At 44.1% G+C, this 250,389-nt stretch overlaps 4 protein-coding genes, 2 long non-coding RNA genes and 2 pseudogenes across 8 annotated transcripts; 6 read left to right on the forward strand and 2 right to left on the reverse strand.

Moving 5' to 3' along the window:
• Positions 1-9,664: 9,664 nt before the first annotated feature.
• On the forward strand, positions 9,665-21,519 carry LOC147000999 (uncharacterized). Its single transcript, XM_085830844.1, is given in 7 exon segments — positions 9,665-9,850; positions 11,048-11,091; positions 11,150-11,157; positions 11,644-11,704; positions 19,833-20,166; positions 20,240-21,125; positions 21,128-21,519. Coding segments are annotated over 7 exon segments (1,911 nt in total).
• Positions 21,520-77,568: 56,049 nt separating this feature from the next.
• Positions 77,569-82,670, forward strand: LOC147001000 (uncharacterized). Its single transcript, XM_085830753.1, is given in 6 exon segments — positions 77,569-77,768; positions 78,998-79,049; positions 79,561-79,621; positions 79,849-82,406; positions 82,409-82,503; positions 82,505-82,670. Coding segments are annotated over 6 exon segments (3,015 nt in total). The 5' UTR covers positions 77,569-77,582; the 3' UTR covers positions 82,568-82,670.
• A 485-nt stretch (positions 82,671-83,155) lies between these two features.
• On the reverse strand, positions 83,156-107,027 carry LOC147001001 (uncharacterized). Its single transcript, XR_015045334.1, has 3 exons — positions 106,683-107,027; positions 106,439-106,600; positions 83,156-83,338 (listed from the first exon to the last, which is right to left on the reverse strand). It is a non-coding gene; the product is annotated as an uncharacterized LOC147001001 (long non-coding RNA).
• A 6,387-nt stretch (positions 107,028-113,414) lies between these two features.
• LOC147001002 (uncharacterized) lies at positions 113,415-233,923 on the reverse strand. 3 transcript variants are annotated; one of them, XR_015045336.1, is made up of 7 exons: positions 233,832-233,923; positions 232,828-232,918; positions 219,070-219,118; positions 217,717-217,872; positions 208,982-209,198; positions 208,347-208,422; positions 113,415-113,474 (listed from the first exon to the last, which is right to left on the reverse strand). It is a non-coding gene; the product is annotated as an uncharacterized LOC147001002 (long non-coding RNA). The 3 variants fall into 3 exon arrangements; XR_015045337.1 differs by lacking the exon at positions 113,415-113,474 and adding an exon at positions 207,281-207,641 and having other exon boundaries at positions 209,087-209,198; XR_015045335.1 differs by lacking the exon at positions 113,415-113,474 and adding an exon at positions 207,281-207,641.
• Positions 125,775-145,827, forward strand: LOC147001003 (uncharacterized). The gene is given in 12 exon segments (XM_085831324.1): positions 125,775-125,960; positions 127,180-127,223; positions 127,282-127,289; positions 133,940-134,000; positions 134,229-134,563; positions 134,744-135,833; positions 135,933-136,243; positions 136,789-136,934; positions 141,965-142,015; positions 142,771-142,830; positions 143,232-143,429; positions 145,723-145,827. Coding segments are annotated over 12 exon segments (2,595 nt in total).
• Positions 159,903-162,824, forward strand: LOC110288750 (uncharacterized; annotated as a pseudogene).
• On the forward strand, positions 191,142-201,190 carry LOC147001004 (uncharacterized; annotated as a pseudogene).
• A 3,890-nt stretch (positions 233,924-237,813) lies between the features above and the next one.
• Positions 237,814-243,520, forward strand: LOC110307672 (spermatogenesis-associated protein 31E1-like). Its single transcript, XM_085830754.1, has 4 exons — positions 237,814-238,012; positions 239,236-239,287; positions 239,993-240,053; positions 240,282-243,520. Exons 1-4 carry the CDS (start codon positions 237,827-237,829, stop codon positions 243,385-243,387), a joined length of 3,405 nt encoding a protein of 1,134 aa, XP_085686880.1. The 5' UTR covers positions 237,814-237,826; the 3' UTR covers positions 243,388-243,520.
• The last annotated feature ends 6,869 nt before the right edge of the window (positions 243,521-250,389 follow it).

Genomic DNA, 250,389 nt, shown 5'->3' on the forward strand with positions numbered 1-250,389 from the left:
ATAACTTTCTGCATGATACTTAGGTCTGGACAAAGAGTGGAGTTAATTTGTATACATTATCAAAAGCAGCAGGAGCTGTCACTTTATCCCCAGGATTTTCTGATAACTGCTTATATGTCTGGGGTCACACATGAAGTCCAACTCTTCTTTCAATAGGTGTAGCCCTCAATTTTAGAAACCCAGCAAGATGCATATATAGAATTCCTTCCCAGGCAAAGTAGAGACTATGGAATCTAAGGAAAGGCTCTCTAACAGGCCTGGTTCTTAGCTTGGTGCTCTGAGTATGGGAACCCCAGACCATCACAGTCTCAGAGTGACTTCTGTCAGAGCAGAGATTATGCCTCTAATGTATCTTGTGTTGGAAAGAGGTGAATTACTAGGAGTCCTGTGTTTTCCTGTCTTTCCCTTTAATTGAGGGTTGGGTGGAGTATGGTCTCTTTGTGACTGTGCAGGAACCTGAGTTAGACCAGGAGAGATGGAGCTGGAAGCAGACCTACCTGGATGTTGCTGTATACCAGAGTATTGCAACATGTAAGAGCAGAGCCTCCTGCTGCCATGGTAAGCAGAACTCTGGTGCCCCTGGGATTGTCAGCTCTAGATGATGGTTTGGAATCCACAGCCACATTAATGCACCATGAACTCAGGAGTGAGATGAATCTCCTACAGGAGACTTGAAATTTAAGAGACCTGGGGTGAATCCTGTTCTGGATTTGGTTATTTTTGATAAATCTGGCAAAGTTAGGAAGACCAGGTTCTTGACCAGGACTGGTCTTTGGGCTCCTGGCCAATCTAGAACAGAGAGCTGGAGTTCCCCTAGAGCTATGATAAATTTCAGGTCCAAAGGACAAACAGGACTCCCTGAGGATAAGTGTGACCAGAGGCAAAGTGCTCCCTTCATGAGTACACTTCAAGTCTCTTCTTCATATTTTACTTCATGAAGACAGATATCTACATCATTGACAATGAACTCACAGAGGCCATATCTTTGTTCATAAGACCATAAGTGTATTCACAAAAGAGGTGGGTCAGGAAAATGATAGTAAATGTCTAGGTGTGATAATCCTGGGTGTGCTCTACTTCCTGGCTCCACAGGAACTCTGATAAATTCGGGAAGTCCATGAAGAGGGAGGGATGACAACATTGCCCACTGACATCTTCTCCCCATGAATGTATGCTCTTCCTGTTCTCATTGGCAGACCTTGGACCCTCTGAGACTGGAGAGCAAACTCTCTCCTTAGGCAGTCCTAGGCTCAGTTCACAGTGGAGGAGGATCCAGCAGGGACAACTGTGAAACCCAGGACAGCACAGCTTACACGTGGTCTCCACTGCAGCCCATGAGGGTTTGGTTTAGAGTAGGGCTCCATGCAGCCCAGGAGGACACAGCGTACAGCATGCATCCACTGCAGTGCAGAAGAGCATGGGTTACAGCCTGTGTCCAATGCAGCCTCCAAGCTGGACTTCCCACCCTTCTGCTCATGAAGATGAATAACAGGAAGGTTGAGACCTCTTTTTCTCCCAGGAAATGTAAGGAAATATTGGGCTTGCAGGGAACTGAAGATGTAGCCTTGATACCTCCTAGCAGCTGAGAATAATCAGCATTTGGATAAGTGCATAGCCTGCTGCAACAGCTGTTTGTGCCATCACATCCCCCAGAATAGCTAAGACCTCTCTGTAGGCTCCCCTCCCTGCCATGCTCGCGAGGAAAGTACCAACCACTTGTTGTCAAAGACTCCCTGTTCTTTGTTAGATACTAGTCAACAACGTAGTACACGTATGCTTTTTCCCAAGTCACATGTATGATAGAATGATTCAGCCAGGGCAGCTCTCACTCCCAAACTCCCCTTTCACTATGTCTGGTCTCTCTGCATATTAGGGGAGAGGAGAGGCTAGCTTCAATCCTCCATCCCTAGTGAAAAGAAAGATATGTAATAATTAAATGGACCTTCATGAAAGCTGACTCCTTAAACTGATCTCACATATCCAGAAAGCCTGATATTTGGGGATTACAGAAGAAATGTAACTGACCCTATCAAAGGCAACTGGGAGTTGCAAAAAGAGACAACAGACCCAATCTGTATAGAACAGCTTATTTAGGGAAAACAGCTAACTACCCCATCCTGCCCCTCCTAAACCCCTTTCCCACTTCTAGATCATTAGCAGCAAAACTGCTGTTTGCCTGCACACTAAATAATCTGACCCTGATATGCCCTGGCCAACTGTAGCTGTGTACACTGTATTATACATTCATGCCCCATAACATGCTATAAATCAGGCCCTGTTACACACATCACTAGGGGCAGCCAGCAGCCTAGTGATTCACCAAACTCAGACAGACACCTCCATGTCAGTGCCACATACCCACTTTTAGATTGCAGGCCTCCAAGGCACAGGCTCTTCCAGTGTAATGAAACAGTATCCCTGGGAGGGCATCTTGGAAAGCCTGTTACACAGCAGCACACGTGGCATTTACTGTGGATGAACAGGAATCATAGCAGGGCCAGCTGGGCACCCCTGCAATCCACAAAGGAGCTGGCTATTGAGTACTGTTACATAGCTCTCCAGCACGTAAACTTCTAGGTACCATGCCCTTTGTCCTCCCCATTCTGCATGCACTGCTAGGCAGATAACAGGTCTTGTTACATAACCTCCCTTCCTTTGATGACACCCCACAGGCACTGTTATGTATCAGGCCCGTGGCAATCCAACCCCCAGACTATACTCACTGTTATTTCCTGAACAACTTCACAGAACTATTGCAGGAATGTCTTGACCCACCAGCTCCTGAATAATAACATGATGACTTACCTTTATTTATTGTCCCTAAGGCCTTACCTTGCTACCCCACAACAAGTTTGTATAACTTCATTAACCCCTTTATTATAATTCACATTTGCCACGTGTCCCATAACCTCATACTCAGTACATCTGATTTCCTGTATGTCTGGCTGCTGAATCTCTCCCATCTCTCAATTTTTCCCACAGTTCTTCCCTTGGAACAGAAGACCCATCTTCCATATTCTGTACAGATATAGGCCTGTGGGTCTTTCTTAAAGATAATCAGAGATCCCTTAGAAGGTGAGGAAGGACAGAGATAACATACCACAGTGCACAAAAATGCTACCCCATTTCAGACCTGGTTCGGTGTCAGACTTCATCACTGCCAACACCCCTGATAAAAAACATCCCCAGCCCGACACTCCCTCCATACTGTCCAGCATCATGGGTCTCAGTGTAAGGTTGGGCTGCACAAACTTCTGGAGCCATACATACACAACTAAGTTCCAGGCCTCACTGACCTTCCCCCTTTCTTAAACCACAAATACTGTGTTTGTTGATAGCCCTTCACCATTGTCATCTAAACTACAGTGGTGTAGGTGATGCCCTCCTGTTAAAATTTATACACATCAGGCTTTGCAGGACTACACCCACAGGCTGACATTTCATATACAATGCTAGATATCAGAGTCTTCTAGATACACGTTCACATCTTCTGCCTCCCTACAAAGACCACTAGGCTGGACACACAAGGGACACTGCCACATACACACATCTAGGTGTCAGGGCATGTAGTCTTCCTATTCCACAATACTGTTAGAAGCAGACCTTGCAAGATATTCCCCTGTGCTTATGCCAATGCCACAGGTGTTTGGCAGGCCTCACTGTGCACCCCTTCCCTGGAGGTTGCATACTCAAATATACTTCTTGGTACCAGGTCCTGTTGCATGTTTATCCCTAACCAACATTCCCTCTTAGGTATGAGCCTCTGCTAGTAGTCCTCCAACAAATCCCAGGTACACATTAGGTAGCAGACCAGTAGGGCATGTGTGCATGCATGCACACACAGACACACACACTCCACAAAGACTGCTAGGAATCAGGTCCTCCTGGACACCTTTTCCTGATCTCGGCCCACCACATACACACTGTTATGCACTGAGCTCTGCTGCACAAATTTTGTCCATCCTCCATACTTTGTGACCTTGATTTACTGGATACTTCCCCATACACTGTGCTAAGAATAAGGTCCTCTTGAACATGGTCCCTGCAACACTGACACCAAAAATATTTATTCAGTAGACCATGCTAGCTGGACTCAGCACAGTTGCTTTCCATTTTAAAATTACAGGTGTCAGTCCTCCTGGACAAATCCCTCAAGTGACAACTAACATACAATGCTAGCTATCACACCCTACTGGATACCCTTCAATTCCCACAGCCATCCAAATTTACAGCCCTAAGTCTCAGCCTTCTTCACCCCTATTGCCACCTCATATATACTAACTGCCACCAGGTAATAAAATATATACCTTCTCAGTGCCTCATGGTTCCTTCTCCAAAATAAACCATATAAACTCTCACAAAACTAGCCTCAAGAGATACAAAAAGATTGAAATAATCCAATGCATCCTATCAGATCACCTCAGTCTAGGTCTAGGCTTCATTAACAATAAAATCACAGAAAACCCACATAGCAATGGAAAGTGAACAACTCTCTGCTCAATGATAACTTGGTAGGGAAGAAATAAAGAAAGAAATGAAAGACTTCCTAGAGTACAATGAAAATGATGAGACAGTAAGTCAAAAGCAGGTAAACTCTCTAATCAGTCCCATATCCCCTAAAGAAAGAGAACAAGTCATTAAAAACCTCCAACTGACAACTTGTCCAAGGACACCATGCCCACTAAAGCTATCAGTTCAGCCTACATGCCTCCTGAGCAGTCAAATGCTCCAGCACCATGAGGAGCCACAGAATGAAGATGAGGCAACTAATGTGGGAGGAAATCAAGGAACCCCTGTCAGATTCCTCCCATCCGTGAAACTGACCCCACTTCAGGGACATTTCTCAGCAAACAGTTATCATGATTGCAAGACCAGGCCTCAGCTCTCTCAGCCTGCCTAGCCCTCTGTGTGAAACTACAAAAGCTACATGTCAAACCAGATGATGGAGTCTGGGTGCAGTGAGATGCAATAGTTAAACATAAAATACAACATGCCTACGATAAGAGCCTAGGTGTTAGGGACAAAGACGTGCCTTGCACTTTAAGCACCATGCCTGGTATGAGGCTGAAACCCAGGAACCCTGCACTGGGGACAGAGAAGGTGTTCTATGTGAACACTGCCATGTGTCATTCCCCCGCTTGATTCAAAGACTGAAAGGAAGCTGTAATCAAACATCACACCACTTCCTGTGAAATGCAGGAGGAGACCATATCTGGAGAACTTAGAGGCAAAGATCTCACCCTCCCTGTGTTTCCAGCCTCAAACCTTCCCCAGAGTGTGCATTTCTCCTTAAATATCTGGACAGGACATTGAGACAAAAAGTAAGCAGAGACACAGTGCAGCTAACAGAAGTTATGAACCAACAGAAAACCTTCATTCTCATTGAAACTGCACAACTCTCTACTTCAAGATAACTTGGTCAGGGAAGAAATAAAATAAAAAATACTTTCAAGGATGTACTGAAAAAGAATGCAGAACATAGCCTGACTTATGGGACACAATGAAAACAATGCTAGGAGGGAAACAAATTCAGAGCATTGATTTCATTTATAAAAAATTAGAGAGCTCCTACACTAACTACTTAACTAACAGCACACCTGAAGGCTCTAGAACAAAAGGAAGCAAACCAACACACAAGGGCAGTAAGCAGTAGAAATAATCAAACTTATGGCTGAAATCAACCAATTAGAAACAAAGAGAATGAGACAAAGAATCAAGAAAACCAAGAGCTGGTTCTTTGAGAAAATCAACAAATAGATAAACCCTTAACAAAATAAACTAAATGGCATGGAGATGGTACCCAAATTAACAACTCGGAAATTTAAAGGGGGACATAAAAACAGAAACTTAGGAAAGGAAAAACAGGCTGAGAAAGAAATTAGGAAAACAACACCATTCACAGTAGTCACAAATAATATAAAATACCTTGGTGTGGCTCTAACTAAACAAGTGAAAGACCTGTATAATAAGAACTTCAAGTCTATGAAGAAAGAATTTATAAAACAACTCAGAAGATGGAGAGATCTCCCATGCTAGAGGATTGGCAGGATTAATATAGTAAAAATGGCTATCTTGCCGAAAGAACCTAGAGATTCAATGCAATCTCCATCAAAATTCCAACTTAATTCTTCATCAATTAAAAAAAAGAGCAATTTCCAAATACATTTGGAATAACACAAACCCCAGGAGCGCAAAAATTATTCTCAACAATAAAAGAACTTCTGATGGAATCAGCATCCCTGACCTCAAGCTGTACTACAGAGAAATTGTGATTTAAAAAAATGCATGGTATTGGTACAGTGACAGGCAGGTAGATAAATGGAATAGAATTGCAGACATAGAAATGAAAATAGACCTATGGTCTGTTGATCTTTGACAAAGGAGCTAAAACCATCCATTTGGGGGAAAAATAGCAGTTTCAACAAATGGTGCTGGCTCAACTAGCAATTAGCATGTAGATGAATGAGAAATGATTCTTATCTCCTTTTACAAAATTCAAGTCTAAGTGGATTAAGAACCTCCACATAAAACCAGAGACACTGAAACTTATAGAGGAGAGAGTGGGCAAGAGACTCAAGCACATGGGCACAAGTGAAAAACTCCTGAACAGAACACCAATGGCTCGTGCTGAAGATCAAGAATTGACAAATGGGACCTCATAAAATTGCAAGCTTCTGTAAGGCAAAGGACACTGTCAAAAAGACAAAAAGGCAACAAACAGATTGAGAAAAGATCTTTACCAATCCTACATCCAATACAGGGATAATATCCAATATATACTGAGAACTCAAGAAGTTAGACTCCAGGGAAACAAATATCCCTATTAAAAGAGGTGTACAGAGCTAAACAAAGAATTCTCACCTGAGGAATACCGAATGGCTGAGAAGCACCTGAAAAGATGTTCAAAACCTTAATCATCAGGGAAATGCAAATCAAAACAACCCTGAGATTCCAGCTCACACCAGTCAGAATGGCTAAGAACAAAAATTCAGGCGACAGCAGATGCTGGCGAGGATGTTGAGAAAGAGCTACACTCCTCCATTGTTGGTGGGATTGCAAGCTTGTACAACCACTCTGGAAATCAGTCTGGTGGTTCCTCAGAAAAGTGGACATAGTACTACTGGAGGATTCCGCAATACCTCTCCTGGGCATATATCCAGAAAATGTCCCAACCGGTAAGAAGGACACATGCTCCACTATGTTCTAGCAGCCTTATTTATAATAGCCAGAAGCTGGAAAGAAACCAGATGCCCCTCAACAGAGGAATGGATACAGAAAATGTGGTACATTTACACAGTGGAGTACTACTCAGCTATTAAAAAGAATAAATTTATGAAATTCCTAGGCAAATGGATGGACCTAGAGGGCATAATCCTGAGTGAGGTAACCCAATCACAAAGGAACTCACACAATATGTACTCACTGATAAGTGGATATTAGCCCAGAAACTGAGGATACCCAAGAATTAAGATACAATTTGCTAAACGCATGAAACTCAAGAAGAACGAACACCAAAGTGTGGACACTTAGCCCCTTCTTAGAAATGGGAACAAAACACCCATGGAAGGAGTTACAGAGACAAAATTTGGAGCTGTGACAAAAGGATGGACCATCTAGTGATTGCCATATCCAGGGATCCATCCCATAATCAGCTTCCAAATGCTGACACCAATGCATACACTAGCAAGATTTTGCTGAAAGGACCCAGATATAGATCTCTCTTGTGAGACTATGCAGGGGCCTAGCAAACACAGAAGTGGATGCTCACAGTCAACTATTGGATGGATCACAGGGCCCCCAATGGAGGAGCTAGAGAAAGTACCCAAGGAGCTAAAGGGAACTGCAACCCTAAAGGTGGAACAACATTATGAACTAACCAGTACCCCGGAGCTCTTGTCTCTAGCTGCATATGTATCAAAAGATGGCCTAGTCAGCCATCACTGGAAAGAGAGGACCATTGGACTTGCAAACTTTATATGCCCCAGTACAGGGGAACTCCAGGGCCAAAAAGGGGGAGTGGGTGGGTAAGGGAGTGGGGGGTGGGTACGGGGGATTTTTGGGATAGCATTGGAAATGTAAACGAGGAAAATACCTAATAAAAATTAAAAAAATAAAACTATTATATGCTCAGGTGTACCATTTCTGAACATGGACACAAAGGATGCAGTCTACATCCTGCCAAGGGGATACCGGCACATCCATGGTGATTGTGGCACTACTCCCAATGGCAAGACAATTAGGTATTTTTAAATACCTAAATAAATTCTTTTAGAGTTTGCTTTTTAAAAAACTGAACATTTAAAGAAAAGAATCAAAACACTACAAATCCTTCCAATTATCACTCAAGGTAGAGTTCATAATTTGCCACATCATTCTTATACTTTTGGTTGTGAGCATAGCCTTTAATGGCTGAGCCATCTCTCCAGCCCAGCCACATGCATCATTATGGCTAAGAACTGAATTTAATTTTCCTAACCATTATATATCTGAAGACAATAAAATATATTGATTTAGCCTATACGGAATGATGACACAAAGCTAAGTAAAGAGGAGGCAAAAGGAAGTTATGTGTCTGTCTTGAGACAAGCTGTGATCACATAACAGACAGATGTGGGTCTACAGACAGAAGGCAACCAGAGAGAACAATCCCGAAGAAAGAACTCAAGGTCCACAGAGAAGCCCACTGTGTCAATAACTAAGAACCTGATGGACAAAAGCAGAAACCTTCCAGGGGGAAAGGTAAAGTGTAAACTTCTTGTTTCTTTGGAGACTCGGGTTATACTTATGCTTTGATGGGGCAGACAGATCAAAGAATGCTTGGCTGAAGCAGACACTAGTGAAAGGATGTTTGCTATAGCAAACATGAGAAAGGACGCATGATGTTTAGAAGGGACATTAATATCACCACTCAGACATTGGTAGCTCCAGCTTTGCTTCACCCAGCACTGCCTTGCTCGAATTTGCTGGAAGCAAGCATGTATTGGTTCACATTATATTGCATTGCTGAGCTTTGTCTGGGGAGCCTTCTTAGAGAGAAACTCACCAAAGAACTTCTTCTGGGCACTGCTAGTGACAATTATTGCTGCTAATTTGGACTCAGGTTCCATCTGCGATCCATAGAGATTATTCTGCATTCAACTGCCTCTGTTGATTCATGGTTGGGGTCTGCCCAGTGGACTGTTCTACAGGAGCTGATTGCTGTATGGTGTTTGCTAGAGGACTGGACTGAGAACAACAAACACAGGAATTGCATAAAAGAACTATCTCTAAGCACGTATGCTCTCACCATAACCTAATAGCCTTTCTTTTCTACTACCTCTGGTGGGTTATTGGCTACAGGGAGGCTAAAGCCATATTAAAGAAGGTTGCACAAAACATATGCTGACACAGAGAAAAACTGGGACTCAGAAAGAAGGAACAACACATAGATAGAGATCTATTTTTGTCTGATTTAGCATCAGGACTTGGAAGGGGTGAGAAGGGAAAGGAGGCAAGAGGGGCTCCAGGGCTGGAGGCTGGGGAGGGGCTGTGGTACCCTCTTTTCTGCCAGGAGACCTTCGTGATGAGGAGGCCACACCTGTGTGATGTGGACTGAGATTTCCTGACACATATCAACCTGCACCCTATGACTCAGTAGCCTGAGAGCTGCTCTGCTGTTCAGAAGATGGAGAATTTTCTCCCAATCATGAATAGCGTTAGTGACTCATGGATGAGCCCCAGTTTTATGGACATAGCAATGGACATGGGCATTGCCTTTGTGTGTGGAGTGGGGCTCTTTTTCCTACTTATCCCATTCCTGAACGAGTACCCAGTGTCTCCACCATCTGGGAGCAAAAGGGACATCCCCAAGGTGAGGAGAACCTTGGTTAATACAGAGAGGAGCAGCATTCTGTTCTTCATGATTGTTATTTTTGTTTGTTTTTGTTATTTTTTTTAACACAAATATAAGAATATGGGTTTTTTTAAATGTCAGGTGTGGGAAATGGGGCAGTTTCATATTGTCAACAGCATCTGACTATGATTTGTCTCATATACAAACAGGGGTGTGATTTTAACAGAGGCAGATAATTTCCATGTTTTTGCGACATTTGGAATACTGAGGAATTTTTAGAAGATATATAAGTGCTAGGCCCTTGAAAGGCCTTGTGTGTTATCCATTGTTGTTTTCTACTGAGTGCTGGTGTTTGGGCTTTGGTAAGTTGTGGTGTGCACAGAAGAAAGAAGAAGAAGATATCCTGGATATCCTGAGAGTAAATTTCAAATATTCCCCAAGGAACTAAACTTCCCTAGTCAGCAGAAAATAGTCTAACAGTAATGTCTACCCCTTTCCCTCTATCCATTTTTCCCCCTATCAAGTGTTAGGGGATAGAATGGGTGGAAGAAAAGGGTGAAGAAAGATAAAAGGGAGATGAACCTACAAAGTAGCTAAATTCTAGCTACAGACAAGAGAGGGGAATACTCCAGAGACTGAAGGAGCAATCATGTAGTGTAAGATGAGAGTGTCACTGAGTTGTCTTCCTGAATTTCTCAGGTCAACTGTACAGGGTGGCAGAGAGGTAAGGACGACCGAGTCTCCATGAAGACACTGCATTACTGAATTGGTGAGAGAACAGGACAACCTATAGGAATGTTCATTTACCCTTTTCTCAGGTGCTTGCTTTTGTGTATGCAAAGCCGATGTGAAGCAGGTGATGAGAGCAAGGGCCTCAGACAAGGGCTTCAGTCTCCTCTGCTCTGAGGAAGCAGATATCACCTGACAGCCCAGAGTCAGCTACAGAGCTCAGCCTTGGGTAGGATCATGTCTGAGGAACATTGGCTGAGGACATCCCTGGTAACTGTGGCATAGACAATGCCTACTTCTATTTTCACAATGAGGCTAAAAAGAAGGTGTTTATGTACTGTATGATTGAGTCAAGGATGGATGAGAGACAGATCTCCCAGGGAAATAGAGACTTCATGACATCCATGGGCACAGAGAGAAGGCAGCTTGTCTACCAGAGAGAGGAAGAAGGGATTCTGGCTCATTTGTGTTGTTTCTAATTGGCAGGATGTGCAGAGGGGGCAGAGCAACACCAAGAGAAAACTGCTGCTGTAAAAGGTAGGCTTCTACTTTCCTGTAGAGAGGAATTCCAGCCAGCCTGCCCTTCAGTGAAGAGGGTCATGATGAGAGCCATGCTCCCTGAGGACATCAGATACACGAAGGAAGACAGGGATGCTGGGAAGAAAATCAGCATCTAGGAATCGTCAGTTTGTGTGATTAAAAGAAGCTGTTGTTGGCTGGGCTGGGAGCTACACAAGGGAGTGTGATTCAAGGCACTGGAGTGGTGTATGTGTCTGTATGTGAGATTCCCAGGTCCTTCTGAAAGCAGATAGCTTCAATTCTCCCAGCTGGGGTTTCTTTGAGATAACTGATCCTGTGGACTTTGCACTCTTGTAAGGGGGATGACTGGAGTGGGTGGAGGGAGGTGCAAGGAAAGTGTAAATGAAAAGTTGAAGCCCTCCATTCCCCTTACAAACATTCAGTGTTCTGTTGTTGCACTATGGTGGTTGAGCATTAGAGTCCTAGCATGGGTAGTCCTAAGAGAGAAGCCTCACTCTTGTTGGTTCTCCTTCCTCTTGGTCATCCTATTTAATTGTCTCCAGGCTGTAGAGATGGAGGAAAAAATGTGGAAGAGACCAAGACTCCATCACAACCTACGGAAATGTAAGAAGGCTTTGTCTTATGGAATTTTCATACCAGAATGTGAGCTGAGGGTCTTGGCATCTCCCTTTTGAATTTGCTATGGAGGGTGGGATTTGAAGATATCACCTTAGAAGGAGATTCCTCCCTGATCTGGGAAAGCTGAGCCACAAGTGGACAGCACAGGGTGTAAACTGAGGTGGAAAGGGAGGGAGGAGGGTTTGGTAAAAGGGAAAACAGAAGTTCAGAAGGGAGGACACTGGTGAAGAGCTGTGGTGTAGCAGGTTAGTTCCATGCTAACTCCTGTCTATGTCAAAGTCTCTAATAGAGTCCTTTCCACGTATCTTTTGTAGTGGGTGAAGAACATGCCCAGTTCTATGGTTCTTGAATGATGGGCCTGTTTTAGATCTGGTGTGCACTGAGAGCCACAGGAAAGGTCAAGGCTAGAACTGCAGTAGTGTGCCTCCCTCCACACCATTAGACACCAGCAGGGCACACCACCCCACGACCCATGCCCCCATCCCATAACTCATCCAGCTGCTGGGCCTGAGCTATCACTTCCTGCCTCCTTCAGCTTCACTGTGGTCCCAGTATTATATGTTGGAGCCAGAAAAATATAGTTCACTATTTTCCCACCCCTAGATCCTGAGCACCCGTGGGACTGGGCACCCACAAAGCCCCTGTCAGTTACCTCAGGAAACAGAGATGAGGGCCTCACAAGCTTCAGATATTCACCAGCTTGGTCCCTGCAGACTTAGCAATCTTCTCACTGACCAGCATGGGAGAGAAATACAGAAATCATGTAAGTCCAAACAGGGGAGGGGGTGAGAAGGAAAAATATAGAAAAAGGGATGGGGAGTAAGAAGGGCGACAGGGAAGAGATAATGGAGAGGAAGGATAGAGAATGGGGTTTGGGGATTGTGGGGAGAAGGAAAATCTGTCCTGAGGAAATTCTAGATACTGAGGTGAGGGAGAGGAATGGATGCATTGGGTGGTAGAGAGGCATTGGATAAGCAGGATCAAGTCCCCTGAAGAGTGGAGTTGGAGGGGCAGGGCATGGGCAGCCATGAGGAGTGCTTGGGATAAAGCTGCACAAATGGGAGGTAGCTTTGAAAGCTGCTCCTGGCGTGGGTAGGAGAGGTGTGGGCAGAGAGAAGAAGGCAAGTCCCAGCTCAGGAGGAGACCATCCCTGCTTCTGTCTGGCCTAGCCTTGGGCAGCTCTGCTCTATGTTTTCTTTGTCTTCTTAGCTTCCTCGGTCCAGGCTCTGGTGCCCGGTGGTATTGCCATCTCCTCCCCTGACATGTTTCCAAGAGGTCTGATTTTTACTACCAACCCAATGGATTGATTGGATCACTGAGATGGCGCTGTTCCATTTTGGAAAGATAAGTTGGCCCTGTCAAGCCTTGGACACAGAAGCCCTCACAAACCCAGTAGTCATTTTTCTACTTTGTGCCCAATGCCACCTTTGGGAGCAGACCCACAAGGAAATGGATTGTCACAGGACTAGAACTCTCACCCAGTGGAGCTGTGTCAAGCCATGCTGAGTAAGGTGCCTGCTGTATCGACTGGGCACCCTCAGGTAGGCAGAGTGGCTCCTTGAGTTGGCAGGACAGCACTGGTGGTAAATGGAGTCCTACCCTACTGGACTCTTATTGCTGAAGATGTCACTGAATCCACTAAGTACCAGCCAGCAGTAGAAGATGAGGTTCCTGAAGCCTGGTTTTGACTTAATGCTGACCTAAACCTAAAGAAGGGCAACAGAGGCAGCAGAGGCCAGCCTCCCACAACCCCCAGGGGACAGTGTAATGATCTGACTTGCTGATAAGTTAAGGATGATTGAGTGACTGGGATCTATCGAGCTTGGTAGCAGGTCCACACACTGACACTCTGTCCCTAGACTATTGTGGAGGACCAGGCAATGTTAAAATGAATGGCTGTATGCTCGTCCATCAGTATGGAATGGAAGCCATGCTCTCGTGGGTCAGCCACTAACTGCATTGCATCATGCTGTAAAGCCACATTGTCAGGCCTGTCTCATGGAGGAAATAGAGGTAGAAACTCTGAGCAGCAAGTTCAAGGGACCAGAGTGGGTTTGACTAAGCGGGTGACTGCAGAGGCAGGCCTGTGGCCCTGTTCACTTTAATGAAGCCAAGGCATGAGGAGAGAAAAGAGGGTGGCTATTGCCCTGCATGGAGCAGGCCAGATGGACACGAGCTTAAGCATAGGATGGTGGTCTTTGGTGGAGGGTTTTAGGCTCTGGCATGCACAGAGATGTTTTCAGTGGCCTTGTATGACAACTATGTCTGCACACCTGGAAGACTGGGATAGTGGCTTTGAACTCCTACCTGAGAGGAGAGAGGAAAACAACAGGCTCAAACCCCAGCACACTCTCTTATGGCTTATCCACATGTTCCTTACCCTGACAGTGGGAATGGAGACTGTCATTGAGCTCCTACATATTAGGCTTTCTCCATATATCCTCATGGAACCCACAGATGTCTACCTCAGTTGGGAACATGCTCTGGAACATCTAAGGGGTAGGGGATGAATAGTTAGCTTCTGGAAGAAGGACAGGCTTTCCAAGATGGCACCCCATGGAGCCTATGAGTCAGGCCTTTTGGCCCTTGCTGTGATTCTCTGTGTGGCCTCTGACTAGGTTTTGGTGTTCAGAATTCAGCTCCAGAGATCCCCACAGTCCAACACCTTTTGTCATCAGTTCTGTTGGCTCAGTTGGTCCATGTGATGTATGAAAGAGCTCATTTTCCCTCGTCCCAAATGGACATATGCAAGTAAATTGAAGGATGGTTCGTAGAGTGCCCAGGTCTACCTGGCAAGTTGGTGGGAGCTGTTTCTTACCATTTGTTCTCAGAGCCTGGTGTCTAGGACAGCAACAGAGCTAGCCAGGCAATATTAATCACTTCAAATAATGACCCCCTGAGAAGCCCCTGCTGATAATGCCCAGATGTCACAAAGGATTGAGACAGACAGGTTTTATGCCTGCCTCTATTTAGTCCCTGGAAACCAGCTAAAATGAACTTGTCCTCTGCAGAGAAAGATGACCTTAGTAAGTCCTGGGTAATACTAAACATTGTGTCCATTCAACCACTCCTTAAAGTGTTTTTTCCCTTCCTACAATTCACATCTCCAACCTGTTGGCCTATTATCTGAAACTAGAAATACAATGTAGCCAAGATGTGGCAAGAAGAAAAATTGAATACAAAAGAATATGAAAGGCCTCACCCCCACCCCCTGCTAGCCTTCACACCTGGTCTCTTTTATCTGGCCAGGTGCTGCAGGGATAAGGGGCGTGGCCCCAGAAGCTCCCTTTGCCCATCAGGACCTGTTCTTTCCAAGCAAGAAACACTGACTAATGTCAAGGAGTGATGCCTTGCCCAACGTCACAGCCCTGCTGAAAAGTGGAGGTGCACACTGGTCACAGACCTGCTGAAAAGTGGCAGTGCACACTGCTTTCTATGGAGGGCTCCATGCTTGTAGAGGACAGAGGGGTCCAGGTGCTACTAAGTGTCCTCTTTCTCTTTACATTGTTGCAGGACACTGCTCTTGTTTGTTCTGTCTGGAAAGCTCCAAGATTCCTCCTGGCCCCTGGATGTTTGGGAAAGGAAAAGTCACATCAATAGAAATCCTATGCTGTGGCTCTGGTTTCCTTCAAAATGAGGCTTACAGTGTATCTGCCTATATAAATCTTTCACCCACTGGCCAAGGGTGAAAGGCCACTTGCCTTAGAATAAAGAGATTCAAGTGAAGATATGAAGTGTCCAGGTCTTCTTTGGGTCTCCTCCAGTCATTTTTTGAGGTATGGTGTCCCCTCTCTCTGCTCACAGTAAGTGACACTTGTTCTCATAGTCACCCATCCTCCAGCATCCAATATCCTCCTGAGGAATGGTGACAGGCTGGGCTGTACAGCATGCCAATCTTTCTAGAGACTTTCTACAATGCAAACATAGGTACCAATTTGTTCAGCAGACCTACACAGATAGGTATGTGTCAGGCAAAGCATGAGGTCCTACACATACTATAGTGGCAAAGATGATGTTCTGTCTATGGGCTGAAGTCTAGTGGGTGGGAGCCCAGAAAGTGAGGTTACTGCAGGATGACAGAGCTCACATGTGCTGAGCATGCATGGAACCCTGGTCAGTCTCTAGAGCCTATGAACACATATGTGCACACATGCATGCATGTACATGCACACACAAGGAGAGACAAGGAAGCATGTGTGGGAAAAGTCTGAGTTTGAAGGTAAGAGCAAGGGAGACCATTTGGAGAAGGGAGCTGCTTCAGAGTCTGGAGGAGTTCCTGGATGACATGGCATGTCACCTTAGTCTGGAACAGGGTTGGTCCCAGCATAGAAAACAAAGAGCCAACTGTGGGGTCTATGCTCATGTGTCATAGTGTTCTCAGATGCAAGAAAGTTCAAGGAATGCAGAGAAAGAAATCCTCAGCTCAGAATCCCCATACCCCCGACACACAAAGTCCTCTGTGACCTGTGCAGGGGCCTGTGCTGGGGCAGGAATGAGGAGCTGCACTCTCAGGAGGTGAGAGCCTGAGAAAGAGGGGCTGGGAATAGCCAGAGGGATGCATTGTCACCTTTTTCTTTTGTGTGTGCTGGTGATGACATGCAAATCCTTGTTACTCTGCCTCTGAAGTACACACACACACACACACACACACAAACACACACACAGCTAAATCTGAGGTTTGTCTAAAGACGAACTGCCCAAGCTGATCTTGAGCTCCTGGGCTCAGAAATCCACCTGCTTTTTCCTCCTGACTAGTAGGGCCCTCAGGTACATGCCACACTTCAGGAGCCCAGGGGGAAGACCTGACTTGAACCACTGGGGATGGTCTTTGTGCTTGGGCCTTTAGGGAAGGGGATGGGGCCTGTTCAATGGGACCTGTCTGAGCACCCAAGGCTGTGTATTTGTGCCAGGGTGGGGTCACATGTTTAGGAGGTGTTGGGGGCAAGGTTTTTTTGCCAGGGCCAGGGCCAGGGCCCACACAAATGTAGACATGCCTGGGGCTGGGTGGCACAATCAACTGAAGCCTCAAAACTAAAGAATTGAGAAAATCTGCCTCTTGAGCCCTGTACAAGTATCAGTTCAAAATAGACAGAAGACCTGAATTGAAACCCTGAATGCTGAAGCTGTTGGAGGGGGAAGAAGGAAGACACTGCATACACAGGCAAAGGCAGAACTGACTGGAGCACCTAACAGCACAGGAGACGGCCCCATGTGCTGGAAAATGAGATGAAACAAAATTAAAATGCTTCTGCACAAAACAAGATGCTATCATTAGGGGGATCAGACCTCCTAGAGCCTGGGATAAGCTCTTCACTGTGGGGTATTAACATCTAGATGTACAAAGAGCTGCAGATATTCAACTCTAAGGACAAGTGGTCAATAAATGGACTAATGAACTGAACAGTGTTCAAAAGGAAACACGGCACAGCCATGTCCACTGGGAATGGTGGGGGGTCGTGGAGCAAGCATAACTGCTTGGCAAGGTTCAAGGCTGAGCCACAGGCTGTGGCTGCTGTCATTCTGTCTGTCACTTTGGGGTTTGGTCGTTGTGTGCTGCATTCCTGGGGGCTTTCTGCATGTCCTTTCGTGAGAAAATTATGCATGAATAGTTTTAGGAAAATCCTAAAGTAAACTTTATCTGGCCATGACTTTAGAAGTCTTCCTTATGCCCTGGAGCTTGTTAAGCACAGATAAATAAGCACATACCTAGATAGGCCATTACTCCAGGAATCTTCTTAGACTTCTACCCCTGAGCTAACACAAACCGTATAAATGGAGGAGTGTAAACAGAGACAATTGACAAACTCTGAATGGCCAGGAGAATAGGTTACAGAGTCAAGGCCTCCCTTTACAATAGCTTACACTGTTATAAAAATGTATTTTATGGATAAGGGTTCATATAGGGTAGACCTCTGGAGGAATAGAATTCAGTAAAATAGACTGACTAAATTAGATTTTCCTACTTCATAGCTTAGACGATGAAAAATATAATAAAAGGAGTTAGGTTTCTGTATTCGTATTCATAAAAAAGCCTGGTTCAGATATTTTCAGTTTTTCTGGAATGCTTTCGATTGCAAACACTTCCAGCCCCAAAGCAGGCTGTCATATAATAATACAACATGTTTGCTTTGGAGGAGGCGTTCTTTAGATTCTCTAAATTGGAGTTACAGGGCTGATAATAATACAATCTGTTCTGTTTGTATTTTCTAATTGTAACTGAACCCGTAATCCTGGACATGTAATGAAAAGTCAGACACACTGTGGTGTGACCTGAGCCCTCCTGACAAGTCACATGCTGTACTCCACGGTGTAGCACCTTTGTGTTAGTGTTCTGACAGCTGCGTGGGAATTCAGAAGATGGAGAATTTTCTTGCTCTAATAAATAGCATTAGAGATTCAGGGATGATCCCCAGCTCTGTGTTCATAGCAATGGACATGGCCACTGCCTTTATGTGTGCAGCTGGGCTCTTTTTCCTACTACTCCCCTTCCTGAAGAACTGCTCAGTGTCACCACTACCTGGGAGTGAAAGTCACATCCCAAAAGTGAGGAAAGCATTAGTTCACACTCACTGGAGCAGCAACTGTGCTGTTCTTCACTGCTGCTCTCATATTTCCTGGTCAGGTAGTCAGACAGGTAAGGGGAACTCACCAGAAACAGCAGCACCTCAGTCTGCAGGGGCTGGCAGGCAGGGCAGAGGCTGAGGTGTCTGCCTGACACTCTCAGAGCACTGTACAGGGTGACAGAGAGGCCACTAAGGAGGACTGAGGCTCCATGGACAGACTGCATTTCTGAGTTGCTGGGGACAAAGGAAAAGCTCAAAGGAGATCATCTGTCCTCTGCTGAGGCGCTTGATTTATCTGCTGAGCTGACAACAAGCAGGTGAGGAGACCAAGGGCCTCAGATCAGGGCTTGAGTCTCCTCGGCTCTTAGGGAGCAGGTATCACCTGACAGCCCCAAGGCAGCTACAGGGGCTCAGCCTTGGATAGGATCCTGTCTGAGGAACACTGACTGAGGACATCCCTGGTATGTGTAGCATATATAGCCCCTTTTGCAACTTTTCCAAAAAGGCAATAAGGAAGTGAGTACAGTGTGAATGAGGCAAGAGTGGCTGAGAGAGAGAGAGCTCACTGGGAAACGCAGATTTCATGTATTCAAAACCAAAGAGAGCAGGCAGCTTGTATACCAGACAGAGGAAGAACAGACCCTAGTTCATTTCTGTGGTTTCTAAATGGCAGGATGTGAGGAGGGGGCAGAACAAGACCAGGAAGAAAACTGCTACTGGAAAAGGAAGGCTTCTGCTTTCTGTGGAGAGATATCCCATCTGGCCTGCCCTTTAGTGACCAGATTCATGATGAGAGAGCCATGTGTCCAAGGACGTGATATGCAGGAAGTAAAGGGACTTCTGGGAAGGAAAGTAGAATCAGGGAACACCCAAGTTTTGTGACAGAAAGAAGCTGTGGTTGGGCTAGGATGGGAGCTACACATGTGAGTGTTGTTCAAGGCACTGGACTGATGCTGTGCCTCTGTATAGGGAACTCCATGGTCCACCTTACAGCAGGTAGCTTCAATACTCCCTTCTGTATTTCTCTTTCAGATAACTGATCCTGGGGGCATTATATGTTTTAAGTGGAATTACACAGTTTGAGGGAGGAGCAAGAAAGTGTAGTGGAGAGATGAGATCCCTCCATTCCCCTTCCTCACATTCAGTGTTCCTTGCACTATGATAGTTGAGCATTAGAGTCCTTGTAGAGGTGATCATAAGAGAGATGCCTCACTCCTCAGTGTTCTCGTTCCTTGTCCTGTTCTTACTTAACTATCTCCAGGTTGTAGAGATGGAGGAAAAAATGTGGAAGAGACCAAGAATCAATCACAACCTATGAGAATGTAAGAAATCTTTTTCTCATGGGAATTTTCAAGCCAGATTGTGAGCTCAGGGTCTGGAGATGCTATGCAGGGTGGGATGGGAAGACAGCCCTGTGGGATGTGAGAATAAGGAACATGTGATACAGAGGCAATGAGTCACTGTATGGCTATAGGTGCCATATTTACACAGACTGATGGCTCTCTTGATCCTCTGCTTCGGGCTGATGTTTTGCCTGCTGTCTTTTGCAGTTCCACTAAGCAACTGCTCCAGGACTCCCCACGACAACCCATGTGGGACCCTCTTCACAAAATGGATCACCTTCCTCTCTTTCAGCAGTTGTCTTACCTCAAGGTCTTGGAGCATCTTATATGGAAGGAGTTTAGTCACATATTCTGGGGCATTTCCTATCTGTTCTCTGAGTCAGTTCTGGCTACTGCCCATATCCTCAGAAGCTCTACCTTGTCAGAACGGAGGTTCTGTGATACCTGTGGCCCTGCCCAAGCTCTAGCCCAGGCTCAAGGACAACCACAGCTTTCCCAGGACCTGCCATTGCCTCTGAAACTTGTGACACCAACTTGGAAGGTGTGGCATGGTTCCAAGAAATGGAAATGGTCCCAAGCTCTACATCAAACCAAATGCCCCCTTTTTTTTCCAGAGAAGGACCTGTAGAATGGCATGTCCTACCACTGAGAGAGGGACACAGACACCACTAACAACTGAACACCAGTCCTTGCCACATGGACTATACTGGAAAAACACCAAAGTTTCTGATATCCAAAAACATCAAGAAGCTATTTGTAAGCCCACTCAGAACTTGTCCAAGGGCACCCAGCCCACTACAGGTATCAGGTCAGCATCCATTCTTCCTGAGAATTGTCAGATCATCCGTAACAATGAGGAGCCACAGAATGAAGACAAGGCACCTAATATGGGAGAACCACAAAGAACTCCTGTCACACTCCACCCCTCCAGGAAACTGACCCAGTTTCAGGAACATTTCCCAGCAAACAGTGATCATTATTGTAAAAGCAGGTCTCAACTCTCCCAGCCTGCCCAGCCCTCCATCCTCAACTCCAAACCCTACAAATGTAGCAAAATGATGGAGTCTGTTCCCTTGGGGGTACCCATAAAGAAGGACATAGCAACCTGTGATATACATAACACCATCAAGAAGGGTATTGGTCTAGGAGTCAAAGATGTGCCTTGCACTTCAAGTAACAGCCCTGGGAAGGGGCTAAAATCCAGGAACCCTGCACTGAGGACAGACACTCTGTCCTACATGAACCCTTAGGAGCAACATTCCTTGCTTGACTCAAATACTGAAAGGAAGCTGGAATCAAAGAGCACAAAGCTCCCAGAGAAACACAGAAGGAGACCACATCAGGAGAACCTTGAGGCAAGGGATCTGACCCCACCTGGGGTTCCAGCCTCAAAAGTTCCCCAGGTTGGGTTTGCCTCCTCACCCATCTGTCGTTCCAAGGCTGAATACTATGCCAAGGCTGCCATGGTCCTGGAAAATTTACATCACCAGGATCCAGGAGGGACAGGGTGGAAAGTATTTCAAATGACAGGCTTGAAAGTGCTGAGTTTACATTCTCACCTGCAGAAGTTCAGGGTACCCACAGAACACCTCCACCTGCTGCCAGCCATGGGCCCTCAAAAGCACAACCAGATCCATTGCAGGGATACCTGAGTATTCAGCAACCTGCTTTTTGCTTCCAGGCAAACCCCCCACAGAGTAGAACTATCCAATGCACGGAAAAAGGCAAGCTGCAACCAAATACCAGCCCCAAAATGCCCATGCTTACACCATGGAAGAGGTTTACACATGTGGACTCAGGACAACCCTGCAGGTGGGTGATAGTGATTGACCCTGTAGAAAGTATCCCACCTTCTACAGTCAAACAAAGCAATATAGTGGAGGAAAAAGAATAGCTGCCCCCTACATTGAGAGTGAGTCTGAGATCCATTGACATTCACAATGACCAAGCCATCATTATGGATCCCAGGAACTTTGGATCTTTAGAGGCCAACAAAAAACCAGGCCATCTCCAAACACCTACTGTTGCGGCCTGCCCGCAGTCCACAACACGAACGGTTCAACTGAGAATGGCAGTTCAGGCTGAAAAGAGAGGAATCTAGACGGGGCGGAAGAAAGAATGGAGCTAAGACAAATCCTGATCAAAGCTCAATTTTACTAATTCCAGACACTCAGTTATAAAGGAAGGGGGAGGGAACCCAATATCCCGCCAAGTAACTCAGGGTCCAGTAGCAGGACGAACACGTGTGTGCCTCCAGGCAGCAAAGGCAGGTTCCAGCAGTAGGTAGGCGTGGCAGGACGAATGAGCACGTAGCTCCACCTTTGAGCAAGCAGGTTCCAGGCTGGGGGAAGGGAGGCCACATTTCCTCCCATTAGATAACAAAACAAAAATAAAAAAGGGGGTGGCCTGAGGCAGAAAAATTATCTATGTTCAATAGTTCTGCCTGAGTTTTTTAGGGCTAAAGAAAAAACCTGTTTCCGTGGGATTCCCTAACTTTTCTAATGGTAAACTGTATCTGGCTAAGACTGTCTTTAAAGCACTGAAGGAATAGCAGCACTGGGCTGTAGGCTCTGACTTTATAATGCTAATTAGTGCTGAATAGGTAGCTACCTGTTTGCATTTTAAGTAGGGCGTTGGAACCCTGGCTGAGTTTAACTAAACAATTTTAGAATAACACTGAGCTGATAATTATCCACAATTTTGGGTGAAAGGCAGGGGAACAGGGAGAAGGGGGTAAGACTGGCTGGCTCCTAGTACAAGGCCAGTTGGCTTTTTTTATTTTTTGGGTGGGAGGCAGTGAAGGGCTTGCCCTTACGACAGCAAGGTCTCCAACCTCTCTCCCCCCTATTAATTATAATGTGGCCTCCCTTCCCCCAGCCTGGAACCTGCCTGCTCAAGGGTGGAGCTACCGGCTCATTCGTCCTGCCACGCCCACTGCTGGAACCTGCCTTTGCTGCCTGGAGGCACACACGTGTTCATCCTGCTACTGGACCCTGGGTTACTTGGCGGGAAGTTGGGTTCCCTCCCCCTTCCTTTATAACTGAGTGTCTGGAATTAATAAAATTGAGCTTTGATCAGAATCTTGTCTTGGCTCCATTCTTTCTTCCGCCCTGTCTAGATTCCTCTCTTTTCAGAGAACTGCCATTCTCAGTTGAACCGTTCGTGTTGTGGACTGCGGGCAGGCCGCAACAGTTGGCGCCAGAACTGGGACCTGAAGAATGGCAGAGGGATGCTAAGAGAAACGACTGCTGTGTGGAGCTCCACAAGAAAAGAAAGGATCTTCGTATCAGAGGAGCATCGGAGCAACGGACAGGTACACATGCTAGCGCTAGCCTAAAAAATTTCAGTTTTGTAAAGTGTTGCTGAGGATGCGGTAGGATACGAATCAAGTTTGAATCAGTGCTGACCCAACACTGTTTCTGCTTGGGGTCAGCAGTTCGTTAATCGGAACTAGATACGGAGACAGGCGGTGTGCCGCAGCTTTTTAGAAAGCTGCTTAGGTGGAAGAAGGAAGGGTTCAAAGTCATGGATCAGGCGGTTGTTTTTAGTTTTCAGGAGTTGCTTAAGGAAAAAGGAGTAAGGCTTGAAGTACAATTAGTAAGAAATTTTTTAGATAAGATAGATAGCTGTTGTCCATGGTTCAAAGAAGAAGAAACGATAGATTGCGGAACCTGGGAGAAAGTTGGTGAGGCCCTGAATATCGCTCAGACAGATAATTTTACCCTAGGTCTCTGGGCGCTTGTAAATGATGCTATAAAAGATGCAACTTTTCCAGGGCTAAATCGCCCTCAGGCGGAACTTGTGGTATTTCAGGAGGAGTGCCTATCAGAGAAGGCCTCCTCAGAAAAAGATCTTCTTAACTCAAAAATTGATAAATGTGGAAACTCTGATGATGGACTGAATTTTAACAAAAATCACTCAGATAGAGGAATTGCCCATTACCTTAATGAGAATTGGTCCTCTTGCGAATCTCCCGCTTCACCTATAGTCACCACTTCGGGAGGTGCTACGCATAGGGACACACGGCTAAGCGAGTTAGAGTTTGAGATTAAGCTTCAGAGGCTGACTAATGAGCTTCGGGAACTAAAACAGATCTCAGAAGCGGAGAAGAGTAACTCTTCTGTAGTTCACCAGGTGCCGCTAGAAAGAGTTGTGAGTCAGGCTCATGGGAAAGGACAGAATTCGTCTAATACGCTGGCCTTTCCTGTGGTCGAGGTAGTTGATCAGCAAGATGCTAGGACCAGACATTACCAGACCTTGGATTTCAAGTTGTTAAAAGAGTTGAAGGCAGCTGTTGTGCAATATGGTCCTTCAGCCCCATTCACTCAAGCATTACTGGACACAGTTGCGGAGTCAAACTTAACCCCCTCAGATTGGAAGACTCTGTCCAAGGCTACCCTGTCAGGAGGAGATTTTTTGCTTTGGGATTCTAAATGGCGAGACGCCAGTAAGAAAACTGCTGCTTCTAATGCTCAGGCTGGTAACCCAGACTGGGATAGCAACATGCTTTTAGGAGAGGGTCCATATGAGGGACAGACAAATCAGATTGATTTTCCCGTTGCAGTGTACGCGCAAGTTGCGACAGCCGCACGCCGTGCTTGGGGAAGGTTGCCAGTTAAAGGAGATACTAGTGGAAGTTTAGCTAGCATTCGGCAGGGTTCTGATGAACCATATCAGGACTTTGTGGACAGGCTGTTGATTTCCGCTAGTAGAATCCTTGGAAGTCCAGACACAGGTAGTCCCTTTGTTATGCAGCTGGCTTATGAGAATGCTAACGCAACTTGCCGAGCTGCAATTCAACCGCATAAGGGACAGACAGATTTGGCGGGATATGTCCGTCTTTGCACAGACATCGGGCCTTCCTGCGAGTTCTCGCAGGGAACCCACGCGCAAGTAATGTTCTCGAGGAAACGAGGAAATAATGCATGCTTTAATTGTGGAAGTTTGGATCATTTTAGAAGTAATTGTCCTAAGAACAAGGGCGCCAAGGGTAGACAAACAGGCCGTACCCCAGGAATATGTCCCCAGTGTGGGAAGGGCCGCCACTGGGCAAAAGATTGTAAGCATAAACCAAGGGTTTTGAGCCGCCCGGTGCCGAGAAACGAGGAAAGGGGTCAGCCCCAGGCCCCGAGTTACTCAAAGAGGACAGCTTATAGGGCCATAAATCTGCTGCCCAGCCAACAAGATCAGTTCTTGAGCTTGTCAGGTCAAACCCAGGAAATGCAAGACTGGACCTCTGTTCCACTGTCCACGCAGTATTAACCCCAGAAATGGGAGTCCAAACTCTGCCTACCGGAGTCTTCAGACCACTGCCCACAGAAACCTGTGGCTTTCTCTTGGGACGAAGCAGTTCTATTGTAGAAGGCCTGCAGATTTTTCCAGGTGTTATAAATAATGATTATGAGGGAGAACTTAAAATCATAGCCGCTTGCCCTTGTGGTGTTATAACTATACCTGCTAATCAAAAAATTGCTCAACTTACTTTGATCCCTTTACGCCAGTCACTGTATAGATTCTTTGAAAGTGAGGAAGGACAAAATAATTTTGACTCCTCGGGCGTAAATTGGGTGAAATCTATCACAAATCAGAGACCTAACCTTAAATTGACTCTTGATGGAAAAGGCTTTGAAGGATTAATAGATACCGGGGCCGACGTAACAATTATAAGAGGGCAGGACTGGCCCTCAAACTGGCCCTTGACTGCTTCCTTGACTCACCTTCAAGGAATTGGGTACGCCAGTAACCCAAAACGTAGTTCCAAATTGCTAACCTGGAGAGATGAGGAAGGGAAATCAGGAAAGATTCAGCCGTATGTTATGTCAAATTTGCCTGTGACCCTGTGGGGAAGAGATCTGTTGTCACAGATGGGTGTTATTCTGTGCAGTTCTAAGGAGATGGTGACTGAGCAGACATTCAGGCAGGGACTCCTGCCTGGTCGTGAACTAGTAAAAAAAGGACAGGGAATTAAGACCTTTGAGGATCTTAAACCCCACTCTAACATGAGAGGTTTAAAGTATTTTCAATAGCGACCACTATCTTGCCTGCATCCCATGCGGAAAAAATTCAATGGCGTAATGATATTCCGGTGTGGGTAGATCAGTGGTCTTTACCTAAAGAGAAAATAGAGGCCGCTTCTTTGCTAGTGCAGGAGCAGTTAGAAGCAGGACATTTGGTGGAGTCTCACTCTCCCTGGAATACACCCATTTTCATTATCAGGAAGAAATCTGGAAAATGGAGACTGTTACAAGATTTAAGAAAAGTTAATGAGACCATGGTACTTATTGGAACCTTACAACCGGGGCTCCCCTCCCCAGTGGCCATTCCTAAGGGATATTATAAGATTGTTATAGATTTGAAAGATTGTTTCTTTACCATCCCTTTGCATCCAAAGGATTGTGAGAGATTTGCTTTTTAGTGTTCCTTCTGTAAATTTCAAGGAACCCATGAAAAGATATCAATGGACAGTCCTCCCGCAGGGGATGGCTAATAGTCCCACATTATGTCAAAGGTTTGTGGCGAAAGCAATTCAGCCTGTTAGACAACAATGGCCAAATATTTACATCGTTCATTTCACAGATGATGTCTTGATGGCGGGAAAGGACCCCCAAGAATTGCTTTTTTGTTATAAAGGTTTACAAAAAGCCCTAGCTGATAAGGGATTGCAAATTGCTTCTAAAAAGGTACAAACTCAGGATCCTTATAATTATTTGGGTTTTAGACTCACTGATCAAGCTGTTTTTCCCCAAAAGATCGTTATTCGTAGAGATAACTTAAAGACCTTAAATGGTTTTCAAAAATTGTTAGGTGATATTAACTGGCTTCGCCCCTATTTAAAGCTTACTACAGGGGAGTTAAAACCTTTATTTGATATTCTTAAAGGGAGTTCTGATCCCACTTCCCCTAGATCCCTAACCTCAGAAGGATTGCTGGCCTTACAACTAGTGGAAAAGTCTATTGAAGAGCAATTCGTTACCTATATAGATTACTCCCGCTGCACCTGTTAATTTTTAATACGACTCATGTGCCTACGGGACTGCTATGGCAAAAATTTCCTATAATGTGGATACATTCAAGGATTTCTCCCAAACGTAATATCTTGCCATATCACGAAGCAGTGGCTCAGATGATTATCACTGGAAGAAGGCAGGCATTGACTTATTTCGGAAAAGAGCCAGATATCATTGTTCAGCCTTACAGCGTAAGTCAAGACACTTGGCTGAAACAGCATAGTACAGATTGGTTGCTTGCACAAATAGGGTTTAGTGGAATTATAGACAACCACTACCCTCAAGATAGGTTAATAAAATTTTTAAATGTACATGATATGATATTTCCTAAGATGACTTCTTTACAGCCTTTAAATAATGCTCTATTGATTTTTACTGATGGCTCCTCTAAAGGGCGAGCTGGATATCTTATTAATGATCAATAGGTTATCGTAGAGACTCCTGGTCTCTCGGCTCAGCTAGCCGAATTAACAGCAGTGCTAAAGGTCTTTCAGTCTGTACATGAGGCTTTTAATATTTTTACTGACAGTTTATATGTTGCTCAATCAGTACCCTTATTAGAAACCTGTGGCACGTTTAACTTCAATACGCCATCAGGATCCTTATTTTCAGAATTGCAAAACATCATTCTTGCCCGGAAAAATCCGTTTTATATTGGCCACATACGGTCTCACTCTGGTCTTCCTGGGCCTCTGGCCGAGGGTAATGATCGCATTGACAGGGCTCTAATAGGAGAAGCTTTAGTTTCAAATCCTGTTGCTCTGGCCCAACGTGATCATGAAAGGTTTCACCTCTCTAGCCACACCCTAAGGCTCCGCCATAAGATCACTAAGGAGCAAGCAAGAATGATTGTAAAACAATGTCCTAAATGTATTACATTATCTCCAGTGCCACATCTAGGAGTCAATCCTAGAGGCCTTATGCCTAATCATATTTGGCAAATGGATATAACCCATTATGCAGAATTTGAAAAACTAAAATATATACATGTTTGCATTGATACCTGTTCAGGATTTCTCTTTGCTTCCCTGCATACAGGGGAGGCTTCAAAAAACGTAATTGATCTTGCCTACAAGCCTTTAATACCATGGGGTTGCCTAAGCTCATTAAGACAGATAACGGGCCATCTTATTCTAGTAAAAACTTTATTACATTCTGTAAAGAATTCGGTATCAAACATAAAACTGGAATTCCTTACAACCCCATGGGACAAGGAATAGTTGAACGTGCTCATAGCACCTTAAAGAATTGGCTTTTTAAAACAAAAGAGGGGCATCTATATCCCCCAAGGTCACCAAAGGCTCATCTTGCCTTTACCTTATTTGTCCTAAACTTTTTGCAAACTGACATTAAAGGTCAGTCTGCAGCGGAATGCCACTGGCACCCAGTTACTTCTAATTCTTATGCATTGGTAAAATGGAAGGACGCCCTGACTAATAAATGGAAGGGTCCAGATCCAGTTCTAATCTGGGGAAGAGGCTCGGTTTGTGTTTTTTCACGAGATAAAGATGAAGCACGGTGGCTACCAGAGAGATTAATTCGTCAGGTAAACACAGATTCTGTCTCTTCTCATAAGTATCATTCTAAAGACTAAAATTCCTCTTGTGCTGGGAGTGGAAGCTCTCAGAAAAACTGTTTTCCTCTGAGCCAATTCCCCTACAAGAGGCAGGAGATTAACTTTAGTTTTACAATTTGCATCTAAATAAAGTACCTTGACTTCTCCGAACAGAAAATTTACATTGCTACACTCTCATTGTTTAGAATTCTTCCTTTTCTCAAGCAGGTCAATCTACATTCTCCGGTTCTCCGCCCCTACGAGCAAACAGGTGGTGCTGCTAATCTCCCTTCCAAGGACATCCCAGCATGTGGCTTTTCAGTCTAAGATAAGATCTAGATTTACCAGGAGAGCTAGGGAAGTAGAAATTTCATATATATTCACAAAGATTAGTTCTTATTTTGATAGAGATGGGCTCAGTCCCTTAGCTGGCCTCTGGCTTTTCACCCTTGCTGTTACTGCAAGGTGTCCTTAGTTCCTCAGGCTACTGGGAATAACAGGAAAAAAGAGGAAAGACTTTCAGCTCCTATTTTAACCAAAATTAATGGTGTTAATACTGACATAATTCTTATCTTGGCCTTGCTAAATCTGAGGTTGACAAGTCTCACATAGAGACCGCGCAATAACTCAGAATTGCGATACTGATTCATAATCATATGAATACAGTATGGGTACCGCTTGGCGCAGGAGATTACTGCGGAGGGAAGGTCCAGTTTGACCGTTTCTGAGTTCCCTGTGCAACACACCTGATTTGAAAGAGGTTGGTATCTGACTCCAGCTAAATACCAAAAATACTTAAGGCTCTGCCTCTCCTCCCCAAAAGATACCAAGAGCCACAGATGTGAGTTGTTACAATGCTCACGGGAGGAGTCAGGTCAATGTCCACCCAAGTCAAGGTTAAAGGCCCACTCATCTATGGATGAAAAGAATCATTTGATCACCTCTGTTAAGCATTGCCTATTTAAACTTAATTAATAGGGGGGAAAGAGGTTGGAGACCTTGCTGTCGTAAGGGCAAGCCCTTCACTGCCTCCCACCCAAAAAAATAAAAAAGCCAACTGGCCTTGTACTAGGAGCCAGCCAGTCTTACCCCCTTCTCCCTGTTCCCCTGCCTGTCACCCAAAATTGCGGAGGATTATAAGCTCAGTGTTATTCTAATCGTTTAGTTAAACTCAGCCAGGGTTCCAACGCCCTACTTAAAATGCAAACAGGTAGCTACCTATTCAGCACTAATTAGCATTATAAAGTCAGAGCCTACAGCCCAGTGCTGCTATTCCTTCAGTGCTTTAAAGACAGTCTTAGCCAGATACAGTTTGCCATTGGAAAAGTTAGGGAATCCCACGGAAACAGGTTTTTTCTTTAGCCCTAAAAAAAACTCAGGCAGAACTATTGAACATAGATAATTTTTCTGCCTCAGGCCACCCCCTTTTTTATTTTTGTTTTGTTATCTAATGGGGGGAAATGTGGCCTCCCTTCCCCCAGCCTGGAACCTGCCTGCTCAAGGGTGGAGCTACCGGCTCATTCGTCCTGCCACGCCCACTGCTGGAACCTGCCTTTGCTGCCTGGAGGCACACACGTGTTCGTCCTGCTACTGGACCCTGGGTTACTTGGCGGGAAGTTGGGTTCCCTCCCCCTTCCTTTATAACTGAGTGTCTGGAATTAATAAAATTGAGCTTTGATAACAATCTTGTCTTGGCTCCATTGTTTCTTCCGCCCCGTCTAGATTCCTCTCTTTTCAGAGAACTGCCATTTTCAGTTGAACCGTTCGTGTTGTGGACTGCGGGCAGGCCGCAACAACCTACCACACAGCACTCACAGGACTCAGGTCTAAAACCGCAAGTATTCAGTAAGGTTGACTTGATATCAAAGGAGCAGCCAGAAGCCTGGCTTGTGAAACATTATCTAGATGGACCCAGTACAGTACATCCTGCCAAGGTCAGTTTGCTTTCACAGCACTCACGGACCAGCTTGCAAAATACATGCCAAAACACCCAAGCTTTGCAGGGCTTGTGTGATGTCCTCATGAAGACACATGAAAGGTGGAAACTAAAGAGATCAGTGTACTGAAGGATAAAATCAAACTGTTGGATCCCAAGTGGTTTTATCACCATGAAGAGAGGCAGAGTATTGTAAGATCTACAGGCATATGTCAGGAGGAAAGACTTAGGGGCGTGAGGCCTTCCATCCCAAGCTCCACCCAGCTCAATGATACAACCTGGATACCAGGAAAAGGAGAAGTTACTTCTAAATGCTCCTGGAAGAACATCAGAAGTAATCCATTACAATATGAAAACTTGAGCAGATAATACACCAGGTTGGGGGATTCTTTACAGAATGATCACCCGCCAGCATCTACTGTCCAAACACAGGAGGTTGTAACAAGATACAAGGTCATCTATAATATGGTAGGTGAAATGCAATCCCTCGTGAGTGTTCTTGTCCAGATTCTGGAAAACAATGAAAGGTACCAACCAAAGGTAAATATGTGTACAGTGGAATCACTGACATCCCAGATAGGTGGCTCATCCTATCCTTCTGAGGGTCTGTATGACATAGATCATAGCAGAGTACCAGGCAGAAAGAGCTGTGGCCATGCTGCAATCCCTGAGATGCATAACTGTCCCTTCACATACAGAGGGATTGAAGAAAAACTGCAGTCAGGGATTGAAGACCTGAGAGCCTATGATCAACATCAGAACCAAGTAAAGAGGGAGATGGGCTTTCACCAGTTCCACATGCCCAAGGAGTTTGACTTTCCATTGAGGTACAGCAGAATTGGAGACAGACACGGGCCTGCCTTAGTTTGTCACTGGCACCTTAGGAAGAAGGGTAGATGGTAAATCTCCTGGAAAGACATTCTATTGACACCCAATCTGATAAAGTTTACTTCCCTTCTTCTGGAGTCCAGTTTTCTTAACTATCCCATTCTCTGTCAGTACCTGAGGCATAGGAATTTAAATATTTTTAAATATTTTTCTGTCATTGTAGATGTGACTAGTTTTCTTACAGAATTCTTTTATATATTACATTCTGTGGTTCTCCATTCTCCTGGAGGCTGCTGCCACATAAATGGACAGAGTCAAAGAACAGGATGGCCCTGGGTACATGACAGACTTTCAGGATTAGCTTCACAGAGGCAGCTAACTTGATTTGGTGTAAATCCAGGACCAAATAATCTTTGGAAAGAGGCTAGCGATTTCCTAGATGGGTAAGTATTATTGACTAGGGCTGGTACCTAAGAAGGTCTCCTTTGCAAGTAGAGGAATTCCAGGATTTTATGAACAGGTTCTTATTGGAGAAAAGAAGCTGAAGCTGTAACCTCACCAAGGCTATGTGACAGTTCCTAAGTAGAGGATATATGGGTCAGGCTCCCCAGATGAGGGAGAGAAGAAGCCCAGCTAAGAAAAGGGAGTCTTAAATCCTGCACTGAGCTCAAGAAAGCTGTCTGGACATTGAGAACCTCAGTGGCACTGCTTAACAACTTTCTTAAAGTCGATTCATTTGTCTACTTAGCTGCTTGCTTGTTGAGATTCATTTCAATCATCATTGGTCCATTCCACACTCAAGGGGGAGATAATGAAAGGGTGTGGCAATGTGTAGTAGGAACCCTAACTCCTCTTTAGAGTTCAGTGGTGAAACACACACTTTGAACTTTCTCTACAACTTTTAGAGCTCGATACATACCTCAGGTGTTGAGTGTTTTGCCTGTCATGCTAAAAACTCTGTGTTTGGGATCCAGAACTGAAAAAACAAAGCAAAACTGTTTCTGTGTCTAGGAAGCAATAACTTACACTGAAAACATGATGACTTCTCTCAAAATGAGAATATGATTACAGCAATAGGATTACTTTTCTCAAAGAGGAAGTTAAGGTCAATGCTACATTTGATCGTCTACCAACAGTGCTAAACTTACAGAAACAGTTTTCAGACAGATGATATTTAAACCTAAATACTAAACAACACCGAAGCATGCACTGTAATGTCCTTGACACACATGACTTGACTCACTGCCAGCATGTTTAATTTTGCTTGAGTCAGTCACTCAGTGATTAGAGTTGTATGCTCACAAATGCCAAGTGCCACTCCAGAATACTTTTTTGCTCCATGGTATTTAAAGAATTTATGACGGAAAGATGAAACCGTCCATCTAAAAGTGAAAGTTCTTTTTAAAAAAATTATGGCACCCGGCAGTGGTGGCACAAGCCTGTAATCCCAGCACTTGGGAGGCAGAGGCAGAGTCAGGCAGGACTCCACAGAGAAACCCTGCCTCCAAAAACCAAAAAAAAAAAAAGTTAGATATGATGGTTTGTATTTTCTTGAGCCAGGGAGTGGCACCATTTGGTGGTTTGGCTTTGTTGGATTAGGTGTGTCACTGTGGGTGTGGGCATAAGATCCTCACCCTAGATGCCTGGAAGTCAGTCTTCCACTTGGAGCCTTTGATGAAGATGTAGAACTCTCAGCTCTGCCTGTGCCATGCCCGCCTAGATGCTGCATGCTCCCACCTTGATGATAATGGATTGAACCTCTGAACCTGTAAGCCAACCCCCAATTATATGTTGTTTCTTATAAGACTTGCCTTGGTCATGGTGTCTGTTCACAGCAGTAAAACCCTAACTAAGACAGTGGACATTCCTGGTAGAATATATGTATATTTCTTCTCTCATTGAGTTTGAAAATAATAGTAAAAATTGGCACCACATCTTTTAACTAGTCACCACCAAAGATCACAGCAGCACTCACTTCATGTGGAAAGCCTTTGTGTGGGCAGAGACCTGGATGTGCTGGTGAGTTAAGGCACCCACCACTGCTTTCACCTCTGCTGTTTGCATTGCGGTATCCCTGAGGCAGTGACACTCATCCCTGTTCAGCCCTAATGTAGTTTCTCGCTGGCTCTGCTCCATGGTAACCTTTACTGCTAAGCCTTGAGCTTCCTTTCCATCACTGAGCAGATGGCAGATGTGTAACACAAACCTGGGGAAGTCAGACAACTCAAAGACCTACAAAAGATCGATGGCAATAATTCTGAGCCTGGGGCTACTTAACATAAAATAGCTAGATGGCCACAGCAGAGAGGAACAAACAAAATTATTGTCAAAATATAACACACAGTAGGTAAATAACGCCCATAACATCAGGCCCTGGATCATGGGGGACGCTGTGTAGAGGAATACAGAGATGCCGGGATTCTAATTGTTGACTTGGAGACATGGATAAGTCTATTAAGATCAAAACTAAGTGTTTGATTCCAGGAATATTAGAGATTATTTTAAACATTACTGTAGGCAAAGAATACACACTATAACCCCCCCCCCGCTACAGGATACTGATAAAAATTACACAGGCTGCAAGTCATTTATTCATGTATCCCCAGTGAGCCTCACCCCTAGAAGCACCTCTACCCCCTGGGTGGTGACCCCCATCACTCACTAATATGTTCTGATATGGAAAGGTAAAATTCACCAGTGAAAACAAAGTAACAGTGATGACTTATGAAAGTCCAGGATATACTTCTCAGACAGAAATCCTCCCAGACACACTCAAGAGGAAAACAAAAGCTAGATTCCAAAAATAACCATGCTTAGGACACAAGAACAGTGGCAACACAATTAAAATTTATGGAAAATCTGAAATACAGCCAGTGAACAAGAATAGCCTTGAACATAAATGCTAGGTGACATAGCATACTAAAACATGGGAAGCCTACTATCTGGGACCTGAGGCGTTCTGTATATTACAGAAATGCTCTGCTCACCAATCAGCTCTGGCAGTGGATAATCTGGGTGCAACTTGGACAGGGTCAGTCTTTGGGGAAACTGCCAGAGCTCCCTGGTCTGCATAAGGGACAGTCATGTTGGGAGGTTCAATGCTTGGCCAGTCCAACTGGCCAAGTTGGGTACCAACTTTACTACCTCATGGTTATACAGCAGATGAGTGTCTTGCCTCATAGTGTTCCCAGGAATATAAGCATGTTCTGGGAAACGAGTGCCCTGGTCATTGATAACCTGGTTAGGTAGCTGTGCATCACATGAATTCCTCACAGCCTTAGAAGGTAGACATTGAGAACCTCCCTCACTAAGGAAAGCTTGCTGCAGCCAGTGACTGTGCCTACTCAGCTTACAGTTGCTTCACAAAGGAGAATGTCTAACAGTCCCATACTCATGTACTGCTGCTCATGTAGGTCACATGATAGGGCAAGAGGTAGGAATATACCTGTCACTGGGTTGTGACCACCACAGAGTCATGGTATTTTAAGGACAATCCTACCCAGTTGTTTCTGCTTTACCCCATTTTAGCACTTTCAAAAGAACTTTCTACATATCGACAGCACCATGTCTGCTGCCTGGGCCAGGGCTACCTACCCCCTCCTGTGCATCAGTAAAGCCATCTCCAACGTTCAAGCAGGTGATGTAGTTATGAATCAACACACTAGCTAGGATCAGTGAGATGAGCACAAAAATTGCCAGTGTGGTTACTCAGATAGACTATCTATCCGTAATTAGAGAACAGGATTCTCTTCTACACATGTACGCCTGAGTACTTTGCCCAGTAAAACCATCCAACAACCACGTTTTAGAGATACAGGAAGTCATATAGTCAAAATCCACCCTTGCATTGCCAATTTCCTGTGTCAGGCCTGCTTGATTGACAGGCAGACTGTAATGCAGGAGTGTACAAGACACTTGGGTTGTTTGCTAGAGTCTTCTGTTTGTCAAATATGTCAGGTATGTGCTGCCTTCCTTCAAGCCTCTGAGGTCACAGATGCTGGGTAGCCATCAGAGATGGTAAGGCATTTTCATAGATTAAATGAGCCCAACAGCAGCCACAAGAGGGTCAATAAGCTGCTGATGAGGCCTTGGTGTTGTGAATCCACATGTCACTAATACAGAGCAAAGTCTGCTCTCTCAGCCTCAGGCTGAGTGGCCCATCTAACAGGACTCTATGGAGGACATTTAGTGACACAGGCAGGCATAGGCAATGCTCCACCTATCACAGGCTCTGCACACTGCCAGACCCTGTTCTCCATGAGTGAGTGAGCCTTAGCGCCACCTACTGGGACAGTGGAGACCATGCTAAACTTTAGAATAGATGAAGCTTCACTATTACCTAGAAAAAGGAAAATTCTGAGAAATATTCAGGGTAATCGGGGGAAAACAAGGTTCTTCTTCCCTTCTACTGACATTTTCACTTTCAAAATCAGGGGACAGTTGAGAAATTTTCAGAAAACAGAGCGTCAGTCCTGGGAACTGGAAATAGGGACAAGGAAGGGTGTGGGCCCAAGTGGTCTACACAAATCTTCAGAATGTGTGGTGAAGCAGAGGCACCTAGCTGAAACTGGAACTCTCTGGACAAGGAGTGAGTTTCTGAAACTTGTAGAACTATTTATCCACGTAACAAAGAAGCAAAAGGAAAAGAAAGACACATAGATCATCCTGGCAACATAGGAAGTTGAACTGCCCAGGAATAATGGGAGCAAGAAGCTCCCTCAGGGACAAGGGAGGGAATGGAACCCTGATCCTTAAAATATGAAGAAAAATGTACTATGAAAGTTAGGCTCTGCCCTTCCTCTACAAAGGTGACTTTGCTGGCCCGGTTCCTCAGTAAGGAAAGCTTTGTGTTTGAGGATGTGAGTTGCAGAACTGTGACAGGGAAACAATCAAAACTGTGGATACATTGTAGGCTCTAAACGTAAAATGAAGCTATCCACATAAAATGCTCATAGAGGGGAGCATATGGGGAGTAGAACTGTGCTATCCAGATTTGGAGGATTATCTCTGGGCCCATCTGTGGACAAACTGTTTCACTTCCCATAGACATAGTCTTCTTTGAAAGGATTCCTTCTTTCTCACTCATACAGTAGCTTTGAAAACCACAGAATTTGGTAAAAGAAGCATTGTATAAATGATAGGGCCCAATGAAACTTTCCTTGCATCCACTGTCACTAGCCTGAGTCCAGGAACACTGGTGTTGGGGTTTCGCTTTCCTGGGCTCCCCTTGTCAGTCACTGGGCCCATCCTCTGTCTAATCTCTAAGTCTAGCCTGTAGAGATAGCTGGTAGTAGAACAGACTCAGAACCTACAAGGAACTTGCCACACCTCTGCATAATGCTTACCAGTATCTCCAAAGTGACCCCGAGGCCTGGGCCTTACCTTGTAGGAAATGTCATAGCAGGGTTCAAGCATCAATGGTGCATGAAATAGGAAGGATATCTGAGGTCAGGGCAGTTGTGGGCCCATGGACAATAGGGGCTGACCCTACTCTGCCTACCAGGCCTCTTGACCTCATCCAACCCGGGCTGCAGACTGTACCTCCATGCCTCCTGTAGCAACCACAAGAGTTCTTATCTGAACCACGATGAGTTCACTCTTCCCTCTTCTGCAGCATAAAATGGAACAGTGACTCCCCAGTTCTCAGCAGTCATCTCCCCCAAGAGCTTGGAGGGTAAGTTGGAGCAGAGATGCAGCAGGTACTGCTATGGCATGTGCTCCCTGCTCAGTGAGTCTCTGCTGGCTCCTGCCTGGTTGTAGGAAGCCGTTGCAGTGTGGCAGTTACAGAGTGGCAGTTGCTGAGTGGCAGTTGGCTACTGCTGGCCCCCCCACATACATAGGCAGTAAAGGTTCTTTTGCCAAGATGAGGTTTTGAGAATTAACCAAATTTAACCAATCAGATGAGAGACAAGTTAACCAATCAGATGAGAGACAAGTTAACCAATCAGATGAGAGAATGCCTCTCCTAGGCCTATATAAGCAGCACCAGTTCTAGGCTTGGGGTCACTTCGCCTCTCCAATCAACCTCTCCCAATAAACGTGTGCGGAAGTATCCTGTTGCAGCTTTGTTCTTCCTGGCCAGTCAGGCCGCGAACAACCTGGTCTCTGGAAACTCTTCCTCTGCCCACCCTAAGCTGCTTCATTCCACAATCTCTCATTCTTTCCCACCTTGACATCAGGCTCTGTGACCTCAATTCTGCTCCCAGGCCTAGTGCTACCTCACAATGAGACCTAGCCGCAACTTAGGACCTGTGGCTAAGGTAAAGACCCAGGCCAAATTCCTATATACTCAGCAAAAACCAGATCCTTCTAAATCTTTGACTAGACTGTAAGAACGGACTTCTATCTCTGCAGAAGTGCCAATTAAATGAACTGTCCTTCCTGGAGTGACTGAAATGAGCAAAGGTAAAATTTCTCCTTCAGGAGTATCAAGGCATAATTAGTAGCCCACTCTCAAGTTTTCCCTGGGCAACCAGGCCACCCAGACCTCCATGTCAATCTCTTTCATTCATGTAGACTGCATCATCACCAGTGAAGGAACAACACAGCCAGGAGCAGACACCAGACATGAACAGCACCAAGGCTCCCACTTCTCATGGGGCAAGTCTGATGTGGGAAGGGTAAATTCTCAAGGACATGTCAATGCCAGGGACACAAAAGTTCAAAGTTGCTTGTGAAGGCAGAAAGGCTGTGTAGATGATGGGGTCCTTTAGCTCTGAAAGACCCTCTAAGATGGGCCAAGAGGTGAAACTAAAAGATGGAAGGAAGAGACTAGAGGAAAATGGGTGGAAGAGAAGAGCTACCTGAAATTGAAGCATCTCCCACACACTGAGGCCTGGCAAGTGCCACACCAGAAATCCCTTTTCTAGTGACTCAAGCAAGAAACATTTCTAGAACAACTTGCAAGTCAATCATGGCAGGAAATCAGAGCAAAACATACAGGATGATCTCTGTATGTGCTGATCATGGTCTGCTGTCGACCATGATTGCCCAAAGCCCAGCTTCCTCAGCCCATAAAGCCAGCATCCTAGAAGGGTTGAACATCCCATGAGAATGCCCACCCCAGGAGCCTAACTTCCTTTACCTGAGGTCTCACCTATGTCAGAAAGTAAGACACCTGACATCTTGTGATGTTCAGGTGGGGCCCAACCTGCAGGTTCTGGAGCCAGGGGATGCCATGCTGAGGGACACTCCAGCTTCATCCCTTCCCAGGGCTGCTTTCCAACTTCTACCATCTGTGTCTTTTGCTAATGTTCCCATGCTCCTGGAAAAACTTCATCAAAATGTTCGAGTCAGCTGCCATGTTACAGAATCCTCTCTCTTCCTGGTTATCTGCAGGGCTTCAGGGGCCTCAAAGCAGGACCCTATCTGCTTCTGCTTGGGCCATACAACTGCACAGAGGCACTGCCCGCCTTGTGGGGACCATGCTTGCTCTCTTCTGGTTAGAACCTGCCAGAGCAAGGCTATCCTGGGAGCCCAGAGACTCAGCATGTAGTCAAGCCCAATCCTTGCATAGATGACGGGTGACACACATCAGGTGGGTGGGTGGAAGGCCTCAGAAGACACTGAAGACGTGACACTATCATAAAGACTGAAATAGGATTCCAGTCATCAATGATGAAACCACCATGACTGTGGAGTCACTGGAAATACAGCAGTGATATCACTGCTGAGTGCTATTTGAGCCTCCCTGGCAGCCTGGTGTCACTGCCTGAATTATCAATGAATCTGGCCAAGTCAGGCTTGAGTCCTATAAAAACCTTTCCTCTACTCTAGAATGCAGGCATGTGGGCCTGAAAGCACAATAGTGAGAGGTATACACTTAACAAAACAGTCACCAGAATGGTCCCCTGGTGCTCCGCCGACTCACTGTGCCACACTCCCCACCTCAGCAAGCCTGCTCTCTCTCTCTCTCTCTCTCTCTCTCTCTCTCTCTCTCTCTCTCTCTCTCTCTCTCTCTTTCTCTCTCAGCATTTTCTAGAGCATCTAAAAGCAACATGGAGACATTGGCGACTCTGCTCTCTGAATGAGCTTGAGGTACAGCAAAGAGCAGAAGGAACATGTTGCCAAAGAGAAGGTTTCAGAAGGAGTCCCAGCAGGATACTTCTACAACCAGGAGAGAGGTGGCCACAGATGGCCCAGAGCAGAACAGCAAGGAAAAGGCTTGCAGGGATGAGGGTCACCCAAGCTGGTGAGATGAGCCCATGCTCAGCTCAGGAATCTAGGGGGCACTGTTGGGAGCACGTCCTCCCTCTGCCCATCAGAGAAGTGACAGTCTCGCCCAGAAAGGCATTTTAAGGGGAGGATTGGAAATGTTCTGAAGTATGTGAATAACATTGTCTAGGAAATGGAATACTTTTAGGTTAGTGTTATGTCCCTGCAGCTACTGTGCAGAGCTGGATCTAAGTCCAAAGGAATCTCTTCCTATACATGGGACAGTAGGATGCTCATGACATCATTAGAGACAGCCTAGTGCAAAAGATAGCCTCAGACACAAAGAGGCCCATCATAATGAAGATGCCATGCTGAGGAATGCCCAGCCCTCTGAGGGCAGCTACTCCTATCAACAGTGGGGGTCGCTATGACCTAGAACAAAGCAGAGTGATGAGAGACATAAGCCATGGCCATCAATCATATCAGCCCCAGAGGCCACAGACATCCAGTGAAAAACATGGTGATCACAAACAGGGACAGCAATCAGACCTTGCTTCCCAGAAAGTCTGTGTCCAGGAGACTCTTCCCACATAGTCCACAGGAGACCGGATTCTGGGTCACCTTTCCCATGTCCCTCAGGCATCAATCAGTAAGGTGGCACATCAGATCAACACAATGCTTCTCATGCATGTTAACAGAAGAAATATTTTTCAATAAAAATATGTCCCACAAAGGAAAGCTTTACTTCTTATGTGAGCATACCCTCTGTGTACTAATGGCTGCTTCTTCTCAGGGCAGGGACTGCTTCCTGGTTTTGTTTCTCTCTCAGTGTAGTGACTTCTCTGTACACTGAGCTGGGAACAAGGCTGGGTAAGCATTTGGTCATCTTTGAAGAAGCTTCTAGAAGGAAAGGGCACACAGCGAAGTGACAATAACACTGACACTCACACTCACCCATATTCCCTAGCTGTACTGTGAGACTCTCCATCCCAGTACCAGAGAAAAAGACTTCACATATGAGGAGAAACACCATCCCTCCAGGGACCCCACCTCAGGGACTTGCTCAGCTTGACCCTCTGGCTAGTTTCTACATTTGTGCAGGTGTAGGTATAGGTACTCAGAGGCATAAGAAGGCCCAGCATCTCACACATCACAAGGAGTGCTCAGGAATGCTCGGGCTGTGCTAGTTTCCTGTGCCGTAGGCTTCATGGAGAGAAATGAAATCCCCAGGAAAGAAGCCAGTCCTCCATGATGAAGCCTGTGGGACCCGAGCCTGCCACCCCCTCAGCTTTCCTGGGTGACAAAGTAGTGTTGTCCTCCTCAGTTGTGGTTAGAATAAAAATGGCTCCCAAAGGCCCATAGGGAGAGGAGGGATGTCCTTGTTGGAGTAGGTGTGGCCTTGGTAGAGGAAATGTGTCACTGTGGAGGTGGGCTTTGATGTCTCATAGGCTCAAGCTAGGCCTAGTGACTCAGTCTTCCTTCCTGCTGCCTGCAGACCCAGATGTAGAATTCTCAGGTACCATTCTAGCACCATTTCTGCCTGAATTCTGCTATGCTTCTTGTCAGGATAATGGACTAAACCTCTCAACTGTAAGCTGGCTCCAATTAAATGTTTTCTTTTATAAGCTTTGCCATGATGTCACTAACTAAAACAGTAGTCATTGTTTGCCCCCTCCTCCCAAGACCCCTTGGAGATGCCACACGGAACCTGTATCCCTGCAATGTGTGGTGACTACGAATGGCATTTGAAAGATGTGTCACTCTGACCAGGGCTCTCCTGCTTTCCATCTTCAAGCCTATGTGTGCAGTCGTGGTGTCCATGGGCAAGAAGCCTCTGTCCTCACAGGACATAGCACTAACTCTAGTGATGGGACTGTTGGCTGTAAGAATCCTCTCTCTAACACCATCCCAGTGACCCTTGCTCTTGGCCTAAACCACAAGCCTGGAGAAACCTCAGGTCCATCACAGACTTCTGAAAGCAAGCAGAGCCTTCAATCAGGAAATAATATTTCTGAAGAGCCTTTTTAAGTCCAGAAAGCATGAATTGCTGATTGATGGGAAAGCCAGACATAAGAATTCTGTACCAGTGACCTTTATACATACACAAAGCACTAACACTACACTCAGGGCAGAGGAGTGTACCTAATGTTATCAAGAGCATGACCTGGGATCATACAGTAAGTCCTTTCAGGCTTCCAGCACTTGCTGTCCCATGAGACCAGCGGGAGTCCAGGCTACCCTAGAGGCCTGGCTCACACAAAGGAAGGGGCTTGTTCAAAGTGCAGGAATTACCTGGGCACTGAGCAGGCCTGGAAGTGTCCTGGCTAGGCAGCACTCAGCTCCAGGCAAGCTTCAAGTCCCAGGGTCCATCCACTTGGGCATAAAGATGCATCAAAACAGAGGAGCAGCCTGTTTTGTTGCACTAAAGCCTTCCAGAGATTCCCACTATGAGAACACAGGTCACCTTTCCCCTAATTTAGGTGCAAATGGGTGCATATCTGTCTGTCTGATTACATGTGCGTCACACACCTGCAACTCCTGTGGAGGCTTCTGATATGAAATCCTGCTTCATTTCCTGTGTTGGTGTAGTATCTTCTTCCTCCAGACAGGTCCCTGGGATGAAGAGGAAGAGAAGTTGGAGGCCTGCACCTTTTCTGTAGCCCACAGGGGCAGTATAGGGCCTGAGTTCCCAGGGGCTCCTCCCTCTTCCCCTCCCACTTCCAAACATTCCTCCAGCACTCCCCTAGAAATTGCCTCCCCTTTCTGGTCTCCACAGCCCTGCTCTAAGACTTCCTTGTCTCCTCCCAAGCCAGACTCTGCAGGACTCTCAGGCTAGGCTCTCAGGTTGGCAAAGTAATCTCGCAGATTAGTGGCCCCGGATGCTATGGTCAATATTGCCAGGCATGTCAGCTCCCCCAGTCAAGTCACAGCACCCACAGCACCTCTGAATTCCCCCCCCCCCCAAATCCATGGGGGACACAGGTTCTCTGCTGGTTCCTGGGTAGGGATCCTTACAGGAAAGCTTCCACCCCATACATTAACAAGGTCCAGATCTGTTCTACTCCTGCATCACTGCACACCCTGCAGTTAAACAAATGAAGAGCAGCAAATCTTTCAGATACATCCTGATTGGCTGCAGGCATCAAGTGCAGCAGGCACCATGTGGACTCAGGAAATCACCCCCTGTGTATGACAATGGAAGGCTCTGGAGAAAGGGTCACACATTCAGATGCCAAACAAACTACAGTGGAGGTGAAAGAAGAGCCACCTCCTGCATGGAGAGTAAGTCTGGGATCCGGTGAGAGTCACAAGTGCCAGGACATCAATATCAGTCTCAGGGTCTTTGGGTATTTAGGGGCCAACAGATTCCCAGCCTATCTACAAATACCTACCTCTCAACACTCGCAGAAATGTGTGGTGAGGGAGAATTCTGGGAAAAGGAGTAGGAAGTGAAAGAATATGAATAAAATATTGTATGAAAATCTTACCAATAAAACAAAACAAAAAATGCTTTGGAAAGTAAAAATAGATGTGCTATTACACCCGGTCAAATAACATTAACTTAAGAGTTCTCTCTGATATATAGAAAAACAACTGACTGCTGCATATTGAACAGCTAACCAGCTACTTTGCTCACTTCTCAGAGCTTTCCTCTCTGCAATTTTCCTATAAGATCTGCTATTGGGATGGACATGTGCTATCCCTGTTCCAGCCCACTTCACACTGAAACTCCATTTCCTGGAGTGATATGGGCTTTGGGACGTAACTGGGTCATAAGCATTGCAGTGAAACCCTTGTACATAGAGAAGAACCTCTATGCACTCTGTCATCTATGTGTAGTATATATTTGTGAGATATGTGTATTTGTGTGTATGTGTGTTGTGTGTGGAGTGTGTGTGTGTGTGGTGTGTGTGTAAACCTTTCCTTTATTTCCCTCTAAGAGATTGGTGTACAAATACAAGAGGTGAATGTGCAAACCAGGAAGGAAGTCCTTACTGCCACCCATTCATGTTGTAGGCAACTCCTCCCTAGTTGCACATGGCCTTGCAAGGGTCTGAAGTGTATATCCCAGGGAAGACTAGGGCAGGGGACCTCCAACTTACATAGATGTATATAGAAGAAATCAAACTACTGGGTACTACCTTTTCTGGTGCAGCACTGCAGGGAGAAACACCCAAACCTCTGTCGGTAACCACCACCCTAAGCTTTTTAAGTGAACCCTATACACTCATTGGTTCCCAGAGTAGATCCTGTCTGCCTGTGTCACTGGGAGCTGAGGAAGAAGGATAGATATTTAGTCTCCCCAGGGGAAGAAATGCTATTGACACTTAAACTGGTAAACTTTTACTTCTTTTAATATTTCAGGGCAGGAGGTGTCCAGCAGGACCTTACTCTACCATGATATGTGGGTCATTACAGGAGGAGGAATGTCCAGCAGGACAGGATACCTATCTCTGTATCTCAGGTGACACTGACATCAGGGGGTTGTCTAGCAGGTTCTGCTACCAGGCATTGTACATGCCACAGAAGAAGAGATGCTGTCAAGGCAGGATTGATATCTAGAAATCTATTGAGTGTCCTGCATGTCTTAAGCTAGCAAATTGTCTTAAGCTAGGGTGTTAACAGGGAGGGAGGTGCATGCTCAATACATACATAAGTCTCTGGGTTATTAGGCCCTGTTGCATACCACGTGCAACTCCACCTGCCAACAGAGAGCTATGATTAGTTTCAGCTGGCAAGTTCTTCCCTGCCACACAAAATATGCTGGTAATCTGTCCTCACCATACCACACTCTCCCACCACAGAACTTGAACTTCTCTCTGCAGGACACTTAATAGCCAGGCCAAATTCACACAATGTGATGTTGCTGTGTGCAATGCTGTTCTCATTGGTTAGTGAACAGAACACATCATCGGTGCGAGGAAGTGCTATGACTGTTCCACCTGTACACAGCCTATTTCTCAGTGTGGTTCAGCAGATCTCCCTCGGCAGCCTGTTCCAGCACCATAAAGATATGGTTTTTGGTTTTGATTATGTGGAACAGCTTCATTATATTTGGAAGTCTATCTCGGTCAGGTTCACGCAGTCATTTTTCTTATCCCTTTCCTGTCTTCTGAAAGTGGCCTACACCTCCTTGTTGAGATGGTACAACTCAGGAAAGTAGCCTTCGTCAAGGGTCATGAAGATAAGATGATCTGAAAGGGGCACACTTTTGGAGGACCTGGTCTACATGTTAGCTTCATTGTGGCCTGCTCTGTATATTTGCCTGAATGTTGCTTGACAATTTCCATCCTAACACCAGCTGACAAAACACTGAGATGAAAACCATGATATTTCACACAAGAGAAACAGGTCACGAAACAGGATTTACTGCTCTCATTTCACACATGGAAAAGTGAGAGGGAGTTGAGATGGTTCCATGGTGTACTTCAGGGTCATAGAAAAATAACATAAAAAAAAAAACAAAAACAAAAACAAAAACACTACTACAACAACAACAACAACAACAACAAAAACCCTAAAGCAGTAGCAGAACCTAACCAAACAGACCATAATGAACAATGAAAAAAATGTATTGTCCTTGGAAAATCAGGTGAAACTGAGGAGGAATTACCACAACTAAACAAATGAGAAGATATAGAATAAAACTATAGATACAGAAATACTGTAGCAGATACAATAAGGCTCTAAGAACCATTATAAGAGATCTCAGAATCTGTAGAATAGATATAGAAAACCTATGCTACAATCCATTATGAATGAGGGAGAAATGGGTAAATTTCCAATTACATATAAAATGCCTGAATAGATCAGTAAAAGGCAATGAAGAAATATTAATAAACAAATACAAATCAACAAAGTGCTCAAGACCACAAATATTCTTGAATGAAAACTCCCAGGTGTTTAAAGAACACCAAAGTTCCTAAAATAATTCCATAAAATGGAAGGGAAGGGACACTTCCCAATGTGTCTTAGAAAGCCAATGTTACCCTGTAACCAAAATCAGATAAAGTGAAAATAGGTGGTGGACCTTCAATGGATAGAGTTGGTTACCACCAGACCTGATGACCCAAGTTTAATTTCTCAAGCCCAAATAGTGGATTTAGAGATCTGTCTCACAATTTGTCCTCTGATTTTCACATGTGTGCAGACACACATATGCAATTAAATCTACATTAACCAGATATTATGTCAAAATTTCCATGTAAAATGTGAAAACCTAACAAGATGGCTTGATACTTCACGATAGTTAACACACATTTAAAATATCAGATTCATGATCAAGATCACTTCCTTCATGAATATGGAATGAGTCTTAAATACACAGATCTTTAAATTAATATCATGTGAAGTATAAACAATACAAAAAAGTGTGTAGCCTTAAGAGTGACATTTTGTCCTTTTCCATCATGATTAAAAAATAAAAGGAGAGGCTTTCTTAACTGTTGGTATTTGGGAATGAATAACAATTAGAATTTAAAGCCCCTTCTAACACGGCATTTTACAATATTAATTGCTCACTTACTGACATGTTCTCATTTGAAAAATGGTCGACATGTTTCATTCATTCCTTTTATTGGTTTGATATCGCATTAGCCATGGCTGTTAACTCTGGTCTATTAAAGGGAATAAGCAAGGAAAAAAAAAAAAAGAATGACATTTGGTCCTTTTCCAGAAAGTAGGTGGAAGTAGGGATAATGCTCCATGTGATAAGCCAAGTCCCTAAAGACAAATGTGCTGTGTTTTCTCTCCTATGCAGAATGTGCACGTTTGGCAGAGCCTGGAAATAAGAGGTCATGAAAGAGGGGAGAGTTCTGCTTCTCTAGGGTGTTCTCATAGGGCATGTGCTGGCCTGGGGTCTGGGTGTCTCAATCACTACACACTGTCCAGGAGTGCTGCACAGGGTCCTGGGAGGTTCAGAATCCAGACTCTTGCAGCCCCAAGGCGTCCATTAGACAGACAGTGGGGAGAGAGGCTCAGTGCCTAGGACCCAACCAAAGTGATTCAGACAAGATGAGAAGGCATGGTGAGGGACCCACCTCACTAGCAAGCCTGTTGTGGATGCTTATCTTTTATCCTCTCAGTGGTAGCTCCTTTCAGCCCACCTCTTTGGGAGGTTGTTCCATCACCGTATGGGTTCATAGAACATAAAGGACAGTGTCACAAGAACCTCACGGCAAAAAAGTCTGTTCCTCCATTGAAAACAACCCTAGAGCCCCTTCCCCCCAGCCCCCCGCCAAAAACGGACAGAAATCAAAAAAATGAACAGAACAAAGCTCTCCAGAAAGTCTCACGACCAGGGTAATTGAAAATGTCAGACACACTGTCCCCTGAGATAGTGCTGTGAAGGACCTAAAGTGTTACACACACACACACACACACACACACACGGACAAGCACATACACCCCCCCCCCACACACACACACTGCCTAATTCAAGATCCCAAGATTCTATGGCACTTCTCAGTCAGGAGCAATAAACATTTTGTTCCTATTGTGGGATGCATTTGGAACTCCCTTCAGGCTGGCATAACTTTCTGTCTGACCCTCAGGCCTGCATACACTGTAGAGTTAATGTGTATGAACTAAACAGTTCAGCAAGACCTGTCACTATGTCCTCAGGTGTTTCTTATACCTACATATAAACATGGGATCACACAAGGTAATCAAAGACTGTTTTCAAAAGACTTGCCCTGGGTTTTAGGTATACAGAAAGATACTTACATAACATGCCCACCCAGGCATCTCTTTGTCTGTGGACTCTGAGGAAAGAGTCTCTAACAGGCCTGACTCATAGCCTGGGACTCTGAGTGTGAGATCTCCAGACCATCACAGTGTCAGCCTGCCTTCTTTCATAGCAGAGAATAGGTGTCAAATGTGTCTATGTTGAGAAGTGGGATTACAAGGAGACCTGGTTCTTCCTCTACTACTCCTTAATTAATTGTTGAGAGAAATATGAATTCTTTGCTTGTATGTAAAACCCTGGGATTCATCAGGAGACATGAACCTGGAAGCAATAGCACCTGGATGCTGTTGTATAGTAGTATTTTGCAACATGTAAGAGCAGAGCCTCCTGGTCCCTTGGCAAGCAAATCTCTGGCACACCTGGCATCACCAACTCAGAAGACTGGATTGGAATCCACAGCCACACTTTCAGATGAGGAAGTCAGGAAGGAGATGAGTCTGCTACAGGAGGCTAGATACAGACCTGGAATTTAAGAGACCCTGGGTGAGTGCTTCCCCTTCCCTGAACCTGGTTGCTTTTGAAAAATATGGCAGAGGAAGGAAGAGCAGCCTCTTCCAGAGCATTGATGCTCATGCCAAGCACAGGAGAGTGAGACCCTGCCAACCCAGGGCTGAGAGCTGCGGTTTACACAGAGATATGCCAGCTTTCAGGTCCAGAAGACATGAGATAAGGGTGACCAGAGGCATGGTGATCCCGACACTAGTACACTTCAAGCATGGCTGACAGCCTGGCTCCACTGCAGCCTCCCAGCTGGACTTCCCAGGCCTCTGCTCATGAAGATGAGGGACAGCCAAGTGAAGACCTGTCCTCTTCCCATGCCAGTTACAATAAACTCGGGCTTGCAGGGAATAGGAATAGTGTTTGACACCAACTTGGAGACAGGAATAATCAGCATTTGGATGATTGCATAGCCTGCTGCAACAGCTGTTTATGCCACCACATCTAGCAGAGCAGCTGACAGCAGGGTGTAGTGGCTGTCCTTCATACTTCCCATATAAACAACCTCTCTGCAAGCTCCTCTCCCTGAATGCACCCAAGGACAGCACCCACCACTTATCAAAGAGCCTCCTGGTCTTTTTAGTTACTAGTCAGCAAACAAGTCACAGGAATGCTGTTTCCCAAATCCCATCTATGGCAGATGCTCCAGCCAGGCCAGCTCTCACCTCCCAACCTCCTTGTTCCTGACTCATAGAATGTGAGAATAAAGCAGAGGTTGACTTCATACCACTCTCCTGAGAGAAAAAAGAAGGTATATAATTCTTTTTTGTTGTTTTGTTTTTCAAGGCAGGGTTTCTCTGTATAGCCCTGGCTGTCCTGGAACTCACTCTGTAGACCAGGCTGGCCTTAAATTCAGAAATCTGCCTTCCTCTGCCTCCCAAGTGCTGGGATTAAAAGCCTGGGCCACACTTCCTGGCAAGGTAGATGATTCTTAAAAGAATCTCCACGAAAGCAGGTTCCATAAACTGAGCTCACATGTCCAGGAAGCCAGCTGTTTAAGGATTGCAAGGGAAATGCAGCTCACCCCACCACTGAAAACTGGTGTTTGCAAAAATGCACAACACAGCTCACACTTTCAAAAACATTATCTAGAGAAAATTGCTAACTACCCCATACTGCCCCTACAAAACCCCTTTCCCAATTAATGAACATTAGCTGCAAAACTCCTGCTTTGTATTCAGGCTAAATCATCTCAGTCTTATATGCCCTGACATCTTGTAGCAGCATATACTATCCTAAGAATCCACACGCCCCACCCACAGAATTTATTAGAAATCAGGACCTATTACACACACCACTGGGGGCAGCCAGCAGCCAGGTGTTTCATCAGACTCTCATGGACACCTCCATATCAGTACCACATACTGACATGCCTCCATGGCACAGACACAGACTCTTACAGTGTAGTAAAACAGTGCCAGGCTGATGGCATCCAGGAGGGCCTGTTACATAGCAGTAAATGATTGATGTGCTGCATTGAGTATGAAACATATCAGGTTCAGCTTGTCCCTCCTGCAATCCAAAAAATAAAGCTGGATATAGAGTATTGTTACACACCTCACACCTCACATAAGCATCTAGCTATCAGACCCTCTGGTCTTCTACACATTCGGCAGATGCGTGGCAAGCCACCCCCAAGCCTGTACTCACTGATAATCCCTGAATTTCTTCGCATAACTATCACTGGACTCTCAAACCTCTAGGTAATGAATAATGACACAGAAACTTATATTTGTTTATTGTAGCTTGGGGCTTAGCTTGCTACCCTACAACAAGCATGTATAACTTCATTAACCCATTTATTCTAATTCACATTTCTCACATGTCTCATAACCTCATGTTCAGTACATCTGACTTCCTGCATTTCTGGCTGGAAAATCCCTCCCACCTCAGATTTCTTCCCACAGTTCCACTCTCATGCCATAAGTTTCACCTTCTGTATTCTGCTCAGATATAGGCTTGCAGCTCTTTATTAAAGCCAGAGAATGCCTTAGGCTAGTAAGGAGGACAGAGATAACCTACACTCAGTGCACAGAAATGCTACTCCAGTAAAGACCCAGCAGGGTGTCAGTCCCTCTAGCAGACCCCATCACCACCACAACCCCTGCTGGAAATCATCCCCTGCCTGACACTCCTTCCATGCTGTCCATCACCACAGTGTCTAAGTGTAAGAATGGGTTGCACAATACTCTAGAGCCGTACATACACAACTATGTGCTAGGCTCCAGTGATCTATGCCCTCTAACAAACCAAACATATGGTCATTGGTGTTAGATCCTCACCATTGCCACACAAACTACACTGGCCTCCCATGTACTACTGCTGGCCTGCCATGTACTGCCCTCCAACCAAAATTTTGAGAAATCAGGCTTTGTTGGACAACACTTCCAGGCTGTCATTTCGAATGCAATGCTGGATATTAGAGCCTTCTACACAAATGTTCTTCTTGCACCCCACCTAGATCACTAAGCTTCATGCCCAACTGAACAATGGGGGTTATGGCCACATATACACATCTAGGTATCAGGCCATGCAGTACTCTTACCCACAAACACTGTTAGAAGCAGACTTCGTAATATATGCACCTCTGTTGAAGCCAAAGCAACATGTGTTTGGCTGGCCTTGCTGGGCTCACTATCCCTAGACTCTGCAAATTCAAACATACCTCTTGGTATCAGGTCCTCACCCTCCTTCAACCCAAACCAACATTTAGTCTTATGTGTTTTCCCATGATGGTAGTCCTCTGCCTTGTTTCAGGTACGCATTAGGTTACATGACAACAGTACACACACACACACACACACACAAAACGACTGCTAGGAATCAGGTCCTCCTGGATACTTCCCCTGTCTCTGCCACCACATACACATTGTTATGCACTGAGCTCTCTTGGACAACCTTCATCAACCCTCCATACAATGTTACCTTGCCCTATTGGACACTACCCAGCATCCTGTGATAGGAGCAAGGTTTTCTTGAACATGGTCCTTATAACACTGACAGCAAAATATTTATTTTAAAGCCATACTAACTAGACTTAGCACTTCTGCCATCCTTTCTAAACTTACAGGTGTCAGGCCTCCTAGAGAACTCTGTCAACTGACAACCTACATCCGATTCAAGGTATCAAGCCCTACTGGACACCCTTCTACCACAAGTGCCATCCTACTATATAACCCTACATCTCAGCTGCCACTCACTGCCACCATGGATATACTAACAGGTGTCAGACCGTGCCTGGCACAGCCTCAGACCCTGACTGGATACCAGCATAGCTTCACCCTCTATAAACTTGTAGGTATCAAAGATCCTTGTCAAACATTCATCCAACATTTCGTTATTTACGTAAAAATGAATCAGAGTATGCATCTCACTTGTGTGAAGATGGTTTTCATCTTTAACAAATAGTAAAGCAATATGCACACAATACTGTTTTCAAACAAATGAAGGATTATTTGAAGTAAATATTTAATGGACACATCAGTATTACAAATAGAGACACAGTTTAGTTCCTGTGAAAATGTTCTCAATTGAAACTTTGGTCATGAATGGACCCTTGGTCTTTACCACAAAGACAGACAGCCTCCTGCTCTGTGGGTCACAGAGAAACTCTGGTAATCTCATGATGGCCTGGGTGACCCTAACCACTAAAAGATCATTGGCACTGAGTTCCCAGGGTTCCCAAGGTCAGAATATGTGACTAGGTAAATGTGTCAGTAAGACACACACAGCCCTGAGCTCACCCATACTCAAGTTATAAGATATCCTGGTAGACCACCATCTCTCGTACACTGTCATATATCAAGATTTGTTAGATACCCACCCTTCTAACATCAAATCCCCAAATAATATTCGTCAGAATGGCTAAGATAAAAAATTCAGGTGACAGCAGATGCTGGTGAGGATGTGGAGAAAGAGGAACACTCCTCCGTTGTTGGTGGGATTGCACGCTTGTGCAACCAGTCTGGAAATCAGTCTGGCGGTTCCTCAGAAAATTGGACATAGTACTACTGGAGGATCCTGCAACACTCCTCCTGGGCATATATCCAGAAGATGTTCCAAGTGGTAAGAAGGACACATGCTCCACTATGTACATAGCAGCCTTATTTATAATAGCCAGAAGCTGGAAAGAACCCAGATGGCCCTCAACAGAAAAATGGATACAGAAAATGTGGTACATTTACACAATGAAGTACTACTCAGCTATTAAAAACAATGAATTTATAAAATTCCTAGGCAAATGGATGAACCTGGAGGGCATCATCCTGAGTGAGGTAACCCAATCACAAAAGAACTCTCATGATATGTACTCACTGATAAGTGGATATTAGTCCAGAATCTTAGAATACCCAAGATTCAAGACAACAATTTGCAAAACACATGAAACTCAAGAAGAACAAAGACCAAAGTCTGGACACTTTGCCCCTTCTTTGAATTGGGAACAAAACACCCATGGAAGGCGTTACAGAGACAAAGTTTGGAGCTGAGACAAAAGCCTGGACCATCTAGAGACTGCCATACCTGGGGATCCATCCCATAATCAGCCTCCAAACGCTGACACCATTACATACACCAGCAAGATTTTGCTGAAAGGACCTTGAAGTAGCTGTCTCTTGTGAGGCGATGCCAGTGCCTGGCAAACACAGAAGTGAATGCTCACAGTCAGCTATTGGATGGAACACAGGGCCCCCAATGGAGGAGCTAGAGGAAGTACTCAAGGAGCTAAAGGGGTCTGCAACTCTATAGGTGGAACAACAATATGAACTAACCAGTACCCCCAGAGCTCGGGTCTCTAGCTGCATATGTAGCAGAAAATGGCCTAGTCGGCCATCATAGGGAAGCGAGGCCCCTTGGTCTTGCCAACTTTATATGCCCAAGTACAGGGGAACGCCAGGGACAAGAAGTGGGAGTCGGTCGGTTATGGAGTGGGGGTGGGTATGGAGGACTTTTGGGATAGCATTTGAAATGTAAATGAAGAAAATACCTAATAAAAATATAAAATAAATTCCACTCAATATCCTATCATACACTGTACATAACAGTAAGCAAGATTTCTAAAATGTAATTATATTGTTAGGTTCTGACAGCTCTCCTAATAATTAACATTTATTATAGATCACTTCTCATTCTGCCCAATACCTTTTCTCTTCTTGGATTATTCATGATTAGGTTGTAAAGCATCCAACTTAGAAGCTCATCATTCTTACAAACCTCCTTTCTATGGCAGTTCCAGGACTCAGTGTCTGGACTCTTTGTCAATCTAAACTCTAGATTTCTACTTAAAATGAGAGAATATCTGTCTGTACTATGAACTGGTTTTTAAAAAATTAATAGAAAAAATAAAATGAAAATAAAAAAAAAAACCCTTTCCCAACAATAAAATTTCACATGGCTACTCCTGTGTCAGCAGAGGTGGATTTTGGTATATGGTAAAGAAAGCCTTAATTAGAAAGAATTAAAATAGTTCAAAATTATGCATTGAAGATTAATAAAATTCAGGGGATAGATCTTAAATAATAATTGACCATATAGGGCTGGAGCGTTAGCTCAGCGGTTAAGAGCACTGACCTTTAAAGATTACTTAACCTGCTCTTGGAAATATGCCACTAGCCTTGGTTGATTGCCCCCACTGAATACATCCTTTTAGAATTGTTATAGTTTGATGATTAAAATTAATAATGATGTTACTTGTTCTGTTTGTGATTATTTCACTGGATACAGTTTCTAAGAGATATTTTTGTACAATAATATTCGAAATGATTTTTTTTTTTTTTTTTTTTTTTTTTTAGTATTTGTGATTGTTTCACTGGATACAGTTTCTAAGAGATGTAATGTATGGTTTTTAATATATAAAATTCCCTGCTAAAGAGCTGCAAAGTATGCTCAGATTCAAACTGCCTCTGTGTTTGTTTCTGTTTGTCACCACCTAATCCTTACCCACGTGGCCTTGAGAATCCACATCCCAGGGACCCCCATACACAGCTGGGGTGGTCCATGGCAGTATGCACTCACTGATAAGTGCATATTACCCCAGAATTCAGAATACCCAAGATACAATCCACAGATCACATGAAGCTCAAGAACAAGGAAGACCAAAGTGTGGATACTTCAATCCTTCTTAGAAGGGGATCAAAATACCAGTGGGAGGAGATACTGAGACAAAGCATAGAACTGAAACTGAAGGAAAGGCCATCCAGAGACTGTCCCACTGGGGATCCATCCCATATACAGTCACCAAACCCAGACACTATTGTGGATTCCAACGAGTGCTTGGTGACAGGACCCTGATATAGCTGTCTCCTGAGAGGTTCTGCCAGTCGCTGACAAAGAAGTGAATGCTCACAGCCATCCATTAGACAGAGCACAGGTTCCCCAGTGGAGGAGCTAGAGAAAGGACCAAAAGAGCTTAAGGGGTTTGCATCCCCATAGGAGAAACAACAATATGAACCAACCAGTATGCCCAGAACTCCCAGGGACTAAACAACCAACAAAAGGGTACCCATGGCTCCAGCTATATATGTAGTAGAGGATTGCCTTGTGGGACATCAATGAGAGGAGAGGCCCTTGATCCTGTGACAGCTTGATGCCCAAGTGTACAGGAATGCCAGGACAGACAAGGAGGAATGGGTGGGTTAGTGAGCTGGAGGGGGCGGGGAAGTTAGAATAGAGAGGTTTTCGGAGGGGAAATGAGGAAAGGGGATGAAATTTGAAATGTAAATAAAGAAAATATCTAATAAAAAATTAAAAAACAAAACAAAACAAGTGGACCTAGCAGAATGAACTCACACCTCTCCTGTCACTCTACCCTTATCCTGGGCCTCCCTCAGAGTGGGCACATGAAAGACAGAGGTGTCCTTCTCTGGAAAGCACATTTTACCATGAATTAAGTCTGTTATATAATGTCATATATATTGTTGGGCCCCATTTTGGCCCTGGTTTGGGCCTTCACTTCAGCAGTGTAGATGGCTCATCACAGAGAATGGAGCCTTGGGGCAGGTAGATGTGCTCAACCATTGGACATGAGGTCCTCACAGGGTTCAGGGCCAAGCTGATATCCCTGCCAGGGATGCTTATAGTGATAATTCTCAACCTGAGGGTCATAACCACTTTGGAGGTTGTAGATCAGATATCCTGCATATCAGATATTTACATGATGTTTAATAACAGTATAATATTTACAGGTTGGAGGTAGCAATGAAGTAATTTCATGAAGTGTCACCACATCATGAGGAACTGTATCAAAATCTTGCAGAGTCAGGAAATTTGGAAACCACTGGCTTATAGGAAGGAGATGAGGCCAGAAGGCCAAAAGGGCAAGCAACTATGTAATGCTGTAGTGTTTTGATCAGTGACTGCTGCTTACACTGAGTGAATTGTACATAGATTCCCAACACTACTTGAACATGAAGTCTATAAGAAACCGCTTCAAACTTCAAATGGGTCTATGTGTGCCCTGTGCCTAGGGGCTGACAACAGTCTCAGTGTCCATTGTGGTATTCTTAGCCATGGTCAGTGGTATTCTTAGCCACCCTGCAAGGAAGGCACCTTGTGAAATCTGCTAAAAGGTAATGTCTTCTCTTTTGTCTGTCATTTATGTTTTTAGGGTATGTGCTCCATGAACATAAATTGAATATGCCCAGGAGTGGGGTGCATGCTTAGGAGTTTAGTGAACTCCTATACTGAGCATGCTAAGGGCACTAGTGTCTTCCTGCAGGGAGCATGTGCAGGGATAGACCCACACTTCTACCCATATGCACAGGCTCATGGAGTGAAGTGCCCATGCTTAATATGCTGGAGCAGGATGTGGCTTCCCAAATAGGATGCCAATGCTCTCCCTCCTCATCCCCTTCAGGTAATAAACCTTCCTCCTCTCTTTTGTCTCATCTCTGCTTAGTTTCTCTTTCACTCACTGCCAGGAGGACCCTTGGTGTTTGTCTTGCATTTAGACAATCAGTTTAGCCCACAGAGCAGGCATCTGCCATGCTGCTCTCTACCTTTCTTCTGCATCAGTGACATGACCTGCTGGGCCTACACAGTTGTGCCTACTTCAGGACAGTGAAAGCCCTTTAGGGATAGAGAGTTGGTGGTGGACTTACTCCTCATATGCACACTAGCAGTGTCCGGGGTAGGGAACGGGAATATGGATGGTCCTTCCTCAAGTTGTCCCATCCAGGGGACAGGTGCCAAGGTACATTCATCTCTCAAGGCTCAGCTGAAATACTTTCGCATCCTGTTCAGGAATGACATGACTGTTCAGCCTAATAATTGTGCAATGGAGGACCAGCCTGGTAAACCTGCCAACACACACACATACACACACACAAACAAACACAAACGCTGCTAGCTATGATACAATGCTGCTGCTGCCCCCCTATCCTGCTAGGAATGGAACTATGAAAGAAGGAGGGAAAGCTTCTCAGAAGATGCATAACGACTCCGGAAACACAACAGTAAAGTAGCAGAGGGTGGAAGTGTGCATCGAGATGCCCAGTATGCTCTGAGAGCTGGCAGAGGATGTGAGTTAGCTACAGGGATCAAGGGAATCCAATAGGCTCTGATATACTAGTGAACATGGGACAAGCTGGGCATCTGGGCAAAGGCTGGATACCTAGGAGTTCCTATTGGAAAACAGCAGGGCAGTGTCCACCATGGCTTGACAATGTGCAATGTGTGCAGATGGAAATGACTGGGAAAAGGGGAGCACGCCTCCCTAGGTCCTGTGCCTCCACACTTTGTGTAATGGGTATGTCCAGTAGGACCTGACACTTATACAGCACAGTGGTGGCAGAAGGAGGGGCTCCTGATTCTTCAGAGTGCCTTGAGTTTGGTAGTTGAATTCCTAACAAGACCAAATCTTAGCAGTGAACACAGGAGTTTAGGAACAGGAGGGTCTGATTCCTAGCAATGTATGTGAGGTAGGGTGGTCTCACAGGGTATAAGACTTAGTATTGTATGTGGGGTGAGGGACAGTGGATTTAGCAGCATAGACTGAAACATAGCAGCATCTTTATAAGTGATAGGGACAGTGAGGAAATGTGTCCAGCAGGGTCAAATAAAAAACCCAATACCCAATAGTGCGGCGAGGGTTCCAGCAGCATCTGTTTTATGACAGTATATATAGGGCTCTAAATGAAGGCCAGAAGCCCCTGCAATGATTAGTTTATGTGGGGTAGGGCCCATTAGGTCCTGAGTTATGGAAGGTTGTATGCACCCAGGAATATGTAGCTGGCGTTGATAGCTTCCAGTGTATATGGTGTATCTGTTAGGGAGGTGTCAGCAAGGCCTGCTACCTATAAGTTTATAATATTTATAATATCCACTCTCCCATACTGCAGCCCCAAATACAATGATAATTTTCAGGCAGGGTTGGACACACTCATCTAGAACCCATGTAATGTTTAAGGTGTCAGGACTCAAAGGACAACACACCAGTGTGGCTACACCACTTACTATACCAGATGACAGATGCTACTGGACCACACCAACTCCCTGCTGCTATCTGAAAAACACAAGCAAGCTATCAGGCCCTACAGCTTGTCCCCTGCTGAAGCCCCACATATAGTGCCATATTGAGAGCCTTCTGGACACTCTCCACCATCCACATGACACACACTGAGGTTTGAAGCCCTCTAGGAATTCCCCTCCACTATCAGGGACAACTGCTAGGCCCTAGGTCCTGCTGCACTCGCCTTTCCCCTTTCCCACAGCCCTAAATACACTGCTTTTATCACTCCATGCTGGGTGCTCACACTCACAGTGCTATTTACAGGCAAGGATGTCCATTCAGGCAAGGATGGACACCCAAAGCCAACTTCCCACATAGCATTCAGGTGTCTAGGCCTACCTAAATACCTCTTCCCTGAGGATACCACTCCACACACAGAGATAGCTATATGACTTTACTAGAACTTCCATTGACACTACCACACAGCTTGGCCTAGGGGACAGTGTGCTGGCATTGTACACACACCGACTCTTGAGGACATGTCCATCAAGACTGATGTCCTAAGTTTATCCAGCAGGGCCTATGACATAGTAGATTATAGTCTGTGACAGGAGTACAGGAGTCTCCATCAAGGCCTGATAACTAATGTTGTAGGTGCTGACTGGGGCTGATGTCTAAGAGGGTCCTGACACCGAGACAGACATGTGAGCTTCATTAATGTGAGGCTGTCAAGCAGGGCCCAGGACATAGCAGTGAGTTGATGGTACAGTGGCAGGGAGTATCCATCAAGGCCTGATGACTATCAGTCAATATAAGGTTTTGTCAGGCATCAGGACCGGATACACAGAACTAATGTGCTGCATATGTTGGTGACCTGTTCAGCATGGTTCAATACCCAGCAGTCAGTGTGGTGTATGGTGGGAAGTAGTGCATGGCCCAATACTTAGGAATGTATTCAAGGCACTGGGGATGTTGTACAATAATTCCTGTGCCCTACAAGTACAAGTGCTATTTAACAGTGTATTACACCTGGGGTATATGCCAGGATGGGAGGTGTCCTGCAAGATGTGAATCTAGCAGGATATGTTGGTTAATGGCAGGGGGTGGAATGACAAGCAAGTCCTGATACCTGTCCCTGTATATCTGGTGGCAGTGTGGTTAGGGGAACTCCTAACAGGTTCTGGCACCTGGCATTGTATATGAGACAGCAAAACAGCTGCTGTCTAGCCAGGACTGATGTCCAAAAATCTATATGTTAATTGTCCTTCAGGTACGTGAAGTAACAATGTATATAGGGTGTTAATGTAAGGCTGTAGGCGTTCAAGTCCTGTTGCTCACCCCATCCCACACTACCTGACAAAACAGTGCTATGATCAGATCCAATAGAGAGTCCCTCTCTGCCACACAAAATATGTTGGGAATCTGGTGTCACCACACCACACACTATACCACTACCACCCTTGAACTATTGCCCAGAAGGACCTTTGATGGCCAGGCAAATACATACAATTTCATGTCCCTGTGTGAAGGTGTTCTCATGGCATAGTGAAATGAACACATTACCTGCGTGTGGATGTGCTAAGCCTGTTCCTCCTGAAAACTGTCAACCTTCTGTGGCTCAAAACATCTCCCTCTGCTGTACATTCTATCACCATAAAGATGCGTTTTCTGATGTGGAGCAGCTTCATGATGTTTGGATGGTCCAGAAGCTTAATTTGTCAATTTCAGTCTTGTTGTCTGTGTCATTTTTCTCACCCCTTTCAGAAGATCCTGACATCAGACCACACCTCTTTGAGGAGGTGGCAGAGCCATGTAAAGCTGCCTTTACTGAGGATCCTGAGGTGACCCAACAGTGTCACACTATCAGTGGGCCTGACCTCCAGGTCCACATGCCTCACTGCCTGCTCTCTTCACTTCCCTGCAAACTGCTTGACAATTTCCACCTAATATCAGCTGTCAAACAATGAGATGAAGACCATGGTATTACAAACAAGACAAGCATGTTTGGAAGAAGCCTTACTGTTCTAAATAACCACATAGGAAAATAAGAGATAGGTAAGATGGCCCCATAGTGCACTTCTGGGTCATAGAAAACTAACAACACAACACTGGAAGTTACTGGGACCAGCAGGATCTAGGCACCCAGGAACTCCAGTGCCTTTTGGTCTGCATCCCTGTCCTGAGCAGACCTTGAGGATAAACTCCACAGTCAGTCCCACAACACCCAGAGGAAGCTCCACTCCAAGGCTCTCTAACAACCCCAGGATTGCAGGTTTGCAGAATCACAGGATAGCAGGATTGCACGTTCGCAGAATCACAGGCTAGCAGGATCCCAGAGGCAGCTTGATTCTCAGAAGCTCTGACACACCCAGGTCTCACAATCACAGGATCCCAAAATCACAGGATTTCACAATCACAGGATTCCAGAGAGAGCAGAACTCTGAGTAGTTCTGACAACCAGGATCACAGGAAGGACAGGCTCCAGTCAGACATAGCCAGGGTAGATAGCAATACAGATAACAGGATGGTGGGAGTCAATCATAAGAATATAAGCAACAGAAACCAAGGTTTCTTGGTAGCATCAGAACCCAATTCTCCCTACAGAGCAAGTCCTGGATACATCATCACATCAGAAAAGCAAGATTTGAAACTAAAATCACTTTTCATGACAATGATAGAAAACTTTAAAAAGGACATAAATAACTCCCTTGAAGTATAGCAGAACACAGGTAAACAGCTAAAAACCCATAAAGATGAAACACAAAAATCCCTTAAAGTACAGGAAAACACAATCAAACAGGTGAAGGAAATTAACAAAACCATGCAAGATCTAAAAATGGAAATAGAAACAATAAAGAAATCACAAAGGGTGACAAGCCTGGGGGTTAGAAAACCTAGGAGAGATATCAGGAGTCATAGATGCAAGCATCACCAGCAGAATACAAGAAGAGAGAATCTCACATGCAGAGGATACCATAGAAAACATTGACACAACAGTCAAAGAAAATGCAAAATTCAGAAAGATCCTAACCCAAAACATCCAGGAAATCCAGGACACAATAAGAAGACCAAACCTCAGGATACTAGGTATAGAACAGAGCGAAGATTCCCAACTTAAAGGGCCAGTAAATATCTTCAACAAAATTCTAGAAAAAAACTTCCCTAACCTAAAGAAAGAGATGCCCATGGACATAGAAGAAGCCTACAGAACTAGAAATAGACTGGGGCAGGAAAGGAATTTCTCCTGTCACCTAATAATCAAAACACCAAATGCACTAAACAAAGAAAGAATGTTAAAAGCAATAAGGGAAAAAGGTCAAGTAAAATAGAAAGGTAGACCTATCAGAATTATACCAGACTTCTCACCAGAGACTATGAAAGCTAGAGGATCCTGGGCAGATGTCATACAGACAAAATAAAAAAAAAAATCTCAAATTCTAGCCCAGGCTACTACATCCAGCAAAACTGTCAATTATCATAGCTGGAGAAAACAAGATGTTCCATGATAAAACCAAATTTTACACAATATCTTTCCCTAAATACGGCCTTACAAAGGATAACAGATGGAAAACACCAACACAAGGAGGGAAACTACACCCTAGAAAAAAGCAAGAAAGCAATCTTTCAACAAACTTAAAAGAAGATAGCCACAGAACCATAATTCGACCTCTAAATACAAAAATAACAAGAAGTGACAATCAAGTTTCCTTAATGTCTCTTAACACCAATGGACTCAATTCCCCAATAAAAAGACATAGGATAACAGACTGGATATGTAAACAGAACTCAGCATTTTCCTGCACACAGGAAATCCATCTCAGTGACAGAGATAGACAAGACCTCAGAGTAAAATGTTGGAAAACAATTTTACAAGCAAATGGTTCCAAGAAACAAGCTGGAGTAGCCATTCTAATATCAAATAAAATCAACTTTCAACCAAAAGTTATCAAAAAAGATAAGGAAGAGCACTTCATACTGGTCAAAGGAAAAATCTACCAAGATGAACTCTCAATTCTTAACATCTATGCTCCAAATGCAAGGCCACTCACATTCATAAAAGAAACTTTACTAAAGCTTAAAACACACATTGTACCCCTTACAGTAATAGTGGGAGACTTTAACACTCAACTCTCAGCAATGGACAAATCATGGAAACAAACTAAACAGAAACACAGTGAAGCTAACAAGTTATGAACCAAATGGATCTAACAGATATTTATAGACCATTTCATCCTAAAGCAAAAGAATATACTTTCTTCTTAGGCCACATGGCACCTTCTCCTAAATTGACCATATAATCAATCACAAAACAGACCTCAATATATACAAGAAGATTGAAATAATCCCATGCAAGCTATCAGATCACCACACTAAGGCTGGTCTTAAATACCAACAAAAACAATGGAAAACACACATACACATGGAAACTGAACAACACTCAACTCAATGACAACATGGTCAAGGAAGAAATAAAGAAAAAATTAAAATCTTTTTAGAATGCAGAGAAAATGAAGACACATCATACCCAAACTTATGGGACACAATGAAAGCTTTGCTAAGAGGAAAACTCAAAGCTCTGAGTGCCTCATAAAAGAAACTGGAGAGAGCTCACACTAGCAGCTTGACAGCACACCAGAAAGCTCTAGAACAAACAGAAGCAAATACACCCAAGAGGAGTAGATGGCAGAAAATAGTCAAACTCAGGGCTGAAATCAACCAAAAAGAAACAAAGAGAACTGTACAAGAATCAACAAAACCAGGAGCTAGTTCTTTGAAAAAATCAACAACATAGATAAACTCTTAGTCAGACTAACCAGAGGGCACAGAGACAGAATCCAAATTAATAAAATCAGAAATGAAAAGAGAGACATAATGAAATATATCTTAAAATCATTATTCTATTTGTGGAATATTAACAGTTGGAAATATTAAAATCATGTTTTACAAACATCATGGAATTATTATTGAGAATATTTGATCACTGTGCTTGAAATTAGCATTTTCTTAATGTTTAACTTCAAAGAGTTTTTTCCATTTTAAAAATTTTAGACAATATTTACTGATGAAATAATTTCTCTCCCAGAAACACTGATAATCTTTTTTAAGCAAACTTATAGTTAGACCCTATACACAGGCTTATAGTGTGTTTTCAATGGGATCTGATGCCCTCTTCTGGTGTGTCTGAGGACAGCAACAGTGTACTCACCACAAAAAAATGTATAGATCTGAAAAAGAAAAAAAAAAAAAAACAACTATTAGAACATATCTAAAAATCTTTGAAACAGATATAGGAAACCTATACTGCAATCAATTTTGAAACAGGAAGAAATGGACAAATTTCAAAATACATATAAAATGCTTGAATAGATCAATAACAAGCAATGAAATTAAAATATTAACTGGAAAAAAATGAACAGTAGCCCAAGGCTTGACATATTTGTAAATTAATTCTACCAGACTTTCAAAGAACAATAATGTTCCTAAGATAATTCCATGAAATAAAAGGGAAGGGACACTTTCCACTGTGTTCCAGAGAGCCAACGTTACCCTGTAACCAAACCCAGACAAACAGAAAGCTCACTGCTTCCATGCATAGAGCTGCTTATGACCAGACCAGATGATCCAAGTTTTGTTTCTGGAGCCCACATGGTGGAATGAGAGAACTGGCCTCAAAATTTGTCCTCTGTCCTTCCCATGTGTGCAGACACACACACACAATTAAAACCAGAGTAAACCAAACACTATTACCTATATTTTCATGTAAAAGATGTGACAAACCTTAACGAGAGCCTGTGATACTTCACGATAAACAACACATTTATAAACTCATGTTCATGAACATCAGTTCAATATCGAGTATAAGGTGAGTCTGAAATACACAAATCCATAAATAAAATCATGTGAAGAGTGTACGAGATGAAAAAGGACCTAGCCTTAAGAATAAAAAGTGTCAGCCTAGCATGGTGGCATATGTCTTCTATCTGATTGCACCTGGGAGGCAGGGGCAGGCATATTTCTGAGTTTGAGGTCAGCCTACAGAGTGAGTTCCAGGACAACCAGGACTACACAGAGTAAACCCTCTCTCGAAAACGAACAAACAAACAAAAACAAAGAATGAAAAGTGTCGTTTACAGAAAATAGGTGGAACTAAGGATAATGCTTCATGTGACAAGCCAAGTCTCTAAAGACAACTGTGCTTGTTCTCATTTTTATGCATAATGTGCTCGTGTTGGAGGATCCTGGACATAAAAGGGGGACATGAATGAGGACAAGGCTCTGCTTCCCTGTGATGGTCCACAGGGCTTGTGCTAGGCAGGATCCTGCTTTGTCTCAGCCACCACAAACTCTCCAGGGAGTGCTGCACAGAGTCCTGGGAGGTTCAGAATCTATATATTCTGCAGTCCCAAGTCCTCCAATAGCCAGGCAGTGCGAAGGAAGGGTCAGTGCCTACAACACAACCAAACTGGTTCTGACAAGGTGAGAAGGCGGGTTAGGGAGTCACATCATCAGCAAGACTAGGAAAACTAGGCTGTACCTGGGTGCTGGGGGAGTAGACAGGAGCAGCTCTCCTGAAATCATGCCTGAGCACACTGACTCTGCCTCTGTATCCCCGGAGTGAAAACTTAACCTCAGTTAGAACAGGTCAGTTACCAACTGTCTCAACAACCACACACCAACTGTAACTCCTGGTCAAGACCTAATTGGTCACATGTCCAGAACTTGGCCAATCAGACTGGCTAGCGAACCAGGACTCTCCTGATTGGTCATACTGAGGTCATGTGACTCTGGTATGCACATGAGAAGGTAAATGTCCCTACCACAAGCAGACAGTCTTATTAGAGCAGGGTTAAGGAGAGAGGCTTTGCATGCTCTGTGCTTCCTTTCCAGGACTGTGACTGCTAGGGTGCACCTCCCCATCCCATTGCCTCTGTCCACAGGAGAGCTCACTCACTATTGCACTTCCTTTCTCAGGTCCCGAAATACAGACCTATTTCTGAAGAGCAGATTTTCAGTTTGCTCTCAGCTGTGGGTCATCTCTGAGTACAAAAGCCTTCAGTTATGTATTCAGTCAGTGATCCTTCACCTTTCACTAGGGATCACCTACTGGGTCCAGAAGACAACAAGACTCTAGGAATTCCTGTCTTCAAAAAACTCATGGTATAAAGGAAATAGTGTGACACATGTAAACAGTGTCTATGTCTACAGTGTGTACTGTGCTTTGCCTCAGAGAGGGGGCTCTTAATGCCTGCCATGCCATGTGTGCTAATACCATTAACAAGTGAACTCCAAAGATTTATCATAAAATAGTCATGGCTTGTCATACTTGGTTTTGCTCTCAAAGTGTCTCAAAATTAAATGTTATTTTCCACTGCCTTTTCTGATCATTCATTGCACTGCTTTAGTGATGGATAATTTTAATCCAGAGATTTTCACATGATAATGTTGCCTTGATTGAAGGCTCTGCCCACACTTTGAAAGACCCTTTCCCAGAAATATAACTCTTAAAGCAGTCTTGTTGTTCTGTGATGCCTGACTCCATTATCTGTTATGTAATTTATTCATGCTCCACATGTCAATCGAGACTCAGCAGAAAGACAATCTCTCACCCTCGGAAGGCCTGAACCCAGGAATGAAGCTGCTGTTGTTGATTGCAGAGAATACTGGCAAAGTATTGGTGGAGAGTTATTCATGGCCCAGTACTTAGGGATGTATTTGACACAGTGCACAAGTTGTAAAGCAAGGCCTGTCAACTAGCAATGCAAGTGCTATCTATCAGTGTACTACACCTGGTGGTTTATGTAACTCCTCAGTTTTTCCAGGAGCTCGAACAAGGCAGTGAAGAGGTTGCAACCCATCGAGATCTGCGAAGTTCTTTAGGGTACACACTTCAGCTTCAACGTGGACCAGCCATCCTTACCAAGGTGATGCCAAAATATGGCAATGCCACACACAGGATGACCTCAGGAGAATGTTTGCACTTAAACTCATCCAGAAGAAAGTTACACTTGGAGTTAGAGTAAACCTTAGGCTGAGCAGTCAGTGCAGACTTTCCTTTCTCCAACCCCTTGGTAGGTGGGAAGTTAGCCATTATTCCTCTTTCCACTCACTCTGAGGATTCTGATTATTATCTTTTCTACCTTACTCTTTCCATGGGGTATCCATTGTAGATTGGCTCCCTACAAGCTCCCTACCATCAAACTGCAGATTCATCTCAAGACATCCCTGAAATGAAATTGTTTAATACATATGAGGAAACATCATTTGGCACTGTACAGAAGGCCTGGAGAAAAGAAGGGCCCTGACCTGTCATGGAGTGCCACAGGCTGGCTCAGTCGGCTCCTCAGCCCCTCTGGAGAAATCCGGTTGCTTGTACTCCGGTTTTGAAGGAGTTGGTGAGTGACAAACAGACACGAACACCAGAGAGTGTTGGAACTGAACGTAATTTTTCAAAGTGAGCATCAGAATTATATTACAGAAGAAAACAAGGAAGTTAGGTGATACATTGAGGTCATCTGATGCATAATGATTCTTTACACAAAACAGAGTAATGCATACATAAAGACTGGCAGGAACCAGGCCGTGGTTACGATTGAGATAAAAAGTGGCCCTATCTAAAGTAAATTATTCTAGGAGCCTGGTGAGGATTTCATAACCTAGTCACAATTCTAGTCTATTGTATAACCCACCAACAGGGGGCTTCTGCTCTTGCTAAACTTTTCATGAATAATGCAATACTCTAGTTCCTCCTTAAACCACAACCCCCTACTTCCTAGACCTGTAAATTCCTGCATGTGAGAGTGACTCCCCTGTTATTCTAAGTTTACTTTGTAGAACTTGCCCTGAGATTTCTACTCTTACCCAGTAAACTGCAATGCCTGATTTGTTTCACTATCTCTTTCAACACTGAAGGCATTTTGTCTAAATAAGTCAAATCATTCCTTGGGGGCACCTATAATAAAACAATACTGAAAGAAAGCACTCTAACCCTACCATCGACTATCGCCAGGACATATCTGGACCACATCCCTGTTATGGAATGACTAAGACTCTCCATGAGACCAGTTTCTGTGAAACTTTATATCTCAGGACTAAGGTCAAGCTTTTGGACTTGTCATGCACACTCTACTGGAGTGGGTGTGGCAATGGAGCCAGACCAGGATTCAGAGAATCATGATGCCAACCAGTGTTACTTGCCTGTGCACCTGGAAAGTCCTCAACTGATCTGTGTGACCAGCTGCCCCAGGAATCCCCTCAACACCTCTCCTGCGACTTGAGTGAACTGTATGTCATTCATGATGCTCAAGGTTTGGGCAACCAGGTGCTCCCTGGAGAAATGATATCACAGAAATAATCATTTCTGATAGGTTTGCCTCAAACATACCCTACTCTTTCACCAGTATCCCTAAAGTTTTTCTTGAATTTGCTTTCAATTTTTTTATCCTGTTTTGCCTTAGTTGCATTCTTCTTGTGTCACCAGGTCTAAATCTCACTGCCATCTTTGGCTAGTGTCACTCTAACTGTTCGAGCCCCTTCATGCACAGAAGGATGTAGTACAATCTCAAAAACGGAGAAGAAAAATAAGAAAAAGGAGTATGAAGAAAAGGATAATGAGAAGGAGATGAAGAACAGGAAGAAGAACAAAATCACACTTGAAGGGACAAAGCTGTCCAGAAATCATTATCACCAGGGTCACTGCACACACACACACACACACACACACACACACACACACACACACACACCATACATTTTAGGATCCCAAGATGCAATGAGAGTAACTAGGGAGGAGCAATATACATTTCATTCCTGTTCTTGGATGGAACTGGAGCACCCTTCAGGCTGGCATAACTTTCTGCATGATACTTAGGTCTGGACAAAGAGTGGAGTTAATGTGTATACACTATCAAAAGCAGCAGGAGCTGTCACTTTGTGTCCAGGATTAGCTGATAACTGCTTATATGCCTGGGGTCACACATGAAGTCCAACTCTGCTTTCAATAGGTGTACCCCTCAATTTTAGAAACCCAGGAAGACGCATATATAGAATTCCTTCCCAGGCAAATTGGAGACTATGGATTCTAAGGAAAGGCTCTCTAACAGACCTGGTTCTTAGCCTGGTGCTCTGAGTATGGGAACCCCAGACCATCACAGTCTCGGAGTGACTTCTGTCAGAGCAGAGATTATGCCTCCAATGTGTCTTGTTTTGGAAAGAGGGGAAATACTAGGAGACCTGTGTCTTCCTGTCTTTCCCTTTAATTGAGAGTTGGGTGGAGTATGATCTCTTTGTGACTGTGCAGGAACCTGAGTTAGACCAGAAGAGATGGTCTAAAGATGGTCTAGAGATGCTGGAAGCAGACCTACCTGGATGTTGCTGCATACCAGAGTATTGCAACATGTAAGAGCAGAGGCTCCTGCTGCCATGGTAAGCAGAAATCTGGTGCCCCTGGGATTGGCAGCACTAGATGCTGGTTTGGAATCCACAGCCACATTAATGCACCATGAAGTCAGGAATGAGATGAATCTCCTACAGGAGACTTGAAATTTAAGAGACCTGGGGTGAGTCCTTTTCCGGATTTGGTTACTTTTGATAAATGTGGCAAAGTTAGGAAGACCAGGTTCTTGACCAGGACTGGTCTTTGGGCTCCTGGACAATCCAGAACAGAGAGCTAGAGTTCCCCCAGAGCTATGATAAATTTCAGGTCCAAAGGACAAACAGGACTCCCTGAGGATAAGTATGACCAGAGGCAAAGTGCTCCCTTCATGAGTATACTTCAAGTCTCTTCTTCATATTTCACTTCATGAAGACAGATATCTACATCATTGACAATGAACTCACAGAGGCCATACCTTTGTTCATAAGAGCACAAGTGTATTTACAAAAGAGGTTGGTCAGGAAAATGTTACTAAATTTCTAGGTGTGATAATCCAGGGTGTGCTCTACTTCCTGGCTCCAGAGGAACTCTGATAAATTCGGGAAGTCCATGAATAGGGAGGGATGACAACATTGCCCACTGACATCTTCTCCCCATGAATGTATGCTCTTCCTGTTCTCATTGGCAGACCTTGGTCCCTCTGAGACTGGAGAGCAAACTCTCTCCTTAGGCTGTCCTAAGTGGAGGCTGTCACAGTGGAGGAGGATCCAGCAGGGACACCTGTGAAACCCAGGACAGCATGGCTTACTCGTGGTCTCCACTGCAGCCCAGGAGGACACAGCTTACAGTAAGCATCAACTGCAGTGCAGAAGAGCATGGCTTAAAGCCTGGGTTCACTGCAGCCTCCCAGCTGGACTTCCCCCACTTCAGTTCATGAAGATGAGTAACAGGAAGGTTGAGACCTCTCCTTCTCCCAGGACACGTAAGGAAATATTGGACTTGCAGGGAACTGAAGATGTAACCTTGACACCACCTAGGAGATGAGAATAATCAGCATTTGGATAAGTGCATAGCCTGCTGTAACAGCGGTTTGTGCCATCACATCCCCCAGAATAGCTAAGAGCAGGGTCTAGTAGATGCCCTTCATGCATCCCAACGAGAAAACTTCTCTGCAGGCTCCCCTCCCAGCCATGCTCCTGAGGAAAGTACCCACCACTTGTCAAAGACTCCCTGTTCTTTGTTAAATACTAGTCAACAACCTAGTACAAGTATGCTTTTTCCCAAGTCACGTGTATGATAGAATGATTCAGCCAGGGCAGCTCTCACTCCCAAACTCCCCTTTCACTATGTCTGGTCTCTCTGCATATTAGGGGAGAGGAGAGGCTAGCTTCATTCCTCCCTCCCTAGTGAAAAGAAAGATATGTAATTCTTAAATGAACCTTCATGAAAGCTGACTCCCTAAACTGATCTCACATGTCCAGGAAACATGATATTTGGGGATTACAGAAGAAATGCAACTGGCCCTATCCCAGACAACTGGTTGTTATAAAAAGAGACAACAGACCCAATCTGTATAGAACAGCTTATTTAGGGAAAACAGCTAACTACCCCATCCTGCCCCTCCTAAACCCCTTTTGCACTTCTAGATCATTAGCGGCAAAACTGCTGTTTGCCTGCACACTAAATAATCTGACCCTGATATGCCCTGGCCAACTGTAGCTGTGTACACTGTATTATACATTCATGCCCCATAACATGCTATAAATCAGGCCCTGTTATACACTTCACTAGGGGCAGCCAGCAGCCTAGTGATTCTACAAACTCTGACAGACACCTCCATGTCAGCACCACACACCCACTTTTAGATTGCAAGCCTCCAAGGCACAGACCTTCAAGTGTAATGAAACAGTATCCCTGGGAGGGCATCCTGGAAAGCCTGTTCCACAGCAGCACATGTGGCATTTACTGTGGATGAACAGGAATCATAGCAGGGCCAGCTGGGCACCCCTGCAATCCACAAAGGAACTGGCTATTGAGTACTGTTACACAGCTCTCCAGCACATAAACTTCTAGGTACCATGCCCTCTGCCCTCCCCATTCTGCAGGCACTGCTAGACAGATACGGGCCTTGTTAAATAACCTCCCCCACCCCTTTGATGACACTCCACAGACACTGTTATATATCAGGCCTGTGGCAACCCAACCCCAGACTATACTCACTGTTGTTTCCTTAACAACTTCACAGAACTATGGCAGGAATGTCTTGACCCACCAGCTCCTGAAAAATAACATGATGACTTACCTTTATTTATTGTCCCTAAGGCCTTAGCTTGCTGCCCCACAACAAGCATGTATAACTTCATTAACCACTTTGTTCTAATTCACATTTGCCATGTGTCCCATAACCTCATACTCAGTACATCTGATTTCCTGCATGTCTGGGTGGTGAATCTCTCCACCTCTCAATGCTTCCCACAGTTCATCTCTTGGAACAGAAGACCCATCTTCCATATTCTGTACAGATATAGGCCTGTGGGTCTTTCTTAAAGCTAATCAGAGATACCTTAACAGGTGAGGAAAGACAGAGATAACCTACCACAGTGCACAAAAATGCTACCCCATTACAGACCTAGTTGGGTGTCAGATTTCATCACCACCAACACCCCTGTTAAAAAACACCCCCAGCCCAACACTCCCTCCATACTTTCCAGCACCATGGGGTCTCAATGTAAGGTTGGGCTGCACAAACTTCTGGAGCCATACATTCACAACTAATTGCCAGGCCTCACTGACCTATCCCCTTTTCTTAAACCACACATGCTGTGTTTGCTGATACTCTTTCACCATTGTCATCTAAACTACAGTGGTGTATGTGATGCCCTCCTGTTAAAATTTATACATATCAGGCTTTACAGGACTACACCCCCAGGCTGAAATTTCACATACAATGCTAGATATCAGAGTCTTCTAGACACACGTTCACCACTTCTGCCACCCCACAAAGACCACTAGGCATCATGACCTGCTGGACACACAAGGGACACTGCCACATACACACAGTGTCAGGGCATGTAGTCTTCCTACTCCACAATACTGTTAGAAGCAGACCTTGCAAGATATTACCCTGTGCTTATGCCAATGCCACAGTTGTTTGGCAGGACTTGCTGGGCACCCATTCCCTGGAGGTTGCATATTCAAATATACTTCTTGGTATCAGGTCCTGTTGCATATTTATCCCTAACCAACATTCTCTCTTAGGTATCAGCCTCTGCTAGTACTCCTCAAAAAAAAAAAAATCCCAGGTACACATTAGATATCAGGCCAGCAGGACATGTGTGCATGCATGCACAGACAGACACCCACACTCCACAAAGACTGCTACGAATCAGGTCCTCCTGGACACCTCTCCCTGATCTCTGCCACCACATACACACTCTTATGCACTGGGCTCTGCTGCATAACTTTTGTCTACCCTCCATACTTTGTGAGCTTGATTTATGGGATACTACCCCACACTCTGTGCTAGGAATAGGTCGTCCTCTTGAACATGGTCCCTACAACCCTGACACCACAAATATTTATTCTTTAGGCCATGCTAGCTGGACTCAGCACAGTTGCTCTCCATTTTAAACTTACAGGTGTCAGTCGTCCTGGACTATTCCCTCAAGTGACAACCCACATACAATGCTAGCTATCACGCCCTACTGGATACCCTTCAACTCCCACTGCAATCCAAATTTACAGTCCTAAGTCTCAGTCCTCTTCACCCCTATTGCCACCTCATATATACTAACTGCTACCAGGCAACAAAAAATATACCTTCTTCTCAGTGCCTCATGGTACCTTCTCCAAAATTGACCATATAAACTCTCACAAGACAAGCCTCAAGAGATACAAGAAGATTGAAATCATCCAATGCATCCTATGAGATCACCACAGGGTAAGGCTAGACTTCATTAACAATAAAAACACAGAAAACCCACATACCAATGGAAAGTGAACAACTCTCTACTCAATGACAACTTGGTAGGGAAGAAATAAAAAATGAAATGAAAGACTTCCTTGAATTCAATGAAAATGATGATGACACAGAAAATAAAAAGAAGGAAAACCACCTAAACATTCCCATAGATAGATAGCCCCTACAGAAACAGAAAAAGTCACTAAAAACCTCCCAACCAAAAAAAAAAAAAAAAAAAATCCCAGATGGTTTCAGCAGAGAATTTTATTGGACCTTACAAGAAGAGCTAAATACAAACACTCCTCCAAGCCTTCCGTAAAATAGAAACAGAAGGAACACTACACTACTTATTTTATTCTATGAAGCCACAATTACTCTGATACCCAAACTACACAAAGATCCCACAAAGAATGAGAACGGGTTTGCTTATGAATATTGATGCAAAAATACTCAAAAAATTCTGTAACACAGAATCCAAAAACACATCAAAGCCATCATTCACCACAAACAAACAGGCTTCATTCTAGAGATGCAAGGTTGGTTCAATATACAAAAATCCATTAATATAATACATTATATAAATAAATTCAAAGAAAAAAGAATCACAGAACATATCATTAAATGCAGAAAAAGCATTTGACAAAATACAATACCTCTTCATGTTAAAAGTACTAGAAAGATCAGGAGTTCATGGTCCAAACCCAAATATAATAAAAGCAATATACAGCAAACCAGCAGACAATATCAAATTAAATGGAGAAATACTTGAAGAAATCACACTAAAATCAGTAAGGAGACATGGCTGACCACTCTCCTTGTAAGTCAAGGTATCTTTACCTGCAGATGATAAGATAGAATACATAAGGAACCCAAAAAATTCTACCAAAGAACTTCTACAGCTCATAAATATCTTCATTCAGCACAATGGCTACATATAAAATTAACTTGAATCAGTAACTTGCATGTTTACCAATGATAAAAGAACTGAGAAAGAAATTAGGGAAACAACATACTTTATAATAGTCAGAAATACTATAAAATATCTTGGAGCAACTATAATCAAACAGGTGAAGGATCTATATGACAGGAACTTCAAGTCTCTAAAAAAGAAATCGAAGAAAAACCAGGAAATGGATTGATATTCCATGCTCATGGATTGGTAAGATTAACAGTCAAAATGGTCATTCTACCAAAAGCAATCTACAGACTCAATGCAATAGCCACCAATATTCCAACACAATTCTTCACAGACATGGAAAGAGCAATTCTCAATTTCATATGGAAATACAAAAAAAAAAAGGATAACTTAAACAATTCTTAACAATAAAAGAACCTTTAGGGGAATCACCATCCCTATCCTCAAGCTATACCACAGAGCAATAGTGAGAATAACAGCATTATATTGGTACAGAGACAGGCCGGTGGATCCATGTAATAGAATTGAAGACACAGAAATAAATTCATATACTTATAGATACTTGATGTTTGACAAAGAAGATAAAAATATACAATGGGAAAAAAAGCATCTTCAGTAAATGGTGCTGGTTTAAGTGGCAGTTGTTACGCAGAAAAAATTATGACAGATCCATATTTGTCATCTTGCAAAAAGCTCAAATCCAACTGGATCAAGGACCTCAACAAAAAAACAAGATACACTGAATCTAATAGAAGAGAAAGTGGAAAAGAGCCCTGGACTCATTGGCATGGAGCAACATTTCCTAAACACAACTCTGACTCTAAGGTCAAGAATTGATAAACTGGACCTCAAGAAACTTAAAAGCTTATGTAAGGCAAAGGACATAGCCAATAAGACAAATTTACAGCTTGCAGATTGGAAAAAAAAATCTTCACTAACCCCAAATCTGATAGAGGGCTAATATCTAAAATATATAAAGAACGCGAGAAGCTAACCTCTAAAAACCCAAACAACACAATCAAGAAATGGGGTATGGAGCTAATCAGAATTTACAACAGAGGAACCTGGAATAGCCAAGAAGCACGTAAAGAAATGGTCAACATCCTTAGTCATCAGGGAAATGCAAATCAAAATGATCCTGAGATTCTGCCTTACACCAATCAGATGGCTAAGATCATAAACTCGGGTGACAGCACGTGTTGGGGAGAATGTGGAGCAAGTGAAACTCTCCTCCATTTCTGTTGGCATTGCAAACTGGTGGACCACTCTGAAAATCAATCTGGATGTTGCTCAGAGAATTGGAAATAGATCTTCCTGAAGACCCAGCTATACCTCACTTGGGAATATACCTAAAGATTCCCCATCATGCCACAGGGACACCTGTTCCACTATGTTCATAGCAGCCTTGTATGTGATATTCAGAACCTGGAAACAACCCAAATGTCCCACAATCAAAAATACATACAGAAAATATGGTTGATTTACACAATAGACTATTATTCAACTATTAAGAATGAGGATATATCATGAGTTTTGCATGCAAATGGATGGAACTAGAAACTGTCATCCTCAATAAAGTAACTCAGACCCAAAAGGGTATATACTCACTAAGAAGTGGATATTATCCATAAAAGCAAATAATAGATAAGTTACAATCCACAGAACTCAATAAGGTTAACAATCAGAAGATGCATCCACCCAGTTTGGACGGGAGTGGAAAGCAATCTCTGTTGTGGGGGGCAGAGAGAGAGAGGGAATTGTGTAGGAGAGGAGACAGGGAAGAGAAAATGGAAACATGATCATAATTGAGGTGGGTGTCAGGAAACAGTAGTGAAGCCTAGAGGGCCAGCAGAAAGAATGGAAACAGGCAAATTCAGGAGATAGGGGGTGAGAGAACCCTCCAGAATGTACCAGAGACCTGAAGGTGAAAGATACCCAGGACATAGATGGAGGGACCTTAGATGAAATTCTTAACAGTGGGGAGAGGGAACTTGTAGAGTCCACCTCCAGTAGAATGACAGGGAATCAAGTGGAGGAATGGGGTTGCCATCCCACAGTCAAGTACTCTGTCTCAGAATTCTCTCTGTATAAAAGAAATGGAGGATCAAAAATGGAGAACAGACTGAGGGAAAAGAGGTCCAGTGACAAGCCCAAATTGTTATCCAACTGGAAGGGACACTCCAAAGCCTGACAATACTACTGATGTTATGGTGTGCTTACACACAGAAGCCAGCATGGCTGCCCTCTGAGAGGCCCAACAAGCCATTCAAAAAGTCAGATGCAGTTACAGTGAACCAAAGGACAGAAGCTGGGGTCCCTGTGGTTGAATTAGGGAATAGCAGGAAGAAGCTGAGGAAGAGGTTGACCCCATAGGAAGACTAGCAGTCTCAAACAAACTGGGCCCCCAAGATCTCTCAGACAACGAGCCACAAATTAGGCAGCATACACTAACTGATATGAGCTTCCCAACACATATACAGCAGAGGACTGCCTGGTCTGGCCTCAGTGAAGAAGATGTATCTAACCCTGAGACACTTGAGTCCCTATGGAGTGGGGTGGGCTGGGATGTTGCAATATCTTCATGGAGATGTGGAAGGAGGAATGGGGTGAGGAACTGTCAGAGGGCAGACTGAGAAGGGGATAACAACTGGATTGTAAAATGATTAAGTACTAATACTAATACTTATAATAAATACTTACAATAAATAAAAAAAAGACACCATTACATTTGCAGGCAAATAGATGAAACTAGAAAATATCAACCTGAGTGATGTAACATAGATTCAGAAAGGCATGCATAGTAAGTAGTCAATCACAAGTGGACATTAATTACAAAATATAAAATTCCTCAATTAACAGTCAGAGAGACACTACAGAACATGGAGGGCCCAAGAGAGGATGATTGAATCACATTCACAAGAAGTAATACAATAGACATCAGAGGTAGATGGAAGGAAACAACAGGGTGGGAGAGGGGTTGGAGGAGTAGCAGATGCAACTAGATGCAGACACACATAGCCCAACATTGGGCAGGGATTGGGGAGTATTGTGAAAGAGTTGGGGTAAGGATTGAGGGAACAATAAGGGTCAAGGACACTACCAGATGACCTAGTTGACATAGTCAACTAACTGGGGCACATGGGGGCTCACAGAGACTGTATCACCACCAAAGAGCTTGCAGAGTTTGGAAATTGGCCCCTTACACATTTGTAGCAGGTGTGCAGGTTAGAGTTCATGCAGGTCCCTGAAAATTTGAGCAGGAGTTGTCTCTTTTGGATTCCCTTCCCTCAGCTGCACTGCCTAGGTAAGCTTCAGTGGCACAGGATGCACTGCTTCCAGTTGATTGTTAAGGCTGGTTGGTACCCGGGGGGGGGGGGTGTCTGCCCTCTCTGATGAGAAGGAAAGGGAGTAATGGGCAGAGCAATCTGTGAGGGTGGGACTGGAAGAAGGGATTACATTCAGGATGTAAAGTGAGTAAAAATTTAATGGAATAAAGGAACTCAAATAGCACAGAAAAGAGCCTAAAAATTGAAAATGGAGTAACATGAAATTAAAAGGTCTTGTACAGAAAAAGAAGCTGGCATCTCAGGCATAGATGGTCAGAGATCATCCCACCAATGAAATTCTGTGTGTGGCCTGAACATTTAGAATCTACAAACAATGGTGTTTACTAAATATCAAAATTAAACCAATCAATAAAGGACTAAAGAATAGTTTTTAAAAGGTAATACACAGGGGATGATAATTACTCTACCAATACTTCAACATTCTCAGCTTTTCAGGTTAATTAAGTTTCAGAATATATAAAGATATAAGAAATTAGATAGCAACAGACAAAATAACCCAATTATATAATAAGGTACAGAGCATAATGGAAAATTCTCAACAGAGAATACTTCAATATTTTTTGCCTTCAGGTAGTTAAGATTATGGCAACACTGAGATACCATTTTATTTAATGACAACGCCTAAGATTAAAAAAAAAAAGGAGAAATTTTAGCAACGATGAGGGAAGGGACATGTCAGAAGCTGCAATTGGGTGTGTAAACTAGAACAGCCATGGTGGATATTGGTACAGAGTTTCCTGAAAATAGAACTACCATAGGCTCTGGTGTAATATTTCTGAGCATGGACTCAAAGGATGCAGTCTACATCCTTCCAAGGACATCCATGCACATCCATGGTGATTGTGGTCCTACTCCCAATGGCAAGACAATTAGGCATTGTAAAAATACCTAAATAAATTCTATTAGAGTTTGCTAATTTGAAAATTTGAATATTAAAGGAAAGTATCCAAACACTACTAAGCATTCAAACTATCATAGGCAGTTTGGTTCTTAATTAGCCACATGCATTCTTATGGTTAGGAAATGAATTTCATTTTCATAAAATTCTGTACCCGAAGACAAAAAGGTACATTAGCTTTGATTATATTAAATAGTAACAAATCTAAATAAATAAGTGACAGAAGAAAGTTTTGTGTCTGACTTGAGAAAATCTGTGATCACAGAATGAACAGAAAGGGTTCTGCAGACAGAAGACAGTGTGACAGTGACAATATCAAAGAAACAACTCAAGTTCCACAGAGAAGCTCACTTTGTCAAAAACTAAGAACCTGATCTACTCATATAGGTATCTTCTAGGAGGCAAACATACAATGTACCTTTCTGGTTGACACCTGAAATACACCTGAAAGAATGTTTGGCTGAAGCAGACACAGGTGAAAGAATGTTTCTTATAGGAAACATATGAAATGACAAATAATGTTTAGATGGAACAATAATATGATCCCACAGACAGTGGGAACTTGAGGTTTGGTTTGCCTCGCTCCATTTTGCTACTCATTGCAAGTGTAAAGCTTGTATTGGTTCACATTACAATTGCTGAGCTTCACCCATGGAGTCCTCTTATAGAGAAACTCACCAAAGAACTTCTAGTGAGATTCCTGAGGATTTTGCTGCTTCCTTGAACTCAGACCTCATTGGCAGTCTCACAGATTCGTCTACATTCAACTGCCCTCGCTGACTCTTGTGTGGTGTCTGCCCAGTGGTCTGGTCTGCAGGAACTGATTCCTGTTTGGTGTTTTCTAGGGAACTGGACTGAGACCAACAAAGTTTGTAATTGCGCGGTAGAACGATTTCTATACAGGTCTGCTTCCCCCATATCCTAACAACCTTTCTTTCCCACTTCATCTGGTGGCTTGTGGGCTTGAGGGAATTTAACCCTTGTTAAAGTAGGCTGAACAAAACAAATGCCTACCCAGAGGAGCACTGCTGTTCAGGGATAAGGAACAATACATGGCCAGATGTCTATTTATGCCTGACTCAGTGGCAGGACTTGGAAAAAAGGAAGTAGGAAAAGGACACAGGAGGTGACCTTGTCCTGGAGGCTGGTGAGGGGCTGTGGCAGCCTCTCTACTGCCAGCAGCCCTTTGTGATGAAGAGGCCATACCTGTGTGATGTGCCCTGAGCCCTCCTGACACATCTCACACTGCACTCAAGGACTCAGTAGCCTGAGAGCTGCATTGCGATTCAGAAGATGGAGAATTTTCTCTCTCTGATGAATAGCATTATTGATTCATGGATGAGCCCCAGCTCCATGGACATAGCAATGGACATGACCATTGGCTTTATGTGTGGAGTTGGGCTCTTTTTCCTACTTATTCCCTTCCTGAAGGAGTACCCAGTGTCACCAGCATCTAAGAATGAATGGGCCAAACCACAGGTGAGGAGAGCCTTGGTTTACACACAATGGGGCAGCAGTCTGTTGTTCATGGCTGTTGCTTTCACATTTTCTAGGAACACTGGTTTAGTGACAATTTTGGTATGTTTTTTAAAAAGTAACATAAGAATATAATCTTTTGTTTTAGTCTCAGATATGAGATATGTGGCTGCCTCAAAATGTTCACAGCAGCTGAGTATGAATTGCCTCATGTTCAAGACAGGGAATGATTTTGCTAGCAGTTGATAGTTTGTTCTGGTAACTTTGGGAATTCTGGGGATATTTCAGAGAATACATAAATGCTAGTTCCCTCGAAGACATGGTGGGTTGTCCTTTGATGTTGGTTTTTATCGCTTGCTTGTGTTTGAGCTTTGATCAGTAGTTATGTGCATTGAAGACAGAGGAAAATGAAATGAGATATATTGAGAGTGAAGATGAAATATTCCCAAGGCACTCAACGCCCCCAATCAGCAGGAAGTACACTAATACTAACGACTCTCCATTTCCCCTGTGTGCCTTTCTCCCCACTCCTAACAACTGTTAGGGGACAGAATGGGTGGAAGAAAAGGGTGGAGAAGGTTTTAAGAAAGACGAACATACAAAGTAGCTTATGTCTACTACAGACAGTAAGTGCTAATCTCTAGAAAGAGTCTGAAGGGTTTGACAGGCAGGACAGAGGGGAGAGTGGTCCTGAGGTGTCTGCATGAAGCTCACAGACCATCAGTCCATGGTGGCAGAGAGGCCAGTAAGGATCAGTGAGGCTCCATGGACATACATTTCTGAGTTGGTGGCGACACAGGAGAAGCTCAGAGGAGATCATCTGTCCTCTGTTCAGGCGCTTGTTTATGTCTGGGCTGAGCTGATATGAAAAAGGTGATGAGAACATGAGCCTCAGATAAGGGCTTGAGCCTCCTCTGCTCTGAGGAAGCAGGTATCACCTGACAGCTCAGAGGCAGCTGCAGAGCTCAGCCTTGGGTAGGATCCCATCTGAGAAGCACAGACTGAGGCATCTGTGGTAACTGTGGCATAGACAGTGCCTTCTCCTGTTTCTCCTAACAAGGTGACAAGGGAAATGTGTTTATACACAATATGAGTGAGTAGAGGATGGATGAGAGAACACTTTTTAGAAAATGTAGATTTCATGTATTTGAGGACCAAAGAGACCAGGATGCTTGTCTACCAGAGAAAGGAAGAAAGGTCTCCAGCTCATTTGTGTTGTTTCTAACTGGCAGGATGTGAAGAGGTGGCAGAGGAAGACCAGGAAGAAAACTGCTACTGGAAAAGGTAGGCTTCTGCTTTCCTGTGGAGAGAAAATCCCTCTAGCCTAGCCTTTAGTGAAGAGGACATGGTATATAAGAAAGAAGATGGGGCGTGTGGAAATGAAATTAGAATTATGGCATCCCCAGGTAATGGGATGGAAAGGAGCTGTGGTTGGCCTGGGATGGGTGCTACACCTGGGAGTGTTGTTCAAGGCACTGGAGTGATGCTGTGACCCTAGATGGGGGCGTGGGCACCCAGGTTCACCTGACAGCAGGTAGCTTCAGTCTCTCAAGTGCATTTCTCTTTCAGATCCTGCGACATTACCATGTTGTATTTGGTATTATAAAGGTTGAGGTAGGGGAAAGAAAAGCGTACATGGAGAGATGAGGCCCGTCCATTCCCCTTGCTCACGTTCAGTGCTCCGTCCTTGCACTAGGTGCTTGAGCATTAGAGTCCTAGGACAGGGAGTCAAAAGTGGATGCCTCACTCCTGTGTGTTCTCATTCCTCATCCTGATCCTACTTAACTACCTCCAGGTTGTACAGATGCAGGAAAAAATGCAGAAGGGACCGACACACCAGCACAACCTATGGAAATGTAAGAAATCTTTGTCTAATCGAATTTTCATACCAGGATGTGGGCTCAGGGTCTGTGCATCTTCATTCTGGATATGCTATGCAGGGTGGGATTCAAAGTAATCTTAGTTGGATGTGAGGCTAAGGGGCATAGGATATGTAGGCGATGGAGGTGCCATATTTACACAGTTGGATGGGCCTCTTGATCCTCTGATTGGGGCTGATGCTTTTGCCTCCTGTCTTTTGCAGCCCCAACAAGCAACGTTACAACAATCTTAGTCGATTTTTCTGGGGTACATTCTCTATTAACTCTGAAATAGTTGTGGCTACTGCCCATGAGCTCAGAAGCCCTTCCTTGGGAAGACGTGACTCTGTGAGGTTTACTGATGACAGTAACCCTGAGGAAGCTCCATCCCAGGCTAAAGGATTTCCACAGCATTCCCAGTATCAGCCATTACCTCACCACCTTGTGACACCAAACTTGGTAGATGAGAAACCAATCCAAGAAAACAAAATCCTCACAAGATCTACCCCAAAACAAACACCTCCTTGTTTCAAAAGCAGGGCCTATGTGGTGCCATATCCCACCACTGAGAGAAGGATACAGGCATCCCTACCAGCTGGAAGCCTGCCTGGGAAACATGGACCATATTCAAAAGAAACCAAAGGTTATGATGAGCAAAAACAACAAAAAACTATTAGCAAGCCCACTGTCAACTTTCCCAGGGGCACCCTGCTTTCTAAAGCTATCAGGCCAGCCACCATCCATCCTGAGCATAGCCGGAGGCTCCAGCTCCATAAAGAGCCAGAGAATAATGAAAAGACAACTAGAGTCAGAGAACAACAAGGAACCCCATTCAGATTCCTCCCCTACAGGAAACCGACCCAGGTACAGGAACATTTCCCAGCAAAAAATGTTGATTATTGTAAGAACAGGTCTCAACTCTCCCAGCCTGCCCAGCCCTCCATCCTCAATTCCAAACCCTACAAATGTAATAAATGGAAGGGGTCTGTGCCTACAGGGGTGCCCTTAAAGAAGGACATAGCAAAGTCTGATATGCATAACACCATCAAGAAGGACCTTGGTATTGGGGCACAAAAGGTACCTGGCACTGCAAGCAGCAGCCCTGGGAAGGAGGTAAGACCCATCAAACCTGTACTGAGGACAGAGAAGGTATCCTCCATGAAACCTGCTGAGCACTATTCCCTGCCTGAGTCAAAGACAGCATCAAATTTCACAGAGCTTCCAGTGAAACACAGGAGACCATATCTGCAGATCCTTGAGGCAAGGGATTTGAAAACACCTGGAGTTCCAGCCTCAAACCTCCCCCAGGTTGTGTATCCCTCCTCACCCATCAGCAATTCCAAGGCTGCCAGGGTCTTGGAAAATTTGCATCACCAGGATCCAGGAGGGACAAGAATGCAAAGTGCCTCAGCTTCAAGGCTAGAGAGAGGTGAATTTATACACTCACTTCCAGAGGCTCAGGAGACCCACAGAGCCCCTCCACCTGCTGCCAGCCATGGGGCCACAAAGTCTCATCTAGATCCATTGCCAAGACACCTATGTGTTCAGAGACCTGCTTGCTACTTCCAGGCAGCAAATCCCCAAGAGATCAGGACTCTCTGGGGCACTGGAAAAGGCAGTCTGAAGCCAAGTAGCAATCCCAAAATGTCCAAGCATGCACCACAGAAGACCTTTCAGGAGGTGGAATCAAGACATCGCCCCTGGTGTATGACAATGGAAGGCCCTGGAGAAAGGGTTCGAACTTCAGCAGCCAAACAAACTACAGTGGAGGTGAAAGATGAGCCACCTCGTGCATGGAGAGTGAGTTTGGGATCCAGTGAGAGTCACAATGGCAAGGACATCAATATCAGACCCAGAGACTTTGGGTCTTTAGGGGCCAACAGACTCCCAGCCCATCTAAAAATACCTACCTCACAACACTCGCAGGACTCAAGTCCAAATATTTTCAGTACAAATCAGCAGCCAAGAGCCTGGCCTGTGAGTCACCATCCAGTTGGCCCCAGTAGAGCCCACCCTGCTGATATCAACTTGCCTTCAACAGACTCTCTGCCCAGCTTCCAGAATACAGGCTTCATGAGGAGACACCAGAGGGGTGATATTCAAGAGAACAGGGTCCTAGCTGATAAGATCAAACTTTGGGATCATGATGGGGTTCATCCCCATGTAGAGAGCCAGAGTATAAAATCTAGGGCCATTCGCCTGGCAGAAAGGCTTGAAGAAGTAAGGCCTTCGATCCTGAGCTCAATAAAGTTCAAGGATACATCCAAGTCTAGGATAGCAGAAAAAAGAGAGGCTACTTCTAAAAGCTATTGGAAGAACACCTTATTTAATGATTTACCAGAAAGAAACCTCAGCAAAAAAGACAGTGGTCAAGGGGATTCTTTAAGGATTGATCACCCCACACCAGCTGCTGAGCAGACAAAAGGATTAACAATTAAAATGGTCATCCACAGGATGATATCTGCACTGAAATCCCTTGTGGATGTTCTGTTCCAGATCTTGGAGGACACTGAAGGGGACCCATCAGAGGTACAAGGGTGTGAAGTGGAATCACTGACACCCCAGCTGACATCCCACTCTTCTGAGAGTCTGTATGACACAAACTATAGCAGACTGGCAAGCAGGAGGAGCTGTGGCCATTCCAGCCCTGAGATGCATAACTATTCTTTCACATATAGAGGAATGGGAGACAAACTGAAGTCAGGGCTTAAAGCCCAAAGAGACTGTGACCCATATATGAACCAAGAGAAGAGAGGGATGTGCTTTGACCAGCTCCACATGCCCAAGGGAAAGAATTTCCATTTGAGTACAGGAGAATTGGAGCCAAACAGGAGCCAGGTCTTGCTGCCCAGCAAGCCTCTGACTCCAGGTATACCTTACCAGAATAGGTTAAGGAGCAGGTGGCTCAGGCCATCCATGCCTTCCCACACCAGGATCTTCTAGAAGATGTCCCATCTTGCCAGCCATTGTCCTGGTAATAAACTTGGTTTTCTCCCTACAAGGAAACTCTTTCTTTCTGGAGCTCTTCCTTGCCTGCTCATGGCTCCTTCCTGGGCAGGAGCTGCTTCTTTCTTCCTGCTATTGTCATTTAGCACTATAGTTTTTGTCCTACAGTGATCGAGCAGAGGAAGGTCAGCATTGCGTCAGCCTCCATGCACTTTAGATAGAGACACAGTAGGTGGGAAGGCACAGTCACTTACAGGCATCATCCTCATACTGTCCCATCACTGTGCAGTTAGTATTAATCTTTCTGTCATAACAGAGGCTACATGTTTTCCTGGATGACCCAACTGTCTGAGATATCCACCCAGGTCTGTGGCCCAATGTTTTCTCTTTGCTGTCCCACCTTGATATATTTGTCACTGTACAGAATGATGTGCAGAGACAACAATCACAAAGTTTAATCCCCAGTTCCAAGATAGGAGAATATCTATCTGCATGAGTAGGACAGGAACAGAGAATACCTATCCCAGGAGACCCTACTCAACTTGAAGCAACCTGAGCCCTTATCAACACTTACCTAAGCCTGGGTGATAGGGCAGTGACTGTCCATAGTCTGCCTTCCTCTCTGATGAGAGCAGGGTCCAGAGTAGATCCCCATAGTCTGCCTTTCTCTCTGACAAGAGCAGGATCCAGAGTAGATCCTGCAGTGTTTGACCATGGGTGGTTACTGAGGGCCATGTCACACAGGCCTGCCCAGTAACACAGCAAAGCCTGCAGAGAAACCAGAGACATCCCATTGAGTCCACTCAGTGTCCTCCCTGAAGACCTGGATCCATCCTGCCCAGGACATCGCCTTGCTGATATGAGGACACGCAGCTCACATGATGCTGTACCAGTGCCACTCTGGTGTAGACAATGTCTCACAGCTTGTAGATTGTTTCCTGGAAGGTTTCTATGCAGGTAAATTAGAAATCTACATTCCTACCTTACAATCCTTCAAGCTCTGAGGAGACCAAAGGCACTGTCTGCATCCATTGTTTATCAAACTTTAACCATGCCTCTTTTCTCCCATATATTTTTTCTTTTTCTTTAATATATTTTATTACGTATTTTCCTCAATACAATGCTATCCCAAAAGTCCCCCATACCCTCCCCCCTCTCCCCCATTTCCCCACCCACCATTCCCATTTTTTTTTTTTTTTTGGCCCTGGCGTTCCCCTGTACTGGGGCATATAAAGTTTGTGTGTCCAATGGGCCTCTCTTTCCAGTGATGGCCGACTAGGCCATCTTTTGATACATGTGCAGCTAGAGTCAAGAGCTCCGGGGTACTGGTTGTTCATAATATTGTACCACTTATAGGGTTGCAGGTCCCTTTAGCACCTTGGGTACTTTCTCCAGCTCCTCCATTGGGAGCCCTGTGATCCATCCAATAGCTGACTGTGAGCATCCACTTCTGTGTTTGCTAGGCCCCGGCATAGTCTCACAAGAGACAGCTATATCAGGGTCCTTTCAGCAAAATCTTGCTAGTGTATGCAATGGTGTCAGCGTTTGGAAGCTCATTATGTGGTGGATCCGTGGATATGGCAGTCTCTAGATGGTCCATCCTTTCATCACAGCTCCAAACTTTGTCTCTGTAACTCCTTCCATGGATGTTTTGTTCCCAATTCTAAGAAGGGGCACAGTGACCCCACTTTGGTCTTCATTCTTCTTGAGTTTCATGTGTTGAGCAGATTGTATTATATATCTTGGGTATCCTGTTTTGGGCTAATATCCACTTATCAGTGAGTATATATTGGTGAGTTCCTTGTGATTGGGTTACCTCACTCAGGATGATGCCCTCCAGGTCCAAACATTTGTCTAGGAATTTCATAAATTCATTCTTTTTAATAGCTGAGTAGTACTCCATTGTGTAAGTGTACCACATTTCCTGTATCGATTCCTCTGTTGAGGGGCATCTGGGTTCTTTCCAGCTTCTGGCTATTATAAATAAGGCTGCTATGAACATAGTGGAGCATGTGTCCTTCTTTTTTTTAATTTTTAATATTTTTTATTACATATTTTCCTCAATTACATTTCCAATGCTATCCCAAAAGTCCCCCATAGCTCCCCCCACTTCCCTACCCACCCATTCCCATTCTTTTGGCCCTGACATTCCCCTATATTGGGGCATATAAAGTTTGCAAGTCCAATGGGCCTCTCTTTCCATTGATGGCCGACTAGGCCATCTTTCGATACATATGCAGCTAGAGATAAGAGCTCTAGGGTACTGGTTAGTTCATCATGTTGTTCCAACTATAAGGTTGGAGATCCCTTTAGCTCCTTGGGTACTTTCTCTAGCTTCTCCATTGGGAGCCCTGTGATACATCCAATAGCTGACTGTGAGCATCCACTCCTGTGTTTGCTAGGCCCCTGCATAGTCTCACAAAAGACAGCTATATTTGGGTCCTTTCAGCAAAATCTTGCTAGTGTATGCAATGGTGTCAGCGTTTACAAGCTGATTATGGGATGGATCCCTGGATATGGCAGTCTCTAGATGGTCCATCCTTTCATCACAGCTCCAAACTTTGTCTCTGTAACTCCTTCCATGGGTGTTTTGTTCCCAATTCTAAGAAGGGGCACAGTGTCCACATTTTGGTCTTCATTCTTCTTGAGTTTCATGCGTTTAGCAAATTGTATCTTATATCTTGGGTATCCTAAATTTTGGGCTAATATCCACTTATCAGTGAATACATATTGTGTGAGTTCCTTTGTGATTGTGTTACCTCACTCAAGATGATGCCCTCCAGGTCCATCCATTTGGCTAGGAATTTCATGAATTCATTCTTTTTAATAGCTGAGTAGTACTCCATTGTGTAAATGTACCATAATTTCTGTATCCATTCCTCTGTTGAGGGACATCTGGGTTCTTTCCAGCTTCTGGCTATTATAAATAGGGCTGCTATGAACATAGTGGAGCATGTGTCCTTCTTACCGGTTGGGACATCTTCTGGATATATGCCCAGGAGAGGTATTGCTGGATCCTCCGGTAGTACTATGTCCAATTTTCTGAGGAACTGCCAGACTGATTTCCAGAGTGGTTGTACAAGCTTGAAATCCCACCAACAATGGAGGAATGTTCCTCTTTCTCCACATCCTCACCAGCATCTGCTGTCACCTGAATTTTTGATCTTAGCCATTCTGACTGGTGTGAGGTGGAATCTCAGGGTTGTTTTGATTTGCATTTCCCTAATGATTAAGGATGTTGAACATTTTTTCAGGTGCTTCTCAGCCATTCGGTATTCCTCAGGTGAGAATTCTTTGTTTAGTTCTGAGCCCATTTTTTAATGGAGTTATTTGATTTTCTGGAGTCCACCATCTTGAGTTCTTTATATATATTGGATATTAGTCCCCTATCTGATTTAGGATAGGTAAAGATCCTTTCCCAATCTGTTGGTGGTCTTTTTGTCTCATTGACGGTGTCTTTTGTCTTGCAGAAGCTTTGCAATTTCATGAGGTCCCATTTATCAATTCTTGATCTTACTGTGCAATCCATTGCTGTTCTGTTCAGGAATTTTCCCCCTGTGCCCATATCTTCAAGGCTTTTCCCCACTTTCTCCTCTATAAGTTACAGTGTCTCTGGTTTTATGTGAAGTTCCTTGATCCACTTAGATTTGACCTTAGTACAAGGAGATAGGAATGGATCGATTCGCATTCTTCTACATGATAACAACCAGTTGTGCCAGCACCATTTGTTGAAAATGCTGTCTTTCTTCCACTGGATGGTTTTAGCTCCCTTGTTGAAGTTCAAGTGACCGTAGCTGTGTGGGTTCATTTCTGGGTCTTCAATTCTATTCCATTGGTCTACTTGTCTGTCACTGTACCAGTACCATGCAGTTTTTATCACAATTGCTCTGTAGTAAAACTTTAGGTCAGGCATGGTGATTCCACCAGAGGTTCTTTTATCCTTGAAAAGAGTTTTTGCTATCCTAGGTTTTTTTGTTATTCCAGATGAATTTGCAGATTGCTCTTTCTATTCGTTGAAGAATTTAGTAGGAATTTTGATGGGGATTGCATTGAATCTGTAGATTGCTTTTGGCAAGATAGCCATCTTTACAATGTTGATCCTGCCAATCCATGAGCATGGGGATCTTTCCATCTTCTGAGATCTTCTTTAATTTCTTTCTTCAGAGGCTTGAAGTTTTTATCCTACAGATCTTTCACTTCCTTAGCTAGATTCACGCCAAGATATTTTATATTATTTGTGACTATTGAGAAGGGTGTTGTTTCCCTAATTTCTTTCTCAGCCTGTTTATTCTTTGTGTAGAGAAAGTCCATTGACTTGTTTGAGTTAATTTTATATCCAGCTACTTCACCGAAGCTGTTTATCAGGTTTAGGAGTTCTCTGGTGGAATTTTTAGGGTCACTTATGTATACTATCATATCATCTGCAAAAAGTGGTATTTTGACTTCATCTTTTCCAATTTGTATCCCTTTGATCTCCTTTTGTTGTCGAATTGCTCTGGCTAGGACTTCAAGTACAATGTTGAATAGGTATGGAGAAAGTGGACAGCCTTGTCTAGTCCCTGATTTTAGAGGGATTGCTTCGAGCTTCTCACCATTTACTTTGATGTTGGCTACTGGTTTGTTGTAGATTGCTTTTATCATGTTTAGGTATGGGCGTTGGATTCCTGATCTTTCCAAGACTTTTATCATGAATGGGTGTTGGATCTTGTCAAATGCTTTTTCCGCATCTAACGAGATGATCGTGGGGTTTTTGTCTTTGAGTTTGTTTATTAATGGATTACGTTGATGGATTTCCGTATATTAAACCATCCCTGCATCTCTGGAATAAAACCTACTTGGTCAGGATGGATGATTGCTTTAATGTGTTCTTGGATTCGGTTAGCAAGAATTTTAGTGAGGATTTTTGCATCTATATTCATAAGGGAAATTGGTGTGAAGTTCTCTATCTTTGTTGGATCTTTCTGTGGTTTAGGTATCAGAGTAATTGTGGCTTCATAGAATGAGTTGGGTAGAGTTCCTTCTACTTCAATTTTGTGGAATAGTTTGTGCAGAACTGGAATTAGATCTTCTTTGAAGGTCTGATAGAACTCTGCACTAAACCCATCTGGTCCTGGGCTTTTTTTGACTGAGAGACTATTAATGACTACTTCTATTTCTTTAGGGGATATGGGACTGTTTAGATTGTTAACAATTAACCAAACACGGAGTTGGTTCTTTGAGAAAATCAACAAGATAGAAAAACCCTTAGCTAGACTCACTAGAGGGCACAGGGACAACATCCTAATTAACAAAATCAGAAATGAAAAGGGAGACATAACAACAGATCCTGAAGAAATCCAAAACACCATCAGATCCTTCTACAAAAGGCCATACCCAACAAATCTAGAAAACCTGGACGAAATGGACAAATTTCTAGACAGATACCAGGTACCAAAGTTAAATCATATATTTTTTTCAATTCTGCATCCCTCTTGCCAAGCCCTGAATGAAACAATCCATTTTTCATCCCCCACTGCTACACCATATCTCATCTCCACTATTTCTTTTGCCTTTTTTTCATATATTTGTTTTTAGTGTAAAATAACATTAAGTATAGCAAAACATGTGATGTCAATTTAGTAGTATAAAACAAATACATGCCCAAAGACCCAGGGTGAATATGCAGGGTCCTGTCAGCCCCTCAAATCCCATGTGCTCCTCTGTCATCACACCTCCTCTGCCCCCCCCCAAGGATGTCACCATGCTTTAGAGACCTCTTCCTCACATTTAAGTAGAATCCTAATACCCTGAGCTTGTACTGCTCAACTTAGCAGTCTGACTCAATCATATCGTGTCTCTTCTCTGTCTGGCATCTTCTAGTTAGCATTGTAGCACTTGTTCAGTAGAATCATATCTGAATGATTAATATTAAGTAGTTTCACATTGTTTTAAGGTACCCAGATTTCCCTACTCATTCCAAAGTTGACAGATGTTCACATTCCCCTGTTCAACTGCTCTGACTGTCCTGGAACCCACTTCTTCCCTGCATGTTGCGATTAATAACTTGTGTGCTTCTGAGGCTCCAGCTTAACTGCTCAGAGTTTCCACTGGCATGGACACTGGTTAATTTTTTGGCCACTTCAGGCCTCCTTTCCAAAATTCACTCATTTCAGTTAACTGTAGTATCAGCCAATGAGGTTAAGGACTTTAGTATGTTTGTTCCTTGCTCATATTTCTTTTCATTTCATGCAAGTGAGCTATTCTCCCACTCTTTGAACTGCCTTTCTTTTCATAGATTTATAGGAAAACATATTCTGGGTGTAAGCCCTTTTTTGGTTGTACATCTTGACTGGAAATTATTCTATGCAAATCCCCCCCCCCCGGAAATTGATCTGTTACACATGGCTGAGTGCCACCATGTGAGTGCTGACAATTGAACTCTGGTCCAAGGCAGTATTGAGCCACCTTTCCAGTCTCATAGGTTCTCACATTTTATCACAAGATTTTAACTAGTACATCCCTCACAATGAGTTTATTTTGACCCTTTATTATTTATAGTTGTCAAAGTCAAGGAGGAAAATGTTAAAAACTTAAAATCTATCAATATGTTGAATCTTAAAATAGTATATTGAATTTTCATTTTCTTTAAATATATGTGCCATTTACAATAACCATTACCATTCTTTCTCTCTCTCTCTCTCTCTCTCTTTCTTGAAAAAGGTTTCTCTGTATAGCCCTGGCTGCCCTGGAACGCACTCTGTAGACCAGGCTGGCCTTGAACTCAGAACTATGCCTGCCTTGCCTCCCAAGTGCTGGGATTAAAGGCGTGTGCCACCACTGCCCAGCACCATTATCATTCTTGTTTTTTGGTTTTTGTTTTTTTGCTTTTTGTTTTTATGAGACAGGGTTTCTCTGTGTAGCTCTGGATGTCCTGAAACTCACTTTGTAGACCAGGCTGGCCTCGAACTCAGAAATCCACCTGACTCTGCCTTCTGAGTACTGGGATTAAAGGTGTTCATCACCACTCCCGGCTCACCATTATCATTCTTTTTTTTTTATTTTTAATATTTTTATTACATATTTTCAACACTGAGATACCATTTTATTTAATGACAACGCCTAAGATAAAAAAAAAAGGAGAAATTTTAGCAACGATGAGGGAAGGGACATGTCAGAAGCTGCAATTGGGTGTGTAAACTAGAACAGCCATGGTGGATATTGGTACAGAGTTTCCTGAAAATAGAACTACCATAGGCTCTGGTGTAATATTTCTGAGCATGGACTCAAAGGATGCAGTCTACATCCTTCCAAGGACATCCATGCACATCCATGGTGATTGTGGTCCTACTCCCAATGGCAAGACAATTAGGCATTGTAAAAATACCTAAATAAATTCTATTAGAGTTTGCTAATTTGAAAATTTGAATATTAAAGGAAAGTATGCAAACACTACTAAGCATTCAAACTATCATAGGCGGTTTGGTTCTTAATTAGTCACATGCATTCTTATGGTTAGGAAATGAATTTCATTTTCATAAAATTCTGTACCCGAAGACAAAAAGGTACATTAGTTTTGATTATATTAAATAGTAACAAATCTAAATAAATAAGTGACAAAAGGAAGCTTTGTGTCGGACTTGAGACAATCTGTGATCACAGAATGAACAGATAGGGTTCTGCAGACAGAAGACAGCGTGACAGTGACAATATCAAAGAAACAACTCAAGTTCCACAGAGAAGCTCACTTTCTCAAAAACTAAGAACCTGATCTACTCATGTAGGTATCTTCTAGGAGGCAAACATACAATGTAACTTTCTGGTTGACACCTGAAATACACCTGAAAGAATGTTTGGCTGAAGCAGACACAGGTGAAAGAATATTTCCTATAGGAAACATATGAAATGACAAATAATGTTTAGATGGATCATTAATATGATCCCACAGAAAGTTGGAGCTTGAGGTTTGGTTTGCCTCGCTCCATTTTGCTACTCATTGCAGGTGTAAAGCTTGTATTGGTTCACATTACAATTGCTGAGCTTCACCCATGGAGTCCTCTTACAGAGAAACTCACCAAAGAACTTCTACTGAGATTCCTGAGGATTTTGCTGCTTCCTTGAACTCAGACCTCATTGGCAGTCTCACAGATTCGTCTACATTCAACTGCCCTCGCTGACTCTTGTGTGGTGTCTGCCCAGTGGTCTGGTCTGCAGGAACTGACTCCTGTTTGGTGTTTGCTAGGGAACTGGACTGAGACCAACAAAGTTTGTAGTTGCCCAGTAGAACGATTTCTATACAGGTCTGCTTCCCCCATATCCTAACAACCTTTCTTTCCCACTTCATCTGGTGGTTTGTGGGCTAGAGGGAATTTAACCCTTGTTAAAGTAGGCTGAACAAAACAAATGCCTACACAGAGGAGCACTGATACTCAGGGATAAGGAACAACACATGGCCAGAGGTCTATTTATGCCTGACTCAGCAGCAGGATTTGGGAAAAAGGAAGCAGGAAAAGGACACAGGAGGTGACCTTCTCCTGGAGGCTGGGGAGGGGCTGTGGCAGCCTCTCTACTGCCAGCAGCCCTTTGTGATGAGGAGGCCACACCTGTGTGATGTGTCCTGAGCCCTCCTGACACATCTCACACTGCACTCAAGGACTCAGTAGCCTGAGAGCTGCATTGCGATTCAGAAGATGGAGAATTTTCTCTCTCTGATGAATAGCATTATTGATTCATGGATGAGCCCCAGCTCCATGGACATAGCAATGGACATGACCATTGGCTTTATGTGTGGAGGTGGGCTCTTTTTCCTACTTATCCCCTTCCTGAAGGAGTACCCAGTGTCACCAGCATCTGAAAATGTATGGGACAAACCACAGGTGAGGAGAACTTTAGTTCACACACACTGGAGCAGCAGTCTGTTGTTCATGGCTGTTGCTTTCACGTTTTCTAGGAAAGCTGGTTTAGTGACATTTAAAAAAAAAAGTAACAGAATATAATCTTTTGTTTTAGTCTTAGATATGAGATATGGGGCTGCTTCAAAATATCCACAGCAGCTGAGTATGACTTGCCTGATGTTCAAGACAGGGCACGATTTTGCTAGCAGATGATAGTTTCTCTGTTCTGGTAGCTTTAGTGATTCTGGGGATGTTTCAGAGACTACAGAAATGCTAGTTCCTGGGAGACATGGTGGGTTGTCCTTTGATGTTGGTTTTTATTGCTTGCTTGTGTTTGTACTTTGATCAGCAGTTATGTGGACAGAAGACAGAAGAAATAGAAATAGGATATATTGACAGTGAAGATGAAATATCCCCAAGGAACTCAACCCCCGCCCCACAATCAGCAGAAAGTATTAATAATAACTATCCATTTCCCCTCTATGGTTTTCTCCCCCTTACTATCAACTGTTAGGGGATAGAATGGGTGGAAGGAAAAGGGTGGAAAAGATTGGAAGAAAGACAAAGAAAGTAGCTAATGTTTAGCTACAGACATTAAGAGGAAATCTCTAGAAAGAGTCTGATGGGATTGACAGGCAGGGCAGAGGTGAGAGTGGTCCTGAGGTGTCTTCAGGAAGCTCACAGACCAACTGTACATGGTGACAGAGAGGCCACTAAGGATGAGTGAGGCTCCATGAACAGACTGCATTTCAGAGTTGGGGGGGGAACAGGAGAAGCTCAGAGGAGACCATCAGTCCTCTGTTCAGGGGCTTCTTTTGATTGTACTGAGCTGATGGGAAGCAGGTGATGAGACCAAGGGCCTCAGGTCAGGGCTTCAGTCTCCTCAGCTCTGAGAAAGCAGGTATCACCTGACATCCCAGACACAGCTGCAGAGCTCAGCCTTGGGTAGGTGCTTGTGGGATGAACACTAACTATGGATATCTGTGGTAACTGTCCCATAGACAGTGCCTTCTTCTGTTTTTCCTACAAGATGACAAGGAAATGTGTTTATGCACAGTATGAGTGTGTCAAGGATGGATGAGAGAACACTTCCTGGAAAATGCAGATTTCGTGTGTTTGAGGACCAAAGAGAGCAGGAAGCTTATCTATAAGAAAAAGGAAGAAAGGTCTCCAGCTCATTTGTGTTGTTTCTAACTGGCAGGATGTGAAGAGGGGGCAGAAGAAGACAAGTAAGAAAACTGCTCCTGGAAAAGGGAGGCTTATGCTTTCCTGAGGAAAGAAATTCCCTCTGGCTTAGCCTTTAGTGAAGAGGACATGGTATGCAAGAAAGATGTGGTGGCTTCTGGGAATGAAAATCATAGAACCCTCAGGTTTTGGGATAGAAAGGAGCTGTGGTTGGCCTGGGATGGGTGCTACAAATGGGAGTGTTGTTCAAGGCACTAGAGTGATGCTGTGAACCTGGATGGGGGGACCCAGGTTCACATGACAACAGGTAGCTTCAACCTCTCAAATGCATTCCTCTTTCAGATCCTGTGGCTATTAAAATGTTGTAAGTGAAATTATAAAGGTTGAGGTAGGGACAAGAAAAATGTACATGGAGAGATGAGGCCCCTCCATTCCCCTTGCTCAGGTTCAGTTCTCTGTTCTTGTGTTATGGTGCTTGAGCACTAGAGTCCTAGCATGGGGAGTCACAAGAGGATGCCTCACTCCTGTGTGTTCTCATTTCTTATCTTGATCCTACTTAACTATCTCCAGGTTGTACGGATGGAGGAAAAGAGGAGGAAGAGACCAAGACTATATCACAACCTATGGAAATGTAAGAATCTTTGTCCTATGAAATTTTCATACCAGATGTGGGCTCAGGGTCTGGGCATCTTCATACTGAATATACTATGCAGGGTGGGATTCCAAGGCATCTTTGTTGGATGTGAGGCTAAGGGGCATAGGATATGTAGGCGATGGAGGTACCATATTAACACAGACGGATGGGCCTCTTGATCCTCTGATTGGGGCTGATGCTTTTGCCTCCTGTATTTGGCAGTCCCAACAAGCAACGTTACCTGGACTTCACACGACAACCCTTTGAGAACCACAGACAGAAAAAGGATCCTCTTCCTCTCTCACAGCTGTCCTCTTATCTCAGGGTCATGGAGGATCCTTCACAAAACAATGTTAGTCTATTTTTCTCGGTACATTCTCTACTGACTCTGAATAAGCTGTGGCTACTGCCCATGAGTTCAGAAGACCTTCCTTGGGAAGACGTAAACCTGTGAGGTTTACTGATGACAGTGACCCTGAGGAAGCTCCATCCCAGGCAAAATGACTTCCATAGCATTCCCAGTATCAGCCATTACCTCACCAACTTGTGACACCAAACTTCATAGGTGAGAAACAAATCCAAGAAAACAAAATCCTCCCAAGATCCACTCCAAAACAAACACAGGAAGCTCCATCCCAGGCTAAAAGACTTCCACAGCATTCCCAGTATCAGCCATTACCTCACCAACTTGTGACACCAAACTTGGTAGGTGAGAAACAAATCCAAGAAAACAAAATCCTCCCAAAATCTACTCCAAAATAAACACAGGAAGCTCAATCCCAGGCTAAAGGACTTCCACAGCATTCCCAGTATTAGCCACTACCTCATTAACCTGTGAAACCAAACTTGGAAGGTGAGAAACAAATCCAAGAAAACAAAATCCTCGAAAGATCCACTCCAAAAGAAACAAAGGAAGCTCCATTCCAGGCTAAAAGACTTCCACAGCATTCCTAGTGTCAGCCATTACCTCACCAACTTGTGACACCAAACTTGTTAGGTGAGAAACAAATCCAAGAAAACAAAATCGCCCAAGATCTAGTCTAAAACAAACATAGGAAGCTCCATCCCAGGCTAAAGGACTTCCACAGCAACCCAGTATCATCCATTACCTCACCAACTTGTGACACCAAACTTAGAAGGTGAGAAACAAGTCCAAGAAAACAAAATCCTCCCAAGATCCACTCCAAAACAAACACAGCAAGCTCCATTTCAGTCTAAAAAGTTTCCACAGCATTCCCAGTATCAGCCATTACCTCACCAACTTGTGAAACCAAACTTGGAAGGTGAGAAACAAATCCAAGATAACGAAATCCTCCCAAGATCCACTCCAAAACAAACACAGGAAGCTCCATCCCAGGCTAAAAGACTTCCCCAGCATTCCCAGTATCAGCCATTACCTCACCAACTTATGACAACAAACTTGGAAGGTGAGAAACAAATCCTAGAAAACAAAATCCACCCAAGATCCACTCCAAAAGAAACACAGGAATCTACATCCCAGGCTAAAGGACTTCCACAGCATTCCCAGTATCATCCATTACCTCACCAACTTGTGACACCAAACTTCGTAGGTGAGAAACAAATCCAAGAAAATAAAATCCTCCCAAGATCCACTCCAAAACAAACACAGGAAGCTCCATCCGAGGCTAAAACACTTCCACAGCATTCCCAGTATCAGCCATTACCTCACCAACTTGTGACACCAAACTTGGTAGGTGAGAAACAAATCCACGAAAACAAAATCCTCCCAAGATCCATTCCAAAACAAACACAGGAAGCTCCATTCCAGGCTAAAAGACCTCCACAGCATTCCTAGTGTCAGCCATTACCTCACAAACTTGTGACACCAAACTTGGTAGGTGAGAAACAAATCCAAGAAAACAAAATCCTCCCAAGATCTACTCCAAAACAAACATAGGAAGCTCCATCCCAGGCTAAAGGACTTCCACAGCATTCCCAGAATCAGCCATTACCTCACCAACTTGTGACACCAAACTTAGAAGATGAGAAACAAGTCCAAGAAAACAAAATCCTCCCAGGATCCACTCCAAAACAAACACAGGAAGCTCAATCCCAGGCTAAAGGATTTCCACAGCATTACCAGTATCAGCCATTACCTCACCAGCTTGTGACACCAAACTTGGACTGTGAGAAACAAATCCAAGAAAACAAAATCCTCCCAAAATCTACTCCAAAACAAACACACAAAGTTCCATCACAGTCTAAAGGACTTCTACAGCATTCCCAGTATTAGCCACTACCTCACTAACCTGTGACACCAAATTTGGAAGGTGAGAAACAAATCCAAGAAAACAAAATCCTCCCAAGATCTACTCCAAAACAAACATAGGAAGCTCCATCCCAGGCTAAAGGACTTCCACAGCATTCCCAGTAACAGCCATTACCTCACTAACTTGTGACACCAAACATGGTAGGTGAGATACAAGTCCAAGAAAACAAAATCCTCCCAACATCCACTCCAAAAGAAACACAGGAAGCCCCAACCCAGGCTAAAAGACTTCCACAGCATCCCAGTATCAGCCACTACCACACCAACTTGTGACACCAAACTTGGTGGGTGAGAAACAAATCCAAGAAAAAAAAATCCTCCCAAGATCCACTCCAAAACAAACACAGGAAGCTCCATCCCAGGCAAAAGGACTTCCACAGCATTCCCAGTATCAGCCATTACCTCACCAACTTGTGACACCAAACTTGGTAGGTGAGAAACAAATCAAAGAAAACAAAATCCTCCCAAAATCTACTCCAAAACAAACACACCAAGTTCCATCCCAGGCTAAAGGACTTCCTCAGCATTCCCAGTATTAGCCAGAACCTCACTAACCTGTGACACCAAACTTGGAAGGTGAGGAACAAATCCAAGAAAACAAAATCCTCCCAAGATCTACTCCAAAAGAAACATAGGAAGCTCCATCCCAGGCTAAAGGACTTCCACAGCATTCCGAGTATCAGCCATTACCTCACCAACTTGTGAGACCAAACTTGGAAGGTGAGAAACAAATCCAAGAAAACAAAATCCTCCCAAAATCTACTCCAAAACAAACATAAAAGCTCCATCCCAGGCTAAAGGACTTCCACAGCATTCCCAGTATCAGCCATTACCTCACCAACTTGTGACACCAAACTTCGTAGGTGAGAAACAAATCCAAGAAAATAAAATCCTCCCAAGATCCACTCCAAAACAAAAACAGGAAGCTCCATCCCAGGCTAAAAGACTTCCACAGCATTCCCAGTATCAGCCATTACCTCACCAACTTGTGACACCAAACTTGGAAGGTGAGAAACAAATCCAAGAAAACAAAATCCTCCCAAGATCCACTCCAAAACAAACACAGGAAGCTCCATTCCAGGCTAAAAGACCTCCACAGCATTCGTAGTGTCAGCCATTACCTCACGAACTTGTTACACCAAACTTGGTAGGGAGAAACAAATCCAAGAAAACAAAATCATCCTAAGATCTACTCCAAAACAAACATAGGAAGCTCCATCCCAGGCTAAAGGACTTCCACAGCATTCCCAGAATCAGACATTACCTCACCAACTTGTGACACCAAACTTAGAAGATGAGAAACAAGTCCAAGAAAACAAAATCCTCCCAAGATCCACTCCAAAACAAACACAGGAAGCTCAATCCCAGGCTAAAGGACTTCCACAGCATTCCCAGTATCAGCCATTACCTCACCAACTTGTGACACCAAACTTGGTAGGTGGGAAACATATCAAGAAAACAAAATCCTCCCAAAATCTACTCCAAAACAAACATACAAAGTTCCATCCCAGGCTAAAGGACTTCCACAGCATTCCCAGTACCAGCCATTACCTCACCAACTTGTGACACCAAACTTGGTAGGTGAGAAACAAGTCCAAGAATACAAATTCCTCCCAAGATCCACTCCAAAAGAAACACAGGAATCCCCATCCCAGGCTAAAGGACTTCCACAGCATTCCCAGTATAAGCCACTACCTCACCAACTTGTGACACCAAACTTGGTAGGTGAGAAACAAATCCAAGAAAACAAAATCCTCCCAAGATCTACTCCAAAACAAACATAGGAAGCTCCATCCCAGGCTAAAGGACTTCCACAGCAACCCAGTATAATCCATTACCTCACCAACTTGTGACCCCAAAATTAGAAGGTGAGAAACAAGTCCAAGAAAACAAAATCCTCCCAAGATCCACTCCAAAAGAAACACAGGAAGCTCCATTTCAGGCTAAAAAACTTCCACAGCATTCCCAGTATCAGCCATTACCTCACCAACTTGTCACACAAAACTTGGAAGGTGAGAAACAAATCCAAGAAAACGAAATCCTCCCAAGATCCACTCCAAAACAAACACAGGAAGCTCCATCCCAGGCAAAAGGACTTCCACAGCATTCCCAGTATCAGCCATTACCTCACCAACTTATGACACCAAACTTGGAAGGGGAGAAACAAATCCAAGAAAACAAAATCCACCGAAGATCCACTCCAAAAGAAACACAGGAAGCTACATCCCAGGCTAAAGGACTTCCACAGCGTTCCCAGTATCATCAATTACCTCACCAACTTGTGACACCAAAATTCGTAGGTGAGAAACAAATCCAAGAAAATAAAATCCTCCCAAGATCCACTCTAAAACAAACAAAGGAAGCTCCATCCCAGGCTAAAAGACTTCCACAGCATTCCCAGTATCAGCCATTACCTCACCAACTTGTGACACCAAACTTGGAAGGTGAGAAACAAATCCAAGAAAACAAAATCCTCCCAAGATCCACTCCAAAAGAAACACAGGAAGCTCCATCCCAGGCTAAAGGACTTCCACAGCATTCCCAGTATCAGTCATTACTTCACCAACTTGTGACACCAAACTTGGACGGTGAGAAACAAATCCAAGAAAACAAAATCCTCCCAAGATCCACTCCAAAAAAAACACAGGAAGCTCCATCCCAGGCTAAAGGACTTCCACAGCATTCCCAGTATCAGTCATTACTTCACCAACTTGTGACACCAAACTTGGACGGTGAGAAACAAATCCAAGAAAACAAAATCCTCCCAAGATCTACTCCAAAACAAACATAGGAAGCTCCATCCCAGGCTAAAAGACTTCCACAGCATTCCCAGTACCAGCCATTACCTCACCAACTTGTGACACCAAACTTGGTAGGTGAGCAAGAAGTCCAAGGAAACAAATTCCTCCCAAGATCCACTCCAAAAGAAACATAGGATTCCCAGTCCCAGGCTAAAAGACTTCCACAGCATTCCCAGTATCAGCCACTACCTCACCAACTTGTGACACCAAACTTGGTAGGTGAGAAACAAATCCACGAAAACAAAATCCTTCCAAGATCTCCTCCAAAACAAACATAGGAAGCTCCATCCCAGGCTAAAGGACTTCCACTGCATTCCCAGTATCATCCATTACCTCACCAACTTGTGACACCAAACTTAGAAGGTGAGAAACAAATCCAAGAAAACAAAATCCAACCAAGATCCACTCCAAAAGAAACACAGGAAGCTCCATCCCGGGCTAAAGGACTTCCACAGCATTCCCAGTATCAGCCACTACCTCACCAACTTGTGACACCAAACTTGGTAGGTGAGAAACAAATCCAAGAAAACAAAATCCTCCCAAGATCCACTCCAAAACAAACACAGGAAGCTCCATCCTAGGCTAAAGGACTTCCACAGCATTCCCAGTATCAGCCATTACCTCACCAACTTGTGACACCAAACTTGGAAGGTGAGAAACAAATCCAAGAAAACAAAATCCTCCCAAGATCCACTCCAAAAGAAACACAGGAAGCTCCATCCCAGGCTAAAGGACTTCCACAGCATTCCCAGTATCAGTCATTACTTCACCAACTTGTGACACCAAACTTGGACGGTGAGAAACAAATCCAAGAAAACAAAATCCTCCCAAGATCCACTCCAAAAAAAACACAGGAAGCTCCATCCCAGGCTAAAGGACTTCCACAGCATTCCCAGTATCAGTCATTACTTCACCAACTTGTGACACCAAACTTGGACGGTGAGAAACAAATCCAAGAAAACAAAATCCTCCCAAGATCTACTCCAAAACAAACATAGGAAGCTCCATCCCAGGCTAAAAGACTTCCACAGCATTCCCAGTACCAGCCATTACCTCACCAACTTGTGACACCAAACTTGGTAGGTGAGCAAGAAGTCCAAGGAAACAAATTCCTCCCAAGATCCACTCCAAAAGAAACATAGGATTCCCAGTCCCAGGCTAAAAGACTTCCACAGCATTCCCAGTATCAGCCACTACCTCACCAACTTGTGACACCAAACTTGGTAGGTGAGAAACAAATCCACGAAAACAAAATCCTTCCAAGATCTCCTCCAAAACAAACATAGGAAGCTCCATCCCAGGCTAAAGGACTTCCACTGCATTCCCAGTATCATCCATTACCTCACCAACTTGTGACACCAAACTTAGAAGGTGAGAAACAAATCCAAGAAAACAAAATCCAACCAAGATCCACTCCAAAAGAAACACAGGAAGCTCCATCCCAGGCTAAAGGACTTCCACAGCATTCCCAGTATCAGCCACTACCTCACCAACTTGTGACACCAAACTTGGTAGGTGAGAAACAAATCCAAGAAAACAAAATCCTCCCAAGATCCACTCCAAAACAAACACAGGAAGCTCCATCCTAGGCTAAAGGACTTCCACAGCATTCCCAGTATCAGCCACTACCTCACCAACTTTTGACACCAAACTTGGTAGGTGAGAAACAAATCCAAGAAAACAAAATCCTCCCAAGATCCACTCCAAAACAAACACAGGAAGCTCCATCCCAGGCTAAAAGACTTCCACAGCATTCCCAGTATCAGCCACTACCTCACCAACTTGGGACACCAAACTTGGTAGGTGAGAAACAAATCCAAGAAAACAATATCCTCCCAACATCTACTCCAAAACAACCACCTCCTTGTTTCAAAAGTAGGGCCGATGTAGTGTCATGTCCTACCAGTGAGAAAAGGTTATAGGCAAGCCTACCAGCTGGAAGCCTGCCTGCAAAACAATGACTGTATTGAAAAGACACCAAAGGTACGATGCATCAAAATTTCAAAAAGCTATTAGCAAGCCCACTGAGCACTTTTCAAGGGCTTTCTCTATTCTAAAGGTTTCGGGCCAGCCACCATCCATCCTGAGCATGGCCGAAGCATTCAGCACCACAAGGAGCGAGGGAATAACCAAAATGCAACAAATTGGAAAGAACAACAAGGAACCACATTCAGATTCCTCACCTACTCCTAAACCAACCAAGGTTCAGGGACATTTCCCATCAACCACTGTTCATTATTCCAAGAACAGGCCTCATCTCTCCCAGACTGCCCAGCTCTAAATCTTCAAAGCCAAACCCTACAAATGCAGGAAATGGAAGGGGCCTGTGCCTACAGGGCTGCCCTTAAAGAGGGACATAGCAAAACGTGATGTGCATAACACCATCAAAAAGGACCTTGGTGTTGGGGCACAAAAGGTGCCTGGCACTGCAAGCAGCAGCCCAGGGAAGGAACTGAGACCCAGGAAACCTGCACTGAGGACAGAAAAGTGGCCCTACATGAAACCAGCTGAGCACTATTCCCTGCTTGAGGCAAAGACCAAAATTAAGCCAGCATCACACATCACAGACCTTCCACTGAAACACAGGAGACCCAATCTGCAGATGCTTGTGGCAAGGAATCTGACCCCACCTGGAGTTCTAGCCTCAAACCTCCCCCAGGTTGTGTATCCCGCCTCACCCATCTGTGATTCCAAGGCTCCCAGGGTCCTGGAAAAGTTGTATCACCAGGATCCAGATTGAACAAGGATGAAAAGTGCATCAGTTGGGAGGCCAGAGAGAGCTGAGTTTATACACTCAACTGCAGAGGCTCAGGAGAACCAAACAGCCCCTCAACCTGCTTTCAGCCATGGGGCCACAAAGTCCCATCCAGATCCATTGCTGAGATACCTGAGTGTTCAGAGACCTACTTCCTACTTCCAGGTAGCAAATCCCCAACAGATCAGGACCATCCGAGGCACTGGAAAAGGCAGTCTGACGCCAAGTAACAATCCCAAAATGGCCAAGCATGCAACCCAGGAGAGCTTTCAGGAGGAGGACTTAAGACATCACCCCAGGGTTATGACAATGGAAGGCCCTGGAGAAAGGGTCCAACCTTCAGCAGCTAAACAGTGGACGTGAAAGAAGAGTCACCTTGTGCATGGAGAGTGAGTCTGGGATCCAGTGAGAGTCACTATGGCAAGGACATCAATGTCAGTCCCAGGGTTTTGGGGTCTTTATGGGCCAACAAACTCCCAGCCTACAAATCTACAAATACCTACCTCACAACACTCACAGGAAGCAAGTCATAAGATATCAGGCCCTACTGGACACCCTTCTACCACAAGTGCCATCCTACTATATAACCCTAAATCTCAGCTGCCTCTCACTGCCACCATGGATATACTAGCAGGTGTCAGACCATGCCTGGCACAGCCTCAGACCCTGACTGGATACCAGCATAGCTTCACCATCTACAAACTTGTAGGTATCAAGGATCCTTGTCAAACATTCATCCAACATTTCCTTATTTATGTAAAAATGAATCAGAGTATGCATCTCACTTGTGTGAAGATGGTTTTCATCTTTAAGAAATAGTAAAGCAATATGCACACAATACTGTTTTCAAACAAATGAAGGATTATTTGAAGTAAATATTTGATGGACACATCAGTATTACAAATAGAGACACAATCTGGGTCCTGTGAAAATGTTCTCAATTGAAAACTTTGGTCATGAATGGATGAAGTTTAAAGGACCCTTGCTCTTCACCACAAAGCCTGACAGCCTCCTGCTGTGTGGGTCACAGAGAAACCTTGATAATCTCATGATGGCCTGGGTGATCCTAACCACTAAAAGTTCATTGGCACTGAGTTCCCAGGGTTCTCAAGGTCAGAATATGGTACTAGGTAAATGTCTCAGGAAGACACACACAGCCCTGAGCTCACCCATACTCGAGTTATAAGATATCCTGATAGACCTCCATCTCTCATACACTGTCATATATCAGGATTTGTTAGATACCCCACCCTCCTGACATCAAATCCCCAAATAATATTAGTCAGAATGGCTAAGATAAAAAATTCAGCTGACAGCAGATGCTGGCAAGGATGTGGAGAAAGAGGAACACTCCTCCATTGTTGGTGGGATTGCAAGCTTGTACAACCACTCTGGAAATCAGGCTGGTGGTTCTTCAGAAAATTGGACATAGTACTACTGGAGGATCCCACAATACCTCTACTGGGCATATATCCAGAATATTTTCCAACTGGTAAGAAGGACACATGCTCCACTATGTTCATAGCAGCCTTATTTATGATAGCCAGAAGCTAGAAAGAACCCAGATGCCCCTCAACAGAGGAATGGATACAGAAAATGTGGTACATTTGCACAATGGAGTACTACTAAGCTATTAAAAATAATGAATTTATGAAATTCCTAGGCAAATGGATGGACCTGGAGGGCATCATCCTGAGTGATGTAACACAGTCACAAAGGAACTCACACAATATGTACTCACTGATAAGTGGATATTAGCCCAAAAACTTAGGATACCCAAGATATAAGATACAATTTGTTAAATGCATGGCACTCAAGAAGAACAAACACGAAAGTGTGGACACTGTGCCCCTTCTTAGAATTGGGAACAAAACACCCATGGAAAGAGTTACAGAGACAAAATTTGGAGCTGTGACGAAAGGATGGACCATCTAGAGACTGCCATACCCAGGGATCCATCCCATAATCAGCTTCCAAACGCTGACACCATTGCATACACTAGCAAGATTTTACTGAAAGGACCCTGATATAGCTGTCTCTTGTGAGACTATGCCGGGGCCTAGCAAACACAGAAGTGGATGCTCACAGTCACCTAGTGGATGGATCACAGGGCTCCCAATGGAGGAGCTGGAGAAAGTACCCAAGGAGCTAAAGGGACCTGCAACCCTATAGGTGGTACAACATTATGAACTAAACAGTACCCCGGAGCTCTTGACTCTAGCTGCATATGTATCAAAAGATGGCCTAGTCTGCCATCACTGGAAAGAGAGGCCCATTGGACTTGTAAACTTTATATGCCCCAGTACAGGGGAACACCAGGGCCAAAAATGGGAGTGGTGGGGGGAGTGTATTGGGGACTTTTTGGATAGCAATGGAAATGTAAATGAGGAAAATACCTAATAAAAAAATTAATTCTAAAAAAAAAAAAAAAAAAAAAGAACTCAAAATACCTGTGGGAGGAGATACTGAGAGAAAGCATAGAACAGAAACAGAAGGAAAGGCCAGCCAGAGACTGTCCCACCTGGGGATCCATTGCATATACAGTCACCAAACCCAGACACTATTGTGGATTCCAACAAGTGCTTGCTGACAGGACCCTGATATAGCTGTCTCCTGAGATGCTCTGCCAGTGCCTGACAAAGAACTGAATGCTCACAGCCATCCATTGGACTACGCACTGGGTCCCCAGTGGAGGAGCTAGAGAAAGGACCAAAAGAGCTGAAGGGGTTTGCAGTTACATAGGAGAAACAACAATATGAACCAACCAGTATCCCCAGAACTCCCAGGGACTAAACCACCAACCAAAGGGTACCCATGGCTCCAGCTACATATGTAGTAGAGGATGGCCTTGTGGGACATCAATGAGAGGAGAGGCCCTTGATCCCGTGACAGCTTGATGCCCCAGTGTACAGGAATGCCAGGACAGACAACAGGAGTGGGTGGGTTAGTGAGCGAGAGTGGTGGGGGGAAGATAGGATAGAGGGGTTTTCAGAGGGGAAATGAGGAAAGGGGATAAAATTTGAAATGTAAATAAAGAAAACATCTAATAAAAACTTAAAAAACAAAACCAAAAACAAGTGGACCTAGCAGAATGAACTCAGACCTCTCCTGTCACTGTACCCTTTTCCTGGGCCTCCCTCAGAGTGGGCACATGAAGGACAGAGGTGTCCTTCTCTTGAAAGCACATTTTACCATGAATTAAGTCTGTTATATAATGTCATATATATTGTTGGGCGCCATTTTGACCCTGGTTTGGGCCTGGAGGACCAACCCTGAGCCTGGCTCAAGTTTTGAGGCCTGTCTCAGTCACTTCCGTATAGAGATGACTCACCAAGACCTCTTTGGTATTGCCTCTGCCCTAGCATGTCTGATGTAGAGCAATGCCATTGGCCCTGTCAGTCACTCCATACCCTCTGTCACCCTTCCCCCACCTCCTATATCATCTTACCCCACCAAACATCCTCCTGTGTTCTGAACTTATATAAGTGAGAGGCTCATGTCATAAAATTGAGTTCCTGCTTCAACAAGTCTCTAGGCTGTGTGTGTTTCTTTCGGGTCATCAACACTCACCATCCTCCTCAGCCCCATAGAGACCAGGAAGGACCTCTCTCCTCTCACCTGGACCTGCCAGCAAGGAACCAGATAGATATAGATAGATGTAGATACAGATACAGATGATACAGATACAGACACAGACACAGACACAGACACAGACACAGATACAGATAGATGTAGATATATAAAAAAAAAACTATGCACAAGGGTCTAAATATACGCATAGGTGAAAAGTTCATTGGAGGAAAGGGGAACAGAAAGCACCTGAGGGGTGCTGAGGCTGTCCATCACCATTTTTTGCATCCTGTTTAGACACAAGCTGATGAACCTGGGGTCTAACACTGCACTGCCATTCAATCTTGGCCATCAGTGGACTGAAACCCTTATTATGTCCTGTTCTAAGGGCTCAGAGCAGGCCCAACTATTTCCATTTTGTTCTATTCAGGGGCCTTGTTTTTAGCACCTTCCTGGAACTAGCCTCCTATCTAACACAAGAACAGTGTGTCTTAGGAAAGCCTGAGTACACAGGATAGTTAATGTCCTCTAAACACAATCTGGCCACCACAAGAATGGAGGATCCATCTAAGGAAAAGGAGGAGGTAGACCAGGGATTATCCCTGCACCATCACACTTGAGCAGTGTAGATATCTCACCATAGAGAACAGAGCCTTGTGGCAGGGATATTGCTCAACCATTGGACATCAGGCCCTCTCAGGTTTCAGGGCCAAGCTGATATCCCTGCCAGAGAAGCTTATAGTGGTAATTCTCAACCTGAGGATCATAACCACTTTGGAGATTGTAGATCAGATATCCTGCATACCAGATATTTACATGATGATTCAAAACAGTAAAATATTTACAGGTTGAAGGTAGCGATGAAGTAATTTTATGGTTGAAGTGTCACCACATAATGAGGAACTGTATTAAAATCTTGCAGAGTCAGGAAGGTTGAAAACCACTGGCTTACAGGAAGGAGATGAGACAGGAAGGCCCAAAGGACAAGTAACTATGTAATGCTATAGTGTTTTGATCAGTGACTCCTACTTACACTGAGTGAATTGTACATACATTCCCAACAGTACTTGAACATGAAGTCTACAAGAAACCGCTTCAAACTTCAAAAAGGTCCATGTGTGCCCAGTGCCCAGGAACTGGCAACAAGTCTCAGTGTCCATTGTGGTGTTCTTAGCCATGGTCTATGGTATTCTTAGCCACACTGCAATGAAGGTACCTTGTGAAATCTGCTAGAAGGTAATGTCTTCTCTTTTGTCTGTCATTTATGTTTTTAGGGTATGTGCTCCATGAACATAAATTGAATATGCCCAGGAGTGGGGTGCATGCTTAGGAGTTTAGTGAACTCCTATACTGAGCATGCTCAGGGCACTAGTGTCTTCCTGCATGGAGCATGTGCAGGGATAGACCCACACTTCTACCCATATACACAGGCTCATGGGGTGAAGTGCCCATGGTTTACTTGCTGGAACAGGATGTGGCTTCCCAAATAGGATGCCAATGCTCTCCTCATCCCCTTCAGGTAATAAACCTTTCTCCTCTCTTTTGTCTCATCTCTGCTTAGTTTCTCTTTCACTCACTGCCAGGAGGACCCTTGGTGTTTGTCTTGCACTTAGACAATCAGTGTAGCCCACACAGCTGGCATCTGCCATGCTGCTCTTTACATTTCTTCTGCATCAGTGACATGACCTGCTGGGCCCACACAATTGTGCCTACTTCAGGACAGTGAAAGCCCTTCAGGGATAGAGAGTTAGTGGTGGACTTACTCCTCATATGCACATTAGCAGTGTCCTGGGTAGGGAACAACAATATAGATAGCCCTTCCTCAAGTTGTCCCATCCAGGGGACAGGTGCCAAGGTACGTTCACCTCTCAAGGCTTAGCTGAAACACTTTCGCATCCTGTTCAGGAAGTTTGTTGCCGCATCAGCTGAAAAAGAGAAGGCATGACCGTTCAGCTGAATAATGTGCAAATGGGGCCAAAGGGGCCTAATTTCCCTTGGGTAGCTCACCTGATACTGGTGGTCCAGGTTCCAGGATATGTTGTAAACCCAAGTCAGGGGGCTGGGATGAGGGAAGCGTTCTTGACCAGCATGACCAGGACATCATGGTTGGAGCTCCTGGAAACTGATGGAGCATAGATCTAGTAGCTAAATTCCAGCAACTGGAGGAAGGGCACAGGTACTTGTATCCATATTTGCACTGTTGGCTGGTGGGTAGTCAGACATATGTCCCCTTGAAGGTTGAGCCTGGCTACTTCCTGAATCTCTCAGTTTTTCTCAGAATATTCCCTGCTCCCATGGTTCAACATCCACAGAGATGGGCCTTTTCTCCTTCATCTCTTGAGAGACACAGGAAACAGAATGTTGGAAAGGTTAAAATACCTCACTGATGCAGTCCTGAATAGCTCTCAGCAGTATCAACAGCCTCCTTTAACCCTCTTGTAAATGTATTCTGGGCCAGGAAAAACCATCACCCATGTGGGCCTGGCAAAAGAGAGGTGGCAAGGGCCTCCTCTAGAATCTCAGCATGCATGAGTAATTATGAAGGACTGATCAGTTTGTGACAAGTCCAGCAACTGTGGGTCCCTCCATCTGGTCACAGAACTGTTCACCTTTATAGGAAGGTCAGGAGTATACCCAACTCTGCATTCATTCCTTGCAACCTTAACTCTCTAAGACATTGTCTAAAACGTGTCAACAGGTTCTACCATCTTCCATGTGTTCAATGTGTCTGACAGCAAGTTTGCTTCTCCTTACTGAACAGAAATCACAGCATCAGGATTGAAGGCACAAGCACGTATGTGAATATGCTGCACCTTGCCACTGCCCAAAAGTCATGTCTGAAATACACCCTCTTCCAACATGGTCCAGTAGATATGAAGACCAGCAGGGTAAAACTGCCAACACATACACACACACACACACACACACACACACACACACACATACAGACACACACACACGCTGCTAGCTATACCGTGCTGCTGCTGGCTGCCCTACACTGCTAGAAATCAAACTATGAAAGAAGGAGGGAAGGCTTGTCAGAAGATGCATAACAACTCCTGAAACACAACAGTAATGTAGCAGAGGGTGGAAGTGTGCATCGGGATGCCCAGTGTGCTCTGAGAGCTGGCACAGGATGTGAGTTAGCTACAGGGATCAAGGGAATCCAATAGGCTCTGATATACTAGTGAACATGGGACAAGCTGGGCAGCTAGGAAAATGCTGGATACCTAAGAGTTTCTATGGGAAAATAGCAGGGCAGTGTCCAAAATGGCATGACAGTGTGCAATGTGTGCCGATGGAAATGACTGGGAAAAGGGGAGCATGCCTCCCTAGGTCCTGTCCCTCCACACTTTGTGTATTGGGTAGGTCCGGTAGGACCTGACACTATACACAGCCCAGTGGTGGCAGGAGGAAGGGGTCCTTATTCTTCAGAGTGCCTTGAGTTTGGTAGTTGAATTCCTAACAAGACTAAATCTTAGCAGTGAACACAGGAGGTTAGGAATAGCAGGGTCTGATACATAGCAATGTATGTGAGGTCTCACAGGGTATAAGACTTAGTATTGTATGTGTGGTGAGGCACAGTGGATTTACCAGAATATACTGAAACATAGCAGCATCTTTATGAGTGATGGGGACATTGAGGGAATGTGTTCAGCAGGGTCAGATAAAAATCCATTACCCAATAGTGAGGCCTTGGTTCCATCAGCATCTGTTTTATGACAGTATATATAGGGCTCTAAGCGATGGCCAGCAGCACCTGCAATCTACCAGTTTATGTGGGGTAGGGCCCAGTAGGTCCTAAGTTATGGAAGGTTGTATGCACACAGGTATATGCACCCGGAGTTGATAGCTTCTAGTGTATGTGGTATATATGTAAGGGAGGTGTCAGCAAGGCCTGCTACCTATAAGTTTATAATATTTATAATATCCACTCTCCCATACTGCAGCCCCAAATACAATGATAATTTTCAGGCAGGGTTGGACACACTCATCTAGAACCCATGTAATGTTTAAGGTGTCAGGACTCAAAGGACAACACACCAGAGTGCCTACACCACTTACTATACCAGATGACAGATGCTACTGGACCACACCAACTCCCTGCTGCTATCTGAAAAACACAAGCAAGCTATCAGGCCCTACAGCTTGTCCCCTGCTGAAGCCCCACATATAGTGCCATATTGAGATCCTTCTGGACACTCTCCACCATCCACATGACACACACTGAGGTTTGAAGCCCTCTAGGAATTCCCCTCCACTATCAGGGACAACTGCTAGGCCCTAGGTCCTGCTGCACTCGCCTTTCCCCTTATCCACAGCCCTAAATACACTGCTTTTATCACTCCATGCTGGGTGCCCACACACACAGTGCTATTTACAGGCAAGGATGTCCATTCAGGCAAGGATGAACACCAATAGCCACCTTCCTACATAGCATTCAGGTGTCTAGGCCTTCCTAAATACCTCTTCCCTGAGGATACCACTCCACACACAGAGCTAGCTATCTGGTATTACTAGAAATCCCATTGACACTCCCACACAGCTTGGCCTAGGGGACAGTGTGCTGGCATTGTACACACACAGACTCTTGGGGGGATATCCATCAAGATTGATGTCCTAAGTTTATCCAGCAGGGTCTATGACATATTAGATTATAGTCTGTTACAGGGGTACAGGAGTCTCAATGAAGGCCTGATAACTAATGTTGTAGTAGGTGCTGATTGGGGCTGATGTCTAAGAGGGTCCTGACACCGAGAAGGACACGTGAGCTTCATTAATGTGAGGCTGTCAAGCAGGGCCCAGGACATAGCAGTGAGTTGATGGTACAGTGGCAGGGAGTATCCATCATGGCCTGATGACTATCAGTCAATATGAGGGTTTGTCAGGGATCAGGACCAGATACACAGAAATAATGTGCTGCATATGTTGGTGACCCGTTCAGCATGCTTCAATACCCAGCAGTCACTGTGGTGTTTGGTGGGAACTCATGCATGGCCCAGTACTTAGGAATGTATTCAAGGCACTGGGGCGATTGTACAGTAATTCCTGGTGTCTACAAATACAAGTGCTATTTAACAGTGTATTACACCTGGGATATATGCCAGGAGAGGAGGTGTCCTGCAAGATGTGAATCTACCAGTATATGTTGGTTAATGACAGGGGGTGGAATGACAAGCAAGCCCTGATACCTGTCCCTTTATCTCTGGTGGCAATGTGGTTAGGGGAATGCCTAACAGGTTCTGGTACCTGGCATTGTATATGAGACAGCAAAACAGCTTCTATCTAGCCAGGACTGATGCCCAGAAATCTATACGGTGATTGTCCTTCAGGTACTTGAAGTGACAATGTATATAGGGTGTTAATGTAAGACTGTAGGAGATCAAGTCTTATTGCTCACCCCATCCCACACTAGCTGATATACAGTGCTATGATCAGATCCAGTAGAGAGTCCCTCTCTGCTACACATAATATGTTGTGAATCTGGTGTCACCACACCACACACTATACCACTACCACCCTTGAACTATGGCCGAGAGGCACTTTTGATGGCCAAGCAGAATACATACAATTTCATGTCCCTGTGTGCAATGCTGTTCTCATGGCATAGTGAAATGAACACATTATCTATGTGTGGATGTGCTGAGCCTGCTCCTCCTGAAAACTGTCAACCTTCTGTGTATACAGAGTAAAACTAGAGACAAATGACTGTGATACAGTAGCAGATACAACACGGCACTAACAACCTTTAGAACAGGGCTGGAGAGATGTCTTGGGCTTTAAGAGCACTGACTGATCTTTCAGAGGTCCAGAGTTTAATTCCCAGCAACCACATGGTGGCTCACAACCACTTGTAATGGGATCTGATGCCCTCTTTTGGTGTGTCTGAAGACAGCAACAGTGTACTAACTCACAACAAATAAATATATAGATCTTAAAAAAAAAGAACCATTAGAACATATCTAAGAATCTTTGAAACAGAGATATAGGAAACCTATACTGACACCAATTGTGAAACCGGGAGAAATGGACAAATTTCAACATACATATAAAATGCTTGAATAGATCAATAACAAGCAATGAAATTAAAATATTAACAGGAAACAAATCAACAAAAGTCCAAGGTTTGACATATTCATAAAAGAATTCTACCAGACTTTTAAAGAACACCAATGTTCCTAAGATAATTCCATGAAATAAAAGGGAAAGGACATTTTCCACTGTGTTCCAGATAGCAAACATTATCCTGTAACCAAAACCAGACAAATAAAAAGCTTGCTAATTCTGTGGATAGAGCTGCTTACGACCAGACCAGATGATCCAAGTTTTGTTCGTGGAGCCCACGTGGTGGAATGAGAGAACTGGCCTCACAATTGGTCCTCTGTCCTTCCCATGTGTGCAGACACACACAAACAAAACCAGAATAAAAAATCACTATTACCAATATTTTCATGTGAAAGATGTGACAAACCTTAACAAGATTCCGTGATACTTCACAATAAACAACACATTTATAAGCTCATGTTCATGAACATCAGTTCACTCACGAATATAAGGTGACTCTGAAATACACAAATCCATAAATAAAATCATGTGAAGAGTGTACTAGATGAAAAAGGACCTAGCCTTAAGAATAAAAAGTGTCAGCCCAGCATGGTGGCATATGTCTTTAATCTGATTGCACCTGGGAGGCTGAGGCAGGCATGTTTCTGAGTTCGAGGCCAGCCAACAGAGTGAGTTCCAGGACAGCCAGGGCTACACAGAGTAAACCCTGTCTCGATGATAAACAAACAACAAACTAAAAACAAAGAATGAAAAGTCTTTTTCCAGAAAATAGGTGGAACTAAGGATAATGCTTCATGTGACAAGCCAAGTCTCTAAAGACAACTGTGATATGTTCTAATTTCTATGCATAATGTGCCCGTGTTGGAGGATCCTGGACATAAAAGGGGGACATGAAAGAGGGCAAGGCTCTGCTTCCCTGCGATGATCCACAGGGCTTGTGCTGGGCAGGAGCCTGCTTGTCTCAGCCACCACGAACTGTCCAGGGAGTGCTGCACAGAGTCCTGGGAGGTTCAGAATCTATATTCTGCAGCCCCAAGGCCTCCAATAGCCAGGCAGTGGGAAGAAAGGGTCAGTGCCTACAACACAACCAAACTGGTTCTGACAAGCTGAGAAGGAGGGTTAGGGAGTCACATCATCAGCAAGACTAGAAAATCTAGGCTGTACCTGGGTGCTGGGGGAGTAGACAGGAGCAGCTCTCCTGAAATCATGCCTGAGCACACTGTCTCTGCCTCTGTAGCCCCGGAGTGAAAACTTAACCTCAGTTATAACAGGTCAGTTACCAACTGTCTCAGCAACCTCACACCAACTGTAACTCCTGGTCAAGACCTAATTGGTCACATGTCCAGAACTTGGCCAATCAGACTGGCTAGCGAACCAGGACTCTCCTGATTGGTCATACTGAGGTCATGTGACTCCTGTACACACATGGGAAGGTTCATGTCCCTACCACAAGCATACAGTCTTATTACAGCAGGTTTAAGGAGAGAAACTTTGCATGCTCTGTGCTTCCTTTCCAGGACTGTGCCAGCTAAGGTGCACCTCCCCATCCCATTGCCTCTGGCCACAGGAGAGCTCGCTCGCTATTGCACTTCCATTCTCAGGTCTCGAAATACAGACCTATTTGTGATGAGCAGATTTTCGGTTTGCTCCCAGCTGTGGGTCATCCCTGAGTACAAAAGCCTTCAGTTATGTATTCAGTCAGTGATCCTTTACCTTTCACTTGGGATCACCTACTGGGGCTGCAGGGCAACAAGACTGAAGGAATTTATGTCTTCAAAAAATGCACAGTATAAAAGAAATAGTGCGACAAATTTAAACAGTATCTATGTCTACAGTGTGTACTGTCCTTTGCCTCAGACAGGGGGCTCTTAATGCCTGCCCTGCCATGTATGCTAATACCATTAACTAGTGAACTCCAAAGATGTATCATAAAATAGTCATGGCTTGCCATACTTGGTATTGTTCTCAAAGTGTCTCAAAATTCAATGTTATTTTCCACTGCCTTTTCTGATCATTCATTGCACTGCTTTAGTGATGGATAATTTTAATCCAAATTTTTTTTCTCAGCTGTAGCAATGTCCCCAATTTTTTCATGACTTCTCCAGTACTTTTGGAAAATAGTTTCAATCTCTTGCTAACTGGCCCTCACTGTCTTTCTATGTTTCTTCCAAACCTTCCATTTTTGACTTTTTTTTAATTTAATGATTGAATATATTTTTGATAACTCTGTACAGGGGAACTGTGTCCATTTCAGTCATGCCCCAGCCTCTCAGCTTTTCCCATCCCCCACCCAACTCATGGTTTCTTTATTGTTGCACATGTATGTGTGTATAATAAGTACAGTGTCTGAGATTCAATTTCAGGGAGAGAGCAAAGAGCAATAGTGACAGTTCATCCTGTTGGTGGAGACTCTTGAGCTCTGGGAAAGGGAGATTTCCCAGGCATCAGGACTGTTTTAACTGTAGTCCTTGGGAGAATCATTATCAACCCAAGTGTTATAATTTCATTTAAATTAAGTACACACTTGGACACAAAAATGTCTATGTGTGTTCTCAATGATTCCTTTTAATAGCCCCCATTTCTCTGAAAGGTGAGTTTCTTAGAGCTTCCATTGATGTAAAGAGAAACCACAAACAAGGCAACTTGTATAAATGGGGACTGACTTACAGGTTCAGAGGTTCAGTCCATTATCACCAAGGCCAGAAGCATGTCATCTTTCAGACAGGCATGGTACTGCAAAAAAAAAAAAAAAAAAAAAAAAGCTAAGAGTTTTATGCCTTGATCAGAAGCCAGCCAGGAAAAGATTAGTTCATGCAGGTAGAAGGAAGATCACAAAGCCCACCCATAAAGTGATATAATTCCTCTGTCAAGACCACTTATTACAACAAGACACACTTCATAATAATGTCACTCCCTGTCGGCCAAGAATTCAACCACAAGTGTCTAAGGGGACAAACCTATTTACAACACCACACTGAGTGTAAATGTCACTGGAATTGCAAGAGATTTTCACATGATAATGTTGCCTTGATTGAAGGCTTTGCCCACACTTTGAAAGACCCGTTTCCAGAAAAATGACTCTTAAAGCAGTCTTGTTGTTCTGTGATGCCAGACTCCATTGTCTGTTGTGTAAATGATCCATGCTCCACGTGTCAATCTATATTCAGCAGAAAGACAATCTCTCACCCTTGAGAGGCCTGAACCCAGAAATGAAGCTGCTGTTGTTGATTGCAGAGAATGCTGGCAAAGTATTGGTGGGAAGTCATTCATGGCCCAGTACTTAGGAATGTATTTGACACAGTGTATAAGTTGTAAAGCAAGGCCTGTCAACTAGCAATGCAAGTGCTCTCTATCAGTGTACTACACCTGGTGGTATATGTAACTCCTCAGTTTCTCTGGGAGCTTGAAAAAGACAGTGATGAGGTTGCAACACATGGAGATCTGGGAAGTTCTTTAGCAGTATTCATCTTCCACATGGACCAGCCATCCTTACCAAGGTGATGCCAAAATATGGCAATGCCACACAAGGGATGACCTCAGGGGACAGCTTGCACTTAAACTCATCCAGAAGAAAGTTACACTTGGAGTTAGAGTAAACCTTAGGCTGAGCAGTCAGTGCAGACTTTCCTTTCTCCGACCCCTTGGTAGGTGGGAAGTTAGCCATTATTCCTCTTTCCACTCACTCTGGGGATTCTGCTTATTATCTTTTCTACCTTGCTCTTTCCATGGGGTAGCCATTGTTGATTGTCTCCCTACAAGCTCCCTACCATCAAACTGCAGATTCATCTCAAGTCATCCCTGAAATGAAATTGCTTAATACAGATGAGGAAACATCATTTGGTACTGTACAGAAGACCTGGAGAAAAGAAGGGCCCTGACCTGTCATGGAGTGCCACAGGCTGGCTCAGTCGGCTCCTTGCCCTCTGGAGAAATCAGGGTGCTGGTACTCAGGTGGGAAAGGAGTTGGTGAGTGACAAACAGACAAGAACACCAGAGAGTGTTGGAACTGAACGTAATATCTCAAAGCGAATATCAGAATTATATTACAGAAGAAAACAAGGAAGTTAGGTGATATATTGAGGTCATCTGATGCATAATGATTCTTTACACAAAACAGAGTAATGCATACATAAAGACTGACAGGAACCAGGCATAGGTTACAAATGAGATAAAAAGCAGCCCTATCTAAAGTCAGCTATTCTAGGAGCCTGGTGAGGATTTCATAACCTAGTCACAATTCTAGTCTATTGTATAACCCACCAACAGGGGGCTTCTGCTCTTGCTAAACTTTTCATGAATAATGCAATAGTCTAGTTCCTCCTTAAGCCACAACCCTCCTACTTCCTAGACCATTGTAAATTCCTGCATATGAGAGTGACTGGGCTGTTATTCTGTTTACATTGGAGAACTTGCCCTGAGATTTCTACTCTTACCCAGTAAACTGCAAATCCTGATTTGTTTCACTATCTCTTTCAACACTGAAGGCATTTTGTCTGATAAGTCAAATCATTCCTTGCACCTATAATAAAACAATACTGAAAGAAAGCACAGTAGGCCTATCACCGACTATCGCTAGGACATATCTGGACCACAACCCTGTTATGGAATGACAAGGACTCTCCACGAGACCAGTTTCTGTGAAACTTTGTATCTCAGGACTAAGGCCAAGCTTTTGGACTTGTCATGCACACTCCACTGGAGTGGGTGTGTCAGTGGAGCCCGGCCAGGATGCAGAGAATCATGATGTCAACCAGGATTACTTGCCTGTGCACCTGGAAATTCCTCAACTTATGTGAGTGACCAGATGCCCCATGATTCCCCTCGACACTTCTCCTGCCACGTGAGTGAACTGTATGTCATGCATGATGCTCAAGGTGAGGGCACCTAGGTGCTCACTGGAATAATGATGTCACAGAAATAGTCATTTCTGATAGGTTGCTTAAAACATACCCTACTCTTTCACCAGTATCCCTAAAGTTTTTCCTGAATTTTCTTTTAAATTTTAATCCTGTTTTGCCTTACTTGCATTCTTCGTGTGTCACCACGTCTAAATCTCACTGCCATCTTTGGCTAGTGTCACTCTAACTGATGGAGCCCCTACCTGCATAGAAGGTTGTAGTAGAATCTCAAAGAAGGAGGAGAAGAAAAACAAGAAAAAGGAGTATGAAGTGGAGGATAATAAGAAGGAGATGAAGAACAGGAGGAGGAAGAACAAAACCACACTTAAAGGGACAAATCTGTTCAGAAATCATTATCACCAGGGTCACTGCACACACACACACACACACACACACACACACACACACCATACATTTAAAGATCCCAATATGCAATGACAGTAACCAGGAAGGAGCAATATACAATTCACTCCTGTTCTTGGATGGAACTGGAGCACCCTTCAGGCTGGCATAACTTTCTGCATGATACTTAGGTCTGGAAAAAGAGTGGAGTTAATTTGTATACATTATCAAAAGCAGCAGGAGCTGTCACTTTATCCCCAGGATTTTCTGATAACTGCTTATATGTCTGGGGTCACACATGAAGTCCAACTCTTCTTTCAATAGGTGTAGCCCTCAATTTTAGAAACCCAGCAAGATGCATATATAGAATTCCTTTCCAGGCAAAGTGGAGACTATGGACTCTAAGGAAAGGCTCTCTAACAGGCCTGGTTCTTAGCTTGGTGCTCTGAGTATGGGAACCCCAGACCATCACAGTCTCAGAGTGACTTCTGTCAGAGCAGAGATTATGCCTCCAATGTGTCTTGTGTTGGAAAGAGGGGAATTACTAGGAGTCCTGTGTTTTCCTGTCTTTCCCTTTAATTGAGGGTTGGGTGGAGTATGGTCTCTTTGTGACTGTGCAGGAATCTGAGTTAGACCAGGAGAGATGGAGCTGGAAGCAGACCTACCTGGATGTTGCTGTATACCAGAGTATTGCAACATGTAAGAGCAGAGCCTCCTGCTGCCATGGTAAGCAGAACTCTGGTGCCCCTGGGATTGTCAGCTCTAGATGATGGTTTGGAATCCACAGCCACATTAATGCACCATGAACTCAGGAGTGAGATGAATCTCCTACAGGAGACTTGAAATTTAAGAGACCTGGGGTGAATCCTGTTCTGGATTTGGTTATTTTTGACAAATGGGGCAAAGTTAGGAAGACCAGGTTCTTGACCAGGACTGGTCTTTGGGCTCCTGGCCAATCCAGAACAGAGAGCTGGAGTTCCCCTAGAGCTATGATAAATTTCAGGTCCAAAGGACAAACAGGACACCCTGAGGATAAGTGTGACCAGAGGCAAAGTGCTCCCTTCATGAGTACACTTCAAGTCTCTTCTTCATATTTTACTTCATGAAGAAAGATATCTACATCATTGACAATGAACTCACAGAGGCCATATCTTTGTTCATAAGACCATAAGTGTATTCACAAAAGAGGCGGGTCAGGAAAATGATAGTAAATGTCTAGGTGTGATAATCCTGGGTGTGCTCTACTTCCTGGCTCCACAGGAACTCTGATAAATTCGGGAAGTCCATGAAGAGGGAGGGATGACAACATTGCCCACTGACATCTTCTCCCCATGAATGTATGCTCTTCCTGTTCTCATTGGCAGACCTTGGACCCTCTGAGACTGGAGAGCAAAGTCTCTCCTTAGGCAGTCCTAGGCTCAGTTCACAGTGGAGGAGGATCCAGCAGGGACACCTGTGAAACCCAGGACAGCACAGCTTACACGTGGTCTCCACTGCAGCCCATGAGGGTTTGGTTTAGAGTAGGGCTCCATGCAGCCCAGGAGGACACAGCGTACAGCATGCATCCACTGCAGTGCAGAAGAGCATGGGTTACAGCCTGTGCCCAATGCAGCCTCCAAGCTGGACTTCCCACCCTTCTGCTCATGAAGATGAATAACAGGAAGGTTGAGACCTCTTTTTCTCCCAGGAAATGTAAGGAAATATTGGGCTTGCAGGGAACTGAAGATGTAGCCTTGATACCTCCTAGGAGCTGAGAATAATCAGCATTTGGATAAGTGCATAGCCTGCTGCAACAGCTGTTTGTGCCATCACATCCCCCAGAATAGCTAAGACTTCTCTGCAGGCTCCCCTCCCTGCCATGCTCGCGAGGAAAGTACCAACCACTTGTTGTCAAAGACTCCCTGTTCTTTGTTAGATACTAGTCAACAACGTAGTACACGTATGCTTTTTCTCAAGTCACATGTATGATAGAATGATTCAGCCAGGGCAGCTCTCACTCCCGAACTCCCCTTTCACTATGTCTGGTCTCTCTGCATATTAGGGGAAAGAAAGATATGTAATAATTAAATGGACCTTCATGAACGCTGACTCCTTAAACTGATCTCACATGTCCAGAAAGCCTGATATTTGGGGATTACAGAAGAAATGTAACTGACCCTATCCCAGGCAACTGGGAGTTGCAAAAAGAGACAACAGACCCAATCTGTATAGAACAGCTTATTTAGGGAAAACAGTTAACTACCCCATCCTGCCCCTCCTAAACCCCTTTCCCACTTCTAGATCATTAGCAGCAAAACTGCTGTTTGCCTGCACACTAAATAATCTGACCCTGATATGCCCTGCCCAACTGTAGCTGTGTACACTGTATTATACATTCATGCCCCATAACACCCTATAAATCAGGCCCTATTACACACATCACTAGGGGCAGCCAGCAGCCTAGTGATTCACCAAACTCAGACAGACACCTCCATGTCAGTGCCACATACCCACTTTTAGATTGCAGGCCTCCAAGGCACAGGCTCTTCCAGTGTAATGAAACAGTATCCCTGGGAGGGCATCTTGGAAAGCCTGTTACACAGCAGCACATGTGGCATTTACTGTGGATGAACAGGAATCATAGCAGGGCCAGCTGGGCACCCCTGCAATCCACAAAGGAACTGGCTATTGAGTACTGTTACACAGCTCTCCAGCACATAAACTTCTAGGTACCATGCCCTCTGCCCTCCCCATTCTGCAGGCACTGCTAGGCAGATAACAGGTCTTGTTACATAACCTCCCTTCCTTTGATGACACCCCACAGGCACTGTTATGTATCAGGCCCGTGGCAATCCAACCCCCAGACTATACTCACTGTTATTTCCTGAACAACTTCACAGAACTATTGCAGGAATGTCTTGACCCACCAGCTCCTGAATAATAACATGATGACTTACCTTTATTTATTGTCCCTAAGGCCTTACCTTGCTACCCCACAACAAGTTTGTATAACTTCATTAACCCCTTTATTATAATTCACATTTGCCACGTGTCCCATAACCTCATACTCAGTACATCTGATTTCCTGTATGTCTGGCTGCTGAATCTCTCCCATCTCTCAATTTTTCCCACAGTTCTTCTCTTGGAACAGAAGACCCATCTTCCATATTCTGTACAGATATAGGCCTGTGGGTCTTTCTTAAAGATAATCAGAGATCCCTTAGAAGGTGAGGAAGGACAGAGATAACATACCACAGTGCACAAAAATGCTACCCCATTTCAGACCTGGTTCGGTGTCAGACTTCATCACTGCCAACACCCCTGATAAAAAACATCCCCAGCCCGACACTCCCTCCATACTGTCCAGCATCATGGGGTCTCAGTGTAAGGTTGGGCTGCACAAACTTCTGGAGCCATACATACACAACTAAGTTCCAGGCCTCACTGACCTTCCCCCTTTCTTAAACCACAAATACTGTGTTTGTTGATAGCCCTTCACCATTGTCATCTAAACTACAGTGGTGTAGGTGATGCCCTCCTGTTAAAATTTATACACATCAGGCTTTGCAGGACTACACCCACAGGCTGACATTTCACATACAATGCTAGATATCAGAGTCTTCTAGATACACGTTCACCTCTTCTGCCTCCCTACAAAGACCACTAGGCTGGACACACAAGGGACACTGCCACATACACACATCTAGGTGTCAGGGCATGTAGTCTTCCTATTCCACAATGCTGTTAGAAGCAGACCTTGCAAGATATTCCCCTGTGCTTATGCCAATGCCACAGGTGTCTGGCAGGCCTCGCTGTGCACCCCTTCCCTGGAGGTTGCATACTCAAATATACTTCTTGGTTTCAGGTCCTGTTGCATGTTTATCCCTAACCAACATTCCCTCTTAGGTATGAGCCTCTGCCAGTAGTCCTCCAACAAATCCCAGGTACACATTAGATAGCAGACCAGTAGGGCATGTGTGCATGCATGCACACACAGACACACACACTCCACAAAGACTGCTAGGAATCAGGTCCTCCTGGACACCTTTCCCTGATCTCGGCCCACCACATACACACTGTTATGCACTGAGCTCTGCTGCACAAATTTTGTCCATCCTCCATACTTTGTGACCTTGATTTACTGGATACTTCCCCATACACTGTGCTAAGAATAAGGTCCTCTTGAACATGGTCCCTGCAACACTGACACCAAAAATATTTATTCAGTAGGCCATGCTAGCTGGACTCAGCACAGTTGCTTTCCATTTTAAAATTACAGGTGTCAGTCCTCCTGGAAAAATCCCTCAAGTGACAACTAACATACAATGCTAGCTATCACACCCTACTGGATACCCTTCAATTCCCACAGCCATCCAAATTTACAGCCCTAAGTCTCAGCCTTCTTCACCCCTATTGCCACCTCATATATACTAACTGCCACCAGGTAATAAAATATATACCTTCTCAGTGCCTCATGGTTCCTTCTCCAAAATAGACCATATAAACTCTCACAAAACTAGCCTCAAGAGATACAAAAAGATTGAAATAATCCAATGCATCCTATCAGATCACCTCAGTCTAGGTCTAGGCTTCATTAACAATAAAAACACAGAAAACCCACATAGCCATGGAAAGTGACCAACTCTCTGCTCAATGATAACTTGGTAGGGAAGAAATAAAGAAAGAAATGAAAGACTTCCTAGAGTACAATGAAAATGATGAGACAGTAAGTCAAAAGCAGGTAAACTCTCTAATCAGTCCCATATCCCCTAAAGAAACAGAACAAGTCATTAAAAACCTCCAACTGACAACTTGTCCAAGGACACCATGCCCACTAAAGCTATCAGTTCAGCCTACATGCTTCCTGAGCAGTCAAATGCTCCAGCACCATGAGGAGCCACAGAATGAAGATGAGGCAACTAATGTGGGAGGAAATCAAGGAACCCCTGTCAGATTCCTCCCATCCTTGAAACTGAGCCCACTTCAGGGACATTTCTCAGCAAACAGTTATCATGATTGCAAGACCAGGCCTCAGCTCTCTCAGCCTGCCTAGCCCTCTGTGTGAAACTACAAAAGCTACATGTCAAAACAGATGATGGAGTCTGGGTGCAGTGAGATGTAATAGTTAAACATAAAATACAACATGCCTATGATAAGAGCCTAGGTGTTAGGGACAAAGACGTGCCTTGCACTTTAAGCACCATGCCTGGTATGAGGCTGAAACCCAGGAACCCTGCACTGGGGACAGAGAAGGTGTTCTATGTGAACACTGCCATGTGTCATTCCCCCGCTTGATTCAAAGACTGAAAGGAAGCTGTAATCAAACATCACACCACTTCCTGTGAAATGCAGGAGGAGACCATATCTGGAGAACTTAGAGGCAAAGATCTCACCCTCCCTGTGTTTCCAGCCTCAAACCTTCCCCAGAGTGTGCATTTCTCCTTAAATATCTGGACAGGACATTGAGACAAAAAGTAAGCAGACACACAGTGTAGCTAACAGAAGTTATGAACCAACAGAAAACCTTCACACTTATTGAAACTGTACAACTCGATACTTCAAGATAACTTGGTCAGGGAAGAAATAAAATAAAAAATACTTTCTAGGATGTACTGAAAAAGAATGCAGAGCATAGCCTGACTTATGGGACACAATGAAAACAATGCTAGGAGGGAAATTCAGAGCATTGATTTCATTTATAAAAAATTAGAGAGCTCCTACACTAACTACTTAACTAACAGCACACCTGAAGGCTCTAGAACAAAAGGAAGCAAACCAACACACAAGAGCAGTAAACAGTAGAAATAATCAAACTTATGGCTGAAATCAACCAATTAGAAACAAAGAGAATGAGACAAAGAATCAAGAAAACCAAGAGCTGGTTCTTTGAGAAAATCAACAAATAGATAAACCCTTAACAAAAATAACTAAATGGCATAGAGACGGTACCCAAATTAACAACTCGGAAATTTAAAGGGGGACATAAAAACAGAAACTTAGGAAAGGAAAAACAGGCTGAGAAAGAAATTAGGAAAACAACACCATTCACAATAGTCACAAATAATATAAAATACCTTGGTGTGGCTCTAACTAAACAAGTGAAAGATCTGTATAATAAGAACTTCAAGTCTATGAAGAAAGAATTTATAAAACAACTCAGAAGATGGAAAGATCTCCCATGCTAAAGGATTGGCAGGATTAATATAGTAAAAATGGCTATCTTGCCGAAAGAACCTAGAGATTCAATGCAATCTCCATCAAAATTCCAACTTAATTCTTCATCAATGAAAAAAAAGAGCAATTTCCAAATACATTTGGAATAACACAAACCCCAGGAGCGTAAAAATTATTCGCAACAATAAAAGAACTTCTGATGGAATCAGCATCCCTGACCTCAAGCTGTACTACAGAGCAATTGTGATAAAAACTGCATGGTATTGGTACAGTGACAGGCAGGCAGATAAATGGAATAGAATTGCAGACATAGAAATGAAAATAGACCTATGGTCAGTTGATCTTTGACAAAGGAGCTAAAACCATCCATTTGGGGGAAAAATAGCATTTTCAACAAATGGTGCTGGTTCAACTAGCAATTAGCATGTAGATGAATGAGAAATGATTCTTATCTCCTTTTACAAAATTCAAGTCTAAGTGGATTAAGAACCTCCACATAAAACCAGAGACACTGAAACTTATAGAGGAGAGAGTGGGCAAGAGACTCAAGCACATGGGCACAAGTGAAAAACTCCTGAACAGAACACCAATGGCTTGTGCTGAAGATCAAGAATAGACAAATGGGACCTCATAAAATTGCAAGCTTCTGTAAGGCAAAGGACACTGTCAAAAAGACAAAAAGGCAACAAATAGATTGGCAAAAGATCTTTACCAATCCTACATCCAATACAGGGATAATATCCAATATGTACAGAGAACTCAAGAAGTTAGACTCCAGGGAAAGAAATATCCCTATTAAAAAAGGTGTACAGAGCTAAACAAAGAATTCTCACCTGAGGAATACCGAATGGCTGAGAAGCACCTGAAAAGATGTTCAACATCCTTAATCATCAGGGAAATGCAAATCAAAACAACATTGAGATTCCACCTCTCACCAGTCAGAATGGCTAAGAACAAAAATTCAGGCGACAGCAAATGCTGGTGAGGATGTGGAGAAAGAGGAACACTCCTCCATTGTTGGTGGGATTGCAAGCTTGTACAACCACTCTGGAAATCAGTCTGGCGGTTCCTCAGAAAATTGGACATAGTATTACTGGAGGATTCCGCAATACCTCTCCTGGGCATATATCCAGAAAATGTCCCAACCGGTAAGAAGGACACATGCTCCACTATGTTCTAGCAGCCTTATTTATAATAGCCAGAAGCTGGAAAGAACCCAGATGCCCCTCAACAGAGGAATGGATACAGAAAATGTGGTACATTTACACAGTGGAGTACTACTCAGCTATTAAAAAGAATGAATTTATGAAATTCCTAGGCAAATGGATGGACCTAGAGGGCATAATCCTGAGTGAGGTAACCGAATCACAAAGGAACTCACACAATATGTACTCACCGATAAGTGGATATTAGCCCAGAAACTTAGGATACCCAATATATAAGATACAATTTGCTAAACACATGAAACTCAAGAAGAACGAACACCAAAGTGTGGACACTTAGCCCCTTCTTAGAAATGGGAACAAAACACCCATGGAAGGAGTTACAGAGACAAAATTTGGAGCTGTGACGAAAGGATGGACCATCTAGTGATTGCCATATCCTGGGATCCATCCCACAATCAGCTTCCAAATGCTGACACCAATGCATACACTAGCAAGATTTTGCTGAAAGGACCCAGATATAGATGTCTCTTGTGAGACTATGCAGGGGCCTAGCAAACTCAGAAGTGGATGCTCACAGTCAGCTATTGGATGGATCACAGGGCCCCCAATGGAGGAGCTAGAGAAAGTACCCAAGGAGCTAAAGGGAACTGCAATCCTATAGGTGGAACAACATTATGAACTAACCAGTACCCCAGAGCTCTTGTCTCTAGCTGCATATGTATCAAAAGATGGCCTAGTTGGCCATCACTGGAAAGAGAGGCCCATTGGACTTGCAAACTTTATATGCCCCAGTACAGGGGAACGCCAGGGCCAAAAAGGGGGAGTGGGTGGGTAGGGGAGTGGGGGGGTGATTACGGGGGACTTTTGGGATAGCATTGGAAATGTAAACGAGGAAAATACCTAATAAAAAATTAAAAAAATAAAACTGTTATATGTTCAGGCGTACCATTTCTGACCATGGACACAAAGGATGCAGTCTACATCCTGCCAAGGGGATACCTGCACATCCATGGTAATTGTGGCACTACTCCCAATGGCAAGACAAATAGGTATTTTTAAATACCTAAATAAATTCTTTTAGAGTTTGCTTTTTAAAAAAATTGACCATTTAAAGAAAAGAATCAAAACACTACAAATCATTCCAATTATCACTCAAGGTAGAGTTTATATTTTGCAACATCATTCTTATACTTTTGGTTGTGAGCATAGCCTTTAATGGCTGAGCCATCTCTCCAGCCCAGCCACATGCATTATTATGGCTAAGAACTGAATTTAATTTTCCTAACCAGTATATATCTGAAGACAATAAAATATATTGTTTTAGCCTATACGGAATGATGACACAAAGCTAAGTAAAGAGGAGGCAAAAGGAAGTTATGTGTCTGTCTTGAGACAAGCTGTGATCACATAACAGACAGATGTGGGTCTAAAGACAGAAGGCAACCAGAGAGAACAATCCCGAAGAAAGAACTCAAGGTCCACAGAGAAGCCCACTGTGTCAATAACTAAGAACCTGATGGACAAAAGCAGAAACCTTCCAGGGGGAAAGGTAAAGTGTAAACTTCTTGTTTCTTTGGAGACTCGGGTTATACTTATGTTTTGATGGGGCAGACAGGTCAAAGAATGCTTGGCTGAAGCAGACACTTGTGAAAGGACGTTTGCTATAGCAAACATGAGAAAGGACACATGATGTTTGGAAAGGACATTAATATCACCACCCAGACATTGGTAGCTCCAGCTTTGCTTCACCCAGCACTGCCTTGCTCGAATTTGCTGACAGCAAGCATGCACTGGTTCACATTATATTGCATTGCTGAGCTTTGTCTGGGGAGTGTTCTTAGAGAGAAACTCGCCAAAGAACTTCTTCTGGGCACTGCTAGTGACAATTATTGCTGCTAATTTGGACTCCTTTCCATCTGCGATCCATAGAGTTTCTTCTGCATTCAACTGCCTCTGTTGATTTATGGTTGGGGTCTGCCCAGTGGACTGTTCTACAGGAGCTGATTGCTGTATGGTGTTTGCTAGAGGACTGGACTGAGAACAACAAACATTGGAATTGCATAAAAGAACTATCTCTAAGCACGTATGCTCTCACCATAACCTAATAGCCTTTCTTTTCTACTACCTCTGGTGGGTTATGGGCTACAGGGGAGGCTAAAGCCATATTAAAGAAGGTTGCACAAGACATATGCTGACACACAGAAAAACTGGGACTCAGAAAGAAGGAACAACACATAGATAGAGATCTATTTTTGTCTGATTTAGCATCAGGACTTGGCAGGGGTGAGAAGGGAAAGGAGGCAAGTGGAGCTCCAGGGCTGGAGGCTAGGGAAGGGTTGTGGTACCCTCTTTTCTGCCGGGAGACCTTCGTGATGAGCAGGCCACACCTGTGTGATGTGGACTGAGATTTCCTGACACATATCAACCTGCACCCTATGACTCAGTAGCCTGAGAGCTGCTCTGCTGTTCAGAAGATGGAGAATTTTCTCCCAATCATGAATAGCGTTAGTGACTCATGGATGAGCCCCAGTTTCATGGACATAGCAATGGACATAGGCATTGCCTTTGTGTGTGGAGTGGGGCTCTTTTTCCTACTTATCCCATTCCTGAACGAGTACCCAGTGTCTCCACCATCTGGGAGCAAAAGGGACATCCCCAAAGTGAGGAGAACCTTGGTTAATACAGAGTGGAGCAGCATTCTGTTCTTCATGATTGTTACTCTCATGTTTTTTAGAAAATGAGGAGTAGTGGAAATTTTTGTAATTTTTTAAAACACAAATATAAGAATATGGGTTTTTTTTAATGTCAGGTGTGGGAAATGGGGCAGCTTCATACTGTCAACAGCATCTGACTATGATTTGTCTCATATACAAACAGGGGTGTGATTTTACCAGCGGCAGATAATTTCCATGTTTTTGCGACATTTGGAATACTGAGGAATTTTTAGAAGATATATAAGTGCTAGGCCCTTGAAAGGCCTTGTGTGTTATCCATTGTTGTTTTCTACTGAGTGCTGGTGTTTGGGCTTTGGTAAGTTGTGGTGTGCACAGAAGAAAGAAGAAGAAGATATCCTGAGAGTAAATTTCAAATATTCCCCAAGGAACTAAACTTCTCTAGTCAGCAGAAAATAGTCTAACAGTAATGTCTACCCCTTTCCCTCTATCCATTTTTCCCCCTATCAAGTGTTAGGGGATAGAATGGGTGAAAGAAAAGGGTGAAGAAAGATGGAAGGGAGATGAACCTACAAACTAGCTAAATTCTAGCTACAGACAAGTGAGGGGAATACTCCAGAGACTGAAGGAGCAATCAGGTAGTGTAGAGATGAGAGTGTCACTGAGTTGTCTTCCTGAATTTCTCAGGTCAACTGTACAGGGTGGCAGAGAGGCCAGTAAGGATGACCGAGTCTCCATGAAGACACTGCATTACTGAATTGGTGAGAGAACAGGACAACCTATAGGAATGTTCATTTGTTCTTTTCTCAGGTGCTTGCTTTTGTGTATGCAAAGCTGATGTGAAGCAGGTGATGAGAGCAAAGGCCTCAGACAAGGGCTTCAGTCTCCTCTGCTCTGAGGAAGCAGATATCACCTGACAGCCCAGAGTCAGCTACAGAGCTCAGCCTTGGGTAGGATCATGTCTGAGGAACATTGGTTGAGGACATCCCTGGTAACTGTGGCATAGACAATGCCTACTTCTATTTTCACAATGAGGCTAAAAAGAAGGGGTTTATGCACAGTATGAGTGAGTCAAGGATGAATGAGAGAGAGATCTCCCAGGGAAATAGAGACTTCATGACATCCATGGGCACAGAGAGAAGGCAGCTTGTCTACCAGAGAGAGGAAGAAGGGATTCTGGCTCATTTGTGTTGTTTCTAATTGGCAGGATGTGCAGAGGGGGCAGAGCAACACCAAGAGAAAACTGCTGCTGTAAAAGGTAGGCTTCTACTTTCCTGTAGAGAGGAATTCCAGCCAGCCTGCCCTTCAGTGAAGAGGGTCATGATGAGAGCCATGCTCCCTGAGGACATCAGATACAGGAAGGAAGACGGGGATGCTGGGAAGAAAATCAGCATCTAGGAATCATCAGTTTGTGTGATAGAAAGAAGCTGTTGTTGGCTGGGCTGGGAGCTACACAAGGGAGTGTGATTCAAGGCACTGGAGTGGTGTATGTGTCTGTATGTGAGATTCCCAGGTCCTTCTGAAAGCAGATAGCTTCAATTCTCCCAGCTGCGGATTCTTTGAGATAACTGATCCTGTGGACTTTGCACTCTTGTAAGGGGGATGACTGGAGTGGGTGGAGGGAGGTGCAAGGAAAGTGTAAATGAAAAGTTGAAGCCCCCCATTCCCCTTACAATCATTCAGTGTTCTGTTGTTGCACTATGGTGGTTGAGCATTAGAGTCCTAGCATGAGTAGTCCCCTAAGAGAGAAGCCTCACTCTTGTTGGTTCTCCTTCCTCTTGGTCATCCTACTTAATTGTCTCCAGGCTGTAGAGATGGAGGAAAAAAAAGTGGAAGAGACCAAGACTCCATCACAATCTACGGAAATGTAAGAAGGCTTTGTCTTATGGAACTTTCATATCAGAATGTGAGCTGAGGGTCTGGGCATCTCCCTTCTGAATTTGCTATGGAGGGTGGGATTTGAAGATATCACCTTAGAAGGAGATTCCTCCCTGATATGGGAAAGCTGAGCCACAAGTGGACAGCACAGGGTGTAAACTGAGGTGGAAGGGGAGGGAGGAGGGTTTGGTAAAAGGGAAAAGAGAAGTTCAGAAGGGAGGACTCTGGTGAAGAGCTGTGGTATAGTAGGTTAGTTCCATGCTAACTCCTGTCTATGTCAAAGTCTCTAATAGAGTCCTTTCCACGTATCTTTTGTAGGGGGTGAAGAACATGCCCAGTTCTATGGTTCTTGAATGATGGGCCTGTTTTAGATCTGGTGTGCACTGAGACCCACAGGAAAGGTCAAGGCCAGAACTGCAGGAGTGTACCTCCCTCCACACCATTAGACACCAGCAGGGCATACCACCCCACGCCCCGTGCCCCCATCCCATAACTCATCTAGCTGCTGGGCCTGAGCTATCACTTCCTGCCTCCTTCAGCTTCACTGTGGTCCCAATATTATATGTTGGAGCCAGAAAAAGATAGTTCACTATTTTCCCACCCCTAGATCCTGAGCACCTGTGGGACTGGGCACCCACAAAGCCCCTGTCAGTCACTTCTGGAAAGAGAGATGAGGGCCTTACAAGCTTCAGATATTCACCAGCTTGGTCCCTGCATACTTAGCAATCTTCTCACTGACCAGCATGGGAGAGAAATACAGAAATCATGTAAGTCCAAACAGGGGAGGGGGTGAGAAGAAGAAATATAGAAAAAGGGATGGGGAGTAGGAAGGGCTACGGGGAAGAGAGAAGGGAAAGTAAGGAGAGAATGGGGTTTGGGGATTGCGGGGAGAAGGAAAATCTGTCCTGAGGAAATTCTAGATACTGTGGTGAGGGAGAGGAATGGATGCATTGGGTGGTAGAGAGGTCTTGGATAAGCAGGATCAAGTCCCCTGAAGAGTGGAGTTGGAGGGGCAGGGCATGGGCAGCCATGAGGAGTGCTTAGGATAAAGCTGCACAAATGGGAGGTAGCTTTGAAAGCTGCTCCTGGCATGGGTAGGAGAGGTGTGGGCAGAGAGAAGAAGGAAAGTCCCAGCTCAGGAGGAGACCATCCCTGCTTCTGTCTGGCCTAGCCTTGGGCAGCTCTGCTATATGTTTTCTTTGTCTTCTTAGCTTCCTCAGTCCAGGCTCTGGTGCCCGGTGGTATTGCCATCTCCTCCCCTGACATATTTCCAAGAGGTTTGATTTTTACTACCAACCCAGTGGATTGATTGGATCACTGAGATGGTGCTGTTCCATTTTGGAAAGATAAGTTGGCCCTGTCAGGCCTTGGACACAGAAGCCCTCACAAACCCAGAGTCATTTTTCTACTTTGTGCCGAATGCCACCTTTGGGAGCAGACCCACAAGGAAATGGATTGTCACAGGACTAGAACTCTCACCCAGTGGAGCTGTGTCAAGCCATGCTGAGTAAGGTGCCTGCTGTATCGACTGGGCACCCTCAGGTAGGCAGAGTGGCTCCTTGAGTTGGCAGGACAGCACTGGTGGTAAATGGAGTCCTACCCTACTGGACTCTTATTGCTGAAGATGTCACTGAATCCACTAAGTACCAGCCAGAGGTAGAAGATGAGGTTCCTGAAGCCTGGTTTTTGACTTAATGCTGACCTAAACCTGCTCACAGTAAGTGACACTTGTTCTCATAGTCACCCATCCTCCAGCATCCAATATCCTCCTGAGGAATTGTGACAGGCTGGGCTGTAGAGCATGCCAATCTTTCTAGAGACTTTCTACAATGCAAACATAGGTACCAATTTGTTCAGCAGACCTACACAGATAGGTATGTGTCAGGCAAAGCATGAGGTCCTACACATACTATAGTGGCAAAGATGATGTTCTGTCTATGGGCTGAAGTCTAGTGGGTGGGAGCCCAGAAAGGTGAGGTTACTGCAGGATGACAGAGTTCACATGTGCTGACCATGCGTGGAACCCTGGTCAGTCTCTAGAGCCTATGAACACATATGTGCACACATGAATGCATGTACATGCACACACAAGGAGAGACAAGGAAGCATGTGTGGGAAAAGTCTGTGAGTTTAAAGGTAAGAGCAAGGGAGACCATTTGGAGAAGGGAGCTGCTTCAGAGTCTGGAGGAGTTCCTGGATGACATGGCATGTCACCTCAGTCTGGAACAGGGTTGGTCCCAGCATAGAAAACAAAGAGCCAACTGTGGGGTATATGCTCATGTGTCATAGTGTTCTCAGATGCAAGAAAGTTCAAGGAATGCAGAGAAAGAAATCCTCAGCTCAGAATCCCCGCACCCCCGACACACAAAGTCCTCTGTGACCTGTGCAGGGGCCTGTGCTGGGGCAGGGATGAGGAGCTGCACTCTCAGGAGTATTGCCCGCGCTTTTGTGTCCCCCTGGTAAGAACACACTCAGGGCAACCGGAATCTTCTGCGGCACAAGCTTTATTGCTTACCCCTTCAGGAGCCAGTGGAGAAGAGAGCGCCAGAGAGAGAGAGATAGAGAGATCCCCTGAATGGCGAAAACCCGTCCCTTTTATGGAGGACTGTCCTCCGCCTCGGACGTGTCGCTCCCTGATTGGCTGCAGCCCATTGGCCTGAGTTGTCGTCACGGGGAAGGCAGAGCACATGGGGTGGGAAACTACCCCAGCGCATGTGCAGATGGTTTGTTTACACAGGTGCCAGTGCCATCAGCGCCATCTTGTAATGGCCAATGTGAGGGCGGCTCCTTACACAGGAGGTGAGAGCCTGAGGAAGAGGGGCTAGGAATAGCCAGAGGGCTGCATTGTCACCTTTTTCTTTTGTGTGTGCTGGTGATGACATGCAAGGCCTTGTTACTCTGCCTCTGAGCTACACACACACACACACACACACACACACACACACATACACACAGCTAAATCTGAGGTTTGTCTAAAGACGCACTGCCCAAGCTGATCTTGAGCTCCTGGGCTCAGAAATCCACCTGCTTTTTCATCCTGACTAGTAGGGCCCTCAGGTACATGCCACACTTCAGGAGCCCAGGGGGAAGACCTGACTTGAACCACTGGGGATGGTCTTTGTGCCTGGGCCTTGGGGGAAGGGGATGGGGCCTGTTCAATGGGACCTGTCTGAGCACCCAAGACTGTGTATTTGTGCCAGGGTGGGGTCACATGTTTAGGAGGTGTTGGGGGCAAGGTTTGTTTGCCAGGGCCAGGGCCAGGGCCCAGACAAATGTAGACATGCCTGGGGCTGGGTGGCACAATCAACTGAAACTGAATCAAACTAAAGAATTGAGAAAGATCTGCCTCTTGAGCCCTGTACAAGTATCAGTTCAAAATAGACAGAAGACCTGAATTGAAACCCTGAATGCTGAAGCTGTTGGAGGGGGAAGAAGGAAGACACTGCATACACAGGCAAAGGCAGAACTGATTGGAGTACCTAACAGCACAGGAGATGGCCCCATGTGCTGGAAAATGAGATGACACAAAATTAAAATGCTTCTGCACAAAACAAGATGCTATCATTAGGGGGATCAGACCTCCTAGAGCCTTGGATAAGCTCATCACTGTGGGGTATTAACATCTAGATGTACAAAGAGCTGCAGATATTCAACTCTAAGGACAAGTGGTCAATAAATGGACTAATGAACTGAACAGTGTTCAAAAGGAAACACGGCACAGCCATGTCCACTGGGAATGGTGGGGGGTCGTGGAGCAAGCATAACTGCTTGACAAGGTTCAAGGCTGAGCCACAGGCTGTGGCTGCTGTCATTCTGTCTGTCACTTTTGGGTTTGTCCTTTGTGTGCTGCATTCCTGGGGGCTTTCTGCATGTCCTTTCGTGAGACAAATTATGCATGAATAGTTTTAGGAAAATCCTAAAGTAAACTTCATCTGGCCATGACTTGGAAGTCTTCCTTATGCCCTGGAGCTTGTTAAGCACAGATAAGCACATATCTAGATAGGCCATTACTCCAGGAATCTTCTTAGACTTCTACCCCTGAGCTAACACAAACTGTATAAATGGAGCAGTGTAAACAGAGACAATTGACAAACTCTGAATGGCCAGGAGAGTAGGTTACAGAGTCAAGGCCTCCCTTTACAATAGCTTACACTTCTATAAAAATGTAGTTTATAGATAGGGGGTCATACAGGGTAGACCTCTGGAGGAATAGATTTCAGTAAAGTAGACTGACAAAATTAGATTTTCCTACTTCATAGCTTACACGATGAAACATATAATAAAAGGAGTTAGGTTTCTGTATTCGTATTCATAAAAAAGCCTGGTTCAGATATTTTCTCTTTGTCTGGAATGCTTTCAATTGCAAATACTTCCAGCCTCAAAGCAGGCTGTCATATAATAACAAAACATGTTTGCTTTGGAGGAGGCATTCTTTAGATTCTCCAAATTAGAGTTACAGGGCTGATAATAATACAATCTGTTCTGTTTGTATTTTCTAATTGTAACTGAACTCGTAATCCTGGACATGTAATGAAAAGTCAGACACACTGTGCTGTGACCTCAGCCCTCCTGACAAGTCACATGCTGTACTCCACGGTGCAGCTCCATTGTGTTAGTGTTCTGACAGCTGCCTGGGAATTCAAAAGATGGAGAATTTTCTTGCTATGATAAATAGCATTAGAGACTCATGGATGAACCCCAGCTCTGTGTTCATAGCAATGGACATGACCACTGCCTTTATGTGTGCAGCTGTGCTCTTTTTCTACTACTCCCCTTCCTGAAGGACTGCTCAGTGTCACCACTTCCTGGGAGTGAAAGTCACATCCCAAAAGTGAGGAAAGCATAAGTTCACACACACTGGAGCAGCAACTGTGCTGTTCTTCACTGCTGCTCTCATATTTCCTGGTCAGGTAGTCAGACAGGTAAGGGGAACTCACCAGAAACAGCAGCACCTCAGTCTGCAGGGGCTGGCAGGCACGGCAGAGGATAAAATGGCTCTGAGATGTCTGCCTGACACTCTTAGAGCAGGGTGACAGAGAGGCCACTAAGGAGGACTAAGGCTCCATGGACAGACTGCATTTCTGAGTTGGTGGGGACACAGGAGAAGCTCAGAGGAGATCATCTGTCTCTGCTGAGACAACAAGCAGGTGATGAGATCAAGGGCCTCAGATCAGGGCTTGAGTCTCCTCCACTCTTAGGGAGCAGGTATCACCTGACAGCTTAAAGGCAGCTGCAGAGCTCAGCCTTGGATAGGATCCTCCATGGGTAACACTGACTGAGGACATTCCTGGTATGTGTAGCATATATAGCCCCTTTTGCAACTTTTCCAAAAAGGCAATAAGGAAGTGAGTACAGTGTGAATGAGGCAAGAATGGCTGAGAGAGAGAGCTCACTGGGAAATGCAGATTTCATGTATTCAAGACCAAAGAGAACAGGCAGCTTATATAGCAGACAGAGGAAGAACAGACCCCAGCTCACTTCTGTGGTTTCTAAATGGCAGGATGTGATGAGGGGGCAGAACAAGACCAGGAAGAAAATTGCTACTGGAAAAGGAAGGCTTCTGCTTTCCTGTGGAGAGATATTCCATCTGGCCTGCCCTTTAGTGACCAGATTCATGATGAGAGAGCCATGTGTCCAAGGACATGATATGCAGGAAGTAAAGGGACTTCTGGGAAGGAAAGTAGAATCAGGGAACACCCAAGTTTTGTGACAGAAAGAAGCTGTGGTTGGGCTCGGATGGGAGCTACACATGTGAGTGTTGTTCAAGGCACTGGACTGATGCAGTGCCTCTGTATAGGGAACTCCATGGTCCACCTTACAGCAGGTAGCTTCAATACTCCCTTCTGTATTTCTCTTTCAGATAACTGATCCTGGGGGCATTATATGTTGTAAGTGGAATAACACAGTTTGAGGGAGGAGCAAGAAAGTGTAGTGGAGAGATGAGATCCCTCCATTCCCCTTCCTCACTTTCAGTGTTCCTTGCACTATGATAGTTGAGCTTTAGAGTCCTTGCAGAGGTGATCATAAGAGAGATGCCTCACTCCTCAGTGTTCTCATTCCTTGTCCTGTTCTTACTTAACTATCTCCAGGTTGTAGAGATGGAGGAAAAAATGTGGAAGAGACCAAGACTCCATCACAACCTATGAGAATGTAAGAAATCTTTTTCTCATGGGAATTTTTAAGCCAGATTGTGAGCTCAGGGTCTGGAGATGCTATGCAGGGTGGGATGGGAAGACAGCCCTGTTGGATGTGAGAATAAGGAACATGTGATACAGAGGCAATGAGTCACTGTATAGCTACAGGTGCTATATTTACACAGACTGATGGCTATCTTGATCCTCTGCTTGGGGCTGGTGTTTTGCCTGCTGTCTTTTGCAGTTCCACTAAGCAACTGCTACAGGACTCCCCACGACAACCCTTGTGGAACCATCTTCACAAAATGGATCACCTTCCTCTCTTTCAGCTGTTGTCTTACCTCAAGGTCTTGGAGCATCTTATATGGAAGGAGTTTAGTCACATATTCTGGGGCATTTCCTATCTGTTCTCTGAGTCAGTTCTGGCTACTGCCCATATCCTCAGAAGCTCTACCTTGTCAGAACGGAGGTTCTGTGATACCTGTGGCCCTGCCCAAGCTCTAGCCCAGGCTCACGGACAACCACAGCTTTCCCAGGACCTGCCATTGCCTCTGAAACTTGTGAAACCAAGCTTGGAAGGTGTGGCATGGTTCCAAGAAATGGAAATGGTCCCAAGCTCTACATCAAACCAAATGCCCCCTTGTTTCAAGAGAAGGACCTGTAGAATAGCATGGCCTACCAATGAGAGAGGGACATAGACACCACTAACAACTGAACACCAGTCCTTGCCACATGGACTTTACTGGAAAAACACCAAAGTTTCTGATATCCAAAAACATCAAGAAACTATTTGTAAGCCCACTCAGAACTTGTCCAAGGGCACCCAGCACACTACAGGTATCAGGTCAGCATCCATCCCTCCTGAGAATTGTCAGATCATCCGTAACAATGAGGAGCCACAGAATGAAGACAAGGCAACTAATATGGGAGAACCACAAAGAACTCCTGTCACACTCCACCCATCCAGGAAACTGACCCAGTTTCAGGAACATTCCCCAGCAAACAGTGATCATTATTGTAAAAGCAGGTCTCAACTCTCCCAGCCTGCCCAGCCCTCCATCCTCAACTCCAAATCCTACAAATGTAGCAATATGATTGAGTCTATTCCCTTGGGGGTACCCGTAAAGAAGGATATAGCAACCTGTGATATACATAACACCATCAAGAAGGGTATTGGTCTAGAAGACAAAGATGTGCCTTGCACTTCAAGTAACAGCCCTGGGAAGGGGCTAAAATCCAGGAACCCTGCACTGAGGACAGACACTCTGTCCTACATGAACCCTTAGGAGCAACATTTCTTCCTTGACTCAAACACTGAAAGGAAGCTGGAATCAAAGAGCACAAAGCTCCCAGAGAAATACCGAAGGAGACCACATCAGGAGGACCTTGAGGCAAGGGATCTGACCCCACCTGAAGTTCCAGCCTCAAAAGTTCCCCAGGTTGGGTTTGCCTCCTCACCCATCTGTCGTTCCAAGGCTGAATACTATGCCAAGGCTGCCATGGTCCTGGAAAATTTACATCACCAGGATCCAGGAGGGACAAGGGTGGACAGTATTTCAAATGCCAGGCTTGAGAGTGCTGAGTTTACATTCTCACCTGCAGAAGTTCAGGAGACCCAAAGAACACCTCCACCTGCTGCCAGCCATGGGCCCTCAAAAGCACAACCAGATCCATTGCAGCAATACCTGAGTATTCAGCAACCTGCTTTTTGCTTCCAGGCAAAACCCCCACAGAGTAGAATTATCCAATGCATGGGAAAAGGCAAGCTGCAACCAAATACCAGCCCCAAAATGCCCATGCTTACACCATGGAAGAGGTTTACACATGTGGACTCAGGACAACCCTGCAGGTGAGTGATAGTGATTGACCCTGTAGAAAGTATCCCACCTTCAACAGTCAAACAAAGCAATATAGTGGAGGAAAAAGAATAGCTGCCCCCTACATTGAGAGTGAGTCTGAGATCCATTGACATTCACAATGACCAAGCCATCAGTACGGATCCCAGGAACTTTGGATCTTTAGAGGCCAACAAAAAACCAGGCCATCTCCAAACACCTACCACACAGCACTCAGGTCTAAAACCGCAAGTATTCAGTAAGGTTGACTTGATATCAAAGGAGCAGCCAGAAGCCTGGCTTGTGAAACATTATCCAGATGGACCCAGTACAGTACATCCTGCCAAGGTCAGTTTGCTTTCACAGCACAAACGGACCAGCTTGCAGAATACATGCCAAAACACCCAAGCTTTCCAGGGCTTGTGTGATGTCCTCATGAAGACACATGAAAGGTGGAAACTAAAGAGATCAGTGTACTGAAGGATAAAATCAAACTGTTGGATCCCAAGTGGCTTTATCACTATGAAGAGAAGCAGAGTATTGTAAGATCTACAGGCATATGTCAGGAGGAAAGCCTTGGGGGAGTGAGGCCTTCCATCCCAAGGTCCACCCAGCTCAATGATACAACCTGGAAACCAGGAAAAGGAGAGATTACTTCTAAATGCTCTTGGAAGAACATCAGAAGGAATCCAATACAATATGAAAACTTGAACAGATAATACAACAGGTCGGGGGATTCTTTACAGAATGATCACCCCCTAGCATCTACTGTCCAAACGCAGGAGGTTGTAACAAGATACAAGGTCATCTATAATATGGTAGCTGAAATGCAATCCCTCGTGAGTGTTCTTGTCCAGATTCTGGAAAACAATGAAAGGTACCAACCAAAGGTAAAAATGTGTACAGTGGAATCACAGACATCCCAGATAGGTGGCTCATGCTATCCTTCTGAGGGTCTGTATGACACAGATCATAGCAGAGTACCAAGCAGAAAGAGTTGTGGCCATGCCGCAATCCCTGAGATGCATAACTGTCCCTTCACATACAGAGGAATTGAAGAAAAACTGCAGTCAGGGATTGAAGACCTGAGAGCCTATGATCAACATCAGAACCAAGTAAAGAGGGAGATGGGCTTTGACCAGTTCCACATGCCCAAGGAGTTTGACTTTCCATTGAGGTACAGCAGAATTGGAGACAGACACGGGCCTGTCTTAGTTTGTCACTGGCACCTTAGGAAGAAGGGTAGATGGTAAATCTCCTGGAAAGACATTCTATTGACACCCAATCTGATAAAGTTTACTTCCCTTCTTCTGGAGTCCAGTTTTCTTAACTATCCCATTCTCTGTCAGTACCTGAGGCATAGGAATTTAAATATTTTTAAATATTTTTCTGTCATTGTAGATGTGACTAGTTTTCTTACAGAATTCTTTTATATATTACATTCTGTGGTTCTCCATTCTCCTGGAGGCTGCTGCCACATGAATGGACAGAGTCAAAGAACAGGATGACCCTGGGTACATGACAGACTTTCAGGATTAGCTTCACAGAGGCAGCTAACTTGATTTGGTGTAAATCCAGGACCAAATAATCTTTGGAAAGAGGCTAGCGATTTCCTAGATGGGTAAGTATTATTGACTAGGGCTGGTACCAAAGAAGGCCTCCTTTGCAAGTAGAGGAATTCCAGGATTTTATGAACAGGTTCTTATTGGGAGAAAAGAAGCTGAAGCTGTAACCTCACCAAGGCTATGTGACAGTTCCTAAGTAGACGATATATGGGTCAGGCGCCCCAGATGAGGGAGAGAAGAAGCCCAGCTAAGAAAAGGGAGTCTTAAATCCTGCACTGAGCTCAGGAAAGCTGTCTGGACATTGAGAACCTCAGTGGCACTGCTTAACGACTTTCTTAAAGTCTATTCATTTGTCTACTTAGCTGCTTGCTTGTTGAGATTCATTTCAATCATCATTGGTCCATTCCACACTCAAGGGGGAGATAATGAAAGGGTGTGGCAATGTGTAGTAGGAACCCTAACTCTTCTTTAGAGTTCAGTCGTGAAACACACACTTTGAACTTTATCTACAACTTTTAGAGCTCGATACATACCTCAGGTATTGAGTGTTTTGCCTGTCATGCTAAAAACTCTGTGTTCGTGCTCCAGAACTGAAAAAACAAAGCAAAACTGTTTCTGTGTCTAGGAACCAATAACTTACACTGACAAAACGTGATGACTTCTCTCAATATGAGAATATGATTACAGCAATAGGATTACTTTTCTCAAAGAGGAAGTTAAGGTCAATGCTACATTTGATCGTCTACCTACAGTGCTAAACTTACAGAAACAGTTTTCAGACAGATGATATTTAAACCTAAATACTAAACAACACCGAAGCATGCACTGTAATGCCCTTGATACACATGACTCGACTCACTGGCAGCATGTTTAATTTTGCTTGAGTCAGTCACTCAGTGATTAAAGTTGTATGTTCACAAATGCCAAGTGCCACTCCAGAATAGTTTTTTGCTCCATGGTATTTAAAGAATTTATGACGGAAAGATGAAACTGTCCATCTAAAAGTGAAAGTTCTTTTTAAAAAAATTATGGCACCAGGCAGTGGTGGCACAAGCCTGTAATCCCAGCACTTGGGAGGCAGAGGCAGAGTCAGGCAGGACTCCACAGAGAAATCCTGCCTCCAAAAACCAAAAAAAAAAAAAAAAAAGTTATATATGATGGTTTGTATTTTCTTGAGCCAGGGAGTGGCACCATTTGGTGGTTTGGCTTTGTTGGAGTAGGTGTGTCACTGTAGGTGTGGGCATAAGATCCTCACCCTAGATGCCTGGAAGTCAGTCTTCCACTAGGAGCCTTTGATGAAGATGTAGAACTCTCAGCTCTGCCTGTGCCATGCCCGCCTAGATGCTGCCATGCTCCCACCTTGATGATAATGGACAGAACCTCTGAACCTGTAAGCCAACCCCCAATTAAATGTTGTTTCTTATAAGACTTGCCTTGGTCATGGTGTCTGTTCACAACAGTAAAACCCTAACTAAGACAGTGGACGTTCCTGGTAGAATATATGTATATTTCTTCTCTCATTGAGTTTGAAAATAATAGTAAAAATTGGCACCACATCTTTTAACTAGTCACCACCAAAGATCACAGCAGCACTCACTTCATGTGGAAAGCCTTTGTGTGGGCAGAGACCTGGATGTGCTGGTGAGTTAAGGCACCTACCACTACTTTCACCTCTGCTGTTTGCATTGCGGTATCCCTGAGGCACTAACACTCATCCCTGTGGAGCCCTAATGTAGTTTCCTGCTGGCTCTGCTTCCATGGTAACCTTTACTGCCAAGCCTTGAGCTTCCTTTCCATCCCTGAGCAGATGGCAGATGTGTAACACAAACCTGGGGAAGTAAGACAACTCAAAGACCTACAAAAGATCGATGGCAATAATTCTGAGCCTGGGGCTACTTAACATAAAATAGCTAGAGGCCCAAAGCATAGAGGAACAAACAAAATTATTGACAAAATGTAACACACAGTAGGTAAATAACACCCATAACGTCAGGCCCTGGATCATGGGGGACACTGTATTGAGGAATAGAGCAATGCCTGGATTCTAATTGTTGACTTGGAGACATGGATAAGTCTATTAAGATCAAAACTAAGTGTTTGATTCCAGGAAAATGAGAGATTATTTTAAACATTACTGTAGGCAAAGAATACACACTATTACCTCCCCAGCTACAGGATACTGATAAAAATTACACAGGCTGCAAATCATTTATTCATGTATCCCCAGTGAGCCTCACTCCTAGAAGCACCTCTACCCCCTGGGTGGTGACCCCCATTGCTCACTAATATGTTCTGATATGGAAAGGTAAAATTCACCAGTGAAAACAAAGTAACAGTGATGACTTATGAAAGTCCAGGATACTTCTCAGACAGAAATCCTCCCAGACACACTCAAGAGGAAAACAAAAGCTAGATTCCAAAAATAACCATGCCTAGGACACAAGAACAGTGGCAACACAATTAAAATTTATGGAAAATCTAAAATACAGCCAGTGAACAAGAATAGCCTTGAACATAAATGCTGGGTGACATAGCATACTAAAACATGGGAAGCCTACTACCTGGGACCTGAGGCGTTCTGTATACTACAGAAATGCTCTACCACCACAGAGTCATGGTATTTTAAGGACAATTCTACCCAGTTGTTTCTGCTTTACCCCATTTTAGCACTTTCAAAAGAACTTTCTACATATCCACAGCACCATGTCTGCTGCCTGGGCCATGGCTACACCCTCCTGTGCATCATCTCTGGCAGTGGATAATCTGGGTGCAACGTGGACAGGGTCAGTCTTTGGGGAAACTGCCAGAGCTCCCTGGTCTGCATAAGGGACAGTCATGTGGGGTGGTTCAATGCTTGGCCAGTCCAACTGGCCAAGTTGGGTACCAACCTTACTGCCTGGGGGTTATACAGCAGATGAGTGTCCTGCCTCATCGTGTTCCCAGGAATATAAGCATGTTCTGGGAAATGAGTGCCCTGGTCATTGATAACCTGGTTAGGTGGCTGTGCATCACATGAATTGCTCACAGCCTTAGAAGGTAGACATTGAGAACCTCCCTCACTAAGGAAAGCTTGCTGCAGGCAGTGGCTGTGCCTACTCAGCTTACAGTTGCTTCACAAAGGAGAATGTCTAACAGTCCCATACTCATGTACTGCTGCTCATGTAGGTCACATGATAGGGCAAGAGGTAGGAATATACCTGTCACTGGGTTGTGACCACCACAGAGTCATGGTATTTTAAGGACAATTCTACCCAGTTGTTTCTGCTTTACCCCATTTTAGCACTTTCAAAAGAACTTTCTACATATCCACAGCACCATGTCTGCTGCCTGGGCCATGGCTACACCCTCCTGTGCATCAGTAAAGCCATCTCCAACTTTCAAGCAGGTGATGTAGTTATGAATCAACACACTAGCTAGGGTCAGTGAGATGACAACAAAAATTGCCAGTGTGGTTACTCAGATAGACTATCTATCCATCATTAGATAACAGGATTCTCTTCCACACATGTACGCCTGAGTACTTTGCCCAGTAAAACCATCCAACAACCATGTTTTAGAGATACAGGAAGTCATATAGTCAAAATCCATCCTTGCATTGCCAATTTCCTGTGTCAGACGTGCTTGTTTGAGAGGCAGACTGTAATGCAGGAGTGTACAAGATACTTGGGTTGTTTGCTAGAGTCTTCTGTTTGTCTAATATGTCAGGTATGTGCTGCCTTCCTTCAAGCCTCTGAGGTCACAGATGCTGGGTAGCCATCAGAGATGGTGAAGCATTTGCATAGACTAAATGAGCCCAGCAGCAGCCACAAGAGGGTCAATAAGCTGCTGATGAGGTCTTGGTGTTGTGAATCCACATGTCACTAATACAGAGCAAAGTCTGCTCTCTCAGCCTCAGGCTGAGTGGCCCATCTAACAGAACTCTATGGAGGACATTGAGTGACACAGGCAGGCATAGGCAATGCTCCACCTATCACAGGCTCTGCACACTGTCAGACCCTGTTCTCCATGGGTGAGTGAGCCTTAGCGCCACCCACTGGGTCAGTGGAGATCATGCTAAACTTTAGAATAGATGAAGCTTCACTATTACCTAGAAAAAGGAAAATTCTGTGAAATATTCAGGGTAATCAGGGGAAAACAATGTTCTTCTTCCCTTCTACTGACATTTTCACTTTCAAAATCAGGGGATAGTTGAGATATTTTCAGAAAACAGAGCGTCAGTCCTGGGAACTGGAAATAGGGACAAGGAAAGGAGTAGGCCCATATGGTTTACACAAAGTTTCAGAATGTGTGGTGAAGCAGAGGCACCTAGCTGAAACTGGAACTCTCTGGACAAGGAGTGAGTTCCTGAAACTTGTGGGACTATTTATCCACAGAACAAAGACGCAAAAGGAAAAGAAAGACACATAGATCATCCTGGCAACATAGGAAGTTGAACTGCCCAGGAATAATGGGAGCAAGAAACTCCCTCAGGGACAAGGGAGGGAATGGAACCCCGACCCTTTTAGTGTCTATCAGGGACAGAGCAAAAGTATAAAGAAAAATGTACTATGAAAGTTAGGCTCTGCCCTTTCTCTACAAAGGTGACTTTGCTGGCCCGGTTCCTCAGTAAGGAGAGCTATGTGTCCGAGGATGTGAGTTGCAGAACCGTGACAGGGAAACAATCAAAACCGTGGATACATTGTAGGCTCTAAACGTAAAATGAAGCTATCCACATAAAATGCTCATAGAGGGGAGCAAATGGGGAGTAGAACTGTGCTATCCAGATTTGGAGGATTATCTCTAGGCCTGTCTGTGGACAAACTGTTTCACTTCCCATAGACATAGTCTTCTTTGAAAGGATTCCTTCTTTCTTACTCATACAGTAGCTTTGAAATCCACAGAATTTGGTAGAAGAAGCACTGTATAAATGATAGGGCCGAATGAAACTTTCCTTGCAGCCACTGACACTAGCCTGAGTCCAGGAACACCGGTGTTGGGGTTTCACTTTCCTGGGCTCCCCTTGTCAGTCAGTGGGCCCATCCTCTGTCTAATCTCTAAGTCTAGCCTGTAGAGGTAGCTGGTAGTAGAACAGACTCAGAAACTACAAGGAACTTGCCACACCTCTGCATAATGCTTACCAGTATCTCCAAAGTGACCCCAAGGCCTGGGCCTTACCTTGTAGGAAAAGTCAAAGCAGGGTTCAAGCGTCAATGGTGCATGAAATAGGAAGGATATCTGAGGTCAGGGCAGTTGTGGGCCCATGGGCAATAGGGGCTGACCCTACTCTGCCTACCAGGCCTCTTGACCTCATCCAACCCGGGCTGCAGACTGCACCTCCATGCCTCCCGTAGCCACCACAAGAGTTCATAACTGAACCATGATGAGTTCACTCTTCCCTCTTCTGCAGCATAAAATGGAACAGCGACTCCCCAGTTCTCAGCAGTCATCTCCCCCAAGAGCTTGGAGGGTAAGTTGGAGCAGAGATGCAGCAGGTACTGCTATGGAATGTGCTCCCTGCTCAGTGAGTCTCTGCTGGCTCCTGCCTGGTCTCTGGAAACTCTTCCTCTGCCCACCCTAAGCTGCTTCATTCCACAATCTCTCATTCTTTCACACCTTGACATCAGGCTCCATGACCTCAATTCTGCTCCCAGGCCTAGTGCTACCTCGCAATGAGACCTAGCCCCAACTTAGGACCTGTGGCTAAGGTACAGACCCAGGCCAAATTCCTATATACTCAGGAAAAAGCAGATCCTTCTAAATCTTTGACTAGACTATAAGAACGGACTTCTATCTCAGCAGAAGTGCCAATTAAATGAACTGTCCTTCCTGGAGTGACTGAAATGAGCAAAGGTAAAATTTCTCCTCCAGGAGTATCAAGGCATAATTAGTGAGCCCACTCTCAACCTTTCCCTGGGCAACCAGGCCACCCAAAAGTCCATGTCAGTCTCTGTCATTCATGTAGACTGCATCATCACCAGTGAAGGAACAACACAGCCAGGAGCAGACACCAGACATGAACGGCACCGAGGCTCCCACTTCACATGGGGCAAGTCTGATGTGGGAAGGGTAAATTCTCAAGGACATGTCAATGCCAGGGTCAGAAAAGTTCAAAGTTGCTTGTGAAGGCAGAAAGGCTGTGTAGATGATGGGGTTCTTTAGCTCTGAAAGGCCCTCTAGGATGTGCCAAGAGGTGAAACTAAAAGATGGAAGGAAGAGACTAGAGGAAAATGGGTGGAAGAGAAGAGCTACCTGAAATTGAAGCATCACCCACACACTGAGGCCTGGCAAGTGCCACTCCAGAAATCCCTTTTCTAGTGACTCAAGCAAGAAACATTTCTAGAACAACTTGCAAGTCAATCATGGCAGGAAGTCAGAGCAAGACACACAGGATGATCTCTGTGTGTGCTGATCATGGTCTGCTGTCGACCATGATTGCCCAAAGCCCTGCTTCCTCAGCCCATAAAGCCAGCATCCTAGAAGGGTTGAACATCCCATGAAAATGCCCACCTCCAGGAGCCTAACTTCCTTGACCTGAGGTCTCACCTAAGTCAGAAAGTAAGACACCTGACATCTTGTGAGGTTCAGGTGGGGCCCAAACCTGCAGGTTCTGGAGCCAGGGGATGCCATGCTGAGGGACAGTCCTGCCTCATCCCTTCCCTGGGCTGCTTTCCAACTTCTACCATCTGTGTCTCTTGCTAATGTTCCCATGCTCCTGGAAAAACTTCATCAAAAGGTTCAAGTCAGCTGCCATGTTACAGAATCCTCTCTCTTCCTGGTTATCTGCAGGGCTTCAGGGGCCTCAAAGCAGGACCCTATCTGCTTCTGCTTGGGCCATACAATTGCACAGAGGCACTGCCTGCCTTGTTGGGACCATGCTTGCTCTCTCCTGGTTAGAACCTGCCAGAACAAGGCTGTCCTGGGAGCCCAGAGACTCAGCATGTAGTCAAGCCCGAGCCTTGCAAAGATGATGGGTGACACACATCAGGTGGGTGGGTGGTAGGCCTCAGAAGACACTGAAGACGTGACACTATCATAAAGACTGAAATAGGATTCCAGTATCAATGATGAAACCACCATGACTGTGGAGTCACTGGAAGTGCAGCAGTGATGTCACTGCTGAGTGCTAATTGAGCCTCCCTGGCAGCCTGGTGTCACTGCCTGAATTATCAATGAATCTGGCCAAGTCAGGCTTGAGTCCTGTAAAAACCTTTCCTCTACTCTAGAATGCAGGCATGTGGGCCTGAAAGCACAATAGTGAGAGGTATACACTTAACAAAACAGTCTCCAGAATGGTCCCCTAGTGCTCCGCCAACTCACTGTGCCACACTCCCCACCTCAGCAAGCCTGCTCTCTCTCTGTCTCTCTTTGTCTCTCTCTCTGTCTCTCTCTGTCTCTGTCTCTCTCTCTGTCTCTCTCTCTGTCTCTCTCTCTCTCTCTCTCAGCATTTTATAGAGCATCTAAAAGCAACATGGAGACATTGGTGACTCTGCTCTCTGAATGAGCTTGAGGTACAGCAGAGAGCAGAAGGAACATGTTGCCAAAGAGAAGGTTTCAGAAGGAGTCCCAGCAGGATACTTCTACAACCAGGAGGTGGCCACAGAAGGCCCAGAGCAGAACAGCAAGGAAAAGGCTTGCAGGGATGAGGGTCACCCAAGCTGGTGAGATGAGCCCATGCTCAGCTCATGAAACTAGGTGGGCACTGTTGGGAGCACATCCTCCCTACGCCCATCAAAGAAGTGACATCTCACCCAGAAAGGCATTTTAAGACAAGGATTAGGAATGTTCTGAAGTATGTGAATAATATTGTCTAGGAAATGGAATATTTTAGGTTAGTGTAATTTCCCTGCAGCTACTGTCCAGAGCTGGATCTAAGTCCAAAAGAATCTCTTCCTATACATGGGACAGTAGGATGCTCATGACATCCTTAGAGACAGCCTAGTGCAAAAGATAGCCTCAGACACAAAGAGGTCCATCATAATGAAGATGCCATGCTGAGGAATGCCCAGCCCTCTGAGGGCAGCTACTCCTATCAACAGTGGGGGTCGCTATGACTTACAATAAAGCAGAGTGATGAGAGACATAAGCCATGGCCATCAATCATATCAGCCCCAGAGGCCACAGACATCCAGTGAAAAACAAGGTGATCACAAACAGGGACAGCAAACAGGCCTTGCTGCCCAGAAAGTCTGTGTCCAGGAGACTCTTCCCACATAGTCCACAGGAGACCAGATTCTGGGTCACCTTTACCATGTCCCTCAGGCATCAATCATTTCGTCATCTTTGAAGAAGCTTCTAGAAGGAAAGGGCACACAGAGAAGTGACAATAACACTGACACTCACACTCACCCATATTCCACAGCTGCACTGTGAGACTCGCCATCCCAGTATCAGAGAAAAAGACTTCACATATGAGGAGAAACACCATCCCTCCAGGGACCCCACCTCAGGGACTTGCTCAGCTTGACCCTCTGGCTAGTTTCTATATATGTGCAGGTGTAGGTATAGGTACTCAGAGGCATAAGAACGCCCAGCATCTCACACATCACAAGGAGGGCTCAGGAATGCTGGGGCTGTGCTAGTCTCCTGTGCCATGGGCTTCTTGGAGAGAAATGAAATCCCCAGGAAAGAAGCCAGTCCTCCACAATGAAGCCTGTGGGACCCGAGCCTGGCACTCCCTCAGCTTGCCTGGGTGACAAAGTAGTGTTGTCCTCCTCAGTTGTGGTTTGAATAAAAATGGCTCCCAAAGGCCCATAGGGAGAGGAGGGATGTCCTTGTTGGAGTAGGTGTGGCCTTGGTAGAGGAAATGTGTCACTGTGGAGGTGGGCTTTGATGTCTCATAGGCTCAAGCTAGGCCTAGTGACTCAGTCTTCCTTCGTGCTGCCTGCGGACCCAGGTGTAGAACTCTCAGGTACCATTCTAGCACCATTTCTGCCTGAATTCTGCTATGCTTCTTGTCAGGATTATGAACTAAACCTCTCAACTGTAATCTGGCTCCAATTAAATATTTTCTTTTATAAGCTTTGCCATGATGTCACTAACTAAAACAGTAGTCATTATTTGCCCCCTCCTCCCAAAACCCCTTGGAGATGCCACACGGAACCTGTATCCCTGCAATGTGTGGTGACTACGAATGGCATTTGTGAGATGTGTCACTCTGACCAGGGCTCTCCTGCTTTCCATCTTCTCAAGCCTATGTGTGCAGTCGTGGTGTCCATGGGCAAGAAGCCTCTGCCCTCACAGGACATAGCACTAACTCTAGTGATGGGACTGTTGGCTGTAAGAATCCTCTCTCTAACACCATCCCAGCGACCCTTGCTCTTGGCCTAAACCACAAGCCTGGAGAAACCTCAGCTCCATCACAGACTTCTGAAAGCAAGCAGAGCCTTCAATCAGGAAATAATATTTCTGAAGAGCCTTTTTAACTCCAGAAGACATGAATTGCTGATTGATAGGAAAGGCAGACATAAGAATTCTGTACCGATGACCTTTAAACATACACAAAGCACTAACACTACACTCAGGGCAGAGCAGGGTACCTAATGTTATCAAGAGCATGACCTGGGATCATACAGTAAGTCCTTTCGGGCTTCCAGCACTTGCTGTCCCATGAGACCAGCCGGAGCCCAGGCTATCCTAGAGGCCTGGCTCACACAAAGGAAGGGGCTTGTTCAAAGTGCAGGAATTACCTGGGCTCTGAGCAGGCCTGGAAGGGTCCTGGCTAGGCAGCACTCAGCTCCAGGCAAGCTTCAAGTCCCAGGGTCCATCCACTTGGGCGTGAAGATGCATCAAAACAGAGGAGCAGCCTGTTTTGCTGCTCTAAAGCCTTCCAGAGATTCCTACTATGAAAACACAGGTCACCTTTCCCCTAATTTAGGTGCAAATGCGTGCATATCTGTCTGTCTGATTACATGTGCGTCACACACCTGCAATACCTGTGGAGGCTTGTGGTATGAAACCATGCTCCATTTCCTGGGCTGGTGCAGTTCCTTCTTTCTCCAGACAGTTCCCTTGGGATGAAGAGGAAGAGAAGTTGGAAGCCTGCATCTTTTCTGTAGCCCACAGGGGGCAGTATAGGGCCTGAGTTCCCAGGGGCTCCTCCCACTTCCCCTCCCTCTTCCAAACATTCCTCCAGCACTCCCCTAGAAATTGCCTCCCCTTTCTACTCTCCACGGACCTGCTCTGAGACTTCCTTGTCTCCTTCCTTGCCAGACTCTACAGGATTCTCAGGCTGGGCTACAGTGCCCCAGATGCTATGGTTTCAATATTGCCAGGCATGTCAGCTCCCCAGTCAAGTCCGAGCCGCCCCCAGCACCTCTGAATTCTCCGCAAAAGCCATGGGAGACACAGGTTCTCTGTTGCTTCCTGGGTAGGGATCCTTACAGGAAGGCTTCCAGCCGATACATGAACAAGGTCCAGATCTGTTCTACTCCAGCATCACTGCACACCCTGCAGTTAAACAGCTGAAGAGCAGCAAATCTTGCAGATACATCCTGATTGGCTGCAGGCATCATGTGCAGCAGGCACCACGTGATCTACTTGCAGCCTGTAATTGAATTCATTTCTGTGATTGGCTGGAATTTCTTTGCTGTGATTGGCTGACTCTCGATTGCTTAGTTACAAGATTAACCTACCCTCGGTTCATGCAGGAAATTAGGTCACAGGTCTCTGTATGGTGGCCACACTGGACAAACCTCATTGGTCATTATACGGATTTTGTCCAAACTAGAGTTCAAGAGTCCATTTCTTTCATCCTTCCAGGTCACTCAAGTATGGGCATTGATGGGCCCTGCCACTGTCTGCCAGGATTGAAAGGAATCTTAAGGATTCCTTACAAAGTTCACAGTGCCAGGTTAGCCCAGAACTCTTAGGGATATATTCTTTGGCATTTTGACTATAAAGGCGCGATTTGGTGGGAAAGAAGAGCAACTCTTTGTTCAATAATTAAGGAGAGTCCTAAGAGATACAGGCAGACAATATTGCTGACATTCATTCTTCCTCAGAACGCTCTCTGAGGCACAGGGAGCAAAGCTGTTCAGTTTGACAGTCAGGCCTCAGAGGCAGCTTAGCAGCTTGTGAGCCCCACTGCTCACAGGCTGCAGATGGACTCCGGAGTGCAGGGTGACTGACTGAGAGGTGCCCATTCCTGCAGACCACCTGTCAACAGGCATCTTAGTGATCCGCAGGCCAATCCATTGCCTGCTTTGATTAATTTAACCATGATAATTTGGGTCAATGGTCTTTCTCCTCCCATATGTATATAAGCTTACATATACACCTGTGTGTGTAAATACCTATGTGAACCACTGTTCCATATTTCAATGGTAAAGGGAAGAAGTATATTTCAAATTTTTATGCATATATGAGGCTAAGCTGCTGTCTGAATAATTTTCTGTAGTGGTTTAAGCAGTTGACCTGTTGCAGTTGGAGATTAATAAACAGAGAGTGCTGCAGATTCTGCCTAGAGATTCACAGGTTAAACCCAGCTTTTAAAGGTCGATGCCAATGTGTTTTAGTCGTGGGGCAAGCAGCCAGGCGAATGACTCCTGGGACCACCAAGGTCTGAAGTTACCTGTCAGCTGAGATCTGGGAATCTGGAGAACTGGATCCTGCAGGAGTGCAGCTTCAGTTGTACATTGGTAGTTTGCCTCCAGGAGGAGGCATAGTCCCTGGGAGGCAGGCCCTTCACAGAGCCACTGCCCTGGCTAATGATCCCCACCCCTTCACAGGATCCCAGAGCTTAAGAACTGGGCAAGTGGGCGGAGCTTTCTTATTTGGGGCGGGGCTGAGAGCAGGGGGCTGGACTGTGAAGGTGATTTTGTAGGGGCATGGTCAGACTGTGAAGTTGGAGCCTCAGGTGAAAGGGTTCTAGGTCTTCAAGCAGTTGATCTCCTGTGCAGCAGTTGGTTGTTGAGTCCAGTGATCACAGGCTTTGGAGTGGCAGTTTCTCCTTGCTCCCCACTTAGTTGCTGCCAGTGAAAGTGCAGCTTAGCAATGCTCACTATGCTGCCCCAGGGCCTGTGTCCAGGGCACCTTTGTGTGGGCGGCCTTTGAGTGGGGTACTTAAGGGCCTAGGCTGGTCAGGGAAGCTGCACCAGGCCAGGCTGATGGAAGAGAAATAAGACTGAGGTAGAGTGATTTGACTTTTTAAACTGCAGCTTACTTGCCATTGTGTTAATTCAACAACTGTTGCCTCTCTCCTGACCCAAACAGGGTTTCTCTGTATAATTCTGTCTTGGAACAGCCTATAGATCAGCCTATAGATCTACCCAAGTACACTAAAGACTTTTTTACTTTTAGTTATTTATCCCAAATGCTGCCCCCATCATCCCTCACAGAGTTCCTCCCCCATCCCCTTCCTTTAGCCTTTGAGGCAGCAGCACTCTCCCCCATGTCCCAGTATCCCCTCACCCCTGTAGTCTGCAGGATTAGGCCTGCCCTCTCCCACTGAGACCAGATAATGCAGCCCTCTGCTACATTTAAGCTGGGGGCCTTGGACCAGCCCCTGTATACCCTGGTTGGTGGCTCAGTCTTCTGGGAGTTTCCAGGGGTCCAAGTTGGTTGACACTGTTTCTCTTCCTATGGGTTTGCCATCTCATTAAGATCCTTCAGTCCTTCCCCTAACTGTTCTACAGGAATTCCCAACCTCCATCCAAGGTTTTCCAGTGTTTTATGAGTGTCTGCATCTATCTCAGTCAGGTGCTGGGGAGAGCCATTCAGAGGAGCTGCTAGGAAAGACTTCTGACTGCAAGCACCTTGTAGCATCATTAATAGTGTGCCTGACCATAGGATGGGTCCAAAAATAGGCAGGTCACTGGTCAGTCATTCCTTCAGTCTCTTCTCCATCTCTGTCCCTGCATTTCTTTTAGATAGGACCAATTTGGGGGTCAAACGTTTTACAAGTGGGTTGATGTCCCCAACCTTCCACTGAGGGTCCCGTCTGGCTACTGGAAGTGGTTGCTTCAGGTTCCATATTCCTACTTTGGGGAATTTCTGCTAAGGTCACCTACACTGACTCCTGGGAGCCTCCCTTATCCCAGGTCTCTGGAGCTTCCTAGAGAACTCTCTCCCAAACCCTATCCCAGCCCAGAGGCTGTGTATTTCCATTCATTCTCCTGGGCCTCTGGGCGTCTCTCTTGCTCTCTCCAAGACTTTTATCAGGAAGGAGTGTTGGTTTGTCGGATGCTTTTTAGACATCTAGGCAGATAATCATGTGGGTTTTTTCCTTTCAGTTTGTTTATTTAGTGGATTACAATGTATTGAAGGATTTTCATATATTTAACCACACCTATACACTTGGGGAAAAGCCTACTTGATCATGGTGGTTGCTTTCTTTGATGTTTTCTTGGATTCCGTTTGCAAGTATTTTCTTGAATAATGTTGCATAGTGGCCATTAGGGAAATGTGTCTGAAATTTGCTTTGCTGATTCTTTATATGTTTTAGGTATTGGGGTGACTGTGGCCTCAAGGAGTTTGGCACTATTCCTTCTGTTTATATTTTGTGGAATAGTTTGTGAAGTATTGGCACTATCTCTTTTTGAAAGTCTGGTAGAATTCTGTGCTCTCTCAGCATTGTATTGGTACAGAGATAGGCAGATGTATCAATGTAATAGAATTGAAGATACAGAAATAAATTCACACACTTATGGATTTTTGATCTTTGACAAAGAAGCCAAAAATATACAATGGAAAAAAAAAAGCATCTGCAGTAAATGGTGCTAGTTTAAGTGGTAGTCAGTATGTAGAAAAATGAAAACAGATCCATATTTGTCATGTTGTACACAGCACATATGCACCTGGATCAAGGAACTCAACAGAAAACAAGATACACTGAATCTTTTAGAAGAGAAAGTGGAAAAGAGCCCTGGACTCATTGGCATGGGGCAAAATGTCCTAAACACAACTCTGAGGTCAAAAATTGATAAACAGAACCTCATGAAACTGAAAAGCTTATGTAAAGCAAAGGACATAGCCAATACAACAAATTTACAACCAACAGATTGGGAAAAAAAATCCTCACTAACCCCAAATCTGATAGACGACTAATATCTAAAATATATAAAGAACTCAAGAAGCTAACCTCTAAAAATGCAAACAACCTAATCAAAAAATAGGACATGGAGCTAAACAGAATTCACAACAGAGGAACATGGAATAGCCAAGAAGCATGTAAAGAAATATTCAAAGTCCTTAGTAATCAGGGAAATGCAAATCAAAATGATCCTGAGATTCTGCCTTACACCAATCAGATGGCTAAGATCATAAACTCGGGTGACAGCACGTGTTGGGGAGAATGTGGAGAAAGTCAAACTCTCCACCATTGCTATTGAGATTGCAAACTGTTAGACCAGTCTGGAAATCAATCTGGATGTTCCTCAGAGAATTGGAAATAGATCTTCCTGAAGACCCAGCTATACCACACTTGGGAATATACCTAAAGACTCCCCATCATGCCACAGGGACACCTGTTCCACTATGTTCATAGCAGCCTTGTTTGTGATAATCAGAAGCTGGAAACAACCTAAAGGTCTCACAATGGAAAAATACATACAGAAAATATGGTTCATTTACACAATGGACTATTATTCAGCAATTAAGAATGAGGACATCATGAGTTTTGCATGCAAGTGGATGGAACTAGAATATATCATCCTAAATAAAGTGAAAGACTCCAAGAGGAGACCCTCGCTCAGGCCTCAGGACAATAGCGGACACCCAAGAACTCACGATAGACCAAGCTTGATGTAAATCACATGACGCTTTATTCGGAGAAAGCCAGAGCTCTGGGGACAACTCATATCCCACGCAGTTGTAGAGGAGTCGACCTTAAGTGGAAAGAGGTCCCAGTTTTTATAGGCTATCAGGAGGGTAAGGAGAAGGGGAGAGTAGGGGATTTCCAGATCTAAACAATGTCTATTCTCAAGAAATGGGTATGGGAGGGGTACAAGGAAAGAGTCTGGTGCAGGTGTAGCAACTCAGGATTGGCCGGGCTGTGGTTGTTGGGGAGATTTTTTGACTCTTTCTCAGCAACCAATATTACAAACACCTGGGAATGGGCTTCATCAGTGGGCACACACATGGGTTCAAGGAATGGTCAAAACATTGGCAGACACACAGGTTCAAGGAGTGGCCAGAGCATTGTGCACCTCTATTTTTCCAAATCAGGGAAGCTAGTTCTGCTAACAGTGACATCTATCTTGCCAATTTCAGGGCTTCTGTGACCTTTTACATTCTGTCAGGATCTTTCATTCCCCACTTATTCTAGTTACTAGTTCTACTCTTAGAACTAATCTGCAATCTCTTCTTTAAGGTTCTGCAGAGACTGGTATTGTTGTCTTAGTACTAACAGCTGGACGGCACCAATCTTCTCTCTAATAAAGGTCACCAATTTATTAAGAATTATCGGGCCACATGTCAGCAGTAAGAGCAAAATTATTAGAGGGTCTATCAGAGTAGAAATGAGGGTCAACCAAGGGGATTTATTCTTCAGGAGCTCACTTTACGTGACAGGCATGAATCTAAGCAGAGATGCCTTGTACTTTGACAGCAGTGGGGGTGGTCAGCAGCATGATGCAAGGGCCTTTCTAACAAGGTTTTAGATTCTCAACTTGATGTCATCAGACGAGAACTGCATCTCCCACCTGGAGCTGGTATAGTACCATCAAATCTCTTGGTTCGTAGGCCTTCTTGAACTGCTCTCAGGCAGTGTTTCTGACCACTTCTAGGGCTTTCATGTGTGTAAACAATGAAGCAACAAGGTTAAATTTAAAGGATCAAACACTCTCCCCACTTCAGTGAGGGGGGAGGTCCCCCCCCATACAGGATTTCATATGGAGTGAGCTTAAATGTTCCCAGTGTGTTCCTGATGCAGAACAAGGCAAAGGGAAGGAGGGCTGTCCAGTTATTCTTACCGGTCTCTAAGGTCAATTTAGTCAAGTTTTTTTTTTCCTTTCTACCTAGCCTGAACTCTGGGGACTATAAACACAATGCAATTTTAAATCAATCCCCAGTTGGATGGCCAGTCCCTGACTTACCTGGGCAACAATGGTGGGTCCATTGTCAGACCCTATTACCTTAGGTATTCGAAACCGTGGAAAATTTTCTTCTAGGATTTTCTTAACCACAACATTGGCAGTTTCTTTTTTTGTTGGGTAGGCCTCCACCCATCCTGAAAAGGTATCTATAAAAACTAAAAGATATTTATTACCATACTTAGCTGGCTTTACTTCAGTAAAATCTACTTCCCAATAGGCTCCAGGGTGATCTCCTCATAGTCTTCTCCCTGGAGGATATCTTGAATTTCCTGCATTAGTCATAGCACATGGTACACAGTTCTTAACTACTGCTTTTGCAACATCAGAGAGTCTTAAAACATAAAAAGTAGATGCTTTGACCAGTGTTTGCTGGGTTTGACTCCCAGGTGGGACAGCAGATGTATATTTTCAATAAATCTTTTCCCTTCTTTTTGTGATTATATTGTTTTACCATTACGGACTGCTCGTTGGCCCTGTGAATTTTTTTTGCAGTAAACCATAAATTGTCCATTAGTTTTATATCTTCAGGGGTATACTCAAAACTCTGGCTGCACAGATCCAGTTCTGGCAGAGCAACTTTGTGGAGAGGTTCTATCTGTTGAGTCCTGAAGGGCAGTATCTTAGGGCCGAGTGCAGCCTGTTTAGCTTTAACATCAGCCATGTTATTCCCCCTTGACACAGCATCGTGTCCTTTTTAATGTCCAGGACAATGTATAATGGTCACTTTGGTAGGCAGATGAATAGCCTCAAGGAGGCTCAGAATCTCCTCTTTATTTTGTATGTCCTTGCCTGCTAACGTCAGCAACCCTCTTTGTCTATAGATGGCACCATGGATGTGGGCTGTAGCAAAAGCATACCTGCTATCAGTGCAAATGTTGATGGACTGCCCCTCAGCCATCCAAAGGGCCTGGGTCAGGCCAATTAATTCAGCTTTTTGAGCTGACATACCTTCTGGCAGGCTGCCAGCCCACACGACTCACTTACCATCTACAACCGCCGCCCCTGCCATCCTCTTACCTTCCACTAGGAAACTGCTTCTGTCTGTGTACCAGTTTGGAACACCTGGCCACGGCTGATCACATAGATCACTTCGAATCCCAATTTCCTCTGCAAGGATGTCTGCACAGCAATGAACATGTGAGGAATCATCCATTTCAGACAGGAAGGTGGCAGGGTTGAGAATAGCAGGAGAAACAAACATGACCCATTCAGTCACCATCAGACTCTGGTAGTGAGTCATCCGGGCATTTGTCATCCATCGGTCGGGGGGCTGGCAGATAACGCTTTCAAGAGAGTGGGGAGCTACCACAGTTATTTGCTGTCCCAGAGTTAATTTGTCAGCATCGTTAATGAGTAGGGCTACTGCAGCAATGGCCTTTAAACATGTGGGCCATCCGCTGGCTACTGGGTCCATCTTCTTAGACAAATATGCCACCGGCCTCTTCCACGGCCCTAGAGCCTGAGTAAGAACTCCTCTGGCCACCCCCGCCCTCTCATCAACATAGAGGACAAAGGGCTTGGTTAGATCTGGCAATGCCAAGGCTGGTGCTGTCAGCAGGGTCTCCTTAATATTTTTCAAAGGCTTTCTGATGTTCTGATGTCCATCTGAATTCTGCACTTTCCTTGGTCAGTGGGTACAGGGGGGCGGCCAGTGTTGCAAACCCAGGTATCCAAAGTCTGCAGAACCCAGCGGTGCCCAAGAATTCTCTCACCTGTCTTGGAGTAGCCGGTGTTGGTATTTGAGTCACAGTCCTTTTTCTAGCCTCTGTCAGCCACCATTTTCCATCCCGGAGGGTATATCCCAAGTAGACTACTTCCATCTGACATAGCTGGGCTTTTTTAGCAGAGGTCCGGTAACCCAACTCACCCAGTTCTGCTAGCAATCTCTTGGTCCCCTGCCAGCATTCTCTCTCCGTGTTTGCAGCAAGGAGCAAGTCATCAACATATTGAAGCAGAGTTATCTGGGAGTTTTCAGCTCGGAAGGAGGCTAAATCTCGATATAGAGCCTCATCAAAAAGGGTGGGGGAGTTTTTGAACCCCTGGGGTAACCACATCCAGGTCAATTGTCCTGTTTGTCCAGTGTCAGGATCTCTCCACTCAAAGGCAAATATGGGCTGGCTGGAGGGATGTAACTTCAGGCAAAAGAAAGCATCTGTTAAATCAAGTACTGTGTACTATTTTCGCTCCGGAGGGAATGAGCTGAGGAGGTTATAGGGACTAGGAACAGTTGGGTGAATATCTTGGACCCTCTTATTGACCTCTCTCAGGTCTTGGACTGGTCGATAGTCACTTGTGCCAGGTTTCTTTACAGGCAGTAGAGGAGTATTCCAGGGTGACTGGCAAGGTACCAAAATACCTAATTGTAATAGTCTCTGAATATGTGGCCTGATTCCGTCTCTTGCTTCACGGATCATTGGGTATTGTCACACTCCTATAGGGGTTGCATCCGTTTTCAGTCCCACAACCACAGGGGAACTCTGACAGCCATTCCCATGCCTCCAGTCTCTGCCCATGCTCTAGGGAAAGCAGTCAACCAATCTTTTAGGTCTGGCACCTCCGTTTGCTTTATGCCTTCATGCAATCTGTATTCTTCCTCAAGCTGCAGGGCTAAGACTATGGAGGTGGGAGATTCCCAACTTACTCTCAGCCCTTGTTGGGTAAATCTAATCTGGGCCTTTAATTTAGTCAGAAGATCTCTTCCTAGAAGCGGTGTGGGACACTCAGGAATGACCAAGAAGGAATGACTCACTTGGCCTTTCCCCAGATCTCAGAGTGCGCAGTGGTCCAGGGGTATTGTTTCTGACCAGTGGCTCCAATCAATATGGTTCTTTTATTTTTTAATTTTCCCAGTGGATGTTTCAACACAGAATGTTCTGCCCCTGTGTCAATTAAAAAGCCCATGGGAGTCTCTTCCACCATCAGGGTTACCCTAGGCTTGGGGAGGGGGTCTGAGCCCTGTCTCCCCTATTCATCATCTTTCAGAGTCAGGACCTTGGGGCCCTTCCCTTTTTCTTTGGGCATTCTCGTGCCCAATGTATTTTTTCCTTGCAATAGGCACATTGGTCCTTCTCTAAAATCTTCTGGACAGATCTTTTTCCTTCAGGTCTGGGTTCCTTGTTGCCCAGGTACCCTGTCTGTCTATTCCCTGGCCTGTTCCTTCCTTCTCGTTCCCCTACTACTGCGGCCAAAATCCTGCTTAAATTCCTCTCCTGTCTTCTTTCCCTCTTATTCTCCCTCTCTTCTTCTTCTTCTTCTCGCTTTTCCCTCTCTCTCTTCTTTTCCTCTGTTTCTCTCTCGTGATATACCTTTTCTGCCTCCTTAACTAAATCTTGTAAAGCCATGGCATGTAATCTTTAAAAGCCATAGCAACCGCGGCTTGTTGACCCTCAGAGATCGGGTAAAAAGGAGTATAGTATCTATAAGCTTCTATCAATCTTTCTAGAAAAACAGACAGGGGCTCTGTAGGTCCCTGCATCACTTCTCTTACCTGAGCCAAATTGGTGGCATCTCATCGCTCCCTTTAGACTAGAGCCCGGTTGATAAACTGTCAACCTCTCCCTACCTTGAGCCTTGTTGTAGTTCTAAACTGGCCGGTCCAGAGGGAACCCAGCATTCCAATTATACAGATCAGCTGATGACAAAAGACTAATATTGGAGTGTCTGCAGAGACTCTGGGTCTGTGGGCGGGTCACCTACAGCTCACAAAGGAAAAGGCAGAAGTGGTGTCAGGAGCTCTATCTGCTCTGGGACTCTGGGCTCATTGGTTCCGGGTCCTGTCCAGCGGTCCTCAGTCTACTGACTGCCACCAGCAATCCCAGAGCAGGGCGCAGGGACCTGCAGAGGCAGTAGATAGGGCAGAGGGGGAGGGGACTCTGGCCACTTCAATTTCAGGATAGATCTTGAGGGGAGCTGTGGGTTGAAGAGGAGGCTCTGTTTCGGTGGAGCCTGTGGTTTCATTTCTGTTCAGGCCTGGGGGCTGCGCTCTCGCCCAGGGTTGGGATCAGCTGGAGGAGGAGCTCCTTGCCTTCTATTCACCAGGCCAGAAAGTGCACTGGTACAGGCAGGGTCCTCACTGCCCTGCCACCACCTCTGTGCTTACTGCTTCTTAGGGCAGAAAGTGAGAGCTCTGTGCTGACCCACCCTCGCACATGGAAGCAGCTGGGGGAGGGCTCAAAGACATGCAGGGAATCTATGCTTTGATTTATGGCAGAGAATTCTGGATGAGGTAAGGCTGTTGATCCCTGTTGGACCCAGGTCCTCTCTGAAAAACAATGGCTTTAACTTCAAAGATAACAGTCAAACCAAAAGTCCCCTCCAGTGACCATTTTACATTAAAAATCTGCCAAGGTTCCTTCTTAATTTCTACTGAAAGATTATGGGCCCTTGATCTAACTTCAGTCCAGTGGTCTAAAGTCAAACTTGGGGAGGGGGGCCTTATAGTCCATCCAATATCACGGAAAACAGACACAAAACACACATACACACACACACACACACTGACAAATACCTGAAAACAGACACAAAAAAACAAACACACACTGACAAATGCCCATCTTTTAATGGACAAACAAAAACCAACTAAGAAATGTAAAAAAGTCGGGGAAGTGCTTAAGTCTTCCAATCTAGGAAGACTACCAACTCTTCACTCTTGGAGTCCTTCCCCTCGCTCAGGGCGTCCCCCAAGTGAGCAGCAGCCAGTGATTCCAGCACATCTGCTGTTCACACTCAGTGCCTCATCTCGAGGCAAAGGTCTCCCTTTCTCAAGAAATGTAGTGGCTGCAAATTTCAGCACTGAATCTCACCGGCTCAAAGAAATGTTTTTAGACAAAAAATTTTCACCTCCAAGTGGGTCTACGTAGATGTGGGTGGTCACACCAATCCCAGGACGAGCCCCCAAATGAAAGACTCCAAGAGGAGCCCCTCTCTCAGGCCTGAGGACAATAGCGAACACTCAAGAACTCATGATAGACCAAACTTGATGTAAACTACATGAGGCTTTATTCGGAGAAAGCCAGAGCTCTGGGGACAACTCATATCCCATGCAGGGGTAGAGGAGTCGACCTCAAGGGGAAAGAGGTCCCAGTTTTTGTAGGCTATCAGGGGGGAAAGGAGAAGGGGGAGAGTAGGGGATTTCCAGATCTAAACAATGTCTATTCTCAAGAAATGGGTATGGGAGGGGTACAAGGAAAGAGTCTGGTGCAGGTGTAGCAACTCAGGATTGGCCGGGCTGTGGTTGTTGGGGAGATTTTCTGACTCTTTCTCAGCAACCAATATTACAAACACCTGGGTATGGGCTTCATCAGTGGGCACACACATGGGTTCAAGGAATGGTCAAAACATTGGCAGACACACAGGTTAAAGGAGTGGCCAGAGCATTGTGCACCTCTATTTTTCTAAATCAGGGAAGCTAGTTCTGCTAACAGTGACATCTATCTTGCCAATTTCAGGGCTTCTGTGACCTTTTACATTCTGTCAGGATCTTTCAAAAGTAACTCAGACCCAAAAGGACATGCATGGTACATACTCTCTAATAAGTAGATATTATCCATAAAAGCACATAATACATAGGTTACAATCCAAAGAACTCAAGAAGGTTAACAATAAGAAAATGCATCAACCCAGTTTGGAAGGGAGAACAAAGCAATCTCAGGGGTGGGGGCAGAGAGAGAGAGAGGAACTTGTGTGGGAAAGGGACAGGGAAGGGAATGTGGAAACATGATCATAATTGAGGTGGGACTTAGGAAACAGTATTGAAGCCTAGAGGGCCAGCAGAAAGAATGGAAAGAGGCTAATTCAGCAGTTAGGGGGTGGGAGAACCCTCCAGAATGTACCAGAGACCTGGAAGATGAAAGACACTCAGGACTCAGATGGAGGGAACTTAGATGAAATTCTCAACAGTGGGAAGAAGGAAATTGTAGAGTCCACCTCCAGTAGAATGACAGGGCATCAAGTGGAGGAATGGGGTTGCCATCCCACAGTCAAAAACTGTGTTTCAGAATTCTCCCTGTCTAAAGGAAATGAAGGAACAAAAATGGAGAACAGACGGAGGAAAAGGAGGTCAGGTGACCAGCCCAAATTGGTATCCAGCTGAAGAGGACATTCCAAAGCCTGACACTATTACTGATGTTATGGTGTGCTTACACACAGAAGCCAGCATGGCTGCCCTCTAAGAGGCCCAACAAGCAATTGAAAGAGGCAGATGCAGTTAGAGTGAACCAAAGGACAGCAGCTGGGGCCCCTGTGGTTGAATTAGGGAAAGGCTGGAAGAAGCTGAGGAAGAGGGTGACCCCCTAGGAACACCGGCAATCTCAAACAAACTGGGCCCCCAAGAACTCTCAGGCAATGAGCCACATATCAGGCAGCATACACTAACTGATATGAGCTTCCCAACACATATACAGCAGAGTACTGCCTGGTCTGGCCTCAGTGAAGAAGATGTATCTAACCCCAAGACACTTGAGTCCCCGTGGAGTGGGGTGGGGAGGGATGTTGCAATATCTTCATGGAGATGTGGAAGGAGGAATGGGGTAAGGAACTGTCAGAGGGCAGACTGTCAGAGGATGCCTCACTCCTGTGTGTTCTCATTCCACATCCTGATACTACTTAACTATCTCCAGCTTGTATAGATGGAGGAAAAAATGCGGAAGAGACCAAGACTCCACCACAAACTATGGGAATGTAAGACATCTTTGTCCTATGGAATTTTCATGCCAGAATGTGGGCTCAGGCTCTGGGCATATTCATTCTGGATATGCTATGCAGGGTGGGATTTGAAGGCATCTTAGTTGGATGTGAGACTAAGGAGCATAGGATATGTAGGCGATGGAGGTGTCATATTTACACAGACGGATGGGCCTCTTGATCCTCTGATTGGGGCTGATGTTTTTGCCTCCTGTCTTTGGCAGTCCAACAACAACTTTACCTGGGCTTCACACCAAACCCTTTAGAACTTCAGACAGAAAATGGATCATCATCATCTCTCTCAGCTGTTTTCTTACCTCAGGGTCCTGGAGGATCTTATCCAAAAGAATCTTAGTCGATTTTTCTGGGATACATTTTCTATTATCTCTAAATCAGTTGTGGCTATTGAGCATGAGCTCAGAAGCCCTTCCTTGGGAAAACATAAATCTGTGAGGTTTATTGACGCCTGTGGCCCTGATGAAGCTCCATCCCAGGCTAAAGGACTTCCACAGCATTCCCAGGATCAGCCAGTACCTCATCAACTTGTGACACAAAAGTTGGTACGTGAGAAAAAAGGCCAAGAAAACAAAATCCTCCCAAGATCTACCCCAAAACAAACACCTCCTTGTTTCAAAAGTAGGGCCTATGTAGTGTCATGTGCTACCAGTGAGAAAGGGATACAGGCATGCCCATCAGCTGAAAGTCTGCTTGGGAAACATGGATGTTATTCAAAAGACACCAAAGCTTATGGTGAGCAAAAACATCAAAGCTATTAGCAAGCCCACTGAGAACTTTCCCTGGGCATCATATATTCTAAAGCTATTGGGCCAGCCACCATCCAACCTGAGCATGGCCGGAACATTCAGCACCAGAAGGAGCCAGACAATAAACAAAATGCAACAAATATGGAAGATAAACAAGGAACCATATTCAGATTCCTCCACTTCACGAAACCAAGGTTCAGGGACATTTCATAGAAAACGCTATTCATTATTGTATGAACAGGCCTCAACTCTCCCAGACTGCCCAGCCCTCCAGCTTCAAAGTCAAACCCTACAAATCCAGCAAATGGAAGGGGTCTGTGCCTACAGGACTTCCCTTAAAGAAGGACATAGCAAAGTTTGATGTGCATAACACCACCAAGAAGGACCTTGGTGTTGGTACACAAAAGGTGCCTGGTACAGCAAGCAGCAGCCCTGGGAATGAGCTGGTCCTAGTAAACCTGCATTGAGAACAGAAAAGTGGCCCTACATGAAACCTGGTGAGCACTATTGCCTGCTTGAGGCAAAGACAGAAAGGAAGTCAGCATCACACATCACAGAGCTTCCAGTGAAACACGGGAGACCCAATCTGCAGATGCTTGTGGCAAGGGATCTGACCCCACCTGGAGTTCTAGCCTCAAACATCCCCCAGGTTGTGGATCCCTCCTCACCCATCTGAGATTTCAAGGTTGCCAGGGTCCTGAAAATTTTCCATCACAGGATCCAGGAGGACAAGGATGAAAACTGGATCTGCTGTGAGAGTAGAGAGAGGTGAGTTTATACACTCAACTGCAGAGGCTCAGGAGACCCAAAGAGCCCCTCCACATGCTTCCAGCCATGGGGCCACAAAGTCCCATCCAGATCCATTGCTGAGATACCTGAGTGTTCAGAGACCTGCTTCCTACTTCCTGGCAGCAAATCCCCAACAGGCCAGGACTATCTGAGGCATTGGAAAAGGCAGTCAGAAGCCAAGTACCAATCGCAAAATGGCCAAGCATGCAACACAGGAGAGCTTTCAGGTGGTGGACTTAAGACATCACCCCAGGGTTATGACAATGGAAGGCCTTGGAGAAAGGGTCAGACATTCAGATGCCAAACAAACTACTGTGGAGGTGAAAGAAGAGCCACCTCATGCATGGAGAGTAAGTCTGGGATCCAGTGAGAGTCACAAGTGCCAGGACATCAATATCAGTCTCAGGGTCTTTGGGTCTTTAGGGGCCAACAGATTCCCAGCAAATCTACAAATACCTACCTGACAACACTCGCAGGACTCAAGTCAGAATATTTTGAATTCAAAACTGCAGTCAAGAGCTTGGCTTGTGAGTCACCATCCAGTTGGCCCCAGTAGAGTCCACCCTGCCAAGGTCAGCCTGCCCTGACAGGACTCTCTGCCCAGCTTCCAGGCTAGTTGCAAAAACACCAAGAGTTCCCAGGGCTTATGTGATGTATTCCTGAAGAGACAGGAAAGGGTCGAAACTAACAACATCAGTGTTCCAAAGGATCAAATCAAAGTGTTGGATCTCAACGGATTTCACCTTCATGAAGAGAGGCAGAGCACTCTAAGATCTACAAGCATAAGTCAGGGAGAAAGGCATGTGAGAGTAAGTCATTCCATCCCGAGCTCCATCGAGCTCAAGGATACAGCCAAGACTTGGATACCAGAAAAGGGAGAGGCTACTTATAAGTCCTCTTGGAAGAACATCCTAAGTAATTCTTTTCATTGTGGAAACCTTAGCACAAAATGCAAGGGTCAGCAGGATATTCTAAAGAATTCTAGCTCTCTACCAGCTACTGAGCAGATACAGAAGGTTGTAACAATAAAAGAGGCCATCTACCATATGCTAGGTGAAAATACATGCCTAGCGAATATTCTGTTCCAGATCTTAGAGAACACTGAAGGGGACCAATCAAAGGTAAAAGAGTTGTGCAAAGTGGAATCACTGAGATCCAAGCTGGGTACCTCAAACCACACCTCGAGGTCTGTATGACACTATCATAGCAGAGCACAAAGCACGATGAGCTGTGGCCAGGACATCCCAGGGGAGCACAACAGTCCATTTACATACAATGGAAGTGGAGACAAACTGCACTCAGGAGTTGATGCCCAGAGAGCCTGTGAACAACATACAAAGCAAGTGAAAAAAGAAATGGCCTTTAAGCTGTTACCTACTCCCAAAGGGAATGAACATCCATGTAGGTACAGGGTAACTGGAGAAAAGCACAAGCCAGACCTTGCTGTCCAGAGAGCCTGTACACCTGGCAAAATTAGGATCAAGTTTGGACTAGGGCACTGTTCACATAGAAGTACAATGAAAGGAATGGGTGTTGGCTGCCCTATTAGTTCCAAAAGAACCATCCAGTCAATATCAAGGAGAACTGGAATCCAGTGGCACTCAGGTGTTGCTGGCCAAAGAACCTCTGACACCCAGTAGACCAGAGTAGATCAAGGAGCAGGTGGCTCAGGCCACCCATGCCTTCACACACCAGGAGTTTCTAAAAGATGTCCCATCTGCCCAGTCATTGTTTCCCCTGTGCTTCCTGGTAATAAACTTGAGTTTTTCTTATAAAGAATCTTTTCCTTTCTCGAGCTCATCCTTCTGTGCTCATGGCTCCATCCCAGAAAGGAAGTGATCCCTGGTTCACCTTCCTGCTTTTGAGCAGAGCTGTTTCTGTCCTACAGCGATGGAGCAGGGGAAGGTTCCTCTCAGGTTTAAGGGCCAAGCTGATATCCCTGCCAGGGATGCTTATACTGGTAATTCTCAACCTGAGGGTCATAACCACTTTGGAGGTTGTAGATCAGATATCCTGCATATCAGATATTTACATGATGATTCATAACAGTATAATATTTACAGGTTGGAGGTAGCAATGAAGTAATTTCATGAAGTGTCATCACATCATGAGGAACTGTATCAAAATCTTGCAGAGTCAGGAAGGTTGAAAACCACTGGCTTACAGGAAGGAGATGAGGCCAGAAGGCCAAAAGGGCAAGCAACTATGTAATGCTGTAGTGTTTTGATCAGTGACTCCTGCTTACACTGAGTGAATTGTACATAGATTCCCAACACTACTTGAACAAAAAGTCTGTAAGAAACAGCTTCAAACTTCAAACGGTTCCATGTGTGCCCTGGGCCCAGGAACTGGCAACAAGTCTCAGTGTTCATTGTGGTGTTCTTAGCCATGGTCAGTGGTATTCTTAGCCACCCTGCAAGGAAGGCACCATCTGTAATCTGCTAAAAGGTAATGTCTTCTCTTTTGTCTGTCATTTATGTTTTTAGGGTATGTGCTCCATGAACATACATTGAATATGCCCAGGAGTGGGGTGCATGCTTAGGAGTTTAGTGAACTCCTATACTGAGCATGCTCAGGGCACTAGTGTCTTCCTGCATGGAGCATGTACAGGGATAGACCCACACTTCTACCCATATGCACAGGCTTATGGAGTGAAGTGCCCATGCTTATCTTGCTGGAGCAGGATGTGGCTTCCCAAATAGGATGCCAATGCTCTCCTCATTCCCTTTAGGTAATAAACCTTACTTGTGTGCCATGTCGTTCTTGCTGGTGAGAAGCTGCGTGGAACAATCTGGTGCAGAAAACCCGGGACTTTGAGACATTGTTCGCACCACCTGAGACCCCTCAGCACTGAGGTGGATTCAGAACTGCAGTGGACTCCGCCTGGAGAGGTGTGTCGGATTTTTTTTTTAATCTTGGTCTTCAACTGTCTCCACCTTGGGAGGGTTGCCTGAGGCGGTGGTGTTAGTGATCAGAGTCTTCTTCCTTTTCTTCCTGATGTTGTATTGTTGTAAACACAAGAGATATTGTTGAGGATTGCGGATAAGTCCGACTTAGATAAGCGGCCCTGCGACTGTTGCCATTTCGGCTGTTGATCTCCTGTCAGAGGGACGTAGATAAGCCGCGAGGAGGTAGAAATCTGCCATGCTACATAAGTCGGGTGTAGATAAACCGCAGGCACCATCCACAATGGGTTTGTCCCAATCTGTGGTTCAAGCCCTTGATAACCTTCTTAAACAAAGGGACATTAAGATTGCACCCCGCACACTTAAAAATTTTGTGAAGGAAGTTGACCGTGTGGCGCCATGGTACGCCTGCTCCGGATCACTTTCCTGCGCCTCGTGGAAAAAATTGGGAAAAGATCTAGATAGAAAACTGTTAGAGAACGATCTTCGCCCTGGGACCAAGGCCATTTGGAAGATGGTTAACAACTGTCTAGAGGATGAAACCTGCAGTCCAGTAAGACAGGAAGGCCAGCACGCGTTAGAATCAGTCCAAGATAGCATGTCAGAAACCGAGCCGAGTGAGAGGTTGGGTGCTCGAGCACATATAAAAGGGATATCCAAGAAAAGATATGCCCATGGACATACAAGAAGCCTACAGAACCCCAAATAGACTGGGCCAAGAAAGGAATTCCTCCTGTCACATAATAATCAAAACACCAAATGCACTAAACAAAGAAAGAATATTAAAAGCAATAAGGGGAAAAGGTCAAGTGCAGACCTATCAGAATTACACCAGACTTCTCACCAGAGACTATGAAAGCTAGAGGATCCTGGGCAGATGTCATACAGACCCTAAGAAATCACAAATTCTAGCCCAGGCTACTACATCCAGCAAAACTGTCAATTATCATAGCTGGAGAAAACAAGATGTTCCATGACAAAACCAAATTTTACACAATATCTTTCCATAAATACGGCCTTACAAAGGATAACAGATGGAAAACACCAACACAAGGAGGGAAACTCCACCCTAGAAAAAAGCAAGAAATCAATCTTTCAACAAACTTAAAAGAAGATAGCCACAGAACCATAATTCTACCTCCAAATACAAAAATAACAAAAAGTGACAATCAACTTTCCTTAATGTCTCTTAACACCAATGGACTCAATTCCCCAATAAAAAGACATAGGATAACAGACTGGATATGTAAACAGAACCCAGCATTTTCCTGCACACAGGAAATCCATCTCAGTGACAAAGATAGACAAGACCTCAGAGTAAAATGTTGGAAAACAATTTTCCAAGCAAATGTTTCCAAGAAACAAGCTGGAGTAGCCATTCTAATATCGAATAAAGCCAACTTTCAACCAAAAGTTATCAAAAAAGATAAGGAAGAAATCTTCATACTGGTCAAAGAAAAAATCTACCAAGATGAACTCTCAATTCTTAACATCTATGCTCCAAATGCAAGGCCACTCACATTCATAAAAGAAACTTTACTAAAGCTTAAAACACACTTTGTACCCCTTACAGTAATAGTGGGAGACTTTAACACTCAACTCTCAACAATGGACAGATCATGGAAACAAACTAAACGGAGACACAGTGAAGCTAACAAGTTATGAACCAAATGGATCTAACAGATATTTATAGAACATTTCATCCTAAAGCAAAAGAATATACTTTCTTCTCGGGCCTCATGGTACCTTCGCCTAAACTGACCATATAATCAATCACAAAACAGACCTCAATATATACAAGAAGATTGAAATAATCCCATGCACCCTATCTGATTACCACAGACTAAGGCTGGTCTTAAATACCAACAAAAACAATGGAAAACATACATACACATGGACAACACTCAATTCAATGACAACTTGGTCAAGGAAGAAATAAAGAAAAAATTAAAAACTTCTTAGAATGCAGAGAAAATGAAGACACATCATACCCAAACTTATAGGACACAATGAAAGCTTTGCTAAGAGGAAAACTCAAAGCTCTGAGTGCCTCACAAAAGAAACTGGGGAGAGCTTACACTAGCAGCTTGACAGCACACCAGAAAGCTCTAGAAAAAACAGAAGCAAATACACCCAAGAGGAGTCGATGGCAGAAAATAGTCAAACTCAGGGCAGAAATCAACCAAAAAGAAACAGAGAGAACTGTACAACAATCAACGAAACCAGGATGTTGTTCTTTGAAAAAATCAACAACATAGATAAACTCTTAGACAGACTACCCAGAGGGCACAGAGACAGAATCCAAATTAATAAAATCAGAAATGAAAAGGGAGACATAATGAAATATATCTTAAAATAATTATTCTATTTGTGGAATATTAACAGTTGGAAATATTAAAATCATGTTTTACAAACATCATGGAATTATTATTGGTAATTTTTGATCACTGTGCTTGAAATTAGCATTTTTCTTAATGTTTAACATCACAGACTTTTTTCCATTTTAAAATTTTTAAACAACATTTACTGATGAAATAATTTCTCTCCTAGAAACACTAATAATCTTTTTTAAGCAAACTTATACTTAGACCCTGTACACAGACATATAGTGTGTTTTCAATACCTATGTCAGGTGGTATCATATAAAGACTTTTGAATATAGTTTTAATGATTCATTTTTCATATTTTATGCTCTTATACTATGCTTAATTCCTAAAGAATATTTTGTATGTTTTGAAACCATTTAGTATTCAACATTAGATATAGGATCCTCAGATATGTGCAGTATTAGATGTTCATCAATGATATTTTTAGGGGAAGGAAGGCTATGAATATAAAAGTTGAACAAAATTTTTATATTTGATTCTCTAAAATACTCATTATTTATAGGTTTGATGTATATAACGCATTCAAGTCATAAAAATTTTTAAGATTAAAAAAAAAAAAAAAGGAAAAGAGCAACAAACACAACCCCAAACCAGTAGCTGATAAAACAGGCTGAAAGTGAGAGCTGAGACTTACTAAACAGAAAATAATGAACATTGAAAAAAAACATCCACATCCTTGGAAAGGAGAGAAACTGAGGAAGCATTCCCAAATCTAAGGATATGAGAAGATACAGAGTAAAACTAGAGACAAATGACTGTGATACAGTAGCAGATACAGCAAGGCTCTAACAACCTTTAGAACAGGGCTGGAGAGATGGCTTGGGCTTTAAGAGCACTGACTGATCTTTGAGAGGTCCAGAGTTTAATTCCCAGCAACCACATGGTAGCTCACAACCACCTGTAATGGGATCTGATGCCCTCTTCTGGTGTGTCTGAGGACAGCAACAGTGTACTAACTCACCACAAAAAAATGTATAGATCTTAAAAAGAAAAAAAAAAAAGAACCATTAGAACATATCTAAAAATCTTTGAAACAGAGATATAGGAAACCTATACTGCAACCAATTGTGAAACATGAAGAAATGGGCAAATTTCAAAATACATATAAAATGCTTGAATAGATCAATAACAAGCAATAAAATTAAAACATTAACTGGAAAAAATCAACAAAATCCAAGGTTTGACATATTCATAAATGAATTCTACCAGACTTTTAAAGAACACCAATGTTCCTAAGATAATTCCATGAAATAAAAGGGAAGGGACACTTTCCACTGTCTTCCAGAAAGCCAACATTACCCTGTAACAAAAACCAGACAAACAGAACGCTTGCTGCTTCTGAGGATAGAGCTGCTTACAACCAGACCAGATGATCCAAGTTTTGTTTCTGGAGCCCACATGGTGGAATGAGAGAACTGGCCTCACAATTTGTCCTCTGTCCTTCCCATGTGGGCAGACACACACAAACAATTAAAACCAGAGTAAACCAAACACTATTACCAATATTTTCATGTAAAAGTTGTAACAAACCTTAACGAGAGTCTGTGATACTTCACGATAAACAACACATTTATAAGCTCATGTTCATGAACGTCAGTTCACTAACGAACATAAGGTGAGTCTGAAATACACAAATCCATAAATAAAATCATATGAAGAGTGTACGAGATGAAAAAGGACCTAGTCTTAAGAATAAAAAGTGCCAGCCAGGTGTGGTGGCATATGTCTTTAATCTTAGCACCTGGGAGTCTGAGTCAGGCATATTTCTGAGTTCGAGGCCAGCCTACAGAGTGAGTTCCAGGACAACCAGGACTACATAGAGTAAACTCTCTCTTGAAAACCAACAAACAAACAAAAACAAAGAATGAAAAGTGTCGTTTCCAGAAAATAGGTGAACTAAGGATAATGCTTCATGTGACAAGCCAAGTCTCTGAAGACAACTGTGCTTGTTCTCATTTCTATTCATAATGTGCCCGTGTTGGAGGATCCTGGACATAAAAAGGGGGACAGGAAAGAGGGGCAAGGCTCTGCTTCCCTGTGATGGTCCACAGGGCTTGTGCTAGGCAGGAGCCTGCTTGTCTCAGCCACCCCGAACTGTCCAGGGAGTGCTGCACAGAGTCCTGGGAGGTTCAGAATCTATATTCTGCAGCCCCAAGGCCTCCAATAGCCAGGCGGTGCGAAGAAAGGTTCAGTGCCTACTACACAACCAAAGTGGTTCTGACAAGGTGAGAAGGCGGGTTAGGGAATCACATCATCAGCAGGACTAGAAAAACTAGCCGGTACTAGTGGCGCAGGCCGGTAGGATTTGCTGAAGGAGGCAGAGGCAGGAGGATCTGGAGTTCGAGGACAGCCTGGTCTACACATTTAAAAAGCCGGGCGTTGGTGGCACACACCTTTAATCCCAGCACTCGGGAGGCAGAGGCAGGCAGATTTCTGAGTTCGAGGCCAGCCTGGTCTACAGAGTGAGTTCCAGGACAGCCAGGGCTACACAGGGCTACTGGGGGAGTAGACAGGAGCAGCTCTCCTGAAATGATGCTTGAGCAGACTGTCTCTGCCTCTGTATCCCCGGAGTGAAAACTTAACCTCAGTTAGAACAGGTCAGTTACCAACTGTCTCAACAACCACACACCAACTGTAACTCCTGGTCAAGACCTAATTGGTCACATGTCCAGAACTTGGCCAATCAGACTGGCTAGCGAACCAGGACTCTCCTGATTGGTCATACTGAGGTCATGTGACTCCTGTATGCACATGAGAGGTAAATCTCCCTACCACAAGCAGACAGTCTTATTACAGCAGGGTTAAGGAGAGAGGCTTTGCATGCTCTGTGCTTCCTTTCCAGGACTGTGCCAGCTAGGATGCACCTCCCCATCCCATTGCCTCTGTCCACAGGAGAGCTCGCTCACTATTGCATTTCCTTTCTCAGGTCCCGAAATACAGACCTATTTCTGAAGAGCAGATTTTCAGTTTACTCTCAGCTGTGGGTCATCCCTGAGTACAAAAGCCTTCAGTTATGTATTCAGTCAGTGATCCTTTACCTTTCACTAGGGATCACCTACTGGGTCCGGAGGGCAACAAGACTGAAGGAATTCCTGTTTTCAAAAAACTCACAGTATAAAAGAAAAAGTGCGACACATTTAAACAGTGTCTATGTCTACAGTGTGTACTGGGCTTTGCCTCAGAGAGGGGGCTCTTAATTCCTGCCATGCCATGTGTGCTAATACCATTAACAAGTGAACGCCAAAGATTTATCATAAAATAGTCATGGCTTGTCATACTTGATTTTGTTCTCAAAGTGTCTCAAAATTAAATGTTATTTTCCACTGCCTTTTCTAATCATTCATTGCACTGCTTTAGTGATGGATAATTTTAATCCAGAGATTTTCACATGATAATGTTTCCTTGATTGAAGGCTTTGCCCACACTTTGAAAGACGCTTTCCCAGATATATAACTCTTAAAGCAGTCTTGTTATTCTGTGATGCCTGACTCCATTGTCTCTTATGTAAATGATTCATGCTCCATATATCAGTCGAGACTCAGCAGAAAGACAATCTCTCACCCTTGGAAGGCCTGAACCCAGAAATGAAGCTGCTATTGTTGATTGCAGAGAATACTGGCAAAGTATTGGTAGGGAGTCATTCATGGCCCAGTACTTAGGAATGTATTTGACACAGTGCACAAGTTGTAAAGCAAGGCCTGTCAACTAGCAATGCAAGTGCTATCTATCAGTGTACTACACCTGGTGGTATATGTAACTCCTCAGTTTTTCCAGGAGCTCAGACAAAGCAGTGATGAGGTTGCAACCCATGGAGATCTGGGAGTTCTTTAGGGTAGCAGTCTTCAGCTTCAATGTGGACCACCCATCCTTACCAAGGTAATGCCAAAATATGGCAATGCCATAAACAGGATGACCTCAGGAGAATGTTTGCACTTAAACTCATCCTGAAGAAAGTTACACTTGGAGTTAGAGTAAACCTTGGGCTGAGCAGTCAGTGCAGACTTTCCTTTCTCCAACCCCTTGGTAGGTGGGAAGTTAGCCATTATTCCTCTTTCCACTCACGATGAGGATTCTGATTATTATCTTTTCTACCTTGCTCTTTCCATGGGGTATCCATTGTAGATTGGCTCCCTACAAGCTCCCTACCATCAAACTGCAGATTCATCTCAAGACATTCCTGAAATGAAATTGCTTAATACAGATGAGGAAACATCATTTGGTACTGTACAGAAGGCCTGGAGAAAAGAAGGGCCCTGACCTGTCATGGAGTGCCACAGGCTGGCTCAGTCGGCTCCTCAGCCCTCTGGAGGAATCCGGTTGCTTGTACTCAGGTTTGAAAGGAGTTGGTGAGTGACAAACAAACACGAACACCAGAGAGTGTTGGAACTGAACGTAATTTTTCAAAGTGAGCATCAGAATTATATTACAGAAGAAAACAAGGAAGTTAGGTGATACATTGAGTTCATCTGATGCATAATGATTCTTTACACAAAACAGAGTAATGCATACATAAAGACTGGCAGGAACCAGGCCGTGATTACAATTGAAATAAAAAGCGGCCCTATCTAAAGTCAGCTATTCTAGGAGCCTGGTGAGGATTTCATAACCTAGTCTCAATTCTAGTCTATTGTATAAGCCACCAACAGGGGGCTTCTGCTCTTGCTAAACTTTTCATGAATAATGCAATACTCTAGTTCCTCCTTAAACCACAACCCCCTAAGCCTAGACCATTGTAAATTCCTGCATATGAGAGTGACTGGGCTGTTATTCTAAATTTACTTTGTAGAACTTGCCCTGAGATTTCTACTATTACCCAGTAAACTGCAATGCCTGATTTGTTTCACTATCTCTTTCAACACTGAAGGCATTTTGTCTGAATAAGTCAAATCATTTCTTGGGGGCACCTATAATAAAACAATACTGAAAGAAAGCACTCTAAGCCTATCATCGACTATCGCCAGGACATATCTGGACCACATCCCTGTTATGGAATGACAAAGACTCTCCACGAGACCAGTTTCTGTGAAACTTTTTATCTCAGGACTAAGGTCAAGCTTTTTGACTTGTCATGCACACTCTAGTGGAGTTGGTGTGGCAATGGAGCCAGATCAGGATTCAGAGAATCATGATGCCAACCAGCGTTACTTGCTTGTGCACCTGGAAAGTCCTCAACTGATCTGTGTGACCAGCTGCCCCAGGAATCCCCTCAAAACCTCTCCTGCCACTTGAGTGAACTGCATATCATGCATGATGCTCAAGGTGAGGACACCCATGTGCTCCCTGGAGAAATGATATCACAGAAGTAATCATTTCTGATAGGTTGCTTCAAACATACCCTACTCTTTCACCAGTATCCCTAATGTTTTTCTTGAATTTGCTTTCAATTTTTTTTATCCTGTTTTGCCTTACTTGCATTCTTCTTGTGTCACCAGGTCTAAATCTCACTGTCATCTTCGGCTAGTGTCACTCTAACTGTTCGAGCACCTTCATGCACAGAAGGATGTAGTACAATCTCAACAAAGGAGGAGAAGAAAAACAAGAAAAAGGAGTATGAAGAAAAGGATAATGAGAAGGAGATGAAGAGCAGGAAGAAGAACAAAACCACACTTGAAGGGACAAAACTGTCCAGAAATCATTATCACTAGGGTCACTGCACACACACACACACACACCATACATTTTAGGATCCCAAGATGCAATGACAGTAACCAGGAAGGAGCAATATACATTTCACTCCTGTTCTTGGATGGAACTGGAGCACCCTTCAGGCTGGCATAACTTTCTGCATGATACTTAGGTCTGGACAAAGAATGGAGTTAATATGTATACACTATCAAAAGCAGCAGGAGCTGTCACTTTGTCTCCAGGATTAGCTGATAACTGTTTATATGCCTGGGGTCACACATGAAGTCCAACTCTTCTTTCAATAGGTGTACCCGTCAATTTTAGAAACCCAGGAAGACACTTATATAGAATTCCTTCCGAGGCAAATTGGAGACTATGGATTCTAAGGAAAGGCTATCTAACAGACCTGGTTCTTAGCCTGGTGCTCTGAGTATGGGAACCCCAGACCATCACAGTCTCGGAGTGACTTCTGTCAGAGCAGAGATTATGCCTCCAATGTGTCTTGTTTTGGAAAGAGGGGAATTACTAGGAGTACTGTGTTTTCCTATCTTTCCCTTTAATTGAGGGTTGGGTGGAGTATGATCTCTTTGTGACTGTGCAGGAACCTGAGTTAGACCAGGAGAGATGGAGCTGGAAGCAGACCTACCTGGATGTTGCTGCATACCAGAGTATTGCAACATGTAAGAGCAGAGCCTCCAGCTGCCATGCTAAGCAGAACTCTGGTGCCCCTGGGATTGGCAGCACTAGATGCTGGTTTGGAATCCACAGCCACATTAATGCACCATGAACTCAGGAGTGAGATGAATCTCCTACAGGAGACTTGAAATTTAAGAGACCTGGGGTGAGTCCTGTTCTGGATTTGGTTACTTTTGATAAATGGGGCAAAGTTAGTAAGACCAGGTTCTTGACCAGGACTGGTCTTTGGGCTCCTGGCCAATCCAGGACAGAGAGCTGGAGTTCCCCCAGAGCTATGATAAATTTCAGGTCCAAAGGACAAACAGGACTCCCTGAGGATAAGTATGACCAGAGGCAAATTGCTCCCTTCATGAGTACATTTTAAGCCTCTTCTTCATATTTCACTTCATGAAGACACTTATCTACATCACTGACAATGAACTTACAGAGGACATACCTTTGTTCATAAGAGCACAAGTGTATTTACAAAAGAGGTTGGTCAGGAAAATGTTACTAAATTTCTAGGTGTGATAATCCAGGGTGTGCTCTACTTCCTGGCTCCAGAGGAACTCTGATAAATTCGGGAAGTCCATGAAGATGGAGGGATGACAACATTGCCAACTGACATCTTCTCCCCATGAATGTATGCTCTTCCTGTTCTCATTGGCAGACCTTGGTCCCTCTGAGACTGGAGAGCAAACTCTCTCCTTAGGCTGTCCTAGGCTCAGTTCACAGTGGAGGAGGATCCAGCAGGGACACCTGTGAAACCCAGGACAGCACGGCTTACACGTGGTCTCCACTGCAGCCCATGAGGGTTTGGTTTAGAGTAGGGCTCCATGCAGCCCAGGAGGACACAGCTTACAGCAGGCATCCACTGCAGTGCAGAAGAGCATGGGTTACAGCCTGTGTCAAATGCAGCCTCCCAGCTGGACTTCCCACCCTTCTGCTCATGACAATGAATAACAGGAAGGTTGAGACCTCTTTTTCTCCCAGGAAATGTAAGGAAATATTGGGCTTGCAGGGAACTGAGATGTAGCCTTGACACCTCCTAGGAGCTGAGAATAATCAGCATTTGGATAAGTGCATAGCCTGCTGCAACAGCTGTTTGTGCCATCACATCTCCCAGAACAGCTAAGACCTCTCTGCAGGCTCCCCTCCCTGCCATGCTCGCAAGGAAAATACCCACCTCTTGTCAAAGACTCCCTGTTCTTTGTTAGATACTAGTCAACAACCTAGTACAAGTATGCTTTTTCTCAAGTCACATGTATGATAGAATGATTCAGCCAGGGCAGCTCTCACTCCCAAACTCCCCTTTCACTATGTCTGGTCTCTCTGCATATTAGGGGAGAGGAGAGGCTAGCTTCATTCCTCCCTCCCTAGTGAAAAGAAAGATATGTAATTCTTAAATGGACCTCCATGAAAGCTGACTCCCTAAACTGGTCTCACGTGTCCAGGAAGCCTGATGTTTGGGGATTACAGAAGAAATGCAACAGACCCTATCCCAGATAACTGGTTATTGCAAAAAGAGACAACAGACCCAATCTGTATAGAACAGCTTATTTAGGGAAAACAGCTAACTACACCATCCTGCCCCTCCAAAACCCCTTTTCCACTTCTAGATCATTACCTACAAAACTGCTGTTTTCCTGCACACTAAATAATCTGGCCCTGATATGCCCTGCCTAACTGTACTTGCATCCACCATATTATATGTACATGCCCCATAACATGCTATAAATCAGGCCCTGTTACACACATCACTGGGGGCAGCCAGCAGCCTAGTGATTCAACAAACTCTGACAGACACCAGCATGTCAGCACCACATATCCACTTTTAGATTGCAGGCCTCCAAGACAGACTCTTCCAGTGTAATGAAACAGTATCCCTGGGAGGGCATCCTGGAAAGCCTGTTCCACAGCAGCACATGTGGCATTTACTGTGGATGAACGGGAATCATAGCAGGGCCAGCTGGGCACCCCTGCAATCCAGAAAGAAGCTGGCTATTGAGTACTGTTACACAGCTCTCCAGCACATAAACTTCTAGGTACCATGCCCTCTGCCCTCCCCTTTCCTCAGGCACTGCTAGAGAGATACCAGGTCTTGTTAAATAACCTCCCCCTACTTTGATGACACTCCATAGGCACTGTTATGTATCAGGCCTGTGGCAACCCAAACGCAGACTATACTCACCGTTATTTCCTGAATAACTTCACAGAACTATCGCAGGAATGTCTTGACCCACCAGCTCCTGAATAATAACATGATGACTTACCTTCATTTATTGTCCCTAAGGCCTTACCTTGCTACCCCACAACAAGCATGTATAACTTCATTAACCCCTTTGTTCTACTTCACATTTGCCACGTGTCTCATAAACTCATACTCAGTACATCTGATTTCCTGCATGTCTGGCTGGTGAATCTCTCCCATCTCTCAATTCTTCCAACAGTTCTTCTCTTGGAACAGAAGACCCATCTTCCATATTCTGTACAGATATAGACCTGTGGGTCTTTTTTAAAGCTAATCAGAGATGCTTTAGAAGGTGAGGAAGGACAGAGATAACCTACCACAGTGCACAAAAATGCTACCCCATTAGAGACCTAGTTGGGTGTCAGACTCCATCACTACCAACACCCCTGCTAAAAAACATCCCCAGCGCGACACTCCCTCAATACTGTCCAGCATCATGGGTCTCAGTGTAAGGTCAGGCTGCACAAACTTCTGGAGCCATACATACACAACTAAGTACCAGGCCCCACTGAACTACCCCCTGTCTTAAACCACACATATTGTGTTTGTTGATAGACCATCATCATTGTCATCTAAACTAAAGTGGTGTAGGTGATGCCCTCCTGTTAAAATTTATACATATCAGGCTTTGCAGGACTACACCCCCAGGCCCACATTTCACATACAATGCTACATGTCAGAGTCTTCTCTTCTGCCCCCCTACAAAGACCACTAGGCATCATGCGCCGCTGGACACACAAGGGCCATTGCCACATACACACATCTAGGTGTCAGGGCATGTAGTCTTCCTACTCCACAATACTGTTAGAAGCAGACCTTGCAAGATATTCCCCTGTGCTTATGCCAATGCCACAGGTGTTTGGCAGGACTTGCTGGGCACCCCTTCCCTGGAGGCTGTGTACTCAAATATACTACTTGGTATCAGGTCCTGTTGCATGTTTATCCCTAACCAACATTCTCTCTTAGGTATCAGCCTCTGCTAATAATCCTCCAACAAGTCCCAGGTACACATTAGAGGATATCAGGCCAACAGTGCATGTGTGCATGCATGCACACACAGACACACACACTCCACAAAGACTGCTAGGAATCAGGTCCTCCTGGACACCTTTCCCTGATCTCTGCCACCACATACACACTGTTATGCACTGAGCTCTTCTGCACAAATTTTGTCCATCCTCCATACTTTGTGACCTTGATTTACTGAATACTACCCCACACACTGTGCTAGGAATATGGTGCTCTTGAACATGGTCCCTGCAACACTGACCCAAAAAATATTTATTCTTTAGGCCATGCTAGCTGGACTCAGCACAGTTGCTCTCCATTTTAAACTTACAGGTGTCAGTCCTCCTGAACAAATCCCTCAAGTGACAACCCACATACAATGCTAGCTATCACACCCTACTGGATACCCTTCAATTCCCACTGTTATCCAAATTTACAGCTCTAAGTCTCAGCCTTCTTCTCCCCTATTGCCAACTCATATATACGAACTGCCAGCAGGCGATAATAAATATAGCTTCTTCTCAGTGCCTCATGGCACCTTCTCCAAAATTGACCATATAAAAACTCTCACAAAACTAGTCTCAAGAGATACAAGAAGATTTAAATAATCCAATGCATCCTATCAGATCACCTCAGACTAAGTCTAGGCTTCATTAACAATAAAAACACAGAAAACCCACATAGCCATGGAAAGTGAACAACTCTCTACTCAATGATAACTTGGTAGGGAAGAAATAAAGAAAGAACTGAAAGACTTCCTAGAGTACAATGAAAATGACGACACAGTAAGTCAAAAGCAGGTAAACTACCTAGTCAGTCCCATATCCCCTAGAGAAACAGAACAAGTCATTAAAAACCTCCTAAATAAAAAAATTAAAATGCGCAGATGCTTCAGCAGAGAATTTTACTGTACCTTACAAGCAGAGCTACATACCAACACTCCTCCAACTCTTCCATAAAATAGAAATCGAAGGAACACTACTTAATATATTCTATGAAGCCACATTTACTATGATAGCCAAACCACACAAAGATCCCACAAAGAAGGAGAACAGTTTTGCTTATGAATATTGATTCAAACATAATCAGAAATTTCTAGAAAACTGAGTTCAAGAACACATGAGAACCATCATTCACCACAAAAAACAGGCTTCATTCTAGAGATGCAAGGTTGGTTCAATATACAAAAATCCATTAATGTAATCCATTATATAAACAAACACAAAAGGAAAAAAAATCACACGATCATCTAATTCAGTGCAGAAAAAGCATTTGACAAAATACAATACCTCTTCATATTAAAAGTACTAGAAAGATCAGGAATGCATGGTCCATACCTAAATATAATAAAATCAATATACAGCTAACCAACAGCGAACATCAAGTTAAATGGAGAGATACTTGAAGAAATTCCACTAAAATCAGGAATGAGACATGGCTGACCACTCTCCTTGTATCTATTCAATATAGTTCTTGAAGTTGTAGCTAGAGTAATAAGACAAGAAAAGGATATCAAGCGGGTAAAAAATGGCAAGGAAAATGTCAAGGTATCATTATTTGCAGATGACAAGATAGAATACATAAGCAACCCAAAAAATTCTACCAATGAACTTCTACACCTGAGAAACATCTTCAGCAAAATGGCTGTATAAAAAATTAACTTGAATCAGTAACTTGCATTTATACCAATGATAAAAGAACTGAGAAAGAAATTAGGGAAACAACATACTTTATAATAGTCACAAATACTATAAAATATCTTGGAGTAACGCTAATCAAACAGGGGAAATATCTATATGACAAGAACTTCAAGTCTCTCAAAAAAGAAATCAAAGAAAACCTCAGAAAATGGATTGATATTCCATGCTAATGGATTGGTAAGATTAACAGTCAAAATGGCCATTCTACCAAAAGCAATCCACAGATTCAATGCAATAGCCATCAATATTCCAATACAGTTCTTCATAGACATGGAAAGAGCAATTCTCAATTTGATATGGAAATACAAAAATAAAACAAAAACAAAAACAAAAACCAAGTATAACTTAAACAATTCTTATATATATATATATATATATATATTACATCTTTTCCTCAATTAAATTTCCAATGCTATCCCAAAAGTTCCCCATACCCTCCCACCCCACTTCCCTACCCACCCATTCCCATATTTTTGGCCCTGGTTTTCCCCTGTACTGGGGCATATAAAGTTTGCATGTCCAATGGGCCTCTCTTTCCAGTGATGGCTGACTGGGCCATCTTTTGATACATATGCAGCTAGAGTCAAGAGCTCCGGGGTACTGGTTAGTTCATAATGTTGTTCCACCCATAGGGTTGCGGATCCCTTCAGCTCCTTGGGTACTTTCTCCAGCTCCTCAATTGGGGGCCCTGTGATCCATCCACTAGCTGACTGTGAGCATTCACTTCTGTGTTTGCCAGGCACTGGCATAGTCTCACAAGAGACAGCTATATCAGGGTCCTTTCAGCAAACTCTTGCTAGTGTATGCAATGGTGTCATCGAACTTAAACAATTCTTAACAATAAAAGAACGTCTAGGCGAATCACCATCCCTGTCCTCAATCTATACCACAAAGCAATATAGTGAGAATAACTGCAATAGAGACAGGCAGATGGATCAAAGTAATAGAATTGAAGACACAGAAATAAATTCACACACTTATGGATACTTGATGTTTGAAAAGAAGCCAAAAATATACAATAGAAAAAAGAAAGCATCTTCAGTAAATAGTGTTAATTTAAGTGACAGTTGATATGTAGAAAAAATGATAACAAATCCATATTTATCATCTTGCAAAAAGCTCAAATCCAACTGGATCAAGTACCTCAACATAAAACAAGATACACTGACTCTAATAGAAGAGAAAGTGGAAAAGAGCCCTGGATTCATTGGCATGGGGCAAAATTTCCTAAACACAACTCTGAGGTCAAAAATTGATAAACAGAACCTCATGAAACTGAAAAGCTTATATAAAGCAAAGGACATAACCAATACAACAAATTTACATCCTACAGATTGGGAAAAAATCCTCACTGACCCCAAATCTGATAGACGGCTAATATCTAAAATATATAAAGAACTCAAGAAGCTAACCTCTAAAAATGCAAACAACCTAATCAAAAAATAGGACATGGAGCTAAACAGAATTCACAACAGAGGAACCTGGAATAGCCGAGAAGCATGTAAAGAAATATTCAAAGTCCTTAGTAATCAGGGAAATGCAAATCAAAATGATCCTGAGATTCTGCCTTACACCAATCAGAATGGCTAAGATCATAAACTCAGGTGACAGCACGTGTTGGGGAGAATGTGGAGAAAGTCAAACTCTCCATCATTGCTATTGAGATTGCAAACTGGTAGACCAGTCTGGAAATCAATCTGGAGGTTCCTCAAAGAATTGGAAATAGATCTTCCTGAAGACCCAGCTATACCACTCTTGGAAATATACCTAAATATTCCCCATCATGCCACAGGGACACTTGTTCCACTATGTTCATAGCAGCCTTGTTTGTGATATTCAGAAGCTGGAAACAACCCACATGTCCCACAATGGAAAAATACATACAGAAAATATGGTTCGTTTACACAATGGACTATTATTCAGCTATTAAGAATTATGACATTATGAGTTTTGCATGCAAGTGAATGGAACTAGAAAATATCATCCTGAAAAAAGTAACTCAGACCCAAAAGGACATGCATGGTATATACTCACTAATAGGTTGATATTAGCCATAAAAGCACAAAATGCATAAGTTACAATCCACAGAACTCAACAAGGTTGAAACCCTCCAGAATGTACCAGACACCTGGAAGATGAAAGACACTCAGGACTCAGATGGAGGGACCTTAGATGAAATTCTCAAAAGTGGAGAGAGGGAACTTGTAGAGTCCACCTCCAGTATAATACAGGGCATCAAGTGGAAGAATGGCATTTCCATCCCACAGTCAAATACTCTGTCTCAGAATTCTCCCTGTCTAATAGAAACAAAGGAACAAAAATGGAGAAAAGGCTGAGGGAAAGGAGGTCCAGTGAGCAGCCCAAATTAGTATACCACTGAAGGCGACATTCCGAAGCCTGACACTATTACTGATGTTATGGTATGCTTGCATACAGAAGCCAGCATGGCTGCTCCAACAAGCAAATGAAAGAGTCAGATGCAGTTACAGTGAACCAAAGGACAGAAGCTGGGACCCCTGTGGTTGAATTAGGGAAAGGCTGGTGATGTGTCTGGCCAGCTGACCACAAGTTTAGGGTCCTAGGCTGGAAAGGCATGTTGGAAACCTGGAAGAGAAGAAGGGCTAGGCTGCGCTAGATAAGGAAGGAATCAAGACAAAGCTCTCTGCTCAAGGTTCAATTTTTACTATTCCAGCACTCTGTTATGAAGGAAGGGGAAGGGGCCCGATTCTTGCCAAATACTATTGGGGTCCAGTAGCAGGGTGACCACGTGATGGCTTCCCAACAGCAAAGCGGTGGGCTCCAGCAGTGGGCATGGCAGAACAATTGAGCAGCAAGCTCCATCCACATATAAACAGTAGAACCATTAAGGCTGGGAGAGGGTAGGCTACAGGCTGGAAGAAGCTGAGGAAGAGGGTGACCCCATAGGAAGACTAGCAGTCTCAAACAAACTGGGTCCCCAAGATCTCTCAGACAACAAGCCACAAATTAGGCAGCATACACTAACTGATATGAGCTTCCCAACACATATACAGCAGAGGACTGCCTGGTCTGGCCTCAGTGAAGAAGATGTATCTAACCCTGAGACACTTGAGTCCTATGGAGTGGGATGGGCTGGGATGTTGTAATATCTTCATGGAGATGTGGAAGGAGGAATGGGGTGAGGAACTGTCAGAGGGCAGACTGAGAAGGGGATAACAACTGGATTGTAAAATGATTAAGTACTAATACTAATACTTATAATAAATACTTACAATAAATAAAAAAAAGACACCATTACATTTGCAGGCAAATAGATGAAACTAGAAAATATCAACCTCAGTGATGTAACAGATTCAGAAAGACATGAATAGTAAGTAGTCAATAACAAGTGGACATTAATTACAAAATATAAAATTCCTCAATTAACAGTCAGAGAGACACTACAGAACATGGGAGGCCCAAGAGAGTATGATTGAATCACATTCAGAAGAAGTAATACAATAGACATCAGAGGTAGATGGAAGGAAACAACAGGGTGGGAGAGGGGTTGGAGGAGTAGCAGATGCAACTAGATGCAGACACACATAGCCCAACATTGGGCAGGGATTGGGGAGTATTGTGAAAGAGTTGGGGTAAGGATTGAGGGAACAATAAGGGTCAAGGACACTACCAGATGACCTAGTTGACATAGTCAACTAACTGGGGCACATGGGGGCTCACAGAGACTGTATCACCACCAAAGAGCTTGCAGAGTTTGGAAATTGGCCCCTTACACATTTGTAGCAGGTGTGCAGGTTAGAGTTCATGCAGGTCCCTGAAAATTTGAGCAGGAGTTGTCTCTTTTGGATTCCCTTCCCTCAGCTGCACTGCCTAGGTGAGCTTCAGTGGCACAGGATGCACTGCTTCCAGTTGATTGTTGAGGCTGGTTGGTACCCAAGGGGGGGGGGGTGTCTGCCCTCTCTGATGAGAAGGAAAGGGAGTAACGGGCAGAGCAATCTATGAGGGTGGGACTGGAAGAAGGGATTGCATTCAGGATGTAAAGTGAGTAAAAATTTAATGGGCATAAAGGAACTCAAATAGCACAAGAGCCTAAAAATTGAAAATGGAATAACATGAAATTAAAAGGTCTTGTACAGAAAAAGAAGCTGGCATCTCAGGCATAGATGGTCAGAGATCATCCCACCAATGAAATTCTGTGTGTGGCCTGAACATTTAGAATCTACAAACAATGGTGTTTACTAAATATCAAAATTAAACCAATCAATAAAGGACTAAAGAATAGTTTTTAAAAGGTAATACACAGACCACAACCCTCTTCCGATCAGAAAAGCACCGGGGCAGCTGGGACGCAGGGTCGGCTGACACTCGCCAGCTACCCACAACACCCGCCACAGGATCTTAAGACTTCTGGAGAGTGGAACACAGCTTCTGCTCCAATCCAATGCGCGGGACCTGAGACTGCATTAGTTAGGGAAGCAGAAACCAGCCTGAGTAGGGCCACAGGCCTCATCCGGCCCGATCAGCGCCGGGGTAGCAGGAGCGCAGGGTTGCCTGACACCCGCCAGCTACCCACGACCCCTGCCGCAGGATTTTGGGACTGCTGGTGAGTGGAACACAGCTTCTGCTCCAGTCCAATCACGCGGGACCTGAGACTGCTCTGGTTGGGGAGAGAGAAATCCGGCCTACATAGGGCCACAACCCTCTTCCGGTCAGAAAAGCACCGGGGCAGCTGGGGCGCAGGGTCGGCTGACACTCGCCAGCTACCCACAACACCCGCCACAGGATCTTAAGACTTCTGGAGAGTGGAACACAGCTTCTGCTCCAATCCAATTGCGCGCGGGACCTGAGACTGCATTAGTTAGGGAAGCAGAAACCGGCCTGAGTAGGGCCACAGGCCTCATCCGGCCCGATCAGCGCCGGGGTAGCGGGAGCGCAGGGTTGCCTGACACCCGCCAGCTACCCACGACCCCCATCACAGGATTTTGGGACTGCTGGTGAGTGGAACACAGCTTCTGCTCCAGTCCAATCACGCGGGACCTGAGACTGCTCTGGTTGGGGAGAGAGAAATCCGGCCTACATAGGGCCACAACCCTCTTCCGGTCAGAAAAGCACCAGGGCAGCTGGGGCGCAGGGTCAGCTGACACTCGCCAGCTACCCACAACACCCGCCACAGGATCTTAAGACTTCTGGAGAGTGGAACACAGCTTCTGCTCCAATCCAATTGCACGTGGGACCAGATACTGCATTAGTTAGGGAAGCAGAAAACCGGCCTGAGTAGGACCACAGGCCTCTTCCGGCTGGACCAGCACCGGGGTACCGTAAGCTACCCACGACCCCCGCCGCAGGATTTAGAGACTGCTGGTGAGTGGAACACAGCTTCTGCTCCAATCTTTAAACAGTGACAACGATAACAACTAACCCCAGAGATTACCAGATGGCGAAAGGTAAACGTAATAACCTTACTAACAGAAACCAAGACCACTCACCATCATGAGAACCCAGCACCCCCACTTCGCCCAGTCCAGGGCACCCCAACACACCGGAAAAGCTAGACACGGATTTAAAAGCATATCTCCTGATGATGGTAGAGGACTTCAAGAAGGACTTTAATAACACACTTAAACAACTACAGGAGAACACTGCTAAACAGGCAGAAGACACTAAAGAGGAAGCACAAAAATCCCTTAAAGAATTGCAGGAGAACACTGCTAAAGAGTTACAAATCCTTAAAGAAAAACAGGATAACATAATCAAACAGGTAGAAGTCCTTACAGAAAAACAGGAAAACACATCCAAACAGATGATGGAAATGAACAAAACCATACTAGACCTAAAAAGGGAAGTAGACACAATAAAGAAAATCCAAAATGAGGCAACACTGGAGATAGAAACCCTAGGAAAGAAATCTGGAACCATAGATACGAGCATCAGCAACAGAATACAAGAGATGGAAGAGAGAATCTCAGGTGCAGAAGATTCCATAGAGAACATCGGCACAACAATCAAGGAAAATGTAAAATGCAAAAAGATCCTAACTCAAAACATCCAAGAAATACAGGACACAATGAGAAGACCAAACCTACGGATAATAGGAGTGGATGAGAATGAAGATTTTCAACTCAAAGGACCAGCAAACATCTTCAACAAAATTATAGAAGAAAACTTCCCAAATCTAAGAAAGAGATGCCCATGAACATACAAGAAGCCTACAGAACTCCAAATAGACTGGACCAGAAAAGAAATACCTCCCGACACATAATAATCAGAGCAACAAATGCTCTAAATAAAGATAGAATACTAAAAGCAGTAAGAGAAAAAGGCCAAGTAACATATAAAGGCAAGCCTATCAGAATTACACCAGACTTTTCACCAGAGACTATGAAAGCCAGAAGATCCTGGACGGATGTTATACAGACACTAAAAGAACACAAATTCCAGCCCAGGCTACTATACCCAGCCAAACTCTCAATTAACATAGATGGAGAAACCAAAGTATTCCACGACAAAACCAAATTCACACATTATCTCTCCACGAATCCAGCCCTTCAAAGGATAATAACAGAAAAAAACCAATACAAGGACAGGAACCACGCCCTAGAAACAACAAGAAGGTAATCCCTCAACAAACCTAAAAGAAGACAGCCACAAGAACAAAATGCCAACTTTAACAACAAAAATAACAGGAAACAACAATTACTTTTCCTTAATATCTCTTAATATCAATGGACTCAACTCCCCGATAAAAAGACATAGACTAACAAACTGGCTACACAAACAAGACCCAACATTTTGCTGCTTACAGGAAACTCATCTCAGAGAAAAGGATAGACACTACCTCAGAATGAAAGGCTGGAAAACAATTTTCCAAGCAAATGGCATGAAGAAACAAGCTGGAGTAGCCATTCTAATATCTGATAAGATTGACTTCCAACCCAAAGTCATTAAAAAAGACAGGGAGGGACACTTCATACTCATCAAAGGTAAAATCCTCCAAGAGGAACTATCAATCCTGAATATCTATGCTCCAAATACAAAGGCAGCCACATTCATTAAAGAAACTTTAGTAAATCTCAAAGCACACATTGCACCTCATACAATAATAGTGGGAGACTTCAACACACCACTTTCACCAATGGACAGATCATGGAAACAGAAACTAAACAGGGACACAGTGAAACTAAGAGAAATTATGAATCAAATGGATCTGGCAGATATCTACAGAACATTCTATCCTAAAACAAAAGGATATACCTTCTTCTCAGCACCTCATGGTACCTTCTCCAAAATTGACCACTTAATTGGTCACAAAGCAGGCCTCAACAGATACAAAAATATTGAAATTGTCCCATGCATCCTATCAGATCACCATGGACTAAGGCTGATCTTCAATAACAAAATAAATAATAGAAAGCCAACCTTCACGTGGAAACTGAACAACACACTTCTCAATGATACCTTGGTCAAGGAAGGAATAAAGAAAGAAATTAAGGACTTTTTAGAGTTCAATGAAAATGAAGCCACAACATACCCAAACTTATGGGACGCAATGAAAGCATTTCTAAGAGGAAAACTCATAGCTCTGAGTGCCTCCAAAAGGAAACTAGAGAGAGCACACATTAGCAGCTTGACAACACACCTAAAAGCACTAGAACAAAAGGAAGCAAATTCACCCAAGAGGAGTAGACGGCAGGAAATAATCAAACTCAGGGGTGAAATCAACCAAGTGGAAACAAGAAAAACTATTCAAAGAATCAACCAATCAAGGAGCTGGTTCTTTGAGAAAATCAACAAGATAGATAAACCCTTAGCCAGACTCACTAGAGGGCACAGGGAAAGCATCCTAATTAACAAAATCAGAAATGAAAAAGGAGACATAACAACAGATCCTGAAGACATCCAAAACACCATCAGATCCTTCTACCAAAGGCTATACTCAACAAAACTGGAGAACCTGGATGAAATGGAGAAGTTCCTAGACAGATACCAGGTACCAAAGTTGAATCAAGATCAGGTTAATGATCTAAACAGCCCTATATCCCCCAAAGAAATAGAAGCAGTCATTAATAGTCTCCCAACTAAAAAAAGCCCAGGACCAGATGGGTTTAGTGCAGAGTTCTATCAGACCTTCAAAGAAGATCTAATCCCAGTTCTTCACAAACTATTCCACAAAATAGAAACAGAAGGTACTCTACCCAACTCATTCTATGAAGCCACAATTACTCTGATACCTAAACCACAAAAAGACCCAACAAAGATAGAAAACTTCAGACCAATATCCCTTATGAATATTGATGCAAAAATCCTCAATAAAGTTCTTGCTAACCGAATCCGAGAACACATCAAAACAATCATCCATCCTGACCAAGTAGGTTTCATCCCAGGGATGCAGGGATGGTTCAATATACGGAAATCCATCAACGTAATCCAGTATATAAACAAACTCAAAGACAAAAACCACATGGTCATCTCGTTAGATGTGGAAAAAGCATTTGACAAGATCCAACACCCATTCATGATAAAAGTCTTGGAAAGTTCAGGAATTCAAGGCCCATACCTAAACATGATAAAAGCAATCTCCAGCAAACCAGTAGCCAACATCAAAGTAAATGGTGAGAAGCTTGAAGCAATCCCTCTAAAATCAGGGACTAGACAGGGCTGTCCACTTTCTCCATACCTATTCAACATTGTGCTTGAAGTCCTAGCCAGAGCAATTCGACAACAAAAGGAGATCAAAGGGATACAAATTGGAAAAGATGAAGTCAAAATATCACTTTTTGCAGATGATATGATAGTATATATAAGTGACCCTAAAAATTCCACCAGAGAACTCCTAAGCCTGATAAACAGCTTCGGTGAAGTAGCTGGATATAAAATTAACTCAAACAAATCAATGGCCTTTCTCTACACAAAGAATAAACAGGCTGAGAAAGAAATTAGGGAAACAACACCCTTCTCAATAGTCACAAATAATATAAAATATCTTGGCGTGTCTCTAACTAAGGAAGTGAAAGATCTGTATAATAAAAACTTCAAGTCTCTGAAGAAAGAAATTATAGAAGATCTCAGAAGATGGAAAGATCTCCCATGCTCATGGATTGGCAGGATCAACATTGTTAAAATGGCTATCTTGCCAAAAGCAATCTACAGATTCAATGCAATCCCCATCAAAATTCCAAATCAATTCTTCAACGAATTAGAAAGTGCAATCTGCAAATTCATCTGGAATAACAAAAAACCTAGGATAGCAAAAACTCTTCTCAAGGATAAAAGAACCTCTGGTGGAATCACCATGCAGGACCTAAAGCTCTACTACAGAGCAATTGTGATAAAAACTGCATGGTACTGGTATAGTGACAGACAAATAGACCAATGGAATAGAATTGAAGACCCAGAAATGAACCCACACACCTATGGTCACTTGATCTTCGACAAGGGAGCTAAAAACATCCAGTGGAAGAAAGACAGCATTTTCAACAAATGGTGCTGGCACAACTGGTTGTTAACATGTAGAAGAATGCGAATCGATCCATTCCTATCTCCTTGTACTAAGGTCAAGTCTAAGTGGATCAAGGAACTTCACATAAAACCAGAGACACTGAAACTTATAGAGGAGAAAGTGGGGAAAAGCCTTGAAGATATGGGCACAGGGGAAAAATTCCTGAATAGAACAGTAATGGCCTGTGCTGTAAGATCGAGAATTGACAAGTGGGACCTCATGAAACTACAAAGCTTCTGCAAGGCTAAAGACACCATCAATAAGACAAAAAAACTACCAACAGACTGGGAAAGGATCTTCACCTATCCTAAATCAGATAAGGGACTAATGTCCAATATATATAAAGAACTCAAGAAGGTGGACTCCAGAAAGTCAAATAACCCCATTAAAAAATGGGGCTCAGAACTGAACAAAGAATTCTCACCTGAGGAATACCGAATGGCAGAGAAACACCTGAAAAAATGTTCAACATCCTTAATCATCAGGGAAATGCAAATCAAAACAACCCTGAGATTCCACCTCACACCAGTCAGAATGGCTAAGATCAAAAATTCAGGTGACTGCAGATGCTAGCGAGGATGTGGAGAAAGAGGAACACTCCTCCATTGTTGGTGGGAGTGCAAGCTTGTACAACCACTCTGGAAATCAGTCTGGCGGTTCCTCAGAAAATTGGACATAGTACTACCGGAGGATCCAGCAATACCTCTCCTGGGCATATATCCAGAAGATGTCCCAACCAGTAAAAAGGACACATGCTCCACTATGTTCATAGCAGCCCTATTTATAATAGCCAGAAGCTGGAAAGAACCCAGATGTCCCTCAACAGAGGAATGGATACAGAAATTATGGTACATTTACACAATGGAGTACTACTCAGCTATAAAAAAGAATGAATTTATGAAATTCCTAGCCAAATGGATGGACCTGGAGGGCATCATCTTGAGTGAAGTAACACAATCACAAAAGAACTCACACAATATGTATTCATTGATAAGTGGATATTAGCCCAAAACTTAGGATACCCAAGATATAAGATACAATTTGATAAACGCATGAAACTCAAGAAGAATGAAGACCAAAGTGTGGACACTGTGCCCCTTCTTAGAATTGGGAACAAAACACCCAGGGAAGGAGTTACAGAGACAAAGTTCGTAGCTGTGATGAAAGGATGGACCATTTAGAGACTACTGTATCCAGGGATCCTTCCCATAATCAGCTTCTAAACGCTGACACCATTGCATACACTAGCAAGATTTTGCTGAAAGGACCCAAATATAGCTGTCTCTTGTGAGACGATGCCGGGGCCTAGCAAACACAGGAGTGGATGTTCACAGTCAGCTATTGGATGTATCACAGGGCTCCCAATGGAGAAGCTAGAGAAAGTACCCAAGGAGCTAAAGGGATCTGCAACCCTATTGTTGGAACAACATGATGTACTAACCAGAACCCCGGAGCTCTTGTCTCTAGCTGCATATGTATCGAAAGATGGCCTAGTCGGCCATCAATGGAAAGAGAGGCCCATTGGACTTGCAAACTTTATATGCCCCAATATAGGGGAATGCCAGGGCCAAAAGAATGGGAATGGGTGGGTAGGGAAGTGGGGGGCGCTATGGGGGACTTTTGGGATAGCATTGGAAATGTAATTGAGGAAAATATGTAATAAAAATATAAAAAAAAAAGGTAATACACAGGGGATGATAATTACTCTACCAATACTTCAACATTCTCAGCTTTTCAGGTTAATTAAGTTTCAGAATATATAAAGATACAAGAAATTAGATAGCAACAGACAAAATAACCCAATCATATAATAAGGTACAGAGCATAATGGAAAATTCTCAACAGGGAATACTTCAATATTTTTTGCCTTCAGGTAGTTAAGATTATGGCAACACTGAGATACCATTTTATTTAATGACAACGCCTAAGATAAAAAAAAAAAAAAAAAAGGAGAAATTTTAGCAACGATGAGGGAAGGGACATGTCAGAAGCTGCAATTGGGTGTGTAAACTAGAACAGCCATGGTGGATATTGGTACAGAGTTTCCTGAAAATAGAACTACCATAGGCTCTGGTGTAATATTTCTGAGCATGGACTCAAAGGATGCAGTCTACATCCTTCCAAGGACATCCATGCACATCCATGGTGATTGTGGTCCTACTCCCAATGGCAAGACAATTAGGCATTGTAAAAATACCTAAATAAATTCTATTAGAGTTTGCTAATTTGAAAATTTGAATATTAAAGGAAAGTATGCAAACACTACTAAGCATTCAAACTATCATAGGCGGTTTGGTTCTTAATTAGCCACATGCATTCTTATGGTTAGGAAATGAATTTCATTTTCATAAAATTCTGTACCCGAAGACAAAAAGGTACATTAGTTTTGATTATATTAAATAGTAACAAATCTAAATAAATAAGTGACAAAAGGAAGCTTTGTGTCGGACTTGAGACAATCTGTGATCACAGAATGAACAGATAGGGTTCTGCAGACAGAAGACAGCGTGACAGTGACAATATCAAAGAAACAACTCAAGTTCCACAGAGAAGCTCACTTTCTCAAAAACTAAGAACCTGATCTACTCATGTAGGTATCTTCTAGGAGCCAAACATACAATGTAACTTTCTGGTTGACACCTGAAATACACCTGAAAGAATGTTTGGCTGAAGCAGACACAGGTGAAAGAATGTTTCCTATAGGAAACATATGAAATGACAAATAATGTTTAGATGGATCATTAATATAATCCCACAGAAAGTTGGAGCTTGAGGTTTGGTTTGCCTCGCTCCATTTTGCTACTCATTGCAGGTGTAAAGCTTGTATTGGTTCACATTACAATTGCTGAGCTTCACCCATGGAGTCCTCTTACAGAGAAACTCACCAAAGAACTTCTACTGAGATTCCTGAGGATTTTGCTGCTTCCTTGAACTCAGACCTCATTGGCAGTCTCACAGATTCGTCTACATTCAACTGCCCTCGCTGACTCTTGTGTGGTGTCTGCCCAGTGGTCTGGTCTGCAGGAACTGATTCCTGTTTGGTGTTTGCTAGGGAACTGGACTGAGACCAACAAAGTTTGTAGTTGCCCAGTAGAACGATTTCTATACAGGTCTGCTTCCCCCATATCCTAACAACCTTTCTTTCCCACTTCATCTGGTGGTTTGTGGGCTAGAGGGAATTTAACCCTTGTTAAAGTAGGCTGAACAAAACAAATGCCTACACAGAGGAGCACTGATACTCAGGGATAAGGAACAACACATGGCCAGAGGTCTATTTATGCCTGACTCAGCAGCAGGATTTGGGAAAAAGGAAGCAGGAAAAGGACACAGGAGGTGACCTTGTCCTGGAGGCTGGTGAGGGGCTGTGGCAGCCTCTCTACTGCCAGCAGCCCTTTGTGATGAGGAGGCCACACCTGTGTGATGTGCCCTGAGCCCTCCTGACACATCTCACACTGCACTCAAGGACTCAGTAGCCTGAGAGCTGCATTGCGATTCAGAAGATGGAGAATTTTCTCTCTCTGATGAATAGCATTATTGATTCATGGATGAGCCCCAGCTCCATGGACATAGCAATGGACATGACCATTGGCTTTATGTGTAGAGTTGGGCTCTTTTTCCTACTTATCCCCTTCCTGAAGGAGTACCCAGTATCACCAGCATCTGAAAATGAATGGGACAAACCACAGGTGAGGAGAACCTTAGTTCACACACACTGGAGCAGCAGTCTGTTGTTCATGGCTGTTGCTTTCACGTTTTCTAGGAAAGCTGGTTTAGTGACATTTAAAAAAAAAAAAGTAACAGAATATAATCTTTTGTTTTAGTCTTAGATATGAGATATGGGGCTGCTTCAAAATATCCACAGCAGCTGAGTATGACTTGCCTGATGTCCAAGACAGGGCACGATTTTGCTAGCAGATGATAGTTTCTCTGTTCTGGTAGCTTTAGTGATTCTGGGGATGTTTCAGAGACTACATAAATGCTAGTTCCCTGGAAGACATGGTGGGTTGTCCTTTGATGTTGGTTTTTATTGCTTGCTTGTGTTTGTACTTTGATCAGCAGTTATGTGGACAGAAGACAGAAGAAATAGAAATAGGATATATTGACAGTGAAGATGAAATATCCCCAAGGAACTCAACCCCCGCCCCACAATCAGCAGAAAGTATTAATAATAACTATCCATTTCCCCTCTATGGTTTTCTCCCCCTTACTATCAACTGTTAGGGGATAGAATGGGTGGAAGGAAAAGGGTGGAAAAGATTGGAAGAAAGACAAAGAAAGTAGCTAATGTTTAGCTACAGACATTAAGAGGAAATCTCTAGAAAGAGTCTGATGGGATTGACAGGCAGGGCAGAGGTGAGAGTGGTCCTGAGGTGTCTTCAGGAAGCTCACAGACCAACTGTACATGGTGACAGAGAGGCCACTAAGGATGAGTGAGGCTCCATGAACAGACTGCATTTCAGAGTTGGGGGGGGGGAACAGGAGAAGCTCAGAGGAGACCATCAGTCCTCTGTTCAGGGGCTTCTTTTGATTGTACTGAGCTGATGGGAAGCAGGTGATGAGACCAAGGGCCTCAGGTCAGGGCTTCAGTCTCCTCAGCTCTGAGAAAGCAGGTATCACCTGACATCCCAGACACAGCTGCAGAGCTCAGCCTTGGGTAGGTGCTTGTGGGATGAACACTAACTATGGATATCTGTGGTAACTGTCCCATAGACAGTGCCTTCTTCTGTTTTTCCTACAAGATGACAAGGAAATGTGTTTATGCACAGTATGAGTGTGTCAAGGATGGATGAGAGAACACTTCCTGGAAAATGCAGATTTCATGTGTTTGAGGACCAAAGAGAGCAGGAAGCTTATCTATAAGAAAAAGGAAGAAAGGTCTCCAGCTCATTTGTGTTGTTTCTAACTGGCAGGATGTGAAGAGGGGGCAGAAGAAGACAAGTAAGAAAACTGCTCCTGGAAAAGGGAGGCTTATGCTTTCCTGAGGAAAGAAATTCCCTCTGGCTTAGCCTTTAGTGAAGAGGACATGGTATGCAAGAAAGATGTGGTGGCTTCTGGGAATGAAAATCATAGAACCCTCAGGTTTTGGGATAGAAAGGAGCTGTGGTTGGCCTGGGATGGGTGCTACAAATGGGAGTGTTGTTCAAGGCACTAGAGTGATGCTGTGAACCTGGATGGGGGGACCCAGGTTCACATGACAACAGGTAGCTTCAACCTCTCAAATGCATTCCTCTTTCAGATCCTGTGGCTATTAAAATGTTGTAAGTGAAATTATAAAGGTTGAGGTAGGGGCAAGAAAAGTGTACATGGAGAGATGAGGCCCCTCCATTCCCCTTGCTCAGGTTCAGTTCTCTGTTCTTGTGTTATGGTGCTTGAGCACTAGAGTCCTAGCATGGGGAGTGACAAGAGGATGCCTCACACCTGTGTGTTCTCATTTCTTATCTTGATCCTACTTAACTATCTCCAGGTTGTACGGATGGAGGAAAAGAGGAGGAAGAGACCAAGACTATATCACAACCTATGGAAATGTAAGAATCTTTGTCCTATGAAATTTTCATACCAGATGTGGGCTCAGGGTCTGGGCATCTTCATACTGAATATACTATGCAGGGTGGGATTCCAAGGCATCTTTGTTGGATGTGAGGCTAAGGGGCATAGGATATGTAGGCGATGGAGGTACCATATTAACACAGACAGATGGGCCTCTTGATCCTCTGATTGGGGCTGATGCTTTTGCCTCCTGTATTTGGCAGTCCCAACAAGCAACGTTACCTGGACTTCACACGACAACCCTTTGAGAACCACAGACAGAAAAAGGATCCTCTTCCTCTCTCACAGCTGTCCTCTTATCTCAGGGTCATGGAGGATCCTTCACAAAACAATGTTAGTCTATTTTTCTCGGTACATTCTATACTGACTCTGAATAAGCTGTGGCTACTGCCCATGAGTTCAGAAGACCTTCCTTGGGAAGACGGAAATCTGTGAGGTTTACTGATGACAGTGACCCTGAGGAAGCTCCATCCCAGGCAAAATGACTTCCATAGCAGTCCCAGTATCAGCCATTACCTCACCAACTTGTGACACCAAACTTGGTAGGTGAGAAACAAATCCAAGAAAACAAAATCCTCCCAAGATCCACTCCAAAACGAACACGGGAAGCTCCATCCCAGGATAAAAGACTTCCACAGCATTCCCAGTATCAGCCATTCCCTCACCAACTTGTGACACCAAACTTGGAAGGTGAGAAACAAATCCAAGAAAACAAAATCCTCCCAAGATCCACTCCAAAACAAACACAGGAAGCGCCATTCCACGCTAAAAGACTTCCTCAGCATTCCCAGTACCAGCCATTACCTCACCAACTTGTGACACCAAACTTGGTAGGTGAGAAACAAATCCAAGAAAACAAAATCCTCCCAAAATCTACTCCAAAACAAACACACGAAGTTCCATCCCAGGCGAAAGGACTTCCACAGCATTCCCAGTATTAGCCAGAACCTCACTAACCTGTGACACCAAACTTGGAAGGTGAGAAACAAATCCAAGAAAACAAAATCCTCCCAAGATCTACTCCAAAACAAACATAGGAAGCTCCATCCCAGGCTAAAGGAATTCCACAGCATTCCGAGTATCAGCCATTACCTCACCAACTTGTGACACCAAACATGGTAGGTGAGAAAGAAGTCCAAGAAAAAAAAATCCTCCCAAGATCCACTCCCAAAGAAACACAGGAAGCCCCATCCCAGGCTAAAAGACTTTCACAGCATTCCCAGTATCAGCCATTACCTCACCAACTTGTGACACCAAACTTGGTAGGTGAGAAACAAATCCAAGAAAACAAAATCCTCCCAAGATCCACTCCAAAACAAACACAGGAAGCTCCATCCCAGGCTAAAGGTCTTCCACAGCATTCCCAGTATCAGCCAGAACCTCACTAACCTGTGACACCAAACTTGGAAGGTGAGAAACAAATCCAAGAAAACAAAATCCTCCCAAGATCTACTCCAAAACAAACACAGGAAACTCATCCCAGGCTAAAGGACTTCCACAGCATTCCCAGTATCAGCCATTACCTCACCAACTTGTGAGACCAAACTTGGAAGGTGAGAAACAAATCAAAGAAAACAAAATCCTCCCAAGATCTACTCCAAAACAAACATAAAAGCTCCATCCCAGGCTAAAGGACTTCCACAGCATTCCCAGTATCATCTATTACCTCACCAACTTGTGACACCAAACTTGGAAGGTGAGAAACAAATCCAAGAAAACAAAATCCTCCCAAGATCCACTCCAAAAGAAACACAGGAAGCTCCATTCCAGGCTAAAAGACTTCCACAGCATTCCTAGTGTCAGCCATTACCTCACCAACTTCTGAAACCAAACTTGGTAGGTGAGAAACAAATCCAAGAAAACAAAATCCTCCCAAGATCCACTGCAAAACAAACATAGGAAGCTCCATCCCAGGCTAAAGGACTTCACCAGCATTCCCAGTATCATCCATTACCTCACCAACTTGTGACACCAAACTTTGTAGGTGAGAAACAAATCCAAGAAAATAAAATCCTCCCAAGATCCACTCCAAAACAAACACAGGAAGCTCCATCCCAGGCTAAAAGACTTCCACAGCATTCCCAGTATCAGCCATTACCTCACCAACTTGTGACACCAAACTTGAAAGGTGAGAAACAAATCCAAGAAAACAAAATCCTCCCAAGATCCACTCCAAAAGAAACACAGGAAGCTCCATTCCAGGCTAAAAGACCTCCACAGCATTCCTAGTGTCAGCCATTACCTCACCAACTTGTGACACCAAACTTGGAAGGTGAGAAACAAGTCCAAGAAAACAAAATCCTCCCAAGATCCACTCCAAAACAAACACAGGAAGCTCAATCCCAGGCTAAAGGACTTCCACAGCATTCCCAGTATCAGCCATTACCTCACCAACTTGTGACACCAAACTTGGTAGGTGAGAAACAAATCCAAGAAAACAAAATCCTCCAAGATCTACTCCAAAACAAACACACGAAGTTCCATCCCAGGCTTAAGGACTTCCACAGCATTTCCAGTATTAGCCAGAACCTCACTAACCTGTGACACCAAACTTAGAAGGTGAGAAACAAATCCAAGAAAACAAAATCTTCCCAAGATCCACTCCAAAACAAACACAGGAAGCTCAATCCCAGGCTAAAGGACTTCCACAGCATTCCCAGTATCAGCCATTACCTCACCAACTTGTGACACCAAACTTGGTAGGTGAGAAACAAATCCAAGAAAACAAAATCCTCCCAAGATCCACTCCAAAACAAACATAAAAGCTCCATCCCAGGCTAAAGGACTTCCACAGCATTCCCAGTATCAGCCATTACCCAACCAACTTGTGAAACCAAATATGGTAGGTGAGAAACAAGTCCAAGTAAACAAAATCCTCCCAAGATCCACTCCAAAAGAAACACAGGAAGCCCCATCCCAGGCTAAAAGACTTCCACAGCATTCCCAGTATCAGCCATTACCTCACCAACTTGTGACACCAAACTTGGTAGGTGAGAAACAAATCCAAGAAAACAAAATCCTCCCAAGATCCACTCGAAAACAAACAGGGGAAGCTCCATCCCAGGCTAAGGATTTCCACAGCATTCCCAGTATCATCCATTACCTCACCAACTTGTGACACCAAACTTGGAAGGTGAGAAACAAATCCAAGAAAACAAAATCCTCCCAAGATCTACTCCAAAACAAACATAGGAACTCCATCCCAGGCTAAAAGACTTCCAATCATTCCCAGTACCAGCCATTACCTCACCAACTTGTGACACCAAACTTGGTAGGTGAGAAACAAGTCCAAGGAAACAAATTCCTCCCAAAATCCACTCCAAAAGAAACACAGGAATCCCCGTCCCAGGCTAAAAGACTTCCACAGCATTCCCAGTATAAGCCACTACCTCACCAACTTGTGACACCAAACTTGGTAGGTGAGAAACAAATCCAAGAAAACAAAATCCTCCAAAGATCTACTCCAAAACAAACATAGGAAGCTCCATCCCAGGCTAAAAGACTTCCACAGCATTCCCAGTATCAGCCATTACCTCACCAACTTGTGACACCAAACTTAGAAGTTGAGAAACAAGTCCAAGAAAACAAAATCCTCCCAAGATCCACTCCAAAAGAAACACAGGAAGCTCCATTCCAGGCTAAAAAATTTCCACAGCATTCCCAGTATCAGCCATTACCTCACCAACTTGTGACACCAAACTTGGTAGGTGAGAAACAAATGCAAGAAAACAAAATCCTCCCAAAATCTACTCCAAAACAAACACACGAAGTTCCATCCCAGGCTAAAGGACTTCCACAGCATTCCCAGTATTAGCCACTACCTCACTAACCTGTGACACCAAACTTGGAAGGTGAGAAACAAATCCAAGAAAACAAAATCCTCCCAAGATCTCCTCCAAAACAAACATAGGAAGCTCAATCCCAGGCTAAAGGACTTCCACAGCATTCCCAGTATCAGTCATTACTTCACCAATTGTGACATCAAACTTGGAAGGTGAGAAACAAATCCAAGAAAACAAAATCCTCCCAAGATCCACTCCAAAACAAACACAGGAAGCTCCATCCCAGGCTAAAGGACTTCCACAGCATTCCCAGTATCAGCCATTACCTCACCAACTTGTGACACCAATCTTGGTAGGTGAGAAACAAGTCCAAGTAAACAAAATCCTCCCAAGATCCACTCCAAAAGAAACACAGGATTCCTAGTCCCAGGCTAAAAGACTTCCACAGCATTCCCAGTATCAGCCACTACCTCACCAACTTGTGACACCAAACTTGGTAGGTGAGAAACAAATCCAAGAAAATGAAATCCTCCCAAGATCCACTCCAAAACAAACACAGGAAGCTCCATCCCAGGCTAAAGGACTTCCCCAGCATTCCCAGTATCAGCCATTACCTCACCAACTTATGACACCAAACTTGGAAGTTGAGAAACAAATCCAAGAAAACAAAATCCAACCAAGATCCACTCCAAAAGAAACACAGGAAGCTCTATCGCAGGCTAAAGGACTTCCACAGCATTCCCAGTATCATCCATTACCTCACCAACTTGTGACACCAAACTTAGTAGGTGAGAAACAAATCCAAGAAAATAAAATCCTCCCAAGATCCACTCCAAAACAAATACAGGAAGCTCCATCCCAGGCTAAAAGACTTCCTCAGCATTCCCAGTACCAGCCATTACCTCACCAACTTGTGACACCAAACTTGGTAGGTGAGAAACAAATCCAAGAAAACAAATCCTCCCAAGATCCACTCCAAAACAAACACAGGAAGCTCAATCCCATGCTAAAGGACTTCCACAGCATTCCCAGTATCAGCCATTACCTCACCAACTTGTGACACCAAACTTGGTAGGTGAGAAACAAATCCAAGAAAACAAAATCCTCCCAAAATCTACTCCAAAACAAACACACAAAGTTCCATCCCAGGCTAAAGGATTTCCACAGCATTCCCAGTTTTAGCCACTACCTCACTAACCTGTGACACCAAACTTGGAAGGTGAGAAACAAATCCAAGAAAACAAAATCCTCCCAAGATCTACTCCAAAACAAACACAGGAAGCCCCTTCCCAGGCTAAAAGACTTCCACAGCATTCCCAGTATCAGCCATTACCTCACCAACTTGTGACACCAAACTTGGTAGGTGAAAAACAAATCCAAGAAAACAAAATCCTCCCTAGATCTACTCCAAAACAAACATAGGAAGCTCCATCCCAGTCTAAAGGACTTCCACAGCATTCCCAGTATCAGCCATTACCTCACCAACTTGTGACACCAAACTTAGAAGGTGAGAAACAAGTCCAAGAAAACATATTCCTCCCAAGATCCACTCCAAAAGAAACACAGGAAGCTCCATTCCAGGCTAAAAGACTTCCACAGCATTCCCAGTATCAGCCACTACCTCACCAACTTGTGACACCAAACTTGGTAGGTGAGAAACAAATCCAAGAAAACAAAATCCTCCCAAGATCCACTCCAAAACAAACACAGGAAGCTCCATCCTAGGCTAAAGGACTTCCACAGCATTCCCAGTATCAGCCCTTACCTCACCAACTTGTGACACCAAACTTGGTAGGTGAGAAACAAATCCAAGAAAACAATATCCTCCCAACATCTACTCCTAAACAACCATTTCCTTGTTTCAAAAGTAGGGCTGATGTAGTGTCATGTCCTACCAGTGAGAAAAGGTTACAGGCAAGCCTACTAGCTGGAAGCCTGCCTGCAAAACAAGGACTGTGTTGAAAAGACACCAAAGTTACGATGCATCAAAATTTCAAAAAGCTATTAGCAAGCCCACTGAGCACTTGCCCAAGGGCTTTCTCTATTCTAAAGGTTTCGGGCCAGCCACCATCCATCCTGAGCATGGCCGAAGCATTCAGCACCACAAGGAGCGAGGGAATAACCAAAATGCAACAAATTGGAAAGAACAACAAGGAACCACATTCAGATTCCTCACCTACTCCTAAACCAACCAAGGTTCAGGGACATTTCCCATCAACCACTGTTCATTATTCCAAGAACAGGCCTCATTTCTCCCAGACTGCCCAGCCCTCCATCTTCAAAGCCAAACCCTACAAATGCAGGAAATGGAAGGGGCCTGTGCCTACAGGGCTGCCCTTAAAGAGGGACATAGCAAAATGTGATGTGCATAACACCATCAAAAAGGACCTTGGTGTTGGGGCACAAAAGGTGCCTGGCACTGCAAGCAGCAGCCCAGGGAAGGCACTGAGACCCAGGAAACCTGCACTGAGGACAGAAAAGTGGCCCTACATGAAACCAGCTGAGCACTATTCCCTGCTTGAGGCAAAGACCAAAATTAAGCCAGCATCACACATCACAGACCTTCCACTGAAACACAGGAGACCCAATCTGCAGATGCTTGTGGCAAGGAATCTGACCCCACCTGGAGTTCCAGCCTCAAACCTCCCCCAGGTTGTGTATCCCGCCTCACCCATCTGTGATTCCAAGGCTCCCAGGGTCCTGGAAAAGTTGTATCACCAGGATCCAGATTGAACAAGGATTAAAAGTACATCAGTTGTGTGGCCAGAGAGAGCTGAGTTTATACACTCAACTGCAGAGGCTCAGGAGAACCAAACAGCCCCTCAACCTGCTTCCAGCCATGGGGCCACAAAGTCCCATCCAGATCCATTGCTGAGATACCTGAGTGTTCAGAGACCTACTTCCTACTTCCAGGCAGCAAATCCCCAACAGATCAGGACCATCTGAGGCATTGGAAAAGGCAGTCAGACTCCAAGTACCAATCGCAAAATGGCCAAGCATGCAACACAGGAGAGCTTTCAGGTGGTGGACTTAAGACATCACCCCAGGGTTATGACAATGGAAGGCCTTGGAGAAAGGGTCAGACATTCAGATGCCAAACAAACTACTGTGGAGGTGAAAGAAGAGCCACCTCATGCATGGAGAGTAAGTCTGGGATCCAGTGAGAATCACAAGTGCCAGGACATCAATATCAGTCTCAGGGTCTTTGGGTCTTTAGGGGCCAACAGATTCCCAGCAAATCTACAAATACCTACCTGACAACACTCGCAGGACTCAAGTCAGAATATTTTGAATTCAAAACTGCAGTCAAGAGCTTGGCTTGTCACCATCCAGTTGGCCCCACTAGAGTCCACCCTGCCATGGTCAGCCTGCCCTGACAGGACTCTCTGCCCAGCTTCCAGGCTAGTTGCAAAAACACCAAGAGTTCCCAGGGCTTATGTGATGTATTCCTGAAGAGACAGGAAAGGGTCGAAACTAACAACATCAGTGTTCCAAAGGATCAAATCAAAGTGTTGGATCTCAACGGATTTCACCTTCATGAAGAGAGGCAGAGCACTCTAAGATCTACAAGCATAAGTCAGGGAGAAAGGCATGTGAGAGTAAGTCATTCCATCCCGAGCTCCATCGAGCTCAAGGATACAGCCAAGACTTGGATACCAGAAAAGGGAGAGGCTACTTATAAGTCCTCTTGGGAGAACATCCTAAGTAATTCTTTTCATTGTGGAAACCTTAGCACAAAATGCAAGGGTCAGCAGGATATTCTAAAGAATTCTAGCTCTCTACCAGCTACTGAGCAGATACAGAAGGTTGTAACAATAAAAGAGGCCATCTACCATATGCTAGATGAAAATACATGCCTAGCGAATATTCTGTTACAGATCTTAGAGAACACTGAAGGGGACCAATCAAATGTAAAAGAGTTGTACAAAGTAGAATCACTGAGATCCAAGCTGTGTACCTCAAACCACACCTCTGAGGTCTGTATGACACTACCATAGCAGAGCACAAAGCAGGATGAGCTGTGGCCAGGACAGCCCAGAGGAGCACAACAGTCCATTTACATACAATGGAAGTGGAGACAAACTGCACTCAGGAGTTGATGCCCAGAGAGCCTGTGAACAACATACAAAGCAAGTGAAAAAAGAAATGGGCATTAAGCTGTTACCTAAACCAAGGGGAATGAAAATCCATGTAGGTACAGGGTAACTAGAGACAAGCACAAGCCAGTCCTTGCTGTCCAGAGATCCTGTACACCTGGCAAAATTAGGATCAAGTTTGGATTGGGGCACTGTCCACCTAGAAGTCCTAAGGGGCTGCCACCGTTCCTTCAGATACACACAAATTGGAGACAAAGAGGAGCCTAGTTTTACCCATAAAGCCTTTGACCCACATCAAAGTACAATGAAAGGAATGGGTGTTGGCTGCCCTATTAGTTCCAAAGAGAACCATCCAGTCAATATCAAGGAGAACTGGAATCCAGTGGCACTCAGGTGTTGCTGGCCAAAGAACCTCTGACACCCAGTAGACCAGAGTAGATCAAGGAGCAGGTGGCTCAGGCCACCCATGCCTTCACACACCAGGAGTTTCTAAAAGATGTCCCATCTGCCCAGTCATTGTTTCCCCTGTGCCTCCTGGTAATAAACTTGAGTTTTTCCTATAAAGAATCTTTTCCTTTCTCGAGCTCATCCTTCTGTGCTCATGGCTCCATCCCAGAAAGGAAGTGATCCCTGGTTCACATTCCTGCTTTTGAGCAGAGCTGTTTCTGTCCTACAGTGATGGAGCAGGGGAAGGTTCCTCCATGCATGTTGGTATTAACAGCTTGTGTACTCCTTGGGCTCCAGCTCAGGAGTACAGGGGCTTCCTCTGGCACATGGCTGGGCTTTGTCTCTGGTCCTTTGAAGCATATTTTCCCAAGTCCACTCACTTCAGTAACTAGTATTTGCCAGTGGGGTTAGAAACTTTTAGTATGTTTGGTGACTGTTTATATTTGTGATTTATTACATATGCTGAGCCTTGAGCACTCTCCCACTTTACTAGCAGTCTTTCTCTGCAATTTAGAGGAGCATATATTTTGGCTCTGAGCCCTTCATTGGTTGTATATCCTGGCAAGAAATTATCCTATTCAAAGAACTTTCCCCTGGAAATTGAGTTACAGGTGGCTGTGTACCACCATGTTAGTGCAGGTAATTGAACATTAGTCCTGTCCAAGGCAGCCTGTGCTTTGAACTACTGAGCCACCTCTCCTGTCCCATATGTCCTAACATTGTAAGAAATGACTTTAACTAGTTCATTCCTCAAAATAATTTCATTTTCCCCTTTATTTTTGTATAGCTGTCAAATTCTAAGGAGAAAAAGAGAAACCTTAAATGTTATCATGATTATTTTAAATCATTTAATAGTATATTGAATTCTCATTTTCATTACATTAGAGTGTGTATCACTTACCAGAACCAGTATCACTACAAAACTGATTTTTTTCAAAGATTTCTTTTTTTATATGTAAGTATTCTGTAGCTGTCTTCAGACACTCCAGAGGAGGGTATCAGATGTTGTCATGGAGGGTTGTGAGCCCCCACACAGGGATTTTAACTCAGGACCTTTGGAAGAGAAGTCAGTGCTGTTAACCACTGAGCCATCTATCCACCACCAAAATTGATTCTTTTTAAAGAAAAACATGATGCTAATATTTTAAGTTTAGAACTATTAAATGTATCTTTACATAATATTGTAAAACTTTCTAGGGATTCCAACTTGCATTATATATTTTTGTAAATGCAAGTCATGTTTTAAAATTATGGCCACTCGACCACTATAATTTATATGGATTTGTTTTGTGCTCCTTAACGTAAAAATATATAAGTAAATGTGTCGTGAGGGAGAATTCTGGGAAAAGGAGTAGGAAGTGAAAGAATATGAATAAAATATTGTATGAAAAACTTACCAACAAAACAAAAAAAATGCTTTGGAAAGTAAAAATAGATGTACTATTACACCCGGTCAAATAACATTAACTTAAAGTTCTCTCTGATATACAGAAAAACAACTGACTGCTGCATATTGAACAGCTAACCAGCTACTTTGCTCACTTCACAGAGCTTTCCTCTCTGCAATTTTCCTATAAGATCTGCTCTTGGGATGGACATGTGCTATCCCTGTTCCAGCCCACTTCACACTGAAACTCCATTCCCTGGATATGTCCCTGGATATGGACTTTGGGACATAACTGGGTCATAAGCATTGCAGTGAAACCCTTGTACATAGAAATAGAGAAGAACTTCTATGCGCTCTGTCATCTATGTGTAGTATATATTTGTGAGATATGTGTATTTGTGTGTATGTGTGTTGTGTGTGGAGTGTGTGTGTGTGTGTGTGTGTAAACCTTTCCTTTATTTCCCTCTAACAGATTGGTGTACAAATACAAGAGGTGAATGTGCAAACCAGGAAGGAAGTCCTTACTGCCACCCATTCATGTTGTAGGCAACTCCTCCCTAGTTGCACATGGCCTTGCAAGGGTCTGAAGTGTATATCCCAGGGAAGACTAGGGCAGGGGAACTCCAACTTACATAGATGTATATAGAAGAAATCAAACTACTGGGTACTACCTTTTCTGGTGCAGCATTGCAGGGAGAAACACCCACACCTCTGTGGGTAATCACCAACCTAAGCTCATTAAGTGAACCCTATACACTCATTGATTCCCAGAGTAGATCCTGTCTGCGTGTGTCACTGGGAGCTGAGGAAGAAGGATAGATATTTAGCATCCCCAGGGGAAGAAATGCTATTGACACTTAATCTGACAAACTTTTACTTCTTTTAATATGTCAGGGCAGGAGGTGTCCAGCAGGACCTTACTCTACCATGATATGTGGGTCATTACAGGAGGAGGAATGTCCAGCAGGACAGGATACCTATCTGTATCTCAGGTGACACTGTCATCAGTAGGTTGTCTAGCAGGTTCTGGTACCTGGCATTGTACATGCCACAGTAGAAGAGATGCTGTCAAGGCAGGACTGATATCTAGAAATCTATTGAGTGTCCTACATGTCTTGAGGTAGCAAATATCTAGAGGGTGTTAACAGGGAGGTAGGTGCATGCTCAATACATACATAAGTCTCTGGGTTATTAGGCCCTGTTGCATACCACGTGCAACTCCACCTGCCAACAGAGAGCTATGATTAGTTCCAGCTGGCAAGCTCTTCCCTGCCACACAAAATATGCTGGTAACCTGGCCTCACCACACCACACTCTCCCACCACAGAACTTGAACTTCTCTCTGCAGGAGACTTAATATCCAGGCCAAATTCACACAATGTGATGTTGCTGTGTGCAATGCTGTTCTCATTGGTTAGTGAACAGAACACATCATCGGTGCGAGGAAGTGCTATGACTGTTCCACCTGTACACAGCCTATTTCTCAGTGTGGTTCACCAGATCTCCCTCGGCAGCGTGTTCCAGCACCGTAAAGATATGGTTTTTGGTTTTGATCACGTGGAACAGCTTCGTTATATTTGGATGCCTATCTCAATCAGGTTCACTTAGTCATTTTTCTTACCCCTTTCTGTCTTCTGAAAGTGGCCTACACCTCCTTGTTGAGATGGTACAGCTCAGGAAAGCAGCCTTTGTCAAGGGTCATGAAGATGAGATGATCTGAAAGGGGCACAGTTTTGGAGGACCTGGTCTACATGTTAGCTTCATTGTGGCCTGCTCTGTATATTTGCCTGAATGTTGCTTGACAATTTCCATCCTAACACCAGCTGACAAAACACTGAGATGAAAACCATGATATTTCACACAAGAGAAACAGGTCAGGAAACAAGATTTACTGCTCTCATTTCACACATAGAAAAGTGAGAGGGAGTTAAGATGGTTCCACGGTACACTTCAGGGTCATAGAAAAATAACATTAAAAAAAAAAAAACACTACAACAACGACAACAAAAAAACCCTAAAGCAGTAGCAGAACCTAACCAAACAGACGATAATGAACAATGAAAAAAATGTGTTGTCCTTGGAAAATCAGGTGAAACTGAGGAAGAATTACCACAACTAAACAAATGAGAAGATATAGAATAAAACTATAGATACAGAAATACTATAGCAGATACAATAAGGCTCTAAGAACCATTATAAGAGATCTCAGAATCTGTAGAATAGATATAGGAAACCTATGACACAATCCATTATGAATGAGGGAGAAATGGGTAAATTTCCAATTACATATAAATTGCCTGAATAGATCAGTAAAAGGCAATGAAGAAATATTAATAAACAAATACAAATCAACAAAGTGCTCAAGACCACAAATATTCTTGAATGAAAACTTCCAGAAGTTTAAAGAACACCAAAGTTCCTAAAATAATTCCATAAAATGGAAGGGAAGGGACACTTCCCAATGTGTCTTAGAAAGCCAATGTTACCCTGTAACCAAAATCAGATAAAGTGAAAATAGGTGGTGGACCTTCAATGGATAGAGTTGGTTACCACCAGACCTGATGACCCAAGTTTAATTTCTCAAGCCCAAATAGTGGATTAGAGATCTGTCTCACAATTTGTCCTCTGATTTTCACATGTGTGCAGACACACATATGCAATTAAATCTACATTAACCAGATATTATGTCAAAATTTCCATGTAAAATGTGAAAACCTAACAAGATGGCTTGATACTTCACGATAGTTAACACACATTTAAAATATCAGATTCATGATCAAGATCACTTCCTTCATGAATATGGAATGAGTCTTAAATACACAGATCTTTAAATTAATATCATGTGAAGTATAAACAATACAAAAAAGTGTGTAGCCTTAAGAGTGACATTTTGTCCTTTTCCATCATGATTAAAAAATAAAAGGAGAGGCTTTCTTAACTGTTGGTATTTGGGAATGAATAACAATTAGAATTTAAAGCCCCTTCTAACACGGCATTTTACAATATTAATTGCTCACTTACTGACATGTTCTCATTTGAAAAATGGTCGACATGTTTCATTCATTCCTTTTATTGGTTTGATATTGCATTAGCCATGGCTGTTAACTCTGGTCTATTAAAGGGAATAAGCAAGAAAAAAAAAAAAAAGAATGACATTTGGTCCTTTTCCAGAAAGTAGGTGGAAGTAGGGATAATGCTCCATGTGATAAGCCAAGTCCCTAAAGACAAATGTGCTGTGTTTTCTCTCCTATGCAGAATGTGCACGTTTGGCAGAGCCTGGAAATAAGAGGTCATGAAAGAGGGGAGAGTTCTGCTTCTCTAGGGTGTTCCATAGGACATGTGCTGGCCTGGGGTCTGGGTGTCTCAATCACTACACACTGTCCAGGAGTGCTGCACAGGGTTCTGGGAGGTTCAGAATCCAGACTCTTGCAGCCCCAAGGTGTCCATTAGACAGACAGTGGGGAGAGAGGCTCAGTGCCTAGGACCCAACCAAAGTGATTCAGACAAGATGAGAAGGCATGGTGAGGGACCCACCTCACTAGCAAGCCTGTTGTGGATGCTTATCTTTTATCCTCTCAGTGGTAGCTCCTTTCAGCCCACCTCTTTGGGAGGTTGTTCCATCACCGTATGGGTTCATAGAACATAAAGGACAGTGTCACAAGAACCTCAGAGCAAACAAAGTCTGTTCCTCCATTGAAAACAACCCTAGAGCCCCCTCCCCCCACCAAAAACGGACAGAAATAAAAAATATGAACAGAACAAAGCTCTCCAGAAAGCCTCACCACCAGGGTAATTGAAAATGTCTGACAAACTGTCCCCTGAGATAATGCTGTGAAGGACATAAAGTGTTACACACACACACACACACACACACACACACACACGGACACACACACGGACACACACATACACCCCGCCCCCCGCATGCACACACACGCACACACTGCATAATTCAAGATCCCAAGATTCTATGGCACTTCTCAGTCTGGAGAAATAAACATTTTGTTCCTATTGTGGGATGCATCTGGAACGCCTTTCAGTCTCGCATAACTTTCTGTCTGACCCTCAGGCCTGCATACACTGTAGAGTATATGTGTATGCACTAATCAGTGCAGCAGGACCTGTCACTATGTCCTCAGGAGTTTCTTATACCTACATATAAACATGGGATCACACAAGGTAATCAAAGACTGTTTTCAAAAGACTTGCCCTGGTTTTTAGGTACCCAGAAAGATACTTAGATAAAATGCCCACCCAGGCATCTCTTTGTCTGTGGACTCTGAGGAAAGAGTCTCTAACAGGCCTGACTCATAGCCTAAGGCTCTGAGTGTGGGATCTCCAGACCATCACAGTGTCAGCCTGCCTTCTTTCATAGCAGAGAATAGGTGTCCAATGTGTCTATGTTGAGAAGTGGGGATTACTAGGAGACCTGGTTCTCCCTCTACTACTCTTTAATTAATTGTTGAGAGAAATATGAATTCTTTGCTTGTGTGCAAAAGCCTGGGATTCATCAGGAGACATGAACCTGGAAGCAATAGCACCTGGATGCTGTTGTATAGTAGCATTTTGCAACATGTAAGAGCAGAGCCTCCTGGTCCCTTGGCAAGCAAATCTCTGGCACACCTGGCATCACCAACTCAGAAGACTGGATTCGAATCCACAGCCACACTTTTAGATGAAGAATTCAGGAGGGAAATGAGTCTGCTACAGGAGGCTAGATACAGACCTGGAATTTAAGAGTCCCAGGGTGAGTGCTTCCCCTTCCCTGAACCTGGTTGCTTTTGAAAAATATGGCAGAGGAAGGAAGAGCAGCCTCTTCCAGAGCATTGATGCTCATGCCAAGCACAGGACAGTGGGACCCTGCCAACCCAGGGCTGAGAGCTGCGGTTTACACAGAGATATGCCAGCTTTCAGGTCCAGAAGACATGAGATGAGGGTGACCAGAGGCATGGTGATCCCTACACTAGTACACTTCAAGCATGGCTGACAGCCTGGCTCCACTGCAGCCTCCCAGCTGGACTTCCCAGGCCTCTGCTCATGAAGATGAGGGACAGCCAAGTCCTCTTCCATGTCCTCTTCCCATGCCAGTTACAATAAACTCGGGCTTGCAGGGAATAGGATTCTTATTTGACACCAATTTAGAGACAGGAATAATCAGCATTTGGATGAGTGCATAGCCTGCTGCAACAGCTGTTTATGCCACCACATCTAGCAGAGCAGCTGACAGCAGGGTGTAGTGGCTGTCCTTCATACTTCCCATATAAACAACCTCTCTGCAAGCTCCTCTCCCTGAACGCACCCAAGGACAGCACCCACCACTTATCAAAGACCCTCCTGGTCTTTTTTAGTTACTAGTCAGCAAACAAGTCACAGGAATGCTGTTTCCCAAATCACATCTATGGCAGAATGCTCAAGCCAGGCCAGCACTCACCTCCCACCTCCTCATTCATGATGTCCAGACTCATAGATTGTGAGAATAAAGCAGAGGTTAACTTCATTCCACTCTCCTGAGAGAAAAAAGAAGGTATATGATTCTTTTTGTTGATTTGTTTTTCAAGGCAAAGTTTCTCTGTATAGCCCTGGCTGTCCTGGAACTCACTCTATAGACCAGACTGGCCTTGAATTCAGAAATCTGACTTTCTCTGCCTCCCAAGTTCTGGGATTAAAGGCCTGGGCCACACTTCCTGGCAAGGTAGATGATTCTTAAAAGAATCTCCACGAAAGCAGGTTCCATAAACTGAGCTCACATGTCCAGGAAGCCAGCTGTTTAAGGATTGCAGGGGAAATACAGCTGACCCCACCACTGAAAACTGGTGTTTGCAAAAATGCACAACAGAGCTCACGCTTTCAAAAACATATCTAGAGAAAATTGCTAACTACCCCATACTGCCCCTGCAAAACCCCTTTCCCAATTAATGAACATTAGCTGCAAAACTCCTGCTTTGTGTGCAGGCTAAATCATCTCAGTCTTATGTGCCCTGCCATCTTGTAGCAGCATATACTATCCTTAGCATCCACACGCCCCACCCACAGAATTTATTAGAAATCAGGACCTATTATACACACCACTGGGGGCAGCCAGCAGCCAGGTGTTTCATCAGACTCTCATGGACACCTCCATATCAGTACAACGTACTGACATGCCTCCATGGCACAGACACAGACTCTTACAGTGTAGTAAAACAGTGCCAGGCTGACGGCATCCAGGAGGGCCTGTTACATAGCAGTATATGATTGATGTGCTGCGTTGAGTATGAAACATATCAGGTTCAGTATGTCCCTCCTGCAATCAAAAAAAAAAAAAGCTAGATATCGAGTATTGTTACACACCTCACACCTTACATAAGCATCTAGCTATCAGACCCCCTGGTCTTCTACACATTGTGCAGGCACTGCTAATGAACAACCCTGGTATAACCACATTCCTTTTGAAAACACTCAAGAGGCACTGATGCGTGGCAAGCCACCCCCAAGCCTGTACTCACTGAAAATTCCTGAATTTCTTCGCATAACTATCACTGGACTCTCAAACCTCTAGGTAATGAATAATGACACAGAAACTTATATTTGTTTATTGTAGCTTGGGCCTTAGCTTACTACCCCACAACAAGCATGTATAACTTCATTAACCCATTTATTCTAATTCACATTTCTCACATGTCTCATAAGCTCATGTTCAGTACATCTGACTTCCTGCATTTCTGGCTGGAAAATCCCTCCCACCTCAGATTTCTTCCAACAGTTCCTCTCTCATCCCATAAGTTCCACCTTCTGTATTCTGCACAGATATAGGCTTGCAGCTCTTTATTAAAGCCAGAGAATGCCTTAGGCTAGTAAGGAGGACAGAGATAAAGTACACTCAGTGCACAGAAATGCTACTCTAGTAAAGACCCAGCAGGGTGTCAGTCCCTCTAACACACCCCATCACCACCACAACCCCTGCTGGAAATCATCCCTGACTGACACCACCTCCATGCTGTCCATCACAACGGTGTGTAAGTGTAAGAATGGGTTGCACAATACTCTAGAGCCGTACCTACACAACTATGTGCTAGGCTCCAGTGATCTATGCCCTCTCCCAAACCAAACATATGGTCTTTGGTGTTATCTCCTCACCATTGCCACCCAAACTACACTGGCCTCCCTTGTACTACTGCTGGCCTGCCATGTACTGCCCTCCAACCAAAATTTTTAGAAATCAGGCTTTGTTGGACAACACTTCCAGGCTGTCATTTCAAATACAATGCTGGATATTAGAGCCTTCTACACAAATGTTCTTCTTGCACCCCACATAGATCACTAAGCATCCATGCCCAACTGAACAATGGGGGTTATGGCCACATATACACATCTAGGTATCTTACCGAAAAACACTGTTAGAAGCAGACCTCGCAAGATATGCACCTCTGTTGAACCCAAAGCCACATGTGTTTGGCTGGCCTTGCTGGGCTCACTATCCCTAGACTCTGCAAATTCAAACATACCTCTTGGTATCAGGTCCTCTCCCTCCTTCATCCCAAACCAACATTTACTCTTATGTGTTTTCCCATGATGGTAGTCCTCTGCCATGTTTCAGGTACACATTAGGTTACATGACAACAGTACACACACACACACACACACACACACAAACACACAAAGACTGCTAGGAATCAGGTCCTCCTGAATACTTCCCCTGTCTCTGCCACCACATACACATTGTTATGCACTGGACTCTCTTGGACAACCTTCATCAACCCTCCATACAATGTTACCTTGCCCTATTGGACACTACCCAGCATCCTGTGATAGGAGCAAGGTTTTCTTGAACATGGTCCCTACAACACGGACAGCAAAATATTTATTTTAAAGCCATACTAACTAGACTTAGCACTTTTGCCATCCTTTCTAAAATTACAGGTGTCAGGCCTCCTAGACAACTGTGTCAACTGACAACCTACATAGAATTCAAGATATCAGACCCTACTGGACACCCTTCTACCACAAGTGCCATCCTACTATATAACCCTAAATCTCAGCTGCCACTCACTGCTACCATGTATATACTAACAGGTGTCAGAGCATGCCTGGCGCAGCCTCAGACCCTGAGTGGATACCAGCATAGCTTCAACATCTATAAACTTGTAGGTATCAAGGATCCTTGTCAAACATTCATCCAACATTTCATTGTTTATGTAAAAATGAATCAGAGTATGCATCTCACTTGTGTGAAGATGGTTTTCATCTTTAAGAAATACTACAGCAATATTCACACAATACTGTTTTCAAACAAATGAAGGATTATTTGAAGTAAATATTTGATGGACACATCAGTATTACAAATAGAGACACAGTTTAGTTCCTCTGAAAATGTTCTCAATTGAAAACTTTGGTCATGAATGGATGAAGTTTAAAGGACCCTTGCTCTTCACCACAAAGCCTGACAGCCTCCTGCTGTGTGGGTCACAGAGAAACCTTGATAATCTTATGATGGCCTGGGTGATCCTAACCACTAAAAGATCATGGGCACTGAGGTCCCAGGGTTCCCAAAGTCAGAATATGGTACTAGGTAAATGTCTCAGGAAGACAAACACAGCCCTGAGCTCACCCATACTCAAGTTATAAGATATCCTGGTAGACCACCATCTCTCGTACACTGTCATATATAAGGATTTGTTAGATACCCCACCCTTCTAACATCAAATCCCCAAATAATATTAGTCAGAATGGCTAAGATAAAAAATTCAGGTGACAGCAGATGCTGGTGAGGATGTGGAGAAAGAGGAACACTCCGCCATTGTTGGTGGGATTGCAAGCTTGTACAACCACTCTGGAAATCAGTCTGGCAGTTCCTCAGAAAATTGGATATAGTACTACTGGAGGATCCCACAATACCTCTCCTGGGCCTATATCCAGAAGATGTTCCAACCGGTAAGAAGGACACATGCTCTACTATGTTCATAGCAGCCTTATTTATAATAGCCAGAAGTTGGAAGGAACCCAGATGCCCCTCAACAGAGGAATGGATACAGAAAATGTGGTACATTTACACAATGAAGTACTACTCAGCTATTAAAAACAATGAATTTATGAAATTCCTAGGCAAATCAATGGACCTGGAGGGCATCATCCTGAGTGAGGTAACCCAATCACAAAAGAACTCACATGATATGTACTCACTGATAAGTGGATATTAGCCCAGAATCTTAGAATACCCAAGATACAAGATAACAATTTGCAAAACACATGAAACTCAAGAAGAACAAAGACCAAAGTCTGGACACTTTGCCTCTTCTTTGAATTGGGAACAAAACACCCATGGAAGGCGTTACAGAGACAAAGTTTGGAGCTGAGACAAAAGCCTGGACCATCTAGAGACTGCCATACCCAGGGATCCATCCAAAAATCAGCCTCCAAACGCTGACACCATTGCATACACCAGCAAGATTTTGCTGAAAGGACCCTGATATAGCTGTCTCTTGTGAGGCAATGCCAGTGCCTGGCAAACACAGAAGTGAATGCTCACAGTCAGTTATTGGATGGAACACAGGGCCCCCAATGGAGGAGCTAGAGGAAGTACTCAAGGAGCTAAAGGGGTCTGCAACTCTATAGGTGGAACAACAATATGAACTAACCAGTACCCCGGAGCTTTTGTCTGTAGCTGCATATGTAGCAGAAGATGACCTTGTCGGCCATCATTGGGAAGTGAGGCCCCTTGGTCTTGCCAACTTTATATTCCCAAGTACAGGGGAACGCCAGGGCCAAGAAGTGGGAGTCGGTGGGTTATGGAGTGAGGTGGGTGGTATGGGGGACTTTTGGGATAGCATTTGAAATGTAAACGAAGAAAATACCTAATAAAAAATATAAAATAAATTCCACTCAATATCCTATCATACACTGTACATAACAGTAAGCAAGATTTCTAAAATGTACATATATTGTTCAGTTCTGATAGCTCTCCTAATAATTATCATTTATTATAGATCACTTCTCATTCTGCCAAATAGCTTTTCTCTTCTTGGACTGTTCATGACTAGGTTGTAAAGCATCCAACTTAGAAGCTAATCATTCTTACAAACCTCCTCTCTATGGCAGTTCCAGGACTCAGTGTCTGGATTCTTTGTTAATCTAAACTCTAGATTTCTACTCAAAATGGGAGAATATCTGTTTGCAGTATGAATTGTTTTTTAAAAAATTAAGAGAAAAAATAAAATAAAAATAAAAAAATCTTTCCCAACAATAAAATTTCACATGGCTACTCATGTGTCATCAGGGGTGGATTTTGGTATATGGTAAAAAAAAAAAAAAAAAAGAAAAAAAAAGCCTTAATTAGAAAGAATTAAAATATTTTAAATTTATGCGTTGAAGGTTTATAAAAATTCAGAGGTTAGTTGTTAAATAATAATTGACAATATAGGGCTGGAAGGTTATCTCAGCGGTAAAGAGCACTGACCTTTAAAGATTTCTTAACCTGCTCATGGAAATATGCCACTAGCCTTGGACGACTGCCCCCACTGAATACATCCTTTTAGAATTGTTATAGTTTGATGATTAAAATTAATAATGATGTTACTTGTTCTATTTGTGATTGTTTCACTGGATAAAGTTTCTAAGAGATATTTTTGTGCTATAATATTCCAAATTATTTTTTTGGTATTTGTGATTGTTTCACTCGATACAGTTTCTAAGAGATGTAATGTTTGGTTTTTAATGTATAAAATTCCCTGCTAAAGAGCTGCAAAGTATGCGCAGATTCAAACTGCCTCTGTGTTTGTTTCTGTTTGTCACCACCTAATCCTTACCCATGTGGCCTTGAGAACCCACATCCCAGGGACCCCCATACACAGCTGGGGTGGTCCATGACAGTATGCACTCACTGATAAGTGGATATTACCCCAGAATTCAGAACACCCAAGATACAATCCACAGATCACATGAAGCTCAAAAACAAGGAAGACCAAAGTGTGGATACTTCAATCCTTCTTAGAAGGGGATCAAAATACCAGTGGGAGGAGATACTGAGACAAAGCAGAGAACAGAAACTGAAGGAAAGGCCATCCAGAGACTGTCCCACTGGGGATCCATCCCATATAGAGTCACCAAACGCAGACACTATTGTGGATTCCAACGAGTGCTTGCTGACAGGACCCTGATATAGCTGTCTCCTGAGAGGCTCTGCTAGTGCCTGACAAAGAAGTGAATGGTCACAGCCATCCACTGGACTGAGCACAGGGTCCCCAGTGGAGGAGCTAGAGAAAGGACCAAAAGAGCTGAAGGGGTTTGCAGCCCCATAGGAGAAACAACAATATGAACCAACCACTATCACCAGAACTCCCAGGGACTAAACCACCAACCAAAGGGTACCCATGGCTCCAGTTACATATGTAGTAGAGGATGGCCTTGTGGGACATCAATGAGAGGAGAGGCCCTTGATCCTATGACAGCTTGATTCCCCAGTGTATGGTAATGCCAGGACAGAGAAGCAGGAGTGGGTGGGTTAGTGGTGGTGGGGGCGGGGGTAGAGGATAGAGGGTTTTTCAGAGGGGAAATGAGGAAAGGGGATAAAATTTGAAATGTAAATAAAGAAAATATCTAATAAAGAATTAAAAAACAAAACAAAACAAAACAAGTGGGCCTAGCAGAATGAACTCACACCTCTCCTGTCACTTTACCCTTTTCCTGGGCCTTTCTCAGAGTGGGCACATGAAGGACAGGGGTGTTCGTCTCTTGAAAGCACATTTTACCATGAATTAAATCTGTTCTATAATGTCATCTATATTGTTAGGCTCCATTTTGGTCCTGGTTTGGGCCTTGAGGACCAACCTCGAGCCTGGCTCGAATTTTGAGACCTGTCTCACACACTTCCATATGGTGATGACTCAGCAAGACCTCTTTGGTGTTGCCTCTCTGGCCTACCACTGTTGATGTAGAGTTATGCCATTGGCCCTGTCAGTCACTCCATACCCTCCATCACCCTTCCCCTGCCTCCTACATCATCTTACCCCACCAAAAATCCCCCAATGTTATGAAGTTATATAACTGAGAGGCTGATATCATTAAATTGAGTGTCTGCTTCAACAAGACTCAAGGCTGTGTGTGTTTCTTTTGGTTCATCAACACATACCATCCTCCTCAGCCCTGTAGTGTCGGGGCAGGACCTCTCTTCTCTTGACTGGACCTGCCCAAAAGGAGCCAGATAGATATAGATAGATGTAGATGTAGATACAGATACAGATATAGATATAGATGTAGATAGATAACAAAACTATGCGCAAGGGTCTAAATATACCCATAGGTGAAGAGTTCATTGGAGGAAAGGGGAACCAGAAAGCACCTGAGGGGTACTGAGGCTGTCCATCACCATTTTTTGCATCCTGTTTAGACACGAGCTAATGAACCTGGGGTCTGACACTGCACTGCCATTCAATCTTGGCCATCAGTGGACTGAAACCCCTAATTTATGTCCTGTTCTGAAGGCCCTGAGCAGGCCCAACTATTTCCATTTAGGTTCTATTCAGGGGCCTTGTTTGTAGCGCCATCCTGGAACTAGCCTCCTATCTAACACAAGAACAGTGTGTCTTACCTAAGGAAAGCCTGAGTACACAGGCTGGTTAATGTCCTCTAAACACAATCTGTCCACCACAAGAATGGAGGATGCACCCTGGGAAAAGGAGGAAGTAGACTTGGGATTGTCCCTGCACCATCACACTTCAGCAGTGTAGATGGCTCATCACAGAGAATGGAGCCTTGTGGCTTGGAGATGTGCTCAACCATTGGACATGTGCCACGGCACTCCGGTCGAGTCAGCCTGTCAGGCAGGAATGCCTAAAAGCTGCTCATGAGGAAAAAAAGAGTTTCACGGAAGCTCCCTCCTGAACTCTGGTGAAAGCCATGCTCTCCAGTTGGGTCAGTTTGACAAGCAGAAACTTGGAAGCTGCCCACAAGGAAAAGAGTTTCATGGAAATTCCCTCCTGGAGTCTGGTGTTCCCCCTAACCCATAAAATTAATGTTCCACTCCCGAGTTAGTCTAGTGTATGGATCCACGTGCTCTCTATTTAGTATTACCTTATTATAAGTGCCTTTTAAGATTGAATTCTGACATAGCTAAAGCCTCTCCTAGTGTTCCAAGATCCCAGATTACAGCAAGGGAGTTTAACCTATTCAGTAACTAATTAAGCATTACAATAGACAGAGCCATTAGCTCAATTGGTCTGCAGAAAGAGCCTGAGAATCTCACTGAGATAAAAATCTTTACTACAGGCTACATTCCATGGCAAGAGCTAGTTGATATACTCTCCTGATAATGGAGATTCTCAAGAAAAGGTAAGATTTAGCAAGGCCTAGGAATTTAGGAGTCTGTGACACTACATTATTCTTGAGGCCTGTCAAGAGTTAAAATCCCCTGGTGCTATTAACACTAAAGAGTGAAATTCTTGCCTGGCATTAGGCTGATCCTAGGCAGGGCTGTTAATCTCTATTGTAAACATTTATCTAGTTCCTGCAAATTCCTTTCTTTTGTATCTGGTAAATTTCAGTGTACCTTGTCTTATTGTGATTTGTAGCTCCTGATAATTCGCTGTAATATAAAATAGTCTAATGCTCGAATAGAGATTACATTCAGATTCTACAAAACCTCTCCTGTGTGTGTCTGTTTGTCAATTAATCCTACTCTTTGTCCATCTGCTCGAGAGACTCATTCCACACGGACACAGGGACCCAGAGGGTCTGCGGCACTGGGTCTGCGGCAGACACGAGGCCCTCTCAGGTTTCAGGGCCAAGCTGATATCCCTGCCAGAGATGCTTATAGTGGTAATTCTCAACCTGAGGGTCATAACCACTTTGGAGGTTGTAGATCAGATATCCTGCATATCAGATATTTACATGATGATTCATAACAGTACGATATTTACAGGTTGGAGGTAGCAATGAAGTAATTTTATGGTTGAAGTGTCACCATATCATAAGGAACTGTATCAAAATCTTGCAGAGTCAGGAAATTTGGAAACCACTGGCTTATAGGAAGGAGATGAGGCCAGAAGGCCAAAAGGGGAAGCAACTATATAATGCTATAGTGCTTTGATCAGTGACTGCTGCTTACACTGAGTGAATTGTACATAGATTCCCAACACTACTTGAACATGAAGTCTATAAGAAACCGCTTCAAACTTCAAACGGGTCCATGTGTGCCCTGTGCCCAGGAACTGGCAACAAGTCTCAGTGTTCATTGTGATGTTCTTAGCTATGGTCTGTGGTATTCTTAGACACACTGCAAGGAAGGCACCTTCTGTAATCTGCTAAAAGGTAATGTCTGTCATTTATGTTATTAGGGTATGTGCTCCATGAACATAAATTGAATATGCCCAGGAGTGGGGTGGATGCTTAGGAGTTTAGTGAACTCCTATACTGAGCATGCTCAGGGCACTAGTGTCTTCCTGCATGGAGCATGTGCAGGGATAGACCCACACTTCTACCCATATACACAGGCTCATGGGGTGAACTGCCCATGGTTTACTTGCTGGAACAGGATGTGGCTTCCCAAATAGGATGCCAATGCTCTCCTCATCCTCTTCAGGTAATAAACCTTTCTCCTCTCTTTTGACTCATCTCTGTTTAGTTTCTCTTTCACTCACTGCCAGGAGGACCCTTGGTGTTTGTCTTGCATTTAGAGAATCAGTGTAGTCCACACAGCAGGCATCTGCCATGCTGCTCTCTAAATTTCTTCTACATCAGTGACATGACCTGCTGGGCCTACACAGTTCTACTTCACACTACTTCAGGACAGTGAAAGCCCTTTAGGGATAGAGAGTTGGTGGTGGACTTACCCCTCACATGCACATTAACAGTGTCCGGGGTAGGGAACGGGAATATGGATGGCCCTTCCTCAAGTTGTCCCATCCAGGGGACAGGTGCCAAGGTACGTTCATCTCTCAAGGCTCAGCTGAAACACTTTCGCATCCTGTTCAGGAATATTGTTGCAGCTTCAGGAGGAAAAAAGAAGACATGACTGTTCAGCCTAATAATTGTGCAATGGAGGACCAGCAGGATAAACCTGGCAACACACACATATACACACACAAACAAACACAAATGCTGCTAGCTATGATACCATGATGCTGCTGCTCCCCTATGCTGCTAGGAATGGAACTATGAAAGAAGGAGGGAAGGCTTGTCAGAAGATGCATAACAAATCCTGAAACACAACAGTAAAGTAGCAGAGGATGGAAGTGTGCATCAGGCTTCCCAGTATGTTCTGAGAACTGGCAGAGGATGTGAGTTAGCTACAGGAATCAAGGGAATCCAATAGGCTCTGATATACTAGTGTACATGGGACAAGCTGGGCAGCTGGGCAAAGGCTGGATACCTAGAGTTCCTATGGGAAAACAGCAGGGCAGTGTCCACCATGGCTTGACAAGGAAATGACTGGGTAAAGTGGAGCATGACTCCCTAGGTCCTGTCCCTCCACACTTTGTGTAATGGGTATGTCCAGTAGGACCTGACACTTACACAGCACACTGGTGGCAGGAGGAGGGGCTCTTGATTCTTCAGAGTGCCTTGAGTTTGGTAGTTGAATTCCTAACAAGTCCAAATCTTAGCAGTGAACACAGGAGGTTAGGAACATCAGGGTCTGATACCTAGCAATGTATGTGAGGTAGGGGGGTCTCACAGGGTATAAGACTTAGTATTGTATGTGGAGTGAGGTACAGTGGATTTACCAGCATAGACTGAAACATAGCAGCATCTTTATGAGTGATGGGGTCAGGGAGGGAATGTGTACAGCAGGATCGGATAAAAACGCAATACCCAATAGTGCGGCTAGGGTTCCAGCAGCATCAGTTTTATGACAGTATATATAGGGCTTTAAGTGTAGGTCAGCAGCGCATGCAATCTACCAGTTTATTTAGGGTAGGGTCCATTAGGTCCTGAGTTAAGGAAGGTTGTATTCATCCAGGTATATGCAGCTGACATTGATAGCTTCCAGTGTATATGGTGTATCTGTGAGGGAGGTGTCAACAAGGACTGATACCTAGAAGTTTATATTATCCACTCTCCCATGCTGCTGCCCCAAATACAATGATAATTTTCAGACAGGATTGGACACACTCATCTAGAACTAATGTGATGTTTAAGGTGTCAGGACTCAAAGGACAACACACCAGAGTGGCTACACCACTTACTATAGCAGATGTCAGATGCTACTGGACCACACCAACTCCCTGCTGCTATCTGAAAAACACAAGCAAGCAATCAGTCCCTTTAGATTGTCCCCTGATGAAGCCCCACATATAGTGCCATATTGAGATCATTCTGGACACTCTCCAACATCCACATGACACATACTGAGGTTTGAAGTTCTCTAGAACATCCCCTCCACTATCACAAACTACTGCACGGCCCTAGATCCTGCTGCAATTGCCTTTCCCCTTTCCCACAGCCCTAAATACACTGCTTTTATCACTCCATGCTGGGTGCCCACACACACAGTGCTATTTTCAGGCAAGGATGTCCATTCAGGCAAGGATGGACAACTAAAGCCACGTACCTACATAGCATTCAGGTGTCTCGGCCCTCCTAAACACCTCTTCCCTGAGGATACCACTCCACTCACAGTGCTAGGTACCTGACATTACTAGAAATCCCACTGACACTGCCACACAGCTTGGCCTAGGGGACAGCGTGCTGGCTTGGTACACACACAGACTCTTGAGGGTAAGCCCATCAAGACTGATGTCTTAAGTTTATCCAGGAGGTCCTATGACATAGTACATTATAGTCTGTGACAGGAGTACAGGAGTCTCCATCAGGGCCTGATAACTAATGTTGTAGGTGCTGACTGGGGCTGATGTCTAAGAGGGTCCTGACACCGAGAAAGACATGTGAGCTTCATTAATGTGAGGCTGTCAAGCAGGGCCCAGGACATAGCAGTGAGTTGATGGTACAGTGGCAGGGAGTATCCATCAAGGCCTGATGACTATCAGTCAATATAAGGTTTTGTCAGGCATCAGGACCGGATACACAGAACTAATGTGCTGCATATGTTGGTGACCTGTTCAGCATGGTTCAATACCCAGCAGTCAGTGTGGTGTTTGGTGGGAAGTAGTGCATGGCCCAATACTTAGGAATGTATTCAAGGCACTGGGGATGTTGTACAGTAATTCCTGGTGCCTACAAGTACAAGTGCTATTTAACAGTGTATTACACCTGGGGTATATGCCAGGACGGGAGGTGTCCTGCAAGATGTGAATCTAGCAGTATATGTTGGTTAATGGCAGGGGGTGGAATGACAAGCAAGTCCTGATACCTGTCCCAGTATATCTGGTGGCAATGTGGTTAGGGGAACTCCTAACAGGTTCTGGCACCTGGCATTGTATATGAGACAGCAAAACAGCTGCTGTCTAGCCAGGACTGATGTCCAGAAATCTATATGGTGATTGTACTTCAGGTACTTGAAGTAATATTGTATATAGGGTGTTAATGTAAGGCTGTAGGAGATCAAGTCCTGTTGCTCACCCCACCCCATACTACCTGACATACAGTGCTATGATCAGATCCAGTAGAGAGTCCCTCTCTGCCACACATAATATGTTGGGAATCTGTTGTCACCACACCACACACTATACCACTACCACCCTTGAACTATTGCCCATAAGGACCTTTGATGGCCAGGCAAATACATACAATTTCATGTCCCTGTGTGAAGGTGTTCTCATGGCATAGTGAAATGAACACATTACCTGCGTGTGGATGTGCTGAGCCTGCTCCTCCTGAAAACTGTCAACCTTCTGTGGCTCAAAACATCTCCCTCTGCTGTACATTCTATGACCATAAAGATGTGTTTTCTGATGTGGAGCAGCTTCATGATGTTTGGATGATCCAGAAGCTTAATTTGTCAATTTCATCCCTGTTTTCTGTGTCATTTTTCCCACCCCTTTCAGAAGATCCTGACAGCAGACCACAACTCTTTGTGGAGGTGACAGGACCATGTAAAGCTGCCTTTACTGAGGTTCCTGAGGTGACCCAACAGGGTCACACTTTCAGAGGGCCTGACCTCCAGGTCCAGCTGCATCACTGCCTGCTCTCTTCACTTCCCTGCAAGCCGCTTGACAATTTCCACCCTAATATAAGCTGGCAAACAATGAGATGAAAACCATGGAATTACAAACAAGAGAAGCAGGTTTGGAAGAAGCCTGACTATTCTCAATTCCCACATAGAAAACTAAGAGATAGGTAAGATGGTCCCATAGTGCACTTCTGTGTCATAGAAAACCAACAACACAACACTGGAAGTTACTGGGACCAGAGGGATTCAGGCACCCAGGAACTCCACGTGACCAGTGTCATAGGTTCCTTCTGGTCTGCATCCGTGCCCTGAGCAGACCTTGAGCATAAAATCCACAGTCAGTCCCACAACACCCAGAGGAAGCTCCACTCCAAAGCTCTCTAACAATCCCATGACTGCAGTTTCGCAGAATCACAGGATATCAGGATTGCAAGATTGCAGGATCGCAGGATCCCAGAGGCAGCTTGACTCCCAGAAGCTCTGACACACCCAGGATCTCACAATCACAGGATCCCAGAATCACAGGATTTCACAATCACAGGATCCCAGAGACAGCAGAACTCTGAGTAGTTCTGACAACCAGGATCACAGGAAGGACAGGCTCCAGTCAGACATAGCCAGGGTAGGTAGCACTAGAGATAACCACATGGCGGTAGGCAATCACAAGAACATAAGCAACAGAAACCAAGGTTACTTGGTAGCATAAGAACCCAATTCTCCCAACAGATCAAGTCCATCATCACATCAGAAAAGCAAGATTTGAATCTAAAATCACTTTTCATGATAATGATAGAAAACTTTAAGAAGGATATAAATAACTCCTTTGAAGTATAGCAGAACACAGGTAAACAGCTAAAAACCCTTAAAGATGAAACACAAAAATCCCTTAAAGTACAGGAAAACACAATCAAACAGGTGAAGGAAATTTTCAAAACCATGAAGATCTAAAAATGGAAATAGAAACAATAAAGAAAGCACAAAGGGTGACAAACCTGGGGGTTAGAAAACCTAGGAGAGATATCAAGAGTCATAGATACAAGCATCACCAGCAGAATACAAGAAGAGAGAATCTCAGGTGCAGAAGATACCATAGAAAACATTGACACAACAGTCAAAGAAAATGCAAAATTCAGAAAGATCCTAACCCAAAATATCCAGGAAATCCAGGACACAATAAGACGACCAAACCTAAGGATAATAGGTATAGAGCAGAGCAGAAGATTCCCAACTTAAAGGGCCATCAAAAATCTTCAACAAAATTGTAGAAAAAAACTTCCCTAACCTAAAGAAAGAGATGCCCATGGACATACAAGAAGCCTACAGAACCCCAAATAGACTGGGCCAAGAAAGGAATTCCTCCTGTCACATAATAATCAAAACACCAAATGCACTAAACAAAGAAAGAATATTAAAAGCAATAAGGAAAAAGGTCAAGTGCAGACCTATCAGAATTACACCAGACTTCTCACCAGAGACTATGAAAGCTAGAGGATCCTGGGCAGATGTCATACAGACCCTAAGAAATCACAAATTCCAGCCCAGGCTACAACATCCAGCAAAACTGTCAATTATCATAGCTGGAGAAAACAAGATGTTCCCTGACAAAACCAAATTTTACACAATATTTTTTCATAAATACGGCCTTATAAAGGATAACAGATGGAAAACACCAACACAAGGAGGGAAACTCCACCCTAGAAAAAAGCAAGAAAGCAATCTTTCAACAAACTTAAAAGAAGATAGCCACAGAACCATAATTCTACCTCCAAATACAAAAATAACAAGAAGTGACAATCAAGTTTCCTTAATGTCTCTTAACACCAATGGACTCAATTCCCCAATAAAAAGACATAGGATAACAGACTGGATATGTAAACAGAACTCAGCATTTTCCTGCACACAGGAAATCCATCTCCGTGACAGAGATAGACAAGACCTCAGAGTAAAATGTTGGAAAACAATTTTCCAAGCAAATGTTTCCAAGAAACAAGATGGAGTAGCCATTCTCATATCAAATAAAATCAACTTTCAACCAAAAGTTATCAAAAAAGATAAGGAAGAACACTTCATACTGGTCAAAGGAAAAATCTACCAAGATGAACTCTCAATTCTTAACATCTATGGTCCAAATGCAAGGCCACTCACATTCATAAAAGAAACTTTACTAAAGCTTAAAACACACATTGTACCCCTTACAGTAATAGTGGGAGACTTTAACACTCAACTCTCAGCAATGGACATATCATTGAAACAAACTAAACAGAGACACAGTGAAGCTAACAAGTTATGAGCCAAATGGATCTAACAGATGTTTATAGACCATTTCATCCTAAAGCAAAAGAATATACTTTCTTCTCGGGCCTCATGGTACCTTCGCCTAAATTGACCATATAATCAATCACAAAACAGACCTCAATACATACAAGAAGATTTAAATAATCCCATGCACCCTATCTGATTACCACAGACTAAGGCTGGTCTTAAATACCAACAAAAACAATGGAAAACATACATACACATGGACAACACTCAATTCAATGACAACTTGGTCAAGGAAGAAATAAAGAAAAAATTAAAAACTTCTTAGAATGCAGAGAAAATGAAGACACATCATACCCAAACTTATAGGACACAATGAAAGCTTTGCTAAGAGGAAAACTCAAAGCTCTGAGTGCCTCACAAAAGAAACTGGAGAGAGCTTACACTAGCAGCTTGACAGCACCCCAGAAAGCTCTAGAACAAACAGAAGCAAATACACCCAAGAGGAGTCGATGGCAGAAAATAGTCAAACTCAGGGCTGAAATCAACCAAAAAGAAACAAAGAGAACTGTACAACAATCAACAAAACCAGGAAGTGGTTCTTTGAAAAAATCAACAACATAGATAAACTCTTAGCCAGACTACCCAGAGGGCACAGAGACAGAATCCAAATTAATAAAATCAGAAATGAAAAGGGAGACATAATGAAATATATCTTAAAATAATTATTCTATTTGTGGAATATTAACAGTTAGAAATATTAAAATCATGTTTTACAAACATCATGGAATAATTATTGGTAATTTTTTATCACTGTGCTTGAAATTAGCATTTTCTTAATGTTTAACATCAAAGAGTTTTTTCCATTTTAAAATTTTTAAACAACATTTACTGATGAAATAATTTCTCTCCTAGAAACACTAATAATCTTTTTTAAGCAAACTTATAGTTAGACCCTGTACACAGACATATAGTGTGTTTTCAATACCTATGTCAGGTGGTATCATATAAAGACTTTTGAATATATTTTTTAATGATTCATTTTTCATATTTTATGCTCTTATACTATGCTTAATTCCTAAAGAATATTTTGTATGTTTTGAAACCATTTAGTATTCAACATTAGAAATAGGATCCTCAGATACGGGCAGTATTAGATGTTCATCAATGATATTTTTAGGGGAAGGAAGGATATGAATATAAAAGTTGAACAAAATTTTTATATTTGATTCTCTAAAATACTCATTATTAATATGTTTGATGTATATAACGCATTCAAGTCATAAAAATTTTTAAGATTAAAAAAAAGAAAAGGGGCGCGGGACCTGAGACTGCATTAGTTAGGGAAGCAGAAACCGGCCTGAGTAGAACCACAGGCCTCATCCGGCTGGATCAGCGCCGGGGTAGCGGGAGCGCAGGGTTGCCTGACACCCGCCAGCTACCCACGACCCCGCCGCAGGATTTTGGGACTGCTGGTGAGTGGAACACAGCTTCTGCTCCAATCCAATTGCGCGGGACCCGAGACTGCATTAGTTAGGGAAGCAGAAACCGGCCTGAGTAGGGCCACAGGCCTCATCCGGCCGGATCAGCGCCGGGGTAGTGGGAGCGCAGGGTTGCCTGACACCCGCCAGCTACCCACGACCCCCGCCGCAGGATTTTGGGACTGCTGGTGAGTGGAACACAGCTTCTGCTCCAATCCAATTGCGCGGGACCTGAGACTGCATTAGTTAGGGAAGCAGAAACCGGCCTGAGTAGGGCCACAGGCCTCACCCAGCCGGATCAGCGCCAGGGTAGCGGGAGCGCAGGGTTGCCTGACACCCGCCAGCTACCCACGACCCCCGCCGCAGGATTTTGGGACTGCTGGTGAGTGGAACACAGCTTCTGCTCCAATCCAATTGCGCGGGACCTGAGACTGCATTAGTTAGGGAAACAGAAACCGGCCTGAGTAGGGCCACAGGCCTCATCCGGCCGGATCAGTGCCTGGGTAGCAGGAGCACAGGGTTGCCTGACACCCGCCAGCTACCCACGACCCCCGCCGCAGGATTTTGGGACTTTTGGTGAGTGGAACACAGCTTCTGTTCCAGTCCAGTCACGCGGGACCTGAGACTGCTCTGGTTGGGGAGAGTGAAATCCGGCCTACATAGGGCCACAACCCTCTTCCGGTCAGAAAAGCACCGGGGCAGCTGGGTCGCAGGGTCTGCTGACACTCACCAGCTACCCACAACACCCGCCACAGGATCTTAAGACTTCTGGTGAGTGGAGCACAGCTTCTGCTCCAATCCAATTGCGCGGGACCTGAGACTGCATTAGGTAGGGAAGCAGAAAACGGCCTGAGCAGGACCACAGGCCTCATCCGGCTGGATCAGCGCCGGGGTAGCGGGAGCGCAGGGTTGCCTGACACCCGCCAGCTACCCACGACCCCCGCCGCAGGATTTTGGGACTGCTGGTGAGTGGAACACCGCTTCTGCTCCAATCCAATTGCGCGGGACCCGAGACTGCATTAGTTAGGGAAGCAGAAACCGGCCTGAGTAGGGCCACAGGCCTCATCCGGCCGGATCAGCGCCGGGGTAGCGGGAGCGCAGGGTTGCCTGACACCCGCCAGCTACCCACGACCCCCGCCGCAGGATTTTGGGACTGCTGGTGAGTGGAACACAGCTTCTGCTCCAATCCAATTGCACGCGGGACCAGAGACTGCATTAGTTAGGGAAGCAGAAAAACGGCCTGTGTAGGACCACAGGCCTCTTCCGGCTGGACCAGCACCGGGGTACCGCCAGCTACCCACGACCCCCGCCGCAGGATTTTGAGACTGCTGGTGAGTGGAACACAGCTTCTGCTCCAATCTTTAAACAGTGACAACAATAACAACTAACCCCAGAGATTACAAGATGGCGAAAGGTAAACGTAATAATCCTACTAACAGAAACCAAGACCACTCACCATCATCAGAACCCAGCACCCCTTCTTCGCCTAGTCCAGGGCACCCCAACACACCGGAAAAGCTAGACACGGATTTAAAAGCATATCTCCTGATGATGATAGAGAACTTCAAGAAGGACTTTAATAACACACTTAAAGAAATGCAGGAGAACACTGCTAAACAGGCAGAAGACAATGAAGAGAAAGCACAAAAATCCCTTAAAGAATTGCAGGAGAACAGTTACAAATCCTTAAAGAAAAACACGATAACATAATCAAACAGGTAGAAGTCCTTACAGAAAAACAGGAAAACACATCCAAACAGATGATGGAAATGAACAAAACCATACTAGACCTAAAAAGGGAAGTAGACACAATAAAGAAAACCCAAAATGAGGCAAAACTGGAGATAGAAACCCTAGGAAAGAAATCTGGAACCATAGATACGAGCATCAGCAACAGAATACAAGAGATGGAAGAGAGAATCTCAGGTGCAGAAGATTCCATAGAGAACATCGGCACAACAATCAAGGAAAATGTAAAATGCAAAAAGATACTAACTCAAAACATCCAAGAAATACAGGACGCAATGAGAAGACCAAACCTACGGATAATAGGAGTGGATGAGAATGAAGATTTTCAACTCAAAGGACCAGCAAACATCTTCAACAAAATTATAGAAGAAAACTTTCCAAATCTAAAGAAAGAGATGCCCATGAACATAAAAGAAGCCTACAGAACTCCAAATAGACTGGACCAGAAAAGAAATACCTCCCGACACATAATAATCAGAACAACAAATGCTCTAAATAAAGATAGAATACTAAAAGCAGTAAGAGAAAAAGGCCAAGTAACATATAAAGGCAAGCCTATCAGAATTACACCAGATTTTTCACCAGAGACTATGAAAGCCAGAAGATCCTGGACGGATGTTATACAGACACTAAAAGAACACAAATTCCAGCCCAGGCTACTATACCCAGCCAAACTCTCAATTAACATAGATGGAGAAACCAAAGTATTCCACAACAAAACCAAATTCACACATTATCTCTCCATGAATCCAGCCCTTCAAAGGATAATAACAGAAAAAAACCAATACAAGGACAGGAACCACGCCCTAGAAACAACAAGAAGGTAATCCCTCAACAAACCTAAAAGAAGACAGCCACAAGAACAAAATGCCAACTTTAACAACAAAAATAACAGGAAACAACAATTACTTTTCCTTAATATCTCTTAATATCAATGGACTCAACTCCCCGATAAAAAGACATAGACTAACAAACTGGCTACACAAACAAGACCCAACATTTTGCTGCTTACAGGAAACTCATCTCAGAGAAAAGGATAGACACTACCTCAGAATGAAAGGCTGGAAAACAATTTTCCAAGCAAATGGCATGAAGAAACAAGCTGGAGTAGCCATTCTAATATCTGATAAGATTGACTTCCAACCCAAAGTCATTAAAAAAGACAGGGAGGGACACTTCATACTCATCAAAGGTAAAATCCTCCAAGAGGAACTATCAATCCTGAATATCTATGCTCCAAATACAAAGGCAGCCACATTCATTAAAGAAACTTTAGTAAAGCTCAAAGCACACATTGCACCTCATACAATAATAGTGGGAGACTTCAACACACCACTTTCACCATTGGACAGATCATGGAAACAGAAACTAAACAGGGACACAGTGAAACTAAGACAAATTATGAACCAAATGGATCTGGCAGATATCTACAGAACATTCTATCCTAAAACAAAAGGATATACCTTTTTCTCAGCACCTCATGGTACCTTCTCCAAAATTGACCACATAATTGGTCACAAAGCAGGCCTCAACAGATATAAAAATATTGAAATTGTCCCATGCATCCTATCAGATCACCATGGACTAAGGCTGATCTTCAATAACAAAATAAATAATAGAAAGCCAACCTTCACGTGGAAACTGAACAACACTCTTCTCAATGATACCTTGGTCAAGGAAGGAATAAAGAAAGAAATTAAGGACTTTTTAGAGTTCAATGAAAATGAAGCCACAACATACCCAAACTTATGGGACGCAATGAAAGCATTTCTAAGAGGAAAACTCATAGCTCTGAGTGCCTCCAAAAGGAAACTAGAGAGAGCACACATTAGCAGCTTGACAACACACCTAAAAGCACTAGAACAAAAGGAAGCAAATTCACCCAAGAGGAGTAGACGGCAGGAAATAATCAAACTCAGGGGTGAAATCAACCAAGTGGAAACAAGAAAAACTATTCAAAGAATCAACCAATCAAGGAGCTGGTTCTTTGAGAAAATCAACAAGATAGATAAACCCTTAGCCAGACTCACTAGAGGGCACAGGGAAAGCATCCTAATTAACAAAATCAGAAATGAAAAAGGAGACATAACAACAGATCCTGAAGAAATCCAAAACACCATCAGATCCTTCTACCAAAGGCTATACTCAACAAAACTGGAGAACCTGGATGAAATGGAGAAGTTCCTAGACAGATACCAGGTACCAAAGTTGAATCAAGATCAGGTTAATGATCTAAACAGCCCTATATCCCCCAAAGAAATAGAAGTAGTCATTAATAGTCTCCCAACTAAAAAAAGCCCAGGACCAGATGGGTTTAGTGCAGAGTTCTATCAGACCTTCAAAGAAGATCTAATCCCAGTTCTTCACAAACTATTCCACAAAATAGAAACAGAAGGTACTCTACCCAACTCATTCTATGAAGCCACAATTACTCTGATACCTAAACCACAAAAAGACCCAACAAAGATAGAAAACTTCAGACCAATATCCCTTATGAATATTGATGCAAAAATCCTCAATAAAGTTCTTGCTAACCGAATCCAAGAACACATCAAAACAATCATCCATCCTGACCAAGTAGGTTTCATCCCAGGGATGCAGGGATGGTTCAATATACGGAAATCCATCAACGTAATCCAGTATATAAACAAACTCAAAGACAAAAACCACATGGTCATCTCGTTAGATGCGGAAAAAGCATTTGACAAGATCCAACACCCATTCATGATAAAAGTCTTGGAAAGATCAGGAATTCAAGGCCCATACCTAAACATGATAAAAGCAATATACAGCAAACCAGTAGCCAACATCAAAGTAAATGGTGAGAAGCTTGAAGCAATCCCTCTAAAATCAGGGACTAGACAAGGCTGTCCACTTTCTCCATACCTATTCAACATTGTACTTGAAGTCCTAGCCAGAGCAATTCGACAACAAAAGGAGATCAAAGGGATACAAATTGGAAAAGATGAAGTCAAAATATCACTCTTTGCAGATGATATGATAGTATATATAAGTGACCCTAAAAATTCCACCAGAGAACTCCTAAGCCTGATAAACAGCTTCGGTGAAGTAGCTGGATATAAAATTAACTCAAACAAATCAATGGCCTTTCTCTACACAAAGAATAAACAGGCTGAGAAAGAAATTAGGGAAACAACACCCTTCTCAATAGTCACAAATAATATAAAATATCTTGGCGTGACTCTAACTAAGGAAGTGAAAGATCTGTATAATAAAAACTTCAAGTCTCTGAAGAAAGAAATTATAGAAGATCTCAGAAGATGGAAAGATCTCCCATGCTCATGGATTGGCAGGATCAACATTGTAAAAATGGCTATCTTGCCAAAAGCAATCTACAGATTCAATGCAATCCCCATCAAAATTCCAAATCAATTCTTCAACGAATTAGAAAGTGCAATCTGCAAATTCATCTGGAATAACAAAAAACCTAGGATAGCAAAAACTCTTCTCAAGGATAAAAGAACCTCTGGTGGAATCACCATGCCGGACCTAAAGCTCTATTACAGAGCAATTGTGATAAAAACTGCATGGTACTGGTATAGTGACAGACAAATAGACCAATGGAATAGAATTGAAGACCCAGAAATGAACCCACACACCTATGGTCACTTGATCTTCGACAAGGGAGCTAAAAACATCCAGTGGAAGAAAGACAGCATTTTCAACAAATGGTGCTGGCACAACTGGTTGTTAACATGTAGAAGAATGCGAATCGATCCATTCCTATCTCCTTGTACTAAGGTCAAGTCTAAGTGGATCAAGGAACTTCACATAAAACCAGAGACACTGAAACTTATAGAGGAGAAAGTGGGGAAAAGCCTTGAAGATATGGGCACAGGGGAAAAATTCCTGAATAGAACAGTAATGGCTTGTGCTGTAAGATCGAGAATTGACAAGTGGGACCTCATGAAACTACAAAGCTTCTGCAAGGCTAAAGACACCATCAATAAGACAAAAAAACCACCAACAGATTGGGAAAGGATCTTCACCTATCCTAAATCAGATAAGGGACTAATATCCAATATATATAAAGAACTCAAGAAGGTAGACTCCAGAAAGTCAAATAACCCCATTAAAAAATGGGGCTCAGAACTGAACAAAGAATTCTCACCTGAGGAATACCGAATGGCAGAGAAGCACCTGAAAAAATGTTCAACATCCTTAATCATCAGGGAAATGCAAATCAAAACAACCCTGAGATTCCACCTCACACCAGTCAGAATGGCTAAGATCAAAAATTCAGGTGACAACAGATGCTGGCGAGGATGTGGAGAAAGAGGAACACTCCTCCATTGTTGGTGGGATTGCAAGCTTGTACAACCACTCTGGAAATCAGTTTGGCGGTTCCTCAGAAAATTGGACATAGTACTACCGGAGGATCCAGCAATACCTCTCCTGGGCATATATCCAGAAGATGTCCCAACCGGTAAAAAGGACACATGCTCCACTATGTTCATAGCAGCCCTATTTATAATAGCCAGAAGCTGGAAAGAACCCAGATGTCCCTCAACAGAGGAGTGGATACAGAAATTATGGTACATTTACACAATGGAGTACTACTCAGCTATTAAAAAGAATGAATTTATGAAATTCCTAGCCAAATGGATGGACCTGGAGGGCATCATCTTGAGTGAAGTAACACAATCACAAAAGAACTCACACAATATGTATTCATTGATAAGTGGATATTAGCCCAAAACTTAGGATACCCAAGATATAAGATACAATTTGATAAACGCATGAAACTCAAGAAGAATGAAGACCAAAGTGTGGACACTGTGCACCTTCTTAGAATTGGGAACAAAACACCCAGGGAAGGAGTTACAGAGACAAAGTTCGTAGCTGGGATGAAAGGATGGACCATTTAGAGACTGCTGTATCCAGGGATCCGTCCCATAATCAGCTTCTAAACGCTGACACCATTGCATACACTAGCAAGATTTTGCTGAAAGGACCCAAATATAGCTGTCTCTTGTGAGATGATGCCGGGGCCTAGCAAACACAGGAGTGGATGTTCACAGTCAGCTATTGGATGTATCACAGGGCTCCCAATGGAGAAGCTAGAGAAAGTACCTAAGGAGCTAAAGGGATCTGCAACCCTATTGTTGGAACAACATGATGTACTAACCAGAACCCTGGAGCTCTTGTCTCTAGCTGCATATGTATCGAAAGATGGCCTAGTCGGCCATCAATGGAAAGAGAGGCCCATTGGACTTGCAAACTTTATATGCCCCAATATAGGGGAATGCCAGGGCCAAAAGAATGGGAATGGGTGGGTAGGGAAGTGGGGGGCGCTATGGGGGACTTTTGGGATAGTATTGGAAATGTAATTGAGGAAAATATGTAATAAAAATATATATATAAAAAAAAAAAAAAAAAAAAAAAAAAGAAAAGGAAAAGAGCAACAAACACAACCCCAAACCAGTAGCTGATAAAACAGACTGAAAGTGAGAGCTGAGACTTACTAAACAGAAAATAATGAACATTGAAAAAAACATCCACCTCCTTGTAAAGGAGAGAAACTGAAGAAGCATTCCCAAATCTAAGGATATGAGAAGATACAGAGTAAAACTAGAGACAAATGACTGTGATACAGTAGCAGATACAGCAAGGCTCTAACAACCTTTAGAACAGGGCTGGAGAGATGGCTTGGGCTTTAAGAACACTGACTGATCTTTCAGAGGTCCAGAGTTTAATTCGCAGCAACCACATGGTAGCTCACAACCACCTGTAATGGGATCTGATGCCCTCTTCTGGTGTGTCTGAGGACAGCAACAGTGTACTAACTCACCACAAAAAAAATGTATAGATCTTAAAAAGGAAAAAAAAAAAAAAGAACCATTAGAACATATCTAAAAATCTTTGAAACAGAGCTATAGGAAACCTATACTGCAACCAATTTTGAAACAGGAAGAAATGGGAAAATTTCAAAATACATATAAAATGCTTGAATAGATCAATAACAAGCAATAAAATTAAAACATTAACTGGAAAAAATCAACAAAAGTCCAAGGTTTGACATATTCATAAATGAATTCTACCAGACTTTTAAAGAACACCAATGTTCCTAAGATAATTCCATGAAATAAAAGGGAAGGGACACTTTCCACTGTGTTCCAGAAAGCCAACATTACCCTGTAACGAAAACCAGACAAACAGAACGCTTGCTGCTTCTGAGGATAGAGCTGCTTACAACCAGACCAGATGATCCAAGTTTTGTTTCTGGAGCCCACATGGTGGAATGAGAGAACTGGCCTCACAATTTGTCCTCTGTCCTTCCCATGTGGGCAGACACACACAAACAATTAAAACCAGAGTAAACCAAACACTATTACCAATATTTTCATGTAAAAGATGTAACAAACCTTAACGAGAGTCTGTGATACTTCACGATAAACAACACATTTATAAGCTCATGTTCATGAACGTCAGTTCACTCACGAATATAAGGTGAGTCTGAAATACACAAATCCATAAATAAAATCATGTGAAGAGTGTATGAGATGAAAAAGGACCTAGCCTTAAGAATAAAAAGTGTCAGCCAGGTGTGGTGGCATATGTCTTTAATCTTAGCACCTGGGAGTCTGAGTCAGGCATATTTCTGAGTTCGAGGCCAGCCTACAGAGTGAGTTCCAGGACAACCAGGACTACATAGAGTAAACCCTCTCTTGAAAACCAACAAACAAAAACAAAGAATGAAAAGTGTCGTTTCCAGAAAATAGGTGGAACTAAGGATAATGCTTCATGTGACAAGCCAAGTCTCTGAAGACAACTGTGCTTGTTCTCATTTCTATTCATAATGTGCCCGTGTTGGAGGATCCTGGACATAAAAGGGGGACAGGAAAGAGGGGCAAGGCTCTGCTTCCCTGTGATGGTCCACAGGGCTTGTACTAAGCAGGAGCCTGCTTGTCTCAGCCACCACGAACTGTCCAGGGAGTGCTGCACAGAGTCCTGGGAGGTTCAGAATCTATATTCTGCAGCCCCAAGGCCTCCAATAGCCAGGCAGTGCGAAGAAAGGTTCAGTGCCTACTACACAACCAAAGTGGTTCTGACAAGGTGAGAAGGCAGGTTAGGGAATAACATCATCAGCAGGACTAGAAAACCTATCCGGTACTGGTGTCGCAGGCCGGTAGGATTTGCTGAAGGAGGCAGAGGCAGGAGGATCTGGAGTTCGAGGACATCCTGGTCTACACATTTAAAAAGCCGGGCGTTGGTGGCACACACCTTTAATCCCAGCACTCGGGAGGCAGAGGCAGGCAGATTTCTGAGTTCGAGGCCAGCCTGGTCTACAGAGTGAGGTCCAGGACAGCCAGGGCTACACAGAAAAACCCTGTCTCGAAAAAGAAAAAAAAGAAAAACTAGGTTGTACCTGGGTGCTGGGGGAGTAGACAGGAGCAGCTCTCCTGAAATGATGCTTGAGCAGACTGTCTCTGCCTCTGTATCCCCGGAGTGAAAACTTAACCTCAGTTAGAACAGGTCAGTTACCAACTGTCTCAACAACCACGCACCAACTGTAACTCCTGGTCAAGACCTAATTGGTCACATGTCCAGAACTTGGCCAATCAGACTGGCTAGTGAACCAGGACTCTCCTGATTGGTCATACTGAGGTCATGTGACTCCTGTATGCACATGAGAAGGTAAATGTCCCTACCACAAGCAGACAGTCTTACTACAGCAGGGTTAAGGAGAGAGGCTTTGCATGCTCTGTGCTTCCTTTCCAGGACTGTGCCAGCTAGGATGCACCTCCCCATCACATTGCCTCTGTCCACAGGAGAGCTAGCTCACTATTGCATTTCCTTTCTCAGGTCCCGAAATACAGACCTATTTCTGAAGAGCAGATTTTCAGTTTACTCTCAGCTGTGGGTCATCCCTGAGTACAAAAGCCTTCAGTTATGTATTCAGTCAGTGATCCTTTACCTTTCACTAGGGATCACCTACTGGGTCCGGAGGGCAACAAGACTGAAGGAATTCCTGTTTTCAAAAAACTCACAGTATAAAAGAAAAAGTGCGACACATTTAAACAGTGTCTATGTCTACAGTGTGTACTGTGCTTTGCCTCAGAGAGGGGGCTCTTAATTCCTGCCATGCCATGTGTGCTAATACCATTAACAAGTGAACTCCAAAGATTTATCATAAAATAGTCATGGCTTGTCATACTTGATTTTGCTCTCAAAGTGTCTCAAAATTAAATGTTATTTTCCACTGCCTTTTCTGATCATTCATTGCACTGCTTTAGTGATGGATAATTTTAATCCAGAGATTTTCACATGATAATGTTTCCTTGATTGAAGGCTTTGCCCACACTTTGAAAGACCCTTTCCCAGATATATAACTCTTAAAGCAGTCTTGTTGTTCTGTGATGCCTGACTCCATTGTCTGTTTTGTAAATGATTCATGCTCCATATGTCAGTCGAGACTCAGTAGAAAGACAATCTCTCACCCTTGGAAGGCCTGAACCCAGAAATGAAGCTGCTATTGTTGATTGCAGAGAATACTGGCAAAGTATTGGTAGGGAGTCATTCATGGCCCAGTACTTAGGAATGTATTTGACACAGTGCACAAGTTGTAAAGCAAGGCCTGTCAACCAGCAATGCAAGTGCTATCTATCAGTGCACTACACCTGGTGGTATATTTAACTCCTCAGTTTTTCCAGGAGCTCGAACAAGGCACTGATGAGGTTGCAACCCATGGAGATCTGGGAGTTCTTTAGGGTAGCAGTCTTCAGCTTCAATGTGGACCACCCATCCTTACCAAGGTGATGCCAAAATATGGCAATGCCATACACAGGATGACCTCAGGAGAATGTTTGCACTTAAACTCATCCAGAAGAAAGTTACACTTGGAGTTAGAGTAAACCTTAGGCTGAGCAGTCAGTGCAGACTTTCCTTTCTCCAACCCCTTGGTAGGTGGGAAGTTAGCCATTATTCTTCTTTCCACTCACTATGAGGATTCTGATTATTATCTTTTCTACCTTGCTCTTTCCATGGGGTATCCATTGTAGATTGGCTCCCTACAAGCTCCCTACCATCAAACTGCAGATTCATCTCAAGACATTCCTGAAATGAAATTGCTTAATACAGATGAGGAAACATCATTTTGGTACTGTACAGAAGGCCTGGAGAAAAGAAGGGCCCTGACCTATCGTGGAGTGCCACAGGCTAGCTCAGTCGGCTCCTCAGCCCTCTGGAGAAATCCGGTTGCTTGTACTCAGGTTTGAAAGGAGTTGGTGAGTGACAAACAGACACGAACACCAGAGAGTGTTGGAACTGAACGTAATTTTTCAAAGTGAGCATCAGAATTATATTACAGAAGAAAACAAGGAAGTTAGGTGATATATTGAGTTCATCTGATGCATAATGATTCTTTACACAAAACAGAGTAATGCATACATAAAGACTGGCAGGAACCAGGCCGTGATTACAATTGAGATAAAAAGCGGCCCTATCTAAAGTCAGCTATTCTAGGAGCCTGGTGAGGATTTCATAACCTAGTCACAATTCTAGTCTATTGTATAAGCCACCAACAGGGGGCTTCTGCTCTTGTTAAACTTTTCATGAAAAATGCAATACTCTAGTTCCTCCTTAAACCACAACCCCCTAAGCCTAGACCATTGTAAATTCCTGCATATGAGAGTGACTGGGCTGTTATTCTAAATTTCCTTTGGAGAACTTGCCCTGAGATTTCTACTCTTACCCAGTAAACTGCAATGCCTGATTTGTTTCACTATGTCTTTCAACACTGAAGTCATTTTGTCTAAATATGTCAAATCATTCATTGGGGGCACCTATAATAAAACAATACTGAAAGAAAGCACTCTAACCCTATCATCGACTATCGCCAGGACATATCTGGACCACATCCCTGTTATGGAATGACAAAGACTCTCCACGAGACCAGTTTCTGTGAAACTTTTTATCTCAGGACTAAGGTCAAGCTTTTTGACTTGTCATGCACACTCTACTGGAGTGGGTGTGGCAATGGAGCCAGACCAGGATTCAGAGAATCATGATGCCAACCAGTGTTACTTGCTTGTGCACCTAGAAAGTCCTCAATTTATCTGAGTGACCAGCTGCCCCAGGAATCCCCTCAACACCTCTCCTGCCACTTGAGTGAACTGTATGCCATTCATGATGCTCAAGGTGAGGGCACCCAGGTGCTCCCTGGAGAAATGATATCACAGAAATAATCATTTCTGATAGGTTTGCCTCAAACATACCCTACTCTTACACCAGTATCCGTAAAGTTTTTCTTGAATTTGCTTTCAATTTTTTTATCCTGTTTTGCCTTACTTGCATTCTTCTTGTGTCACCAGGTCTAAATCTCACTGTCATCTTCAGCTAGTGTCACTCTAACTGTTCGAGCCCCTTCATGCACAGAAGGATGTACTACAGTCTCAACAAAGGAGGAGAAGAAAAACAAGAAAAAGGAGTATGAAGAAAAGGATAATGAGAAGGAGATGAAGAACAGGAAGAAGAACAAAACCACACTTGAAGGGACAAAGCTGTCCAGAAATCATTATCACCAGGGTCACTGCACACACACAGGTGAGGATGTTGTATAGTACACATGTGAAGGGATGCATGATGTTTAGAAGGAAACATTAGAAAGACCCCACAGACAGTGGGAGCTCCAGCTTTGGCTTGCCTTGCTCTGCCTTCCTAATCATTGCTGCTGACAAGCTTGTATTGGTTCACCCTACATTTTATTGCTGAGCTTAGCCTATGATGTCTTCTTCAAAGACTCACCAGGGAACTTCTGATGAGATTCCAGAGGCTTCTTGCAATTTCTTTGGAAATGGCCCTACTGGTGAACCTCACAGTTTCTTCTCGAATGAACTGCCCTTGCTGACTCATGTGTGGTGGTATCTGGACTAGACCTAACTAGAGCTGCTAATTCATGTTTGCTATTTGCTAGGGGACTGGACCAGTAAGAAAGAAGATTGGGATTTTTGAAAAGAACCATTTCCAAGTTGGCCTACTTCACTCATGTCCCAATAACATTCCTTTTCCACAAGTTCTGGTGGGTTGTGTGTCAGAGGGGAGGGTGAACTCTTATAAAAGTAAGTTGGGTAAAATATATGCCTACACAGAGAAATATTGATGCTCAGAAAGAAAGAACAAAGGATGGACAAAGGTCGATGTGTGCCTGATTCAGCAACAGGATTTGGAAGGAGGGAGCAGGGAAAGGACACAGGATGGGACCATAGGCTGGAGGCTGGGGAGGGGCTGTGGCACCCTCTCTCCTGCCAGGAGCCCTTTGTGATGAGGAGGTCACAGCTGTGTGATGTGGCCTGAGATTTCATGACACACATCAACCTGTGCCCTAGGACTCAGTAGCCTGAGAGCTGCTCTGCTGTTCAGAAGATGGAGAATTTTCTCACTCTGATGAATAGCATTAGTGACACATGGATGAGTCCCAGCTGCATGGACATAGTAATGGACATGGGCATTGCCTTTTTGTGTGGAGCTGGACTCTTTTTCCTACTACTGCCATTCCTGAAGGACTGCCCAGTGTCACCACCACCAGAAAGTGAAAGTGACATCTCAGAGGTGAGGAGACTCTTGGTTCACACACAATGGAGCAACAGTCTGTTGTTCATGACTCCTACTCCCACATTTCATAGAAATACAGGTGTAGTGACAAATTGTGGTATAAATGTGTGTGTGTGTGTGTGTGTGTGTGTGTGTGTGTGTGTGTGTAAACTCAGGTGTACATGGGGCTGCTTCAGAATGCTCACAGCAACTGACTGTGCTTTACCTCATGTTCAAGCAGTAGCATGAATTTGTCAACAGCAGAAAATTTCATTGTTCTTATGACTTTTAGAATTCTAGGAACTTTCAGAGGATATATAAATGCTATGTGCTTTAGAGGCACATTTGGCAGTTGGTTGTTGTTGGGTGTTATCCATTGCTGGTGTTTGTGCCTTGTTAACTATTCTCGTGAACAGAAGGAAGAAGAAGATATCCTGGATATCCCCACAATGAAGATTAAACTTGCCCTAAGTAACTAAACCCGCCTAATCAGCAGAAAATAGCTTAAGAATAATGTCTCCCCATTTCCCCTCTATCTTTTTTTTCCTATCTAGTATTTGGGGATGGAATGGGTGGAAAAAATGGTGGAGAAGGAAGGATGGAAGAAGGACGAACCTACAAAGTATCTAAATTCTAGCTAAAGACTGGTGAGGGGAAATTTCCAGAAAGAGTCTGAAAGGGCTGACAGGCAGGGCAGAGGTGAGAGTGTCTCTGAGGTGTCTGCCCAGAGCTCCCAGAGCATCTGTACAAGGAGACCACTAAGGACCACTGAGACTCCATGGACAGACTGCATTTCTGAGTTGGTGGAGACACAGGAGAAGCTCAGAGGAGAACATCTGTCCTCTGCTGAGGCTCTTGATTTGTCTGTGCTGTGCTGACAACAAGCAGGTGATAAGACCAAGGGCCTCAGATCAGGGCTTGAGTCTCCTTTGCTCTTAGGGAGCAGGTAACACCTGTCAGCCCAAAGGCAGCTGCAGAGCTCAGCCTTGGGTAGGATCCTGTCTGAGGAACACTGACTGAGCACATCCCTGGTATGTGTAGCATATATAGCCACTTTTGCAAATTTTCCAACAAGGCAATAAGGAAGTGAGTACAGTGTTAATGAGGCAAGCATGGCTGAGAGAGAGCACACACTGGGAAATGCAGATTTCATGTAGTCAATGACCAAAGAGAGCAGGCAGCTTGCATAGCAGAGAGAGGAAGAACAGCCCCAGCTCGTTTGTGTTGTTTCTAAATGGCAGGATGTGAGGATGGAGCAGAACAAGACCAGGAAGGAAACTGCTACTGGAAAAGGTAAACATCTGCTTTCCTGTGGTGAGATATTCCATCTGGCTGGCCCTTTAATGACCAGGTTCTTGATGAGAGAGCCATGTGTCCAAGGACATGATATGCAGGAAGGAAGAGGGATTTCTGGGAAGGAAAGTAGAATCAGGGAACACCCAAGTTTTGTGACAGAAAGAAGCTGTGGAGGGGCTAGGATGGGAGCTACACATGTGAGTGTTGATCAAGACACTGGACTGATGCTGTGCCCCTGTATAGGGATCTCCATGTCCACCTGACAGCAGGTAGCTTCAGTACTCCCTTCTGTATTTCTCTTTCAGATAACTGATCCTCGGGGCATTATATGTTGTAAGTGGAATAACACAGTTTGAGGGAGGAGCAAGAAAGTGTAATGGAGGGCCGTGCGTGGTGGCACACGCCTTTAATCCCAGCACTCGGGAGGCAGAGGCAGGCGGATTTCTGAGTTCGAGAGGCCAGCCTGGTCTACAAAGTGAGTTCCAGGACAGCTAGGGCTATACAGAGAAACCCTGTCTCAAAAAAAAAAAAGAAAGAAAGTGTAATGGAGAGATGAGATCCCTCCATTTCCCTTTCTCATTTTCAGTGTTCCTTGCACTATGATAGTTGAGCATTAGAGTCCTTGCAGAGGTGATCATAAGAGAGATGCCTCACTCCTCAGTGATCTCATTCCTTGTCCTATTCTTACTTAACTATCTCCAGGTTGTAGAGATGGAAGAAAATATGTGGAAGAGACCAAGACTCCATCACAACCTATGAGAATGTAAGAAATCTTTGTCTTATGGGAATTTTCAAGCCAGATTGTGAACTCAGAATCTGGAGATGCTGTGCAGGGTGGGATGGGAAGACAGCCCTGTTGGATGAGAGAATAAGGAACATGTGATATGGAGGCAATGAGTCACTGTATGGCTACAGGTGCCATATTTACACAGACTGATGGCTCTCTTGATCCTCTGCTTGGGGCTGATGTTTTGCCTGCTGTCTTTTGCAGTTCCACTAAGCAACTGCTCCAGGACTCCCCACCACAACCCATGTGGGACCCTCTTCACAAAATGGATCACCTTCCTCTCTTTCAGCAGTTGTCTTACCTCAAGGTCTTGGAACATCTTATATGGAAGGAGTTTAGTTACATATTCTGGGGCATTTCCTCTCTGTTCCCTGAGTCACTTCTGGCTACTGCCCATATCCTCAGAAGCCCTACCTTGTCAGAACGGAAAACCGTGAGGTTTTGTGATGCCTGTGGCCCTGCCCAAGCTCTAGCCCAGGGGGAAGGACAACCACAGCTTTCCCAGGACCTGCCATTGCCTCTGAAACTTGTGACACCAAGTGTGGAAGGTGTGGCATGGTTCCAAGAAATGGAAATGGTCCCAAGCTCTACATCAAACCAAATGCCACCTTGTTTCAAGAGAAGGACCTGTAGAATAGCATGTCCTACCACTGAGAGAGGGACACAGACACCACTAACAACTGAATACCAGTCCTTGCCACATGGACTGTATTGGAAAAACACCACAGTTTCTGATATCCGAAAACATCAAGAAGCTATTTGTAAGCCCACTCAGAACTTGTCCAAGGGCACCCAGCACACTACAGGTATCAGGTCAGCATCCATCCTTCCTGAGAATTGTCAGATCATCCATAACAATGAGGAGCCACAGAATGAAGACAAGGCACCTAATATGGGAGAACCACTAGGAACTCCTGTCACACTCCACCCCTCCAGGAAACTGACCCAGTTTCAGGAACATTTCCCAGCAAACAGTGATCATTATTGTAAAAGCAGGTCTCAACTCTCCCAGGCTGCCCAGCCCTCCATCCTCTACTCCAAACCCTACAAATTTAGCAAAATGATTGAGTCTGTTCCCTTGGGGGTACCCGTAAAGGAGGACATAGCAACCTGTGATATACATAACACCATCAAGAAGGGTATTGGTCTAGGAGTCAAAGATGTGCCTTGCACTTCAAGTAACAGCCCTGGGAAGGCGCTAAAATCCAGGAACCCTGCACTGAGGACAGACACTCTGTCCTACATGAACCCTTCGGAGCAACATTTCTTCCTTGACTCAAACACTGAAAGGAAGCTGGAATCAAAGAGCACAAAGCTCCCAAAGAAACACAGAAGGAGACCACATCAGGAGGACCTTGAGGCAAGGGATCTGACCCCACCTGAAGTTCCAGCCTCAAAAGTTCCCCAGGTTGGGTTTGCCTCCTCACCCATCTGTCGTTCCAAGGCTGAATACTATGCCAAGGCTGCCATGGTCCTGGAAAATTTACATCACCAGGATCCAGGAGGGACAAGGGTGGACAGTATTTCAAATGACAGGCTTGAAAGTGCTGACTTTACATTCTCACCTGCAGAAGTTCAGGAGACCCAAAGAACACCTCCACCTGCTGCCAGCCATGGGCCCTCAAAAGCACAACCAGATTCATTGCAGGGATACCTGAGTATTCAGCAACCTGCTTTTTGCTTCCAGGCAAAACCCCCACAGAGTAGAACTATCCAATGCACGGGAAAAGGCAAGCTGCAACCAAATACCAGCCCCAAAATACCCAAGCTTCCACCATGGAAGAGATTTATGAATGTGGACTCAGGACAACCCTGCTGGCGGGTGATAGTGATTGATCCTGAAGAAAATATCCCACCTTCAACAGCCAAACAAAGCAATATAGTGGAGGAAAAAGAAGAGCCACCTCCTGCATGGACAGTGAGTCTGGGATCCAGTGACATTGACAATGACCAAGCCATCAGTATGGATCCCAGGAACTTTGGATCTTTAGAGGACAACAAAAACCCAGGCCATCTCCAAACACCTACCACACAGCACTCACAGGACTCAGGTCTAAAACCACAAGCATACAGTAAAGTTGACTTGCTATCAAAGGAGCAGCCAGAGGCCTGGCTTGTGAAACATAATCCAGATGGACCCAGTACAGTACATCCTGCCAAGGTCAGCTTGCCTTTACAGCACTCATGGCCCCACTCCCAAAACACATGCCAAAACACCCAAGCTTTCCAGGGCTTAGGTGATGTCCTCATGAAGACACATGAAAGGGTGGAAACTAAAGAGATCAGTGTCCTGAAGGATAAAATCAAACTGTTGGATCCCAAGTGGCTTCATCACCATGAAGAGAGGCAGAGTATTATAAGATCTACAGGCATATGTCAGGAGGAAAGCCTTGGGGGAGTGAGGCCTTCCATCCCAAGCTCCACCCAGCTCAATGATACAACCTGGAAACCAGGAAAAGGAGAGATAACTTCTAAATACTCTTGGAAGAATATCAGAAGGAATCCATTACAATATGAAAACTTCAGCAGAAAATATAACAGGCAGGGGGATTCTTTACAGAATGATCACCCCCCAGCATCTACTGTCCAAATGCAGGAGGTTGTAACAAGATACAAGGTCATCTATAATATGGTAGCTGAAATACAATCCCTCGTGAGTATTCTAGTCCAGATACTGGAAAAGACTGAAGGAGAACAACCAAAGGTACAAATGTGTAAAGTGGAATCACTGACATCCCAGCTCGGTGGCTCATCCTATCCTTCTGAGGGTGTGTATGACACAGATCATAGCAGAGTACCAGGCAGAAAGAGCTGTGGCCATGCCGCAATCCCTGATAAGCATAACTGTCCCTTCACATACAGAGAAACTGGAGATGAACTGCAGTCAGGGACTGAAGACCTGAGAGCCTATGATCAACATCAGAACCAAGTAAAGAGGGAGATGGGCTTGGACCCTTTCCACATGCCCAAGGAGTTTGACCTTCCATGTAGGTACAGCAGAATTGGAGACAAACAGGAGCCAGGCCTTGCAGACCAGAGAGCCTGTGACCTATGTAGAACAAAGATTGTAATGGGTCACTGTCCACACAGAAGTCCCGAGGGGAAAAAGCATTCATTCAGATACAGAGAAATTAGAGATGAACAGCAGCCAGGTATTGACCATAAAGCCTTTGACCCACATCAAAGTACAAGAAAAGGAATGGGCCGTGGCTGGTTCCTGAGTCCCAAAGAGAACCATCCAGTCAAGCAAAGGGAAAATGACTGCTCTTGGCCTTCAGTTGCTGCCCAGGGAGCCTCTGACCCCAGGTAGACCTTACCAGAGTAAGTCAAGGAGCAGGGGGCTCAATCCATCCATGCCTCCCCACACCAGGATCTTCCAGAAGATGTCCCATCTGCTAAGCCATTGTTTTCCCCATGCCTCCTGGTAATAAACTTGGTTTGGTCCCTGCAAGGAAACTCTTTTTCTTTCTGGAGTTCTTCCTTGCCTGCTCATGGCTCCTTCCCAGGCAGGAGCTGCTTCTGGGTTCCTGCTCCTATCTTTCAGCACAGTGGTTTCTGTCCTACAGTGATGGAGCAGGGTAAGTTCAGCATTGCTTCTGCCTCAGTGCAGTTTATGGAGAGACAGGGCCCATGGGAAGGCATGGTCACTTAGAGGGGTCATTCTCACAGTCCCATCACTGTGCAGATAGTATCAATCTTGCTGTCATTACAGAGACAACAAAAGGCTATGGTTTTTCAGGATGAGGCAACCATGTAAAGATCCCATTCAGGTGTGGCCCAATGTCTTCCCTTCTCTGCCCCACCTTGATGTATTTGTCACTGTACAGAATGATGTGCAAAGACAACAATCACGAATTTTCATCCCCAGTTCCAAGATAGGAGAATCTCTACCTGCACTTCCAGGACAGGCACAGAGAATACCTATCCCAGGAGACCCTACTCAACTTGATGCAACCCGAGCCCCTATCAACACTTACCAAAGCCTGGGTGATAGGGCAGTGACTGCCCATAGTCTGCCTTCCTCTCTGACAAGAGCAGGGTCCAGAGTAGATCCTGCAATGTTTGACCTTGTGTGGTTACTGAGGGTCATGTCACACATGCCTACCCAATAACACAGAAAAGCCTACAGAGAAACCAAAAACATCCCATTGAGTCCACTCAGTACCCTCCCTGGAGACCTGGATCCATCCTGCCCAGGCCATCACCTTGCTGACATGTGGGCATGCATCTCTCTCTCTCTCTCTCTCTCTCTCTCTCTCTCTCTCTCTCTCTCTCTCTCTCTCTGTGTGTGTGTGTGTGTGTGTGTGTGTGTGTGTGGTGTGTGTGTGTGTTAGTGTTACCTTTCTCTTTGTTTCCTTCTATCAGGCGGGTGAACAAGAGGACCATCTGCAAACTAGGAACAGAGTCCTCAGCACAACCAAGTCATGTGTGCAACTCTTCCCTAATTGCACTTGGCCTGGCAGAGGAGTTAGAGTATACAGGCCAGGAAAGACTAGGGGAGGGGACCTCCATCAATGTAGGCTTGGAGAAGACATCAACCTCACTGGGTAATAACATTTCTGGTGCAATTTTGCAGGGAGGAACACTTGCACCTCTGAGGGTAACCCCTAACCTATGCTCTGTAAATAATGCCTAAGCGCTCCCTGGCTCCCAGACCAGATCCTGCCTTAGTTTGTCACTGGCACCTTAGGAAGAAGGCTAGATGGTAAATCTCCTGGGAAGACATTCTATTGACACCTAATCTGATAAAGATTACTTCCTTTCTTCTGGAGTCCAGTTTTCTTAACTATTCCATTCTCTGTCAGTAACTGAGGAATAGGAATTTAAATATTTTTTCTATCATTGTACGTATGACTTTTTCTTATGGATTTCTTTTATATATTACATTCTGTGCTTCTCCATTCTCCCTGGAGGCTGCTGCCACATGAATGGACAGAGTCAAAGAACAGGATTTGGATGGCCCTGGGTACATGACAGACTTTCAGGATTAGCTTCACAGAGGCAGCTCAACTTTATTTGGTGTAAATCAAGAACCAAATAATCTTTGGAAAGAGGCTAGCGATTTCCTAGATGGGTAAGTATTATTGACTAGGGCTGGTACCTAAGAAGGCCTCCTTTGCAAGTAGAGGAATTCCAGGATTTTATGAACAGGTTCTTATCAGGAGAAAAGAAGCTGAAGCTGTAACCTCACCAAGGCTATGTGACAGTTCCTAAGTAGAGGATATATGGGTAAGGCTCCACAGATGAGACAGAGAAGAAGCCCAGCTAAGAAAAGGGAGTCTTATATCCTGCACTGAGCTCAAGAAAGCTGTCTGGACATTGAGGATCTCAGCAGCACAGCTTAACGACTTTCTTAAAGTCTATTCATTTGTCAACTTGCTTGTTTGTTGAGATTAATTTCAATCAGCATTGGTCCATTCCACACTCAAGGGAGAGACAATGAAAGGCAATGTGCAGTGGGAACGCTAAGAGCTCTTTAGAGTTCAGTCGTGAAACACACACTTTGAACTTTCTCTACAATTTTTAGAGCTAGATACATACCTCAGGTGTTGAGTGTTTTGCCTGTCATGCTAAAAACTGTATTCATGATCCAGATCTGAAAAAAACAAAACAAAATTGTTTCTGTGTCTAGGAACCAATAATTTATACTGAGAAAACGTGATGAGTTCTCTCAACATGAGAATATGATTACAGCAATAGGATTAGTTTTCTCAAAGAGGAAGTTAAGGTCAATGCTACATTTTATCGTCTACCAACTGTGCTAAACTTACATAAACAGTTTTCAGACAGATGATATTTAAACCTAAATACTAAACAAAAACGAAGCATACACTATAATGTCCTTGACACACATGACTCAACTCACTGCCAGCATGTTTAATTTTGCTTGAGTCAGTCACTCAGTGATTAAAGTTGTATGTTCACAAATGCCATGTGCCACTCCAGAATACTTTTTTGCTCCATGGTATTTAAAAATTTATGATGGAAAGCTGAAACTGTCCATCTAAAAGTGAATGTTCTTTTAAAAAAAATATGGGGCCGGGTAGTGGTGGGGCACACCTGTAATTCCAGCACTTGGGAGGCAGAGGCACGCAGGACTGCACAGAGAAACCCTGTCTCGAAAAACAAAAAACAAAAAATAAAGAAGAAGAATGGAGGAGAAGAAAGGAGGAGAAGGAGGAGGAGAAGAAGAAGGAGAAGGAGAAGAAGGAGAAGGAGAAGAAGAAGAAGAAAAGAAGAAGAAGAAGAAGAAGAAGAAGAAGAAGAAGAAGAAGAAGAAGAAGAAGAAGAAGAAGAAGAAGAAGAAGAAGAAAGGAAGAAAGAAAGAAGGAAGGAATGAAGGAAGGAAGGAAGAACAAGAACAAGAACAAGAAGAACAAGAACAAGAAGAACAAGAAGAAGAACAAGAAGAAGAAGAACAAGAAGAACAACAACAAGAAGAACAACAAGAAGAAGAACAAGAAGAAGAACAACAAGAAGAAGAACAAGAAGAAGAACAAGAAGAAGAAGAAGAAGAAGAAGAAGAAGAAGAAGAAGAAGAAGAAGAAGAAGAAGAAGAAGAAGGAGAAGAAGAAGAAGAAGAAGAAGAAAGAAAGAAAGAAAGAAAGAAAGAAAGAAAGAAAAAAAAGAAAGAAAGAAAAAGAAGAAAAAGGTAGATGTTATGGTTTGTATTTTCTTGAGCCAGGGAGTGGCACCATTTGGAAGTGTGGCTTTGTTGGAATAGGTTTGACCTGGTTGGAGTAGGTGTGTCACTGTGGATGTGGGCATAAGATCCTCACCCTAGTTGCCTGGAAGTCAGTCTTTCACTAGCAGCCTTTGGATGAAGATGTAGAACTCTCAGCTCTGCCTGTGCCATGCCTGTCTAGATGCTGCCATGCTCCCACCTTGATGATAATGGACTGAAACTGTGAATCTGTAAGCCAACCCCAATTAAATGTTGTTTCTTATAAGACTTGCCTTGGTCATGGTGGCTGTTCACAGCAGTAAAACCCTAACTAAGACAGTGGACGTTCCTGGTAGAATATATGTATATTTCTTCTCTCATTGAGTTTGAAAATAATAGTAAAAACTGGCACCACCTCTTTTAACTAGTCACCACCAAAGATCACAGCAGCACTCAATGTGGAAAGCCTTTGTGTGGGCAGAGACCTGGATGTGCTGGTGAGTTAAGGCACCCACCACTGCTTTCACCTCTGCTGTTTGCATTGCGGTATCCCTGAGGCACTGACACTCATCCCTGTGCAGCCCTAATGTAGTTTCCTGCTGGCTCTGCTTCCATGGTAACCTTTACTGCCAAGCCTTGAGCTTCCTTTCCATCCCTGAGCAGATGGCAGATGTGTAACACAAACCTGGGGAAGTCAGACAACTCAAAGACCTACAAAAGATCGATGGCAATAATTCTGAGCCTGGGGCTACTTAACATAAAATAGCTAGATGGCCACAGCAGAGAGGAACAAACAAAATTATTGACAAAATGTAACACACAGTAGGTAAATAACGCCCATAACGTCAGGCCCTGGATCATGGGGGACACTGTGTTGAGGAATAGAGCAATGCCGGGATTCTAATTGTTGACTTGGAGACATGGATTAAGTCTATTAAGATCAAAACTAAGTATTTGACTCCAGGAATATTAGACATTATTTTAAACATTACTGTAAGCAAAGAATACACACTATTACCTCCCCAGCTACTGTTTACTGATAAAAATTACACAGGCTGCAAAATATTTATTCATGTATCCCTAGTGAGCCTCACCCCTAAAAGCACCTCTACCCCCTGGGTGGTGACCCCCCTCACTCACTAACATGTTCTGATATGGAAAAGTAAAATTCGCCAGTGAAAACAAAGTAACAGTGATGACTTATGAAAGTCCAGGATACACGTCTCAGACAGAATTCCTCCCAGACACACTCAAGAGCAAAACAAAAGCTAAATTCCAAAAAGAACCATGCCTAAGACACAAGAACAGTGATAACACAATTAAAATTTATGGAAATTCTAAAATACGGCCAGTGAACAAGAATAGCCTTGAACATAAATGCTGGGTGACATAGCATACGAAAACATGGGAAGCCTACTACCTGGGACCTGAGGCGTTCTCTATACTACAGCAGTGCTCTGCTCACCCATCAGCTCTGGCAGTGGATAATCTGGGTGCAGCTCGGACAGGGTCAGTCTTTGGGGAAACTGCCAGAGCCCCCTAGTGTGCATAAGGGACAGTCATGTGGGGCCGTTCAATGCTTATATTTCTCTGAGGGCTTCAATCCAACTGGCCAAGATGGGTACCAACCTTACTGCCTGGGGGTTATACAGCAGATGAGTGTCCTGCCTCATCGTGTTCCCAGGACTATCAGCATGGTCTGGAAAATGAGTGCCCTGGTCATTGATAACCTGGTTAGGTAGCTGTGCATCACATGAATTGCTCACAGCTTTAGAAGGTAGACATTGAGTACCTCCCTCACTAAGGAAAGCTTGCTGCAGCCAGTGACTGTGTCTACTCAGCATACAGTTGCTTTACAAAGGAGAATGTCTAACAGTCCCATACTCGTACTGCTGCTCATGTAGGTCACATGATAGGGCAAGAGGTAGGAATATACCTGTCACTGTGTTGTGACCATCACAGGGTTACAATATTTTAAGGACAATCCTGCCCAGTTATCTCTGCTTTACCCCATTTTAGCACTTTCAAAAGAACTTTCATATATCCACAGCACATGTCTGCTGCCTGGGTCAGGACTGCCAACACCTGTGCCTCGGTAAAGCCATCTCCAGTTTTCAAGCAGATGGAGTACTTATGAATCAACATACTAGCTAGGGTCAGTGACCATGACCACACAAAGTGCTAATATCATTGCTCAGATAGGTTATCTTTTTATTATTATCTATTATATATTATCCTCCAGTAGAGAACATGATTCTCTTGCCACACATGTAGGCCTCAGTGCACTGTCCACTTAGTAAAACCATTCAGCGGCCATGTTTCATGAGATACAGGAAATTATGCAGTCTAAGCTCCACCCTCATATTGCTGACTTCCTGTGCCAGGCCTCTCAACACAAACTGTAATGCAGAAATGTACAAGACACTTAGGTTTCCTGCTCGAGTCTGCTGTTTATCAGTTTATGTCAGATATGTGCTGCCTTCCCTTCATGCCTCAGAGGTTACAGAGGTCACCTGAGACATTGTGGCATTTGCATAGATTAAATGAGCCCAACAGCAGCCACAAGAGGATCAGTGAGCTGTGAAGCCTTGGTGTTGTGAATCCACATGCTGCTAATACAGAGCAGAGAAGACCCTTAGATCTAGATCTAAATAGACAGTGGCTGATTACAAACTATCCTGAAAATCTTGTCAGGCCATATCAGACAAGTATTCATACTTCTTGGGAAATGGTGCCATGCCACTGTGCAACAAATAAATGCCTTGTTTTGGGGGTCAGAAATTGATTTCTTGTATTGGTGAAGATGACTAATTCAAGACCAAGATACAAGAGATGTAGGGTGATATCCACCTGATATTGTTGTCATACAGTTTTGCATAGGACTGAACTCAGTTCTTCCAGCTGTTTTCTGGGTGTGGTATCTTCTCTCATGGCTGTATGAACACCAAGGCCTTGTCGCCTCCTGAAGGCAGCCTCTACCTTACACTGAGACTAAGGTTTCCACAATGATGGAGGGAAGCAGGCTCAGCTCTGACAGCACACAAACTCCAGCTGGTCACCACTAGCTATGCCCTGCCTGAGCAAATCCTTCAGGTTCAACTGACACATGATAGTTGCCAGAGAGGTTGCTCTTAGGAGGAGGAGACAGGGGAATCGGCACTTTAAGACCATACATACAAAATATTCAAGGAAAGTTCAAAGTGAGTAGATTTGTCTTCTCCATGGTCTACATCACTAATGCATGACAAATTGTTACTCTTTGGTTTTGAATGCACATGTGTAACACAGCAACTGGGGCACTGAAGTTGAAGCAGTGTCTTGCATGTTCTTGAAGCACTGCTATAGCCTACTCTAGACAGCTGTCACCTTTGCATTTAAGTGGAATCCTCGTGGGAACCACAAAGAAGCAGCCCTATGATGTACACTAGCAAACTTCCTGGGAAGATTCTGAGAAGTCAAGGAGGGCTTTGTTAGCAAAAGATTCAAGTGCCACAAGAAAATAAGACTTTCCTACACATCACCATACTTAAGCCTAGGCTACAAATTCTAGGAGGCAGGAATAGGATTTTTATGCCAACCAGAGGCAACCTGTGTGTGTCACTGTGAGCTGGGTGGTAGATTCTGGGGCACTGTACCCACAGAACCACC

The sequence above is a fragment of the Mus caroli genome, unplaced genomic scaffold (assembly GCF_978045245.1).
Source record: "Mus caroli unplaced genomic scaffold, Mus_caroli_1 scaffold_15, whole genome shotgun sequence".
Classification (NCBI taxonomy): domain Eukaryota; kingdom Metazoa; phylum Chordata; class Mammalia; order Rodentia; family Muridae; genus Mus; species Mus caroli.

Excerpts from the sequence above, each read along its gene's own strand:
- LOC110307672 (XM_085830754.1), top strand. The coding sequence starts at position 237,827 with ATGGAGAATTTTCTCACTCTGATGAATAGCATTAGTGACACATGGATG. Across the intron at positions 238,013-239,235 it reads GTGAAAGTGACATCTCAGAG|GATGTGAGGATGGAGCAGAA; the intron begins GTGAGGAGACTC and ends TCTAAATGGCAG. Across the intron at positions 239,288-239,992 it reads GGAAACTGCTACTGGAAAAG|GTTGTAGAGATGGAAGAAAA; the intron begins GTAAACATCTGC and ends AACTATCTCCAG.